The sequence below is a fragment of the Microcaecilia unicolor genome, chromosome 4 (assembly GCF_901765095.1).
Source record: "Microcaecilia unicolor chromosome 4, aMicUni1.1, whole genome shotgun sequence".
NCBI lineage: Eukaryota > Metazoa > Chordata > Amphibia > Gymnophiona > Siphonopidae > Microcaecilia > Microcaecilia unicolor.
This window is the reverse complement of record NC_044034.1, coordinates 181,011,941-181,300,298: the sequence shown is the minus strand read 5'-3', so window position 1 is coordinate 181,300,298 and position 288,358 is coordinate 181,011,941. Positions and strand designations below refer to the sequence as shown.

Here is a 288,358-nt window from a genome sequence, read left to right as displayed (position 1 = left end):
CTGTAAGGGCCAATTTTCCATTTTTTGAACTAATAGCCATTAAAAAAATATATCACTTGAGCATTTACTGGCAACTATTTTGTAGGCTGTAAGAGCTCACAAGTAATCCTGCACTAACCAGTTAGCACACAATAAATGGGGAGTGGAGAAGTGGCCTAGTAGTTAGAGCACCCATCCTAACGTCCAGAGGTGCCCACTTCAAATCTCACTGCTTATGATCTCAGGCAAGTCACTTAACCCTCCATTGCTTCAGGTACAAACTTAGATTGTGAGCCCTCCAGGGACAGGGAAATACCCAGTGTACCTGAATGCAACTCACCTTGAGCTACTACTGAAAAGGTAAGAGAAATCCAAATAAATGTAGGCATGTTGATTAGTACAGGAATGGGCGGCAAAAGAATCGGTTGGACTGCTAGATGACCGAGGAGTAAAAAGGGTGATCAGGGAAGACAAAGCCGTAGCGGAGAGATTAAATGAATGATTTGGGTGGGATACCGGTGCCAAAAATGGTATTCGAAGCTGACAAGTCGGAGAAACTTAATGAATTCTCTGTAAACCTGGAGTATGTAATGGGGCAGTTCTACAAACTGAAGAGCAGCAAATCTCCTGGACCGGATGGTATTCATCCCAGAGTACTGATAGAACTGAAAAATGAACTTGCGGAGCTATTGTTAGTAATATGTCATTTATCCTCAAAATCAAGCATGGTACCAGAAGATTGGAGGGTGGCCAATGTAACGCCGATTTTTTAAAAAGGTTCCAGAGGAGATCCGGGAAATTATAGACCGGTGAGTCTGATGTCGGTGCCATGCAAAATGCTAGAGACTATTATTAAGAACAAAATTACAGAGCATATTCAAAAGCATGGATTAATGAGACAAAGTCAACATGGATTTAGTGAAGAGAAATCTTGCTTCACCAATCTACTACATTTCTTTGAAGGGGTGAACAAACATGTGGATAAAGGTGAGCCGGTTGATATTGTGTATCTGGATTTTCAGAAGGTGTTTGACAAAGTACCTCATGAAAGACTCCAGAGGAAATTGGAGAGTCATGTGATAGGAGGTAGTGTTCTATTGTGGCTTAAAAACTGGTTAAAAGATAGAAAACAGAGAGTAGGGTTAAATGGTCAGTATTCTCAATGAAGAAGGGTAGTTAGTGGGGTTTCCCAGGGGTCTGTGGTGGGACTGCTGTTTTTTAACATACTTATAAATGACCTAGAGATGGGAGTAACTAATTAAATTTGCTGATGACAAAAAGTTATTCAAAGTCGTTCAATCGCGGGAGGGGGGGGGGGGAGTGTGAAAAATTGCAAGAGGACCTTACAAGACAGGGAGACTGGGCATCTAAATGGCAGATGATGTTTAATGTGAGCAAGTGCAAAGTGATGCATGTGGGAGAGAGGAACCCGAATTATAGCTACGCCATGCAAGGTTCCACATTAGGAGTCACAGACCAAGAAAAGGATCTAGGTGTCACCATTGATGATATGTTGAAACCTGCTCAGTGTGCTGCTGCAGCTAAGAAAGCAAATAGAATGTTAGGTATTATTAGGAAAGGAGTGGAAAACAAAATCCTTTGTATCGCTCCATGGTGCAACTGCACCTCGAATATTATGTTCAATTCTGGTCGCCACATCTCAAAAAAGATATAGTGGAATTAGAAAAGGTGCAGAGAAGGGCGACGAAAATGATGAAGGGGTGGGACGACTTCCCTATGAGGAAAGGCTAAAGCGACTAGGGCTCTTCAGCTTGGAGAAAAGGCGGCTGAAGGGAGATATGATAGAGGTCTATAAAATAATGAGTGGAGTTGAACGGGTAGATGTGAAGCGTCTGTTTACGCTTTCCAAAAATACTAGGACTAGGGGGCATGCAATGAAGCTACAATATAGTAAATTTAAAATGAATCGAAGAAAATGTTTCTTCACTCAGCGTAAAATTAAACTCTGGAATTCGTTGCCAGAGAATGTGGTAAAGGCGATTAGCTTAGCAGAGTTTTTAAAAAGTTTGGACGGCTTCCTAAAGCAAATGTCCATAGACCATTATTAAATGGGGAAAATCCACTATTTCTGGGATAAGCAGTATAAAATGTTTTGTACTTTTTTGGGATCTTGCCAGGTATTTGTGACCTGGATTGGCCACTGTTGGAAACTGGATGCTGGTCTTGATGGACCTTTGGTCTTTCCCAGTATGGCAATACTTATGTACTTATGGCCACTCTCCTCCAACAAAAATTTTAAAATATTTTTTTACAGCATAGTTAATGCATACCTATTTTGAACTTACTGCAGGATGCCTGAGCGCATCCCATATCATGCCATTTTAAGCTACCGTAAGCGTGCACTAGTGCGTACCACAGCTTAGTAAACGGACCTCTATGAAAATGTACTATAGCTGAATGCATACATTTTTACTCAGAATTTCACTAAATTCTTAAATTTAGGAGCATAAAAAATGATTGACAATAGGGGTGGATTTAGGGCAGGGAAAAGAAATTAGGAGTTTAGAACTAGGCTCATAAATCTAGGCAAACGAATGTCAGACCTAAATTTATGGGCATAACTTTTAAGCTCCTAAATTAAGACGAACTTTCAGCTAAAAGTTATGTTTCTAAGTTTGGCTGAAAATAGGGCACAAATTTACGTGGGTAAATTAGGAGCTCACAAAATATATAAATTGGAAAATTTTAAATATAAACTTATACCCAATTCAATTAAATAATCATAAGGTATAGAAATCCTTTTACAAGAGAATATTTCAAAATATGTTTTAAAGTATACTCAAATAGTGAATTTTAAATATAATTATGATTTGAAAAGTGCTCAGTTCACACGTCAGTCATAATGAACGTGACTGGCTGAGTAGAGACCCATCATCACACTCTTGGCGTTCTCAAATATGGGATCCAACACATTGACCCCGTAAAACATCCAGCAGCAAAGAACCTTTATTGGGTGACTATGCATGTGCTGTAGATAGCAGGAATGTATACTTTAAATGTTTACATTGAAAGATATTTATGTTAAATAGAGATATTTGTGTTGGATATGCATATCTCATACTGTATGAGTTGGAGCGAAATGTTAAACAAGTATCAAAACAACACTTTGATGTAACAGTAAATAGTCAAGCAATATGTCCACTGATAAAGTAGCATTCACTTCTAAAAGCTGAAAAATCACACGGTTAAACCGCTATGTGTGAGTACTTATCTGCAAACTTTTTCAGTATTGTGATGAACGCCAATGTCACGGGGATGGATCCACACCCAGTCCAGAAGATGCTCCCCCCCCCCAAAACGATATCCATAAACCATGAAAAGCAAAACTATTGTGTCAAGATAAATAAAAAACTACATGTCCCATCCAAATTTGGGTGACCATGGTAGTATGGGGGAGTTAATGTGCCACTCCCCCCCTTCAAAACATCTGCAACTTGAACTCAGAGTGGGGCCTGTGAGCACTACAGCAATCCCACCTCACTTCCTACAGGACGTCTGTGCAAGAGGGAAAGGGATGGAGCACCATAGAACTGTGAGTCAAATCTGACAGGCCCTGCACTGAGGTTAAGTTGCAGCAGTTCTGAAGAGGTAATGACAGTGGCATCCCTGGCACCTTCAAAATACAGGTCTCCTCACAAGCATGATGAAGATGGTCATGCCAATATTATTCCCTTCAGGGTTAGGGCGGACTTGAAAAAAACTGTAGTTCAGATAGGAAACCAGGTCACTGAAACAATGACTTATGAACAACTATTGGTTTTCCTTTAGCCAAATGTTTTCTAATGAATGTAGGTCCTAAGAAAGATGCATGTTTGACAGCTTTAGAAAATGAACTAGGTTCATATATCCACAGAGTGGGTATAGCGGTACAATGTGGATCATGGAAGTGTAAGCTTCCCTACTGATGCGACACTACTGTGTTTTATAGGGGACTCACGTTAATAAGAAAGAGGGAATCCAGTTTACTTTCAAACTGTAGTCTTGTCCCCAGGCGCTAAAAGGTTAATTCATATGCTACATGGAAAATACAAAGCCAAATAGCTTTGTGACTACATTTTATTGAACAGTTTTATGGTGCTTGGGCTTTGAAATCTTTCTGAGGTGTGGAATTTTTTCAGAAAAAGTCACCACAGACAATGGAGGACCTTTTTATGTAGGTACAAAAGTTTATGTACTATAATAAAACTGATATATTTGTCTAATTAAAGATGGTATGCAATCTGTATTTTATTTTATTTTTTAATTAAGGGACCCCTATGGCTTTCCATTTTTGTAGCAATAATCACTAATGGCACAGGTCATGTGAAAAAAAGACATTTAAGTTATAAAGTCAAGACGTGTGCAGCATGTGGGAATACTGTGATAGTGTTCAGAACTAACACTAAAATTGCTTTTGTGCTGACAGTTCCCTCCTGCTACTTTGGGCTTCCAGTTCAACCAGAGCTGCGGCCATAAGCCTCCTTTCAAACTCCTTATTTTGGTACCTTAGCCCACTTCCCTCTACATCAGTCGATCTCAGACCAGTCCTTGTGACCCACTCAGCCAGTCAGGATTTCAGCATATCCACAATGAGGATGGATGAGATAGATCTGCATATGACGGAGGCAGTGATTGCAAATTTATCTCATGCATATTCATTGTGGATATCCTGAAAACTAGACTGGCTGGGTGTGTCTCAAAGAGTGGGCTGAGAGCCACTACTCTACATAAGGGACATTGAAGTAGCAGTCCATGGGGCTGGGAGATGGACAAACACTGCCATTCCCCTAAGACCCCAATATGGGGGTAATTTTAAAAAGGGCAGGGCCAGCTCAAGGCATGGACCAGGTGATTCACTGAATCAGGGCACCAAAAGCCTGCCTCACCTGCTCCCCTGCAGAAGCCAAAGCCTCCGTCCCCGGGTCAGGCAAACACCCTCTCTCTCAGGCTACCCTCCCCCCAGTCTACCTTTAAATGTGGTTGTCTCCAGCACCGGTAGTGTTTCACTTAAAGCTACCCACCTCAGGTCTGGCATCTTCTCTCTGCCTTGGCCCTAGGGAAACAGGAAGTTATGTCAAAGTGGGGTGGGGTTGGGTGGGGCACCACAGAGGAAAGATGTTGGAACTGGTGCGGGTAGCATTAGGGGAAATGCTGCTAGTGCTCGAGAGAGGACAACTGTATTTAAAGGTAGATGGGGTGAGGATGGCATGAGAGAGAGAGAAAGGGAGAGTGTACACTGATGAGAGAAAGGCTGAACCAAAAGCTGACCCAGGGCACCAAACCAAAAGTCAAAGGGCACCACAGTCCCTTAAGCCAGTCCTGATAAAGAACGGTAAAAGTTAGGTGCCTAAAATCTAGGAGCTAAGCTTCTATTCTATGATGGCAAAATTGTGTGCCTAATTCATTATAGAATACCAGTGTAAGTCAGCAATTAGGTGCCTAAATTTAAGAGCGATCACTTATACTTGCACTATGGAAGGTGTAAAGGGGTGTGCCCTAAAAGCAGCAGTTAGGCACTTACATGACTACATTCAATAAAGCACTATACAAATTCTGAAAGCAAGCAATAGGAGCTTTCTAAAAGGCAGTGTCCTCTGCCAGCCCAACCAGCCTTGCCCCAGATTTTGCCGTTGACACAATGTCAGTGGCCTTTAGAAAACAATTCAAGAGCCACCTATTAAAGCAGAGTTTTCCCACCTAATTCTTGAGCCTGTGGCTTCACAGATGACGGATGACTGGAAGGCCATCTAGGTAATTAGTTGATGTATGTAATTTATCCATCTCAGGACCCCGTTTACTAAGCCGCGCTAGAGGCGTGTTAGTGCTTTTAGCGCACGCTAACCATTAGCACACGCTAACTGTGTAGGCGCTCAAAATTCCTATGGGCGTCTACACAGCATGTGCTAATTTTGTGCATGCGCTAAAAATGCTAGCACACCTTAGTAAACAGGGCCCTCAGTATTTTGTACCAGATGGGTGTATGAGCACTGGGGACTAGTGAGCTATTCTTTCTCTTAGGTCTTTATTTTCTTTTCAACTTTTTATTGGTTTTATGTTTTGGTGTACTATGTATTTCTGTATATTTAATTTATTACCCACCTAGAGCTGTGGATAGCATGGGCTATAAGCCTTGTTAAACACAAAAAATTAATAAATAGATAGATAAATAAGTCCTATCTGGAAACTGTACCCAGGTGACTCATAGTATAGTGCATAGTACTAGCACAAGTTCAGAGAGCTGGTAAAAACTGAACTAATAGCTGTTTTTCCTCCAGAAACTATAGTCCCGTTCTTCCTTCAAGTACTGCAGCATGAAACGCATAAGGTTAACCAGGACCTAACCTTTGCCCCCTATCATATTTTCTACATCAGCCTGAAGCTCAGGTGCTAGCAGGAAAGATGCAAGATATTGAACAAAAACTCATGCATAATGGTGTAGCACCAGTATGAATTTGGAGTCATTTTTGCTTGTGCCTATGATGGAGTGTATAGGAATATACTAGTGTCCCTTAAGCACACTTCCTCACAGGGTCAATTTAAGATGCCTAGGCCTGGGAAACTCACACAGGAAGGTGTGGTTCAGGCAGGGGTAATAAAAGTCCAAGTTTGAGAAAAGACAGAGGCCCAGAGAGTAAGAAGCAGACCTCCAGAGTACTATAAGCAGGGGGGGGGGGGGGGGGGGGGGGGAGGGCGGGGGAGAGGCAAAATTTCAAAATTTCATTTGTTTCAATTTATATCCCGCTTTTGTCCAAAGCGGAGCACAAAATAACATACTTAAAACATATTCCACAGAAAATCAGCCCACAGACAACAATAAAAACAAGGCAAAAGACAGTCAGACAGTGATTCTACAGTCATTGCAATTGTAATTCAAAAACCAGCCTGTGATAACAAATAGCAGTTTTTAAAACACTGTCAAATTCTTCTTCCTAAGAACAACCAGTAATGTATTCCATTCCATTGGACCTGCAATAGAATAAATCCTCCTTCACGTGCATTCAAGCCAAGAAAGCCGAAAATTAGGCACCTCCAGCATACAGGAGTCTTCAGAGCAGAGAGCTTGTTGTGGTCTATACCAGTGAAGACAATCAGTCAGGTACTGAGATGACTCCTGGTATAAGCTCTGATTAACCAGCACTCACAGTTTAAATCTGATCTGTTCTATCAAGGGTAACCAGTGTAATTTCTTAAGTAAAGGAGTAACATGATCATATTTAAACAAACCATACAAAAGATGAACTAACCTGCAAAGAATGAATATACATAGCAAGCAAAACAACATACCCAATGCTACAGTAAGTTAAACCAAATATCAAACTTTACAACACTTTTTGAAGATCTATTTGAGAGATCAAGGGATGTAACTTAATAGTTGCAGCTTGAAAATGAGTTCTTCACAACAGATTGAGTCTGTGGCTTAAAAGAAATTGCATAATCAAAAAATTATCTCTAGATTCTTTTCCACACGAGAAACTGTATTCACAGTATCAGCCAACACAATTTCAGTGAGCAATGGAATCTGCAGTCACCAACAATAATTAAGTTTTGGACACATTGATTGTGTCAATCGATTCTCAGTCATCTATTAATTTATCTCATTAAAGATAGTTTGCAACCAAGCCACCATAACAGGAACAGTACGACAATACAAATGATTTCAAAACTTGACAAATTGGTAATAACCACACACTAAATAGTATCCCAGACAGAGATGATCCCTGCGGCACTCCAGTACTCATTTCTCTCAGGGGCCCTTTTACTAAAGGGTTGGTGTATGCCAGGTTAGCTCGGCAGCCATTACTGCCACCTCAAAGGGTGATGGTAAATGCTCCCCCCTGAAATGACCGCACTGTCATTTCTTTTCCTGCAAAAAAGACAGTCTTTTACCCGCTACAGTAAAAGGGGGCCTCAGCGTATATCAAAAATACACGCTGACTCTAGTGCAGGCCCCTTTTACCACAGCTTAGTAACAGGATCCCCTCAGTGAGGAAAGTAAACTACCCATGCTTACTTGTATTTCCTACTTGAAAGATAAGATCTGAACCACTCCAGTACAGATCCCGCAATGCTATAAACTGCTAATCGCCAAACGCAATACAAATTACCTCTTCCTGGACACAAAAAAAGGAGTTTGCTCAATATCGGAAGTGCTCTGCACCCACAGAGATGGTTCCTATACTCACATGACATATGTTTGAAGGAGCAGAGCAGTAGCCATGAAGTAGGGAAAGCTTTTATCTTGCAAAGTCTGTGTACACTGTGATTCTTCTGTGGTTTGGTAGGAATCAGAACCTCTATTTTGTTTGCGATTGAACTCCAAGGTACTTTATGTACACTCCTGAGCTAACAGCCTGTGAGTGGAATAGGTTTCCAAACATTTTCATTTATTTTATTTTATTTTATTTATGACATTTGTATCCCACATTATCCCAAACAGGATCAGGTTCAATGTGCTTACATGCAAGAAAAAACAAACAAACAAAAAAACAACAGCTTCAAATTAGAGTACAATCAGATGATGATTATAATATTTTAACGTATCAGGAAAGATTACATGTTTACTATGCAGTTAAGTCTAGAGAATTGGTTCAGTTGAAACAGATAAGAATACAAAGCAACATTAGTTTATTGTCTATTAATAAGATGAATACTTTTTCCTTCTGAAGCACACAATGAAAGAGTGCTTGTTCACTTATAAACTTTGGCCAGGCTGTGTCTGTGAAGGCCCCTTACCCTAGGCCCGCTCACGCTATCACAGGGGCCATATTCTTTCTACTCCCAATTTCTCTTCTGGATACAGCCTGGCTCAGATTATCTTTGCAGTCCTTTTTTTTTTTTTGCCTGCAGAGCAGAAATTTGCTGGATTCTGTAGGGACTGAAAGATATGAGGATTTATACGCTAGAAGAAAATGATAAAGTGTTGGAGGAAATGATCCAGAAATGGCGAAATAGAAATGAAGGGATGAAATAATCTACCAGTCCTTTATGCGGCAGCATAGATATAAAAAAAATACTGCTTTTTTATTGAGAATCCTTTTTCTTTCCAAGGAAACTATTTATGCAGGCATCTCTTGAGGAGTCTCATTTTTTATCTGCACTGTATATCCATAGATATGAGCAGCGGTAATTTGAAGTCCTCCAAACAATCACCTGTAAATTATTCAAAAGTCAGTCCCAGGATACGAAAATTATATAGAAAAACAGCTCCAAATATATCCTCAGCTACTGGAGGAGAATGCACAGTTTTATGAGACAATTTCTTATTAACACCTATAGTTAATTGGATAATAAAAAGAGCGAGTTCCTTTTATAAAGCTTGGCTGATTGGTGGCTTAATCTGAACACTGAACTCTTGAACCCTTGGGTGGGAAATGATTTACCATGCCAGTGAATGAGTGATGCTCGTCTTTCTTTTCACTTGATCCGTTTATGAATGGTGAAATGTCGCTTATTGTAGAAGTTAATTTGGTGAGGTTTAGATGAGAAAATTGTGAGGCAAGGCTGCCGATATTGCACAAAAATGACTTCTGCCCAGGAACATGCAATGTGCTACTATGATGGAAGTCGTCAGTCAGTGTGAGCACTGATTTACTGGTTCTGCTTTTCCTTCTGGTGTTTATGGGTGCCCTGAAATGTACAGTGACACTCCAGAGTAGATCACTACAAATGCGTATTTTGTGTAAGCAATGATGTTGTGTGACACTCTTTCATCAATCTGGTTCATATTAGGTCATCTTTATCCAAGAAGAATCTCCCATAATACTTCCTGACTTGTTATCAAGGTTGAACATGCAGAAACTTTAAAACCTGCGTGCAAATAATTGATTTATTCCTAAGGCTGTGTCTATGAGAAAAAAGCTTGGGGCTCATTATATAAAAGATTTTTTTTTGTGTATAAAGGACTTTTATAATATCATCCCATGGTGTATGTGCTTTCTGAGTTATGTGATCAAAATATAGTGCATGCATCAAAGAGGTTGTAACGTGGAGGGGCATAATCGAACGGCCCCAGCCATCTATATGGCCGGCGCCGCAAACAGCAGTTCCGAACCATATTATCGAAAAAGATGGCCGGCCATCTTTCGTTTCGATAATACGGTTGGGGCCGGCCAAATGTGAGAGATGGCCGGCATCGGTTTTCGCCAATAATGGAAACCGAGGACGCCCATCTCAAACCCGGCCAAATCCAAGGCATTTGGTCGTGGGAGGAGCCACCATTTGTAATGTACTGGTCCCCCTCACATGCCAGGACACCAACCGGGCACCCTAGGGGACACTGCAGTGGACTTCAAAATTGCTCCCAGGTGCATACCTCCCTTACCTTGTGTGCTGAGCCCCCCAAATCCCCCCCAACCCCCCCCCAAAACCCACTACCCACAACTGTACAACACTACCATAGCCCTAAGGGGTGAAGGAGGGCACCTACATGTGGGTACAGTGGGTTTTGGGGGGGGGTTGGAGGGCTCACATTTACCACCACAAGTGTAACAGGTAGGGGGGGATGGGCCTGGGTCCACCTGCTTGAAGTGCACTGCATCCACTAAAAACTGCTCCAGGGACCTGCATACTGACTGCTGTGATGGAGATGGGTATGACATTTGAGGCTGGCATAGAGGCTGGCAAAAAAATGATTTTTAATTTTTTTTGGGTGGGAGGGGGTTGATGACCACTGGGGAGTAAGGGGAGGTGATCCCTGATTCCCTCCAGTGGTCATCTGCTCAGTTGGGGCACTTTTTTGATTCTTCGTCCTAAAAATAAATGGACCAAGTGAAGCCGGCGAAGTGCTTGTCCATTATCGGCCAAAGCCGGCCATCTCATAACCACGTCCCCGTCCCGCCTTCCATACCCTGCCGACACGCCCTCTTGAAGTTTGGCAGGCACGAACGGAAAGCAGTTGATGCCGGCGAAAATTGGCTTTCGATTATACCGATTTTGCCGGCTTCAGGAGATGGCCGGCCATCTCCTGATTTGTGTCGGAAGATCGCCAGCCTTCTCATTCGAAAATAAGCTGGACAGTAACATAGTAAATGATGGCAGATAAAGACTTGTACTTTCCATCCAGTCTGCCCTACAAGATAAACTTATTTTACATGGTATGTGATACTTTATATGCATACCCGAGTTTGATTTTCCTTGCCTTTCTCAGGGCACAGACTGTAGAAGTCTGCCCAGTACTGTTCTTGTATTAAGTTCTGAAGCTAACATCAAAGCCCCTTAAAATTTACACTCCAGCCCATCCCTATCTATTCAGTCACAATCAGGGTGTAGATCGTAGAAGTCTGCCCAGCTCCCGTTTTGTTTTCCAATTACCGGTGTCGCCACCCAATCTCCGCTAAGATTCCACGGAACCATTCCTTCTAAGCAGGATTCCTTTGTGTTTATCCCACGCATGTTTGAATTCCATTACCGTTTTCATATCCACCACCTCCCGCGGGAGGGCATTCCACATATCCACCACCGTCTCCGTGAAAAAATACTTCCTGACATTAGTCCTGAGTCTGCCCCCCTTCAACCTCAATTCATGTCCTCTAGTTCTACCGCCTTCCCGTCTCCGGTAAAGGTTCATTTACGGTTTAATACCTTTCAAATATTTGAACGTCTGCATCATATCTCCCCTGTTTCTCCTTTCCTCCAAGGTATACATGTTCAGGTCAGCAAGATTCTCCTCGTACGGTTTGAAATGCAAATCCCATACCATTTTTGTAGCTTTTCTTTGCACCACTTCCAGTCTTTTTATATCTTTAGCAAGATACGGCCTCCAAAACTGAACACAATACTCCAAGTGGGGCCTCACCAATGACTTGTAGAGGGGCATCAACACCTCCTTTCTTCTGCTGGTTTTGTCCCTCTCTACGCAGTCTAGCATCCTTCTGGCCATGGCCGTCGCCTTGTCGCATTGTTTCTTCACCTTCAGATCCTCCGACACCAACACCCCAAGGTCTGAGTCGAGCTTACTAATCTCTCCCCTCCTATCAGGTATCTCTTTTTGGGTTTCTGCACCCCAAGTGCATCACTCTACACTTCTTGGCATTACATTTTAACTAGAATAGTCTATTAATACCAGATTTACCTATACATAATCTCAATAATATACCCTCCCCTCACCTGCACACTCACACATGGTCCAGTATTTTACCTTCTCCCAGCACTATGTAGTCCAGCATTTACCTTTTCTTCCACACCCCTCCATCCTCACAAATAGTCCAGTATCTCTCTCTCCTGTTTCGTCTCCATCCAGAGACCAGGCATCTTCCCTTGTCTCTGACCCCTCCCCTGTCTACCTTTTAAAAGTTTTTGTCTCCAGCGGTTGGTGGCAGCAAGCAGTGATTCATATAGGCTGTTCGTGACAACCCTGGAGCCTTCTCTCTGATGTAATTTCCTACTTATGTGGAAGCAGGAAGTTACATCAGAGAGAAGGTTCAGGGTTGGCACAAGCATGCTGTATGAATTGCTGTTCGCTGGCACTGACCACTACAGAAAGGAAACTTTTAAAAGGTACACTCCATTCTGGAACAAATTAAGCTGGCCCTACTAATAAATGACCCTCAACTCCCACGGCACATCTGCTGACCAGCCGTGGCACAACAATGTGCCACGGCACACTGGTTGAAAAATGCTGGACTAAAGGAAAGCAAATTAGCTGGTAAGAACTAATTTTTCCTTTTCCAGAAATGTGTATGCCAGGGGTACTAAACTGATTTTGTTAGTGGGTGTACATTTTGGTCTAGATTCTATATATGGCGCCTGAAAATTCCATGTGGAAAAAATACAGCTAGGCATATTCTGTAAAACACACCTAAATTTTATAGAATAAGCTTTAATTTCCACATGGTATATAGAATAATGCCAAATGTAGTCGTGGCCATTTATACCATGTTTTACTGGGTGTAAATCCCGATGCCTAAATTAGGCACAGAGTGGGTGTTTCTATAACAACACGCATAGATTTTAGAAACACCCACACCCCGCCCATGGCCACACCCCCTTTTCAACTATGTGACTTAGAATTTAGGCGCACCACATTACAGAATATGCTTAGCGATTTGGGAGTGTAAATCTTAAATAAATGCCAATTAGTGCTGATAATTGCTTGTTTCCAGCTACTTGAATGACTCAATCCACTTTATAATGCACAACTTCTCCTTTTTTCTTCATAATTTATTTAAACAAAAGTATCCATAGAAAATGGTAAAAGATCAGTCTCATTCCTTCTTGCACAGAGAAAGATCGTTCCATGAGAAAGTAAGCATATATAGCTTAAACTGACTTGTATCTTTGACTTATATGTTAAAATTCATCTTCACTCTTGGACAATATTGGCATTTATCTTCACTTTTTAATAAATTTTTTGGCACTTATCTTTTCAAAACACAACTAGACAGTTGCCAATACATTCAGGATGATTAACCAATTCAGTGGTTGAAATCTATAAATTGTTTATTCCCTTTATTTGAAGCACAGTTCATAATATGAGCTGTAGAAATTCTGAAAGAATAAAATTGATAGTCATTCACCTACTGGAATCTCAGTGCTGATGTACCCTGCTAGTGATGAGTGCTATATACTTTTATTCAACTACAAATCTCATTTTTAAACCACACTATTCACTAGGCTCAATTCTCTCAAATTATGTTTGGTCTCTTGAGCATAGTAACATAGTAAATGACGGCAGATAAAGACCTGTATGGTCCATCCAGTCTACCCAACAAGATAAATTCATTTTACATGGTATGTCATACTTTATACTTGAGTTTGATTTGTCCTTGCTATTCTCCGGGCACACACTGTAGAAGTCTGCCCAGCACTGCTAATGTCAAAACCCCTTAAAATTTACACTCCAGCCCATCCATATCTATTCAGTCACGATTAGGGCACAGACCATAGAAGTCTGCCCAGCACCGGTTTTGCTTCCCAATTACCTGCGTTGCCACCTAATCTCCGCTAAGATTCCCTGGATCCATTCCTTCTAAACAGGATTGCTTTGTGTTTATCCCACGCACGAAACACAAAGGAATCCTGTTTAGAAGGAATGGATCCATGGAATCTTAGTGGAGATTAGGTGGGGACGCCGATAATTAGGAAGCGAAACCGGTGCTGGGCAGACTTCTATGGTCTACGCCATGATCATCCCTGAATAGATATGGATGGGCTGGAGTGTAAATTTTAAGGGGTTTCGACGTTAGCAGTGCTGGGCAGACTTCTATGGTCTGTGTCCTGAGAATGGCAAGGGCAAATCAAACTCGGGTATAAAGTATCATATACCATGTAAAATGAGTTTATCTTGTTGTGCAGACAGTCTTTATCTGCCGTCATTTACTATGTTACTATGCTTTAGAGACCAAACATAATTTGAGAGAATTGAGCCTAATGAATGGTGTGGTTTAAAAATTAGATTTGTAGTTGAATAAAAGTATATAGCACTCATCACTAGCAGTGTACATCAGCACTGAGATTCCAGTAGGCGAATGACTATCAATTTTATTCTTTCAGAATAGAGCAGTGTTTCTTAACCCAGTCCTCGAGGCACACCCAGCCAGTCGAGTTTTCAGAATATCCACAATAAATATGCTTGAGATAAAACTGTTTGCACTGCCTCCTTGGTATGCAAATCTATCTCCGGCATATTCATTGTGGATATCCTGGAAACCTGACTGGCTGGGTGTGCCCCGAGGACTGGGTTAAGACATACTGCGCCAGAACCAGAGCTTAAAAACTGGAATAATATCGTAAAAGCTGATATTTCGATAGAATTAGTATTGCTCAAACAAACCTATTCAGAATGTGCAGGGGACGAGCTTTGATTTATTTCCAATTTGGCTCTCCTGTTAACAGCCTCAAGGAGGGAAGTAGGCATCGCTATTACTTAAGGGTGACATCTAGTGGCCGGATTCAGAGCCCATGAGTTAGAGTTCAGGAAGGAGCCAGTCACTGCACTGACCAGACTAGGTAGGGCCACTACTTATTTCTGTAGCACCACTAGATATACAGAACACTGTACACAACCACAAAAGGGACAATCCATGCTCAGAGCTTACAATCTATTCAAAACAGATAAACAGTACAAATAAGGGATTGACTGATTTATAATAGGAATGATTAAAAAACATGGATGCTGAGCTGTTGAATATGGGGTAATGAGTTAAAAGCAGACTCAAAAAGGTGCACTTTTAACCTGCATTTGAAAAGGACCAGACATAGAGCATGATGTAACAACTCAGGAGGTCTATTCCAGGTGTATGATGAAGTGAGATAAAAGGAATGCAGTGTGGAGTTGGCAGTGGAGGAGAAGGGTACAGAGAAGAAAGATTTATCGATAAATATTTTTATTTTATTTTATTTATTTATTGCATTTGTACCCCACATTTTCCCACCTTTTTGCAGGCTCAATGTGGCTTACAGAGTAAGGTTATGATAAAGTCAATACATGATTTAAATACAGTTGATCAAAATGAGTCTGCCCATGAGTGTCCGCCCATGAGTGCATGATCTGGAAGCTCTGGTTAATTTTGTTGGTTATTTCGTTTAAGTCACTCTTAAACGGGATGGAGATTGTGACGTCATCGGCATATATGTAGGGGTTAAGGTTTTGATTGGCCAAGAGTTTGGCTAGTGGTATCATCATTAGGTTGAAGATTGTTGGTGAGAGGGGGGATCCTTGAGGAACTCCACATTCCGGTGTCCAAGGTGGTGATCTATCAGTATTCATTGTAACTTGGTAGGATCTGGTGGTGAGGAATTCTTTAAACCATTTGAGAACTGAGCCTCCGATTCCGAAATATTCTAGTAGGTGTAGTAGTATTCCATGGTCCACCATGTCGAAGGCACTAGACATGTCGAATTGTAATATGAGTATGTTCTTGCCAGTTGCGATTGTTTTTTTGAAGGAGTTCATTGCAGACACTAGTACAGTTTTGGTGCTATGATTTGATCAGAATCCTGACTGGGACTTGTGTAGAATTGAATGTTTGGTCAGGTAATCCGTGAGCTGTTTTGTCACTATGCCTTCCATCAACTTTGTAGTGAGTGGGATAGAAGCGACTGGTTGGTAATTGGTTACGTCCATTGTGCTTTTCTTGACATCTTTTGGCAACGGAGTGAGTAGTATGTTTCCATTTTCCGTTGGGAAAAGACCATTTAGGAGTCTGTAGTTTACTTGGTTCGTGAGGTCTTTTTTTAAATTGTTTGGGTGCGGCTCTTATTAGGCTGGTAGGGCAAATGTCAAGTTTGCATTGAGATTTGGCATATTTTTTGAGCCAGTGTGTGAGTTCGTCTACTGAAATCAAGTCAAAGTTGGTCCATGATCGATCGGCTGGGTATTCCCCGGGTATTGGGTCTAGGCATTCAAGGATGCTTGAGTACTCAATGGTGTTACTTGGTATCATGCGTCGGAGCTTTGTGATTTTTTCATTGAAATACTTCGCTAGGTTGGTTGCCGATGGGGTGTCTATGCTGTTCAAGGTGACCCGTGTGATGTTTAGGAGATTGTTTACAAGTGAAAAGAGTTTATGTGTATCCTTGTAATTTGGTCCTGTTATAGTTTTGTAATACGTTCTTTTGGTATGTCTGATGTTGTACTTGTATTTTCTTTGTAACTGTTTCCACTCTTTTAGTGTGTCTTTTTTTTTGCTCCATGCTCTTTCTAGTTTTCTAACCTGTGTTTTTAATTCTTTCAGTTTTTCGTTAAACCATGGGATTGAGCTATTCCTATGCGAGGTCCTAGTTTGGAGCGATGCTATATTGTCTAGAACTGTTCTGCATCTGTTATCCCATTCTTGTAGAAATTGAGGTGAGTCTGTGGTTGTTCCCAGGGAGGGATGTAGAGAAAATGAGACACTGAGGAGCTGTAGAATGAATGTATGTGTATGGAATTGGATAGAGAGCCAATTAAGTGACTTGGAGAGGGGTTATGAAAGTATAGCAACATTGGTGGAGGATAAGAACTAATTGAAGAGGAGAGAAGTGATTGGGTGGGAGACCTGTGAGGACCAAGTTACAATGGGTGCTAAGCAAAATGCATTTAGCAGGTAACCCTGCTCATAGTAGCACATCTCTCCACTGTAAAGCCCTTGTAGAAACATAAGTTCTCCATTTTATTTATTTTTCTGAGTTATTTTACAGAGACTTCTCCTCTGGAACCTAAAGAACTATCTTTTCTGTGGGATGGGTTAAAATCAGTCGCTTATTGTGCTGGAAGCTGAGATTAAAATGATATGTAACAGTAGGGGAGGGTTAACACTCTGTCATAAGAAATAAACTGGGGGAGGGAGCAGGAGAAGCCACTCAGGGGGCCCTTTACTAAAGTGTGGTAAATGTTTGCACTTATCACTCTTTTCACAACAAATAGTAATGCACAATAAGTATGAAGGCTGTGCAGTAACTGTTGGGGGTTGTCCTATTTAGTTACCGCACTGAAAAGTTCTTTTACCGCACATTAAGACTATGTGATTAATGCAGGTGCTCTTGAAGAGGTGTTAAGCACACCCATGCTAACTGCACATGTGACAGCACAAAGTACCTCAGAAGCTTAGCCGAAATTGGATGACGGAGCAGGTGGGGGGAAGAGGGGTTGGTGGTTGGGAGGCGAGGATAGTGGAGGGCAGACTTATACGGTCTGTGCCAGAGCTGGTGATAGGAGGCGGGACTGGTGGTTGGGAGGCGGGAAGTACTGCTGGGCAGACTTGTACGGTCTGTGCCCTGAATAAGGCAGGTACAAATCAAGGTAAGGTATACACATATGAGTTTGTCTTGTTGGGCAGACTGGATGGACCATGCAGGTCCTTTTCTGCCGTCATCTACTATGTTACTATGCACCAGACAACAATGTATAGTCCATGCCCATTCTCTGTGCTACCTCCTAACACGACATGCAGTTAATACTTGAATTAGTGTACGCAGTCATGCCAGCTCATTTCAAGGAGTAGAAGAGTCAGGTGGAGAAGGAGTAGTTTTTTGCTTCTAACTCTCATTTCATTGGATTCATCACGCCTCCACGGTATATGTAAAATCAGGCCCGTAAAAGGAATTGCTCACTGACCATTTGTAAAGGAAACCTAAAGCAAAAAACTGACTCTAGTTGCCTGGGAGCATATTAAAAGGCATGAAATCAGTTGTAGCAGTTGGTGAACAATGAAAGAGTATCAACTATGACTGTTTGAAGCCTGTTAGAACAGAGGTTATTAAAATTGTTCATCATGATTCAAGATGGCTATTCTTAACAGATGTGAGCTGAATCTCCACTCTTACCTTTGTTGGATTTCTTTATTATGCCAAAGCGCAGGGGCCGACCATCTGTTGCGGCCTCCCAGCAGTCAGCCCCGAGGGTTGCTGGCATGCTTGATTCCTTTGTGCGGAGAGCCGGGATGCCTTTGAGGTCGGAAGGTGGTCTGCATGCGACACCTGGATTGAGTGAGATCCTGTGGCGCTGCCAGGGCTAGATGTCATGCTGAGCCCTGACTATAGAGCACCTTCCCCACAGCCTCAGTGCACTAGTTCATCGCCGACAGCTAGGAACTGCTGCTGAGTTGGAACGGCAGGAGACATTGTTACATCCAGTGAACGAGATATCAACTTCACTAGACCCCTTAATGGCTGCTGCAAGTTTACTTCTATCTGCGGGTGAATCCTTGGCAGCGGGTGGTGAGCAGGAAGATATTCCTTCAGCAATTCAGCAGGTACCGACTTTACAAGTTCTTTCCTTTTTACTTGAGAAACCATCCTAAGTAACACTGGACAATTTGTGGGCCCTAATAGCTAATCTGGGTAAGGCTTTGTGCCCCCAGGTTCAGAAATTGGAGCAAGAAATTTGTTCCTATAAACTTAAGCTGGCAAGTGTTGAATCTGAGGTTAAAAATTTAGTTTGTACTCTCCAGAGTCCAAACGTTTTTTGAGGTGCCTTCTAAGGCAGTTTACAAGGACTTACCATTGATTCAGATATTGAACATACCTGCATCATTCTAGTTTTCATCAGCATATATCCAATCTAAGAGACTCCTGAGGAAGGCCTTTGTGGGCTGAAACACGGCTCATGTCGACTCCTGGATGTTTAATACATAGTAACATAGTAGATGACGGCAGAAAAAGACCTGCACGGTCCATCCAGTCTGCCCAAGAAGATAAATTCATATGTGCTACTTTTTTATTTGTACTGTCCTCTTCAGTACACAGACCGTATAAGTCTGGCCAGCCCTATCCCCGCCTCCCAACCACCAACCCCGCCTCCCAACCACCAGCTCTGGCACAGACCCTATAAGTCTGCCCAGCACTATCCCCGCCTCCCAACTATCAGTCCCGCCTCCCACCACCAGCTCTGGCACAGACCGTATAAGTCTGCCCAGCACTATCCCTGCCTCCCACCACCAGCTCTGGCACAGACCGTACAAGTCTGCCCTGCACTAGTCCCGCCTCCCAACCACCAGCCCTAGCACAGACCATATAAGTCTGCCCAGCACTAGCCCCGCCTCCCAACCACCAGCTCTGCCACCCATTCTAGGCTAAGCTCCTGAGGATCCCTTCCTTCTGCACAGGATTCCTTTATGTTTATCCCACGCATGTTTGAATTCCGTTACCGTTTTCATCTCCACCACCTCCCGCGGGAGGGCATTCCAAGCATCCATCACCCTCTCTGTGAAAAAATACTTCCTGACATTCTTCTTGAGTCTGCCCCCCTTCAATCTCATTTCATGCCCTCTCGTTCTACCACCTTCCCATCTCCAGAAAAGGTTCGTTTGCGGATTAATACCTTTCAAATATTTGAACATCTGTATCATATCACCCTTGTTTCTTCTTTCCTCCAGGGTATACATGTTCAGGCCCGTAAAAGGGCCCTTATGTTCTTTGAGCTAGGTTCCAAAAGCTTGCTTGAACAGTAGGGTTTTTCAAACACTGTTTAAACTTTACACAATTCTGTAATGCTCTCAATGAAAATGGTAAACCATTCCAGAATTTTGGAACAACCACCTTGAACACTGAGGATCTATATTCTTCTAGTTTTCTCATTTTAAAATATAGTATCGGCAGCAAATTTAAATTGGAAGATCTAAGTGACCTAACAGGTTGATGAATTCATAATATTGAAGCAATAATCAGGGAAACCAAATTATTTAAAATAATAAAAATTTTAAATATAGTCCTCTGTTCTATCAGAAGCCAATAAAGGTTATTCAACACTGGTGTGATATGACAGAACTGTGAAAAACCAGTAACAATTCTTGCCGCAGTAATCTGTGCTATCTGTAAAGCTTTCAACTAACTCTTACTTAATCCTCTAGCCTAGGGGTTAGTGCAGTGGACTTTGATCCTGGGGAACTGAGTTCAATTCCCACTGCAGTTCCTTGTGACTCTGGGCAAGTCACTTAACCCTCCATTGCCCCTGGTACAAAATAAGTACCTGAATATAAGTAAACTGTTTTGAATGTAGTTGCAAAAAACCTCAGAAAGGTGGTATATCAAATCCCATTTCCCTTTCTCTAATAAGCCATTGCAATAGCCAAAACATGGTATCACCACACTCTGAACAACTAATCTAAAATTGAGAGATCTTCATAGTCCCTCCATTCTTCCTCAGAAGGTCTTATGGGTTAATTTTAGAAATCTTAAGCACCAATTTACATCTATGAAAATAGTTGTATGTGTGACTTGGCATGTAAAGTAGCAGTTTTATACAAAAGTGTTACTTATATGTATAGATAGTGGAACACAGGATTTTCTCCATATAGAAAGGATGTATGTTCTGGGTGGTCCATCACAATATGTGTTCCATATTATATAACAGCAGTGTAGTATTTTTGCCGATTGGTATTTAAGCTTGTTTCGCTCTACGCTTCTAAGGGGCCGGACCCCACATCCTCCCACAGCACTGCTACGCTGCTGCCCTCCGGCTCCAACCCCGTCCATTCTTCTGCTGCTCATCTGCAGCTGGCAGCGCGCGGATCCGCTGCAGATAAGCAGCAGAAGAACAGACAAAGATAAAGATGCAAGTTTGTACATTGTCTGCTGTCCCCCCTTTTTTGTCACCCTTGTTGTGACTGATTTGTTTGTACGGCTACAACGGTTCCTGTTCTTCTGTTTTTTGGTTGTAAAGATTTAGTGGAACATGAAAAAGATTTGGTCTCTGTTCAGACGATTCAGATTACAATGATAAGGAATGTATCGAATCTGTGGAGATCTCTCTTAGAGGCAGTAATTTGTGTTTCCTAACATTTCCTAGGGTTTTTTTCTGTCACCCTTAGGGAAATGCTTAGAAGATACATTAAAGAAGTATTGGGTGTGTCTGAGGAATCTATTCTTCCTTTTACTCAGATTTACTACCTCCCAGTTAAACCATTGGAAGATCATCAGAGTGTGGAACAGGATAATGTACCTTTAAATATAACGGCTGTTTTAGAGTCTTCGGATACTGAAGCGGCTATGCCTTCAACTTTGTTGGTCACAGTTAAAAGAGGAAGGAGATGCACATGGATGGAGATGAGGGAAAGGGAAGAGAGGAGAAAAACTGCACATGGATGGAGAAAATAGGCAAAAGCTGGATCCACTCTGTTTCTCCTCCAGTCAAGTCCACGGAGGACCCAGCTTTTACTTATGGTTGTTGGGCAAGAAATGAAGAAGAAAGAAGGAAAGTAAAGAAATTAATGGAGAGGAAGCCCTGGAAATGGAGTTACAGTAAGAGAACAGATAGAGAGCAGCAGAATGAGAGACTGGAACCAACATGATCAGAAAAACAAAGTCACCAGACAACAAAGGTAGAAACAATCATTTTATTTTCATTTTAGTGTTTGGAATATGTCCAGTTTAAGAATTAGAGAAAAAGAGAAACAAAGTGGGAAGTGGACCAATGATTTCAGGGCGCTGAGACTCTGGTGGTATATAAAGAAGTGAACTTTATAGTAGACTCGACACAGTACTGTGTTTCGGCCACAGGCCTGCCTCAGGAGTTTTGAGTGATGCAAAAAAATGTTAAATTACTGGTCTTGAATGATGCATACAAATGTATTTCCAAAACTGTATAGTCTCATCAAAGACTTCCTTGATCATCGGACTGAAGTATAGCGAGTTGAAACTGCCTCTACTTTCAAAAACTAAATTTAAGAATTTACATCTGCTGTCTTATTTTGCACTGTATAGGAGGAAACGTGTTTCTTTCTGTTTTTCTGGTATTGTGCTGAATTAAGAGTCTAGCTTCTTAGGATTTCAGGTTAATTTTTGAAGAATTTGAAGAGGGCTATCTCTGTTCTGCATATGTGACTGCAAGACCAAGTATCTGAATAGGGATCTGTTTGTTAGGTTCTGAGATTTTGATAACATATTGTATTTCAGATTTGGCAAGGCTGTTCTCCTAATTCCTGTTCTCTGTGCTAATTTGGTTTGTGTCATTTTGGGTATACTGGAGCTGTAACAGCTTACAGAAATTATTTATAATGAAATAAAATCACAAGTTATTTTTCTTCTCCTATACTTTTAAAGACGCCTGTTTATATTCGCCATGTCTGGTAAAATGGGTGTGGCTACTGTGGATGTGGCTAATGTAGGGGCAGAGCCATAGTGATCCCACCCTTAAGGTTACCTATAATGAGTACCGATACTTTTTTTCCTACAAAAAAGCACTGAGGTCAGGTGTATGGTAGTGGAGGAGTTTGTGATACTGTCACTGAGGGGAGGGGAGGGGAGGGGAGGGGAGGGGAGAGAGAAGGTGCTAGAAGGGGGAGGAGAGGGGTTGGGAGGAGAAACGAGAGAGAGGAGTTGTATGGGTAGGGGGTGCTGACTAACAAGCTGCAGGGGGCCACTAGAAACCCTAGCACCTGCCCTAGTCTGAACTGCGTTGTTTTCTGGGTTTATATAAGACTAGCCGTTAAGCCCGTTAAAACGGGCGAGATTTGTAATTCTCACCTCCGTGTCCAGCAAACCTCCTCTCTCCCCTGCCCTCCCCTCCCCCGATCCATGTCCAGCAACCCTGCTCTCTCCCCTGTCCTCCCCCCCATCTCCAGCAGCCCTCCTGTATCCCCTGGCCTCCCCCCGTCCACCAACCATCCTCTCTCCCCTGTCTCCCCCCATATCCAGCAACCCTCCTCTTTCCCTTGGTCTTTCCCCCCTGTCCACCAACCCTGCTCTCTCTCATGCCCTCCCCCCATATCCAGCAACCTTCCTCTCTCCCCTGCCGTCTCTCCATATCCAGCAACCCTCCTCTCTCCCCAGCCCTCCCCTCCTCTCCATAGATCCATGTCCAGCAACCCTGCTGTCTCCCCTGCACTCCCCTCCCTTCCATTGATCCATGTACAGCAACCCTGCTCTCTCCACTGCCCTCCCCCCATATCCAGCAACCTTCCTCTTTCCCTTGGCCTCCCCCCCACCCTGTTCTCTCCTCTGCCCTCCCCCCATGTCCAGCAACCCTCCTCTCTGCCCTGCTCTCTCCACATGTCCAGAAAGCCTCCTCTCTTCCCCCTGCCTTCCCCCCATGTCCAGCTACCCTCCTCGCCACCGCTCCCTCCCCCCTCTGTGCCGGGCCCCCTGCACTGACATGAGAGCGCCTCTCACCTCCGTGTGAAAGCGCTGCAGGCAGCAGCAGATCGCTCTGCTGCTGCCTCAGTGCTTCCACACAGAGGTGAGAGGCGCTGTCATGTCAGTGCAGGGGGCCCGATACGGGGGGGGGGGGAGGGAGCGGCGGTGGCGGCAACGTCGGGGATGGGGGGAAGGTGGAGGTTGGTGCACCGGCGATGTTCCTTTCCTTCGTCTCCAGGCTCTCCAGCGGCAGGCCGGCAGCATCCGTTTCCCTCTCTGTTCCGCCCTCTGACATCATCACGTCTTGACGCAAGGGCGGGACAGAGAGGGAAGTCTCTACTGCGCATTTGGGGGTGAGTCGGTCACTTGTCTTTTATATGTTTGATATCCTTTCTAATATTTCTGTTAGTGTAAGAGCAGATTTACTGCCTTGTTTATAAATCTCCTAAATTTGAAAGAATCACTCCTTTGTTTTTAAAATTGCATTGGCTTGCAGTAAAAGGGCAGATCATTTTCAAATTATATATTTTGAGTTATCTTATTAGTCATGGATGTTCTCCAGGTTATATATTGAATCATGTCATTTTTCTGTCCAAGATATATAAGGCTCTAAGAAGATCTCTTTTTTTTTTATTGTTGCACTTCCCAGATCCGAGAATTGTAAGCAAATATCGCTCATGAATATTCATTATAGGTATCCTGAAAATTAAAAACCTGACTGCAAGGGTAGACACATGGGAGGAGCATGAATGGGACCAACATTCATACATGTACCATACAGAATACTGTAAGTTATGTGCTAAAGTGACACATTTAGGCCTTGTTATTGAAATGGCATTTGTGGGCATATCTAAACGTGGGTGTGTTGATGCCAACTTATGCTAGCATTCTGTAATGGAATCTTGGTGCCCAAATGCCATAATAGAATTAGTGCTCAGTATGCAGCATCTGTGGGCCTAAATTGTGGCACCCGGTTATAGAACCCTAGGGGCCCTTTTACAAAGATGTGGTAAGCACTAATGCGTGCTTACCACAGAAAAAGATGGCATAGCGCAAGGCATGCTGAGATATCCCATTATAATTTCGCCAAGTGCACGTGTTACCTATATGCTAAAAATTGCTTACTTTTTGGTGCAGGAGGCGGGGCTGGGGGTGGAGAGTGGGTGTGTTCTGTGCTTATTAGTTCAGCTACATTGCTGCACACTAACCAATTAGCACAGGTTTAACACCCTACTGCCAACAAAATAGGGGCTCACCTACTAATGGCCAAAGGCTTATGTGAAAATGAATGTGGCCATTATTGAAAAATTCAGACAAATTGGCCATTGTACCCCAGCTGTAAAAGTGGCATTAGCGCATGGAAATGACCTGCATAAAGGCAGGCAAAGGCCAATTTTTACTGTTGTTTGGTAAAAGGTCTCCTAAGTGTGTTTTGTCAACTGTTGAACACTGTGGGGCCCTTTTACTAAGCTTTGGTAAACATGAACGCATGCTTACACATGTTTGAAACCACTATCCCTAGGTGCGCTCAGGTGTCCAGCAGTACTTTCAGGATCAGCATATGCTTCCCACACACTAGAAAATGATATTTTTATTTTTTAGCGCTGGGGGTATGTCTGGGGACAGAGTAGGTGTGTATTGCATTAATTGGTTAGTGCAGCTATATCACACACTAACCGATTAGTGTAAGTCCTTACTGCCTAGAAAATAGGTTTCTGTAACTGCTCATGTGCTAATGGGAGAAATTATCGCATGGCTGTTCATAAAGAAAATGGAAAATGGCCACACTAAAAGTGGCCTCAGCATGTAGAAAAGTCCTGCTCTGGGGATAGGACTGGCCACTTTTTAGCACAGATTAGGAAAAGCGCCTCTGTGATTGTTATTTAAATACTGCAGGAGATATTTGTGATCATGCCTCACTGTTCTTTTCTTTCTGGTGATCATACCCTTGGTAGGATTTAAAATTTTGCATTTTGGGATTTTTTTTTTCATTTTTGTTTTATGCTACTTTAGGTGGCATATTGAAGACAAATATTAAAAATACATAGTAATTACTTGAAAACTCTGTGACCCTAGGATGAACCTTTCTCTATCACCCCTGTCCTCTGGAGATGGGCAATTTTGCCATAATTCTACTGCACATGTGACCAACATTATCAACATTTCAGCTCAGTTTTTCACCAGACCCTCATAATTTTCCTCAATATACAATTGCACTCTTTTTAAAAAGTTATATATATTTATTAATGATAATCAACACCACTACATCTCTGTAAAGATATGCCTTGGTGGTTCAAACCAGATGAACTGTATCATTTGTTGAGATGGAGAGACCAGAATTACATGTAGTACTCAATGTGTGATTGTACTGTGACCTGGTACAGAGGCAGTATGGTATTCTCTGGTTATTCTAATAATTCCTAACACTGTCCTTGCTTTTTTGACCCACACTGCTTACAGAGCTGAGGATTTCAATGTATTGTCCAAAGTGATGCCAAGAACCTTTTCCTGGGTAGTGATTCCTGACATGGAATTGAGCACCATGTACTACTGGCCCCTGACAAATGCTAACCCCCAGATTCTATATAGCATGACCAAAATTACACATGCAAAACCTGTCATATTCTGGATTTGTTGTGTGCAATTTAATTACTTAAGTGGCAATTATCAGTGGTGATTTGCTCGTTAACAAGCAATTGTTGATACTAATTGGCATTAATTAGAATTTATACACACAGCTTGCTAGGCATATTCTGTAACGTGATGCACCTAAATTCTAACATGCACTGCCAAAATAGGGGCATGGCCATGGTCATGGAATGGGCGTTCCAAAAATCTACATGTACGGTTATAGATTACACCTGATCCATGCACAACTTAGGTGGCTATTTACATCAAGTTTTACTTGATGTAAATGGAAGTGCCTAGAATTAGGTGCAGGCATGGCCGCTAGGCATATTCTATAAACCGAACCTAAATCTAGGCAGGGTTTGCAGAATACACCTAGGCAAAAATATTTTCGGCGATGATTTTTCAGGCTCCCTATATAGAATCTAGTCCTAAACTTTGTCAGTGGCCTACTCTCTGGCATTACGAGACAAGCATTTTATATCATTGTATGTCCCATAGCCAACCACATTTATTGTCCCATCCCTGAGATGTTAGTGTAGAGGCTCGCTGTTGTGGTCCAACTACCACTTCTCCTGAAAGTCAACACAGCTGCTGTGACTAGAGAACAGGCTATTGGGACTGTGGCAGTGTAGGTGAGCTGCATAGGGTCCTACATCATGACTGTGGCACATGCTACTTGAGCCTTTCATCTTCTTCTAGAGGTCACTCCACTACTCTCCTTCCCCAGAAGACAGACAAGAAAGAAAAAGAGGAAACACAATAAATAGAAAATGGTAGAAACCAGAAAAAGAACATACCCAAGTTAAGATTGCTAAACCACCATTTGTTGGTCTAACAATAATTCCAACTAAAATATGGTGATAAACTTTACAGTATTACAGTGCTTCCCAGTCCTCTCCTGGAGACACACATTTGACCAGCTGCATTTTCCAGAGTACTGTACTGATTATACATAAGATTCATTTGCATATATTGGGAGCCATCATATACAAACCACTCTCATACATATTGATGGCCACATCTGACAATTACACTTTGAATCCAATTCTTAAAATGACCATGGCACTTGCAGGCAAGCAGATACTTGGTACCGACCCTGGCTGTGAGTTGATTTTGAAGTGGAAACTTAAGACAGAGGCTACCATAGCTATATCATGCTTAAACGATGAGAACTATTGGTTCTTTGTAGCTTCATACAAACCGAATACTTCATGCTGATAGCAAAGCAGTAGTTCTTACCCAGTCCTCAGGTTTTTGAAGTGGAAGAGTAGCTTAATGGTTAGTGCAGTGGTCTGAGAATGTAGGGAACTAGATTCAATTCCCTCCATTGACCCAGGTACAAAACTTAGATCATGAGCCCACTAGAGCCAGAGAAAGCACCTGCATATAATAAATGCAAACAACTTTGGTTGTACCATATCATATCCCAAATGCCTGACCCTTTTAGGATATCCACAATAAATCTGCATACGATCGAGGAAGTGAGTGAAAATCTCTCTCATCCTTATTTATTGTGGATATCTGGAAAAATGAAACTGTCTGGGAATGAAGGACTGGGTTGAAAACCACTGCTGTAGCATACTGAAGACAGCAGGCATTATGCAACAAGCTTAGGTTTAAAATTATTATGAAGGAGAAAACTGTTTAATGCATTACCTCTGTACAGCACTTTAGGATGTGAGTCTTGCAGGTCAATCAATTTACAGTCATTGCTTTTCATGAAGCTCTGAAAAGTGGGAGGTTTTCTTAATGTTCTGACACTGTGTTGAACAGTCTTAGGTTTCTGACACTTAGCCATTTAAGCGAGTTCCAGTTGTTTCAGCCACTCAACAAGGCTTATTTTTAGCCCTTCATCAGCATCCTAATGCATTCTGAAGTGGATTCCTGTTTCCTCTGTAACCTTTACATTTTTTTCTGGCCCCAGTCAATCTCATTTAAGCACACCAAGTTTTAACAACATTTTCAAATTGTTTGTACTTAACTTTATCACTTAGAATGTTTTTCTAGCTGTTTCTGGCTGAAAATAGCTACTTTCAAACATTATTCCTGCATTGGCTCTGTTGCTACTTGTTTGTGAAAATATCTATTTTAATCCTTTATACTGGATATCCAGTTGATAGTGGTACAGGTATTCTATCTATGGGCGTAGGAAAGTAGATGACTTCAGGACAGTGGGGCGGTGGGGTAGAGAAAGAGGGAACCCAATGCATCTAGAGGAGGATCCATAGATTTTGTGATGCTTAAAAAACAGGCTAGATATTGCAAAGTTTACATGCCTTAAGGTGGATATTTATTAAGGTGCAGTAAGTGTCAGGTCCATGCTCCCTTGCAGTTGTGCATGACATATTATGCACATGCAATTTATAGCATACTGACTAATGGCAGATACATGTGTAACTGCTAATTAGCACCAATCAACACCAATTATAGCCAATAATTGAATATACGGACATGAGCATTGCCATACTGGGACAGACTGAAGGTCCATCAAGCCCAATATCCTGTTTCCAACAGTGGCCAATTCAGGTCACAAGTATCTAGCAAGATTCGGAGTAAAACAGATTTTATGCAGCTTATCCTAGAAATAAAATCAGTGCATTTTCCCAAGTCCATCTTAATAATGGTTATGGAGTTTTTATTTAGGAAATTATCCAAACCTTTTTTTAAACCCTGCTAAAGCTAATTACTTTTACCACATTTTCTGGCAACGAGTTCCAGAGTTTGTTTAATGCGAGTTTTGAGTCAGTCAATTTACAGAGTCATTGCTCTTCATGAAACAATTTGCATGCCTGACACTATTCTATAACGTTTGCACACCCAAGGCAAAATTGCATAGGCAACATTATAGAATTAGGGGGTATCTGTATAGTATAGCAGAAAAGTCATAGGTGGGTGCTTGTGTATTTAGGGGCTGCTGTTAACTGTATAAATTCCTTTGAACTAGAGAGCTGCACAGAAGTGGGGATGGCAGGAATCCCGTGGGGATCCCCTCCAGGTCTGCGGGGATCCTGCAGGGATGGACCCAGGTTCGTGGGGATTGATCCAGGTCTTGCAGGGTCCCCATGGAAATGCATGGTGATCCGAGCTTTGTCTCCCCTCCCCCAACTACTACTACTACTACTAAACATTTCTAGAGCGCTACTAGGGTTACGCAGGGCTGTACAGTTTAACAAAGGACAGTCCCTGCTCAAAAGAGCTTACAATCTAAAATGCGAAATGTCAAGTGTCAAGTGGGGGCAGTCTAGATTTCTGAACAGAGGTATGGTGGTTAGGTGCCGAAGGCGACATTGAAGAGGTGGGCTTTGAGCAGGGCTTTGAAGATGGGCAGGGAGGGGGCCTGACGTATGGGCTCAGGGATTTATTCCAGGCATGGGGTGAGGCGAGGCAGAAAGGGCGGAGCCTGGAGTTGGCAGTGGTGGAGAAGGGTACTGAAAGGAGGGATTTGTCTTGAGAGCGGAGGTTACGGGTAGGAACGTAGGGGGAGATGAGGGTAGAAAGGTAAGGAGGGGCTGCAGATCGAGTGCATTTGTAGGTTAATAGGAGAAGCTTGAACTGTATGCGGTACCTGATCGGAAGCCAGTGAAGTGGCTGGAGGAGAGGGGTGATATGAATATAACGGTCCTGGCGGAAGATAAGACGTGCAGCAGAGTTCTGAATGGACTGAAGGGGGGATAGATGGCAAAGTGGAAGGCCAGTGAGGAGCAGGTTGCATAGGCAACATTATAGAATTAGGGGGTATCTGTATAGTATAGCAGAAAAGTCATAGGTGGGTGCTTGTCTATTTAGGGGCTGCTGTTAACTGTATAAATTCCTTTGAACTAGAGAGCTGCACAGGAGTGGGGATGGCAGGAATCCCGTGGGGATCCCCTCCAGGTCTGCGGGGATCCTGCAGGGATGGACCCAGGTTCGTGGGGATTGATCCAGGTCTTGCAGGGTCCCCATGGAAATGCATGGTGATCTGAGCTTTGTCTCCCCTCCCCCAAGCCTCAGGGTGCCCTCCCAGCACATACCTTAAGCCACCCTAGTGGTCTAGTATATTCTTTGGGGCAGGAAACATCCCCACTCTTTCCTGCCCTCTGCCAGTGGCGTTCCTAGGGGGGCTGACACCCAGGGTGGATCGCCGATGCGCCCCGCCCCACGGGTTCAGCGCCCCACAGGAACAGCGTGACACCCCCCCCCCCCCTGGGTGCATGCCGCTGTGGGGGGGGGGGGGTGCTGGGCACCTGCCGGCTCTTCATTTTTATGCTCCCTCTGCCCCGGAACAGGAAGTAACCTGTTCCGGGGCAAAGGGAGCATGAAAATGAAGAGCCGACAGGCGCGCGGCACCCCCCCAGCGGTGTGCACCCGGGGCGAACCGCCCCCACTGCCCCCCCCCTTGGTACGCCACTGCCCACTGCCACTGATCCTCTCACTGTCGTCGCTTTTTTAAAATGGCTGCTGAGACTTCTGCAGAATCCTTGTGAGGTCACCGCTGGAAGTATTGGCAGCCATTTTTAAAAAGAGGTGCTGCAGCAAGAGGAGAGGGTCAGTAGCAACGGGCAGGAGAGACTGGAGATCTTTCATGCCCCAAAGAAGTCACTAGACCACCAGGGTAAATAAGTTATGTGCCAGGAGGGCACCCAGGGCTGTAGGGGAGGTCTGGAAGTGCAAAAAAAAAAAAAGCAAGGTTAATATCTGTTTCCCCTTACTCACACAGCCATCATCGTTGTACACTCAAAACAAAGCAAGCAAACCTATGAGCAGCTGCATCCACGTTGTCATTCTTTATTGTTGGTGGCATTTTTATTTAATCTCGTTTATATTTTCAAACATGCCAGCTTGTGCATATGGATGTACACAGAAGAAGTATAATAATGGAATAACTTGTCATAGGTAGAGTAGCAATTTGTTATAAATCATAATCAGTGTGTCATTTGGAGGGGCTGGTTAAAGGGACACCCTAGCAAGTTAATCAGAGATTTTTTTTCTTCTGGTAAAGGGCCACTAAAACTGACATGTTATGAGAATCAGGTGCTCAACATTCAGAGTTTCTACCTATTTATTTACTTATTTATGACATTTATATCCCACATTAAACATGAATTAGGTTGAAACCTGGGAGCATTTAAAATCTTTTTTTTTTCTATGCCTACATCAAAAGAAAAAAATGGCATGTGGGAACTTGCTGCTTTGTTTTGTGGATTGCAGTGGTATATTATAAAAATGCACTTGTCGGGTATATATGCTAATCTAAACTTTGTTAAATGTTTTAGACATATCCATCTACTTGCTCCCTTGATATTAAGTACATAAGTACATAAATATTGCCACACTGGGACAGACTAAAGATCCATCAAGCCCAGCATCCTGTTTCCAACAGTGGCCAATCCAGGTCACAAATACCTGGCAAGATCCCAAAAAAGTTCAATACATTTTATGGTGCTTATCCCAGAAATAAGCAGTGGATTTAATAATGATCTATGGACTTTCCTTTAGGAAGCCGTCAAGACCTTTTTTAACCCCGCTAAGCTAACTGCCTTTACCACATTCTCTGGCAACGAATTCCAGAGTTTAATTACACTTTGAGTGAAGAAAATTTTTCTCTGATTCGTATTAAATTTACTACTTTGTAGGTTCATAGCATGCCCCCTAGTCCTAGTATTTTTGGAAAGAGTAAACAAATGATTCACATCCACCCGTTCCCTTCAGCCATTTTTTCTCCATGCTGAAAAGCCCTAGACGCTTCAGCCTTTCCTCATAGGGCAGTCGTCCCATCCCCTGTATCATTTTCGTCACCCTTCTCTGTACCTTTTCTAATTCCACTATATGTTTTTTGAGATGCGGCGACCAGAATTGAATACAATATTCCATTATTCTGTCTTACTGTATTTCAAACGTAAGCCACATTGAACCCAAGTGTGCTTGGGATAAATATATTTTTTTTAAAGTCCCTTATTTCTAATAATCTTTTTGCTGTTGTTTTCAATAGTGTTTGCTATTATTTTGGGTGAACCAGTGTGGCAGCAATCTCCGCCCACTGGCTTCAACCCATATAACAGGCTAGATAGGTAAAAACAGGAGACATGGTGAGCCTAATTGCCTTGGTAAAAAGGGTGGAGGGAGTGTGGGTGCAGGGAAGAGGGAAAAAAGATTGGTAAGGGGGACATACATGGAGGAGTGGGGAAGGGAAAAGGGGAAATAGAACACATGGGATAGAAGGGGATGGAGAGGAGAGGAGAGGAGAGGAGAGGGGGACATGTGCTCACGAATATGTGTATCTTACTTAATTTTGTATTTAGCAGAATATGGAAGAAATTGATTTATGCTATTTTAACTAGTATTTTTATTGCTTATAGAATCTGGCTTTTTTGGGAGGGGTCAAGGTGGCTGCGGCATGGCATGGCATGGCAAGGGCAGGGCGGACTGGGGGGGGGGGGGCTGGGATGGAGGAGATTACTTGAGGCAAGGATGAATTAGATTCTGGCAGGGATGGGTTAGATTTCTGGCCCTGTACAACTCTCTACTTTGAACTACTGAGCCCAGGGATTTTATGTGATAAATATTCAATTGTTTTATAATAGCAATGAATACTATATCATAACTTTTTTTTTTTAATGATTAAGGTATGTCTTTTATACTCATCTATTGTATGTCAGTCAAAAAATGTGTTCTTAGAAGTAGGCTGTCACAAACAGATATTTGTGAAGACAGCATCAATCTTAAGACAGAGACAAATTAGGCCATGACAAATGCCATTTCTTCAGTGATTACCTACTAGTTTGCCATATACTTCTTTCCATACTGGCCTAATGGTTAGTGCAGCAAGTTGTGGATCTGGGACACTAGGTTTGAGTCCCGCTGCTGCCTAACAGCCAGCAGTGGGTTGAAATCGTGGGGAACTGGGTTCAATTCCCTCTTCAGTGCCATGTGACCCTGAGCAAGTCACTTAGCCCTTCCATTTCCCCAGGTACAATATAATACTAGATTGTGAGCCTTTAGGGACAGTACCAGTACCTGAAAAAGAAAATTGTAAACCGCTTAGGTCTAGGCGGTATATAAAAAGTAAAAATAAAAAGGAAGAGCAGGCTAGCTTTTATAAATTGTGAAACAGGGCAGAGAGGAAGAGGGGTAACAATACCTAGAAAAGCTAAGAGAAGCTGGTAGTCAGGAAAGCAAAGATGCAAATGGACAAAAAAGAGTGAACAAGGTTAAACTGGGGAAAGACTTGATATGTAAGTGATAGAAGGAGGCTCAAGGATGAAGGGGAGAAACGCGTAGAAGGGCTGGGAGTAGGACTGCAGAAAATAAATGCTAATAGGAATGAATGTGTGGTAGATCTTGACTGATTTTCAGAAGACTGTGTTCATTCCAGTATTTATATACCGCTTAGACCTAAGTGGTTGACAGTTTCACTTTACAGGTACTAGATCTTTCCCTAGTGGGTTCACAGTCTAGGTAGTACATTGTACTACTGTTGTACCTGGGGCAATGGAGTGTTAAGTGACTTGCCTAGGATCACACGGAGCTGCAGAGGTAATTGAATCTGGTTCCCCAGATTCTAAACCCACTGCTGGCCATCAGACAGCAGCAGGAATCAAACCCAGTTCCCTAGGATTGCAACCTGCTGAACTAAGCCTTAGGCCACAACTCCACACATGAGAACTAGCTGAACTAAAGGTAGACAAAGTGAGAGAGCCAAATGGCATACATTCAAAAGGTACTGAAGGAACTCAGAAAAGTTTTGGTGGCTCCTCTGTCTGACATTTTCAATCTGTCTTTAGATCAGGAAGGACTGGAGAAGGGCAGATGTGGCTTCTCTCCACAAAAGTGTAAGGAGGACGTTGGGAGCAGAAACTCTTCTAAAACAGGAGATGGTAAGGATTCTGGAATCTAGAACTTGAGGTTTTACTAGAAGTAAGTCTTCTCAAACAAATTTGATTAATTTCTTTGACTGGGTGACCAGTTGGATTTAGGGGGAATGCTGGATGTGGTGTACTTAAATTTTAGCAAAGCCTTTGACACTACTCTGCATAAACTGAATGCCTTTGGTTTAGGCCCTAAAGTGACTGACTGGGTTAGAAACTGATTAAGTGAAAGGAGATAGACAGAAGGTAGGGGTAAAAGGAGTTCATTCCAAGAAAACGTATGCTACCAGTGTTATGGCACAGTGATCGGACCTTGATCCGGTTCTTTTTAACATCTTTGTGAATGAGATTGTGGAATGGCTGGCTGGTAAGATGTTCTCTTTGCAGATGACACCAAACGCTATAAAAGACTCTCTTGATGGTGTGGATAATATGAGAAAAGATCAAGCAAAGCTTGAAGAAAGGTCCATTTTATTTCTTTTACTGGGTTTGTTCTATTCTACTATCCTATGTTCTTCTGTGCCCCTTCTACATGTTTCATCTTTTTATCTCCATTTTCTCCTCTCTGCCTCTCTATTCACTCTTTCTCCCTCTTATATCCTCCCATTCATCTTTCACTCAGCTACTAGCTTTCCATTTTTCACTTCACCCCTTCTCTAGAGCTCCTATTGCTCCCTTTCTCTCTTCTTCCCGTGTCCTATATTTTCACCTACTCTGGGCTTACCTTCTGCTGCCTTTCATCTCCCCTTCTGCCCCACCTCCTTCCCTGACAATTATTTGCTCTCAGTCTTAAGCCCTTTCTTCTGTCTCTTAGCATCATCCAAGCCTCCTATTATCCCTCTTTCACCACCCTCTCTCACCGAAGCAATTCTTTGCTTCGGTCTTCACCGAGGAAGATTTGGGTGGGATACCAGTGCCGGAAATGGTATTCGAAGCTGACGAGTCGGAGAAACTTAATGAATTCTCTGTAAACCTGGAGGATGTAATGGGGCAGTTCTACAAACTGAAGAGTAGCAAATCTCCTGGACCGGATGGTATTCATCCCAGGGTACTGATAGAACTGAAAAATGAGCTTGCGGAGCTATTGTTAGAAATATGTAATTTATCCTTAAAATCGAGCGTGGTACCGGAAGGTTGGAGGGTGGCCAATGTAACGCCGATTTTTAAAAAAGGTTCCAGAGGAGATCCGGGAAATTATAGACCGGTGAGTCTGACGTCGGTGCCGGGCAAAATGGTAAAGACTATTATAAAGAACAAAATTACAGAACATATTCAAAAGCCTGGATTAATGAGACAAATAGGGGAATAATCGAACGTCGCCGGTGAAATAGGTTGCCGGCGATCTATTTTGGCAGCGGCGCAACAGCTGGCCGGAACCGTATTTTCAAAAAAAATGGCCGGCCATCTTTTTTTCGATAATATGGTGTGGGCCGGCGAAATGCCTTGGATTTCGCCGGGTTTGAGATCGCCAGTTTTGTTTTTCCGCGATAATGGAAAAAACTGCTGGCGATCTCAAACCCGGCGAAATCCAAGGCATTTGGCCGTGGGAGGAGCCAGCATTTGTAGTGCAATGGTCCCCCTCACATGCCAGGACACCAACCGGGCACCCTAGGGGGCACTTCAAACATCTTTTATAAACAACCAAATTAGCTTCCAGGTGCATAGCACCCTTCCCTTGTGTGCTGAGTCCCCCCAATCCCCCCAAAACCCACTGCCCACAAGTGTGCACCATTACCCTCGCCCTAAGGGCTGAAGGGGGGCATCTACATGTGGGTACAGTGGGTTTTGGGGGGTTTGGGAGGGCTCAACATTACCCACCACAAGTGGAACAGGTAGGGGGGGGATCGGCCTGGCTCTGACTTTCTGCAGTCCACTGCAACCAACAACAACTGTTCCAGGGACCTGCATACTGCTGTCAGGGTGCTGGGTATGACATTTGAGGCTGGCATACAGGCTGGCAAAAAAGGTTTGTATTTTAATAATTTTAGCGTGGGAGGGGGTTGGCGACCACTGGGGGAGTAAGGGGAGGTCATCCCCCATTCCCTCCGGTGGTTATCTGGTCAGTTGGGGCACCTTTTTGAGGCTTGGTCGTGAAAATAAAAGGACCAAGTAAACCCGGCAAAATACTGCTTATCGCCGGGTTTTATTTTTCCATTATCCACGAAAAACGGCCATCTGGTAGCCACGCCCAAGCCTGCCCATGTCCCACCTTCGCTTCGCCGCCAACACGCCGGCGAGGCGAAGGGAAAGCGGTCTATCACAAATGTAGCTTTCGATTATATGCTTTTCGCCGCTTTTGCGAAATCGCCGGCCATATCCCGATTTGTGTCGGGAAATAGCCAGCAATTACTTTCGATTATAAGCTGGAAAGTCAACATGGATTTAGTGAAGGGAAATCTTGCCTCACCAATCTACTACATTTCTTTGAAGGGGTGAACAAACGTGGATAAAGGTGAGCTGGTTGATATTGTGTATCTGGATTTTCAGAAGGCGTTTGACAAAGTACCTCATGAAAGACTCCAGAGGAAATTGGAGAGTCATGGGATAGGAGGTAGTGTTCTATTGTGGATTAAAAACTGGTTAAAAGATAGAAAACAGAGAGTAGAGTTAAATGGTCAGTATTCTCAATGGAGAAGGGTAGTTAGTGGGATTCCCCAGGGCTCTGTGCTGGGACTGCTGCTTTTTAACATATTTATAAATAACCTAGAGATGGGAGTAACTAGTGAGGTAAATTTGCTGATGACACAAAGTTATTCAAAGTCGTTCAATCGCGGGAGGATTGTGAAAAATTACAAGCGGACCTTACGAGACTGGGAGACTGGGCGTCTAAATGGCAGATGATGTTTAATGTGAGCAAGTGCAAATTGATGCATGTGGGAAAGAAGAACCTGAATTATAGCTATGTCATGCAAGGTTCCACGTTAGGAGTGATGGACCAAGAAAGGGATCTAGGTGTTGTTGTTGATGATACGTGGAAACCTTCTGCTCAGTGTGCTGCTGCTGCTGCAAAGAAAGCAAATAGAATGTTAGGTATTATTAGGAAAGGAATGGAAAACAAAAATGAGGATGTTATAATGCCTTTGTATTGCTCCATGGTGCAACCGCACCTCGAATATTGTGTTCAATTCTGGTCGCTGCATCTCAAAAAAGATATAGTGGAATTAGAAAAGGTGCAGAGAAAGGCGACGAAAATGATAAAGGGGATGGGACGACTTCCCTATGAGGAAAGGCTAAAGCAGCTAGGGCTCTTCAGCTTGGAGAAAAGACGGCCGAAGGGAGATATGATAGAGGTCTATAAAATAATGAGTGAACGGGTAGATGTGAAGCGTCTGTTCACGCTTTCCAAAAATACTAGGACTAGGGGGCATGCGATGAAGCTACAATGTAGTAAATTTAAAACGAATTGTAAAAACTTTTTCTTCACTCAAAGTGTAATTAAACTCTGGAATTCATTGCCAGAGAGTGTGGTAAAGGCGGTTAGCTTAGCAGAGTTTAAAAAAGGTTTGGATGGCTTCCTAAAGGAAAAGTCCATAGACCGTTATTAAATGGACTTGGGGAAAATCCACTGTTTCTGGGATAAGCAGTATAAAATGTTTTGTACATTTTGGGATCTTGCCGGGTATCTGTGACCTGGATTGGCCACTGTTGGAAACAGGATGCTGGGCTCGATGGGCCTTTGGTCTTTCCCAGTATGGCAATACTTATGTACCATATCAGACATATCCCTCCACAGTGCATTATCCCCACTCCTTCAGCTCTTTCACGCCACATCTGAACTCCTCCCCACTTTTCATCCTTCTTGTCTTACACCAATCTGATCCTCACACATAGATCACCAACCAATCTAACACATCCCTACTTATACCTATCTAAATGCCAGGTCTCTACTTTCCTCAAGTTTACTCAACCTTTGTCCATCTCCAATGACCAAATTCCTTGCTTTGTTACCTTATTCCTACTCCCATGCAATTCAAGTCCCTTTTTTCTCCCCTTTTTATCAGACTCCTGTTCTTTTCTTGCTCTTCCCAGCCCACCAGTCCCTTCTCTGATTTCCCCTCAATTCTCCAGTAACTACTGTCCCCAAATCCCTACCATCTCTCACCTCCAATCTCCAAGTCTCATCCTTCCTCCAATATCTACCCCACAATCTTTGGGTTCCATCTTTCCTCTATTCTTTCTCCCAGTCCTCTGAAGTCCCATCTTTGACCTCCCCTGAAGCCCTAGTCTCATTCTTTCTCCGATATCTTCCCTCTCCTTCACTCCATACCCACATTCTTCCCAGTTCTCTCTCCTTCAGTTGAACACCCAGTACCTCAAAGCCCATTCTGCTGAGGCTCCTTTATCAGAGTTCAGGTGACCCATGGAACTTTGTAACTACGGAGTCCTGCTCAGATCAAACATTATGAGGGCAATTCTATAAAGTGGTGCACAGAGGTAGGTGCTACTTAGGCATATCAAAGTCTCCATCAACTGACAGGCAGGTGCTTCATATTTTCAAAGCACTTAGCCTTCCAAAGTTCCACAGGTTTCTATGGAACTTTGGAAGGCTAAAAGTGCTTTGAAAATATGGCGTGGACTAGTTGCTATTCTATAAGTTAAGCACTGTTGAATTTAGGTGCTAACCACAAGGGGATGAACACATGGGCATAGCAGAGGCAGGCCAAGGGTTTGTTGCCCAGGTCCACATATTTATCAAATACTATAAAAATACATGGCACTTTGTGCAATTACAAATCCCCACAAAAAGTCCCAGCATATTTCAATTGAATTATAAAGCTTATAAATGACATTACCTCCTTTCTATTTTTTTTTTTTTAATTTTATAACACTTCCCTTTCTCAATTCAAAATAATTTTGTGGACCATCAGACATGGCTGTTATATACTGTATTATTGCTCTTTGCTTTTTCCTGCTTCCAATCCTTACCAGTCCTTTTCATAAAAGTGCAGTCATCATTAACCCCCCTGTTTACTAAGTTGCACTAGTGGCTGCTGTGCGCTAATGAATGTGCTGTATCGGCATTAGCACACGGCAGTTACCAGCAAAGCTTATTAATCAGGGGGATAAGCCTCTTGAAATAAGTTTTTTTTAAAAAAAGTAAACAATTACATAACTTAAAGTTCTGGATCCACTGCCAATACAATTAATGTTTTGCCACCTTCTTCAGAGCAGTGGTCCATTATATTGTTAAAGCATTACCAGTCTTTGAAGAATTCATATTAAGTGCAAGTGGCTACACTGTAACAATATGATGGCCCACTTACCCTGAAGAAGGTGGTGAAACACTGGCCATGTTGGCAGTGGGTCCAGAACTTTAAATTAAGTGCAAAAGGTAAACAATTGCATATTTCAGGAGACTGAATGATTTATAAGACTGCAGTTTTACAATAAGAACCAATGAGGATTGGAAGCAGAAAAAGTCAGTTATATACTTCATTATTGCTCTTTAAAATATTTTTGTGGATCATCAGACATAGCAAATTGAGAAAGGGAAGTGTTATGGAATAAAAAAAATAGAAAGCAGGTATGAATGAATGTCATTTATAAGCTTTATAATTCAATTGATATATGCTGGGACTATTTGTGCTGAACAGTAATTGGGGAGTCCAGAGATAAGAAGGTACCCTTTATAATTGGACTTGGTGCTATTAGGAATGCCATCTTCTACCTACCATTGATACAGCATAAGGGCACATCTACATATGGGATGCTAATGCCAACCTTGTTAGTATTTTATAATGGAATATTGCCACCAGGAAGCCATTTTAGAATTGGAACTAAGCACAAGGCATTGGGGTGCCTAAACTGGAAATAGCAATTTATAGAATTTCCCCCTATCTATTTGATTCACACAGGTCATATGTGAATCAAAAGATGTTTGAAATTGACACCCTTTCATCTGTAACCACAGAGCCCTGCACAGTTCAATTGTGGTTTTAAAAAAGATGTATATTTTGGAGCTGCAGCCAGCACCAAGGATGGAGGGTACTCCAAAGCGCATTCAGCTAATTTTGACGTGGCAAGTTATTTTTTTTTGGGGGGGGGGGCATTTGGCCAACTTGTCACCCCATAGTGATGCCTATGGGGAACAACCTGCTGGTGGAACTGGTGGAGACTGTACCTGAATTCAAGAAAGGGTGAGACAAGCACATGGAATCTCTTAGAAAGAGCAAGATAGTAAGTGGTATGGAAGGGTGGACTGAATAGGCCATAACGGCCTTTCTGCCTTAATTTGTATTTGTGTTATACGTATACTGTTGGCAAAGAAGCAAGGGGAGTTGGAGTGATGGCATTGCACTAGGAGTGAAAATGGGCAGACTAAATGGTCCCAACAGTTCTTAACTGATGTCATATTTGAGGACAGGTTTGGAAAGTTGCAATAATTCAAACAACCCACCCTTCTCTCTTTCAGGAACAAGGTAAACAAGGCAAAACAAAAAGCAGGAAAAAAAGCAGCACTAGTACTGCTGAAGGCTACCTTTGGGTGATGATGGCTGACCTGTACCCTGTTTTTAGCATTTGCATGTTTTATCAGGCTTGTCTGTATGATATTTTTTAAGCATTTATTTTATTATGTTTTAGCTGGTTGTAATTTATGTATTATGAAGGTATATTGTTCACCGCTTAGTACCAACTGGTACTAAGGGCAGTGTTTCCCAAGTCCGCTCCTGGAGTACCCCTTGCCAGTCAGGCTTTCAGGATATCCACAATGAATATGCATGAAAGAGATTTGCATATAATGGAGACAGTGCATGCAAATCAAATTCATACATAATCATTGTGGATATCCTGAAAACCTGTCTGGCAAGGGATACTCCAGGACTGGACTTGGGAAGCATTGCCTTAGGGGTCCTTTTACGAAGGTGCACTAGCATTTGTAGTGCATGCTAAAAATAAACATGCGCTAAAAATGCTAGCATGATTTTGTAAAAGACCCCCTAAGAAACCATCTACAACTAACCAGTTTCATTGGCTAGATATTCACAACCCATCTCAGCATGTTATCTTAGCGGAATGACCTCGCTCTATATTTGCACTTTTTGGATGTGTCTAGCTCAGACCTGTCCATTTCTATCATTGTAAGATGTATAGACCACACAATTGTAGATTGAAGTGACATATCCCATTTCCATAATGACCCACAGCATGGCCTCTTTTTCTGTTATTACACATTTGCATATGATCTATTTTAAAAAATCACATGTAGGTTTTGTGGATAGTTAATTATCAGATTAGTTAGTTTGCTTAGTTTAGAAATAGCCCCAGCAGCACAGCTAGAATAAATAAGATGGGCTTGACACAGAAAAACTAAGTGCATTTTTGTACACTAATAAAAATGTATAAAACAGATCTGGGCCTCTGGATCCTTAAGTAACTCTGACCTTAAGCAAGCCAGAAGCCAGTCTCTCATCCCTTACTTTAGGAAATCAATGACATAAGAGCCCTCACTACAGTAGTCTTCCTGACCTACTGCATTCCTTTGTAGCCAGGAATAGAGGAATGTAATCAGCTGCTTTGCCTCAGCTTTGGCCTTCTTCCAAGTCCAGGAAATAATAAAACCAAAGAAGTCATTTACATCAGCATCTAGGCTATGGAATCAGTCTCCATGCTACCCTACTTAGTAACTACAGAAAGTTACTCCTGTCTGTTTACTTCCTATGTGTGTTGTCTCACTTAACCTTCAGATCTAGAGGTGCCTCAAATCAAAACACAACAAGGAACTCCCCCCACCCCACCAAGTGTTTCTTGGCTTGTTACAGGAGTGATTCTCAACCCAAACCTGGGAACAAACCTGACCAGTTGGGTTTTTGAGATACCTACAATAAATATGCAAGAGTTAAACTGCATGACTACCTCCATTGTACACAAATCTCCCTCATGCATATTCATCATAGGTATCCTGAAAACTGGACTAGCTAGGTGTGTCCTGGGTTGAGAACCCCTGCTCTAGAAGCAAAGCTGTAAACATTCCCGCCATGAAAACCCACCAATACAGCATTAGCCCTTTCAAAAAGGATAATGCACTTCTACACAGTCAGTAGATACATAGTCTTATCTAGTCTGCCCTGTAAGGTGGCTAGAGTTGTACCTTCTGCTATGCTCAGAACATGCAGGTTACCTCCTCCATGCCTTTGTTTAGCACTGCTTTCATGTTTTCCCAAAGACTGATGGCAAATACAGTGAATTTAGACATTTAATAGAACATCCAACACAGCTCTTTTCTTTCATTCATTGAATGGTATAGATTAGGGGTTTTCAAACCAGTTCTCGGGACACACCCAGCCAGTCAGGTTTTCAGGATATCCACAATGAATATGCATGAGACAGATTTACATACATGGGAGGCAGTGTATGCAAATTTATCTCATACATATTCACTGTAGATATCTTGAAAACCTGATTGGTTGGGTGTGTCCCAAGTCTGCACAAACAGCAACATGCAGGCATAATCATTGGCAGCAAGCTGAAGAGCGCGAGAGTTAACCAAGCTCAATTGCTTTGTGACAGTTTAGAGGAGATTTTTCTCAATATATAGCAGGAGACAAAAATAATGGATCAATGAAACTGAATCTAGAATATATTCCGCTTTGGCATGGAATTTAACATTTTGGTTTAGTAAGGTAAAGGTAGTTCCCTGTATGCAATTACCAAACTGTGAATGACTTATGGGGATACCACTAAGTTCAATTCCCACTTCAGGCACAGGCAGCTCCTTGTGACTCTGGGCAAGTCACTTAACCCTCCATTGCCCCATGTAAGCCGCATTGAGCCTGCCATGAGTGGGAAAGCGCGGGGTACAAATGTAACAAAAAATAAAATAAAAATAATCTCACACTACCATGGGGTTTGAATGCAGGAAAGTGACATACTTATCTCATTATGTGGCATCATAATTTGATTGGTATCCAAATCTAAAATGAATTTATAAAGTGACTGCCTTAAGCAACCTAGTGTGAGAAATATCATGAGCTAGTATTTTCCTAAAAACCCAGGCTCATGATTTGGAATAAATAAGTAAAAATGCTAAATAAAATGAGTTTGGTGGGTTTAGTTTGCAGGTCATAATCTAAGTTTGTTATTGTCTTCAAATTAAGTTCCTTTCTGGACATTATGCTATCATTTTAAATTCAGGTTAAGCTGTTGCTTACAATATAAGATTATTCACTTTTGCAAGGGTTCATGTACCTCATCATTCTTTGATATCTGAACAAGACATTCTTGTAGATATTCCACTGGTTAAGGAATGTAAATTGTCATCCAATAGGTTTTACGGCTTCTTTTACAAAGCCACAATAGTGATTCCTGTGCAGCAAATGAGAGGAAGCCCATTTGTAAAAGCCACCCTCAGAGATTTGCTCCTCAAATTTGGAGGAAACTTCCAAAGGAATTAAGACTGGAAAGAAATTTCATAAAGTTTTGCAAACTGATCAAAACTTGTTTGTTTGAAAAGGAATTAGAATACTTTGATCTAAGATAATTTATTACATTTTTATTTAATGTTTTGAAACTATATTAGTTGGATTTTGTATCTGTAAGATACAACCAATTACACATTATATAAAATCAATGATTATAAGCCACCTCAAACCTCTTTTGGGAGAGAAGTGGGATAGAAATGCCCACATTAAATTATGAAGGGATGCAGGTGTGTGTGTGTGTGTTTGGGGGGGGGGGGGGGGGGGGGGGGCGGCAGTGGTAAGAATGCAGCAGTAGCCAAACATTCTATTAGTTTAGAAAGAATAATAAAATGAAACTAAGTGTGATTATATATCAAACCATTAGATGTCACTGTCACATTTCAAAGAATGGACTTTACAGTTTAACTACAGGATGCCTATGTCCCATGGCAATAAATACTAGTTGGCAGTGCACATAGCAACCAATAAGATAGCTGCAGATGGTTCACTCACTAAGAGATCCATTTACTAAGCTGCAGTAAGCACTTACACATGCTTACTGCAGCTTAAAAAGCCTTACTGTGGGACATCCCATAGTAATTTTGGCATCAGCACATGCTATTCATGCGCTAAAAAATAGATTTTATTTTTTAGCACTGGAGGCAGAGAGTAGGTGAGTCCTGGTTAGTGCAGTTACATTGCCAAGTGCTGATGAGTCCATGGTTAGGCACAAGAGTTCTTACTGCCTGTAAAATAGGTGGCGGTAGGGGCTCACATCCTAATGGCCATATGCTAATGAGAAAATTAGCTTGTGGCCATTAATAGAAAAAAATCAGAAATTTGGCTATTTTACCCATGGTAAAAATGGCCTTAGTTCACGAGAATGGCCCATGTAAGGATGCATTAAGGCCAATATTTACTGCAGTTTGGTGAAAGAGCCCCTAAGTTTGAGAGTACAATTTACACCAAAGGAAATGAAATGCACATCTGATTCACTAAGATACAGCCCATTAAGGATAGGGGTATGGTAACACAAGGGAAAAGGGTGAGTGGTGGGGGAAAGAATGCTACACAATCACACAGAGAGGGTCAAAGCACTCAACACAAAGACAAAATCAGAAAGCAGCAGCAAAGGCCCACAAGATTGGGATAAACAGCAGTCCTTTATTTGCTAATCCTTTGTTCATAGATCGGACACCACCATTATCAAGACTGGCTTAAAAAATGTACAGTGATTTCCTGCTGGTGCAGCCTGTGTCCATAGTCCAGCCATGCAGATATGAAGCCTGCATATTCCTAAGTGTGTTGATAAACTGTATTAATAGGCTGTCTCTTAGTGAATCAGATATGTATTTTATTTCCTTTAGTGTAAATTCTACTCTCAAACTTAGGGGCCCTTTAATCAAACTGCAGTAAAAATTGGCCTTAATGCATCCTTACATGGGTCATTCCCACACACTATGACCATTTTTACCATGGGTAAAATAGCCAAATTTCAGATTTTTTTTTCCTATTAATGGCCACACTCTTATTTTCCCATTAGCACAAGGCCATTAGTGTGTGAGCCCCTACTAGACCCCCGATGAGTCTATGAACAAACTAGCAAATAAAGGACTGCTGTTTATCCCAATCATGTGGGCCCTTGCTGCTGGTTTCTGATTTTGTTTTTGGGAAAAGCATGCTAAGCATCTTTGTGGAATTATTTTCAATTCTTCTGTTTTTGCATATCAGGCAAGTATTGCCTCCATGTATATCTGACCAGGAGAGAAGATGGGATAGGCAGTTTGAAAGGGGCAATTTCCTCATTGCTGTTTCACTATCAGTTTTTATGCTTCAGAAGCTGGAACTGTTTCTCCCATAGAAATTCATTGGGCCATTATATTTTGATGAGTTTATTTCTCTGAAACCCAAAGTCAGATCAGGCCCATTTTCAAAACCTGATGTGTCTGGTCACCGTCCCCCATCCCCCTTACACTAAATAAAATCCTGTTCCATTGAATTTTCAGAAAACTATTTTGCCTCTGGACATAGACATTCTTGACCCCTTATGCATAATTTTTTTCCCAACATTGGTTGCATTGGAAAGAATAAAAAGTGACTAGCCTCCCACCCCTACACACTTAAAATTAACACAGCTTATAATAACGCTTCTTGGCACTTAATATTCCACTTTGTGCCAGAAAGATGCAGTGGGCTACATTCAAACTTTCAATAGCAGGAAACATTCATAATTTGTTTAATTCACACCAGTAATAAAATTGCATTACATTTTCATAAAATAAATGTTCCAGTTTTATATACAGAAAACAGACTGTACAGAGCCCTCCCCTTCCCCCTCCCCCCCAAAAACCTCACAAACATACAGGCGAATGCAGTGCTCAGTTAAGCAGGCACAGCTGCACATCTAAACTCGGATCTGCTTTGTGTCAGAGGGGAAAGTACTACAATGTATTATAGCCCTCTCTGGACCAGGAATTAAAAAAATATTGCAGGCAAGCCAACAGACGCTCCTCACTGTTCCTGTGGCAGAACATCCATCCCCCTGTGGTTTGGGAAAGCAGGGAATTGTGTTATTGAACCTGGGGCTCAAAGCTCCCATTCAGCTGTCCCTCCTCATAATCCATCTGACACAAGATCATGTTGTTCTTCAGGAAAAACTTGTCTCCCACGCAAAATCTGTAAGGGGAAAGGGTGAGGGAAGCAAGAAAAGTTATGCTATTTAATGAATGGCAAGGAAACTTGAAATCACATTTGTAGAAAAAAAAACTTGAAAAAAAAATTAATTTCTGGTGGCAAGATTTATCATAAATTGAGGACTTCAGAAAACTTCTGCAGGTAGACTGATGGTAACTTTAGTATAGAATTGAAATGGTACTATTTGCCAAAAAAAGGGGAGGGAGATATTTAAAATGCCCCCCTCCTTATGGTCCATGTAAATTTTGAATCAGTCACAACAAGGGTGACAAAAGAAAGGGCAGCAGACGATGTCCAAACTAAAGCCTTTAAAACATCCAGGACGACACGAGTCATGTTTCGGCTCACAAAGGCCTTCTTCAGGAGTCTACAAACGCATATATACAGATTAAAATCAATATAAATATAAGTAAAATATATATAAAAGATGGTTTTACATTTGACACAGCATAAATACATAAATGAACAAATAAACATAAGTGTGGATGTTATAATAAAGGCGCTAATTTGGACATCGTCTGCTGCCCTTTCTTGTGTCACCCTTGTTGTGACTGATTCGTCTGTGTGTTTACAAGGTTTACTGTTCTTCTGTTTTCCTGCCATATAAATTTTGACCAGACCACTCTGATACTAGGATGGGGGTGGGGAAAGAAGGTTGCTAGTGGGATATTTATACCATTTTCACAGTCTAGTAGAAGGGACGAAAAGGAGTTGAGCTTTTTATAACTAATGCAAATTAAAATATACTCTAGAGGGAAGGATAAGGGATCCTGGCTTAGTGGTGGAGGAAGACGCTGTATACTCATGTCTAATTTTGACCGGCTGGATTTAGACAAATATTCAGTTGAAAGTTCTTCAAAAGAAGTTTAGTTGTTATCTTGCCCGCTTGGCAAGTTTTTCCGATATTGATCTTCCAGTGCAGAGACCTTTCATGTGCTTATCTCTTTCCTCCTCCAGGATCTCTTGGACTAACCGGATGAGAACTGATGGGGTAGGCTATCTTTTTCTCTGCAAAGTCTAAACATACAATGTAATGGAACAGTCTGAAGGCACCTCAGACACCTCCACTAAGTCAGCTTCTTCTGTTTTTTTTCTTTGAATGTGAAGCCCATAAGGGGGTCTTTTCTAACTACCTCCTTTATCTACAACTGGTTGCACAGTGAGCAAGCAGGCTGAAGTCTTGCCTTGCTTCAAGCTGCCACTTTTTCCAGTCACTAGGACTGGTCCTGAAAGTGCTCATCCAGCCAGTGGATCAGTCCAGAACATATATGTCCTCAGTTCCTTATGCAGCCCAGTGGAGATGCACAGACTCCCTATGGTGTGTTCATTTGTGGAATCTCTCAGAAAGTGTCAATTTAGGCTAGAGGTGTGGTTCAAAGAAATGTAACCAAAATGGTGTGGTGTTTGCACCAAAATTCATAGTGATGCAACAGAAAAACCTAAATATGTATAGCAGAGGAGATATGGGAGACATGATAGACACATTTAACCCTTCTGTGCTCATATTTCCGTGCCCATAAATGCTTATTTCAGTTCCCATATGGCAACAAGGGTCACAAAAGGATAAATATCTAAAAGGTATGTATGGTGCATAATAGGCAATCCTTTTCTCCCCTGGACTCTCACATCCTGACCCCTAATTCTACAGCTTCCCTTCCAGTGAAAGGTTCACTAATAGCATCAAGAAATAATTTTTCCTGGAAAAGTGTCAGATGCCTGGATGGCCTTACAGACTCTAAGGAGACAAATAGTAAATGAATTTAAAAAAGAGAAAAATAAAACCCCCAAAGGAGCACAAACCAGGCACTGTGAATTCACCTGGATCACTACCACAGCTCCACCCCATGTCAAGGCCTCTGGAGTCACTGTTAAGAAATAACCCATGCAAATTTGGTCTACTAAGCTTTTTCCCAAAGGAAAGACTTTGTTATTTGGCAATGGGAGTTTGTATATACTGGGGGGTAGGGGAGGGACATTTTGTCTAAAACTGTCCATGAAAAGTGGAACCAATCCCTAAATGGTGTTAAGAAGATCTACCTAGGCGACTAGATTCCAGGGGAAGGATCAAGTTGTCTTCACAGACAAAACTATAGACAAAAAAAAATTGGAACACGTGAACTTTGTCTCCTCATCTTGGGATTTTTGTCTAGCTTCCAGAATTATTCCTGCTCCAGATGCTAGACAGTTCTTGACTGAAAGCCTGAATAAAGACTAACACCTTTGACCTACAAGTCTCAAAGCTTTTTCTGCTTCTCACATCCAAGAAATCTTTCCTTTGGTCCACAAGATACATCACCACATTTCCACACTCCCAGGGCTCCTTGATCCAAAAGGGAAATTCTGAATAGTTACTTTCCCAACTTTTCCCAGTCACATCTCTCACAGAATCTCTGAGCCTCTGGATGTAAGAGGATTAACCCCACGAGTCTTCATTTAAATTTCCCAACCCTGCATGAGACTGCTAGGATCCTGATTCCAAGTGCAGACCCTTCAGAAGCAGAATTTCAGACAAAGAATCACCCTTTCCAATTGCACCTCTCTGCCACAGATGAAAAATCATTGCTCTTTCTTTGACCCCCCTCAGCTGATTTGGTCCACCCCACGGAAGATCCAAGACTCCAGCATGCTGCTATCTCAACCTCTCTCCGGGTAGCAGGAAAAGAGGAAAAAAAAATTTTCCCTCTCATCCTAGGGGTTTTTTTCTAACTCTTTGCCAGGAATTTTATTATTGGGAGATCAACTTGCAGTGGGTCTATTTAGTATTAAATACAAAGTTGAAAATATTTCAGAAAAAAAGGTTGTCCTAACTTTATGCAGTGAAATGACTGCTGAGGCCTGGATATTCAATGCCGGGAGCCACATATGCCCCACAATTGAATATCAGGGGTCCGTCTAGCCTATGGCTGTGAGGGGCTCAGATGCTGTTTACCATTGCAGGCTGAATATCAGGTAGAATTAATCTTAACTGGGCCATACTGGTCTATCATTTACTAAGGTACTGTGAGAGAGAGGGGGTGTAACCGAAGTGTGGGGATTTTGTACACAAGACAACATTTTACAAGTGGTCCTGTTCTGTGACTGGCAGCTGGGATATATTCTTGCTGTGTGGACAAAATAGCTGGGTAGAGTAAATAGCCCAATTACCCTTACAGTAAAACAGTAGATATCAGGAGAAAGACCATAGTGACAAAAACTAGGAAACTTAGGTACTTATCTCCAATAAGGTATGTGAAATGTGTACATTTATGCCACATACTCCCAAGTATGTTTCCCTTCCACAAGGAACAGTTGTGTCTTTTACTGTTCCTTATACTGCTCCTAGTTACAAGTCTGATGATGTAAGCTACCCCAGTTGGCCCATTGAGAATCCACTCTGGTTTAAGTGGTTCCTTAAAGCTATATTAACCTCAGAGTTCCCATTCTACCTTGCCTTTTGATAGGCCTGACTTGAGAGCTTCTGAATGCTTAACAAAACTACTTCTGCTGCCTGTTTTCTGCATACAAACCTGGTCTGCTTACCCTGATCTTAACCTGCTTCCGGATTTATTTTCTGCCTGCTATGTGCTCAACCAAAATGGAATATTTGCAGAATTTGCTTCTCAATTGTTGACAAATGCACAGCTGGCAATCTGAAACCAACACCCTTAAAGAAAAAGTTTTTTCGATGGACCAGGAGATTCAAGCTGTTAAAAGGTATACAATCTTCTCTGTTGGTGAACAAAATGGCTGTATACCATAGATTGGAACTTGTGGAGAACAAAGCTAGAGCACTAAACTTGTATATATTGAATTTTTTTGAGTTTTTTTCTATGGCTCCTAGGAACATCTTTCATAAGTATTTAAAGGATGTTTTGTAATTTCTGGTTGAGACTATGCCTCCATTGAATAATATTTACTACATTTTGCCTCTTGGAAAATAACAAAGGAGAACTTTACAAATGAAGCAATCTCGCTTGATGTTTCAGACTCGTTAGAAACTTCTGGAGAATTTGTGACTGAAACAGCAACTTTGTTGGTATCATTTGTTTTCCAGGATAAAGATTCATTTAAGTGCTTGCATTTTCACTTTCAAAAATGTGGATTTTCTAAGCCATAAGGTCAGAATTGTTTCTGACGACGTCTGTTAAAAAAAAACAAAAACCAGGATCATAGGAAACAGTTTCTTGCATTGAAGCAGGAGACCCTAGCCCTGGGAGCAACATTTTTCCTTAGAATGCCTTGTAAATGCAAGATTCAGCTGTGTGAGGCTTCTTATATTTTCTATGAACCATCTCAACTGCAAAACATCTTACAGAATAAGAAATCTGGCATAGGGGTAAAACACCATACAGGTGTGAGATATAGAGACGTTAGTTATTATTTTTGGCCAAGTTCAGAGTTCTTTTATTTTTATTTCCTTAATAGTAATCTCTGTTATTTTTCTATTCTAGGATCCCCCCATATTGAGGTCTGTAATTTCTTGTATACCGATTGGCAATTACAATTTTACTATATTGTACTTGCTTAGTATTGGAAAATTTCTATTCAAGTTTGTTTCTTGATATATAATAATATTTAATAAACATTTAAAGATTAAACACACACACACACACACACACACACACACACACACACAAGAAACTGGATGCTGCAGGGCCCTTGGTGCTTTTGGTGGCATTTGACTGGGCTGCAATATTAACCGAGGGCCAACATTGATCAAGATGCTCTGCTCCCATGCCTGCCACCTATAGGGTCTACTACCAGTCCTCCCTCCACAGCTGATTCTCATATGATTGGCCATATGGCACAGGCAATTGCAGACCTGTAGAAAAACAGTGGTTTTTATCTTTGGTTCGACAGCAACCTTTGGAATCCAGTACTGCGTCAATACATGTGGATTCAAATCGAATCATGATGCAGGGTACCAAGGTGCATTTTCCTGACTGCTCTTCGGGGGACCAGAATAACTTCTGTGCCTTTGTGAATATTGTAAATTATTATCTTGTGAGACTGAACTCCTATCCTATAGGCCTGCATGTCAGAGGGTTTTGTCCCTCTGAAAACTAAGTTGAGTGGAGACTTCTTGGTCCCCTTGTTCAAGTAAATCAAGAGCTCAGGCCTGCATGTCAGACAATGGCTGTTCTTTATGACAACTCCGATAGGAGGGCCTCAACTGAGGCCACCTTATGTGCCCTTTGCCAGGGGAAGCACTCTGTTCAACAGTAGGCTGTAGATTTTAGGCATTAGCACCCTTATTCAAAGTGGAATTCATGGGTTCAGATGCATGAATTTAAGCAAAGGCTGACAGCAAGAGATTATCCTAAATTAGTCAAACTCCCAACTGCTTTAGATGGCCTGATCTAGCTGACCATTCAAAATAAGCCATAGACAGTAGGAATGGAAGGCTGAACTAACCATGCACTGTGAACCCACCTGGATCACTTCCACAGCTCCACCTCATGTCAAGGCCTCTTCAGTCACTGTTAAGAACCCATGCAAATTGGGTCTATTGAGCTATCCTCAAAGGAAAGATTTTGTTATTTGGCAGTGGAGCTCATACTGAAGGGAGGGACATTTTGTCCAAAACTGTCAATGGAAAGTGGAACCAATCTCTAAATGGTTTTAGAAAGGTCTACCTAGGTGGCAAGACTCAAGCATCCTTTACCAATATACGTAGGGAATCTCAGGTAGCCATTACTCTGATTAAGTGTCTGCCATCTGCATATGCAGAATTCATAGCTGTTTTATGCAAGAACGAAGCTGAGAAACAGCTAGTGGACAGACACCACAATGAAGGTCCCAAACACAAAAGTAAGGGACAATCAGCTCAAAATGCCTTCTACCAAGTTTGGCCTCAAATACATTGGCCCTACATAGTGCAGTAAACATTGGGACTTCCTTCTATATTCCTTATGGTACTTTGTTCCCTCCATGTATACAATGTATTCCATGTACCCTGGTCAAACCAGTAGAAAAGTCAGTGAGAGGGTCGTCCCTCCAGGATCTGTTATGATTGCTGGGAGACCCGAGTATGAAATTCAAAGTATTGTAGATTTGATACTTGGGGGACAAACTTCAATATCTAGTTCATTGGAAAGGGTGTGGGTCTAAAAAGTTCTGGTTAGATGCCTCCAATATTCATGTCATTAGACTACTCTGGCAAGTGCATGGTTAATATATTTTCAAGTTGTCTTAGGGGTTTTACTCCCTAGGAGGCTCATCTTGCATAAGGAGTGAGCTGTGTCCTCTTCCTGTCCTTTATATCAGTATTTCCCAAATCAGTCCTGGAATTCCCCTTGCCAGTCAAGTTTTCAGAATATTCATAATGAATATACACACATTTGATTTACATACACTGCCTCCATTATTTGTAAATCTTTTTCATGCATATTAATTGTGGAAATCCTAAGCACCTGTCTGGCAAGGGGGTGCCTACTGCCATGAATATTGGAGGCATCAATTTGGAAAACACTGCTTTATACTACACCTAGTCACAGCCTGATGTGGATTACTCTGGTTGGCCCTCTGAGAATGTACCCTGGCTTGACTGACTCTTAGGAACGTATCTGTCATGATTGACACCCTACACCTATATTAACTGTGTTCCCATTCTACCTTGCCTTTAGATAGGTCTCACATAAATAGTTCCCGAGAGCTATACTTTGACTGATCTTTGGAATCTGACCCGTGCCTTAAGCTATTCTTCAATAAACTATTTTGTGAATTCATCAAGATGATGAGAGTTTTAGTGCTGAAGACTCATCCATTGACCTTAGTGTTCCACTGTTCTATACACTTTGTAAGGTTCTTTTTGTTCCTCCACTTTGGTGGTTTTTCCCCTTCCCTTCCCTTCTGCATACGAACCTGCTCTGCCTGTCCTGACTTTAGCTGAGTTCTGGATTTCTCTTGCCTGGATGTATTAGTAATGTTTGTTCTGCAGTCTGCCTCGTTGGCCAAACCATGGTGTTCTTGCCCTGAACATCTGCCTTCTTTCACTGCTATAGGGAACACCTCAGACTATATCTAGTTATGCTACCTAGTGCTATAAATAGTCACTGTGAATGTGCAGGAGTATAATACTATCTCTCTTAACCTCAACAGTCTTGGGATTAATATCCCTGTCTGTGTATACACACGAAAGTAAAATTTGCCCGATTTGTCAGTTATAGCTAATCTTGATTTGTAATTCTGTAAAATTTATTTATTTTTTTACTTATTTGTTACATTTGTATCCCACATTTTCCCACCTAATTGCAGGCTCAATATGGCTTACATAGTACCGTATAGGCGATCGCCAATTCCAGTATGAACAAATACAAAGTGTTGTAGTGGTAGAATAAAGTTCATGTGTAACAGACACATTAGGGAATCATAGAGGGGAAGAGTTAATTTATGACCAATACGAGCTTTGGTTTCTTTGTGTTGCAGTGTTCGGGCATTTAAGTTGGGTCGGTAGGGTATGCCTAGGTCTATGAGGTCTGTCATGTATCCCGGGGCTTCGCCGCAGATAATTTTATGAACCATGGTGCAGATTTTGAATGCGATTTGTTCTTTGATTGGGAGCCAGTGCAGTTTTTCTCAGAGGGGTTCGAATCGCGTTTTTCCAAATATAAGCCTAGCTGCTGTGTTTTGAGCAGTTTGAAGTTTCTTTATGATTTGATCTTTGCATCCCGCATAGATTCCATTGTAGTAGTCTACATGGCTTAGTACCATGGATTGTATCAGGTTGCGAAATGTTTCCCTCGGGAGGAAAGGTTTCACGCGTTTGAGTTTCCACATTGAGTAGAACATTTTCTTTGTTGTAGATTTCACTTGGCTCCCTAGCGTGAGGTTTCGGTCGATTGTAACTCCGAGAATTTTCAGGCTGTCTGAGATAGGGAGGGTGTAATCTGGGATTTAAGTTGATGGGTTTGTTCGTGTTGTATTGGGATGAGAGGATGAGACAGTGTGTTTTTTCTGTGTTGAGTTTTAGTTGAAATGCATTCGCCCATGAGTTAATGATGTTCAAGCTCAACATTTTCAGCATAAAACAGTCTGTTTCTTTTTTACATGAATGTGAACTGAGTCTTGTGATAAGGGCTACTAAGAATGACTGAATTTTTCTCAAAATTTTGGGAATTTAGTTTTTCTTAAAATTTGACTGATTTAGGGCAATAATATTGTCCTGCACAGGTCTTAGTATTCCCACAGCAAAGATTTCATTTTAAGTAGTCATAACAAGATCCTTGTTATACTACAAATGAAACCATACTGATATTTAGTACTTCAATCTGGAAAAAAAAAAAACAGCCGACCTAACCACAAATGACAGAAGATGATCTGTCCAGAGACCATCTAACCACTAGAGGTCTCAAGAAACAGACTTAAGGCACCTAAATAGCAAAAGATAATAAATCTTGTCCTATTAACGCTAAACATTTTACCTTACTAGATTTAGAGAAGTGAGGCAATCTTATATTTACAGAAAATCATTGCACTAGAACTGCCCAGGTTCCAGTCAATGGAAAATTTATTCTTTTGAAAAGTTCTCTATAAGTATAGTTTAAGAAACTTAGGAACCCTTTTACTAAGCTGTGTTAAGCAGTTACTGCAGGTTTTACTGTGCTTTAGAGACCACGCTTACATGTTAAAAACAGCTGGTGAGTCAAAAATCCTATACTAGCTGCTTACCATGGTTAGTGTGACTGAAGCGGAGCAAAGATGTGGATGTTGGTGACAGGTAAAGTGTCCTGCAGTAGTGCATGCTAGCTCTTACAACTATAGCACAGCTGCACTTATTGTCTCCTCTGCAGCTGGACAATAAGTGCAGCTGTGCTACTGGCAGTCTGGTAGCATGGCCATGGCTCTTTCAAGCAAAGGCTCCTGACCCCCTCCCTCCAACACCCAATTCCTCACCACACTACTCCAAACCAATCCCTGAATGCACCCCACCCTCCCACGAGTTAATGTCTTTCTAGTAGATCCGAGTACGATGCAGGGGCAATATTTACAGTTGCCCACCCATCGCAGTAGATCAGAAGCCCTTGACGTTGGCTACTAGTTGTCACTGTTGGACCAGCACCTGTTAAACATGTTTTCAATAGGGTGTAGCAGTGTACATATCCTAATTGCTGTGGCTGGCCTTGGTAGGTAGAGGGAGGTGTTCAGAAAGGAAAAACAATACTGGAAAAAAGGGAGAGAATGCTGGCTTGACTATACTTCAGGATTTCCATTTCCTTCTTGCTATCTATGACCTCAATCTCCATCTGTCCTCATTTGTTGATTGTAGACTAAGCTCCATTGAGCAGATTTGTCTCATCAGGGTCTCTAAAGCACCATGTATATGCTGTAGCACTATATAGATATTTAATAGCAGTAAATTGCAAGTGAAGGACGGTGATTGCATAGCCTCAGCAGAGGCCAGTTTTAATTGAGCTGGAAGCAGAAGATGCTGCAGTGCCACTCCAAAATGCTATTAAAAACCGAATAACTACAGAATAGTAGCTAACATACTTCCACTCCTCTTGTGAATCAGTTCTGCACCAGTTACTTTGCATGAAAACTGCTTACAGGAAAAGAAGCTAGCTCAGCTGCTTTTCTGTTTCACTTATTTAGGTCTCAAACATGTACCATTCATGTTCCCCTCTTCTGGAACGAGCAAATCTAGGTTTGGGTTTGTGATTTGTAATGCCCCTCTTGTGGTCTCACCTCTGGTTGCAGAGCTGGCAGGCAAAGCAGTCCAAATGGTAAACATTGTCTCTGGCCCTCATCACCATCTCAAAGGCAGGGATCAGCTTACTGCAGGCGGCACAATTCCCAGTGGTACCAAAGAGCCTGCCAAAAAGCATATTCATTAGAAACAATTTTAATTAAATGCTGAAAGACTAATTAAATGTAATTAACAATATCAACTACTGTATTTCTGGAAAAGAAGCTGCCAAAGCTAGTTTCCTGACCCATGTGATGGAGGAGAGAAGGAATAAAATTAAAAAGAAAAAAAAAAGGAGGCGTATAGTGCAGCATTGATTAGTATCATGGATAAGAAAAAAGATGCACGATCTAAAGCAAATATGCATGAATTTTAGTTCATCTATAGTATATCCACTTGCTTTCTGATAATGGTAGTGTCACTGGAACAAAGTTGTGTCCCTACCCCAAAGGGCTCGCTTCTTAAATGTGGACTGAAAGGGGGGACTATGGCTTTTTTTTAGACAGGAATCTCAGAGTTCCTGCCTGTGGAATAGGAAGCATTCAAACTCAAGCCTGCTGCCCTTAAGTCCAGATATTATAGAGCTGCATATAAAGTTATGATGAATTGCATAACTGGATTCTTTGTCCTTATCAGCAGAGAAGCAGGGATTTTCCTGTCTGCCAGAGAAAATTTCATTGCCTAGGGTGGTTACCCTTTGCCAGTCTTACCAGAGCCAACAACTGGCTTTCTCAGCCTTTGGCTAATCAACCATCCCAATTGCTGGAAGAAAATCAAGAAGTGATTGGACAGATTGTTTGCTGGTCCAGAAGATTGATAAGTCAGTTGGAGCATGAAAATCTCTGTGGGAGCTGGTTGTAGAGACTAGATGCAGCAGGGAAAGACACAGAGAAAGAGTGGGGAAGGGGTGTTTTTTCTAGGAGAAAGTCATAGGAGTGAAACAGAAGTGGACAACTTTGGAAGTGTGGCAAGCTGATTGCTTCCAGATACTGACAAAGACAGGACAGTACAGTATAGGAGGAGGTTGCCTCAGCCATAGGTGCCAACATTTCAAAATGATTGGGGTGTCACACATAATAAAAATTACTCCTCCCTGGACACAAAGGAGCTTGCTCGATATTGGGGGTGCTTTTATGGCAATCAAAATCAAACTCCCCACTACTGAATAAGGTATGAGCAAAAATCCAAATAAAGCATGCTGTACAGGTGATATTCCAAAATATTGTGGTTAATTATTAAATACATTTTAAAAGAACTTTTTAGTGGAGGAAAAAAGCCTCAGACAATTCAGTCACAAAATGGTAGCTATTAGCTCTTTTGGTGACCTTTGATAGTAACTTCATAGGCAGAAAGTTGAGACCTCACTCATTCTTTCATTTTACAATTTTGGGTGCTTTTATGCCCCAGCTATCTTGCTACGAGTAGCAATCATTCAACTGAGATTAGTTCTACAAGAGATTGGCAGTACGATTTGGTGATAAGTGGTAAAAGCCTTTTGAAGTGCAAATGTTAATGTAAAGATAAGAAACCTTATCAAGTCCCAGGTATTATTTTACTAATAGACTGTTGCAGAAATTCTGGGTTGTTTAGACTCTGAATAGCAGAAAACATGGAACAGAGATAAGTTGGGACAGGACACAGCAGCTATCTATGGGTGTCTTGGAGTTTACCGCCAATACCGTGCGGTAAAAAGACGCCTACGTTTAAGTACACATATTCACATGGGAAATCAAAGTTCAAAAGAAATTTTTCAACCAAATTTAAGCAGAGACTATGTCAAAGGTTTCGGTTTGGCTTGAGTTTATGCAAGAGTCTTTAAGCCTCTCTTAAATAATAGCAAGCAAAGGAAATACTGTTATTCTAGTTGGATTTGGTTATTCAATTAGAGGGTGATTTTATAAAACCATTTTTGCATGTATATCACAGTGTACACAATATGCTTCTTATATAGTTATAGAGAATGACACGAGGATGGGGATCTGCAGTAAACTGCAGTAATCCGCGATAAAAGAAAAAATCTGGCCGTTTACAGTGAATGCAGGAGCAACACTTTTTACCACCCTGTGGGAACAGTAAAAAGTTTTGCTCCAGCGGTAAAAAAAAAAAGTTGCAATTAACATTGCTGGCAGCTCCGTGCCTGCCTTCCTCCCTCCCTCCCTCCCTCCCTCTCACAGTAGCTCTAACTTATATAGTCAGGCAGCGGTGTGCTGGAGCTAGCTCACATGAGCCATTTGTTAATTTTTAAAAACTTTTGGGATTCTGTTGTTAAACTAACAACCGGCTTCCAAACTTTGGGATCAGGTCCCTTCTCGGCATCATTGTCCTCCTCCTCCCCTGTGGCTTGTTCCAGTGGTGTACCTGCAGGGGACCTCGGGGGCCTAGGCCCCCCATTTCTCTCTCAGCCCCCTCCTCAACAATAGTGGCCAGCCAGGCAGTTTTTTGCTTCCTCAGGCTCCCTGTACTCCCTGCTCTCCATCTCCGCAGTCAGGCAGCTGAGATCTCCCTCCCTTCCTTCAGGTCCGGCCAACTTTCTCTCCTCCCTGTTTCCAGCAGTGAGCCATGGCATGGACAGCACTCAAGACAGCTGCTTTCGGCTACCCTGGTCCCGTTGCTGCTTCATTCCATCTTTTCAACTTCCAGTGAGTGGGACGAAGAAGCGAGATGGACCATGGCAACTAGAAGCAGCTATCTTCAGTGCTGCCCGCGCCATGGCTCACTGCTGGAAACAGGAGAGATAGTCGGCCAGACCTGAAGGAAGGGAGGGAGAGTTCAGATACCTGATTGCGGGAACAGGGAGCTTCAAAACAAAGCAACGAAACCTGTGAGCTACTTCTTCAACATTCTTGTTCTTTTTTGCGGGTACCATTTTTATTTGATCCCACTTATATTTTCAAACTTGACAGTTTGTGCAGCATATGAATGTACACACAGAGGAAGTATAATAAACAGAATAACTTTTCATAGGTAGAGTAGTAATTTGCTATAAATTGTAATTAGTGTGTCATTTGCAGGGACTGGTTATAGGGACCCACAGAGAAGGGGCACTGGAAGCGTGGGAAAGGGGTTGCTGGAATGGACCCACGAAAAGGGAGGGAGCTGCTGGACCCGAAGGAGGAGATGGAGAGAAGGGATAAAGGCACTGAACCATTGGGGGAAGGGTGAGCTGGGTGGAGGGAAGGGAGAGAGAGGCACTGCACTCATGGGGGAGGGTAGGGCTGGAGGGAAGGGAGAGAGTGCTGGACCTGCAGGGAAAGGAGGGGAAGGGGGACACAGAATGGTAATGCCATACATGGGAGGGACACGGAGGGAAGATGCTAGACATTGGGGAGAATAGGGACGCAGGAGGAGATGCTGGACTTGTGTGTGTGTGTGTGTGGGGGGGGGGGGGGGGGGCTTAGGAACACAGAGGAGTGATGCTGGACATAGGTGGATAGGGATATGCTTAGGGCTCTCTCTGGCCAGGGAGCAGATGTCCTACTTGCACCCCCCTAACACCATCTCTGGCATGTGTGATCTTTATATTTTGCACCGTATAGGAGGAAATGCATATCTTTCTATTTCTGTGTTGTGGCTTCTTGTGGTTTTTGGGTAATATATGTTTATAATTTTTTGATCAGCTATTATGTATTTGGCATTTGTGTTCTGTGTGAGTGTGTGTGTGAGACCGAGGTATTCTGTAAGCATAAATTTTCTATGTAGCATTCTGTAGTAATTTGGCTTTTTCAGTTTTCCTGATAGTGGAGGGGCTATTTGTAAGGGGAATCAGGGATTTTGTTGACCCTTGTTCTGTATTGTTTGTGATTTATAAAATGACAGTTATGCAGAACATTGCTTGTTTTTATACTTTAATAAAATGATTTAAATATAAAATCAGAACGAGGCTTGTGCAGATGGGATCCAACAAAGCTTGAGGGGACAGGGAGAGTTCGCGGAGACAAATTTTGTCCCTGCGTCATTCTCTATATAGTTACCTCACACACAAAAGTAATGTACATGCATTGACTAGAACATTCATAGTTTTATATGTCCCTGGGGTAGGCATGTTTGGGTGGGATTTGGTCAGTGTGTAGTTTATTTATTTAGATTTTGCTCACACCTTTTCAATAGTAGCTCAAGGTGAATTACGTTCAGGTATACTGAGGGGGGTCTCTTACTAAAGATTAGCTTGAGTTATCTGCAGTGGGGCCCATAAAAATAAAATGGGCCCTGCTGCAGATAACTTGTGCTAACCTTTAGTAAAAACCCCGTGAGCATTTCTCTATCCCTGGAGGGCTCACAATCTAATTTTGTACCCGAGGTAATGGAGGGTTAAATAACTTGCCCAAGATCACAAGGAGCAGCAGTGGGATTTGAACTAGTCACCTCTGGATGTCAAGACTGCTGTTCTAACCAATAGGTTACTCCTCCACTCCAGTGCAAATCACTAGTTGGAGTCTTGACACTTTATAAGCGGGCATAATTGTCCATGGATTCATTTTAGCCATACTTTCTACAGCTTTTCTGAGGCAATTTGATAAAATTACCCTCTTATCACATTCGAGATACAAGTGACTAATGGTACTGTTAGGTATATGTACATGTACCCTGATTTATTATATCCTTATTTCCTCTTTTATATTTAAAGTTTTAAAAACATGAGTAAAAATGTATTCTCTGCAGTTTATGCTTGATCATTGTGTTTGGTGAGACTTAAGAACATAAGAGTAGCCATACTGGGTCAGACCAATGGTCCATCTAGCTCAGTATCCCGTTTCCAAACAGTGACCAAGCCAGGTCACAAGTATCTGGCAGAAACCCAATTATTAACAACATTTAATGCTTCCAATCCTGGGGCAAGCAGCTGCCTCCCCATGTCTATCTCAATAGCAAACTATGGACTTTTCCTCCAGGAACTTGTCCAAACCTTTTTAAAACCCAGATAAGCTAACCACTGTTACCGCTTCCTCCAGCAAAGACTTCCAGAGCTTAACTCATCGTTGAGTGAAAAAATATTTCCTCCTATTTGTTTTAAAAGTATTTCAATGTAACCCTCTAGTCTTTATACTTTTGGAATGAGTAAAAAACCTCGACTTACTTCTACTTGTTTTACACCACTCAGGATTTTGTAGACCTCAGTCATATCTCCCCTCATCCATTTCTTTTTCAAGCTGAAGAGCCCTAACCTCTTTAATCTCGCCGCATATGAGAGGAGCTCATCCCCTTTATCATTTTGGTCGCTCTTCTTTGAACCTTTTCTAATTCCGCTATATCTTTTTTGATATACGGTTACCAGAACTGAATGCAGTACTCAAGGTGCAGTCGCAACTTGGAGCAATACAGAGGCATTATAGTATTTTCGGTCTTATTCACCATCCCTTTCCTAATAATTCCTATCATCATGTTTGCTTTTTTGGCTGTCGCCGTACACTGAGCAGAAGATCTCAGCGTATTATCTACAACGACATTTAGATCTTTTTCTTGAGTGCTGACCCCCAAGGTGGAATCTAGCATCAGGTAACTATGATTCAGATTATTCTTTCCAATGTGCATCACTTTGTATTTGTCCACATTAAATTTCATCTGCCATTTGGATGCCCAGTCTTCCAATTTCCTAAGGTCTTCCTGCAATATTTCACAGTCCGCATGTGTTTTAACAACCTTGAATAGTTTTGCATGCCAAAGGTAAATCATGCCAAACGAATCTCATTGAATTCTTTGACTGGGTGACCAGAGAATTGGATCGAGGACATGCGATAGATGTAATCTACTTAGATTTCAGCAAAGCCTTTGACATGGTTCCTCATAGGAGACTCTTCAATAAACTTGACAGGCTGAAGGTAAGACCCGAAGTGGTGAACTGGATTAGGACCTGGTTGATGGACAGACACCAGAGGGTGGCGGATAATGGAATTCACTCGGAGGAAGGAAAGGTGAGTAGTGAAGTGCCTCAAGGATTGGTGCTGGGGCTGATTCTGTTCAATATATTTATGAGTGACATTGCTGAAGTGTTAGAAGGTAAAAGTTTGCCTTTTTACTGATGATACCAAGATTTATAACAGAGTGGACACCCTGGAGGGAGTGCAAAACATGAAAAAGGGCCTGCAGAAGCTAGAAGAATGGTCTAATGATTGGCAATTAAAATTCAATGCAAAGAAGTGCAAAGTGATGAACTTAGGGAGTAGAAATCCACAAGAGACGTATGCGTTAGGCCGTGAGAGTTCGATATGCACAGGCAGGGAGAGGGATCTTGGGGTGATAAAGCATCTGAAGGCAGCGAAACAATGTCACAAGGCGGTGACAGTAGCCAAAAGGATGCTGGGCTGAATAGAGAGAGGCCCTACCAGCAGAAGAAAGGAGGTATTGATGCCCCTGTGCAAGTCATTGGTGAGGCCCCATCTGGAGCATTGTGTTCAGTTTTGGAGGCCATATCTTGATAAGGATGTAAAAAGACTTGAAGCGGTGCACAGAAAAGCTACAAAAATGGTATGGGCTTTGTGTTACAAGATGCACAAAGGAGAGACTATACCCTGGAGGAAAAGAGAAACGGGTGATATGATACAGACAGACAATCAAATATTTGAAAGGTATTAATCCACAAACAGACCCTTTCTGGAGACGGGAAGGTGGTAGAACTAGAGGATGTGAATTCAGGTTGAAGGGGGGTAGACTCAGGAAAAATGTAAGGAAGTATTTTTTTTTCACGGAAAGAGTAGTGGATACTAATGATCTCCCTTGGGGGGTGGTGGAGATGAAAACGATAACAGAATTACCGGTGGGTGAAGGGCTCAAGATATACTGTACAGTAAGCTAAGGAAATGAGTCCTTACTCTGAGGTTAATGATCTTGGGATCCCATCCCCATTATAGTGGTCTAAGGTTTCCTTTTTTTTTTTTGTAATTAGTAATTCGTCCATTTATCTTTGGAATTTACTCCCTTATCCTTGGAAAATTTTGTATCCAGAGTTTGTCTTGATTGAGTATTGAAAAATTGTATAAAGATAAAATAATAAAAAAAAAGAAAAAGAGAAAGGAATGAGTGTGATATTTGTCAAAAGTGAAAATGGAAAGGGAACCAGAGGCATGTGTGCTTCTCTGGCTGAAGGAATCCTACAGTGCTGATCCCATTTCCAGAACTTGGAAACCAGGCTCTACAACTAAACTGAAGTGAGCCTGTGCCACATGAAGGTATCACATCTGGTCTCCTTCAGGAGGTAGCCTTGGCAGGCAGAGGAGCCACCTGCTATAGTAGTATCTTCTCATATTCCTTTTGAATCTCTCTCTAACTTCTTATACAAAAGCCCTTGTCCCTGTAACTTCTTATAACGGAAAACACAACCTTCTGAAAGCTTGCTACACATTTGTATCATATCTTCTACTTCTGTTCTTTTTTCAAGAGGGAACACTTAGCTCTTTCAGTCTCTCTATATGGCTTATGGCAGTGTTCCCTAAGTCCAGTCCTGGAGTACCACTAGCCAGTCAGGTTTTCAGGATATTCACAATGAATATGCATGAACTTGATTTGTATACACTGCCTCCATTCATGCATATTCATTGTGGATATCCTGAAAACCTGATTGGCAAGGGGTACTGCAGGACCAGACTTAAGAAACACTGATTTATGGCACAGTTTGGTAGCCTCTCTTTAAATATGCCTCTACCTCATCTTATGGTGAATATCACTCTTGTGAAATGACCTTAAACTGCTTATAACAACTTAGTCTACTGAAGTTTAATTTGATATTGTTCTATACCTAAATTAGCAAATATTTGTGATTTTTGTATTCCACTTTATCAATAACACAAGAGTGAGTGGTCTGACATCCACCTACTGATCTATTCTACATTAATATATTGTGTGAGACAGCTGCTGAGTGAATTTGATATGTGTAGTAGCTCCAGCCTTGTCATTCTGGTGTAATAAGAAGCTGTAATTACTTTGATATTTATAGACATCCTGCATAAATTTCTGTTTGATTGAGGATTGTATATCTGATATTTTGTAGGCATGCAATTTTGGATTTACTCTATTTATTCTATAATGGCATCTTGGCACACATGTACAGACCATACAGTCTGCCCATCCTCTGTGTTGTCCCACTCTTTCTCCACTACCTCCACTGGGAGGCTACTCCAATCTAACACCCTATCTCTAAAGGAATATTTCTGTGTATCCCAAGGCTGTTCCATGTATTCACCACCTTATCTGCAGAGGAATATTTATGTCTATCCCATTTAACTCTAATTCTAGAGCCTCTTGTTAGCCTGTTTCCTTGCATTTGTATCTTGGAGGTATTTAAATCTCTTTTCTCTCCCCTTTTCTCATCTTTCCTCTGGGATATATACAAGTATATTTAAGTCTGTTCCTTTATGCTTCATGATGAAAAGCATTGTTCTGTTTAGCATCTGCCTCTCGAGATTCCATCCAGTTTGTACCATTTTGAAGATGCCTTTTCCACAACTGTATACAGTACTCCACATAATGAGATGAAGTCTTAGAGGCAATCACTTGCTTTTACTTGCTGGCTATTCTTTTCCTTATGCATCTTAGCACTCTTCTGGCTTTTGCCATCACCTTAAGATCATGCCCAGATTCCACTTGTTTTGTGCACATAACTCACCTTCTGTTATTTTTATTTATTTTTATTTTTTGTTACATTTGTACCCCGCACTTTCCCACTCATAGCAGGTTCAATGCAGCTTACATATTATATACAGGCACTTATTTGTACCTGGGGCAATGGAGGGTTAAGTGACTTGCCCAGAGCCACAAGCTGCCCATGCCTGCAGTAGGAATCGAACCCAGTTCTGTTACATAACATACATAGTAATATAGTAGATGACGGCAGAAAAAGACCTACATGGTCCATCCAGTCTGCCCAACAAGATAAACTCATATGTGTATACCTTACCTTGATTTGTACCTGCCTTTTTCAGGGCACGGACCGTACAAGTCTGCCCAGCAGTATTTCCCACCTCCCAACCACCAGTCCCGCTTCCCATCACCGGCTCTGGCACGGACCGTATAAGTCTGCCCTCCACTATCCTCGCCTCCCAACCACCAACCTTTCTTCCCCCACCTGCTCCGCCACCCAATTTTGGCTATTTCGGCTTTGGATTTTGCTACCCATATGCATGATCCTTCATTTTTAGCATTAAATTTTAACTGCGAGGCTCTAGACCATTCCTTAAGCTTGGAAAGATCCTTCCTTATATTTTCTGCTCTTTCTAGGGCATCTACTTTATTGCAGATTATGGCATTAATCATATACTCACTCTCCTGGGTAGCCATTGTAGCCCCATTTTGCCTGGCTAGTAAAATCTGAGAATACATTTGCATACTTTCCCATGTTCCCTAGGTTCTTTATAAATGAGAATGGTGTGAAGAAACCATGTGCTTTAAGCCTGTAAAATGCATTGGATATTTTCCTTCATTAATTATGTCTTGAAGTGTATTTCTCCTATTTGGCCAGCAGGTGCAGTTTCTCTGCTGTAAAGCTATTACAGAGCAAAGAATGTTCTTTCTTTAGTTTTAGCACACAAACAGGAAGCAAGAAGCAGTATATGTTTCACGTTTTCTTGTTTTGAACTCTGATTGACCCAGGAGGAGCTCATTTTTACTTGGAGACTGGAGAGTACTGACTTTTGCTCCATGAAGAAGAGAGAGACAGATCTTTGATAAGGCCATGTAAACAATTATATTTGATAACTTGGGAGCAGCTATAGGTCCTGATCTTCTCAGGTACTTTTTAGAAGGTAAACAAATATTTAGTTAGGTAACTGAAATATGGATCAATTATACCACTGTTATTGTTTGATGATTGCATATTTTTTGTTCATTGTTCAATTGTTAAGACCGTAAACAATTTTCAGTTTATTGCCTCGTTGTCTGAACTGATAAAGAATCCTGGTGGTTTGTGTGTTGGGTCTGTGAGAAGTTTCTGGGAACTGTGGGACCACTGGGAATGTGGCCTCCAGTAACCTAGAAATCACTGGGATAATTTGATAGCCGGAGACTCACCCAGAAGCAGTTGTGACCCAGTCGGTGCGAGGAGGGTGCTAATGTAGAGCATGAACAGCAGGTGCAGGTGGATCTGAGCTATGCTAGGAATAGACCTTCTATGTGGCAGCAGGGTAAGCTCATGCGGGTGGCTAGGCGTATCATAACAAATGTCTTTTGGGGCTCTAAGCTTCTGTGGTTGTCAGTAAAAGTTACAGTTCAGCAGGAAACATATCTAGATGGGTCTGTTCAAAAATACAATTTGAAGCAAGAAAGAAAAAGATGTACTGGTACATAGTAACATAGTAAATGATGGCAGATAAAGACCTGAACAGTCCATCCAGTCTGCCCAACAAGTTAAACTCATTTTATATGGTATGTGATACTTTATATGTATACCCGTTTGATTTGTCCTTGCCTTTCTCAGGGCACAGATCATAAAATTCTGTCCAGCACTGTTCTTGTACTAAAAGTTCTGAAGCTAACGTTGAAGCCCCTTAAAATTTACACTCCAGCCCATCCATATCTATTCAGTTACAATCAGGGCGTAGACCGTAGAAGTCTACCCAGCAGCAGTTTTGCTTCCCAATTACCGGCTTCACCACCCAATCTCTGCTAAGATTCTGTAGATCCATTCCTTTTAAACAGGATTCCTTTGTGTGCAGATGATCCCGATATACATCCGATGCAAAGCAAAAAGTATTACATATTTGAGAAATCTGGTTCTGAACTTGGTCAGACCCACAGCAGGCAAAATTTACACACACCAAAAACTATGAGTTTCTTTTTTCTTCTCCTCCCTCTAGCTTCTGTGATACTTCTGGGGATTGGAACTCTCCCTTGTCCCCAAGTCAGTACCTGCAAATCCTAGGTGCACACCACTGGTAAGATCTTCTTTAATCAGATACAGATGAGCTCCTACAAATGCCTTTGAAGCAACAACTCTTAGCAGTTGTTCCATCGACTCCAACTGGTTTTCTAGCTTTTTATTCAAATCCTGGTCATCTCCTACAGCCAATGGGACCAACTCCTCTTCACAGCCAATCAGATTCTGGTTCTTCTCTCAGCAACCCTCATTGGATCCCAATAATTCTTCCCCCACCCATCCTCAGAGCATGAGGGCTCTGAATTTTGTTCCCACTTTGCTTTCTAAAGAGCTCTCCCAAATGAGGGTGTGTATGCATCACTAACCTCTCATTGTACCTTACCATTCAGTCAGAAAAGAAATTTGATGCCTCTAGTAGGGGACCTCTACACCATTATAGACCATGGGCTCACTTGGGTCCAAGTCTAAGTCCCACAGACTGTCTACAAAATCTATTTTGAACTCCAATGTGCCCAAGATGTACTATTGATGTTCAAGATACTTCAGACAAGATAAATGTTCCAAAATATGCCTTTATTGAAGAAAGAGTCTCTCTAAAAGCAAACAGTTTGCATAGTAACAAAATTGTAAATGTTCAGAACAGGGGCTTGATTCTTTCTTCAGGTATTTTAGGACATGCTCCTTTCCTTCTTTTGGGTTTTAGATTTTCTCTAGATATTTGTTGGGTTCCCTTATTTAAGAACCAGAGTTTTTAGTAAACTTACTATGAATGCTCAAATCTTTCTGCACTTCACTCCCTTTTGCCCTCTACTTTCCTTCTCCTTCTGGCTAGTACCCAATCTCTCCACTGCTGTACCTCTCAAGAAACCATTACTTCACAGGTGCCAGAAGAACCAGCTCAGAACATTTTGATAAGATCTCTTCATCTACTATAGGAAATGAGTGAGACTGCCCCTCTCCAGCTCCACAGTCAGAGCAGGAGGCTAACTTCCCTTTTGCTACTCCCTTCCAGACCTAGAAGACAGGAGAGTAACTACCTTTCCAGGCTTGAAGCCTTCTCTGAGAGACTGAAGACAGATATTCTTTCACAATTGCTAACCAGAAGCTCCTGTAATCCAATCACTGGGTTGTACTAATATGGTCACTACCTGAGGAGAGCACCTTAACAAAATGGTTCAGTCCACTCTACACTTTGCTGTCCATTGAGAGGAGCAGACATTAGTATAGGGTCCAAAGGCCTCTATATGTTCACACTAGATTGACAGTGGGAGGATAAGGAATCATTGCAGCAAAGTCCCTGAAAGTCATGCACCAGGAAGAGCTCCTAATGGAATCCTGTACCATGGGGTCTAAATCTGGCCATCATATTTTACCCTTAACAAGGACCATAACCCCCTTCCCCCACAGGCCATGACAACTACAGCAGATCCAGCTACTGGGGTATAGAAGACCTTACCTAGGAACTGTGAGCTTTCTGCACAGAAGCATACAGCATTTGCCTCTGAGCCACTATGCTATCCCAAAGACTAGCATTTCATATACCTGGCATTTCGGGCTGAGTCAAGCAGATTTAAGATTCTGCAATCACTGCAAAAAGGATGGCAAACTAACTTGCATGACTTATAATCAGGCACTGTATAATTGCAATAAACCCTCTGGGAATGGTCTTATACTGTTGAAATAATTACTTTGGTGGAATTATCAGCTCAGGCATGTAATTCTGCAATAGTCATTAGCCAGCTGGTAAAAAGCCCATAGTATTAGGATGTCTTGTTTAACCATGTGTCATAGTTCATGACTCAGCCAGGTAGTTGAGTCAGGAGGTGCCACAGCAACATTTTAACATAATAGTGCCTTCTAGAATGGAGCAGAGCGGCCTAGTGGTTAGAGCAGGAGGTTGAGAACCAGGAAAGCCAGAGTTCAAATCCCACTGACACTATAGGGGGAAATTCAAGAAATGGCACCGAAATTAAGGTTCTGGGATGATGTGCTTCGAGAGTGAATTCTATAATTGCAGTTCCATGCAGAACAGATGTTATAGAATACTAGCTTAAGTCCTCATCTATGCACCTAACATTAGACACAGGCACACCTGGCATAGAATCATATGCCTAATTGCCTACCCTTTGAGATGGCATAAGTGCTTAAGAATATAAGCATTGCCATACTGGGACAGATCAAGGATCCATCAAGCCCAATATCCTGTTTCGAACAGTCACCAATCCAGGTCATAAGCACCTGGCAAGATCCCAGAACAGTAAAACAGATTTTATGCTACCCTAGACATAAACAGTGGATTTTCCCAAATCCATCTCAATTATGGCTTCTGGGCTTTTTTTTTTTTTTTTTAAGGAAATTGTCTAATCCTTTTTTAAAGCCTGCTAAGCTAACTGCTTCTATTAAATTCTCTGGCAATGAATTCAAGAGTTTAATTACATGTTGAGTGAAGAAATTATCTCTGGTTGATTTTAAATTTAGTAACTTCATTGGCCCCTGGTCCTAGTATTTTTGGAAAGAGTAAACAAGTGATTCACACCTACTACCCATTCCACTCCACTCAGTATTTTATTTACCTCTATCATATCTCCCCTCAACCATCTCTTCTCCATGCCATAGAGCCCTAAGCCACTTTAGCCCTTCCTCATAGGAAGTTGTCCCATCCCCTTTATCATTTTCGTCACCCTTCTTTGTACCATTCCTAATTTTGATATATCATTTTTTAGATGTGGTAACCAGAACTGCACATAGTATTTGAGGTGTGGCTGCAACATGGAATGATGCAAAGGCATTATAATATTCTCATTTTTGTTTTCCATTCCCTTCTTAATTTCTAACATGCTATTTGCTTTCTTAGCAGCCATTGCACATTCCCCTTCCATGTATATACCCCTTGCAATTGTGCATTCTGGGATTTCAGTGTGTAACCTATAGAATAGCAACTACGGGAAGTTACTACTACTAATCATTTTTATACCGCTACCAGATGTAGACATGCATAATTATTGGTGCCAATTAACTGCCAATTGTTGACTTAAGTAGTGCACACAATGGATCTTATTCTATAAAATGCACGTATAACTTTGCATCCCAAACATAAAAATGGGCATCCAACTTTATAGAATTTGGGAGTATATGACCTTAGGCAAGTCAACTTTCCATTGATTCAGATACTACATTTAAAACATTGGTCCCCAAACCTAGCCCTGGAGGCACACCAGCCAGTCAGGATTTCAGAATATCCACAATGAATATGCATGACAGAGATTTGCATGCAATTAAGGCAATGAATGCAAATCTCTCTCAGGATTACTCATTGTGGATATCCTGAAAACCTGACTGATTGGAGTGCCTCCAGGATCAGGTCTGGGAACCAGTGATCTAAAATGAACTTACTCTGAGCCTGGTTTTGGAAAAAAGCATAAAGTATAAAATTTCAATTCATACAGCAAGGTTTGTGTACAGAATGCAGTGATTTCCCACTCATTTTTGTTGCTTCATGTTTCATTTAAAAGGATTGAATAGACAGTTTCAAAATGGCCACAGAGAGAAATGCCAGATTTTTCCAAATTGTAGCCATGCCTCTACCACTGCATTTGGAATGCAACATTCCTATTGGTCACAGAGTAAAGATGATGAGAGGGTAAGGGCGAGGTCTAGGGATGTTACACATGCATTAAGAGAAATTATCAACACAAGATGTTAATTGGTTCTAGGAAAGTACACTTTTTTCCAGTTAGTCCAGCTATGGTGTTGCTAATAGTCAGGTTTTATGCAAAAGACAGATTTGCACACAGTCAAGGAAGCATGCATACACTTTTCTTCATTAGAGGTATCATGAAAACCCAACCTAAATTTGCCTTCAAAGGCGGTCAGTGAATTCCAGTGAACTCAAGTGTAGAGATGCCCTCTCAATCCCAGAGAACAACTTCCACAGGAGTCAAGAGAATATGTTTTGGGTTGTGCATCTAGAAAACTGTACTACATTATGAGCTTGTTGAAGGTATCCCTTTCTAGAATTTATCCACATAATTAACTAGAGATCGCAGAGGGGGAATGGGACTGAAATTTTTCATTTTAAAGCCCCTGCTTTGATAAAGATTAGGATGCAAAATTCTGTGGTTGCCTGGGAAGCACATTTAGTTGTGTCTCAATGGAATAGTTCTATAAAGCTCATACCAGAACTTATTATATGGCACTTAGTACAGTCCTGTAAAGATTAAGGGCCCTGTTTACTAAGACACAATGTAGGCGCGCAAACTTTTGAATGTACACTAACACTAGAGACACCCATAGGAATATAATGAGTGTCTCTATTGTTAGCACACACTAATTTTTAGCGCATGCTAAAAAGTTAGCGCTTCTACAGCATGGCTTAGTAAACAGGGACCCAAATGTTATAGAAGGTTTTTTTTTTAAACTTTCTGGGAGCTATTCTTCACCTTTTGCCCAGGCCTTATTCAAATGGCAAACGAAAACAAGACAGCCAAGTCTTCTAACACAATGCTCAGGAAAGTACTAGCTTATTTCTAACTACCTCCTAAAAATTGTAAATTTGGCAAAGCATACTACAAGAAATATGGAGGCATCTCTATAATACCACATTTTCTGAGGGCATGTCAGGGGTCAGGCCATAAACCGTGCACAGTGATAAGATAGATTAGTTAAAAGGTATATACAGCTTTTGTGTTTATAGTATACATTACAGTAGAAAGCTCTGCACTCTGTAGTGTATACAACAGCTCCTACAACAGAAAGAGCAGAACAGTCAGCTACGCAGCAAAACATGATGTTGATCGATACTCCATAAATGTCTGCTGAACAGAGGAAACATTTTGAATTTGAGTTTGATGGCATTCAGCTACACTTTCCATGTCAGCAAGAGCACCTGGTTCAGAAGGAAAACCTCATTCTGACCGAGTCCAGCACTTCAAGAAAAGAATTTAGGAATTAGAGCAAGATAGCATAGGTTACATACAAAAAGGGTGAAAACATAGTAAGCCCTCACAAACCACTATGGCCTGGATTCTAGAAACATGCACGCCCAAGCACGCAAACAGAATAGGGGCAATTGCACATGCAACTTAATTTAATAAGGGACCCTTTTACTAAACCGCATAGGCGTCTACGTGCGCCCAACGCATGCCAATTTGGAACTTCCGCGTGGCGGTAATCGGCATTGTATGTGCGCTGACTATTACCACCCAATTAATGCATGAGACCTTACCGGTAAGTGAATGGGTGGCAGTCAGGTCTCAGGCCCAAAATGGGTGCACACCAATTTTCATTTTGCCGCACTTCTACACCAGCACAGGCCAATTTTCTGTGCACCTTAGTAAAAGGATCCCTTATTGACTTAATTGGAGTTAACAGCCAATTATTGGCTTTAATTTATAGTAGCACTACTTGGCACCAATTAGCATTTGTGCATGCAACTGCTCTTAGTCGCATGCCGATTCCATTGTGTGCAACTTCTGGGAGGCCATAGATGTGAGAGGGTCATGGGCAGGTCAGGGGCATGCCTAGGCATGCAGGTTATAGAACATTAGGGATTGCGCACCTAATTGCCAATAGTTTGTCACTAGCACTTACACCAGACTTGGGCAAGCACGCCAAAAAGGGACAAGGCCATTCCAAAAAATTCAGTTATAAAATTCGGGGGCGTTATAAAATTCGGGGGTTATGCACCTAACTGGTATACACCAGGTTTCAGCAGGCATAAGTCCTAGTGTCCAAAAAGAAGCAGAAGAATCTGCGCTAAGTGCTATTCTATAAAGGGCACTCAGTCTGGAGCACCCTTTAGAGCTTAACGTGGATTTTTCCTAGCACCTAATTTTGAGTGCCATTTACTTAACCTGGCGCTAAATGTGTATTATTAGTAAATAGGCCTCTTTGGGACTTGTGGTAAATGAAAAGCATTCGTGTATGTCAGTGCATGCTAACATGGTAGTGCACTTTAGCAAATCTAGTGTGCAAGGATCTTTGTCAGGAAAAAGTTCTGCCTATTTTATCATCCCTTGAGCTGTTTTCCCTGTAAGTTGAACAGGAGTCCTCCACAAACAGTCCTACCAGTAGGTGGTGCTGTTTCACTATCACATTTTGAATAGTGAGGGACAGGTAAGCTCTACAGGACTCCAGGGAATGTGCCCATCTCTAGTAATTGAAATCACACTACTGAAGCAGTAACCCCCCCCCCCCCCCCCCCCCCCCCTACTGACAGAAATGCATTTGAAGGACTCCTGCTCAGCTTAGGTAGAACAGTGATCCCTTGGCCTGCTTGCCCGTTCCCAGCTCCTATTTCCCATCTCTGTTACTTTTCCTGATAAACTTTTCTTTATTCTATTTTGAGCAGGATGTGAATGCCTGAGAAGTAGTCAAGAAATTAAGACCAATTAAAAAAAAAGAACACACTTGTTTACCACCTCAGTTACGGAACTCTTTACCATTAGAAGTACATTTACAGACTTGCACTCAGAAATTTAAAGTTGTTATTAAGACATACCTATTTAGGCAAGTTTTTCATGTAAATTAATCCTAGGTGATTAATGTCTTATTTGGAGACTGTCCTTAAGAGACTTGAAATAATTATTACAATAGGTCTATTTTAACTTATGATCATGTTTACCTTTTTGTATCTCAGTTTAACAGTTATCTTTGGGTAATAATTGTAGTACTAAAAATCCCCATCCTTAATGTGTCTATGTTTTGCTTTTATGATTTTATTTTGCAGTGTTTTCATCCCATTGTATAACCCTCAAATAATTTCTCTGCTGTCAAGTTGACTAACATGGCCACCACACCATCTGGCACAAATGTCAGAATTATCTTGTAAAAGGCAAACCATTTTCAGGCACCAATATAGTCTTTCAGTCTATGTACACTCTGAATGCTGACCACTTTTCCTTGTGATGAGCTTGTCACATTGAAGCCTTAAAAAAATGGCTGCCAGCATAATCCTGCAGATTCCATTTGTTTGCAGGTTTCCACCCATACTTGAAGTTTTATTCAACACTTTTGCATACTATGTTATAACTTTCTGGTATGTTTATTTGAACACGCCCAAGGACCATTTGTCTCCTTGACAGAGGCATATACAATTGAAGCAGGAATTTACACAATGCAAGCCACAGCTGTGAGGTGACAGGAGGGAAATAATTCTAGACATTTGAGACTAAATTAAAACAATTCTGAAAGAAAAAAATAACTTCCTACAATTTCCACACACACACAAAAAAGAACATTGACAATTTGACTAACTTTAGTCATGTTTTTCCTATTAAGCCACAAATGCAAATATTACTTGCACATAAACAGGAAGGAAAACAGTGGGGGAACAGAAATTTCTTTGGCAAAAGGATTTTGTTAATGAAAATATAACGCATAATCAATTGTGCATCAAACAAAAGTACTAAACGTCTATGGTCCACATTTGGTGATTATGGTACTTATTTTAGAAGCTCTATTTGTGTTTGGGATGTCTGAAAACTGTCATTTAAACATCGATATTGCATGGACATCCAAATGCCAATTTTATAAACCCAGAACATGGATGTCTAACACTGAAGGATGTCCATATAGCAAGACGTAGTCTGGGTGTGTTTTGGGCGGCACTAGGGAGGGGCCAAAAGATGGACATCCAGCTCTGTTTGCAGAAAGGAAAGGAATGTCCATGTTCAAAAAAGATGGACGACCGTATTTAAACCAGGTACTTGGCACATCCAATTCAGCATTTCTCCACTGAATGGTGCAAGAGAAGATAGTAGGTATTTTCCTGTCCCTAGAGGGCTCACAATTTAAAAAATAAAATTACAAAAAGCTGCAGTGGGACTTGAACTGGCAAACTCTGCATCACTGTCCTGGCTTTCAGCAAGCTACTCTATTAAGCTACTCCTTCACATGAACTCTATGTGGCTACCATATAATATAGACTTTCCTCTGCTGCCACACAGGTGCCCATGTTGTTTTGCCCCATTCATAACTTGGACACTTCAGTTTATAAAATGGAGGTTTGTGCTTGAAGTAGACAAAATTTGTACATCCATTTTCTTGTATATTAGAAGAGGCTGTATGGCAGCAGATCATGTTCTAAAATATATCAGATACGGACATCTATATCTGACATACAGACTTGGACATCCATGTTCTTAGTTGGATGTCCTTTCTAAAATTCTGCTCCACAACTTTCAAGGTGGTAAGATACATTACAGTAAAAAAAAAAAAAAAAAAAAAGCGCCAACTTTACAATGAATTTTTTCTTCTAAAGAAATGTTCAGCTGAATAATCTTACATGCTTTAAAAGATGGATAAACTTGATTATGACTCACAGGGATGCCACTCGAGACATTCCATCTGAATTTCTGCATAAGAGGAATGCATCTTAGGCAGATGAATAGACATGCCAATGAGAGGAGAAATAAGTTGTTCCATACATGGAATGTCCGACACCAGGATAGGAGGAGAATTTACTGCATTTTAAATTCCTGCACTAGGCTGCTTTCAGACGGATGGAGTCGGAATATCCATCTTGTCACATCTCCTGCTTTGATGTGCAATAGTATAAGAAAAACAGTCTGAAATTCTTCAGCTGAAGTAAAACATGATTATGTAGAATTTCAGATGTGAATAAAGGAGCACACAGTGTAGCCCTCCTGCACTTCAAACCTACAGATTTCCTTTGTACGGTACCATGTGTCCACTGAGAATTGAAATGGTACCGTCAACGTGTTTATGCATTTCTCTGCTTGCTCGAGAGATTATACAAAAACAAGGCAGGTGAAAAGCTATTCCATTAAATGCCCATAAAGGGTGGCCATATATGAAACTATTACTGTGAAAAAGGCTAGAGCCGACAGGATTAAAGCAACCATTCAAAGCAGTATAATTTGTTTCCTCGACGTGAGAAAAGCAATTTATGTCCCATAGATAGAAATGGTGGAATAAAGTCACTCCTCATGTTATTAGATTTTTAAAAATCCAAACCAGTACAGTTTCAATTCACAACTAAGTTTTACAGGTATCTGGTTTAAAAAAAAAACCCCAAAGCAAAACTGTTTTGTATGTTGCAACTTGAGCTGCAAAATGTATCTTGTGTACAATATGTACTAACTTATGAGAATGGGAAAAGTTGGCCACCTCAATCATCACCTCCTGGTCCAAACAAGTCCATATACACAGGATGGATATGTGCATTAAACATGCAAGGCTACATGCAGTAGGTGTTCCTTGCACCCAGAGTAAAGATTACATTTGGCAGGTATTGAGCAAGGCAAATCTATGTCATAGTCACGTGGAACAAACATTACTCCTTCTCTGCAGAGCATTTTTGGCAGCATGAAATCATTTGCCAGTTTCAAGATACACTCCTATTTAACAGGAAGTGTATTTTGTGGCTTGCTTGAAATGTTTCATTTCCTCTCAGTGTTCTCACTAATGGTCTCCTCTAGCTATTTGGCAAAAATATCTCAAAGAAAAGCTTCATCTACAGGGAAGGTTAATGTATCCTATCCTTTAAAAGCTCTCATGACAAGATTTGTTAACTTTTGATAAAGGAAATGCAGGCTTGGTTTGGTAATGCTCTTTCCAGAAGTACTTCAAGACACACCTTTCAGAGACACCAAGGGCATCCATACACCAAATTGTCACTTATGATCTGACAGGGATTACAGATAACTAATAATATGGTGCTAAAAAAACAGAGGGGTTCTTTTACAAAGGTGTGCTAGCGTTTTTAGCACGCAATAAGCATGCGCTAAACGCTGGAGACACTCATATATTCCTATGGGAGTCTCTAGTGTTTAGCGTGTACTAAAAACACTAGCACACCTTTATAAGAGACCTCCTTAGGCAGTAATGGCAGGTCTTTGAGTGAATGAGCTAGGGTATTACATGTTCTAAGATTCACGCACATTTTATTTATTTATATTTTTTACTGCATGTTGCTGCCCGATACCTCTGAGATGCATGGCAATGCTGAAACCAGGAAGTGAAAGAAACCTAGAGATTCCAGATGTGATTCACAATTCATTTTTGCCCTAGTCGATTAGGGACAGTGGCAGCTAGATTTCAGTAGCCAATTCAGATCCAAATACCTCATTTCCAAATTAGGAGTAAATGTCTAAATTACTCTTATGTCTATACATCTACATAATATGTATCACATCTCTAATTTATTTATTTATTCTTGTATCCCACAATTATCCAAAAATGAATTTTGGTTCAATGTGGCTTACATTTAACAGTTGTTAGAGATCACATTGATTCAATTACATTTACAAGGTTGTATGATGCTGTGTTTTACAGTGGTTGGCAGGATAACTATTAGAAATGACTATTCTCAAGGAATAGTCATTGAGAAGACATGTCTTAGTTTCTTAAATGAAAAGATGTGTTACAGTTGGAGGTTGTGTTGTGAGTTTCTGTTCCAGAATGATTAGTGCATTTATAGAATTTCCTGAAGAGGTAGGTCTTTAGTTCTTTTCTGAACTCAAGGCGGTGTACAGTAAGAATAGATCAAACATGAGCTATAGGAAATTACAGCAGTAAAAATATTCAAATAAGAATACGTGGAGGGGCATAATCGAACGGCGCTGGCTAACTAGATGGCCGGCCACCTATATAGCCGACGGCGAAAAGCAGTGGCAGAACCGTATTATCGAAAAAGATAGCCAACTATCGTTTCGATTATACAGTTGGAGCCGGCCAAATGTCAGCATTTGGGCCGACTTTAGAGATGGCCGGGTTCGGTTTTTGGCCATAATGGAAACCAGGCCCGGCGATCTCAAACCTGGCCAAATGAAAGGCATTTGGTCATGGGAGGAGCTAGCATTCGTAGTGCACTGGCCCCCCTGACATGCCAGGACACCAACTGGGCACCCTAGGGGTCAGTGCAGTGGACTTCAGAAAACGCTCCCACATGCATAGCTCCCTTACTTTGGGTGCTGAGCCCCCCAAACCCCCTCCAAAACCCACTACCCACAAATGTACAACACTACCGTAGCTCTTAGGGGTGAAGGGGGCAACTACATGTGGGTACAGTGGGTTTTGGAGGTCTCCCATTTACCAGCACAAGTGTTACAGGTGGGGGGGATGGGCCTGGGTCCGCCTGCCTGACATGCACTGTCCACTAAAAGTGCTTCAGGGACCTGCATACACGCAGGCCTCTAGGACTTGTTGCTGCTGTATAACCTGGCACACCAGTTGACACCTGAAGACTAATCTCTTTGAAAAAGTCCTTTATTTGAATAAGCACGTTTACTCACAGTTAACTGCAGATCAGAGGTTGTGCCCCACTGGCAAAGAGTCTCCCTGGTACTCAGATTAGCAGTAGGTCAGAGCTGGCAGAATGGTGTACAATGCCCTCTTTCAGCAACATTCAAGGTAATAACTAAGTACTCTAACGTGGGTAACACATGAAAGGGATATAAAACTGGCTTACAGAAATGGCCACTACCTCATGGACTACCGGAAACAAAACAGGGCACACTGTGACCCAGTCAGCAGGGGGAAAGGCACCATGGGAGTAGAGCCTACCAACTACCAACAGCGTGAGCATTTAACAGAAGCTACTGCAATCACGTAGCCCAATACCCTACACCCACCACAATGCATTGCTGATATATTGCACTCTGCAGTGCGCATAACAGAAAAGGTGTCACACTCACCCGAGAGCCACATCACAACCAGGGAAAGGCTGTCAGAGGATAGAACACATTCTGCTGTCATGGAGGTGGGTACGGCATTTGAGGCTGGCATAGAGGCTTGCAAAATATGTGTATAATTGTGTTTTTTAGGGTGGGAGGGGGTTGGTGACCACTGGGAGATTACGGGGAGGTCATCCCCGATTCCTTCCGGTGGTCATCTGGTCAGTTGGGGCACCTTTTTGAGGCTTGGTCGTGAAAATAGAAGGACCAAATAAACCCGGCAAAATACTGATTAATGCCACTTTTTTTTCCATTATCCGCAAAAGCCAGCCATCTGGTAGCCACACCCGTGCCCGCCCATGTCCCGCCTTCACTACGCTTCTGACACGTCCCCTTGAACTTTCGCCGGCTCAGTGACGGGACAGCGGCGATGGTGTCAAAAAAAGCGGATTTCGATTATACCGATTTGGCCGCTTTTGAGAGATCGCCGGCAATCACTTTCGAAAATAAGCCTGATAGTACACTACTTATAATGTCAACACAATACGTATTAGAACATTTTAATTGATAGTGAAGGGTAAAGAAAAGATGTAACATATGGATAGGTAAGAAGAGTTAGAAAGTAAGGGGACTAATTTAAAGGAAGTTGCCCATGAGGTCAGACAGATGGTCAATTATCATCTCAGCTAGGGTAAGAGTGGATAAACACATCCTGTTGCAGTATGTGCAGCCCGTGTCACTCCTTGTGTGTGAGATTGAGACTAACAAGTTAGTTACTTCTTCCATTAAAGGCCTGGTTGAAGAGCCAAGTTTTCACTTACTTCCTGAAGTAGAGATAGTGTTGTGTTAAGCAGAGCCTTTCAGGCAGTGCATTCCAGAGTGTGGGGGCTACCCCAGAGAAGGCTCGCTTGCGGGTATCACATTGTGTAATGTCTTTTGGAGAGGGTGTGGTTAATGATAGTCCTTGAGTGGACCTTAGTGTCCTTGGTGGTTTGTAGAGGATCATCTTATTCTTCAGGTACTCAGGGCCATTTCCTTTAAGGGCCTTGAAGATCAGACAGAGTTTTTAATTTAACCCTGTATTATATTGGTAGCCAATGAAGTTCTTGCCAAAATGGTGTGATGTGGTCATGTCACTTGCAATCTTCTATGAGTCTTGCTGCTGCATTCTGAAATAACTGGAGCTGGTGCAGGCCCTTTGTAGTCAAACTATTGTAAACTGAATTGCAGTAATCCAGTCTTGATATTATCATGGCATGCACAACTGGGATAAGATTTACCTTCTCAATGTAAGGAGAGAGGCAACGTAGCTGTCGCAAATAGTAGAAGCAGCTGTTGAAGGTTGCTTGGATTTGGGGAATCAGAATAAAGTTATGAATCTTATTCCAAGGTTCCTGACTTGTGATTTGAGGGGAGAGTTTGTAGTTCCCAAAAGGGATTTTGATATTAGGTATGTATCCACTTGTGTTAGGGACCTAGAGAAGCTCGGTTTTACTTGCGTTCAGGCAAAGTTTGTTGTGTTTAGCCTATTCTTGAATTGATGTTAGACAGGTAATCAGTTTATTCAAGGCTGTAAGTAAGTCAGGTTTAATGGGTATGAGTAACTGCACATCATCTGCACAGATGTAGAACTGAGTGCCCATTAACCAAATCAGGTGAGTTAGTGGCTTGAGGTAGATATTGAACAGAATAGGTGACAGTATCAATCCTTGTAGTACCCCCGCAAGTCAGTGTCCATGGTGGTGATGAGTTGCTGTCAAACATTATGGATTGTTGCCTGTCTGATAGATAGGATCTAAACCAAGAAAGTACCTGTTTCTGTCAGTCATGCTAGAATGATATCATGATCCACCGTGTCAAAAGCTGTAATAACATTGAGGCAAATCCCTTGTTTCGGTTTCTGTGAAAATCATCTAGTAGGGATACGAAGACTGTTGCTGTTCCATAACCAGGTCTGAATCCTGATTGGCTAGAAGAGAGAAACTGGCTAGATCCATGTCAGTCATTAAGTTGAACACAGACTGTTTTTTCTATGAGTTTCCCTAGAAATGGGATGTTGGATACTGGCCGGTAACTTTCAAGTTTGTCCTGGTCAAGGTTGTTTTTCTTTAGCAAAGGGCAAACCACTGCCCTTTTTAATGCTGTTGGTTGTTGCCCATTAGAAAGAGAGGTGTTCACAATTTTTGTGGTGCCTTCTATAAGGCCCATACTTGCCTGCTGCACTATCTTTGATGGGCAGGGGTCAAGGGAGCAGGTAGTTAGGTCTCTTAGGATTTTGCCAAGACTCTCCTATGTCATTGGGTTAAAAGTGTCCCATCTGTCTCTGTCAGGAGGGGGCAAGTTTGTGCACCCCTGGTTAAGTGATTGGGGACTGGGTGGGATTGCCTGTAGATCCTGGCGGAGACTTTTAAATTTTGTTGGTAAAGTATGCAGCAAAATCATTGCAGTTCAGTTTAGACTGGGCAGGCTGGTTCTGTTGTGGGGGTTGCAGTAGGCCAGGGGTAGGCAACTCCGGTCCTCGAGAGCCGAAGGCAGGTCAGGTTTTCAGGATATCCACAATGAATATGCAGGGAGATAGATTTGCAAGCACTGCCTCCATGGTATGCAAATCTATCTCCTGCATATTCATTGTGAACATCCTGAAAACCTGACCTGCCTTCGACTCTCAAGGACCAGAGTTGCCTACCCCTGCAGTAGGCTGTTTACTATACTGAACAACTGCTTGGTTGAATCGGCAGCCTGTGCAATGCATTGAGAAATACTGTTTTTCCGTTTCTGTTAAGGTTTGGCGGTACTTTGCCGTGTGCTTCCTACAGTTTAGCCTGTCTTCATCCAGGCGAGATTTACGCCAACTCCTTTCCAGCTTCCGTCTTTTGGATTCTTAAAAATCCAAAGTTCTGGAGAAAACCAAGGTGAGCATTTGTGAGTGGGGCACAAGACCTTTTTTAGTGGTGCCATTTTCTCTAAGGTCTTGGCTAAGTGTGTATTCCAGATGTCAACTTGTTCTGACACTGTAGTTGTCTTTTCATCCACATGTGGATCAGTGGCTTAGCTACTATGGGGCCACAGGGGCCTGGGTCCCCGTAGATTTCACCCTGGACTCCCCTGCCGACGACCCTCTCAACCCCCCCTCCCGCCACCAACCCGCCATCAACGTCTGCTACCTTTGCTGGCGGAAGACCCCAACCCCCCGCCAGCCTAAGTCTTCTTCCTTTGTTTTATTTCTGAGTCTGACGTCGTGCAGGATGTCAGACTCACAGAAACAGAATGAAGCCCCGCAAGGCTTCATTCTGTTTCTGTGAGTCTGATGTCCTGCACGGTGTATGTGCAGGACCTCATACTCGAACAAAACGAAGGAAGAAGACTTCGGCTGGCGGGGGTTGGGGTCCCCCACCAGCAAAGGTAGCAGACGGCGATGGCGGGTTGTCAGCGGGAGGGGGGGGGGGTCAAAGTTGTTGTTGGTGGTGCTGGCGGCGGCGGGGGGGTGTCGGCAATGGCGGCGGGGGTGTCGGCGGTGCCGGGAGGGGGGGGACTAAAATCCCTCACCTCGGGCTCTGGACCCCCCTCCCGCTGAAGTCTGGCTATGCCCCGGATAGTCCAAGGCCTCTAGGAAATTCTCACCAGTCAGCTTTTTTTTCATGTGGAATTGTGCTGGCTGGATAAAACCAGGTGTTTGGTTTTCTCTCAGTTCAGTTTAAGTTTTGACAGTTGTGGTCCAATTTTCCATGAGGTCGAGACCTATTTTGGCCTTATCCAGTATCTTTGTGATGCTGTTCAAGGGTATATAGATAGAAACGTAGAAACATGACCGCAGATAAAGGCCAAATGGCCCAACCAGGCATCCTCCTTAACCACTTCCTTTTCCTAAGGGATCACACGTGCTTGTCCCAGTCTTTCTTAAATTCAGATACAGTCCTCGTTTCCATTATCTCCACCGGGAGACCATTCCACACTTCCACCACCCTTTTCTTGAATGAATACTTTCTCGGATTCCTCCTCCCTCCTCTCTTTCAGCATATGTATGTTGAGGTTCATAAACCTGTCCCTATATGTTTTATGTCAAAGACCGCTAACTAATTTTCTAGTTGCCCTCTGGATCAACTCTATCCTGTTTATATCCTTCCATAGGTGCGGTTTCCAGAATTGCACACAGTACTCTAAATGGGGCCTCACCAGAGACTTATACAATGGCATTATCGCCTCTTTGTTCCTGCTGGTCATCTCACTCCTTATGCACCCAAGCATCCTTCTGGCCTTGACTGTCACTTTTTCTACCTGTTTGGAAACTTTAAGGTCATTAGACACAATCATCCCCAAGTCCCGCTCTTCCTTTGTACACAGAAGCACTTCACCCCCTATATTGTACCATTCCCTCAGATTCTTGTGACCCAAGTGCATGACCCTGCATTTTTTAGCATTAAATCTTAGTTGCCAGGTCCTTCCTCGTGTCATCCACACCTCCCAGGGTGTCCACCCTGTTGCAGTGTGGCATCATCCGCAAAGAGACAAACCTTACCAGACAGCCCTTCCACAATATCATTCACAAAGATGTTAAAAAGAGCCAGCCCTAGGACCGATCCCTGCGGTACTCCACTGATAAACATCCCTTACCTTTTCGGCTACTAGGTACGAGAACCAGAGAGGCCTTCTTTTCCTCTTTCTTTTATGTAATTTATTAACATAAAGATTAGTTGCCTTTAAAATAGCTCCTTTTAGTCTTGTCCATCCTAACTCTTGAGAAATTTCCCCATCTCAGTTCTTTTGAAATCCAGGACCTTCAATCTCGAATTTGCCCTCTCCTCTGTCTTAATACTGAACCACACCATTTAGTGATCACTAGATGCTAAATGATATCCCACCAGGATATCAGAAACATGCTCTCCGTTTGTAAGCACCAGGTCCAGAATAGCTCCATCCCGTGTCGGTTTCATTACCCACTGCTGAAACAATTCTTCCTGTAGGGAATCCAAGATCCCTTTGCTTCTGGACAACCCCGCAGCAGGGATGCCTCAATCGACATCCAGCATTTATTATTTTATTTATTTATTTGTTACATGTGTATCCCACATTTCCCCACCTATTTGCAGGCTCAATGTGGCTTACATAATACCGGAGAGGGGACTATCAGTAGTATGTCCCCTCTTTCTTAGCTATCTTGTGGATGCCTTCAATTAAGTCTCTGTCCATTTCTTCTGACTGTGAAGGTGACCTCTCTAATGTAAATACATTTTCCTTTCCCTCTTTTCAGTTGAACCCACCACACTTCTTCCGTACCCATGTGCCCTGCAGTTCTGGCACTTTAATGTCATTCTTAGCATACAATGCCACTCCTCCACCCTTCAGTTATTCCTATGTTGTCGAGCAGGGTCATTAGTATTGTGTGATCTACTAGGTCAAAGGTGCTTGACATATCGTATTGTAGTAGTAGTAGTATTGACTGGCCTTGGCTTATTATTGTTTCATCAGATTTCAATTGATACATGCACTCTTTTTGGATTATTACATATGTTTTATTATTTTTTTCCATTTTATTCTGGCTTTTCTATGTATGTTGTTCACATGTTTGCATATTTATTGGCTTGTTTTTAGACTCTTGAGGCAGGCACTTAGCTGAAACATGGTGCCATGTCATTTATTGGCTTAAAAAAAAATTTTAAACTACATGTGTAAACCTGCATCGGCATGCTTAAATTTAGGAGTGACCATTTAAACTGTGTTTATGGCTGTCATAAATGGGTACGCCTATGAGCACCATACATTGCATGTAACTCAACATTCTCTAAGTTGCATGTGTAAGTTGGAGACACACCCATGCCCCTCTCACATGTACACCCCTCTTACAGAACAGCACATAATGCACATACATGCACAAGGTACACAAAACCACATGCACCCAGTTATCAACTTGCCTCTCGCCTATATTTTATTTTGAATCTTCAAATAAAATCCAATTTTTACACATCAGCCTTGAGTATTTTAAGTCTTTGGGGCTATGCAAACTCCAGTATTGTCCTGTCTTATAACTGTCTTCTATTTATTCCTGTCCCCCTTTTGTGTTTTATTTTTACTACTATTCTGTTTAACATTGATATTGTAATATTTTGCTAACATTTATTGAAACCTAGGCCTCCCTCTGTATCCAGTTTCTTGTCCACCTTGCCCCTTTCTTATATTTTTACTCTTAACTGCTTCGAATTACTAATAAATCAAATATATATCAGATAAAACTGGAATATGAAAGGGGAAATCTCCACAGACCCAAACTGCGGCATTCCACTTTCTATAGTTAACGTATAAATGGAATGCAGCAGTTCTCTTCCTGTCTCTTATGGAGACTAAAAATCTTGTTTTAAATTAGCGATTATAAAAGTATAAAAGAATGGACTTAAATGCCAAGTGGGGACTGATTATAGCCACTTGGATTTAAACAATAATTGTAATCTAATGTGCATCCATAAGATACTTACTCTCTTTGAGGCATTTTTTAAACCATTTGAATATTCACCTTCATTCTATGCATTTATGTTTTGGTGAACCATTTTTAACAGAAGAAAGCCTTCAGCCTTACTCTCCAGTGCAATGAATGGCACCCATTCAATATAACTTAATCAGCAACTCTGGAAGTGGCAAACACATGATCCAAATCTATCACTTGAGAATATTCATTCCTATTGAGTTGATTAATTCAAAAATTATCTGCTTCTGAATGACCACTAAAAAGCACTATGCTCTCTTTGCTACTTTACATGATTACGTTTAAGATTTAGTAAATGGTCATTTAGAAGAAACACTGATTGACTTGCTAAAGCTTGAAAACTACTTGCTGTATTCTTATATATAAAACATTTTAATTATTGCAGAGATAACTGAATGCCCATGAATGTTTTGTCTGTCAGAAGCCCCCTCCTCTCTTACCCTCCCAACAAAGTTCATACTTCAAGTTTGAATGTTACCCCAGGAAAAATTGTTCTCACATTTATACCTGCTTTTTGGGATGCACAGTTCTTCTGTGTTAAATTATAAGCCAACACTTGCATATTTTCTCCTAACTCTGCTTCAGGCCCCCCTTCCTCGAACATGAGTATTCTGTATGTTTTTGTATATTTCAGTGCTTTTTTTTAAAGAGTTCAGTAGGGATGATTTTGTTGGGGGGGGGGGGGTGAATAATTAAATTCCTCATTCAATGAATGGCATATGCAACACAAATGTTTGGACTCAACCTTCGCTCATTTAGATAACAGTGGCACCCTCTACTAATATAAACAAGTAGATACGTGTTCATTTTTGATACAGTTGATTTTTCAGAATTTTTGATTGTATGTTTACAAAAGTGCGCTAGTAAATGGGCTTAGTGTGTGCTAATACAGAACTTTCCCCACATGCTAAATCCATTTTTAATGTGCCCAGGGAACAAGGCAATTTCCAGTATTGCTCTTCAGGTTATGGCTTATGTTTGCCTTAACGCATGTAACCTGAAAAAAATTGACAGGGAGCATTTACCTCCTCCTATTTAAGAAGCACTAAGAGCTCCTTTGTTATAGATGCACTTGCCAGTAAGCATGTGGCAATTAGAACGCACCAGCTGCATAGTGCATCCATGCTCATTCTCCGCCCGACATGGCCCCTCCAGAAAATAAATACAAAAAGTAAATACCGTACACTTAGGCACGCAAACAAATTACTTACCACAAAATACTTTAATGCACTCTACGGTAAGTTCTTTTTACACGTGCTAAGCACGCTCTTTAGTAGACATACCCCTAAAGTGTTTGAAGGGTGAGGTCCAAATGTTTTTTTGGGATGTCTGGGGAATAATTGAGTTTTGTAGATACTCATTTTGCAAAATAAGTTGGCACTCCAACCCATTTTTATTTCAATGTATTTACTCTTTGCATGATCAGAATCCTCACCTGTTAAGATCATGGATAAAACAAAACAAAACAAAAACCTAAGAATACCTAGGCTTTGTAAGTAGAATTAACTGCATAAGAAACTGGTTGACCAACATGGCAGAGGGTGGTGGTAAATGGAATCCGCTCTTAGGAAAGGAAGGTGAGCAGTGGCGTTCCTCAGGGGTCGGTGCTGGGGCCTATTCTGTTTAATAAATTTGTGGGAGATATTGCTGAAGAATTGGAAGGAAAAGGTGTGCCTTTTTGCGGATGACACGAAAATGGCCAATAAAGTGGATACCCTGGCGGGAGTAGAAACGATGAGAAGGGATCTCCGAACGTGGCGAGAAGGATGCTAGGCTGCGTAGAGAGGGTCATAACCAACAGAAGAAAGGAGCTGTTGATGCCCCTCTACAAGTCGTTGGTGAGGCCCCACTTGGAGTATTGTGTTCAGTTTTGGAGGACGTATCTTGCTAAAGATGTATAAAGATTAGAAGTGGTGCAAAGAAAAGCTACAAAAATGGTATGGGATTTGCGTTGCAAACCGTACAAGGAGAGACTTGCTGACCTGAACATGTATACCTTGGAGGAAAGGAGAAACAGGGGTGACGTGATACAGACGTTCAAATATTTGAAAGGTATTAATCTGCAAATGAACCTTTTCTGGAGACAGAAAGGCGGTAGGACTAGAGGACATGAATTGAGGTTGAAGACGGGCAGACTCAGGAGTAATGTCAGGAAGTATTTTTTCACAGAGAGGGTGGTGGATATGTGGAATGCCCTCCCGCGGGAGGTGGTGGAGATGAAAACGGTAATGGAATTCAAACATGTGTGGGATAAACACAAAGGAATCCTCTTTAGAAGGAATGGTTCCGTGGAATCTTAGCGGAAATTGGGTGGCGACGCCGGTAATTGGGAAACAAAACAGGAGCTGGGCAGACTTCTATGGTCTACGCCCTGATCGTGACTGAATAGATAGGAATGGGCTGGAGTGTAAAATTTAAGGGGCTTCGATGTCAGCTTCAGAACTTAGTACAAGAACAGTACTGGGCAGATTTCTATGGTCTGTGCCCTGAGAAAGGCAAGGACAAATCAAAGTTGGGTATACAAATAAAGTATCATATACCATGTAAAATGAGTTTATCTTGTTGGGCAGACTGGATGGACCATACAGGTCTTTATCTGCCGTCATTTACTATGTTACCATGTTACCTAAGGAACAGCGGATAATGGATAGAGCTATGCTGTCTGCATTTTTTCTGCTCTCTCTGCATAATGGAGCAGACTTGCTAAGCCTATGCTATCCTATGGCATAGTAACTAACATATGCTCCTCTTTTCACTTGAAAGTCTAACTATTCAAATTTCAATTAAAATGTGAATTTTATAAGAGATGAAATAACACCAAGAATGCATCACCTATCCTATGACGCCATGATAAACAAAAGAAAAAAAAAAGGAGTAGAAAATTAGCTTAATGGTGTCACAAAAGCTTTTAAAATGCCACTGCTGTCCCTCGATGGAGACATCTTTGAGCTTTAGTAAGCTGACTGACAGATCTAATCCAGCTGTGCACCTATAAAAGACACCAAGAGGTTCTTGTAGCCATCTGTTTGGAAACCACAAATTAAAAACACAACCTCTGAAAGTTATGAATGTTTCTGCAAGTCCTATGTGTTCACAATACATCAGAATGAGCTGTTTAAGAATAGACAGCCATTATTGCAAGGATTTTAATCATTGCTGTCACCTTGTTCCCAACTAGATTCATGGGAAGCCCAATTTTACATAGGTTGAGGTAGAACAAGGGATTTCTAAGTTAGGACATTCACAGTTTACAGTGTATTTTATAAGACTTACTCAATGCAGAGCTTTCTAAAAAAATAAAAATCGTGAAAAATACACAAGTATTTTGTGATGTGTACAGTGGGAACAGCCATTTTATAAAACAAAATATTCCAGTGGCATCATTTACGGTTCTGTATGTGTAAATGCTGGCCCATGTAGGTAGTAGACTGCATGTGAAAACTGTCAATGTAAGTAGCACATTTTACAGAACTGCATGTTCAAAAGATCCATTTAAGGAGCTAAGCTTCAAAACTAACTTTAGAATCTGAGGTGATTTAAAGGCCAGAGAGGCAAGCACAACTGTCCTCCTTAACCACTCCCTCAAACCCCGGGTCCAAACAGTTTGCTAACATTTATACATATCTGGAAGCAGGTATAAATGCAAGCATTGAAGTTTGAGGTATATATGCATTTCTGCATATAGGGAATACATACATATATTTCAGGCCTCCTCCCCCCTCCAACCCCCCCCAAAAAAACAAAACATGCCCTCTTGAAAACTGTACTTGCAGTTTAGAAAGCCACCATGCAAGTGTGTATCACCATGTGTATCATCAGTTATACGTCACCTTACACTCTAAAATGACCTCCTTAATAGCAATAAAATTTGTAAAGAATGGAAAAAAAAAGTTTGTATTTCTCCTGAGGCACTGTTTCCCACAATGTCAGCTGTCATTCGACTATAACATCACTTGTATTTGTTTAATCACCGGAGGTGGCAATGCCTCACGCTACCATGTAAGCCACATTGAGCCTGCAAAAAGGTGGGAAAATGTGGGGTATAAATGTAACAAATAAATAAATGACATATTCCTGAAAAAGCACAGTATTTGGAAAGCAAGCTCTACAACCACCCAATTAGCTCACGCTTGGAACCTTTTTCTTCTCCCAGCTACTCATACTCCTTAGTAGACTTGTGTCCAAAAGCTCAGTCTTTAATAAGTTCCTTAAAATGACTGAGCTAGGAGTAAAATAGTGGGCTGTTAAGATTACAAGCCAGGAATAAGCCTTAAAGGAAGCTTGAGAAAAGGATTTTAGAAGTTTGTTTGCTCTAAAACTAGATTGTTGCATAACCTGCTCCTTGCGACTCTGGGCAAATCACTTAACCCTCCATTGCCCCAGGTACAAAATAATTACCTGTATATAATATATGTAAACCACTTTGATTGTAACCACAAAAAGGCGGTATATCAAGTTCCATCCCCTTTCCCTTATCAGAGGAATTCTATAACTTAAGCCAGTGGTCTTCACTCATTTTTAAATCAGGGCCACTTTGGATCCAAATGAGCTGAAGGAGAGCCACCAAATATCTTCCCATGTGAGACCTCAACACTGTTGATCAGTGTGGGTCCAATGACATCCACCCCACTACCTGCCTTCAAACTTGTTTGTGTCCTCAAGGAGATGGGCATTTGTAAATACATTCTCTTCATCTATTGAGAAATGTCTTGTCTTCAGATATGTGACTCTTCCTCCCATCCATTTCCTCCTGTCATGAGCTTCAGTAGGCAGAGAATAGCAGAAAAAAAAAGCCAGAATGACGAGGGCTCCCGGGCCTTGCATTGACCACCACTGACCTAGGCACTTAATGCATGCAAAAGTTTAAAATACTAGCATTTTTGCATCTATGTGTGTGAAGAAGCACAAAAATGCAATCATGGCACCTACCCATTTTACTTAAGGAGGAGGGAATTATTTAAATGGTGCTGAGCACCATTCTATAAAGGAAGCACGCCCTTTAAAGAACAACATTCAGTGTGGATCCTGCACCTAACTTACACCTGCTAAAAGCAACTGGTGGCTTTCTAAAATCACTACTTACATGTGTTATCACCATTTATGCACATGTAAATGCCGGTGCCCAACTTAGGAGTACTTTGAGCGACTTCTATAAATCTGCACACGACATTTTGGAATGCCCCCATGGTTCCCAGATGTAAGCCTTATTCTATAAACCATGCCTAACTTTAAGCCTGGCTTATAGAATAGCACTTTTTTGGCACTATATATAGAATCTAGCCCTAAGTGCGCACCTATCCATGTGTATACTAATATTCTAAAAATTACATGCTCAACGGGCCAGGTTTATAAAATTGCTCTTTTTAGGACTAGATTTTAGCCATCACTTTACATCATGCCTTTTCCTATGCTGGAGCCCAAATCTTGCTCAATCCCACATTAAAAAATATTTTTAATTTAGCTTGGGGGTGTGTTTGGGGGGGTGGAGAGTAGGCATGCTCTGCGCTAATCGGTTAGCGCAGGCAATAGCCACATGCTGCCAATTAGCATGAGGTTAGAGTATGAGCCCCTACCACCTACAAAATAGGTAGCAGTAAGGGCTCATGCAGTAATGGCCATGCGCTAATTGGCAAATTAACGCGTAACCATTAATAGAAAAATAAGAAAACGCAGCCATTTTACAGCCACACTAAAAGTGGCCTCAGTGAGTGGGAAACCCACAAGCTAATAGCACAGGCCACTTTTTAGTGCAACTTTGTAAAAGGGCCCCTATGTATGTTATTATGTTCTCCTCTTAGTTATAAGCGGAACATAAGTGAATAACCATTAAACATTTGGAAGAACATTTTCTAAAAATGTTCAGTCAGAATATTTCAAGTGTATTTTGAAATGACAGATGGCTGCCTCTTGCTGAGACTGTATAGCATGGAAAAATTAACCAGTAATACATTCTAAAGTAAAAGGTTAGCACCAACAATGGACTAGTAACCCCATTGGTGGTGCAACTGTTGTCCATTTTTCTTTCTAAAAGCCCCTCATATCAGCACCTACCTCAAGTAATCTCTGCGGCAGAGAATAAGGTTTGCTTTTGTGTACAGAGTTGATCCCACTTCTCCGAGGCGGCAGTCACAGCAAGCGCACTTTAGACAGTCTTCGTGCCAGTACTTATCCAAAGCCTTGAGCAAGTAGCGGTCCTTGATCTTCCGGTTGCAGCCAGCGCAGCCCTTCTGTTTTCCTTTGGGTTGTACAGAGAGCATTGGCACGCCTACCAAAAAAAGAGCAGTCTATGGGAAAGGTCTATGGAATTTAGGAGTTTTAAGATTAATCAGGAGAGTGATGCATAAACAGCAGACACTGCACAATGCAGCTCAATCCAACAGTCATATTATGGTTTATGGTTTATTAAAACTTGCTATACCGCTCTAACTGCCATGGCAGAGCAGAGTGGTATACAATCTAAAATGTTCAGGAAAAAAAAAGGAATTATTAATGACAGGAAAGGCACACATTCACACTAATAAAGTGAGAATATAGGACAGCAGGATATTACAATTCTAGGAGTCATCATAGACCGTTACTTAACCTTTGACAATCAGGTCTCAAATACTACAAAAAAATGTTCTAATGTGAAAACTGAAAAGTATTTCCCCAGCGAAGTATTCCGCACACTAGTGCAATCCATGGTCCTCACCCATGCAGACTATTGCAACGGAATCTACACTGGATGCAAAGAACAAACTCTAAAAAAAAGTTGCAAACAGCACAAAATATGGCTGCAAGACTAATATTTGGGAAAAAGTGATTTGATAGTGCGAAACCACTACTCCAAAGCCTACCTTAGCTTCTTTACAAAACCCACATAACCTTAAAGCTATGTTCTGTAGCCTACAGAATCATCTTTGGCCTCGCACCAGAGTACATGACAACTCTTACAGAACTACCATTATGCAACACACTCAAAGGCACAAGAACCTACCTCACTCTTCACTTCCCCAAATGTCAAGGTCTAAAATACAAATCAACATATGCAACCACGTTCCTATGCACCAGAGCCTGGAACACACTACCAAAAAACCTAAAATGCATAAACATCTACTTAACATTTCGAAAACTCCTGAAAGCCCACTTCAAGAAAAATCACACCTCAATCTAGAAGCACTGACAGAATCTGAACATTGCCTTGCTGCAGACCTTCCTAGCCGCCCATATGAGGGAACATTGGTACAAAATGTTATATCATTGGTACTGCACACCAATGAAAATTCATAAACCTTTTGTGTTAAGTGATGGGTTGTGTTGAAGAAATTATGGTCAACAGGGGTCCTTTGCACACATTTGGTGGGACTGTATCTACGTCCACCCCTACTGGTGGATGGTAGCTCAATTTGTATGGGAAATGTTACAGGTCTTTGTGCCTGGGGAGGCTTACATTTGGCTTCTAAATGGGGCCCCCAGGGTATAGACCCTTTAGTCCATAAATCTGTGGCTATGATGGCAGTAGGTCTATGTTTAGCATGTTGTTGGAGACCCACAGGGTTACCAACGAGAGATTGTGTGACAGCTAAGCTTGACCACCTTTGTTTGATGAATAGAGGCCATCCAAACCTTTTTTAAACCCCATTAAACTAACTGCTTTTACTACATTCTCTGGCAATGAATTCCAGAGTTTAATTACACGTTCAGTGAAGAAATATTTTCTCTGATTCATTTTAAATTTACTACTTTGTAGCTTAAGAGTAAACAAGTGGTTCACGTCTATCCGTTCCACTCCACTCATTATTTTATAGACCTCTATCATATCACTCCTCAGTCGTCTTTTCTCCAAGCTGAGGAGCCCTAGCCGCTTTAGCCTTTCCTCATAGAGAAGTCGTCCCATCCCCTTTATAATTGTCATTGCCCATCTCTGTACCTTTTCTAAATTTCACTATATCTTTTTTGAGATGTGGTGACCAGAATTGCACACAATATTCGAGGTGTGGTTGCACCATGGAGTGATACAAAGGCATTATAATGTCCTCATTTTTGTTTTCCATTCCTTTCCTAATAACATATAACATTCTGTTTGCTTTCTTAGCTGCAGCCACACACTGAGCAGAGGGTTTCAATGTAGATCTCTTTCCTGGTTGGTGACTCCTAACATGGAACCTTGCATTACGTAGCTATAATTTGGGTTCCTCTTTCTCACATGCATCACTTTGCACTTGCTCACATTAAATGTCATCTGCCATTTAGATGCCCAGTTTCCCAGTCTCGTACGGTCCTCTTGTAATTTTTCACAGTCCGCTTGCGATATAACAAATTTGAATAACTTTGTGTTGCCAGCAAATTTAATTACCTCACTAGTTATTCCCATCTCTAGATCATTTATAAATATGTTAAAAAGCAATTGTCCCTGCAAAGACCCCTGTGGAACCCCACTATCTTCCCTTCTCCATTGAGAATACGGACCATTTAACTCTACTCTATTTTTTAACCAGTTTTTAATCCACAGTAGGACACTACCTCCTATCCCATGTATTGTTTGCCTCGTTTCATTGTAATCAGTTTCTATCAGTTTAACAAAACTTTAATACAATTATTAAAAATCAAATCTGAACATTGCTCCTAAACTGCTCTGTAATACTTCCTATATAATCTTACCATTGCCCATGTTCGAACCTAAAGGGCTTGTAACACTTCCAATACAGTCCTATATGCTCTGGTACAATTTCAATATAATCTCAACTGTAAGCCACATCGAACCTATGCTGAAATAAATAAATAATTAAAAATAACAATTAAAACAGAGGTACATTTAATGGTATCAGCAATCACACACCAGGGAATCTCATGGGGCTCATCAATCTCCTAAAGCCTACTTAAAAAGCAAAGTCTTCAGATTATTTTTAAAGGATTTAAGCGAGAGGTCATTAGAGAGAGAAAGGAGTAGTGAATTCCAGATGTGAGTGGAGAGAGAAAGAACAGAAGGCACAGTGTCTACTGGTTTCTAAGTTAGCGAATTTTGTGCTGGAAAGGTGAGCATTAATTGAACGAAGAACCCTAGCGAAAATAATAAGATATCTTGAGGTGAGAGAGATAATCAGGGATGCCAATTCTAAAAGCTTTAAAAGGTCAGAAGTGCTATTTTGTAAGTGATCCAGAATTCGATGGGTAGCCAGTGTTGATGTTTCAGCATATAATTGGTACGGCAAGCATGGTATATGTTTTATTGCAAAATTTTGTAAAGTTTGTAGGGTTTTTTTTTTTTTATTAGCGTGGCATGCGGTATAGATTTCTGTAAATGATACTACAATAGTCAAGACGAGAAGTAAAGAGCAAAAGAATGAGTGTAGGAAAGTTGTTGTAATTGAAGAAGCAATGAACAGTTCACAATTGATGGAAATTAAAAAAGCAGCGTTTCAAGATGTGGGAAAGCTGAGGTATGAATGAAAGGGAAGAGTCCAGAATAATTCCCTAAATAGCAAAATGATGGCACCGGTTGAAAAGAGATCCAAAAAGAGAGATAGGGGAAGATGGAGGGTCAGTAGATCCTGAGAACCAGCATATGACAGTTTTATCCTTATTAAGAACAAGTTGATATTCAAAGAGCCAATTTGCTACTGAATCAAGACAAGCCTGTAGGGGAACAAATCGAGAGAGATGAATTTGTTATGAAAATGAGAAGAATGTCGTCCGCATAGAAATAAGCGGAGATGCCAAACGATTGAATGAGAGCTGCCAGAGGACTCAAGAACAGATTCAATAGAAGCAGAGAAAAGGATTGAGCCTAGGGCACCACCACACTGAAGTTGTCACTTTTGAGAGATAGAGGTTGGGGTAATCACCTGAAAGGAACGGCGAGAAAGAAAGGATGTGAACTAGGCCAGAACTGCATCAGAAATTCCCATAGATGAGAGAGCAGAAAAGAGTGTTTAACAAGGTCAAAAGAAACCGAGAGATTGAGGAAGACTGCTAGAATTAGTTCCGTTTATACTGATCAAAGTGAGAATGAAGATGATGATTTCTGTGCTATGGTGGGTCTGAAAACTGGATTGATGGGAATGTAGAGCAAGTATTTTTTTTTTTTTTTTTGGAATGGTCAGATAGCCGTGCAAATACAATTTTCTCAAACATCTTGGACATGAAAGAGAAATTTGAAACTGGACGATAATGAGAGTTGGACTAGAGGTAGGCTTCTTCAAACAGTACTGTGGCTGTTTTCCATAAGTCTGGGATATTGGCTAGAGGTTAAGCTAAAGATTAAAGATTGACAGAAGTGTGGGAAGTAGACCTAATTCTGGGATTTTAAGCCATGCTGGTGGATAGGATCACAATAACAATAAGTAGACCTCATTGTAGAGATGACAGATTTGAGAGAGTGGAGGATTGTGTTTGAAAAGAAATCCAACTGGACAAAACAGAGGTGTTAGCAGGACAATGGAAGGTCTGGTGCCAAATGTGAAGAAGTTGAATTCAAAAGAGTGTTAACTTTTGTTGACAAAAAATATAGAAAGAGCTTCTGCAGATGGGGTTTTGCTTATATCCTTATTCAAGGGCAAATGAGAACTACAGATAGATTAAACATAATTCTTTGGAAAGGTTTGGTGACTTAAGAAGCCAAGTTTGGATGAAAATCTTTTTTGTTTTCTTAAGGGCAGAGTTAAATTCATGGTGATGTCTTCTACAATTCTGCAGATCTGATGACAGTCTGGATTTCTTCCAGAGATGTTCGGTACAGTGATATCGACGTTTGAGCAGCTGGAGATCAGAAGAAAACCATGGACTATTGTAAGAAATGTTGGTCCAGCAAAAAGTTTTTGCAATTGAATCCAGACCATGCTCTAAAAATTGAATGCCATGTCACATGATCATTAAGAGATTTAGAAGAGAGCGTGGATGGGTCCGCAAATGAAGGGGAAAGGGAGCTGGGGATCAATATGCAAGAGTGGCCTAGTTTGGAGAGAGAAGATGAAAGGATGGGACTAAAAAAAAAAAAGTTGAAGTATTAAGGAGTGATCGGTCCAAGAGAGAGGTGTAGTTGAGAGATAACTTGGATGAACAATTGCATCTTGGGTAGTAAAACGTCAGTCCAGGGTATGGCCTGCCATATGCATTGAGGAAGGGACCCATTGATGGAAAGAAAGGTTGGACATAAGATCTAGAAAGTGTTTCGCTCTATTGGTCTGAGGATCATCAATATGAACATTGAAATCCCCTAACAAAGTTTGATAAAGGATGGTAGCCTCAGAGTACTTGAAGACAGGAATCCCAGAGGTCTGCTAATAAGGATGGAGGGCAGTAGATCAAAAGAACATGAAAAGGGTGGGTATTGCTTACCTTAAGTACTAGAAGTTCAAGATAGGAAAAAGGGGAGGGGACCTCGGTTGTCTGTAAATCAGTGGAGTAAATAATGACCATGTTATGAGAGCACAAGGCAAAATAGACATCTTAATGTGTGTGTGTGTGGGGGGGGGGGGGGGGGGGTAGAGAGAGAGGAGAGAGAGAGAGAGGAGGGAAATGGGACTTCATATACCGCCTTTCTGAGGTTTTTACAACTACATTCAAAGCGGTTTACATATATTCAGGTACTTATTTTGTACCAGGGGCAATGCAGGGTTAAGTGACTTGCCCAGAAGATTTGTTGCACTCTACAATTTATAAGCCCAATAGGAGCATCAGCTACAATGTTAGGCTGCTAATTACTTCATGAATGCTAACCAGATTTGTATTTGCAAAATCAGTAGAGTTGCCAGTGGCAACAATAAACATGATATGAGCAGCAGTAGTGGTTAAATGCATCATCTTCTTGGGTCTAAATGGAAGACATTTTAAAGCATTTTAAACTTTCAAGCCTCCTATTCATTATGCCACTTCTCTCTCAAACACTTATTTATACTTTAATACAGAGGGGTTATTGAAAAAAAGAAAGCTGCAAATTGCCTTGGTGTCATACAACTTCCTCCCTAAAATGTTCCTTTTAGCCTCCTCAAGGACAAATAAAGCCTATTTAATAACTGCAGTAAACACTAATAGTCTATCTGTACTTGACATTTGTAGTTCTGCTAAAAGCCACCCTCGGGCTGCCGCTAACACTCAGCACATACAAGCACACACACACACTCATGTCTTAACAGTTATAACTGACCTGCCAGAGCTGAAAGTACAGACAACAGCACTTAAGACAGCTCTACACAAACAGGGAGGTATTGATCCATTTGATAAACTAGTCTTGGTACCATGGAGACAGATCAAGCCATAAAACATGCCTCTTAAGGCTTCTAGGAGTTCGACTGACCTCTTCCATTCAACTCATCAGCATCAGTTTTGTAAAGCAGTCATTTAAGGCACAAGTGGAGCTTTTGCTATTAGAAATGTTAGTAGTAAACAGTTTAAAGTAGTAGAGGAGAGTTCCAACGCCTTCTCTGTCAAGATGAAACATTTCCCTCATCCATTACTGCTACAATTCTTTAAAATATATATAAAAAAAGAGCACTTACATGGTCTATCAAAAGAGTCACAAAACCATTGACCTTAAAACTGGCCATCTAGATTTAATAGTTTTGTGAATAGCTGAAGTTCTGAACAATTCTAGCTAGTAGTGAAAAGGCATGCTATCCACATAGGGTTACAAAAAAATTGTGTAGTGTCAGTGTCAGAAATTCTATGAGAAGAAAGTTAGAAATCTAAACGTGTACCCTAGGGGAGAGAAAAGATTGATCAGATATGATAGAGATGGACACTGAGATGCCTGAAAAGTATCCATGCACAGGCAGCAGGCCTGTTTCAACAATAAAGACGATCTAGCTCATGAAACAAAACTAAGATGAGGAAAAATTGGGAAATTTTGAGCTCAGTATTGAAAGCTACTTACTGCATACAGGTAGCAGCATCTGCTAACTGGATAAGGTGAGAAATTAATCAAGCTGCATTAGGGCCTTGTCGTGCTATTTGTCTCTTAAAAGCGTTCTAACACAGCTTGTTTTGCCCTACCAGCCCACGGTGATATTTTGGTCACTGCAAGTTATATAATACAGAGATACAAAACAAGCAAATGCATGTAAGAGCAGCTCATTACTATATTAAAACCAAAGTGTGATTTGGTGTGCAGCTGTCGAGTTATAGGTATAAACGTTGGGATTATTTTACTGTGCCAGGAGCATATGGCCTCATAGCTGCAGCCCCCCAGTCAGAGCTTAAAGGCCCTGTGCCATTCTACCCACTCTCCCAATTCCCATGGTAATCAATCAAGGTGTGGTAAAAGCTTGCCTTTTACCACACCTTGATAACTTGCCTTTGCCTCCCCCCCCCCCCCCCCCCAAAGTATCCCTGGTTCGGGCCATCTGTGGATTTTCAGCAGCTTTATCTACGTAATGCCACTTAAAATCATTACAGACTGCTCTTGCATTTCCAGATAGATATCACCCAGGTGATCCAGGGCAGAGTCTGGGCAGCTGGGATTTATCTGGTAACCAGTGATGTATTCAATCCTGGTATCCGGATAACTAGTCAGATAATAAAACAGGAAAAAAGCTATTTAAGCTATCTAGATTCATATCAGAAAAATGGTGCTAATTATCACATCTGGATTTTGGGGATGGTTCATTTTATTTGATATACCACTAATCATTAGAATATATCTAGATAGTTTAGTTATAAAAACAAACAGAGGGGGCTTGTTACCTATGAAGGGAAAAAATATTTTCTGTGAACCTGCCCAATTATTGTTCTTTATGGAGGGTAAGGGTATCTCTGTAGCTTGAAGTGTATCCTAGATGGTAGGTTATTTTATGTTTATCTGCAGGACGCTGCTCCTTTTCCTATAATAATCCTAGTTATCTCCATTTCCTCATGGAGTTATCCTCAATTTCTCCCTCCTAATTTGTGTACTGTATTTTTTTTTTAATTTCTTTTTAGCAATAATTAGCTAGTGGTGTCAATTAGTGAGTTTATATTTTTATTTCTTAATATTTTTCTTTTCTGATGGCTAATGATGTCATCTAGCATGTTTAACCCTGTTACTATTTCCTTTCGAAGTTGTATTTTTGACATTGTATATTATGAATGCAAATAAATTAAAAAAAAAACAGAGAGGGCATGAAAGAATACTCTTGGATGGGGGCGGGGAGGTGAAAATAGAAGATGAAACATTGGGAGGCCTAAGTTACAATTTATTTAATAAGATATGGTACGAAAGGAAACAGACAGGAGAATATCATGATGTAAACACAATGTGCATAATAAAACCCTTCAATCTAGAGGAAAAGCCTTAAGTCAGTGATTCCCAAACCTGGTCCTGGAGCACCCCAGCCAGTCAGGTTTTCAGGATATTCACAATGAATATTGATGAGAGATATTTGCATGCACTGCCTCCACTATATGTAAATTTCTCTCATGAATATTCATCGTGAATATCCTGAAAACCTCTGCCTTAAGTAATAAGTTTGCAATTCTTGTTTTAAGATCTTGTAAGAGGACTTGAGTCTAATGTCTAAAGGGGGTTGGTTCCAAAGGGATGACAATTACTTTGAAGCAAAAGTTACAATGAGTTTCTAATTTAACTATTCGGTAGAAGAAATAAAAGAAAATTTTGTTGAGCTGAACACAAAGCACAGGATGGTATGTATGGAATGAGAGCACTGCTGAGGAACAAGGGAGTATCTGTGTGAAGAACCTGATGATTCAGTGTGAAGATCTTAAATGAGATTCAATATGAAATGAGTAGCCAGTGTTCATTACAAAGTGGAGGGGTTACTCGATCAAATATTTTTTCGCCAGTATAACAGTGGTGTTCTGAATCATTTGCAGACGATGTAGCTGAAAAGATGTGAGATCAGACAGTATTACAATAGTCCGGTTTAGAGAGAATTAGAGAATGAATTCTGGGAGTTAAGCTGTCCAAAAATGAACAGATAGAGCATATTTTCTGCAGATCAAAGGAAGACTTCCAAACTAGGTTGGAGACATGATTTTGTTGGTAAAGGTATTGTCAATGGTTATTCCTAATAATTGAGCTGAGTCTTCTAAAGCAGCAAAATTTCCATAACTTTTAGGTACGCTTAGAGCAGTAGAGTCTTCCGTAGAAAACAGATCTCCTGTATTTTTGTCAGATTAATTTTGAGTTGGTTATCAATTAGCCAATTGGCTATGGTATCTAATTTACTGGAGAGATCATGCATAACGTTTGAGGTGTTAAGGTCAACTACTACTACTATTTGACATTTATAGAGCGCTACTAGGGTTACGCAGCGCTGTACAATAAACAAAGAATGACGGTCCCTGCTCAAAGGAGCTTACAATCTAGAGGACAAGACGGACAAGGAGAGCAGACAAGCAATAATTGAAGTAGACAACTATGGAAATTATCTAAATATCATAAGTACATAAGAATTGCCATGCTGGGACAGACCATGGGGTCCATCGAGTCCAGCACCCTGTCACCGACAGCGGCCAAAACAACAAGCAATTTGTCCTGCCCATCCTAGAAATACTGTATTATTCCCTTGTCTATTCAATAACATTCTATGGCTTTTTCCTCCAGGAAGCCATTAACCGCCTTAACCACCTTTTCCGGCAGAATGCCCCCTTGTCCTAGTATTTTTGGAAAGCGTAAACAGATGCTCCACATCGGCCCGATCCATTCCACTCATTACCTTATAGACCTCTATCATATCTCCCCTCAGCCGCCTTATCATATGCATAACGTTTAGATCAAAGGATAGGATAAGGAGTGCAAGCAGATAAATGTTAAAGAACTGGTCCCAGTATGGAGCCCTGGGGCACACCACAGGAAAGGGAGTGTGAGGAGGAGGTGGATCCCTGCCATCTAACCTGAAAATGTCCTGTTTGTTAGATAGGACTCAAACCATGTGAGAACAGTGAGCAATATGCAGGTCTGATAAGCAGTGAAGGGGTCAGGAGAAAGCAGGAGGACCTTTCTGCCAAAGTCAAGCGCGAGATTAATAAATTCAGCGAATGCTAGTAAGGTATGTTCTGTACTATAATACTGCCAAAAGCCAGCTTGGTTTGAATGAAAAGCATTAACACTATCTAAAAACCTTTTCAGTCAATTTCGACAAGGATAGATTAGAAATGGAATGATAGTTTTATGGGTTTAATACATCAGCTTTAGGATCTTTCACTCAGGGCAGCACTCTGGTCTATTTCCATTGAGCTGGGAATATTCCAGTCTGAATGCTGGTAAGAATGATGGTGCCCAAGAATTGTAGAAAAGATACTTGGAATTTAATTATTTATTTATTTGTTTGTTTGTTGCATTTGTATCCCACATTTTCCCACCTATTTGCAGGCTCAATGTGGCTTACAATTTTCCGTCATGGCTTATGTCATTTCAGAATACATATACAATTGGTAATATATATAGAACATGAATGCTAAATGAACAGTCAGGTAAAAAAAGGGAGAATTGTTTAAACAGGTGTGTGAATAGAGAGTCAGGCAGGGAAGAGGATGATCATAGGATAGCCAGGGTTCTAGATATGCAAGTTTAAAAGTGTGGAGACTGCCCAGAGCAACAGAAGAGGTAGGGATAGTAGTAGCGGTCAAAGGTATTTGTAGGCCATCAGCACAGACATTCGAGTTTATGGGTGTGGGTTGGCCTGATTGTGATTGGGGGAAGATGGTCTGCAATTAATTTTCTGGATGAATCCTGAGGTGAGATCATCCATCAAAGGGCTTGCGGATATAAAAAGGAAGATTGTCTCTTGAGGAATTTATAAGTCTACTAGAATTGGGGTCTCTCAGTATAGTATTCTTTCTTAGCATCATTCAGAGAGTTATGATATATGCAAACAAGTTCTCTATATGCCTACAGATGTTTAACAGAGTGTGAATAGTGCCATTTGCATTCTAGTTATGCAGCTGTCTTCTCAGAAAGCAAAGATGAGGACAATATCATGGGTGTGAACATTTAGTGGATGGTTTACAAGCTATGGGGGGGAGGGGTGACATGGTCAAAGCCAGATTGGCATGTAGTGAGGACACCTGTTGTTCCAGGGTAGGGTGTCGAAGTCACCAGGCATTGGAGGACAACTGGCCATGCAGGTCTCATGTGTGATATTAGTTATTCAATGGTATTTGGTTGTGGGATAAAGATCATATAGATCTGTGAGCAATGAGTCAAGGAGAGATGAAAAAGGTAGTGGTCAAACCAGGGGACTGGAAGAGTTTGAATCTTTGAGATCAATTTGGTGTGTTTAGAAGTGTTAAGTGTTTGACCAGCATTGTGTGTGGGGGTAATAAGTTGAACAAGATCCAGGTCATAAAGAAATTAAATATGCTTGTGTAGTTTTGGTGATCAAAGATGTGAACATTAAAGTCTCCTAGTATGAAGGGGACAGAACTTAAAGAGATAATTAATAATAGTAGGTTGTTGATAGATTAGGAGGAAGGGTAGTGTTGGAGAGCCAGGTAGGGAGAAAGATAAGCCTTCCACCAAGTTAGAAGGTTTGAACAGAGTAAGGGGATAAAACTGGGGAGTAAATTATAGCTAGGCCATCACCCTTTCTTAGAATTTGAGGTGAATAAAGAACTTGCAGTCAGGGGGACAGATTTGGTGTAGTTACAGTAGGACAAATCAGAATCTGCTAGCCATGTCTCAGCAATGCAAAGTCTGTCCAAAAGACAAATCAATGATAAGGATATGAAGGAGATGAGTTTTCCTGCAAACAGAAAGCATGTTTAGAAGATCTATCAGCAAGGGACAGTAATTCACTATTGGATTGGGGGGGGGGGGGGGGAATTAGTAAGATATAGTGGGAAGGGGGTAAGAGTCTTAGGCCTTAGCTTTTGTACCAGAAAGTAGGAACAAGATGGAACTGAACTGTAACCCTATAGTGAGAGAATTTGTGCCACAAATAAGAGCCAGAATGAGAATCAGAGAGTGTCCAGGAAGGCATCATTGGTGCCCTCAGGAGGCCCACAGAGGAGTATACAAAGTAGCATGACATGCCATATTCAGTTCCAATATCCAGACATTGGTCAATATGGAATAGGTATGCTGTAGTCAGTGTTTAAAAGAAACACCAACTGCAGAATTTAAAAATCGAAGTAGTTTATTTAAACAAAAAAAAAAAACAGAAATAGTGAAGGAAGCACAAACACCCTTCTGTAATGGGTGGTGGCAGCTAACAACAACAGAGGGCCTGATATTCAGCCTGCGAAGGTAAGCAGCTGGTTAACTGAAGAACTAATCTCAGAAATTCAATATCTGGGTATGTCTGCAGACCCGGAAGTAAACTGGGCACCGGTTAATATTCAGACCAGTTCCCAGTTAACTCACCACATAAGTTTAGTTTATTCATTTATATTCTGCATATAAGTATGCGGACAACAGGGAAACATACAGAATCCCAAACAAAATACAAAAACATACAAATTACATTAACAACAACAAAAATAAAAACATCCCCATCTTCACCAAAATAAAATTAACCTCTAGAGACTGCTAAAAAAAAAAACTCCTAATAATTCTCAGTTCTAGAATGCTAAACAGAATAAGTGTGTTTTCAGTAATTTTTTTAAATTGACTAGTATCTGACATCAGCCTGATCTGTCCCAGTAAAGCATCATGGAAAACTTTTTTTTTGTCTCGTTTCTTCAAAATTAATTTTTCATAGTGCTGGGATGGCTAATAAACCTGCATTCATCGATCTGGCTGGGTGATAAATCTTTAAGAACTGATCTCAGCTGTTTTGCCGTCCCAACTTTATGTGGTTACATAGCTGGTTAGTGGTGATTTTTCAGTCTGCTGGTTAAGTTGATGCTTTGCCTTAATTCCACACCCAGTCTGCCCCTAACCAGGTTAGCGGTCATATTTAGCAACACTAACCAATATTGGCTTCCGGCTCACTCAGCGGGATTTAACCAGGCAAGTTCCTCTCCTGCTCAATTAAACCCTTTTGAATATCTGGCCCAGAGAGTTTAATAGTATTCTTAGTTACTAAAATTGGAGAGAGAAAAAAATCACAACCTAACAGTGTCTAAACTCCCTGAGAGATTTCACTCACCACAAGACTCTCTACTTCAGGAAGCAGATGAAAGCTTGACTCTTCTCACAAGCCTTTAATGGAAGAAGCAACTAACTTACTGGTTAGATGGACACATAACTAATACTGGCCACAAACATGGTATTCTACCAGGTCTCACTTACCACTACTTTAGCAGAGATCAGGCTTGTCAAACCTATGGACTACAGGAATCTGTTTCTTCTGCAGTTGAAACCAGGTGAGGGTAAATAGATTGGGGGGGGGGGGGGGTACATGAGAGAGCGAGAGCGCTATCTCATATTTGGAAATCAGGAAACTGTTTCTTCTGCAGCTGAAGCCAGGTAAGGGAGACTGGTTGAAGGCTGGGAAGGGGACAATGCACCACTGTATTTTTCCACTATTTGACAAAACATGTGGCAAAATACAATGTAAGTTTTGGCCCTTCAAATGTTACCAAAATATAAAATGTGGCCCCTCAATAGGAAAAGGTTAGACAAGCCCAGCTGAGATAATTTTTCACACACCTTTTCTGACTTAATGTGCAGCTTTCTTTAAATTAGCCCCCTTATTTCCTAACTCCTATCACTCTGTGTTCCAACTTTGCTTACACACTATGCTATTTGAATGTTTTATTGCATATTGTGTTTACATTGTAAGTAGCACACTAAGCCACACTTGTGTTATCTGAATACTTTTACTGCTGTGCTTTTCTACTGCCTATGATCTTCTTGTTCCTGCTGTATATTGCCTTGGGTAAATTTCTTCAAAAAGGCGGTAAATAAATCCTAATAAATACATTTATTAAATCCATAAATCAATAAATAAATCAACATGCTTGCTTGATTCAAATCATGACTGTTGGAGCTAAGTGGTATACTATGAAATGGAGAAGATTAAAGTACACAGTACAAACAGTCCAAAAAGAAGCACAAACGGCTTTCAAGAATGGAACAAGTACTCTTTTATTGATAACCAGACTTGGGCCATAATTCGGTGTAACCTAATGCCTTCTTTTTTTTTTACCAACGGCGTTTTGAAGTTCGTCTTGAAGTTTGTACGGATGATTAGCAGATTTTGGGATATATACCCAGATTGCTAGTTTGATCTCACATGCTTACACCTATAGGACCCTTTCTGACCCTTGAGGAAGGCGTTTGTGCGCTGAAACATGGCCCATGTCGGGTCATGTTTTGGAATAAAGGATTACATTGTTCTCTTTTCCTGAAGGCCCAGTGTTTGCTTTTTGTATTTCTGTTGACTTTTGTATGCTGTTACCCTCTTCTTTGTGACTCTGTTCACAATGCAGTGACTCATCTCAATGAAAATCTGTTCCTGGTGTGGTTTCAGTGCGCTTATCCTTGATCTCCTGACGTGTTTGGATGGTCACATTTCTGCGTTTTACTTTATTTTGGAAACTGACCATTACTTGGTATACGGTTGCTAGCCAATCTCCCTGTATGCAGAATTGGATGGACAGTAAAAAAGACAGTGTACAAACTTACAGATTCCTGAGGCAGGTACTTTTGCGCTGAAACACAGCCACTGTGTCAAGTCTTTTTGAGTTTATCTCATGTACAAGAACTTCAGCGTCTCCCTTATGTTTTCTGGATACGCCACCCCACCCTACTCCTTGCTTTGTGTGATGTTTGTTTGTCACAGAGTGGACAGAACTGGATATTTTGCCCTGAGCATGCACCATGATTAGTCAGCTGAAAGATGTGTCAAAAAGTAGTGTCAAACTGGACCTGAGAAAATGCAATAGAACATTCAAATTCTCAAAAAAGATATTAATGCACAAACCTTTGGCAGTAGAAAGGAAGTTCTAGAACTAGAAATCACAATAGAAGATCTAAAGGATTGGACTCGGGAATGTCAACATTTTTATGGATCCCTGGAATGCCTTCTGGAAGGAGGGAGACAAAGAATACTTTATTAAAAATTAAGTGGTATATACAGATGGATCCCTTGTGGCAAGAGGATGGAAACAAAGCACTGTGATAACCTGCAAGGAGCAGAGTTTACAGCTCTAAACTTCATTGTGCTTTCCAAACTGTCAAGGGTTAGCTTTCAGGCAGCTATATTACTCTGAAAGGCTGTACAGGAGACATGGGGTGAAGGGCAAAAGGGAAATGGACTTTATATACTGCCTTTCTGAGGTTTTTACAACTACATTGAAAGCGGTTTACATATATTCAGGTACTTATTTTGTACCAGGGGCAATGGAGGGTTAAGTGACAAGGAGCTTCAGTGGGAATCGAACTCACTTCCCCAGGATCAAAGTCCACTGCACTAACCACTAGGCTACTCCTCCGTTCAGAACTGTCGGTCTATCTCAACTTCTCAAGTCTGTAGGTACATTTTCCTGAAATGGGAGTGGGGGAGGGGAATTAAAAAAAATCCTTGCTGGGCAGACTGATTGGACAATTTTTGTTTTTATCTGCTGTCATTTACCATATTGCCATGACACAGGTGCTCATATACGACTCTTTGTTCCTGTCTGTGGATTCTGCTCCAGATGTCCATTTGACAGTTACATTAGCATTCTATCTTGAGCAACCCATCAATGACCTTTTCATTTTAGTATTAAACACAAGCAACAAATGCTAATCATGGCAGATTGTGCATCTCTACACAGCATGTTACATTTAGATTTACCCTCACAGAGCCGCAGGAAGGAAATCATAGGTGACCTTTTACTAAATGTGCGTTAAGCACTTAATTCATGAATTAGAGTGTGTTAGCAATTAATACACTGGCTAGACAGTTAGCATGTGCAATTTATGCTCATGAAGGACAATTCTATTATTGGGCACCCATATTTAATGTGTCGCACATATAAATGCATAGAACACCAGCACGTTCACTGGTAAGTGGCAGCAAAGCAACTAAGCACTAACATAGTAACATAGTAGATGATGGCAGATAAAGACCTGTACGGTTCATCCAGTCTGCCCAACAAAATGGGCTCATTATATATGGTATGGTGTGATCCTTGATCAGGGCAAAGACTGTAGAAGTCTGCTCTGTACTTGCTTTCCTACCTAATCTCTGCTAAGCTTCTTTGGATCCTTTCCTTCTAAACAGGATTCCTTTGTATTTGTCCCCACATTTTTGAACTCTGTTACTGTTTGCATCTTTTCCACCTCCCGCAGAAGGGCATTCCAGGCATCTACCACCCTCTCCATGAAAATATACTTCCCAACATTATTCCTGAGTCTGCCTCCTTTCAACCTCAATTTATGTCCTCTAGTTCTACCGCCTTCTGTCTCTGGAAAATGTTTGTTTGCAGATTAATACCTTTCAAATATGTGAACATCAGTAAGGGCACAGGCAAGTTGTAGGGGTGTTAATGCAACGGGGTGGTGCATGGAAGAGGCATGGGCAGAGCTACCACTTATGCATGCAACTTAGACTACTATAAGATACACATGCCCTTATTGCATTTATGGGACCACAGTTATGCCAGGTGTATGGCTAGTGTAACTATGGACACGTTAATTGTTGGGGATACTGATACCAGGTTACACACTGGGTACCCAGTTACTGTTATAGAATAAGCTCTCACAGCATGGCAGTTGGGCACCTAAGTGCCTATTGTGGACTGTACCTTGCTGTTAATGCACAATAACTTACCATATGTTAACTGCCACCACAGCAGATAAATTAGAACCTATAATGCCACCTCAATGTAGGTGCACCGATTATCTATTATCTGTCATGCAGTTAAAAGTGCAAAATCTTTTTGTTGCATGTTAACTACATGGAGAGATGCTGGAAATACTCTAGTTGCCACAGAGGCTTTGCAGTTGTGCATTAATGTTTTGCTACGTGTATGGTAATTGCAACACTTTACTGCACTTCTGCTTAAAAGTCCCTATAGTGTCTTCAGTTCCTGCCCAGAAAGTACACAAGGTTTGGTTCCCCTTGACTTATTATGAACTTTTAGTAAAAAAGGCCCATTTCTGGAACGAATGAAACGGGCGCTAGCAAGGTTTTCCTTGTTTGAGAGAGAGAGCCAGAGTGAATGTGCGGGTGTGTGACAGAGTGAGACTGTCTGTGTGACAGTGTGTGTGTGTGAGAATGAGAGTGTGTGACAGGGCCCCCTCCCCTGTTCCTAATGCCCCTCACCCCGTTCCCTCCCCTCCTTTTCCTCCTCCTTCCCACACTTTGGGTTCCTTAAGGCTTTCAAAAGTCTATGTACCCCCGTGGCCCTAACGCCCAGTATCCGGATACCCCACCGCTTTCCTCCTCACCCCTCCCCCAAGATGTAATACTTTCACGTCCTTCATTTCTTTTTAAAGTGTCCTATTTACCCTGTGTACAAATGCCCGGCATTCAGATTGTGTTCCTCTCGTAAATTTTCATTTCTTTCATTCATTCAGAACTTGCCCCCCCCCCCCCCCCCCCCCAAACACTTTTGGTTCCTTCAGTCTTTTAAAACTGTCCTATGTACCCTTTGTGCTAATGGCCAGCATTGAGATTGTTTTCCTGTCCCAAATTTGCATGTCTTTCAGTCATTCACAACTCTCCCCCCCCCCCCCTTCTCCAGTTTAACAACATTTTCGTTTCCTTCAGTCTTTTAAAACTCTCCTATCTACCCTGTGTCCTAATGGCCAGCATTCAGATTGTTTTCCTTTCCCAAATGTTCATGTCTTTCAGTGGTTCAGAACTCCCCCCCTCCCCCCATTTAACACTTTCAGTTCCTTCAGTCTTTTAAAACTCTCCTATCAACCCTGTGTCCTAATGGCCAGCACTCAGATTGTTTTGCTTTGCCAAATTGTCTGTCACTGAGGTCACTGAGGTCAGTGCTTGCCTGCCTAGCAGACCACTTCCGGCAGGCACGGTCCCAAGCACATCCTGTTGGAGGTGAGAATTATTATATAGGATATAGGATGGAAACTCCAGAAAAAGACAATTCTATTTCTGCAGTACTAGATATACCCTAGGGTAGAGGTTCCTATAACTTTCTTGGTTATGGTGCCCGAAGTGTCTAGTAATTATTTTTTTACAGCATCCCTAGGCCACACATTGCTTCTCAGCTATTCTCCCCAACTGCCCACTGCCGCCGCAGTGTTGCGTCCTACCTTTTCTGCTGAGGATGCCGAAGCCCCGCCAGCTCAAGAGATCTACTGCCTGAGTTCCCCACCATGCTGCCTGAGCAGCAAGGAAGTCAGTAGCATACTTCAGACTCCAATGCTGGCACTCACATGCATACTCAGTTCAGTTTATGACACAGGAGTGCCAGCGTCAGCAACTGAAGCATGCTGACAACTTCCTCACTGCTCAGGCAACATGAAAGGGGAGCTTGGGCAGCAGATCTCTTCAGCTGGTGGGGCTTGGGCATCCCCACCAGCCATTTTGGAGGTTTTACAATGATTCCTGATTTACTGCCGAGACACTCCGTATAACAATGGGCATTTTAGATTGGGTGAATGCAGAAGCACTTCCCTTTTGCTCCATTAACTCTATTTTTGCTTTCAATGTATAAGTCCATCATAAAATTAACTCTGATAATTTCTTTTTTTTTTTTTTTAATTTTTAAAGATAATTTAATATACATAATATTCAAACAAGAATAATAATACACTATTTATGAAATATCATAAGGAAATAAAAAAAAAAAGAAGAAATTGACACACTTCCATCGTCCACAATTTAACAAGAAATGATCCAAGAATTTAGAAAATTATCAAGCTATGAAAAAACCATGCTTTTAAACAAATCTATTTAAATCAAAGACTGCGTCTTGCCCTGTGGACTCACTCCAAATTGCTATACAGTGTTACATTCAGGTCTAAAGTCTCACAACAACACTCTCTTTACTTTTAAGAAAATTATCCAGCTGATTAGGTTCAAAAAATTGATATTGCTTAGTGTGGAGTAAAATCCTACACACACAAGGACATTTCAAAAGAAAATTTGCTCCCAGGGCTATTGCCCTTGGACGCAAAGCAAGAAATGACTTACGTCGCTTTTGGGTTTCCCTAGATAAATCTGGGAAAACCCGTACTTTTGAACCTAGAAATAAAGAATTCAAATGTCTTAGGGAAAATCTGAGAACTGCATCTCTATCTAATTCTAGTGCAAAGGTCAACAACAAAGTGGTTCTTTGGGTGACTACCTCCAGAGAAGATTCCAGGAAGGCCGTTAAATTCATTGGATTTTGAGGGTTTAAATTTTCTGGGACTTGCCCAGTACCTTGAAAATAATATGCCCTTGTAATCAGTGGCAACGAAGTCTCGGGCATTCCCAGAATTTCAACAAGGTATTTCTTAACCATTTGGACAGGTGATATAAGAGGTGATTTTGGAAAATTTATAATACGTAGGTTAAGTCTCTTGGATTGATTTTCCAAATATTCCATGTGCCTAGAAGCAAAGTTCCTTTCTTTAATTAAAGATTGTTCCACAAGTTCCATTTTTTCAACTTTTTGAGAGAGGCTTTTTACTTCAGTCGCACGATCCTCATTAATTTGTATTTGTTTTAATGCAGCTTCAGCTAAAACTTTAATAGTTTCTGTATTCTTTGAAATAGCTGATTGTAAAGTTGAGAGAGTTGTGGAATTTAGATCCCAAAGTGACTCTAAGGTCACTACAGCAGGTTTTTCAAAATTCCTCTCATTAAATACCAGGGGAGACGCTTGAACAACTTGTTCCAGGGTACTCACAAGTGCAGAGTCTGCCACAGGAGCTGGTTTCTGCTCTGGCTCATCTGGTTGTTCAGGAGATGATCTTTCTGCCTCCGTCAGGTTCCCTCCCTGCTCGCTCCCTTCACCTCTTCGGGCGGACGCTGCAGGACTTGACTGGAAGCTCTCACTTCCTGGTTGAGGAGGTGCTGCACGAAAGACAGGGCTAAGGGAAGCCCCGTCGCCACTTTCGGTCAGCGCAGAAACGCTGACGCCAGCTGTAGGAGTGGAAGTCAGCCCAGCACCAGACGCTATTCCGAAGCGTTCAAGCGTCGGCTGGGAGAGTGGAGGTCTACCGCCAGGGTCCAAGGGAACATCCCTGACTTTCCCTCGTCGCTTGCCTATCTCAATGACGGGTAAGGTAACTCTCTCCAGGTCTGCTGAGCGCAACTTAGAACGCGTCCGTTAGCGCTAAGTCAGATCGTCGCCATCTTGGATCTTCAACTCTGATAATTTCTACATGGTTTTAAAAAAACACTATACAAAGCTTATTTTCTACATATAACTGTCAAAACTTGACTAATTTCCAAAAATTTGGGCTATATCATCCTGAATATATTTGCAATAAGCCTACACTTGTGCTGGCTTCCTCACCTAAATGAGGTCACTTCACTACCTGGTTCTTCAACTGTCACAATGTTTTCGTTAGTGCAAACTGATCAGGCCCTGCTGCTTCCTCACTAGCAATCAGTTGAGTCCGTTTCTTGCAATTTCTTCAAAACATGTTCTATGCTTACCTTCTTCAGCCTCTTTTCTGGAAACTCTTGCAATCTATGAGAACTATAATCTCCAGATGATTTTTTTTTTAAATAGAGCTTGGATCCACCTGACTGAAAACCATTTATGTTTAAAGCAAAATGGCATCTGCATGTATCATGAAGATTATCACTAGGTGGTGATGTTGTTTAAGTGAGGTGGTCAGTGTGAGTATAAACAAACAGTGATTGGAGACATTTCTGCTAAATTACATTTTTGTTAGTATTGGAAGTAGGGTTCAGTGCACCACTTCTATCCCCCCAAATGGAGGGGGGGGGGGGGAATGTCAAAAGGAACCTCCCAGCTACCAACAAGTTTCAAAAAGAAAGAAAAGGAGATTCATATAAATCAACTGGGACCAGTCATGGGGGGAGGAAGGGGGGGGGGGGGGAAGCAGCTGAAGGTTTATCTGTAAAGGTGTTCACTCATAGGAGAAAGTTGTAAATCATTCCTTCAACTAACAAGAGCCATGAAAACCAAATAAAGTGCATGAACAAAGGATCCCAGGGAGAGAAGGGGACTTTACCAAGGAGTAGGAGTTTTACTATTCAGAGCCCAGACAGAGACCTAGGTACCACAGAGGACATTAAGATCCAAAGAGGCCTAGGTACCACAGAGGACATTAAGATCCAGAGAAAAGAAAATTCAAGGAATTGGACATAGATATTTAAGTTTCTACGTCCTAGAAGAGCTCAAAGTGTTAACATTTTATTGCACCATTTATGACAGTAAAATTAAGATAGAACAGTTTTCAGGCTGTCATTTAACAGAGGACACAGAAGTTCTACAGCTGATCTGGAGCCTAACTTTCTCCCCCAAAAAATAACTTACAGCAGGGTTACAGAAAGCATGAAGAAAGTATGTGGGCTATGGCACTGAGGTGACCAAGAGGGGCATAATCGAATGCCGCCCATCTCCATGGGTGTCTATGTCCGAAAACGGGTATGTGAAGAGGCGGAACAGACCGTATTATCGAAAAAGATGGGTGTCCATCTTTCGTTTCGAAAATACGGTTTAGACGGACCAAATGCCATGGATTTGGTCCCTTCTGAGATGGGCGGGTTTTTTTTTTTTTGCGATAATGGAAACTAAAAATGCCCAGCTCAGAAACGTCCCAATCCAAGCCATTTGGCCGTGGGAGGGACAAATGTACAACACTACCATAGCTCTTAGGGGTGAAGGGGGCAACTACATGTGGGTACAGTGGGTTTTAGAGGCCTCTCATTTACCACCACAAGTGTTACGGGTGGGGAGGGATGGGCCTGGGTCTGCCTGCCTGAAGTGCACTGCAGTACCCACTAAAAGTGCTCCAGGGACAGGACTTGTTGCTGGTGTATAATCTTGGCACAGCAGTTGACACCTGAAGACTAATCTCGCTGAAAACGTTCTTTATTTGAATAAGCATCTTTACTCACAGTTAACTGCAGATCAGAGGTTATGCCCCACTGGCAATGAGTCTCGCTGGTACTGAGATTAGCAGTAGGTCCAAGCTGGCAGAATGGTGTACAATGCCCTCTCTTTCAGCAACATTCAAGCTAAGAACTAAGTGCTGTAACGTGGCTAACACATGAAAGGGATCTGAAAGTGTCTTACACAAATGGCCACTACCTCATGGACTACCGGAAACAAAACAGGGCACACTCTGACCCAGTAAGCAGAGGGAAAAGCACCATAGAAGTAGAGCCTACCAACTACCAACATCGTGAGCATTTAACACAAGCTAGTGGAATCACGGAGCCCAATACCCTACACCCACCACAATGCATTGCTGATGTGACTCTGCAGTGCCCTTAACAGAAAAGGTGTCACACTCACCCGAGACCCACATCAGAACCAGGGAAAGGCTGTCAGAGGATAGAACACATTCTGCTGTCATGGAGGTGGGTACGGCATTTGAGGCTGGCATACAGGCTGGGAAAAAAAGTTTGTAAAGTGGATTTTTGTTGGTGGGAGGGGGTTAGTGACCACTGGGGGAGTCAGGAGAGGTCATCCCCGATTCCCTCCGGTGGTCGTCTGGTCAGTTGGGGCAGGTTTTTAGGACTTGGACCTGAAAAAAAAGGGTCCAAATAAAGCGGACCAAATTCTCATCAAAAACGCCCTTCTTGTTTCGATTATCAGCTAAAGACGCCCATCTCTCCTCGGCCGATAACCACGCCCTAGTCCCGCCTTTGCCACGCCTCCGACACGCTCCGTGATCTTTGTTCGTCTCCATGACAGACTGCAGTTGAGGATGCCAAAAATCGAGTTTCGATTATACCGATTTGGTGCCCATGGGAAATGGACGCCCATCTCCCGATTTGGGTTGAAATATGGGTGTCTTTCTCTTTCGAAAATAAGCTGGGAAGTGTGGCCCTACTCTAGTGACAGCCCAAGATAGGGCTTACATGTATAATTTCAGGTGCATTTCCATTTCTTGCTTGTATATGAACCTACAAATAGCTATCCATGCTCTTCCTTACAGACCATTGCAATAGCCCATTAACCACCAGTTAAGTATTATATTAAAATAAGGCCAAGGTAATATCTGACATTGATATTTCAGTGAAAAATGGTCAAATGAAATGAGAGAGCCAGATTTCCTAGGTGTTTCAGTCAGTGCCTTTTCTCTACACTGTGTATTCTCAACCTACACCAGTCAAATTCAGTTTTTTAAAATTAGATTTTTGGCACTGTCATTTTTACCCTGCCACCCTTGCCATCTTGAGCTACAGAATTTGGAAATAGTGGCCAAGTAGAAAAACAGAGGTATAGTCAATTCACAAAATCAGCATCAAATCTGATGCCTTTTATTGTAAACAGCATGAAGTCATCCAACATGGTGCCAGGTTTTGTCCTATGGCTGCTTCAGGGGTACAAAACACAAGATGTGTGTGTGCGTGTTCTTAGGCAATTGGTTAAGATGCAAAATTTCAGAACAGTCTAATCTAAATTGGCCTGGGCTCATGATTTACAGCGCTGTTGTCCTTCTGACCAGGAATCTTTTTGTGGCAAATGGTTTCCTTTCACCCACTGCATCCAGAGTGGACTATGGAGACTGCCACTGACCAAAGTCATTTTGCCACTAATCTATAGAACCTACCATTTCATTTTGCAGAAGAGAAATGCAAAACAAAACTTGCAAAGGATTTTAATTCTGGAGCCAGGCGCACTCTTGAAAGACAGGGGCACAATTACAAGCACAAACAGGACTGAAGAATGCTTTTTAACTGGTTCATTCAGACAAAGCAGCATTTCAAGAGCCTGGCCAGCTATGTAACATGATCATGGATTTGATATACTGCCTTTCTGTGGTGCAACCAAAGCAGTTTACATTTATTAGATTGTGAGCCCACTAAGGACAGAGAAAGTACCTACATGTAAGTTTTTGTTCCTAGGGCAATGAAGGGTTAAGTGACTTGCCCAGGGTCACAAGGAGCTACAGTGGGAATCAAACCCAACTCCTCAGGTTTTCAGTCCACTGCATTAACCATTAGGCTGGATCTTCACTCCCTAAAGTTCCATAAATATATTTAAAATGCATAGCCTATTGTTCAGTCTTTGTACTGTGAAACAAAGCATACAGATGCACTACCTAATTTCTTTAACACAGCTCCAGAGGTTAATTGGTCTGAAAGACTAATGTGGGACTGAAAGCTCAGGATATTTATGCCTTAAGGCTCCTACCCTCATGTTTTAGTAAAAGCCTGGCACAGAATCGATGCAGTCAATTCAAGCCATTTCAGCCTTTTTACCCCCTCATACTTAAAAAAAAAAAAAAAAAAGCCAAACATTCAATTCAAAATCAAAGTAGCTAAAAGCAGCTCCGCTCACCTGTACCTCACGCCTTGTTAGAGGAACTCCGCTAAGTGTAACTGGTGCACTGTTCAATTCATTACTGCTATAGAGAACTAAAAAGCTACCCTAATGAGCAGAAAGCATGGATGGGTACTGTGTGTGTGGAAGGAAAACAGTCCTCCAGCATTCGCCCAAGGGGTCTGGCCAAAATCTTCAATTTGTCATTTATGACAGCTAATTATTCTATTCAAAAACTGCTTTAAATACAAGAACTAATTGTACACAAAAAGGTCACTCTCACCCACCTCCTGTGAAACACACATAATTGGCTTATTTTTCCCCAGTATCTTGCATGCGCATGTGTGTGTGTTTTACACAAGGCTTTCAGGCAGTTTTAACTCTTTCCCCACCGGTTTTGCAGAAAACATGACACATGATTTAGGTTAATCTTAGCTCTGCAGTTTTGAAGCAAGCATAGTACCCATGTGCCACGTACACCTCTTGGTTTCTATGTATGGTTAATCTGCACTGGAATAAAAGGTCACCAAATTGAATGTGGAATTATACTGTGAAAGTTCAAAATACTCAGCCTGAATACTCACAATATTAAATCCAGGGCTTTTTTGAGGAGGTACTGAGTGCCGGCACCTTTTCCATTGTCTGCTAAAATTGACCCATGGACCCCAAGTTTTAATGAAAGAGGTCAGGCTCTACACACCAATTCTGCCTTGTCATATATTCTGTGACTGGTTGCAGGGGGCCTGGCTATTGTGGAGTGGGTCCCTCGGTCATCACCCCACCCCTGAAGGGTGGTCTAGCATTTGAGTACCAGCACCTTTTTGCTAGAAAAAAAAAAACCACACTGATTAAATCAGACTCCTCCTTGTACTCAGGCAGTGTGTGCATCCTTTGAAACTTCAGCTGTTTGAAGTGAGAAAGCAGCACCACTTTCACACCCTGGGCCAGCTTAACCAGGGCTTTTTTTGTGGGGGTACTTGGGGGTACTGAGTACCGGCACCTTTTCCATTGTCTGCTAAAATTGACCCAAGGACCCCAAGTTTTAATGAAAAAGCTCAGGCTCTACACACCAATTCTGCCTTGCCATAGGTTCTGTGACTGGTTGCAGGGGGCCTGGCTATTGTGGGGTGGATCCCTCAGTGATCACCCCACCCTTGAAGGGTGGCCTAGCATTTGAGTACTGGCACCTTTTTTGCTAGAAAAGATGCACTGAGCTCAACTATTAGAGAAGCAGGGTGATTGCTTTGGGAGGTGGCTTCTAGGTGGCTGCAAAGTGTAGCTGCAGTCAAATCCAAGGGCCCTTTTACTAAGCTGCATTGGCAGTAAAGTGCACCTAAAGCAACAAAAGTGGCCTAATGTGGATGTGCTAAAGCATCCTACGTTAGTTTTGCCATCTCAGTATGCTAGCTGCATGGTAATTATTATTTTTTTTTTTTAATATTGTTTTTGGAGAAGACTTGTCAGGGGCAGAGAATGGGCATGGATATGCTATTCAGCTGGTGTGCTGATATTAGCATGCACTAATTGAATAAAGCAGACCTGTATCCTGACACACAAAATGTTGCATACAATTATTCCTTCTTATCTAGCTTCTCTAACTATTCCCTACACTCATAGGCAGTCGGTGGCCCAACTGTTTGGGGAGGCTAAAGGGGGCGGGGTTAGGGGTGGGGCCAGGGGCGGGTCTTACATCTATAATTGTCTGAAAACACAGAAAAAAAAATAAGCAAAAATAAGTCACAATTAATACCTTTTATTAAAATTAAATATGTATCATATATCAAAGAATAAAGTGGTTGTTCAAAGCATGAACTAACCACAATTGCTCAACTGCAAAACACTATGCACAAATTTGTGCAAAAACACACTCATAAACCTTACTGTACCATAACACTGGGCAGACCCTAATAAACCAATATACCACCCATACGGAAAATGCAGACCGTCAACAATATGAAACAAGGGATTATAATATCACAATTCTCATGTAGAGCCACAAAACACCCTTTTACAGTGGAAAGTGTTCACAATGCGCTCCTTTTATGAACGACTATATGTAGATCCTTCAAGAGATAGTGTGTCATGATTTAGGCTCTAAAACCATTTCTGATGATTTGGTGCCACCTCAGTAAGGCCAATACACAATCTCTCCACTGCAAAACACTATACACAAACTTGTGCAAAAACACACGCATAACCTTACCAAACCATAACAGTACAAATTCCAAGGACAGGATGAGCTACAACCTTATGCGTGGAAAGGCAGCACTGTAATTACACCGGGCTCTAAAACATCAGTGCACAACCTAGTGAAACAAAAAACCCAAAAAGGGCTGAAAATACTACACGCTAGCAGAATACTGCACCTTGATCACACATGAAAAACACATGACACAACAGATATGAAGGCAAAATACTGAACTGGAAAGTTACTTCAAGTCAGACTCAGCACACAGCAATACTAGAAAAATTGAAACTTACATACAAAACATCACAAATGCATATTTCCAAAAGCTGACATATTCCAGTTAATAAATTCTGAATAAAATACTTTTTTCTACCTTTGTTGTCTGATCATTTAGTTTTTCTATTCGCTTTGGTCCCAGTGTCTTCTGTTTTATGCAGTGTCTTCTTTCCATTTGATATTTTTTCTCTCACCATGTCCACCATCCTCCTGTGTCCTTATGCGTCCTGTCTACCATCTGTAGCCCTGTCCCTCTCCTTTCTCCACTTTAAACATCTGCCCTCAAAGTGTTTCAATCCAGCCCTTAAATTCAGCAATTTCCCCTCCATCCATATCCAGCACTTCTCCTCACTCCCTTCTGTCCCTGGATCCACAATGTCTCTCTTTTTCTCTTTCCCCTCTAGTGTATATCTATCCCTCCCTCTCATCCATCCCCATGTACAACCTCTCTTCCCTCCTTCTTCTCTCCCAGGGCCGTGCCAACATGGTAAGCGAGGTAAGCATGGCAGGAGGGCGCCCCGCCACACCATGCTTACCTCGCCCTCTTCTCCCCAGATCCTTTTCCTTTTTTTTTTGTTTAAATTTACCTCTGTCTGGTGGCAGCGTAGCGTTAGTGAGAAGGAGGCGGCGCTCCCCTGCCCCGTGTCAGTCTTTCCTTCGCTCAGTTCCGCCTTCTTCTGACATCAGAAATGACATCAGAAGAAGGCGGGACACTGAGCGAAGGGAAGACTGACACGTCGGGGTGGGGGAGCGCTGCCTCCTTCTCACTAACGCTACGCTGCCGCCGGACAGAGGTAAATTTAAACAAAAAAAAAGGAAAAGGATCTGGGGAGAAGAGGGCGGGTAGTGTAGCGATCGTTTTCGGGGGGGGGGGGGCAACTGCAGGGAGGCGCCGGAGACCCTAGGCACGGCCCTGTTCTCTCCCACTGCCCATATCACTCTCAGTATCTCCTTTCCTTGCACCCTGGGCCCAACATCTATCTCTTTTTTCCTCTTCCTTCCCCTTATAGCATCCCTCCCATCCCCATACAGCATCTCTCTCTCTGTCTCCCTCCCTCCCACATCCATGTTCAACATTTCTCCTTTTCTCTTGCTGTGCATCTGTCCCTCCCTCCTCCTTCACATCCAGCATTTCTCCCTCTCTCTCCCCATGCATCTCCCCCCAACATTTCCCACCTCCCTCTCTCACCTCTACCAGCCAGCATGCTGCCTCGGTCCTTGACTCCCTGCAGCATTCTTGTCTTCACCCGTACCTGTCGCTGTCAGCGCTGCCTGCCATTCATTCTCACAGGCAGCTCCGTTCCCGCTCCCCTTTGCTGCGTCCTCCGGCTCTCTCTGAGTGCATCAGAGAGAGCCGGAGGAGTGGACGTGGCAAAGGGGAGCGGGAACGGAGCTGCCTGTGAGAATGAATGGCAGGCAGTGAGGCAGCGCTGACGGGTACGGGTGAAGATAAGAATGCTTTAGGGAGTCAGGGACCGAGGCAGGCAAATTGCAAGGGGATGTTGGGTGGGCCCTGGCGGGGGTTGGGGTCACGTGTGGGGGGGGGGGGGGGACAAGGAGAGCTGCCGGTCGTGGACTCCCCGACGGGGAGAGCAGGAAGGACGGTGGGAAAGCTGCCTGGCTGCTGCGGAAGCCCTGCGTTTGTGAGGGCAGCAGCCAGAGGAACGTCAAGATTGGGCTGGGGAGGCTTAGCCTCCCCAAGCCTCTTATACGGGGCGCCTATGCCTACACTCCAGCTCACACTCTTCAATCTTTGATCGATAATAGATTAGCTTTGCCATCTTCATCAAGAGCTAGATGGGAATCCACAAGTAACTCTGTTTTCTCCTTCATGTCTCCTGCTTTATGGAACTTGCTTCCACAGCATATCCAGTTGGAAAGTTCACTTTAAATTCACACTTCTCTGAAAACACACTTTTTTCAGTTAGCTTTCCAGACTTCTTGGGTTTCATTCTGGTTAGAATCACCAAGCTCATGTCAGCATCATTAAGTTTAGCAGCAGAAAGACTAGAGCCCATCTCCCATAAGGGTATAAGAGCTGTTTAAGAACGATTATTGTTTTATGTTAGTCTTGTATTTGGTATTTGCAGTTATGTATGATGTTTGTTCTCTTGTTTTAAATGTGTTTTGCAGTTTCTTTTATTTTAATGGAATTTTATGTTGCTTGTTCTTCAATTTTATTGTAAACCAGTTGACTTGTTGTTGTGCAATAATATTGGTATAGGAAAAATTAATAAACGATAAACATGGGTTCCCTTATCGCCTCCTAAATAGGAGGCAGAAAGTGCTCCTGTGTTAATTATTTTTAATGGCCACATGTTAATGCTAACATTAGCGAATGACTAGAAATTTTACAATTAGAAAAAAGCCTATTTTCAGCCATGCTAGAATGGGCTTAGCACATGGGAAAGACCTGCGTAAGGGCATACTTGACCCATTTACTAGGTCAGCTTAATAAAAGGTCCCCAAAGTATCATTAGTATGTATTTTTATTGGCAGGAAGGGTAATTTTCAAAAAGCTTATTTTAATTTGAGTGTCTTTTGGAAATTACCCTCATTATGTACATGAAACAGAGGGCCCTGTTTACTAAGCCACGCTATAGGAATGCTAGTGTTTTTAGTGTGCTAAAAATTGACATGTGCTAACGCTAAAGACACTCATAGTAATATATAGGTGTCTCTAGCATTAGTATGCACTAAGTTTTAGTGCACACTAAAAATGCTAATGCACCTTAATAAGCAGGACTCAAAGTGTTTAATATTTGGAATTATAATATCTCATTAATTGTGCCTTTACAGGATTATTCTGGAAGGGACTGTATTGGAGAGATTATGATTTTGAGTTTAAAATTAGTGTGGGATGATGGGGCCTGAAAATTGAGGAGGAACAAGACTAGAGGTTTACTTAGGGTGCCTAACCAGGGCTGTACAGTTGGGAGTCGGAAACAATTTTGGGTGGAATCTGAGTCGGTAAAATGTTCCAACTCAGACTTCAGCTTCAAAATTTAAAAAATTACCATATATTATTCTGTAAGTTATCCATAAAATATATCTGAAGTTTGAACAATTAGCCCTAATTTTGTACATAAGGAAATATTTTATATTTCATAATTAATCAAATTTCTCTTAGATTTACTATGCATAGTAGGAGTCGGAGTTGTTGGACAATAGAAAAATAGAGGTGTTGGAGTTGAAGGTTTGAGTACTATCTCCACAGCCCTGTGCCTAATAATCCTACACTGACCCTGTTCAGACCATCTTTACAGTCCCTTTACTAAGAAGAACTACAAAGTGGCCTTAGCGAGTCTTTAAGCGGGTCTTTCCTGCACACTCGGGCCATTTTTAGCGCAGCCAGAAAATAACGGTTTTCCATTTTCTGAATAGCCACATGCTAATTTTGCCATTAGCACGTGGCCATTAAAAGAGTGACCTGGATTGGCCACTGCTGGAAGCATCTAGATGGAATCCATCTACTGGACTAGCTGGACCATTGGTCTGACCCAGTAAGGCTATTCTTATGTTTTTATGAGCCCTTATCACCACCTGTTTTGTAGGCGATAAGGGCTCGTGCACTAATCACATACCAATCAGTTAGCATACAGGAATGCAGAAGACCTGATTAGCATAGAAATAACCCCTGGGGGAAAAAAGCAACATTTTTTTTTTAGCATGCCGTCTGCACACACATATTGCAAAGTTATCATGGAAAACCTCAGTGCGTCCCACGGTAATTTTGCAACATATAGAGACATATGTGCCCTCCATCCTTGCTTCTCTCTACTTTTGCTGCTTCCCATCCTTCTCTCAGCCCTTCCCTCTCCTCTCTGCAATAAGCATGCACTAGAACTTACCACAGCTTAGTAAAAAGGACCCCTTAATATGTAAGTCAGCAGTGCTACACCAGGGACTGGAGGAAGCATGTTCTCCCTACAGACAACACCAAAATCACCTTTTTAATACATTTAGCCCTAAAGGAAGGTTTTTTTTACTGCGGTCTATACTAAAGTAAGTTCTGGAGCTGTACACAGTAGTCTGAAAATTTTATTCTGGAGCTGTACACTGTAGCATGAAAATTTTATTCCCAAATTGAAAATTAAGATACAGTAAGCAACACAGACTACAAATTCTCAATCTATTTTGTATGCCAGGTATTAAATGGGGAAGGAAGAGGGGGGTGAGAGAATGTTTTAGCGTATTGAGTTGTCCTCCCCCTAGAGCGCTGTATCACTGGATCTATAATACAATATTTTTTAAGTGGAGCGATTAACAGTAATGTTCAGCCTCAGGCTTAAACCTGGAAAGAAGAAAAAAAAAAGAGAGGGGAGTCTATTCACATCTACATTTAGTCTGACACCATAATAGCAGTAAATCAGATGTAGTTTTGCCCATCATTAAAACACCAGGTGCTTTGGAAATGGCAGTGCATGTGTGAATGCAAGACTAAATTGGTGGGGGACTCAGAAAGGGAGGAATAAGAACCGATGGAAATCAGAAAAGGTATACGTTACTGAGTACACAATTTCCAAAGCGGGGAAGGGGTTACTTAATTCCCAATCCTCTTCCCCATCTTCTCCCAATTCCCAGTCTTCTTTCCTTCTTCACCCCCAACCCCATGCAGTAAGCACACACGCACACACAAACAAACAAAACTTCCCTCATACCTCCTCAGCCTCAATCTCTTTCCCAATATGGATTTAAGGGGTCCTTTTACCAAGGTGCAGCAATGGATTTAGCACATGCTAAATGCCATGCAGTCCTTAGGAATTTAATGGGCCACATTGCATTTAGTGCACACTAATCATTAACATGTGCTAAATCCATTAGTGCCCTTAGTAAAAGAACTAAGTTTTTACAGTACCTAGGCAGTACAAATGGTATTGTGCTCCCCAACCATCCCAGGAAGAGTGGGCAACAAATGGTCATCAGCCCCAAAGAGACTATCAGAAGTTTTATGCATTATTCTTTGTTATGTATCCTATACTGTTTATTGTAAGCCACACTGAACTCAAAATTGTTTGGGATAATGTGAGATATAAATGTCACAAATAAATAAATAAACTAAAATAAATAAAAAACAAAATGGAAGCAACAGAGCATGGCTTTGGCCCCTAGAAACTACAGGAAGCTTCAATTTATGGTTCCCACAGATTGCAAGGGACAGAGCGGCAGCATCTCTTTCAGCTAACGAATAACAGAACAGAGTTTAATGCAACTTTCCACTGGAATGACTATGTGCAAGTTGAATATGGACAGACCAGATCAGGCACAAAGTACTTGACTGTATGTTTGCAGAACACACCTCATAGAGCCAAGGAGCCATTTAACAGATGGAATTTACAGCTGTCATGCAAAATGAGTTCTAAAGATGTCTCAAAAAAGGAAAGCTATGCCAACTTGCATAAGCCTCCATGCACTGCAGTAAAGTTTACTGCTCAATGCCTGGAAAGCAGGGGTTGGAGGGGTGCGCTCTGATGAAACCCCTCCTCTGAACATATCGCCACTGTATTGAGATCATACTTTTTCTGTCTATTTAAGTGGTACATCCAATTCACCCTTCTCTGTGCCATCAAGACCCTCTTCCTCATCTACACTATCCATCTATTCGTTCTCTAAGATTAAAAAAAAAAAGTTGTATAAAACTTTGGACTTGCATGCACAGCTATGCAACTACAGTAGACATACAAAAAAGTAATTTTCAAAAAAATCACTACAAGCTGGGGGGTGGGGAGGAATTATCAACATGGGCTACCATTAAGATGGATTATTTTAACACAAGTCAAGCTATTTTAACACAGATCCCATTATATGAGGTTAATAGTAAAATAACATCTTAACAGTAGGTTTAAAGTTGGCTTTAGACCTTTTCACAGCACCGAATCAATTTTTTTGTTTTGCATTAGTGTCAGATGCTATAACCTTTTTATCTAGAGGCAAGGCCATAATTTTATTGCAATTTGATTTCACTGCAGCATTTAATGTACTTGATTATGATACCTTACTATTTAAGTACTTTTGGTATTTTGGGTAACGTTTTAAAATGGTTCAGTGAATTTCTACATAACAGAGTGGCTGGCTGCATTTCTAGGATAGAGGACTATAGTAAGCTTCATGACTTTAAGCCTAACAGAGATGAGACCAACCTACTTGGGCTGAGTTACTCTGACAAATCTGTTCTCAATGAACTCTATCAGATGGATTATCGCTTAAAGTAGAACATACATCCAAGGTTCTGGGTGTTTAGATTCAATGCTCACACATCTGAGCCTCAGGTCAACCATATTGTAAGCATTGCCTTTTAAAAACTAAGACAGCTTTGTAGTATTCACCCTCTGTTTTCAGAAGGTCATGTTTCTCTTTTGGCACAGGCTCTTATTTTGTTTAAAATAGACTATTGCAATAGTCTTTATTCACTCATAGTTAAGCTCCAGCTTCTTCACAATACAGCAGCTAATTTGAATTTTCATTTTAAGAGAGCTGACAGGGCAGCTCCTTCCCTGATCAGTTTACATCATTTGCCTCTTCAGGCTCAAATTATGTTTAAATTGGCCTGCACGGTATCTAAAATCTTTGAAGGATCCCGTCCAGAATATCTTACTGGCTTATTTTCATTTCCCAATAGTTCTAAATTTTCTAGGGCTATTGTTTCTCGCTTACTCTATTTTCCTTCCTTTTCAGGTGTATGCTTCAAGAAGATAGTAAAGAAACCAGTTACCTCTCAGGCACTTCAAATTTTGAGCTCCTTACCCTAAGAATTTGAAAGTTTTGAACTTTTATTTTTCCTTTTGGAAATATTTGAAGAATTATCTGGTTAAGAAACTTTTTGTTATAATATTTTTTCGTAATTTCCTTCTTCATATTTGATCTGCTTTGAACCTTATTAGGATATGGTAGACTACAAATGCCATATTATGGCACTCTTCTGTACCGAGTCCCCAGAATAGCAGATGCTTTGAGCATTTTTTCATCAGAGGCTACAGATAGGTGTCCATGGGGGTAGAGGTCATTTGTGGGAATGCGCTGCTTCATTTCATTTACATGTACCTAAAGGAAAAATGACAAAAAAAATTGCCTGCCCATCTCCAGTCCTTTGCCCTCCTCCCCCCCCCCCCCCCCCGGATTTTATGCATCAGTTATTATAACTACAGTATTTCATTTTTTTGTATTCTAATTTTTGTTATGCCCCTACTCAAATGTTTGCATTCAGGAAAGAGTACAAATAACCACAGCAGAAACACTTCTATGGTCTTTACTTTATATCATGTCTAAGTCTAACCCTTAAAATTTCAGAACTGTTAAGATAGGCCTGTGTAATGTATATGTCATTTTTATGTAGCTTCACATAATAGCCCGTCATAGATGGCTTACAGGGGGGAAGTTATCAAGCTGGGCTCCTGTTAACTTAGGCTATATGGGGCCCGATATTTGGCCGGTGGCAGGCAGTGCTTTTGTTGTCCACTGCTGATGTTAAACCTGGATATTCAATGCGAGGCCATTTCCAGCGATCAGCATTGAATGTCCGGGGGGTTTTAACTACTATAAAGTTAATCGGTTAAGCTGATATTCAGAGCTAACCAGTTAACTTTTTAGTGGCTAAAGTTAGGCTTGTTATATATGTACACATCACTCAAAACGCAGTCCCACTTCAACACACTTTCCTGCTCCAAATTGAAGTGGACACGCTGAATTGATTTGCCAGTGGCAGTCATATCTTGGATTTCGGATTTGTACTTGGAACTGTTACTGCACCCTATATTTGAACAATGACTACTTTTTCACATAGTATCTGACCCCTGAGGCAGGCGGTTTCTCCCGCCAAAACATGGCCCAGTGTCGGGTCTTTCACAACAGAGGTTCTCAATAAAGACACTTAGCTACCATTATTCTGCTGGACGGTTTTTTCCGATTCACCCCTAAAAAAATGTAAAGGAGTAGGTTTGCTGTGTAAGGATTGTTTTCCTGTTTGGTGTATTGTACAATATAGCTACATACATTTGCCCCAGCTTGTGAACAAGCCCAGTTAAAATTGCCTGTGGCGCCTAACTCCCCCCCCCCTAATATTCAGCAGCACCAAACCAGGTAGTGCTCTGAATATGTCCTCTGCCCACTCATTAAAAAAATAGGCAGGTCAGGGTAGGTATAGGGCGGCCTTTGGGAGGAGCCAGCAGTTATGTGGGTGCTGGCATATTCAGCACCGACATCCACATAGCTAAGCAGGTGAATTTAGGATAGCTCAAAAGTTGTCCTAATTCCACTCACTTATTCAGTTCTGACAACTGCATAGCTATCAGCTGGCACCTGCATAACTATATTTTAACTTTAAAGATGCCTTGATCCCCCTCCCAGCCTCCAACACTGGTAGAATATCAGGTACAAATCTATATTTACTTGCATCTTTTCAAAGTTAGATGCAAAATGATGGAACTCTCTTCCAAGAGAAATAAGACATAATGACAGGGCTTTTTTTGAGGGGGTACTTGGGGGTACTGAGTACCGACACCATTTCCATTGTCTGCTAAAATTGACCCATGGTCCCCAAGTTTTAATGAAAGAGCTCAGGCTCTACACACCAATTCTGCCTTGTCATAGATTCTGTGACTGGTTGCAGGGGGCCTGGCTATTGTGGGGTGGGTCTCTCAGTGATCACCCCACCCCTGAAGGGTGGCCTGGCATTGGAGTACTGGCACCTTTTTCGCTAGAAAAAACGCACTGCATAATGATAACTACCCGGCCTTCCGCAAATCCCTAAAAAATTCCTATTCATAAAGGGACCCTTTTACTAAGTTGCGTAAGCGCCTATGCGCATCAATTTTGAACTACCGCCTGGCCCAGGTGGTAATTTCATTTTTTATGCAAGCTCACTATGCGCGCTGGAAATTTTCCAGTGCACGGCGGTAACCGGGCAGTAATCAGCATTGTACTTTCATAGACCATTACAACCCGGTTAACACACGAGATCTTACCACTAGGTCAATGGGTGGCGTTAAGGTCTCAGGCCCAAAATGGATGCACACCAATTTTTATTTTGCTGCACATCCATTTTCTGCCGCCCCCCCCCCCCTCACAAGGCCTTTTTTGTAGATGCGCTGAAAAATGGACTTGCGCGTATCCAATACACACGTCTACATCAGTACAGGCCATTTTTCGGCACACCTTAGTAAATGGACCCCAAAGTTTTTATCTCAAAATACTAATTAATTTCAGCATTGCCACTGACCATCATAATACTGCACTAGTTGTAAAATTGTTCTCATTTTGTAATCTTCAAATCTCACTCACTGTAATTCAACTTTTGTAATGTACGTAAGCCACATTGAACTGATATAGCTAAAAGAAAAGTCTCTCATCCTTCCTCCCCTCCCCTCATCCTAGGAGAATCAAAGCCTCCCCCCATCCGAGGTCTAGGTAGCCCCCCCCCCCCAAGGTCTACCTATGTCTGTGGTGGCCCTAGTGGGGGCATTGGAAACAGGAGCAAAACCCCCTCACTCCTGCCCCTTGTGGCTGGCCTCTGTAAATGGCTACCACGACAGCTCACGGTACTACCCAAGTACACACCTACTTGAAATACCCAATGTATACATGTACATGCCAATTCTATGAGGTCTTTTACATGCATATACATAAGAAACTTTTATAAAATTACCTCCTTTGACTCAGTAAGGTGTCATAGGAGCTTTGAACGGCTGGCTCATACCTTATTGAGTTTTATATGGTACTATACATTCCCTCCTCTTCTAACCCAAACTCATTAAAGGACACAAGAATCCCCATTAATTCCAAGGTGACTATCCTAAAGCCAGAGATACTAAAGAACACTTTTCGTAGGCAGCCACATTTTAAGACAGTTGTAGAAGTAGGAATGGAGATGTGCAGGTCAGTGTGTCTCAAGTGTCACCAGTATTTCACAAAATAAATCTGCCAAAGCACAGCCTGTTTGAAAATACAGGCGAAATGGACATTTATGCACCAGATGTGTGCAGCGTAAACATTCAATTTAGAAAAATTAACATAAGCAAATATCGCGTTCAAAGCCAACACATAACCGGTTACTGCGACAGTGGCTGGATAACACTCGGTTATTTTTGCAAGGTTGCAGAGATAACCAGTTTCTCTTGCCAGTTTGGCTTTTCAGAGGGCAAAAACCACTTGAGGACCAAACAGGCAACCCCCCCCCCCCCGCCCCACCCACCCAATCTCTCTGGTGAAGCAATGCTCAATAGCAGCTATTCACCAAATCTTAAATGTGCTTGGTAGATGGTGTAACTCCTGGTGTTGATCTGTTAGGACAGATATGTTTAGTCCCCTTCTGAAACAGGGAATAAACAAATATGAATTTATTTATGACATTTGCATCCCACGTTATCCCGAACAAGCTCAGGTTCAATGTAGCTTATATTCAAGAAAATCATCAAAATAATAATACAGTTAGAAAAATAAATTATAACATTTTAACATATTAGAAATAATTGTGTGTTTGTCATGCAGCTAGGCTAGACAACAAGATTGGTTTATTGTCTTTTGATAAGATATGCACTTAATAGAAAAGGATTTAGTAATTTAAGGAATCTATTACATCCTTATCCCACCCAAGCCATGCCCAGACCAGGCCCTTGCCATCTGCACACACTTGGGATGGATACGTGCATATCCTGGGAACTTAGACATTTCTGCAAGATAAATGTTTAGGTGCTGGTTTATTCACGTTATGAAAAGGTAAATAGGGCTTTTAAAATGAGGACCATAATAAAGCAATGAGCTTTAACACAAAACCCTTTATACAGAAAAAAATAAAGCAGCTTGTGTTCTTTCAGAATACATTTTAAAAAGCTACATTAAAAAAAATGTGTGGAGCACAAGAAGCTTTCCACTTAACTTGATTCATGTAACAGATACACTACCACTGACCTAAATGTCATAAAACATCACTTTCCAATAAATCAGAAGGTATTTATTTGCAAAATGTAGGCCATTTTGTATTTCCAAGAAACCAGCATACAAAAATGTACTATTAAGACTTGGTACAGAAAAGTACCATTTGTTTCTTTGTTAAAAGAAATTCTTAACAGGAATGTATGGCGCACAGGTCATTTGCATGCTGAGCTGTCAGACCATGCACTTTCCATTAAAGAGATAGCATCCCTTTTCATAAGCCCATTTGGGATCCATTTTAGTGTTATCTAAAAATCAAATCTACGTGGTAATCCTTTTAATGTACTCTTGACTTTTAAAAGGAGCTCTATGTTCCTTCAGGAAATGTTTTAAGCCATTACCCAGTAATTACTACTCACCCATGAAAACACTACGTGATTTTTTATAATACATAATCAGTTTGCTGTCTCACACTAGACTGGAATTCTGGCTAGAGTACTTAACAGAACAAATAACCCTAAGCCATACCAGAGAAACAAAACAAAACCTTGCACAAGAACCCATACACTTTTTGCACATTTCTTCTGAAAACTGCTTGTGCTATTTGGTAGGTTTCCCTAAATAAAAATGTGGTAGATTTTTATGCATCAGTGACAAAATGCTGAGAGGTTCAAATACAAAATGTATAAAATTAAAAAGTTAGGGGGCGATAGAATGGATTAAGCAAGCTGGAGAGGATCCTGCCCACCTAAACTGTGCTGAGTTAGGAGTATTTAAAGTGACATGACCCAAACACCATCATGCTCTCACCCCACCCACTTCCGTGACATTAGCAAGGGAAGCCAATGGATGGGGCGCAGTTTTGGTACTGCAACTTCTCTTGCATCTTGTGCATCCACACCAGCTACAGCCCTGCCTTCTCAGTGGCGTTTAACTGAACAGTGCAGCTGAATATCGACTCTGACCACCATACCACTCTCTGACATTTTCCGGGGTGAAATTGAGGCAGAGCTGAGAAAGTTATACAGACACTGGAGATATTCAGTACCACAGTAAACGATGACACTGTCCATCCTGTCTGCCCAACAAGGTGGCCAGAGCCATTTCCGCCACTCTGTGCAAGCCCCAGTAACCCATACTTAAACTGGTTGTCAAGTCTCCACCATGCCAACAATATAGGCAAAATTCCCTGGGCCCGGCCTCCAAGGGGGGCCCGGTGCCAGGGTCTCTCTCTTGCTCCAGATGGGACTTGGGTGATTGCATCCCGACAGGAGCATGAGAGAGAAAACTCCAGTGCCGGGCCCCCCTTGGAAGCTGGGGAGGAGCAGACACAGCAGGGCTTCGGGCCAGGGCCTTTGGCAGGCAGGGGTCTCCCTAGGCCCCACCAGAAGAAGAGGTCATCCCTCCAGCGCTGCTCTTCACTCTTTGCTGCATTGCCTGCCAAGCGGATGCTTTTCCCCTCAGGCCATGCATGCTCGGTTTCAAAACTGAGCATGCATGACATGAGAGAAAAAGCAGCCACAGAGATAGGACAGGCAATGCGGCGGAGTGAAGAGCAGCGCTGAAGGAAGACTTCTGCTGGCGGGGCCTCAGGATCCTCACCAGCCAAGGTATTTGGATTGGCGGGGGGGGGGGGGGGAGGGGAGGGGCAGCAGCAGCAATCCTGGGTGGTGCGACAGCAGTGACAGTCCTGGGGGGCGGCCTTGCCCCAGGCCCAGCCCAGTCCCTTGGCAGCCATTGACTGACAGTATCAACTTACCAGTCAAGATGCTTTCCTGTCTTCACAGAACCCTTACTCGCAGAACATGTCAAAGTGATTTACAACACTGGAGTTACTGAAGCTTCACCTGTCTTTTGCATTTGTGGGACATAGACCATAGTAGTCTGTCTGGCATCAGCTTCAGTTCCCACTACTCTTGCCTATCTCGTGTCTATCCCACACATTTTTTAACCTGCTCACCCTTTTTGACTTTACCTCCTCTCCTGGAAGGGTATTCCAGGCATCTACAAACCTGTCTGTGAAATTATTTCCTGATGTTACTCCTAAGTCTATCTCCCTGCAACCTCCATTTGTGTCCTTTAGTTCTTCTGCCCCTACACCTCTGAAGATATTTATTTGAATATTAATACCTTTCAAGTACTTAAATATCTATCAGGGCTGCCGAGAGATTGAGCCAGGCCTGGGGCAGGGTTGCCGCCCCCCCTAAGAGTGTCACCGCTGCCATCCCCTCCGCAACTCCAAATACCTTGGCTGGCAGGGGTCCTGAGGCCCTGCCAGCAAAAGAAGTCTTCCTCCAATGCTTCAGTGCTCTTGATTCTGCCTCATTGCCTGCCCTCCCCCTGCGGCTGCTTTTTTTCTCATGTCATGCATGGTTAGTTTTCAAACCAAGTATGTGCGGCATGAGGGGAAAGTAGTCGCTTGGCAGGCAAGGCGGCAGAGAGTGAAAAGTAGCACTAGAGGAAGACCTCCTCTTTGGGCAGGGACTGTGGGGACTCCTGCCAGGCAAACCAGAGGCCCTGGCCCGAAGCCCTGCTGAGTTCTCTCTCTCCTGCTCCTGTCGGGACGTGATCACCTGGGTCTCGTCAGGGGCAGGAGACAGAGAGAGACCCCAGTGCTGGGCCCCCCTTGAAGGCCAGGCCCAGGGAATTTCCCCACCCCTCTCGGCATTCCTGATGTCTATCATATCACCTCTCGTGCTCTCCTTATCTCTAGCATATACATATTAAAGTCCTCCAGTCTCTTCTCCTATGTCTTACAGCACAAACCCTGTAATAATTTTGTTGCTTTCCTCAAGTCTTTATGTCCTTGAAGAGATACTGCCTCCAAAACTGGACAAAATACGCCAAGTGGGGCCTCATAGCTAACCGGTCACATGGGTCTATACAGGATGTGGTCCCACCTTTATCTCTTTAGCTATTCAGGTACGGCACTGAATATTGGCCATACCTGCTGCCAATTAAAACACCTGTATATTCAATGTCAGGCCCTATTTAGCCAGCAATGGTTGGCTGACCACTACAGACCAATTAATAACCCATTACTGTTCATTTCTGGATCTTGCTTTTAAAGGAACATAACATCTTAAAAAAAAAAAAAACTCCACAGTAAATTGTTTAAAGAGAAGATGGTGATACAGTGATATAATTTATGTGAATACCCTACCAAGTGTCACAGACTTGACTCAAGAATTTGATCTGACAGGAGTGCTAAACCCTTACGATAAAGAAGTGCTTATGAATTTGGGGCATCTTTACTAAAGTGTACTATGCACAGGCTCCAGCTAATGGTTACCATATGAAAAAGCAGCACTAACTGCTTAGCAAGGGATGGGGACTGGGTAGGGTATGGGCCAAGACTGTGTGGATAGCGCCTGCTAAGTGCAGTGTGCAATTTGCCATGAGTTACTGTCAGGGGTGTGCTGGTAAATTTTTAACAACAGGCTCTTTCTCCAGACGTAGCCAGCTCTGCAGTAGGAAGGGCCAGGGGTGGCCGGGGGTGGGGGAGCAACACTTGCCTCTCTCTCCTTCCTCCCTTTGTGCGGGCACGCTAGGCATACCTTTGCTGGCAGCCAATAAATGGACTGCCACCACTCCCAACGTCTTGCTCTGAGCAGCATGCTGTAACTTCTCTCACATGCTCGAGAAGTCCCAGCCTGCTGCCCAGAGCTGGAAACAAGGAGCGGGGAGCAGCAGTAGTCTATTTACTTGGCTGGCAGGGCTCAGCATCCCTACCAGCAAAGTAAAAGATAATTCAGCAGGGGGCCCAAGCCCACATTTTGGGAGCCAGTTGTTAAAGTAGCCATGGAGGGCCCTACTTTAACAACCGGCTCCCAAAATTCTTAAAAACTTAACAACCGGCTCTTGCGAGCCTGTGAGAGCCTGCTCCAGCACACCACTGGTTACTGTCAAACATGCAGTTTGCGAGGGTGCACTCAATGCCACCTCTAGATGTAGCATTATGTGCATCTGCACTATTCACACTTAACAGCAACTCGGGGTAGGAGAATTTGTTTGCAAGGGGAATGCTGGACACATCAACAGTTACTGCATCTTACATTTTTACTTACTGCACTTTAATGAAAAAGGGCTCCTTTGCAGTATGCATCTGACAGCTTACAAAGACTACAACTCCATGAAGCACCACATTTATATTTACAAAAAAGTGCTACTATGTTAGCGTTTCCTATGCACGTTATTGTAGGTATCATACACTCATAAGGCACATCAGCCTGTTAGTGCTAGAATTAGATTTTAAACATTTTTGATCTTGGCAGTCCAAAACAGAGAAGAGGAAAACCAAAAGCACAGCAACAAAAGTAATTAGCAAAAAAGCACAAGGAACCTTCAAGAAAAGGGGTGTCTAAGCCTTGCTTTATTAGTCAGACCCGATAAGGTCCATGTTTCCATGAAAAACGTCTGCGTCAGGGGTCTAATAATCTATCTGAATCCAAGAATATAAATCATCCACTGCTGCAAAACACCCTTACCTTTAAAAAGAAATTCTGCAGGAATAAATGGTGCCAAACCTAACATCGAAAAACACGAAACTAGTTCTATAAATCTTCCCACCTTTGACAAAACACCGCGTTTAGGGATTCCTATTCCTTGTTAATTCTGTAAATCCCAAATCATTCATTACATTCAACAGGGAGTAGACTATTAACCATTCCCTCTCATAAAAAGTTATGGCTGGATGTATCTCAAACAGCTCCTACCTTATGGCCCTTAGAACTTAGGTAAGCGGCTTGCTATAAAAAAAAAAAAGTTTAAGGCTGTTTTGTGATTCTTTCGAATGTATGCTTGGGACCTAAAGAACAGGGACCCGGTGAATCTGTTAATTTTTATTCTTTATGTTTTCAATAATTGATCAATATGACAGGTTATTATTGTGCAATTCACTTTCTTCCTTATGATGTAGTTTATTTGATGATGATCTGGGTATTTATTTTTTTCTTTTTAATTAACTGATGGGATTTTATTCTGTACGCTCCTCTGATATCTGTTGCAGTGCGTTGTAACAAATTTTACTAAATTACCAGTTATAAATAGAAATCAAACAAAATAAAACATGGAAAAGAAAATAAGATACCTTTTTTATTGGACATAACTTAATACATTTCTTGATTAGCTTACCCCCACCCTCCCACTCTGTCAGACTGTCAAAGTAATGCTTTGATGTTTCTCTTATATATACTATCTGCTAACACATTTGCTTATCTCCGATCTGACGAAGAAGGGCAACCTTCGAAAGCTAATCAAGAAATATATTAAGTTATGTCCAATAAAAAAGGTATCATCTTATTTTCTTTTCCATGTTTTATTTTGTTTGATTTCTATTTATAACCTTTAAGAGTGGACTAACACGGCTACCACACCTCTCTACTAAATTACCACATACTAACACGGTACATAAGAACATAAGAATAGCCATACTGGGTCAGACCGATGGTCCATCTAGCCCAGTATCCTGTTTCCAACAGTAGCAAATCCAGGTCACAAATACCTGGTAGAGGCGGTAGTGCACTTTAGTAAATTAGACATTTATATTTCATGATGTTCACAACTGAGTATTCAATCCCAGGAAAGCTTTTCTCAACTCTGGTCCAAGGATCACAAGCAGGCTGGTTTTCAAATCACCCACAGTATTAGGGTTGTATAGGCACTGTTCCCTCTAAGCTGAGTGGGGGGTCCTCCAACTGCATTATGGCAAGCGGAGGGTGGTGCTTCAATATTGTGTTTTCAAATTCTAAGGACAGACAGGTTGCCTGGAGTCCTGCAGAGCTTGCCCTTCTCTCACTACTGAAACAGCACCCCCTACTGGCAGGACTCCTGCTCAGCTTAGAGGGAACAGTGTGTGTAGGGATTCTGTTTTGTTGGTAAGCAAAAAAAATAAAATTTTCACTTTGAAAAAAGTAAACAAATATCTGAATATTAGATTGTGTGGTGTGTCATTTGAAAATGCCAGACCTGTTGGCAGGTCGTCGATTCAAGAATCTGCTTAATTTGCATATGTTTAGTTCTCTCAAACCTGTTTATAGTACTAGAAGATAAGAATCAAGAACCCTTTTCAGATACAAAGATACAGAATATGTATACGTTATTAATCAGACTTTTTGTAAGTCAAATCTAAACCTAAGACAATAAATTTAGTTGAACATAACAAAAGAGGTACTGATTTCATGTTGCATTTGAATATTGAGAAATTATACAAATAGTCAACTTATTTTGAACATTTCTCTACTGGTGTTAGTGATGTGTATTCATTAGAGCATATTCAGTTTTATGAATGTAAGATTAATGTACTGTCAAAATGAGAAGAACCATGTGCTTTTTAGATGTACTTTACCTCGCACTCAGAAGTGTATATTGCATACATGTCTAAATCCTGATTTTTGAATGCCAGGATATGCATGTCTTAAATCTCGAAACACATGCATGCATATTGCAAGGGAGCGTGGCCAAAATAAAGACGTATTCCCCAGGTCATCTAGGTTTCAGAAAAGTGTGTGTTTGGTGCTTTTTACTCCACTGGGGGAAATTAGAGGTCACTTCCCTAAATCTCCCAGTGTTTCTTGCCTCCCTAAAAGCGATACCAGTCTAAGGATAGTGTGCGACAGCGTTGGAACACAGATGTGTATATTGGTAATATGGCTAATCTACATGTGTATGTGCTGAAACACAGGTACATACAAGGAAGTCACTCTTGCTCATACCATTCCCAATTCCAAAATGGCAGCTACGACCTCCCACAGCAGGCTGATGCAGGAAGTCACGGCTGCCATTTGCAGAATGCAGCCAGTGGGGGCAGGAGCAACTTTGGATCCTTCTGCTCAAAAAGAGGCCACTAGACCACCAGGGCTTTTAAAAGCTAGGCCTAGGTAGGGCCTATAGAGAGGAGGGAGGGTGGAGTTGGTGGGTAGCCTGGGGAGGGAACAGGCTGTTGGATGGTGGGGACACAGGTTTTTTGTTCCGGCCAAAACAGAGTGGTGGATTTTGGCTGCACATTCGGTTTCAGGTGGTACTAATTGATTTACATAATACATTCATTAAAAATGAATGTGTGCAACAGCACACCAAAAACGGGTGAAACCCAACCAAACTGTATTTTGGCTGTGCACATCCCTACTGTATACCATGGAGGAGAGGTGGGATAAGGGAGCCAAGATATAAATGGTTAGAGCACCGGTCTTGCAATCCAGAGGTGGCCAGTTCAAATCCCACTATTGCTCTTTGTGATCTTGGGCAAGTCACTTAACCCTCCATTGCCTCAGGTACAAACTTAGATTGTGAGCCCTCCTGGGACACAGAAATATCCAGTGTACCTGAATGTAACTCACCTTGAGCTGCCACTGAAAAAGGTGTGAGCAAAATCTAAATAAATAAATAAATGCACAGGGGCCAAGCCTATGAACAAAGAGAGATTTTAGAATGAGAGTCATAGGATGAGGGTGATGATGTAGACTCTGAAGTAATCTATGGAAATTGCTCTTTATAGAAAGGATAGCAGATGCGTGAAATAGTGTCTCAGAGGTGGTAGGGACTGAGAAAATATCTGAATTCAAAGAAGCATAGGACAAGGAGAGGATCACCAAGGAAGAGGGATTGTAAAGCTGGGCTGTTATAGGCTTTCAACCATTGTGTTTTAGGTTTTGCAAAAAAATATTGCATTATTATATCATGAGCATTTGATATTTTAGAGATAGAATGGGGTGGAGTATAAACGGAGGGAGATACCTGCTGAGGGGGGGGGGGGGGGGTGGTCTGGGCCAAGATAATAAAGGATCTAACTTTGTACACACACAAAAGTTTCCTGCATTCATTCACGTTTGGCATTGCTGCAGGAAACTACTACTACTGCTATTTAGCATTTCTATAGCGCTACAAGGCGTACGCAGCGCTGCACAAACATAGAAGAAAGACAGTCCCTGCTCAAAGAGCTTACAATCTAATAGCGATAGAATCACCACAGTTCTATTTCATGGATTTGATTTTCAATGGGGGGAAGGAAGAAAGTTGTATGAATCTGCAGTTTCATAATCAAAAATGAAAATGTTTCCAATTTAAGGTGTTTTGTATGCACTATTCAAATGCACACTGCAGGGGCAATTCTCTCACTGGGCACCTGGTAAGAGCATATTATATGTAAAAGAACATAAGCACCCCCTTTCATTTATAGGATACTAGTGTAACAGCAGAAATGTGTGCCTATAATTTAGGTGGGATCACTTATGGAAGCCACAGAGCTGGTGCAAGTCTGTGTGCAGTCTGTGTGTATAAGGGCTGGAGATATGTGCATAACTTATTGTATTCTTGAAGTGGCCTGCTCAACAGGAGCAGCCATTTCAGAAAAGTATATGATCAAAATAAATAAAACCACAGCATGACTCAGGACTTTACATATGTGATCTTGCAAAGGAGATAAAGCGTAGTGGACCCAGATGGGGATAATGAGAAGGCAGAGCCTCAGGACCAGCAGAAGCAAGATTTATGGGAAAACCCAACACGGCTCGTGTTTCAACTAAACGCCTGCGTCGGGTCATATAACGATAGCTTCCGTAAATGACTTGGTTGGAAGACATCAGATATAAAGCTACAGAAATAGCAAATGTCGCAGCTCCTCACAACTCTGGGCCGGTCACTTCAACCTCCATTACCCAGAAACAAAATAAGTACCTGCATATAATATGTAAACTGCTTTGATTGTAACCACAGAAAGGGTACAGTACAGTCTCACTGATCCGGCCATCCGACAGACCCCTGATAAAGTCATACAGTGTCTGTCTCCTGTTTTCTGAACCCTGGACCTTACCTTTAACACTGTTGTGAGCCAGGACCCTACTTTTGCTGCCTTTATTTCTGCATTGTTTAAGGGGTTATCATTGTTTTCCATATTATCTCACAACTGGTCAGTCCTGTTTAGGTTGGATAATCAAGACTTTACTGTATATCAAATACCATTCACAGCACTATACATGCAGATATCAGCTGTTACACAAGATGTACAATAGGAGTCCGTTAAGGAGCAGAAAAAAAAATCTTTACTGAATTTTTCAGGTGGTTTTAAACACCACAGGGTAAATATTCTGCCAGCGGTGGTCAGCTTCCCCCCCCCCCCCCCCCCCACTACCATCCTTATGCCTGGATATTCAATGCCAGGCTATATCCGGGCACTGACTCAATATCAGCACAGCCCTGCACAAGCAGTTTAACCAGGCCAGGAGCCTCTCCTGCCCAGTTAAATCGCTCTGAATATTGACCCCCACAGAGGATAGCACAATTGTCCTCTGAATCACCCGTGCAGACTCAGAACCAAATGATCTCTTGCACGTGCCTCAGAGCATACATAAAAACCAGAACAGAAATTTGTTAAAAAATACAAGTGCATTCTTGTAAAATGGGAACCCCATGTACAGGGTGAGGCAAAAAAATGAACCCCTCTTTAAGAGTGTTTTGTAATTTTTTCAGCAACCACTTGGAATTTGAAGGAGAAATTTTACATACTTAGCCATCATTTAATTATCTTAAGTTATGTTGGTGTTACCAAAATTTTAGCATTACTACCTAGCGATTTCTGCGTGTTATAAATGTTTGTGTTAAAACACAGTTAAATAACGTCATTCAAACAATACAATTAATAATGTGTCAGAATTTTGCAATCACTGTGAATGCTCAAAGTGTCCACCCCCAGTTTTAACTCAGACCTTGAGTCGCTTTAGGAAGTTAGGAACCTTGATCATCTGCAGTGCTTCCTTGAGTTTGGCAATTGTTTGCGACTTTCGACTTTGGGTGGAGCTTGTGATAGGCCTCCAACATTGCTCCCCAGACATCACTGTGACATCATTAACGGTAAGCTGATATCCCATTCCCCCCCCCCCCCCCAAATAACGGTAGTTTTACAGTGCAAACAATTTTTGAATGTGCAAAAATCACTGGGTGGTCATGCTAAAAAAAAGTCTATAACTTTGCTGTGTTTAAAGATAATCTCATTCCGCTTGGCGCATAAACATAGATCGTAACAAATAAAAGCTGTAAAATTTCACATTGAAACCCAAGCGGTTACTGACAAAACAGCAAAAAAAAAAAAAAAAAAAGGTCTGAAGGGGTTACTTTTGTGTGCCTCACCCTGTACAACATTTTGGGCTGCCCAAATCAAATCTCTAAATCTACATGTGTAAATAAAGCTTTCTGAATTCTTTTACATGTGTATGCATGCAATCTATATATGTAAGTGCTGCTATTTTCTCATATAGATGCTTAAAAAATGACCTTAACATGGACTGTTATGATAATATAGGAAGTGATCACTGCAGTGCTAAGCACAAAACCATACCATAGTCTAATAAAGAGGCCTCTGAATATACTTAGGTGACAATCCTATAGGTGACTGCCTCCTTTATAGGTGCCCCAACGCTGTGCGAGGGTATCCAGATCCTCTTATAGAATATTACATAACCTGGTATCATTGCACCATGTATTTAGGTGCCCACAGTTACTCCAGCCTTAGAGCTGGCATAACTGCGCATGCTTAAACACAGCAAGGGAGCATTTAACTTATAGTACAGAAGAACATAAGAATTGCCATACTGGGACAGACTGAAGGTCCATCAAGTCCAGTATCCTGTTTCCAATCCAGGTCACAGCATTGTTCTCTGTAACTCTGAGCTCTGCTGTGCCTCGTGTTGTGAAAAAATAAAGCGCTCTATTTATCCGGATGAAGATCGTGAAGCCCACGGATGAAGACATGGCTGTGTACTTCTGTGCAGCCAGTAGAGCACAGTAACAGAGCTCAGCCCTCTTCCTTCACAAAAAGAGGAAGCACTTCAGGGCAGGGACAGAAGGAGAAGACCTGGGCCAAAAGGGGAAAATTAAAGGGAATACCACATGGCACAAGAGTGCTCCAGAGCCCCAGTGCCACACTCCACTCTCCTCATATGCCATCCATGCACCTTCCAATGACAAGAGAATTTATGAAACAACTAGTAAGAAAGGTCCGTTTCTGAGGCCAATGAAACGGGTGCTAGCAAGGTGCTTTCGTTACCATCCCCCTCCCCTTGTTGCTGGACTTACCCTCCGTGCTTGAGGGTGGTCTTGGGCGCCGTGCCTCGCCCCACCCCGCGACATAGAGAGTGGCTGGCTGGCTCCCTCGCTGCGTGTGACCTACAGCCTGCCTGCCTCACACTCCCTCCGTTCGTCCTCACGTAGTAGATCGATGTATGCCCTACCCTCACGTCAAACGTGATGACGTCGAGGATGCAGTGATGCGATTGGTGAAGTGTCATTGCTCCGCCCTCGACGTCATCACGTTTGACGCGATGGTGGGGCAAACAGTAATGGGGATAAATTCCGATCTCTGCCGCCTCACAAACCAGAAGTTGCAGCTTCATTACAACATTGAGGTAGGGAATTATGTGCGGAAAGGGCGTGGCTGCGGGTCTATCAGTGAGAGTGAGTGGTGCCTGAGTGACAGTGAGTGGTGACAGCCTAAGTGCAGGGCTCCAGTGTTTCCCTGCCACAGAGTGAGCTTCAGAATGTTTGAGGTGAGAATTATTTATATAGATGGTCCCCTGCTGGAAAAACCAGTGGAGGAAGAAGCAACAGGTAACAAGCTGCTTGCTAACTCTTCTGCTGACTTGAGGACAATGCACTGGGATGGGGAGGAAGCAGACACACCCTCATGATCAAAAGCCCTGCGCTGTTCCAAACAGCACTCTAAAAATAGCGCTGGAATAGTGTGGGGCTTTACTGGATGGATGATCAAAGATAATGCATGCAAATTTAAGCAGCACAATTATCTTTGATTATCATGTAAAAGTGCGGGCGAATTGTGTCGAGCATGCGCTCAGCACAATCCTCCCGCACTTGTTTGACAGGTCTGGGCTGTCAAAAGCCCAAACCTGTCAAACACCCTGCCCCGAGGCCCGAACAACGGGGGCTGGAGGTCTGGTGGGTCTCCAGCCCCCCCCCCCCCTGTTGGAATGTAATTGTATTTTACATGCATTGCCTGTCACCTATTATTTCTCTGTGATTACTCTGTGACCTCTGATGTGAATTACTTAGAGAGGTCACACTGCTATGCAACTTCCTGTGGGGGTTAGACACAGCAGATGCAGCACATGGAGCACATGGAGCTCATGATCTCTCCTAACCTGAGAGGATCTATGGTGGTGTGAGCATCCATTACCATCTAAGCACATGGAAGGAGCTGATAAGACAAATGTATAGTAATATGTATATATAAGCCTGTCTGATTATAATCTAACTACAAACTGTGAGTAAACAGATGTTTTGTTACTTCAACTTTAAAGTGACTCAGCAGTGAATTATTCAGGGGTGAATGAGAGAGAGATGAAGAAAGAAATTAACATTTCTAAAGCTGAAGCTGTGTGTACTAAAATCTGCTAATTATTTACTACAAATAATTCAACAAAAGGGTTATGGGCCCAGGGTCCAGGAATTGAAAAAGAAGAGAAATATTACCAGGCAGAAAAAAAGGCCACATTTTTCTCTTAAGTTTTAAAGGAAAGATTCAGTCTGTCTCTCTCTCCCCCCACACAGCAGACAGAAGGCTAAGAAAATGGCTGAGGGAAGAAATTCACCATTGTTCTATTCTCTCAAGGTGCCTAGATTAACTGAGTTTAATTATCAGCAGTGGGAACTAAGATTCATATGTCTCCTTCGAGCAAAAAGATTAAATATATGCTTAGACCAAGACAGAACAGCTGAAAATATGGCTGAATGGGACAATGCAAACTATTATGTGAAGTGCATGCTTTTGGAAGCTCTCTCAGAGAAACAAGCCATATTAGTGGAGGGAAAAGATACACCAAAGGACATTTTATATAAACTGAGAACTATGTATGCAACTACATATGCAAAGCAGCAACCAATTTGGTTGGCAGAGTTGAATGAAACCAAATTAAGGGATAAAAGTAAATGTAATGATCACATTATGCATCTTATGTCTTCATTTCAAAAGTTAGAACTTTCTGGAATTCCCATGTGTGATGCATTGAAAAGAGCATTTCTTTTTACCTCACTATCAAAGAAGTTTGATGTTTTTAGGTCTGTAAATGAGGCCATTGAAGGGCAATCTTTTGAACAGGCAACATCAAAACTAAGGCAGGAATGCATAATAAATGATTCTGAGGAGATGTGTTCTCAAAGCAAGTCAGAGAGAAATGAAACAAATTTCTTGGCAAAGAACAGAGGAAGGCGGAGCTATGGGAAAACTCCACCCAAGGGCAAGCTGATTTGCTACTCATGTGGAAAGGAGGGACATGTATCTAAATGGTGTAAGGAAACACAAAACACTCCCTCTAGCTCACCTAAGCCAATGGAACTAAAGAATTTTCAAACCAGGAAATGTATGAAGGACAAAGATAAACACAAGGGCTTTCTAATGGCAGAAAAATCTTTGACTATGGTAAATAATAATTCAAATGAAAGTACTTGGATTTTGGATTCGGGGAGCACATGCCATTTAACCAATTGTAAGGATTTCTTTCAGGAAATGTGTCCAGAGGAAGGTATTCTTAAAACTGCAAACGCAGGGACCGCTAAGATCCAAGCAAAAGGTATTGGATTCTTAAAATGCAAAGTGTCTAATGAAGTTAAAGAAATTCCTGTAAGTGATGTCTTGTATATTCCCCAAGCAGTTTGCAATATGCTTAGTGTATCTACATTAGATAAGAAGGGATTTGCGATTCATTTTGAAAACAGTAAGTGCACAATCTCTAAAAATGATGAAGTGTATGCTGAAGCTTTTATGCATAATGATGTTTATAAACTGAGCATTTCAGGTGAAGCCTCACATATGGCGCAAGTAAGGAAGAATGATGGTAAATGTAGTCTGGAAATCTGGCATCGCCGCCTGGGACATCGTGATTGTAAGGTGATCCAGGATCTTTACAGTAAGCAACTGGCCACCGGCATTCAGATAAGTGCAGATGCTGGTAAAATGGAGAAATGCATAGACTGTGTTACTCAAAAAGGTGTGAGACCCTCATTTCCTGCATACACAGGAAATAGGAGTAATAAAGTGCTGGACTTAATACACAGTGACTTATGTGGACCGTTTAATATCCCATCATTGGGAAATAACAGATTTGTGCTAATATTCTTGGATGATTTCTCTAGATACTGTGTGGCCTATTTGCTGAAAGAAAAAAGTCAAGTCACAGACATGCTGAAGAAATACGTAGCCATGGTGAGCAATAAATTTGAAAGAAAACCAAAGGTTCTTCAGACCGACAATGGTGGTGAGTTCACTTCACAAAGCATGCGCACATTTCTAGAACAAGAAGGCATTCAGCATATCACAACAGTAGCTTATACACCAGAGCAAAATTCTGTTGCAGAGAGAAAATTTAGGTCAATTGTGGAAATGACCAGATGTATGCTGTCAGATAGCAATCTCCCTAAAAGACTATGGGGGGGAAGCCATTCTCACAGCAGTGTACCTACAAAACAGAATGCCAACTAAAGGCGCTGAGCGCACACCACATGAGACATGGCATGGTAGGAAGCCAAACCTGTCACACATAAGAACATTTGGAAGTACAGCATATGCTCATGTACCAAAGCAAAGAAGGCATAAGCTGGATTCCACAACAGAAAGGGGCATTTTAGTTGGCTATGCTCCAGGACACAAAGGATATAGAATTTTGAATCTGAAAACTGGCATTGTTGGCATAAGACATGTTACATATTTTGATGAAAACAAGAGGGTTGATAAAGGCTGGATTATCCCAGATGAGCCTTATCATCCAGAATATGAAACTAGAACCATAATAGACATGCCAGTGTATATAAATGCCATACCAAGGCAGATGTCTGAAAGCAACTCACCTGTATCTAACGAGGAACAGGCAGAGGAAGCAGACACAGAAAGGATCATTGAAGAAGACAGTACAGTTGGAGAAGGGGAATCAATTGGAGAAGGACTCTCAGATTTAGAGGATGCGGAAAGGTCAGACCAACCTGTTGTCAGACGCTCATCCAGGGAAAACAAAGGTGTTCCACCCCCAAGACTGTCTTACCTAACAAAGTCAGCAGAAGCTCAAGAGCCCTTAACATGGGATGAGATTGAGAAAATGCCAGCAGAAGAAGCTGCTGAATGGCATAAAGCTGCACAAGAAGAAATTGATGCATTGGATAAAAATAATACTTGGATTCTTACAAAATTACCTCCTGGCAAGAAAGCTATAGGATGCAAATGGGTATTCAAGTTAAAAAGGAATGCACAAGGAAAAGTGGAAAGGTATAAAGCCAGATTAGTCGCAAAGGGATATCTTCAAAAATATGGAGAAGATTTTGATGAAGTGTTTGCACCTGTAGTGAAACACACGACAATCAGAACACTTCTGAGCATTGCAGTCTCAAAAGGCATGCAAGTCAACCACATTGATGTGAAAACAGCATTTCTTCACGGAGATATAACTGAAGACTTGTACATGGAACAGCCAACAGGTTTCATAAATACAAAACAAAGACAGCTAGTGTGTAAATTAAACAAAGGTCTTTATGGATTAAAGCAAAGTGCAAAATGTTGGAATGATAAATTGCATGAAATATTGACAAATTTAGGATTTAAGCAAGGTGAAGCAGATAAATGTTTGTACACTAGGTGCACAAATGGACAATATGCATACATTTTAGCTTTTGTTGATGATCTGCTCATTGCAAGCAAAAGTGAGCAAGAGTACAAGGACATTGTAAAGTGTTTAAATCAGAATGTTGAGATAAAAGAACTTGGTAATGTGTCATACTATCTTGGTATAGAAATTGAGAAACAAAATGATGGTTCTTATCTTCTAAGCCAGAAGCAGAAAATAAATGAGCTTATTGAAAGTTTAGGTATGCAAGATGCCCAAGTTGTAAGCACTCCCATGATCACTGATTTTCTGAAGGATGAAACAGTAAGAGAACCTTTACCAGATAACATCCAATATAGATCAGCCATAGGTAAGCTTTTATATCTAGCTACCACATACAGGGCTGATATAGCAAATGCAGTAGGAATTTTGAGCAGAAGGGTCAGCTCACCTACCAAATCAGATTGGACTGCAGTTAAAAGGATGGTAAGGTATTTAAAGGGTACCATTGATTGTAAATTAAAGATTTCAGCCAATAGTAATCCAAAACTAATATGTTACTGTGATTCAGATTGGGCAGGGGATCATTCTGATTATAAATCCACAAGTGGATATGTGTTTATGTATGGAAATGTACAAATTTCATGGGCCAGTCATAAACAAAGTATTGTGAGTTTGTCTTCTACAGAAGCTGAATATGTGGCAGTATCGGAAGCGTGCAGAGAACTGATGTGGATTGAAAAACTTTTGCTGGATTTCGGAATAGCTGAAAAGAGACCAATCCAGATAATGGAAGATAATCAGAGCTGCATCCGACTGTCACAGAATGACAAGGTTCAGTCACGCACCAAGCACATCGCAACGAAATACCACAACGTGCGAGAGTTGGCAAAAGAAGGGGTCATCAGTCTACACTATTGTCACACCAGTGAGATGACAGCTGACATCATGACCAAACCGTTACCCAGAGAACATTTTGTGAATCTGCGTATAAAGCTTGGACTTTGTATGAATAAATAATTGCATGACAGTTATGCATGAGAAGGGGTTTGTTGGAATGTAATTGTATTTTACATGCATTGCCTGTCACCTATTATTTCTCTGTGATTACTCTGTGACCTCTGATGTGAATTACTTAGAGAGGTCACACTGCTATGCAACTTCCTGTGGGGGTTAGACACAGCAGATGCAGCACATGGAGCACATGGAGCTCATGATCTCTCCTAACCTGAGAGGATCTATGGTGGTGTGAGCATCCATTACCATCTAAGCACATGGAAGGAGCTGATAAGACAAATGTATAGTAATATGTATATATAAGCCTGTCTGATTATAATCTAACTACAAACTGTGAGTAAACAGATGTTTTGTTACTTCAACTTTAAAGTGACTCAGCAGTGAATTATTCAGGGGTGAATGAGAGAGAGATGAAGAAAGAAATTAACATTTCTAAAGCTGAAGCTGTGTGTACTAAAATCTGCTAATTATTTACTACAAATAATCCAACACCCCCAACCCCCAGAAAATGTCAAGTGGTCGCCGCCGGCCAAACCCTCTCCCACCCAGCGATGGGGGGGGGGGGGGCTGGAGGTCCGGTGGACCTCCAGCCCACCCTACTACTACTACTACTACTACTTGACATTTCTATAGCGCCTAACTTCCTCCCCCCCAGCGTTGTCCTTCCAATCCCTGGTGGTCCGTAAGGATAAGTAGAAGTAGTACTAATAGTAGTAGTGACAACCCCCCTCCCAGCCCCCTACCTTTAGTTGGAGGAGGGACGCAGCCTGCCTCTTCCAGTCGACGTCGCCGCAAAATGGAGCGATTCCCTTACATGGTCTGTAGCCCTGCCCAACGCATGCCAGGATGCAATGGGCAGGGCTGGGCGCCGCCATTTTGGGGTGACGTCGACTGGAAGAGGAGGGAAGCAGGCTGCGTCCCTCCTCCAACTAAAGGTAGGGGGGTCTGGAGGGGGCTGTCACTACTACTACTATTAGTACTACTTCTACTTATCCTCATGAACCACCAGGGATTGGAAGGACAACGCTGGGGGGGGGGGGGGAGTTGGGGTGGGCTGGAGGTCCACCGGACCTCCAGCCCCCCTCCCCTCCATTGCTGGGTGGGAGAGAGGGAGAGGGTTTGGCTGGCGGCGGCCACTTGACATTTTCTGGGGGTTTGGGGGGGCTGAAGACCCACCGGATCTCCAGCCCTCCCTGAACATGGGGGGGGGGTGGTGGGATCGTCGGGGGGGACCGGAGGTCCACCGGACCTCCAGCCCCCTGTTCGCGTTTGCTTTGGGGGGTACAGGGGTTGGCCAGCTCACCATTCCTCCCCAATGATCGGCAAACTCTAACGCCAGCTCGGAGCTGGCGTTGAGTTTGCCGCGGCCAGCGACCCAATCTTTGGCGCATGCTGATCATTGGGGATGAATGCGTTAAGCGCTGATTCACATGCATTTGCATGCTACTTGTGCTATGAGCCCTCGAGTGCATTGTTTCACGCGCTCGAGGGCTCTGATCATGGGTCGGCAGCAAACTCCGGCGCTAGTATAGCGTTAACAGCCTCTAGCGCCGGAGTTTGCTTTTGATCATGAGGGCCTTAGTGAGTGAACATTGAGCAATGCTCCCTGTTTATGTGAGAGATCTCTCATGTGCTCACCTTACAGGGAACACTGGTCACAAGTACTTGGCAAGATCTCAAAAGAGTAAAACAGATTTTATGCTGCTTCTCCTAGAGATAAGCAGTGGATTGTCCCCAAGTCCATCTACTAAAAAATGGCCTTATGCCCCACTCAAAAACACTCACCTTGATTTTCTCCGATCTTTGGACCCTTAAGCACAAAGGATGGAAACTGGAAAGGAGATGGCGTAAATTTCGCCTGGATGAGGACAGACTAAACTGGAGGAATCACATGACAAAAGTACCGCCAAACCTTAACAACAGCCAAAATTATTTTCTCTCAGTGCATTGAAGAGGTTGCCAATTGAACCAAGCACCTTTTTAGCATGATAAACAGCCTACTGCAACCCCAACAACAGTACCAGTCTACCCAGTTTAAAAAAAAATCTTAACTGCAGTGATTTTGCTGCATACTTTGCCAACAAAATTAAGAGTCTCCACCAGGATTTACAGGCAGTCCCACCCAAGGCTTCCGAGGGGGGGCAGGGGGTGCAAAATTCCCCAGGCCCGGGCCACCAAGGAGGGCCTGGTGCCGAAGTCTCTCGTCCTCTCCTGCTCCTAGGCCACTGGCGCCGCAGTCCTGTCTCCACCTGCCTACCCTCAGCTCCCTTCTGTCTGTCGCCCGACCCCCTGCATTAAAAAAAAAATGTCTAAAGCAGCAGCACAGCGCCTTCTTTGCGAAAGCAGCAGATCGCCTCGGGCGGGCCTTCCCTGTGTCCCGCCCTCCTCTGATGCAACTTCCTATTTCTGCAAGGGCAGGACACAGTGAGGGAAGACCCACCCGAGGCGATCTGCCACTTTCGCGCAGAAGGCGCTGTGCCTGCTGCTTTAAATTTAAATAAAGGGGGTTAGACGGCAGGCAAAAAGGAGCAGAAGGTAGGTAGGTGGAGACTGGGAACTGCGGTGCCAGCAGCCTGGGAGCAGGAGAGGGAGGCGACAGAAGTAGCGATTGAGGGGTGGGGGGGGTGATCCTTGGGCGGGGGCGCAACCCTGGTCCCATCCGGTTTTCAATCATCTAACCAGGAGCGCACAAACTCGCCCCCTCCTGGCACAGACCTATGGGACTCATAACCCAATAATAAAGGAGGGCCTTGACAAAATCCTAAAAGACCTTTTAACAACTACTTGCTCCCTTGACCCCTGCTCAAAGATAGAGCAACAGGCAAGCAGGGGCCTCATAGATGGTGCAACAACAATAATGAATTCCTCTCTTCCTAATGGACAACTATCAACAACATTAAAAGGGCATACATACATAAGTATTGCCATACTGGGAAAGACCAAAGGTCCATCAAGCCCAGCATCCTGTTTCCAACAGTGGCCAATCCAGGTCACAAATACCTGGCAAGATCCCAAAAAAGTACAAAACATACTATACTGTTTATCCCAGAAATAGTGGATTCTCCCCAACTCCATTTAATAATGGTCTATGGACTTTTCCTTTAGGAAGCCATCCAAACCTTTTTTAAACTCAGCTAAGCTAACCACCTTTATCACATTCTCTGGCAATGAATTCCAGAGTTTAATTACACGTTGAGTGAAGAAACTTTTTCTCTGATTCATTTTAAATTTACTATATTGTAGCTTCATCGCATGCCCCCTAGTCCTAGTATTTTTGGAAAGCGTAAACAGATGCTTCACATCTACCCGTTCAACTCCACTCATTATTTTATAGACCTCTATCATATCTCCCCTCAGCTGCCTTTTCTTCAAGCTGAAGAGCCCTAGCCACTTTAGCCTTTCCTCAGAGGGAATTTGTCCCATCCCCTTTATCATTTTCGTCGCCCTTCTCTGCACCTTTTCTAATTCCACAGTGGTGTGTCCTTTGCTAATGAAGAACAACCTGGACCAGAACAAACTTGAAATTTCGTTACCAGCCAGGATCCAACATCCCATTTCTAAGGAAACTCATAGATTGGCTAGAAGAGAGAAACTGACTAGATCCATCTCAATTTGGATTCAAGCCCAGTGCCACCTACCACCACCTGCTGCAAGATGGCTGAACTGTATAGGCCTCAGCAGACTAGCGCCATCTGCTAAAAGGGGACTGAACTGCACCAGTGAGGGAGCATTCCCTACTTCTATGCTACTCACTCCCTTACACCCCCCCCCCCCCCCCAAGAAGGGCAATTAGATAATTAGGTGCCTACTTTTCTTTATAGTGATACCAGAGTAACCGGGTATTTACGCATGTATGTGCTTAGGTATGAGCCCTTCCGCCAGCCATATAGAACTTGAGTAAATGTGTATGCCTATGGTCCAGAGATACATGCATACACCCTAATTCGATATAAGACTTAGAGAGCTGCATGGGACCCAGGTCCTGCAGGGATGCTGCAGAAGTGTCGGCAAGCCTTTCCTTCCTCCTCCCCCTCCCCCCAGACACCCTCCCCAAATGTATCTCACAATGCACCCTGGTGGTCTAGTGGCCTCTTCATGGCAGGAAGGATCCCCACTCTTTTCTGCCCACTGCTGCCGCTTCATCAACAAGGCTGCCGAGGCTTCGTCTTGCGAGGCAACTGCTTTAAGTCTTAGAAGTCATTTTAAAGAAGCAGCGAGTAAATCAGCAGTAGTGGGCAGGAAAGAGTGAGGATCTTTTCTGCTCCCAAAGAGGCCACTAGACCACCAGGGTGCATTGAGTTATGTTCACGGAGGGCACCCTGACAGTGCTAGAGGGGAAGGGAGATGGATGGATGGGTGGATGGATGGGTGGGAGGGAGGGAGGGGCTCTGTAAAAAGGGTGGAGAGAGTATGGGTGCAGGGAGGGAGGGGGCTGGAAAAAAAGATTAGTAAGGAGGACGTACATGGGAGGGGGGAGGGGGAAGAAAGCATATGAGATGGAAGGGGATGAGATAGAAGGGGATGGAGAGGGGGCCATGCTACTCATTGATGCTTGCTTTTTTGAACATGTACATCTTTAATTTTGTATTTAGCACAGTACAGAAGAAAATTGCATTTATGTTACTTTTACCAGTCTTTTCACCGCTTATAGAATCTGACTTTCTTGGGAGGGGGGTCAAGCTGGGGTGGGGTGCAGTGCAGCATGGTGAGGGTGGGGATGGAGGAGATCACTTGCAGTGGGGATAGGCAGGGATGGGTTAGATTTTTGTTCTTGTTCAACTCTCTAATACAGTGCTCAAAATTGCATTTGCAAATTTGGGAGTGCACCCAATTTGTGTACGCAATTTCACTGACAAATGAGCCAATTAGCACCAATGAGTTCTTCAGGTGACCAAATAAGGGCAATCCACCCAAATAAGGGAGATGAACTTCTAATTTAGGCACAAGAATTTACACCAGGTTTCAGTTGCTGTAAAATTGGGCACAGACCCTGGCATCAAATACTATTCTATAAATGGTGCCCAACTCTGGCCATTGTTTATAGAAACGCGCTTGTTGCTATTTTTTTTTAATAAATGCCCAAATTTGGCTGCCATATATAGAATTTAGTTCATAGGGCTTGATTCTAAGTTGCACTTCGAAAGCTAATCAAGAAATGTATTGTTATGTCCAATAAAAAAGGTATCATCTTATTTTCTTTTCCATGTTTTATTTTGTTTTATTTCTATTGATTACCTTTAAAAGTGGACTAACACTGCTACCACACCTCTCTATTCAAGTTGCACTCAAAAACGGGTGCCAGAGGAAAAGATCAGCGCCAAGCACGATTCAATAAATGGTGCATGCCCTTTAGAGAATTATGCTTAGCACCAATTCCTGTGCCTAAACATTACACCTGGTGAAACCAGGTGTAAATGCTGGCACCTAATTTAGATGTGCTGAACCAGTATTGTATAACTACAGGCACTCAACGTTTTGGAACACCTCTGATGCACCCATAGCCACACTCCTTTTTGAGATGCGCACTATCCAGCTTATTTTCGAAAGAGAAAGACGCCCATATTTCGACCCAAATCGGGAGATGGGCGTCTTTCTCCCGTGGGTGATCAAATCAGTATAATCGAAAACCAATTTTGGTCATCTTCAACTGCACTCCGTCGCAGGAATGAACAAAGTGGACGGGAGCGTGTCGGAGGCATGGTGAAGGCGGGACTGGGGTGTGGTAATCAGCCGAGGAAAGATGGGCGTCTTTAGCTGATAATCGAAACAAGAAGGGCGTTTTTGACGAGAATTTGGTCAGCTTTATTTGGACCCTTTTTTTCAGGTCCAAGTCCCAAAAAAGTGCCCCAACTGACCAGATGACCACCGGAGGGAATCCGGGATCACCTCCCCTGACTCCCCCAGTGGTCACTAACCCCCTCCCACCAAAAAAAAAACACTTTACAAACTTTTTTTTCCCAGCCTGTATGCCAGCCTCAAATGCCGTACCCACCTCCATGACAGCAGAATGTGTTCTATCGTCTGACAGCCTTTCCCTGGTTCTGATGTGGCTCTTGGGTGAGTGTGACACCTTTTCTATTATGCGTACTGCAGAGTCACATCAGCAATGCATTGTGGTAGGTGTAGGGTATGGGGCTCCATGATTCCACTAGCTTGTGTTAAATGCTCACGATGTTGGTAGTTGGTAGGCTCTACTCCCATGGTGCTTTTCCCTCTGCTTACTGGGTCAGAGTGTGCCCTGTTTTGTTTCCGGTAGTCCATGAGGTAGTGGCCATTTTTGTAAGCCAGTTTTAGCTCCCTTTCGTGTGTTACCCACGTTACTGAAAGTGGGCATTCTACAGCATTCTGCCAGCTCTGACCTACTGCTAATCTCAGTACCAGGGAGACTCTTTGCCAGTGGGGCACAACCTCTGATCTGCAGTTAACTGTGAGTAAACATGCTTATTCCAATAAAGGACGTTTTCGGAGACATTAGTCTTCAGGTATCAACTGGTGTGCCAGGTTATACAGCAGCAACGAGTCCTAGAGGCCTGCGTGTATGCAGGTCCCTGGAGCACTTTTAGTGGGTACCGCAGTGCAATTAAGGCAGGCAGACCCAGGCCCATCCCCCCTACCTGTAACACTTGTGCTGGTAAATGGGAGCCCTCCAAAACCCACTGTACCCACATGTAGGTGCCCCCTTCACCCCTAAGAGCTATGGTAGTGTTGTACATTTGTGGGTAGTGGGTTTTGGGGTAGGGGGTTGGGGGCTCAGCACCCATGGTAAGGGAGCTATGCATGTGGGAGCTGTTTCTAAAGTCCACCGCACTGACCTCTAGGGTGCCCAGTTGGTGTCCTGGCATGTCAGGGAGGCCAGTGTACTACGAATCCTGGCCCCTCCCACGACCAAATGGCTCGGATTAGGATTTTTGAGCTGGCCAGTTTTAGTTTCCATTATCGCTAAAAAAAAAAAACGCCCAGCTCAGAAATGAACAAATCCATGGCATTTGGTCTGTAGAAACCTTATTTTCAAAACAAAATAAAAGACATCCATTTTTTTTCGAAAATACGGTCTGTCCCTCCTCTTCACGTACCCGTTTTCAGACAGAGACGCCTATGGAGATAGGTGTTTGTGTTCGATTATGCCCCTCCACGGGAGTTAGGCACACTGCCTTAAAGAATAGCACGCAGCCAGATGCATATGCAAATTTTATTGGGTGCCATCAATAACTGGTTGTCAGCAACCAATTGTGGATAATTAACAGCTCATTAGCCAATTTGCATGTGTATCTCAGGTGTGCACCCAAATTTAGGTGTGGAATTCTGCACACCATATATAGAATCTAGAAGCTACTTTATAGAATACTGTGTTACATGACACTTTTGGATGAACATGCCTACCCCCTCATTGTGCACACATTTTTGTGTTAAGTGCACAAACTTGCACACACAGGTTACAGAATTGTGCCAGCTATTTTCATAACTTTATTATTAAATCATGCACTAAGTAGTACTAGCTACCCATAACCATCCATAGTTGGAGTTAATTGGTGCTAATTGCCACTAATTTGCAGTTATGCATGTAACCACACTTAGGGGTCCTTTTACTAAGGTGTGCTAATAGATTTAGCACATGCTACTACTACTACTACTATTTAGCATTTCTATAGCGCTACAAGGCGTACGCAGTGCTGCACAAACATAGAAGAAAGACAGTCCCTGCTCAAAGATCTTACAATCTAATAGACAAAAAATAAAGTAAGCAAATCAAATCAATTAATGTGTACAGGAAGGAGGAAAGGAGGGTAGGTGGAGGCGAGTGGTTACGAGTCAAAAACAATGTTAAAGAGGTGGGCTTTCAGTCTAGATTTAAAGGTGACCAAGGATGGGGCAAGACGTAGGGGCTCAGGAAGTTTATTCCAGGTGTAGGGTGCAGCGAGACAATAGGCACGAAGTCTGGAGTTGGCAGTAGTGGAGAAGGGAACAGATAAGAAGGATTTATCCATGGAGCAGAGTGCAAGGGAAGGGGTGTAGTGAAGGACGAGTGTGGAGAGATACTGGTGATTAGCATGTGTAAGTGATAAGACACCCATTACATAGTAACATAGTAACATGACGGCAGAAAAAGACCTGCACGGTCCATCCAGTCTGCCCAACAAGACAACTCATGTGTGCTACTTTTTGTGTATACCCTACTTTGATTTGTACCTATGCTCTTCAGGGCACAGACCGTATAAGTCTGCCCAGCACTATCCCCGCCTCCCAACCACCGGCTCTTGCACAGACCGTATAAGTCTGCCCAGCACTATCCCCGCCTCCCACCACCGGCTCTGGCACAGACCGTATAAGTCTGCCCAGCACTATCCCCGCCTCCCACCACCGGCTCTGGCACAGACCGTATAAGTCTGCCCAGCACTATCCCCGCCTCCCACCACCGGCTCTGGCACAGACTGTATAAGTCTGCCCAGCACTATCCCTGCCTCCCAACCTCCAGTCCCGCCTCCCACCACTGGCTCTGGCACAGACTGTATAAGTCTGCCCCGCACTATCCCCGCCTCCCAACCTCCAGCCCCGCCTCCCACTACCGGCTCTGCTATCCAATCTCGGTTAAGCTCCTGAGGATCCATTCCTTCTGAACAGGATTCCTTTATGTTTATCCCATGCATGTTTGAATTCCGTTACCGTTTTCATCTCCACCACCTCCCGCGGGAGGGCGTTCCAAGCATCCACCACTCTCTCCGTGAAGAAATACTTCCTGACATTTTTCTTGAGTCTGCCCCCCTTCAATCTCATTTCATGTCCTCTCGTTCTACCGCCTTATTATCTCCGGAAAAGGTTCGTTTGCGGATTAATACCTTTCAAATATTTGAACGTCTGTATCATATCACCTCTGTTTCTCCTTTCCTCCAGGGTATACATGTTCAGGTCAGCAAGTCTCTCCTCATACGTTTTGTTACACAAATCCCATACCATTCTCGTAGCTTTTCTTTGCACTGCTTCGATTCTTTTTACATCCTTAGCAAGATATGGCCTCCAAAACTGAACACAATACTCCAGATGGGGCCTCACCAACGACTTATACAGGGGCATCAACACTCCCTTTCTTCTGCTGGTCACACCTCTCTCTATACAGCCCAACAACCTTCTAGATACAGCCACCGCCTTGTCACACTGTTTCGTCGCCTTCAAATCCTCAGATACTATCACCCCAAGATCCCTCTACCCGTCCGTACCTATCAGACTCTTGCCACCTAACACATACGTCTCCCGTGGATTTCTATTCCCTAAGTGCATTATATTCCTATGGGCGACTTATCGCACACTAAGAGCCCTGTTTATTAAGCTGTGTTACAGGCGCGTTAGCTTTTTAAATATGCATTAACCATGTACGCGCCTACAATATCCCTATAGGATGGTTAAGGCGCATGCTAATTGTAGGCACGTTAAAAATGCTAACACACCTTAGTAAACAGGGCCCTAAATCATTAGTGCACCTTAGTAAAAGGACCCCTTAAGTTGTAATTCTATAACTTAAAGCATAACTCCTTCAGAGTGTAACTACTGGGGGGGGGGGGGGTGGACATGGGAGGGACATGGGCAAGGCAGTGTGTGCCCAGCAACCTATGCACTAAGGTTATAAAACATTGTCGAGAATTCCAAGATGGCGGCCGAGTAAGATGTTGGGAAGAAAGCTCCGCTGTTTTTCGCTCTACTCCTGCAACATTTTTGCCTTAATTACCTTGAAATTTTAAACATTATGCCTAAAAGGAGAGGTAAAGCGCGAGCAAGCCCCGTTACTCCCTCCTTACCTAGAGCTGGAACGATGGAGCACTTCCTTTTACCGGGCACAGCGTCGGGGACTGTTTCGCTGCTGGAGGGTTTAGGGAGAGGTCTCCCGTTCCCCCAGCTTGAACATGAGATATCCTTTAGCCCCGAGACGAGGCTTCCTCCTCCTATGCCGGCTACAACGTCGATTTCGGTCCAGAGACCTCTTGGTGCGCAAGTCGCGACAGGGTTTTCTGGCACGGGCCCTGAGTCGGCGTTTGAGAAGCCAAGGATTCCTTCTGTGGAGGACGCAGAAGAGCAGAGAGGAGAGATTGTTCCTGTGGAAGAGCTCGGAGTGGTAGAAGGTCAGTCAACTTTGCCTGCAACCCCAACGATTGATTTTTCAAGTAAGTCGTTTCTACCTGAAAAGCCCCAACAAATAACTTTGGATAACATATGGGAGGCGCTTGTAGGTTTAGAAGCCTCATTCACTCAACAATTTACTCAGTTAAATAAGAAATCCACACTAGATAATGAAAGGATCACTGAAATGGATATGATGTTAAAATCTGTGGGCAAGGAAGTTGAAACTAATTCTTCTGCAATTAAAAACTCTCAACAAATACAAATAAATTTAATAAAAGAGAATATGTACCTTCAAAATAGGATTGAAGTACTGGAGAACTATCAACGCTCAAATGCTCTCAGACTGATAAATTTTCCTAAACAAGTTGCTATTTCCCCATTGATAACCTTTAAGCAATATTTAACAGAAGCTTTAAAAATACCAGAAAAAACACATCCACCTATTTCAAAGATTTTCTATATAGAACCGTTTCGCAAGAAAGATTCTTCACAAAGGGAGGAAGTTAAAACCCAATCATTGGACTTAAATTTGACTCAGATTATTGAAGGAGACAATGAGGGTTTAACAACAGCAACACTTAAAGTGATTTTCATACTCCAACCGGATAGAGACTGGATCCTCAAACAATTTTTCCTAAATAAGAGACCTGATTTCCTAAATTGCAAGATAAGAATGTATCCGGATGTCTCTAGAAACACTCAAAAGAATAGACAGGAATTTCTGAAACTGAGACCCAAGGCAATACAACTTGGCGCCTTATTTTGGCTGAACTTTCCCTGCAAGTGCGTGATAAAACTTAATTCAATTAAATATGTATTTTTTGAGGCTAATCAATTAAACTCTTTTTTGGAGACAAAGTTGAGAGACTTACATCCTCCATTATCAGGAACACTAATAACTTCAACTCCATAATAATTGTATATTGCTTGGTATCCTTATATCAGCCTCCATTTGTTAAATTTTGAAGTTAGCTTCAAAAATTGGAATATTTGCCTAAAAATCGTGAAATTCTCCCCTATATTGTGGACTATAGACGAGTAATGATCTTCTTGTTATAATAATTTTTTCTTTTCTTTGATGTATTTTCAAGAATTTACCAAGATACTAAATCGTCTTTATCTGTAATCAAGATATAATGCTTGAATTTATTTTGAAATGAATAAATAAATAAATAAATAAATAAATAAATAAATAAATAAAAAAAAACATTGTCAGTTAGCTGCTGACAGAATTTAAACACGAGTATTTACACAAATCTTTGACATAGCATAAGTGGGCTCACCTAAAGTTAAGCACATAAATGTGGATTTATGCTCATATTCTATCAAGGCTATTTCAGGCATAATTTTCATAGAATTTGTGCTTTACACACATACATTAAAGCTCCCAGCTTTAGGCAACCTGTATAGAATTTGCCTCTTTACCAGTATTCTAGACCACATAAGAATGCAAAAAGGTTAGTGCCTACTGTTTAGTATTATCCTCTTAGGGGTGAATTCTGTAAATGGCACCTATTAAAAAAACAATCAGTGCCCCCACTTAAGCACTATTCTATAAGCTGTGCCTAAAGTTAGGCATGGTTTATACAATATCACTTAAGTGCAAGGGTCATGCATTAATTTAGGAGTGTCCATTTGCACCAATAAAAATGTGGTGCAAATGTCTGGGTCTAAATTTATGCAGAGACCCCCCTTATTCTATAATTGCATGTGTAACTGGAATCCATGCACACGCTCTACCCCAAAATGCCCATGAGCCTCCCATTTTTGCACCCCCTTTTCTGGGATGCACATAAAATGTAGGCACAGATTACACACTTAAATTTACATATATACGTGTTGATTTATTAGCACCAATAATCACCGGTTAAAAAGCCAATTGGTGCTAATTGACTCATTATTCAATTAAATTGTGCATTCAATTTGGATATACACCCAAATTTGTGCTTGTCATTTCTTGTGCTATTTACAGAATTAGGGGGTAAGTGTACACTACTTACAAATAACATATGTTAAATAACTTAAAAAATAATTAAACTAAGGACCCAGTTTACAAAGGCGTGCTAGAATTTTTAGCACATGCGAGCATGCTAATGGTGTAGATGCCCATAGAAATAGAAATGTTATGGCCATCTACACAGCACACTAATCTTTAGCGCGCCTTTGTAAACAGGGCCCTAAATGTTTAAACATGCACACCCCTGGACTACAACAGTTCCAGAAACTATGCACTAGGAGAAAACAGAACTAGAACTTCCTTCCAATAGGACAGGTCTGCTCAGCTAGACCAAACTCCAGGCAAGGTCTCCAATCTGGTACTCTGACCCTCATACTTCTAATGGAATGAAAATTAAAAGCGCTGGTCCCTGCATCCTACCTTCACTCACTACTTGTAGAACCAAATCTAGAATCTTGAAAACAAGCCCTTATCCTGAGAGTTTCACCAAATCTCATGGAACCTAATAACTGCTTCACAACACCACTGAAACATTCTGAAAAGGGGTAAAAAGGAACAACTTTGGCAAAGAAGGATGAGTAACGTTTGAGAGTTCTGGGAAATTATGAAGTTCTCAATATTATGATGAGAAAGAAGCATCAGCATACAGTGCTGTTTGACTAAGTTTCCCCAAAATAAGGCAATTCAAGACCATAACAAAAAAGAAAAACAAAAAAACACCACTGCTCAGTTTTTACAAATGCTTAAAGAATCTCCTTACTCTAATGCAGGGGTGGACAACCACGGTCTTCAAGGGCCACAACCCAGCTGGGTTTTCAAGATTTCTACAATACAAATCAACCTTGTACATATTAAATGGAAGCATTGCATGCAAATTAATCTCATGCATATTCAGAGGAAATCTTGAAAACCCAAATGGGTTATGGCCCTCAAGGATTGTGGTTACCCACCTCTGCTCTAATGTCTAGGCTTATACTATCAAAGCTAGCATGGGAATCTGCAGGAAATACCCATTCAGACCAGTTTCTACTTGAAAACAGATTGGGGAGGGGGGGGGTGCAAGGAGGAGGTGGTGAAAAGGTAACAGATTTTCATTTATTCTTTCTAGCCAACCTATGAAGATGGACTGTAGTTCCCCATCCAGCTGATTTCCCTCACTTCTGTCCAAAACAGCCAGCACAGCAGCGCTTTCAGTGCAATTCACTGAATTTGCAGAGGACTGAATTGGTTACAAGGTGCTTTAGATAAGTCTGGAATTGTCAGTAGTCTGCTATTGACCTTGGGAGGTAATGACTCCTTGCGATTAAGATAATGGAACAGAATGTGCACAGATTTCTTTATCGTTTCCTCAAAAAATGGATCTCAAGTTTACAATACAAGGGAACAGAGTGCCAATGCCCTGAATCAAAAGCGAGAGCTTTCCAGTCACTATGTCAACATGAAGCTTAGATTCAAGTATTTTTAGAGCAATTTTATATTCAAACACAAATGCACTCCTAACAGACAATGAAAAGATTTGTACTTAGTGGATACATTAAGGCTATTTCTACAGCTTGGAACCAACTTGTGCACATCTAAGTAAAAGGATGCGACTAACCTTTTATTACTGAAGCATCTGGATCAGATGTGGCAAATTATGCAGGCACCATCAACCCTAAAAAGGAACAATATACTTAGGCCATTGGTGTAAATTTTTAATTAAAAAAAATAAAAATCTTACTCTAGTTTATTTGGAAATTTGGTTGAACTAAATGTTTATACAGTCGATGAAGACTAGCAGCTTGAGGTTCTTATCAACCTTTTTAGAAAAGACATGTTGTGTTAAAGAAATAATTATTTCCAGTCCAATTAGCTGCACTTGAAGCCTTCCACAAAAAGTTACAACAAAATGAGCCTAAGCAATAAAATATTTTAGGGGAGGGGCAAAGGTTCTACAAATTGGGTCTACAGATTATATTTTGCAAAGAAGAAACAGGCATGATTAAAGTGTACATAACTACTCCCCCCACGGCACTAGCCTTGTTAGTCACCATGCACTTATTTTCTTCAAGTCCATCTCCCCCACATCCTGCTCTCAGTTCAGACAGTGATAATATAAAAAGGCAACATGTGTCCCGAGAGGTGGTGTACATACTTAGATCCAGCCATGACTACCTCTCTCTGGACACAGTGAGGGGTTGGTGTATAAGTGGATGAGCCAGAAGTGGCATGGAGAGACCTACGAATAGTAAAACCCTTTCCTCCATGCTCCTGGATCTTCAGAGGGATATTTCCTCCTTCTCTCTCCCAGCCCTGCCCTTTGAGGAGTAAACCAGCACCTCAACAAAATTTAGCTTAAGGGCTTGGAATATGAACTGAAGCTGCCAGGTACGGAAGTTACAAATGATTCCTTTATGGTCCACAATGAAGGAAAAACCCTTTATGCACTCTATAACCCTTTAAAACAGGCATTTCCCCCATAACATCTAGCAGTGTTCAGCATGGGATTCTCCAAAAGCAAAAAACAAACAAACCCCAAAATTAAAAAAAAAAAATCCAAAACAAACAATTTAGCTGTGCTTAAATATTCTATTAGAAACTGCCATAAGCCCTAGATAATCAGTTGATTTCAGAAAAATAAAATCTAGTGCTCAATGTGTAAATCAAATAGAATTCTGTAGTTATTGTGTATATAAAACAACATCTGTAATGCTTCAGTCAAGCTTAGTTTATTTGGAAATTTGCTATACCACCTTTCATATCAATACATCAAGATGAAGGCCTCAAACACATTTTTGCTCTTGATCTGGAAAGACTAGTGCCACAAACAAAGGAGAAATTAGGTCCTACCTGCTAATTTGCTTTCCTTCTGTCCCTTTGGACTGGCCCAGAATGACTGATGGGTTGTGCACACATATCAGCAGGTGGAGACAGAAGGCTGATTTCGAGGCAGCCAATAAGAGCCATGCTCAGCCCCTTAGAAACCTCAGTATTCACATAGCAAAGCAAAAGGAAAGAGACACTAAACATCTGTGTGCCAGTCAGTTCATACAGCCACCTACCAACAAAGAGTCCTTGTTGGTTACTTGTCGAAATATTTTGACTATTCCAAACAGAGTTAGCAACATCAGAATTGTGCCTATGTGCAACCGCGTAGAAATGGTTGAATAATTGGTCTCTTTGCGAATATAGACATGTCCATAAATATAGATACTTTTTTTTGTAAAAAAAACAGTTTTTTAAATCAAACAGCTCCCCACAGAGACAAGAGCGAATGAAACTAATACCAGTACAAAACTATCTCCAAGAACAAATTGGATACCAAATAGGGAGGGATCTGGGCGGGTCCAGAGGGACTAAAGGCAAGCAAATTAGCAGGTAGGACCTAATTTCTCCTTCCTTAGCATCCCTCTGGACCGGCCCAGAATGACTGATGGGAAGTACCAGAGCGGTAAACCACGGGAGGGACAAAACTAGAACCACTGCCAGATTCTGGTAAAAAAACAAACTGAGACCCGACACACCTGGACATCTGTCCAAACTATATCAAACAAGTAACGATTTCCAAGACACCCAAACACTAGAGCTCAGTTCCCACCACGTGGGCACTAAAAGTGCAACCAGATGCAATACTGTCCAACTCATGAGCTGATCTGAGCACTAGAATACTGAAACTTAGAATGCGCCTTGTCGGTTGCCAAAGAATACTCCTGTCAATTGGAGACCTGAACTCTTTTAGAATGAGCAGAAAGAAGAAACTGTGCACCAAGACAGCAGGAAAAGATCTGTCAAAATACTGAACAATGGACGCGCAAGATAACTCTGGAACAAGACACAGTCCCCCTATCATGCAGAGACAGTTACCTTCTCGAAGAATAAAGTGCCTGCAAAACCCAAGACAGGTCCTAGAAGAATAAGGAGCATAGACTGGAAATACTAAGGAATGACCAAACTTTAGGAAGGAAAGAAAGAAGGAGGTACCCAATGTTCTCAAGGGCCCAAGCCACAGAGACAGAGAGAGAGACCATCTAGGCTCCTTAAGTCATCCATTAAATGGCTCTGAAGATAAGAGGGGAGAGAAAAGAGCACAAAGGAAGAAAAAGAAGCAGAGCGAGAATACACTACGAGTGAAATCACGAAGAATAAAGTCACTCAGGAGACAAAAGAGGCGGACACTGTCACAAAAAGACCACACATTCTCAGAAACGTTCGCAGAGTCACTCAAGGAGCAAACTGAAAGAAGCTAGCGTGACCAACTGACTGAAAGGGACAATAAAGGTTATTCCCCCAGCCCAAAATACTCATGTATATGTGGCACCGCTGAACAGCAGCGGACCAGTCCATGGGTATAGGAGAGATGTCAGAGGGATCCCAAATTAAGACAAAAGTCAAAGAAGTAGAGCTTTGACAAAAGCAAGCATCCGAACTAAGCCAACAGAAGAATATCCCCAGTGTCTGAACAACAGATCCATCAACAACAAGGCAGAAGGCATCAAAAGACTGTACATGACCCAGTAATTGGCCCTGGAAAGAACTGTGGTTGAAGAACTACTGAACTATTGATACGAAGAACCACCAAATACAGCCTAGGAGATCAAACCAAAAACATGAGGAAATCCAGGAAATGTCTCTCATCATCTCTCAAGAAAAACCTAGAGAAATCTGTCTCACAAGAAGACTCACAGTTCATCGAGACCACAGATCTCACCACTCTGACAGAGGAGAACAGACACACAGGGGGTCTCCCTGACAGACCAGCGTTGAGTTTCCAAAGAGGCACCACTCATAATGTCACCCTGGAACCAGGGGCATAGCCAGACTTCGGCGGGAGGGGGGTCCAGAGCTCGAGGTGAGGGGGCACATTTTAGCCCCCCCCCGGCGTCGCCGACCCCCCCCCCCCCCGGCACCATTGCCAACACCCCCCGGCCATTGCCGCCAGCGCCCCCCGCCACCAGCACCACCACCAACAACTTTGACACCCCCCTGCCGACGACCCTCTCGACCCCCCTGCCCACCTGCACGCCATCACCTACCTTTGCTGGCAGGGGACCCCACCCCTGCCAGCCGAGGTCCTCTTCTTCCTTCGTTCTGTTTCTGAGTCTGCGAACTGCAGGGCTTCAATCTGTTTCTGTGAGTCTGACGTCCTGCATGTTGTACTTGCAGGACGTCAGAGTCAGAAACCAAACGAAGGAAGAAGACTTCGGCTGGCGGGGGTTGGGCCCCCCCCCCCCGCCAGCAAAGGTAGCAGACGGTGACGGCAGGTTGACGGCAGGAGGGGGGTTGAGAGGGTCATCAGCAGGGGGGTCCGGGGCCAAATCTACGGGGGCCCAGGCCCCCATGGGCCCATAGTAGCTACGCCCCTGCTTGGAACTACAACCGCCATCCCAGTCTAGCCAAGGTAAAAGACTGGCAGCAGAGAGAAAAATGAGCTGCAGAAAATTCCCACTGTCAACCGAGAAGTCAAGCAGCCAAGATGGGATGCATAACCGAATAAGGAAGACTGTGTGAAGGCTAGGCAGAACTCCCTCCATCTTGACAACCGCTTAGTAGCGGTTAGAGGTTGTTAGAGGGAAAATAGCCGAGATCTCAGGAGCAAAGCCATCAGACTCCCAACTCCTGGAAAATAACAGATACAGGAAGCCAACCGGCCTCCATAGAAAAGGAAAAAACAGCTCACTACTCTGTGAATCCAAAAGGAGGAAATCTGCAAAAATGCCTAACATCTTATGCTGAGGAGATCCCAACTCATCAGGAAGCCACCAGGAAACTTGTAGGAATCAGAAACAAAAAGACAAAATGTGTCTGACTGAGGGAATGAGAGATGGAACAGTTAGTCCTGGTGCAACATTCCCACACTGTAGGATCTCAACTAGACAGAGTTAAAGAGAGCAGAGGAACGATATAGCAAACCCTAGCAAGGCTAAGCCACATGGAACACAATAACCACCATAGGAGATAATGAGGGCTGAGAAAGGCACCATCGAGCCTTTGAATAATTTAGAGTTCAAGGATCTCAGAGAAAAACAACAAGAAGGCAGCTAGCTGCTTCAAATGGTGAAAGAAATCAGATCACCAAGGAGAAATGAAATCACAAAGGAGAAAAGATAATAAACAAAATGAGAGAAAGTGAATCAAAATCCACTAATGGCACTATACGCAAGCTGTGATAGCTAGCAAAATCGTCCCAACACTTGGGAAAAGGATACTGATATATGAAGTATGGAGAGAAACAAAATGGAAAACATGAGACCACAAAAAAAAATGCTTTGGCTCGAAATGAGTTATAAATTCCCTGCTGAGGAAAGACCACCGATACACCAGGTATGTAGAGAAACAAACTGCAAATTATGATTTCAGTAGAATCGTTTGGATAGCAAACTGTCAATGCAAAATACACAAAGTAACAAACATTACAGAAATCCCTTAACATTTGGAGAAAAACAAATAAACCATATGGTTCCCCAAGGCCAAAAAGAAGGTCCCCTTGAGAACAGACCCACAGAATAGAAAAATATGAGAAACTGACATGCTGTCACAATCTTTGGTGGACATACATTGTGCCTTTTCTAAAGTGCAAAGTCTGTTCTGGTTTTTTTTTTTTTAGGAATGTGACAGAATAGAAAAAAATCATCCTCGAACAGTCTACTGGGCTACGGGAATCGTAACAGTTCAACAGATAGTGTTTCGCTACCTAACTCAGGGATGAGAGGAGATGAGCACCTAAAGTAGCAGACCAGAGAAAGTAAGGAGATCTTCCAAGAGAGAGCACCATGTCCATAATATATAATAGTGGGAGCTGAACCCACAAAGACAGGTGCCCAAACATTTGCTCTAACTAAAAGAGCACAACTCACTAGTCATACCAAACCAGACAGACAGCCCTCCGGAACCCCCCCCGCAAGAGCAAGGCTAGAAGCATGTGCTGAACCGCCAGGCAGAACCAGTGCAGCTACTGGCTGCAAACCTGAAAGGCATGATCAAATAGCAAAACATGGGCGAAAGGTAACACATTCCCAGAGATTATCAGGGCTTGCACACATCTAGAATACCAGAGAGAACATAGCACAGCAGATAAAACGATAAAACAGACTGTAAAAACAGTCCCTCAAATATATAAGGGTGTAAATTCCAGGAGAATTCAAAAGGGAAAGAAGCCTGAACCATGTAGAGAAACATTAGATCATGCCCTATAGAGACCAGAGAAATACTAAATAACTTGTGTCTGCATTAGTCAGCTTTCGGCAGGCAAATGAGGCACCGTGAACAAGTAAACTGTACTAGTATAAAACCAATAGGTTATGTCCTTGCAGCTTTCCAATTCTAGAAAAAAATATCAGAAATTGTATGTGCACCAAACTGTAGAGAAGTACAAACAGTTTTCGTGCCCCATTTAGATGTCAGAGAAAATAGTATATTGTGTCCTTGCAACATCCAGAATCTAGAGAAATTAATTATTTTATCCTGCATTATACAGAATCTGGTCGTCAGAAAAGAATCCTTACCAGAGATAGTTTTATTTACACTCATATTATATCAGATTCTGGCAGCTTCGATGCAAGAAAAGGGAAACCACAGGACAGAGTACCAGAGCCTCCCGCTCCAGACAAACACAAAACATGGCAGTCTGCACTTGATCACGTCACCATAAAGCAGATGAAAGAAATAACATATAGAGAGAGTCTGCCCCCACACATTCACATTCAAACTTCTCATTCTGCAATGGCTGTTTGTCCTTCAAATTAACAGCGCAAAATCTTCCCCCCTCCAGAGGAGACCTCATAGCACTACCGAAGAGGCCGCCTGAATGATAGCAGACCGCTGTCAGAAAGGTCTGCTGCGCCGCTCCTCCACAGTTACAAACAAAATGGCAGAGTCTTGTTTTGTTTTTTGTTTTTTTTTTAAACAGAACCCCACGGTTCTTTTGGGTTTTTTTTTTTTAATAAACTGAACTAACACCTGTCCAGAACAACCATCTGGCACTTGAGAACCCAAACCAGAACACAGAAAGAGGAACTATAACACGCTCCCAAGCCCAAGACCCTGCAGGGAGACAGCCATGACAGCAGGCTAAAGCCACTGCGCCTGCCTGCTTTTTGTTTTGTTTTTTAAATATCATATTGGCTGTTCCCCGCAGCTCTGCAAACTCCCTTTCCTCGAAGGGGTTGAGGCCAGAAATGGACCAGAGTCCACCCTGAGCCCTCAGGCATACAGGGAAAGCTTGGGGAGAGAAGGGGGGTGGGACCCGGCTACCTGAGTGTTGCACCCCCAGAGGCATTAGAGAACCCCCGCGGGCCTCAGCCTCTGCCAGCAGATAACCAAAGCCGCGAACAGATGTAAGAGAAAAGAAAACTTGAAACTTATTAGACTGAGAAAGAAATAGGTACATTTACCTGAGCTAACAGAAATTAGAAATTAGAAAACAGAATAGACATTGAGACTAAGGGGCTCACCACATCTACCACTTGCTGGAGAATGAGAATACTGAGGTTTCCAAGGGGCTGAGCACGGCTCTTATTGGCTGCCTCAAAATCAGTCTTCTCAGTCTCCACCTGCTGGTAGGCGTGCACAACCCATCAGTCATTCTGGGCCAGTCCGGAGGGACACTAAGAAAAAAATGGTTAACCACAAAGACAATTTTTTATGAATAACTGGAGGTCACAGCAGTTTCAAATGTTATATTCTGTCTCCAAAATAGGGAGAAAAAACAAACAAACCCCCGAACAGCGCCAAGTTGACATTTATCATTTATCATGTCTGTACCTCATACAAACTGATCAACAGATGAACTTGGTGCAGACAGCATAGGATGAACAATTGATGAAGGGAAAAAAATACCGATACCAGTATGGCACAGCAAAGATGACTTATTGGATAAACATAGACCTGACTCAGCCATGTTTCGGCAGCTGCCTGCATCAGGGATGTATTTTCAAATTTGCATACAGACAACATGTTACCAGACCTCAGTCTTAAAGTAAATCAGCAACGACTAAGTGGCAGTTCTACAGATTCATGGTACAGAAATGTGCCTGTGACATTTAGGGGGGGGGGGGGGGGGGGAAGTGATCAACATGGGTTACCGTTAAGATGGGTTATTTTATCACAAGTCATGCTATTTTAGCACAGGGTCCATTTTATGCAATGAGACCCTGTGCTAACATAGCACAACTTGTGGTAAAATGGCCCATCTTAAAGGTAGCCACTTCTCCCCTAAGTAGGTAATTGTATAAAGGTGTAAAACAGCTTCATAACACACTGACCAGTGTACAAGTGCACAACAGGATGGTGCGTAGTTTGCCAGTAGGAGGGTACAGGGGCAGAATTTGTGCAAAGCATGATGGAGTTCTCAAGTACTCATGTAGATCAGTGTTTCCCCAAGTCCAGTCCTGGAGTACCCCTTGCCAGTCAGGTTTTCAGGATATCTACAATGAATATGCATGAAAGTTTTGCATATAATGAAAGCAGTGTATGCAAATCAAGTTCATGCGTACATATTGTGGATATCCTAAACATCTGACATGGGAAACACTGATGTAGATGATATGCTAATTTACACACACATTTGAATGATTTAAAAGCAGACATTTATATCTGCAAACATTTCCACCTGCAATGCAGGCATGATTTCTGCTGCTTATACTTGTATTTTATAAAAATGAATCGATGATTTTATAAAATAGCACCTAAACTAGGTGCTTAGCTGCCCTCTTAAACCAGGCAACTGGCTATAAAATTAGGGGCCCATTTGCTAAAGGGTTGGCGCACAGCAACGGGCTTGCCATGCACCAAACCGGAACTACCACAGGCCTAATGAGAGCACCACAGTGGCGTAGCAGGGGGGGCTGCCACCCGGGGCGGTTCGCCGTTGCACCCCCCCCCCAGGTGCAGCACGATGACATCCCCCCCCCCTCGGCGCATCGACACCCCCCTCCCAGCTCCCGCACCCTACCTTTAAAAAGAATGTCGGAATTCGAGGCGAGGCGCAGCCCCTCGTGCCTGCCCTGCACGTAAAAGAAATGTGGACCGTCGGGCCTTCTCTCGCTGTCTGTCCCGCCCTTGCGGAAATAGGAAGTTGCGTCAGCGGAGGGCGGGACAGATAGAGCAAGGGAAGGCCCGACGGTCCACATTTCTTTTACGTGCAGGGCAGGCACGTGACGCTGCGCCTCGCCTCGGATTCCGATATTCTTTTTAAAGGTAGGGTGCGGGAGCTGGTTGGGGGGTGTCAATGCGCCGAGGGGGGGAGCTGGCAGGGAGCACCCCCCCTGAGCTGACACCCGGGGCGGACCGCCCCTCCCGCCCCCCCCCCCCCCTTGCTACGCCACTGGAGCACCAGTGGTAGTTCTGTCCCTAGCATGCACCATTTCCAATGCTACAGAAAATCAGGTCTGATTTTCAAGTGCAGGGGTTACCTGGCGGTAATCGGCAGTGATGTGTGCTGCCCAGTTACCGCCAGGTTAGTGCAGGAGCTGTTACCACCACCTCAACGGGTGACTGCAAATGCTCCCATCCCCAAAATGGCTGCACAGCAAACGTGAACTTACTGCCTAGCGATTTATTTATTTTTTAGCTTTTCTACCTGCTGCAATAAAAAGGGCCTCTGTGCATGGCAAAAATGCTGCTACCGCTAGCACAGGGCCCATTTTAATGCAGCTTGGTAAAAGGGCCCCTATATGCAAGTTACATGAATTTAAGAAAGGTAAAATGTGCACAAAGATGGATAAGCATTGAGGCTTGTACTCTGGAAATACGAGATTATGCAGTCGGAATCTCACTATAGCCTGGAAGGTAATGCAGGAGGATGGGTGCCGTCTGCTACCACTGGCATTCGTTCTGAAATTTTAGGAACAAATTGTATGCATTTGGAAGAACAGGCAGGGCTCATAAACAGAAAATTATCTTTAAATAATTTGCTCCCATCTGCTTAATGAGCCCTCAGTGAATGAATGTGCTCTTGAAGCAAAGAGAATGAACAGCCCATAAGCATGTTTGTGCCCTAATGAAAACTAGCACTGGTGTTCACCCCACCCTGTTATTACCCTTCTCCAACTATTCAAGCTTCCAAAAGATAAATTTTGCCATCACTGTACAAGATGTCCCTTTAAATAAAAGATACCCATATCAGAAAAAAAAATGCTTGAATAATAGTTCTTCGTGGGATGTCAAGTCTCTGTGCTCTTTTCATTTTTGTAGGATACCCCCAAAGAAGGTTTTGCTGAAATAATTGATGCTAGATAATTTGTAAAAATGTTAATACTAGCTAAAGACAAGTTTGTTAATGCTTGGAGTTGAGAAAGACATGACTGCAACATACAAGATAAACATTGTTTTAAAAAAAAGTGTTCACTGGTGAGCAGTGGCGTCGCGAGGGCAGCTGACACCCGGGGCGGGTCGCCGCTGCGCACCCCCCCCCCCCCCGGTGCAGCGCGGCGCACCCTCCCCTCTCTGGAGCGCAACCCCCCCCCCCCCCCCGAGAACATACCTGGAAGGCGGTGAGGGGCGGGCGGGAGAGCCAATCTGCCGAGTGCACGCCGCTGGGGGGTGTCGGCGCCTCGCTGGTTCTCTGCTCTCTCTGCCCCGGGGCAGACAGAGCAAGGAACCAGCGAGGCACCAACACCCCCCAGCCGTGTGCACCCGGGGCGGACCGCCCCACTGCCCCCTTCCTACGCCACTGCTGGTGGAGGAGAGAGAAAGTCTCCAACCAGGCACCTTCATTTAAGTGGAGGAGCAGCTTGATACCCTGGAGAACCAGGTTCAATTCCCACTGTAGCTCCTTGTGACTCTGGGCAAGTCACTTAACCCTTCATTGCCCCAGGTACAAAAGAAAGTACCTGTATATTATATGTAAACCACTTTGTAACCACTGAAAGGCAGTGTATCAAACTCCATGTGGCAAGTGTCTATTTTATAATGGCAACTGAACATTCAGGTTCCATTCTAGAACACTAGCATAACCTGGTATTGGCACACCTAACATTTGCACACCTGCCATAGACCATGGGTAACCAACTCCCTTTGCATTTACATGATATGTAAGTTGAGCATGCTATTATGGAATAGTACTGAAGCATTTTAACTTGTTTTCTTGTGTAGTTTTTTTTGAGTCGTGAATAGTCGGAAGTGGTGTTTGGATCAGCATGTTGTGAGATAAGTTTGTTATGTAAGGCTCCTGTAGCTATGGAAGTATATCATTGCCCCAGGTTTGGTAGCATGGAATGTTGCTGCTAATTGGGTTTCTGCCAGATACTTGTGACTGACTTGGCCACTGTTTGGAAAATGGTAACGGAGTTCAAACATGCGTGGGATATGCATAGAGGAATACTGTACAGAAGGAATGGATCCTCAGAAATTGGGTGGCGGAGCAGTTGGGGGGAAGAGGGGGTGGTGGTTGGGAGGTGAGGATAGGGGAGGGCAGACTTATACGGTCTGTAACAGAGCCGGTGATGGGAGGCGGGACTGGTGGTTGGGAGGCGGGAAATACTGCTGGGCAGACTTATATGGTCTGTGCCCTGAAAAGGACAGGTACAAATTCAAGGTAAGGTATACACATATGAGTTTGTCTTGGGCAGACTGGATGGACCATGCAGGTCTTTTTCTGCCGTCATCTACTATGTTACTATGTTAGGACACTGGGCTAGATGGACGACTGGTCTGACCCAGTATGGCTACTCTTATGTTCTTATATGTTCTTATCCTTCTGGCACTTTCATGGGAAATTGTAGACTTATGTGCGTAAGGGCTTGTATTCTAGACATTAATGCACATATTCAGGTCCAAGATGGCGGCTTAGAGCGGACATGCGCTCGGAGTGCTCCTCTGCCCAAGTTTAGGATTGGAAGCTTGGCGCATTCCCCATAGCAATATGGGGAAAAGAAAGGGCAAAACCGGAGCCCCAACCTCCTCGGGCCCGGCGGCAAACCCCACCATACGCCAACCTACCTTAGAGGCATTTGGTGTCCAAGCGCCGGCGACTTTAGCGGTAACTTCGGAAGTAATTGCAACTCCAATGGCAAACAGCAGTTCGGAGGGAGTGTCTCTCAGCCCTCCTATAGGGGTAACCCCGCCGCGACCCGGAAGCTCGGTCGAGTTGGTGTGCAGGGCCCTGGAGACATCCAAAGTGGGCTTAGTCCCCTCTCCCCCTGGAGGAGGTCAACTCATGAATAATCCCTCTAGATGTACATCTATTGGAGATGGGCTGGTGACATCAACACCCACATTGACCAGAGGAACTGCTCCCGGTGAACAAGGCGGCCCGGTAAGACCCCGAATACTCACGCTTGACAATCTTTGGGACGCTATCCAGGGGCTTAACTCATCCCTACTACAAATTACAGCCTCCCTTCGAGGGGAGACAGTGGAATTGAAAAATAACATTGTGCAATTGTCCAACAAGATGGAGGAACACACAAAAGGGATTGAGACTATTGAAACTGAGGTTAAAAAGGTTAAAATGGTGGTTGATTCAGTAGTTAAAGACAATGCTGCTAAAACCAGGAAAATGGAATATGTTGAAAATCAGCTCAGAAGGAAAAATTTGAGATTTTTGAACTTTCCTGTTTCACCATTTCTCTCTCCACAAGAGCTATTAAAGAAATATTTCCAGGATATTTTAGGATTAGCAGTAGAAAATCACCCACCAGTGACAAAAGCCTATTATTTAAAAGGAAAAGCGAGAAGTACTGATCAACCACCTAAGGAGGATGTGAATCTTACAGAATTTCTGGAAACTTCTATTGAGAAGGAACGTGCAATTTTGCTGGTTTCCTTTGTTCTTTAACTGGATAAAATAAATGTGTTGAGGTTATATTTTCATCATATAAATGACTCTTTCATGGGGGAGAAAGTTAGCATTTTTCCAGATTTGGCTAAGGAAACTCAGTTGAGAAGGAAGGAGCTCTTGACATTTTGGTGAAGGGTTTTTAGCCCTAGGGGCTACCTTCTTCATAAAGTTTCCTAGCAGATGTTGTATTTCCTTTGAATCTAATAATTATATTTTCTCTGACCCCAAGAAATTGCAAGAATTTGTGGGTAGTAGGGAACAGATGAAAAGCCCCGTTGGTGTAGCTGCCCAAATTAGAACTGCTGCCTGATTGTTACTGCTAAAGGAACTTCTGCCCTTGATTTAATTATGTAATGTATGTTATGACTTTATAGTTCCTAGATCCTGGACCCGGTATTGTGGGTGGAGAATGAAAGTATAATTTCTTGATAGTATTTGTAAATTTCTTTTTCTGTATTTTAATTGAAAATTTCTAAGATTTCTGTAATATTTCTATATGGTTTTTAAAATATGGAAATAAATAAAGAAAAAAAATTAATATATATAGACATTAATGCACACAAAGGGTGTGTAAATGTGAGCACCTAGATCATTGAATTGCCCCGAGGTTTTGTTTTTTATTATTATTATTATCATCATCGTCATCACAGTGCACCATAAGGCTATTACCTTATTTATGAAATTGAGGCAGGTGATAGCATCAACCTATCACTAACAGCTACTTTAGTAGATTTAGGGGCTCATTTTTGAAACAGAAAAACCACCTACAAAGCATCACAAAGTGGCAGATGGACATTTTCTTGCCAGAACGTCTCAAATCGCTATTTTTGAAACCCATTTTTAAGACTTGTTCTATGCAGCTCATCCAAATCACAAGGGAGCGTGTTGGGGGTGAGATTTCAATGTTCCTAAAACTTGGATGTTTTTCTGCCATAATGGAACAAAGCAAAAATGTCCAGTGCTAAAAGTTAGACGTTTTGGTCTACACCTGTTTCAAACAAGACTTAAGCATGAAAAGCTCACCTAAATGACCAGATGACTACTGGAGGGATTAAGGCATGCCCCCCTTTAATCCCCCAGTAGTCACTGACCCTCCTCCCACCCCCCAAAGAAACAGTACATACCAGCCGCTATGGCAGCTTCAGATATTATGGCCAGTCCTATTAAAGCAGCAAGGAGGTACCTGGAGTAGCCTAGTGGTCAATGCAGTGCACTGTAGAGAAGGGGATCCAGGCCCATATCTCACTTGTTACACATGGTGGAAAGTGTGAGCCCTCAAAAAAAAAAAAAAAACTCACCAAAAACCTACTGTACCTCATTTAGTTGACACCTGCAGCCATAAGGGCTATTGTAGAGGTGTACAATAGGTTTTTGGTGGGTTTTGGAGGGCTCACCATACGATATAAGGGGGTAACGTTGAGATGTGTAACCCCACTGCTCCGCTGGGATGTCTGTGTGGCCAGTCTACTAAGAATGTTGCCCCCCCCCCCCCCCCCCCCAATATTTCCCAATGGCTTGTTTTTGTGCATTTTTTCCTTGGATGTTTTTTCAAAAATGGTTACAAAAGAAAAATGTACTGAGCACAAAACATCTAGCAAATGGCCATTTTCAAAAAGTCAGTCTTCAAAACCCGCTTTGTGCACCAGTTGATTTTTGGACATTTTCAGCAAAACATCCAAAATTGGATTTAGACATATTTTAAAATGCCCCTTTTCGTGTGCTACCAAACCACACTGACAACATTTTTAGAACAAAACATATTAAAATGGTAAGTGTTTAACTTTCTTACACTGACCCTTATTTTCCAAATGTTAAAAACCTAATTGGTGGTTTTTGTCAAGTTCCTTTCTACACCAACACTATGTTGAGTTAGCTGCTAAACTCTGGTATATGCCTTCATAGGTAACATCTTGGTATTTATTAAACATAAGATCAAAAATCTAAAAGAAGACTATAAATTGCCATTACAGTATTGTACGTATAAACACTGCAGTGCCACCCAGTGAAATTTTGCCTAACTAGCTTCTGACACAAAAAATGTGCCATGAGACTTCGAGCATCCCAGTGGTGCGTTGGAGAGAAAACCATAATCCCCACCAACCAAAGAGAAGGCAAAAGTGCAAGTGGTAAAACACCTACATAACAGTACTTAAAAGAGCACCTCATTGCCACACCAAAGCTACCCCCAGCATCCCCAGACCACCCCTTGGGAACTATAGGACTGGTGAATGCCAGATCAGCTGCAAAGAAATCCTCGGTGATCCATGATGCCATAAACGAACAGCATCTTCACATCCTTGGAATAAGTGAAACCTGGCTAGATGAAAGTGGGGGTTTACCACTGGCAGAACTATGCACAACAGGTTTCAACATCCAACATCAACCAAGACAAGGAAGACAGGGTGGAGGGGTAGCAGTCTTGATTCATGATACAATCAATGTGCAGAATATCCATCCCCCAGCTACATGGATCAGAATCTCTTTTAATCCAACTTGAAAAGGAGAAACCAATCTGGCTGCTCATGGTATACCAAGCACCTCGTAACAACACATTATCTGTGCAAAAACTCCTAGACCTGATTACTCAAGTGACCCTGAATTACCTTAGGCTGGTGGTCATGGGAGATTTCAATCAACATATTGAAACCCCAGATACCACCACAGCTGCCTTTCTGCACATGATGGCAGCACTAGGATTTACACAGGTGATCAATTCTCCAACCCATGAAAAGGGTTACACACTAGACTTGGTATTCTACAAAGGGGTGGATATCCCAGAATTCTGGGATATCAGTATTGAAATAGCACCCCTATCATGGTCAGATCATTTTCTAATTAAGTTTTCCCTGAGTGATCACCTGAAACAAATGACACCTCCCAGAGTTTGGAAGGGGATCAGAGTCAAAAACAAATCTGACTGTTGAGCATTTCCTAGAGGCCTTGGACTATCCACATGTGGATGAAAAGACTACAGTGTCAGAACAGGTTGATATCTGGAATACACACTTAGCCAAGACCTTAGAGAAAATGGCACCACTAAAAAAGGTCTTATGCCCCACTCACAAACGCTCATCTTGGTTTTCTCCAGAACTTTGGATCCTAAAACGCGAAGGATGGAAACTGGAAAGGATATGGTGATAATCTCGCCTGGATGAAGACAGGCTAAATTGAAGGAAGCACACGACAAAGTACCGGCCAGTATCCAACATCCCATTTCTAGGGAAACTCATAGAACAAACTGTCTGTGCTCAACTTAATGATTGGCTATAAGAAAGAAACTGGCAAGATCCATGTCAATCTAGATTCAGACCCGGTTATGGAATGGAAACGGACCTCGTATCCCTATTAGATAGTATTCACAGAAACCGAGACAGGGGATTCGCCTCGGTGTTCGTACTCCTAGATTTCTCAGCAGCTTTTGACACTGTGGATCATGATATCATGTAGGATGAATGACAGAAACAGGTATCAATGAAACAGTACTTGCCTGGTTCAGATCCTATTTATCAGGCAAGCAACAACCCATAATGTTTGGCAGCAACTCATTACCACCATGGACACTGACTTGTGGGGTACCACAAGGATCGATACTGTCACCTATTCTGTTCAATATCTACCTCAAGCCACTAGCTGAGCTGATTCGGTCAATGGACACTCAGTTCTATATCTTTGCGGACGATATGCAGCTACTCATACCCACTGAACATGACTTACCTACAGCCTTGAATAAACTGATTACCTAACATCAATTCAAGAATGGGCTAAACACAACAAACTTTGTCTGAACCCAAGTAAAACCGAGCTTCTCTGGGTCCCTAACACAAGTGGATACATACCGGACATCATAATCCCTTTTGGGAAGTATGAACTCCCCCTCAAATCACAAGTCAGGAACCTTGGAAAACAATTAAATTCAACACTTACTCTGATTCCCCAAATCCAACAACCTCCAAGAGTTGCTTCTACTATTTGCGACAGCTATGCTGCCTCTCTCCTTACATCAAGAAGGTAAATCTTATCCCAGTTGTGCATGCCATGATAACATCAAGACTGGATTACTGCAATGCAGTATACAATGGTCTGACTACAAAGGGCTGACTAAAAAAGGGCCTGCACTAGCTCCAGTTGATTCAGAATGCAGCAGCAAGACTCATAGAAGATTGCAAGCGACATGACCATATCACACCATTTTTGCAAAACCTTCACTGGCTACCAGTGCAATACAGGGCTAAATTTAAAACTGATCTTCAAGGCCCTTAAAGGAAATGAATTTGAGTACCTGAATAGGATGATCCTCTACACACTGCCAGCAACACTAAGGTCCTCTCAAGGACTATCATTAACCACACCCTTTCCAAAAGACATTACACAATGTGATACCTGCAAGTGAGCCTTCTCCGGAGTAGTCCCCACACTCTGGAATACACTGCCTGAAAGGCTCCACTTAACACAAGACTATCTCTACTTCAAGAAGCAGGTGAAATCTTTGCTCTTCAACCAGGCCTTTAATGGAAGAAGTAACTAACTTGTTAGTCTCACTCACACACACAAGGAGTGACATGGGCTGCACATACTGCAGCAGGACATGTTTTTCCACTCCTTCCCTAGCTGAGATAATATTTAATCATCTCTATGACCTCAAGTACAACTTTCTTTAAATCAGTCACCTTACTTTCTAACTCTTCTTACTCTCTTACCTATCTATATGTTCCACCTTTGCTTTAGCCTTCACTATCAATTAAAATGTTCTATTACATATTGTGTTGACATTGTAAGTAGTATACTCAGTGCTTTTTTTGTGCCGGTACGCAACGGTACGGCGTACCGGCACCTTTTTTTGCCCCCCCCCCCCCCCCGGCGACACTCCGGGCGATTCCTGCACTTAGTTTTTTTTTTTTTTTTTAAGACTCAGAACTTGCGAACGATGCAGCCAGCAGCGATTGAAAGAGGCTGTCTGGGCTGGCATCTGCGTCAGAGCTTCCCTCACCCTCTGCGAGTCCCGCCTTCATTGTTACAACTTCCTGTTTCGCGGGACTCGCAGAGGGTGAGGGAAGCTCCGACGCAGACGCCAGCCCAGACAGCCTCTTTCAATCGCTGCCGGCTGCATCGTTCGCACGTTCTGAGTCTTAAAAAAAAAAACTAAGTGCAGGACTCGCCCGGAGTGTCGCGGGGGGGGGGGGGGGGAACGATTGGGGAGAGAAAGAGGGAAACCAACAGAGGGAAGGATTGGGGAGAGAGGGAAAGAGGGAAACCAACAGAGGGAAGGATTGGGGAGAGAGAGAAAGAGGGAAACCAACAGAGGGAAGGATTGGGGAGAGAGAGAAAGAGGGAAACCAACAGAGGGAAGGATTGGGGAGAGAAAGAAAGAGGGAAACCAACAGAGGGAAGGATTGGGGAGAGAGAGAAAGAGGGAAACCAACAGAGGGAAGGATTGGGGAGAGAGGGAAACCAACAGAGGGAAGGATTGGGGAGAGAGGGAAAGAGGGAAACCAACAGAGGGAAGGATTGGGGAGAGAGGGAAACCAACAGAGGGAAGGATTGGGGAGAGAGAGGGAAACCAACAGAGGGAAGGATGGGGAGAGAGAGGGAAAAACAGATGGAAGGATTGGGGAGAGAGAGGGAAAACACAGATGGAAGGATTGGGGAGAGAGGGAAAAACAGATGGAAGGATGGGGAGAGAGAGGGGGAAAAACAGATGGAAGGATGGGGAGAGAGAGAGAGGGAAAACGGAAGGATGGGGAGAGAAAGAGGGAAGACGCTGGATGGAAGAATGCAGAAAGAAATAGGGGAGACACTGGAAGGATGGGGAGAGAAAGCAGAGCTGCTGGATGGAAAAGGGGAATAGAGAAAGACTGGAGAATAAGAGGAAGGGGCATGGGGAGAACAAGGGTGAGGAAAAGATGAAAAGCCACAGGTAGATGAAGGAAATTAAAGAATGGATAGTAAGAATGAATTAAATCTGGACAGAGAGAGAGCCTGAAAAATATTGAAGAAAGCAAAGAAAAAGGAGACAAAAATGACAAATGGCACAGAAGAGTTAAGTGAAAACAAAGGAAAGCAGAATCACAGACTGGGACCAATATGGAAAGAAAAACAGTCACCAGACAAAGGTAGAAAAAAAATCATTTTATTTTCATTTTAGTGTTTGTAATATGTCCAATTTGAGAATTTACATTGGCTGTCTTATTTTGCACTGGGTATACTGGAGCTGTAAGAGCTTACAGAGATTATTTATCATGAAAAAAAATCACGTTATTTTTTTCTCCTATAGTACTATAATATTTTCAATGATGTCTGTTTATATGCGCCATGGCTGGTATAGGGGGTGTGGTTAATGTGGGTGTGGCTATCATAGGGGTGGAGCCATATGTGGTGACCCCGCCCATAATGAGTACCGGCACCTTTTTTTCTACAAAAAAAGCACTGAGTATACTATGCCATACTTTGTATTATTTGAATATTTTTTTACTGCTGTAATTGCCTATTGCTCATGTTTGATCTATTCTTACTGTACACCGCCTTGAGTGAATTCCTTCAAAAAGACGGTAAATAAATAAATATACTTAAAACCAAATGTTTGACCTGGTACCTGGCCCACCCAGGTTATAGAAAAATGCTGCAACTCGAGCAGTTCCCATTGAAGGGATTAAGGGAAGTCACAATAGTATTTTTCTATCCCTGGAGGGCTCAATTAAAAAAGAAATTATAAATACTTACAGTGGGATTTGAACTGGCAACCTCTAGCTCTCTGCTCTGGTTCTGTGCAGAGTCTTCTATTAGGCTACTCCTCCACATGGATTTCATGGTGGCCATTTTATAACAGATATGCCTCTGCTACCATACAGCCATTCATGTCCTTTGTTTTGCCCCATTCATAGTTTGGGCATTTCAGTTTGTAAAATGGATGTTCATGCTGGATGTAGCCAACACTCCTCTCAAGTGCATCAGCCTCACCACCTGGGGGTGCACAGAGCAGTCACGCAGATATCTGCTGTGCCGGTTCCCTGCCCCCAAACAAGAAAGTAAGAAATAACATCATAGGGGGGCAGGGAACCAGCAGAGCAGACAGCCACGCGACTGCTCCATGCACCCCCTTGCTGCCTGCACCCGGGGCAGAATGCCCCCACTGCCACGCCCTTGTACATGAGCCTTTTATCACTGACCCACTAAGACGATGGGCCCCAGCTCTGTTGGAGATACAGTTAGTCTAAAACCCAGTTTAGTTATCTAATGAACATGCATGACACCCCACCCCTTTGCAGAACACTATTTTTGTGTGGATCTTCCCAGAACGTAACTTTAAGCACCATTTATCAAATTTCCCCTCTTTATGAGTTTTTGGATCAGATTAATTTCACAATAAAACCAAAGATGTCCAAATTGATCTGCGGGGAGCACCCTTTAAAGAAAACTAGCTTAGCGCAGATCTCATGCCTAACTATGCACATGGCACTTATGCCTCCTGAAACCTGGTGTAAATGCTGGTGCACAACTAATTATCTCATCAAAACCAGGAAAACATTAGCCTACCGCTAGTATAGTGCTTAATTTCTATTTTTGTTGAAGAGCACCCTCAGATATTCCCACTATAATAAGCTCACAGTATATTCTGTTGGTGCACAACTAATGGCAGTTGGGCACAAGACCCCATTCTATAACATTGTACCTAATTTCTGGGAATGCCCTTGATCCACTCATGTCCCTAAACACAGAAAGGACACAGTGGAGATGACCAGTTAAAAAAAAAAAGTCACCAATCATGTACAGCAACCTTTATTCACTTCAAAGACGACTCGACACGGCCGTGGAAGTCAGTTTTTCCTTGCTTTGTTTTGTGCCATTCATGCCTCTCCTGTGGCCATGCCCCCCTTGAGTTGCACACTATAAAATTTAGGCACACATTTTATAGAATACGGTGCAGGGCAGATTCACATGAAAACCCAAATGGCTGCCAATTAACACCAATTGATTGTTAATGACTCATTAACTAATTAGGTTACGCTTGGATCTGGGATTCCCGCACAAATTTGCACACCTAACATTGGGTGACCTATATAGAACCCAGGGGATGATGCTCTGGTATCCCAGTAATGTTCAGAAGCAAAACCATCAGTTCAGATGAAATTTACTTATGCAAGCTTCTACATCTGAATATTAAAACAGAGTGAGTAAAAAAGAAGCAATGTTGTAAAGTAGAGTGAGCAAAAGAATGTGCTCTACAGAAGTTTCCGCCAATCCCTGACACAGTTCTTTTTAAACTCTGGCCATCCTCTGAGGCGAATCTTGTGCTATTAATGCTGCTATAAAGATGGGCACTTCTGTAGAAGCTAAGTATTACTTTCATTATTAAAATTTGAAAATCTAAATAATAACTATAGAAGGATTAAAAATTCATGTGTGCCACTGGAGGTTTTTTTATGCCCGTGATTGCAACTAAGCCCGATGTAGACAGAGTTGAAATGTGGTCTGAGTTTGCTGAGGCTTTTTCCTCCATGTGACTTTTAATAGTTTGATATTAGTATTTATGAGGCTATTAGCATTGTTTATAGTTATTCGGTACCTTCACATTTTTGATAATATATTGAGAAAAAGAGTTGCCAAGAACATTGCCTAACCCAAGTCAAATTTAGTATGGATTAACCTTTTTACAGAGTGTGGAAGTAAAAAATAAACATGGCTAATATAACATTTATTTGCACACACGGAGAAAGTGGGCGAGATCCTCTCTTGGACACTGAACAAGTATTAGTTATGTAGAAGCTAGTTCTCTTTAAAATGATTTTAATTATGATAGAAATTGACTTACCAACTATGGATATGTAATTTTTTTACTTGAGCAGTAAACATGAAGTGTATCTTGGGAATATTTAAAGAAAGCACTAATGATTTCAACCCTTGTGGTTAATAAAATATGCTTCCGAACCAATTTGTTCATGATAGACACTTGAAAGCATGGACAGCTATACTAGCACGATAATGGAAGGCATTTCTCAGTCTCTGATTAAAAGCTCATAAACCAGGAGTTCCCAAACCTGCTCCTGGAGGTACCCCAGCCAGTCAGGTTTTCAGGATACCCACAATGAATGTTCATGAGATATTGCATGGCACTCTCTCTCATGAATATTCATTGTGGGTATCCTGAAAACATGACTGGCTGAGGTGCCTCCAGGACCAGGTTTGGGAACCACCGTCAAACTATCAAACATATAAATGGCAAGTGACCGACTCAGCTGCAAATGCGCAGTGGAGACTTCCCTCTCTGTCCCGCCCTCGCGTCACGACGTGATGACGTCAGAGGGCGGAACAGAGAGGGAAACGGAGTCGGATTGTCGGACGCTGCCGCTGCCGCCTGGAAACGAACATCGTGCGCACCAACCTCCACCCTCCCCCCCATCCCCACCGCCGCTCCCGCCCCCCTCCGTATCGGGCCCCCTGCACTGACCTGACAGCGCCTCTCAACTCCGTGTGGAAGCGCTGCAGGCAGCAGAGCGACCTGCTGCTGCCTGCAGCGCTTTCACACGGAGGTGAGAGGCGCAGTCAGGTCAGTGCAGGGGGACCGGCACGGAGGGGGGAGGGAGCAGCGGCGAGGAGGGTAGCTGGAAATCTCGCCCGTTTTATCGGGCTTAACGGCTAGTCCTATATAATAAAACATACCTCCAACATTCTGAGCTGACTGCATGGCTGAGGCATTCCTGCTCTCTGTATCCATCTCCTGAATTGACATCACGTACTTCCGGGTTCGTCACAAGCAGAAGTGACCAACCACATGAGGTTTCTCGGCTTCAGAATGTTGGAGGTGCATTCTATTAAATAGGATTGGTCAGTTACTTGAAGCACAGCCAGAGCTCAGCATCCTGCACAGTAACGCTCAGACACCAGAGAGAGAGGGGGGGGGGGCCTGACACCAAAGAGGGGAGGGAGGTATTTCTGTCACACACCCACTCTCTCTCTCTCTCTCTCTCTCTCTCGCACAGTCAATGTCTTTCTTTCTCTCTCTCACTCTCACACACTGTATCACATTCACTCTCTATGTGTCACACAGTCACTCACACACTCTCTTGGTCTCATACACTCAGTCTCACAGAGAGTCTGTCTCACACATACTCTCTCTCTCACACACACTGTATCTGTGTGAAACACACACACTCTCTCTCTCTCTCTCTCTCTCACACTGTCTCTCACATACGCACTTGCACACACTCTCATTCTCACATACACACTCTCTCTCTCACAGACACACTCGCACCCAGACTCACTCTCTCTCTCACACACAGTCACTCTCATATACACTCTCTCAAACATACACTCTCCGAGGAAAACCTTGCTAGCGCCCGTTTCATTTGTGTCAGAAACGGGCCTTTTTTACTAGTTTAAAAATAACTTTAATTAGGAGTTTCATAGACATAGGACCCCTTTTACTAAACATTGTGTGCACTAAATGCTAAGAAGCCCATTTTATGCCTATAGGCTTCTTAGTGTTTAGCATGCGCTAATTGAATTAGCGCACACTAAGCTAAGTACATAAGTATTGCCATACTGGCACAGACCAAAGGTCCATCATGCCCAGCATCCTGTATCCAACAGTGGCCAATCCAGGTTACGAGTACCTGGCAAGATCCTAAAAAACAGTACAATACATTTTATGCTGCTTATCATAGAAATAAGCAGTGAATTTTCCCCAAGTCCATTTTAATAATGGTCTATGGCTTTTCTTTTAGGAAGCTATCCAAACTTTTTTTTAAACCCCACTAAGCTAATTGCTTTTACTACATTCTCTGGCAACAAATTCCAGAGTATAATTACATGTTGAGTGAAGAAATATTTTCTCTGATTCATTTTAAATTTACTACTTTGTAGCTTCATTGCGTGCCCCCTAGTTCTAGTATTTTTGGAAAGAGTAAACAAACCCGTTCATTCATTATTTTATAGACCTCTATCATATGTCCCCTCAGCCGTCTTTTCTCCAATCTGAAGAGCCCGAGCCGCTTTAGCTTTTCCTCATAGGGAAGTTGTCCCATCCCAGAAATCTGAGCCTTGAAGATCCTCTGGGCAAGGAGGGTGGGAAGCAATTAGTTGCTAAGAGACTGATTGAGGGAGGACCCTGACTCAGAGCTACTCTCCCCCATCCCATCTCCTCTGCTCATTATCAGTGAAACCTGATCCAGTACTGATCTCAACAGCTTGAAAGGCAGACCCTCTTCTTAAGTCAGGGCAAGATGCACTAAAAAATCGTTAGAGCCCTTCCCTTACCGATTCCCTTAGCGAATCGGTAAGGAACGGGCGTGCATCAAGGAAAGGGAAAGCAAATGAGCTGCTCATTGTAGCTTACTTGCATTCTCTATTCCCTCGGAAGCCAGTCAGCCAGTCGGCCGGTCAAGCATGCGCAGAGCAGCCAAGCGTTATGCAGGCTGCTCTGCGCATGCCAAGGACGTCCTTTATGGACGTCCTTCACTCAAAAAACAACAAAAAAAGGACCTCCCTGATAAGCAGGAAACTTGTCAGCAGCCTGAAACCTCAGAGGAAAAACAGTGCTGAAAAGAGCCCCAGTTAATTTAAGTGCTACTGCTATTAACATTTCCATTGTTTACTGCTTTGCATGTTAAAGGCAGGCATACATCAGGCAATTAGGAAGGACTTCTCTGAAGAAAAAAAAAAAAGAAGGAGGTCCCTGTTTTTCTTACCTGCCTAAACTGACCACAACCACAGTTCTCTCAACAGTCCCCTCCAAGGTTGTTTTCATCTTGCATTCCCCCCCCCAGGATCAAAACTTTTTGGACGTCCCTCCCTCCAGGTCTCTCTCAGCCAATCCCAGCGCGTTTAGCTGATACTGGTAATAGCTAAACGCGCTGAGATTGACTGAGAGAGACCTGGAGGGAGGGACATCCAAAAAGTTTTGATTTGGATGTCCTTGCAAGTCCCGATCTTGTGGGGGGGGGGGGGGGGGGGCACAAGCTGAAAACAACCTTGGAGGGGACTGTTGAGAGAACTGTGGTTGTGGTCAGTTTAGGTAGGTAAGAAAAACAGGGACATCCTTTTTTTTTTTCTTCAGAGAAGTCCTTCCTAATTGCAGATAAGAAAAACTCGTCCAAGGAAGACGCCCATCACAAAAGCTGCAGGAAGATGTCCAGCTTGTGTTAGACGTCCCTGACGAGCACCTGGACATTTTTTCCCGATTTTTTTTGTTACATTTATAGAAGTTTTTAAAGGCTGCCCAGCCCCAACGAGAGGTACAGACCTCCCGTTAGATTTTCCACGGTTAGGCAATCGGAAAATGGTAATGCATCTCATTACAATACGATTTATACACATTGAGGTACTAATTTGCTCATCTGCATTCCGTTTTCGTTAGCTGCTACTGTGATTGGAAAGTGGCTCGGAGAAGCATTTAGTGCATGCCATGGTTTACTACTTGCTCGTTAATGGCTCGTTAAGTTTAGTGCAGCTGGCCTTCAGTGAAGACAGGGAAGCAACTGCAAGCAAGTCCCAGCACAGCTGTCATGCCGAGTAGTCTCTACACCTCTAGCCTCCCCCTCACCTAATCAAGAAAACAAACAAAAGCGACCGGTCAGAACAGCTGGCAAGAAAATCAATGGCAGGATCTAAGGGAATTTCGAACCACAGATCTAATTCATCAACTGACGAGGCAGACAATGAAAATGGCCCAAAACAGCCCATCCAAAAGGTAACACACAGCCACACATCGCCTAACCCAAGGAAAACATTCTGAGAAATAGTGCAGGCAGACAAGATCTCAAACAGTCATATACAAACAAAAACCAAGTCATGCACTAACCTCATGCACACACACATATAACCCCACGATATTAACGAAAGACTAAGCCTGAAATAACACACAAGACTAGAACACCAGACCCCAAACCAAAGAAAAAAGTCCTACCACACATCCAGTCATCAAAACTCGGTCTTATTAGTAGCCCACAGCAAAAAGAAACCAAAATGAATACCTTCAAACTACTCCTAATAATATACTCCTTAACACTGATCCACTTAACACTAACCACCCCTCTTGCAGAAAGTAACATTATACGCATACTATACAATCATCAAAGATTGATCAGATACACCACACCTCATCAAACTGACAACAATTTAAACAATGGAAGAACACCAACATGCGGACAACCACTACAGAATACAAAGAAGGGTCCAAACAAACTCACCTCAACAAAGAAACGATAACTAATAAAAGTCCACACAACATCAGATGCAGAAGACCCATTCCAAACACTCCAAGTGGGCTACATCAATGCCAGATCCACAGTAAACAAAACAGCAATACTAACAGACTGGATCATAGCAGAAGACCTTGACCTACTCTTCATCAATGAAACCTGGATCCACGACCAAAAGGGCCCCATAATCCTAGACCTGCGCCCTCCAGGATACAAAATCACACAATGGACCAGAAAGGAAAAGAGAAGCGGAGGCATAGCACTAATATATCGATCCCACTTTACCACTGAAACCACTGCTGAGTCCATGACACCTCAACTTGAAATTGCCTCCATCAGAATCCACAACAAAGCCCTACGCGATCATTTGAATTGTGTCTTGTTTTACAGACCTCCAGGTAATTGGAACGAAGGCCAGACTAACTTCATGGACTTCATTTCAAAACACATGTGTAACCAACTCCAATGTACTAGTATTAGGAGACATCAACCTTCACTTAGAAGACCCAAACTCAATCAACGCATGAGAATGTAAGGAATTCCTCCACCTATGGGATCTCTAATGGCCACAAATGCAAGCAACCCACGTCAAAGGGCACACACTTGATCTTATCTGACACAAACTTTCAACAGACCAGAACTTAATAACAGCAGATATTAAATGGACAGAAACACCCTGGACTGATCACTACAAATTAAATTTATCCCTACACTGGCGGAAGAAGGGATTACACCAAATACAACAACACAAATCCTACAGCACAAGAGGTAAAGTAGACACAAAAACATTCTGGTAATAGATATACAACAATGAATGGACAGCACAAATAGGCTCCATATATTACCTTGTGGAATGGGATAAAAGATGCAAATGCATACTAGATGAAATAGCACCCTTACGAACAAGAACTTCACGTATGCATAACTCGATACCATGGTTCAATGATGAACTGAAAAAGCTAAAAACATAATCCAGGAAACTCGAATGAACATGGAGAAAAACAAAAGATGAACACACACTCAACACATGGAAACAATCACAAAGAAAATACAAATACGCAATAAGACAGACCAAACGATCATACTATAAAACTAAAATAGGGACAGATTACTAAGACACGAAGAAATTATACCAACTCGTGAACAAACTCTTAGACACCAACTTGGTCACTACATCGAATACAGATATCCCATCTGCAGACAAACTTGCTAAGTATTTCAATGAAAAAATTGCATACCTACGCAATACGCTACTGAGGACAACACTGACATCGAAATCTTCCTTACTGAGTTGGACCCAACCACTGGAGAATACCCGGCTGACCGAACCTGGTTAAAATTCGCCCTCCTTACCGTCGATGCAGGTGCCCAGGCAATCAGCAGGTTCTCCAACACTCACTGTAAACTAGATACCTGTCCCAACTACCTAATGAAATCCGCCACTGACCGCTTCATAGCAGACCTCGCATCCCACCTAAACTACATGCTTCAGCAAGGTCTCTTCCCTAAGGAAAATGGCAATATCTTACTCACTCCAATACCAAAAAACACCAAGAAAAAAACAAATGAAATCACTAACTACCATCCAGTAGCATCCACCAATCCTCTTCAACCTAATGATGTCTCCACTAGCCAAGTCCTTATCCAACCAAGGCCTTAACCCTTTAATCTATGCAGACGATGTCACAATATTCATTCCTTACAAATCTAAACTGACAGAAATCACCAATGAAATCAAGATCAGCTTGACCATCATGAACTCTTAGGCAAATGCATTTCAACTAAAACTAAACAAAGAAAAAACACACTGTCTCATCCTCTCACCCCTACACAGCGCAGATAACCCCACAATTATCAACACCCCAGATTACACTCTCCCTATCTCAGACAGCCTGAAAATCCTCGGCATTACAATGGATCGCAGGTTAACACTAGAGAGCCAAGTGACATCTACAACAAAGAAAATGTTCCACTCAATGTGGAAACTCAAATGCGTGAAACAATTCTTCCTGAGGGGAACATTTCACAACCTGATACAATCAATGTTACTAAGCCATGTAGACTACTGCAATGGAATTTATGTGGGATGCAAAGAACAAACCTTAAAGAAACTTCAGACTGCTCAAAACACGGCAGCTAGGCTTATCTTCGGAAAAACGCAATTTGAAAGTGCAAAACCCCTTTGTGAAAAACTGCACTGGCTCCCAATCAAAGAACGCATTGCTTTCAAAATCTGCACTCTGGTTCATAAAATTATCTACGGTGAAGCTCTGGGATACATGACAGACTTGATTGACCTACCAACTAGAAACACATCCGAATCAACATGAACGTACCTAAATCTGCACTACCCAAGCTGCAAAGGACTCAAATACAAATCAACTTACGCGTCCAGTTTTTCCTACATAAGCACACAACTGTGGAACGCATTACCAAAAGCCTTGAAAACTACGAATGACCACCTAAACTTCTGGAAAACACTAAAAACTAATCTGTTTAAAAAGGCATACCCTACCGCGGCCATAGCTCCCCCAGACCGACGCACCTCGGCGATAAGTGGCCCCATCGATGTTTTTCTGCGGGGACCCCAGGTTCCGAACGGGTCGGTGAGCGGCGGATTGGTGGTGTCCGGGAGGAATGGAGAGCCTGAGATGCTGCCCCTGCTGGACGTGACACTCAGCCCTGACCAACAAGCTCCGCCCCCGCAGCCCCAGAGCGATCGCTCTCCAGTGATGGCGTCTTCACCGAGGCAGCCTGTTAGTGCTGTGAGTGACAGGACGGGAGCTGGTACTTGAGAGCGGAGGAGCAGAGAGTGGGAATCCCCCTCTAACCACTCTATAGACTTCAACTTTGCCTGCGGGAGGAAGGACATCTTCTACTAGTTCAGGAGCGGAGGAAATTCAATCCGAAAATACACGAGGTTAAGGTATCTTAACTTTTCTTGATGAGAAACCCACAGATATTACCTTAGAAAGCCTTTGGGCTTTAATTGCGAACTTGGGTAAAGTGTTGTGTCCACAAATACAGTGCATTGAAACTCGGGTTAAACAACTTGAAGAAACTGCTGTGGTAGCAGAGTCAAAAAGGAAGGATATGACTCTTAAGGTTAACTCCCTAGCTGAAAAACTTGAGAAAGTACAAGATCTCCAAATACTTTCTATTAAACATGTAACCAATATGAGGAGAAAAATTGAAAATTTGGAGAATACTCAGGGGTCAAATAACTTAAGATTTCTTAATTTCCCCGAGGACAGTAATTATTACTCCAAAGGAAATGTTAAATAGATACTTAAAAGAAATACTAGGATTTTCGGATGATACTTTTCCTCCTATTGTACAATCTTATTTGCCATTTAAAACATCGGATGCTTCAGCACAGCAATCCGATCATTCCTTGGACGTCTCTGCAATATTAGAAACCCCAACAGTGGACTTGGTGACTTCTTCAACCTTGTTAGTCACATTAACTTTATCATTGGATAAAGTATTAATCATGAAAAAATTCTTCAGAAATAGAGACAAAGATTTTCTGGGCTTCAAAGTACGTATATTTCCTGATGTGTCCAAAGGCACTCTAAAAAGACGCAGACAATTTATTTTGTTAAAGCAGGGGGTTCTGCAAATGGGAGCTACGCTTCTTTTACGCTATCCTTGTAAGTGTATTATTTGTTATCAGTCGGTTAAGTATGTTTTTTTTTATTCTATGCAGCTCTCTGAATTTATATTAGCTAGAAGTTCTCATCGGTAAATAGCTCGGAATGTAAAAGAGGATCCATAAAAAATGGTTTAAATTTCTTATTAAATTGATTTCGTAGTAAATTCTTCAAATATGTTAATCTTGGATCTTAAATGTGGACTGGAAGTACTAGTCAAATGATATAATGTGTCTTAATTTCTTTGTTAGGCATTACTGATGAATGTACTTTTTCTGTATCAAGTGCAATACTTGTGGATATTTGAAATAAATAAACATATATGATAATCAAAAAAAAGACATACTCTACCAATCCAACATAAATGCCTGATCTCTGCAACACAACAAAACTAAAGAACGTCATGGACATAACACAACTCTTCCGTTGTATGATTGCCTAGTGTGGCTGTGCCACATGAACTTGATCTTACCACAGCATCACTTTGTATTTGTTTACACCGGAGTCTGTAACACCTCTCCGGTACTATGTATGCCACATTGAGCCTACAAATAGGTGGAAAAATGTGAGATATAAATGTAATAAATAAATAAATCATTTGTCACCCTTCTCTGTACCTTTTCTAATTCCACTATATCTTTTTTGAAATGCAGTGACCAGAACCATGCACAGTAGTCGAGGTGCAGTCACACCATGGAGTGATTCAAAGGCATAATGTCCTCATTTTTGTTTTCCAATTCCTTTCCTAATAATACCTAACATTCTACTTGCTTTCTTAGCTGCCACTGCACACGGAGCAGAGGGTTTCAATGTATCATCAACAATGACGCCTAGATCCCTTTCCTGGTTGGTGACTCCTAACGTGGAACCTTGCATTACATAACTATAGTTTGGGTTCCTCTTTCCTACATGCATCACTTTGCACTTGCTCACATTAAATGTCATCTGCCACTTGGATGCCCAATCTCCCAGTATCGCAAGGTCCTCTTGTAATTTTTCACAATCCTTTTCTGATTTAACAACTTTGAATAACTTTGTTTTGTCAGCAAATTTAATTACCTCACTAGTTACTCCCATGTCTAGATCATTTAAAAATATGTTAAAAAGCAGCGGTGCCAGCATAGACCCCTGTGGAACCCCACTATCTACCCTTCTCCATTGAGAATACTGACCATTTAACTTTACTCTCTGTTTTCTGTCTTTTAAACTGTTTTTGATCCACAAAAGAACACTATCTCCCAGGGGCATAGCCAGACCTCAGCGGGAGGTGGGTCCAGAGCCCAAAGTGTGTGTGGGGGGGACATTTTAGCACACCTCCCCCAGCCACCACAAACTATCCCTGCCAGCCAAAGCCTTCTTTAGCACTCGTCTCCGGCGCGCTGCGTTCGCTGATCTGTGCTTTGAGTCCTGACCTGCACGTTGGCATCAGGAGGAAGAAAGCACAGATCAGCAAACGCGGCACACCTGCACGTTCCTTTAAGTGAAACTGAGCATGCTCAGTTTCACTTAAAGGAACATGCAGGATGTCAGGACTCAAAAAAGCACAGATCAGAGAACGCGTCGCACCGGAGACCGGCTCTAAGAAGGCTTCAGCTGGCGGGAGTTCGTGACCCCCACCAGCAAAACCAGGGGCCTGGACTAAATCTGGGGGGCCCAGGCCCCCATGGCCCCACCTAGCTATGCCCCTACCACCTCCTATCCCACCAACTCTCCAATTTCCTCTGGAGTCTTTCATGAGGTGTTTTGTAGAGGAGTGTGGTAGCCATGTTAGTCCACTCTTAAGGTTATCAATAGAAATCAAACAAAATAAAACATGGAAAAGAAAATAAGATGATACCTTTTTTATTGGACATAACTTAATACATTTCTTGATTAGCTTTCGAAGGTTGCCCTTCTTTCTCAGATCGGAAATAAGCAAATGTGCTAGCTGACAGTGTACATAAGTGAAAACATTCAAGCATTACTATGACAGTCTGACAAGGATCTGGGGTTCCTAGCCCATTATAAACCATAAAGCTGTATGTCTCTGTTGATCACCCTCCCCTCACCTATCCACACCCATCCTGTTAGAATATCAATGATATGCTTTGATGTCCCCATGCATACTTCCTACCCACCCCCCTCCTCCCACCCTGTCAGACTGTCATAGTAATGCTTGAATGTTTTCACTTATATACACTGTCAGCTAGCACATTTGCTTATTTCCGATCTGAGGAAGAAGGGCAACCTTCGAAAGCTAATCAAGAAATGTATTAAGTTATGTCCAATAAAAAAGGTATCATCTTATTTTCTTTTCCATGTTTTATTTTGTTTGATTTCTATTGATAACCATGAGGTGTTTTGAAAATCCAGATACATAATATCTACCGCCTCACCTTTATCCAGATGCTTGTTAACCACTTCAAAGAAATGTAGTAGATTGGTGAGGCAAGATTTACCTTCACTAAATTCATGTTGGCTTTGTCTCATTAATTAATGTTTTTGAATATGCTCTGTAATTTTATTCTTTATAATAGTCTCTACCATTTTGCCTGGCACCAATATCAGGCTCACTGGTCTATATTTTCTGGATCACCTCTGAACCTTAAAAATTGGCGTTACATTGGCCACCCTCCAATCTTCCGGTACCATGCTTGGTTTTAAAGATAAATTACATATTACTAACAATAGTTCCGCAAGTTCAATTTTCAATTCTATCAGTACTCCGGAATGAATACCACTCATTCAGGTGATTTGCTACTCTTCAAATTGCTAAATTGCACCATTACATCCTCCAGGTTTATGAGATTTCATTCAGTTTCTGTAACTCACCACCTTTGAATACCATTTCTGGCACCAATATCTCTCCCAAATCTTCCTCGGTGAAGACCGAAGCAAAGAATTCATTTAATCTCTCTACTATGGCTTTTGTATTCCCCAAATGTCCCTTTTACCCCTCGGTCATCTAGTGGTCCAACTGATTCTTTTGCCAGCTTTTTGCTTTTAATAGACCTAAAAAAAAAAAAAAAGACTGTGTTTTTACCTCCAATGCAACCTTTTTTTCAAAGTCCCTCTTTGCCTTCCTTATCACTGTTTTCCATTTAACTTGACATTCCTTATGCCATTTCTTATTATTTTCAGTTGGGTCCTTCTTCCATTTTCTTAAGAATTTTCTTTTAGCTCTAATAGCTTCCTTCACCTTTAATCATGCCAGCTGTTGTTTGGTCTTTCGTCCTCCTTTTTAAATACATGGAATATATTTGGTCTGGGGTTCCAGGATGCCATTTTTGACCAGTATTCATGTCCGACGTAAATTTGTGACCTTCACAGCTGTTTTTTTTTTTCGCCATTCTTCTAATTTTATCATTGTCTCCTTTTTGAAAGTTAAATGCTAACATATTGAATTTCCTGTGTATACTTACTCCAAAGCCAATATCAAATCTGATCATATTATGATCACTGTTATCAAGCAGCCCCTGCACAAGATCATGCACTACACTAAGGACTAGGTCTGGAATTTTTCCTCCTCTTGTTGGCTCCTGTACCAGCTGCTCCAAAAAGCAGTCCTTGATTTTGTCAAGGAATTTCACCTCCCTAGCGTGCCCTGTTACATTTACCCAGTCAATATCGGGGTAATTGAAATCACCATTATTGTGTTGCCCAGTTTGTTAGCCTCCTTAATTTCTGATAACATTTCTACATCTGTCTGTTCATCCTACCAAGTGGATCGTAGTACACTCCTATCACTATCCTTTTCCTCTTTAAACGTGGAATTTCAATCCATAGGGATTACAAGATGTGTTTTGTTTCCTGCAGAATTTTCAATCTATTTGATTCAAGGCCCTCCTTAACATACAATACTACCCTTCACCAATTCGATCCACCCTATCACTACGATATAATCTGTACCCTGGTATGACAGTGTCCTACTGGTTATCCTCCTTCCACCAGGGTCTCAGAGATGCCTATTGTATCTAATTTTTCATTTAGTGCAATATATTCTAACTCTCCCATCTTATTTCTTAAGCTTCTGGCATTCGCATATAGACATTTCAAACTATGTTGTTTGCTCCTATTTACATCTTGCTCAGCAGTTGACCATTTTAGTTTGCAATCTTTTGTTTGCTTTTTATTTAAAGACACCTGGTCTACTATGATCTCTATTACAACCTGGATATCAGGATATCACCAAAACAGGGAAGATAGGGTATCTTTCAAAAGATACCCTGTTCCAAAACATGTGTTTTTGAATGACCATCAGCCTTCCCCCAGGTTCTAGTAAAAGGGCTCCATATTTGGAGAGGGAGGAATCTTGACTTTTCACATTGTAGTTCTTTATTTGCAATAAAAACTTGTAAATATTTAAGACATTCATGCAAGTACCCACTACATTACATACTGAATGGTTCAGGAGAGAAGAGACTAGGGGAGATTTTCCCAAGTCTATCACAGTTTTTCCATGTTAAATTTTAGCAAACACTAAGTGGTTCATTTCCAAAAGGATGATTTTCTAATCTGTGTGCACCAATCCACAACTAAAAGGAAAAACAGACTTTGCTTTATTTCTACTTAATTTGCCTCCCTCCCTCTTTCCTCACTTCTTTCCTCACTTTCAAGGATGAAAGGCATTAAAGAAAGAGTAAGTCCTCCAAGCGCAGCTATGACATTTATGGTGCTAAACATCTTCATAAACCCAAAGTGTATAAATTATGAAATTTAAATTATTATGTAAATGGACTTCAAACTGCTCAGGTCTTTATCTGCTTACATTTTCTCTGTTTATGTGGTATTTTACATACACACAGTTGCTATTTTATAAAGGAACCTAAGTAGGTGCTTAGTTGCCCTCTTAAAGAAGGCTACTGGTTCTAAAATTACTCTCCATGAGGATGTTTATAACATGCTAAGGGGCCCTTTTACTAAGCTGCAGTAAAAAGGGCCCTGAACTAGTGGTGTGGTCCGTTTTTGCTGCGGCAGGTAAAAAGGCTTAAAAAAAAACCCCCACACACACATGACCATGCAGTAATAATTCTCTTACTGCATGGCCATGTGGGAAAAGCACTTACCACCACCCATTGAGGTGGCGGTAAGAGCTCCTGACTAACCCGGTGATAATTGGGTAATGCACAGTGTTGCCCGATTACCACCGGGTAACCCCCTGTGAAAGTATTTTTTTAAATATTTCTGCTAGTGCTGGAAAGGCCATGGACTGGAGGTGGAACTACCACCAGTGCCCTCATCGAGCCAGCCAGATTGGCACGCGGTAAGCCCACAGTGGGCTTACCATGGCTTAGTAAAAAGGTCCTTAAGGCAGCTAACTTGTTTGGTAGGGATAGGCATAAGTTACATGATTTTAGAAAAGTGAACTATACATCACTTTTCCCTTTTTTTTTTTTTTAATTACTCATGGAAAAACATCCATACACATTCATGCCCTCTTGAGTGCACACAGGTTTACCTGCTAGAAAAGAATGCCAAAAAAAGAGTCCTATAATCAGCTGACATCTTCCTTAGTTACTTCAAATGCCACACCTGGATGTCCACTACTAATCATTTCTATAGTGCTACTAGATATACACAGCGCTGTACACTTAACATGCAAGAGACCGTCCCTGCTCGACAGAGCTTACAATATAATCAAGACAGACAAACAGGACAAATAAGGGGTAAGGGATAAGGGAAGTGCTTAAGGTGGGACTTGATAAAAACAGACATGGGTACTGAACAAGTGAATAGGAGTTAAGAGTCAAAACGCAGCCTCAAAAACGTGGGCTTTTAGCCTAGATTTTAAGACAGCCAGAGCTGGAGCTTGACGTACTGATTCAGGAAGTCTGTGCTAGGCATATGGTGTAGCAAGATAAAAGGAAGAGTCTGGAGTTAGCAGTCCAGGAGAAGGGTAAAGGATAAGAGATTTACCCGATGAATGGAGCTGCTGGGAGAGAGTGTAGGGAGCGATAAGAGTGACAGGAATTGCAGAGTGAATGCACTTGTAAGTCAATAAGAGGAGTTTGAAATGTATGTGGAAAAGGATAGGGATCCAATGGAATGGTCCTGGCATCATTTACAAAATGTTTATTCTAGTATTGTCATTTGTTTAATCAAAAAAGCAACAACAGTACAGCATGGAGAGGAGAGAAGTAGAGAAGCATCAACTGCACTCTCAGGAGCCATTTTACTAAAGGTCGCTAAGCAGTTAGCATCTTTCTTTTAGAATTAGTGCTTAATATTTATGCTGCAATGCACATATAAATGACCAGAAAACTTTGGTGTGTGTGCTTAATTGCTAATATGCGCTATTCTGTAATCACACAGAAATCTTCAATAGTGGGAATTCACAGCAGATTATGAATGGGATGCACACTTTAAATCAAACAAATGAACAAAAAAAAAAACACTTAAGGAAAAGTTAATTCTTACCTGATAATTTTCTTAACATTAGTCCCAACACATCAATCCAGAGACTTGTGGGTTATGTCCCTCTACCACCAGATAGAGAGAACCTCTGAGGTTTGCTATATGTGGACCTGTGCAGCGATCTGAACCTCAGTATGAACGATACCAAAGCAGTGGAATGGAAACAATAGAAAACTCTCCTGACGTTGTCAGACCAATTCCCCAACATACTTCCACCACTTCTATATTTATTTATTTTATTATCAAATTAAGGAACATTCAGAACAACAGAACCTGAAAAAAACTAACCAACCGCAACAAAACCGCAGACAGTAAACCCAGGGAGGGCCTCTGGATTGATCTGTTGGGACTAATGGAAAGAAAATTATCAGGTAAGAATTAATTTTTCCTTCCATGGCATCCCACAGATCAATCCAGAGACTTGTGGGATGTACCCAAGCAGTCCTCAAGTAGGGCGGGACACCCCCAACCAGCCAAACACTGCATCTTGACGAGCTGCCACATCCACCCGATAATGACAAGTGAATGTATGGACCGAAGCCCATGTAGCTGCCCTGCAGATATCTTTCAGAGAAACCAAACGGGAATCTGAATAGGAGGAAGCTTGAGCTCGCGTAGAATGAGCACGAACTTGCAAAGGGGCTTGCCTACCCAATGCCACATATGCCGAAGAGAAGGCCTCCCGCAACCAATGGGCTATGGTGTCCTTGGACGCCATATGACCCTTCTTACTGCCTCCAAAAAGGATGAAGAGATGGTCAGAAAGACGTAATTCGTTTGTCACCTCCAAATACCTGAGAAGAGCCCATCTCACATCAAGGCAGTGAAGAGTCCGGAATTGCTCAGGGTAATCTTCCCGGCGGAAGGCCAGCAAATGCAGGGACTGCCCCAAGAGGAAACGAGAAACCACCTTGGGCAAAAACAAAGGAACTGTCCTAATTGATACCCCCGCCTCTGTAAAACGCAGGAAGGGGTCTCTGCAAGAAAGGGCCTGCAACTCTGAAATTCTCCGATCGGATGTAATGGCTACTAGGAAAATCACCTTCAAGGTGAGATTCTTAATTGTAATCCCCAAAAAGGGTTTGAGAGGAGGACTCTGAAGTGCTTTGAGAACTAGATCAAGGTTCCAGGATGGCAGAACTGGCACGTGAGGAGGGTGCAAATGATTTACGCCCCTCAATAAACGAACCCCATCTGGGTGGGATACGATGGATGCCCCCTGAAGCTGGCCTCTAAAACATGCCAGAGCTGCCACCTGCACATTAAGAGAACTCAATGAGAGTGATTTTTGTACAGCCTCCTGAAGAAACACAAGGATAACCGATACTGAAGCCGAAGCCGCTGACAATCCCGAACTCGCACACCATGAATCGAAGGCACGCCACACACTAGCATAAGCTATCGAGGTGGATCTTTTCCGAGCCTACAGCATCGTAGCGATAACCGCGTCCGGATACCCTTTTCTTCTCAACCTCGCCCTTTCAAGGGCCAGGCCATAAGACCAAAGGGGGAGGGATCCTCCATTGTGACTGGCCCCTGCAGCAGCAGACTGAGCTGTGCCGGTAGCAGAAAAGCACGATCTGAACAGAAGCCTGATCACATCTGTGTACCAGGGTCGTCTGGGCCAACCCGGGGCCACAAGGATCACTCTACCAGGATGACTGGCAATGCGAGTCAGTAACCTGCCCACCATTGGCCACGGGGGAAAGGCATAGAGCAGGCCCCTGGGCCAAGGTTGAAGAAGGGCATCGATGCTTCCTGAGTCTAGCTTTCATCCCCTGCTGAAGAAACAGGGAACCTTCACACTGAATGCGGTGGCCATTAAGTCCATCTCTGGCATCCCCTAATGGGCAGTTATCTGATCGAAGGCCAGAGGGGACAGCGTCCACTCCTCTGGCTCCAACTGGTGGTGACTGAGAAAGTCCTCTTGCACATTCTGTGACCCTGCTATATGAGCTGCCGTCAAGACAGAGACGAGTCTCTACCCAATGGCAGATCAGAGCCGACTCCTCCGTCAAAGTCCAAACGCCCTGGGCCGGCTGTTGCAGGCAATGAACCCCCTAGCCAGACAGTGACACATCCGTGGTCACTATCTTCCAGTCCAGAGGAATCCCGACACCAGATTCTTTTGAATGAACCACTGGTGCATAATTGTGTGAAGACGGGCCGAACATGGCACCTGAACCTCGTAATCCTCCGAGAGCAGAGACCAACGGCTCAGAAGGTGCCACTGGAGGGGGTACATGTGAGCTCTGGCCCACTTTACCACATCCAAGGTGGAGGCCATGGAACTTAGAACTTGTACATAGTCCCAAGCCCACGGATTCGGAGTTTGAAACAGCGCTCGTAACTGTGCCTGTAACCGCTGTGCTCGAGCTGAAGGAAGAGAAACTATCCCTGTTCGGGTATCGAAGCACACCCCCAAGTATTCCACCATTTGGGGAGACGTTAGGCTGCACTTCGGTAAGTTGATCACCCAACCAAGCGACTGAAGCAACCCGACCACTTTGTTGGTTGCCCGCCAACTCTCCTCGAAAGAAGACACCCGCACAAGCCAGTCATCTAGATAGGGATGAACATGAATCCCTTCATTCCTGAGATAGGCTGCCACTACTACCAGGACCTTGGAAAAGATCCGAGGCGCTGTGGCTAGGCCAAAGGGTATCGCTTTGAATTGTAGATGACGACCGAGCACTGCAAAGCAAAAAAAGCACCTGTGGGGAGGCCAAATTGTAATGTGTAAATAGGCCTATTTGAGATTGAGAGAGGTCAAAAACTCCCCTGGCTGTACTGCTGCGATCATCGGTTGGAGGGTTTCCATGCAGAAAAGCCGAACCTGTAAGGACCTGTTGACGCACTTGAGATCTAAGACGGGTCGCCAAGAACCACCCTGTTTTGGCACCACAAAATAAATGGAGTATCGACCACATCCTCTTTCTGCTAGAGGTACAGGTTGGACGGCACCCAGCCATTGTAAGTTAAGGAGGGTGTGTCGAACGGCCCGCACCTTGGCGGGACATTTGCAAGGAGATTCCAGAAGAGTGTCTACTATCGGACGAGCAAATTCTAGCTTCTAACCGTCTCTAATAACCTCCAAGACCCATTCGTCGGATGTTACCCTAGTCCACTCCACCAGGAATAGGGACAGTCTGCCCCCAATAACCGGCTGGATATGGACCAGGGCCCCATCATTGGGCGGACCTGGCTGCGGGCTGGTTTCTGTTACTGGAAAGGAAAGCCCACCTGTCACCTCAAACGGGCTGAGGCCTCTGAGATCTTGCTCTCTGAAAAGAGGCCACGTGACCTGGATGGTAATGCCATGTATCCCTAAACTTAGGTCTAGGTCCCGCCGGTCGTACAAACTTGGACCTGTCCTCCGGGAGGCGCTGGCTCTTAAGAGTCACCGAGGTCCTTCACAATCTGTTCTAAGTCTGTCTCAAACAAAAGCTTTCCCTTAAAAGGAAGCCTTGCTAAATGTGACTTAGAGGCCACGTCTGCAGCCCAATGCCTCAAACCACAGCCAGCGACGCGCGGTGACTGCTAGGGAAACCTCCTTCGCCGAAGCCCTGAAAAGATCATGAAGAAGGCTAAACTGGACTCCAAGGCCAGCAAAACAGCCACGAGATCTTCCAGAGAGGAGGCTTTCTGTACCCACGATAAGCATGCCCGTGCCGCATAGGAGCCACAAACTGAGGCCTGCAGGGAAAGGGCCGCTACTTCAAGGACAGCTTCAAGCAAGTCTCCAACTTACGATCCTGAGGGTCCTTGAGCACCGTGCCACCCTCCACAGGGAGAATGGTTTTCTTAGTGACCGCTGTGATTAAGGAATCCACCGTAGCGACCTTCAGCAAGTCTGTCAGGAGCAGGTAGAGCATAAAGACGCGACATAGCTCTAAGCAACCTTAAGCCCACTGTCCAGCGTATCCCACTGCACCAAAATAAGGATCTTCATGGCCTAATAGAGGGCACCGGACCTGTTCCCCCTGATGATTCAAGGGGGAAATGGCCAAAACCTCAAAAACCCTAACAATCAGGGAGGGAATCTCTTCCCTGTGAAAAAGGCAGGCAGCCGTCGGATCATCCCCCTCCTCAGAGGGCAGGGTGGCCTCATCTGCCAAATCCAAAGATTCTGAGGGAGAGCCCGGAGACAAAACCGGGCCTTGGGATTCAAAATCTTCACCCGGGAATGTTTTGGCAGGAAAGACTGAGAGGCTGCAGCAACCGAAGTTTGCTGAGGAAGAGATGGGGTTGCCTGAAGAGAAGCTCCTGACTTTTTCAAAAGAAAAGCATTGTGTATTAATAAAACAAAATCCGGGGAAAAAGGAACTGCAAGGGATTCCCCTGCTCTCTGTACATTGCTTCCCTCCATCGGAGCCTGTGCCACTGAAGCGCGCTGCGCATCTTGTCTATCAACCGCCATGTGCGGAGCGGGTCACGCCTGAGAGGAAAAAATGGTGCCTGCCAACGTGCGCTGCACTAACTGCCCTGAGGAAACCACCAAAACTATCCCCTGCGCTTCTGACTCACCGCACGCCTGAGGGGAACCCCCGTCACGCTGAACACCTGCTGCGGGCTGACGGCAGCAGGACTCACACTCCCCTGATGCTGCTCTCCGGCCACCACACCAGGAGCAGCACTTAGCTACCTCAGAAGGCACTGACATGCTCCACAAACGCCTGCCCCAAAACTGACTCGGCAGAACCTCTAGTTCCTCCTTATGATTAAACAAAAACAAAGTCTCTTACCTTTAAGTCAGGAGAGAAAGGAAACTCCCGATGAGGCCAACAGCCCCGGGCGATGGAGGAAAGGTAGGGGAGGGACCTGGCACCACCAGGTGTACACCACAAGCTGCAAACAGCCACTCAACCCCTATTAAACTAGGCCCAAAGGACACCAGTAGCCAGATAAGACCAGAGCTACACAGAGATGTCCCTCCACCTGCTAGATAGAATACTGAGGTTCAGCTGGCTGAACAGGTCCACATATAGCAAACCTTGGAGGTTCTCTCTATCGCCACCTGCTGGTAGAGGGACACAACCCACAAGTCTCTGGATTGATCTGTGGGACGCCATGGAACTTACAATATTATATAAGTTAGAAGTGCATCCCTGGAATCTAGGTACAAGCATTTTCACCATCTCTTTCGCTGGGGTAACTGCTCACACTCAAGACATATGGCATTTAAGCACAGATATGGTGCCATTCTATAACTATAAGAAGAGCCACACGGAGGTGGAAGTGCACTTGATCCCTACGAAAAACAGTTCAATGTAGAGCAGAGAGGGAGTAGAGAATGTAGGCTCTTTCCAATCAGTGAAGGAGACGTATGGATGATAAAAGACTTTATTGGATAACATCAATGGTGACTCGACACAGCTGCTGTGTTTTGGCGCAAAAGCACCTACCTCAGGAGTCTACAAAAATACATATAAAAAAACAAAAATACAAATATAACTAAACACACATAAAGACAATAAATAAAGGATATATAAAAACAGATTTAAACATATCATATAAAAACCTCATATGAATAAAATAAACGTATGAGTAGTGTAAGAAGACGCTATCTGTATGGTGAAAGTTCCCATATGGAACAATACTAATAAAAATGCTATTAATAATATGCTAGGATCATAGTATAAAATCCATTATAATCTTGCCTGTATAAGTACAATAAAATAGTGTAATAGGCAAAAATCATGTTAGGGCATACAAATAGGGGTACATCTGTATTGCAAACATAAGTACAGTTATACAATGGGCAAACATACATAATGTGAGGTGATGCAGATCAGATTAAACCTGTGCTGCAAAAACATTACACTGGCTTCCATTAAAGAACACATTCCATTCCAGGTTTGTACCCTGGTTCTTAAGATCATACATAGTGAAGCTCTGGGATATATGTCAGGCCTCATAGCAACTAGGAACTCTACTAGCTCACCTCGTACATTCCTGAATCTACATTATCCCAACTGCAAAGGACTAAAATATAAACTAGCATATGCATCTAGTTTCTCCTACATAGCCACGCAAATCTGGAATGAACTACCAAAAACCATAAAAACAACCCACAACATAATTAATTTCCATAAATTATTGAAGACCAATTGATTCAAGAAAGCTTACCATAATAATGCACCCTAATTGTCAATTAACAAGATGTACACTGGACTTTCAAAATATCTAATTTTTTATTTACTATCGCTCATACTAATTTTGAAGTTTAATATTCATGATTGTTTCAAACTAAGTTATCCTGATTTTTATTATAAGAAGAACTTTCCTTCCTGAATACTTACTCCATTCTGTCTCCTCTACCTTAACTATGTATTTCTTTTTTTCCGGAACTGGTAATCACCATTACGGAAATATGTAAGCCACATTGAGCCTGCAAATAGGTGGGAAAATGTGGGATACAAATGTTGTAAATAAATAAATAAAATAAATATATTATATTATATAAATATATAAAATATCTATGTTAAAAACCATAGGAACATATGTAGACAATGTTAATAAAAACCATATTGCGATACAAGAATTGTCTCATGCATCATTGACCTTATGATGTGATGTTAGATCATAACATTGAACACAAAAACAACAAGCATGTATAAATCTGTTTTTATATGATATTCTTTATTTATTTATTGTCTTTATATATGTTTAGTTTGTTTTTTTTTTTTTTTTTTTTTTTTTTTGGGGGGGGGGGGGCGGGGTTATATGCTATTCTATAAAACCATACACAGCTTTTCAGAATGCACCTACCCGTCCCCTAGCCATGCCCTCTTGAGTTGCATGCTAGGCTATTTAGGCACCTGGTCTTAAAGAATAGCATACAGGCAGATGTGCATGCAAATCCCAATTGTCAAACTGCAATAATCGATTTTTAACATCAATTTATTGCTACTTAATAGCAGATGCTAATTTGTGTCTTAACTCCATACTGTGTTAGGAGGCAGAGAATGGGTATAGACTGCACACTATAGTTACCACACAGTTCTTAGTGCAGGTGGACCTACCACCTCTTTATGAATTTCAACTATCACAGACCTAAGTGATTTATAAAATAGCACAAAAATTAAAAAGAAACATGAATACTCATAAAAAGATAAAATAAACACAAAGCCCACTAACCTCTACCACAGAAACCCATACAATCCCAACCCTCTATAATCATGCACCTACACCATCAATACTCCTACCCCAATTACCTCAACAATACTTCTGCTGCTGGCAAACCTTAAAAAATTGTAGGCAAATTTCTTTATACAGCTACCAGAGGCAGCCAATAGCACAATAATGCCACCATAGCAAGATGCCCTTCACCACTCAAAGAAGCCATTTTTATTAAAAATGTATTTGTGCCGACCTAAATTTCAGACATTGTAGATAAACAATCAACTGGCCTTTCCAACACAGGTGGACCCAATTCTTACAATGACTGATATCTGCCCTTTATTTTATAGAGTTCCTTTCTGTTCTATTTGAATTTTATTGTAAATCACCTCGATTTGCTTTGCAATTAAAGGTGATCTTATCAAATCCCAATAAACCATAAAACACAGTGCTTACCACAGTGTAGTAAAAGGACCCCTAATGCATGAATACTGCAGGTTAAAATCCACAACCACAGGGTGCGCTGAGGTGTGCCCAGCACTAATCGATTAGCAACTCAGCTGCATCACTGCATGCTAATCAATTAGTGCGTGGTTAGTGCATGAGCCCTTACTGCCTCATAAATAGGTGGTGGTAAGGGCTCCTGTGCTGATGGCCACATGATGTGCTGATGCCCACATGCTAATTGGCAAATTAGCATGTGGTCATTAATGGGGGAAATAGAAAGTGTGGCCATTTCACAGTCGTGCTAAAAGATACCTCAGTGTGCGGGGAAACCCATGCACTAGTCATACTGCAGGCCACATAGGGGCCAGTTTAAGATGTTATGGGATCCTTTTACTAACATCTTACACTGGCCCCACTGCTCAACAGGCAACCAGTGCAATTCTTGAGCACTGGAGTGATCTGTTTCTTTGAATCTAAACTGCCCAACAAGTGTGCAACCATATTTTGCAAAGGTTGCATCTGCCATAATAATTTTTTTTGCTACATACCTGAATTGTAGCATAATTATTAGAATAATCAAGTCTGACAAACTGTATTATTTTATACAACTTTTCCATTCTAAAAGATGGAATAAACTCATTATTTATACCAGTTTAGAAATATTGCACTCAATGTCAGTCTCATTCAACCACACCTCTAAATTACAGGCTCTCTTCTTAACCATAATCTGCTATGCAAATTTCCGAGCCAGGAGTTTTAGAATTCTGAATGCTTACTCAGAAAGAGCAATCACAATTTTAGCTTGCAAAACTGGAAGAACATGTGCATTTTAACATGAAGCTCAGAAACATCTAGACATATGCATCTGCACTTGATAGGTAATATGCTGGATGCAAGAACTGGGGTCCCAGAGTGATCAGGGATGAAGATAAAAAAAAATATGCACTTCTAGGGTAGCATATGTTCATAGTCAACAACTTCTTCAGACTCCGAGAAGGGGGCTTCCTTCCCAGTCCTCAGCCAACATAGGAAATAGGGGGATGAGGGTGGCAAGATGAGGTGAGCAAAAGGGTTTTCAAAGTCTAGACACTAGATCAACCATTTATCCATTTATTCATGCCTTCAAAAAAAAAATGTAGCAGCTTGGTAAGGCAAGATTTCCCTCTGCTCACGCTAATGCAGAAATTCATTAGGGAACAGGGAAGGGCAGGAAGTGCGCCTTTCAATTAATGCACCAGCTAATACAGTAGAGTTACCTACACCTCTAGAGGTGTAGTTAATGGCCTAGCTGCTAACTGGGAATACAGTTAATGAACACTGCTTTGCCTTAGTGACACAGCTGCTTTCCCTTAAGTGCTAGCAATATCCCCAACAATTACCAAGGAGGTTTTGCACTTAATGTGCCCTTAACGTTGGTTGTTCATATGTGCTAAGTGTAAAACCTCAATGTGGTTTAATAAGCCACTAATGTTTTGATGTCATTTAAAATAGTTTTTACTCTAAACCACAGGTACAGAGCTGCCTGTTATTGCAAGTTCAAAAACTAGAAAAAAAATGGAGGACATTTTGTCTTTGTTTTAAGTCCCAATAGTCTTCCTTCTCTACACAATCATTAGAGACAACTATATTTTACATCATTCTACAACATTAATGGCTATGGTGCCCTTTTACCAAATAGCAGTAAAAAGCAACCTTAACGCACCCTTATGCGGGTCATTCCTGTGCTAAGGACATTTTTACCATTGGGGTAAAATGACTCATTAGCACATAATCATTATTGAAAATTTCAGAAAATGTTTACATTAACATATAGCCATTTAGCATGTGAACTTCTACCACCATCTATTTTGTAGGTGGTAGGAATTCATGCACTAAACCTGCATTAATCAATTAGCATGTGGAAATGTAGCTGCGCTGATAATTGAGAATATGTCCACTCCCCCCCCCCCCCCAACCTCCAGACATGTCCCCCTGTGCTATCATTCATATATATTAATACTTGGGTCTGGGATCAGTTCTGCCAGGCTCGCACCCTACCCCCCCCCCCCCCCCCTCGTAGGGTGCGAGCCTGGCAGAACTGATCGCAGACCCAAGTATTAATATATATGAATGATAGCACAGGGGGCCATGTCTGGCGGGGGTTTTTTTGGGGGGGGGAGTGGGCATATTCTCACTTATGTGGCTACAGCGAAGAAAGTAACTCGGGGGGCCCCCGAGTTACTTTCTTTGCTCTAGCCACACCTCAAATCAATAACTGACATATGCACAATTATGGGATAACCATAGGCCGTAGCTTGATTTATTAACAAGTTCAAAACAATTTACATCAATAAATAACCTACCCCCTCCCCAAGCTACAGTTGTCAAAGGCATAACACCTCCCCCGACCACTGCTCGCCATGACAGCAAAGCAGCAACTTCCGCTTCTTGCTGTCGCAGCAACTCTTCCTCTTTCGACTCCACCCTGACCGCAAGACCCCTAGCCTGAGTGGACCTCCACACAGTGGCGTAGCAAGGGGGGGCGGGAGGGGCGGTCCGCCCCGGGTGTCAGCTCTGGGGGGGGGGCTCCTTGTCAGCTCCCCCCCTCGGCGCATCGACACCCCCCCCCGACCAGCTCCCGCACCCTACCTTTAAAAAGAATATCGGAATCCGAGGCGAGGCGCAGCGCCTCACGCCTGCCCTGCACGTAAAAGAAATGTGGACCGTCGGGCCTTCCCTCGCTCTATCTGTCCCGCCCTCCGCTGACACAACTTCCTATTTCCGCAAGGGCGGGACAGACAAAGCGAGAGAAGGCCCGACTGTCCACATTTCTTTTACGTGCAGGGCAGGCGCAAGGGGCTGTGCCTCATCTCGGATTCCGACATTCTTTTTAAAGGTAGGGTGCGGGAGCTGGTCGGGGGGGGGGGGGGTGCAACGGCGAACCGCCCCGCCCTGGGTGGCAGCCCCCCCTGCTACGCCACTGCCTCCACACATTCCGGGTCACCTGACCCACCTTTAATGACCTGGCTCATCCCCCATGAGCCATTGCTTTTGTAGCTCGGGCTTTTGCTGCTGCAACAACCCAAACGCACTAAACCTAACAAACAAAACTACAGCACAAAAGTCAATGCCCCCGCCCCACCAAATCAAATGACTGGACAGGAGGGCGGGAAAGCAACCTCTGAGGACCAGGAAACGACCTGAGCCTCGGAGGAGGGTTGGCATTTATTGATTCTCAGCTCTCCCGCCTCCAACCACCTCCCCTCCAATCGCTGCTCCAGACGGGCATGCCTCTTTTAAGCTATCCAATAGCCTCTGCCCCCGGGCCCGCCGGACATGAGACCTACCACCCACTCCTTTCTTTTTCTCCTGCCCGAGCAGGCCTAGCCCACGTTTAACTGGGCCCTTCGAGACAGGCCCTCGGGCATTTCCTATATTTTATATACACTTACACACATACACATATACAAGATGGGTCTGCCTTTTTTTTTTTTTTGGCTTTCTTTAGTGGTATTAGGTGCATCTACCCATCCTAGAGTTCCAGGCATTTTGTCATTATGTTATGAGCCTTTTTTTTTTTTTGTCATGGCAGTTTACTAGAGGCAATTTGTGTTTCTGTAATAAGAGGATAGAAATGTGACACTAATTATTGCAAGCAAGGCTCAGATGCACAAAACCTAATGAGCCAGCAACGTGGGTTTTACACTAGTTCTAACTGGTTTAGTGAGCACGGAGTTCAACCAGACATGCAAAAAAGGGTTCTGTGAGCTCCTTTCCCGTCATGGTAGCAGCAAACAAACAATTGTATGCAAAGTTATTATAATCAGCTAATTACTATACAACATAGTAACATAGTAAATGACGGCAGATAAAGACCTGTACGGTCCATCCAGTCTGCCCAACAAGATAAATGCATTTTACATGGTATGTGATACTTTGTATGTATACCCGAGTTTGATTTGTCCTTGCCTTTCTCAGGGCACAGACCGTAGAAGTCTGCCCAGTACTGTTCTTGTACTAAGTTCTGAATTTACACTCCAGCCCATCCCTATCTATTCAGTTACGATCAAGGCGTAGACTGTAGAAGTCTGCCCAGCTCCCGTTTTGTTTCCAATTACCGGCATCGCCACCCAATCTCCACTAAGATTCCACGGAACCATTCCTTCTAAACAGGATTCCTTTGTGTTTATCCCACGCATGTTGAATTCCATTACCATTTTCATATCCACCACCTCCTGCGGGAGGGGAGGGCATTCCACATATCCACCACCCTCTCCGTGAAAAAATCCTTCCTGACATTAGTCCTGAGTCTGCCCCCCTTCAACCTCAATTCATGTCCTCTAGTTCTACCGCCTTCCCGTCTCCGGAAAAGGTTCGTTTGCAGATTAATACCTTTCAAATATTTGGATGTCTGTATCATATCACCCCTGTTTCTCATTTGCTCTAAGGTATACATGTTCAGGTCAGCAAGTCTCTCCTCGTACTGTTTGCAACGCAAATCCCATACCATTTTTGTAGCTTTTCTTTGCACCGCTTCCAGTCTTTTTACATCTTTAGCAAGATACGGCCTCCAAAACTGAACACAATACTCCAAGTGGGGCCTCACCAACGACTTGTAGAGGAGCATCAATACCTCCTTTCTTCTGCTGGTTATGCCCCTCTTTACGCAGCCTAGCATCCTTCTGGCCATGGCCATCGCCTTGTCACATTGTTTCTTCACCTTCAGATCCTCCGACACCAACACGCCAAGGTCTCTCTCCTGAGTTGAGCTTTCTAATCTCTCCCCTCCTATCCAGTATCTCTCTTTTGGGTTTCTGCACCCCAACTGCATCACTCTGCACTTCTTGGCAGTGAGTTTTTTTTGATGCAGCAGAGTAAAACATTGGATCAAAATTGCGGATACAATTGGAGATATATACATAACCCCTGACGCATCACTAGCAAAACGGGGTCTCCCTGTCGGGTTGAGAAGCCAGTGGCACTGCTGTGAACAGAACACTACAGCGATGTGATTAAGCTAAGTGATTTCTGATGGGCATACCGGACTTATACTTAAAGTTACAATACAAAAGCCAGAGATTGTATCAGAGAAATATTAATCGTTGATCTAAAAACTTTTAGACACACACACCTGTTATCTGTGACTGATTAGTACTTAGAGAGAAGCAACCTGAGTGTTAGCGGTTAAGAAGTATTGATGGAGTTTTTTTAAGCTATATGATGGCGCGCCAAGCCTACGCCTTATAGTCTGCAGTGTTGGGCTGACTGGGTGGCGATACTGAAGCTTTTTTTCTCCATCTTTATTAGCAATAGGTGAGATAAGGTTGATAACAGGGTGAGTGTTTAATCCTACATATACACAGCTAGTGTGAGGCTATTTAGATTTTCAGTTATCATTTTGGCTTGAGTTGACTATTAGTCATTACATTTTAACTGCCAGACCCTCAGCCATTCTTCTAATGTTTGGAGATCCCTTCTCATCGTTTCTACTCCCTCCAGGGTATCCACTCTATTGGCTATTTTTGTGTCATCCGCAAAAAGGCACACCTTTCCTTCCAACCCTTCAGCAATATCTCCCACAAATATATTAAACAGAATAGGCCCCAGCACCGACCCCTGAGGAACTCCACTGCTCACCTTCCTTTCCTCCCAGTGGATTCCATTTACCACCACCCTCTACCACCTGTCGGTCAACCAGTTTCTTATCCAGTTCACCACTTTCGGTCCTAAGTTCAACTCTTTCAGCTTATTCACGAGTCTTCTGTGGGGGACCGTATCAAAGGTTTTGCTGAAGTCCAAGTAGATTACATCTAGCGCACATCCCTCATCCAGTTCTTTGGTCACCCAGTCAAAAAAGTCAATAAGATTCGTTTGGCAGGATTTCTCTTTGGTAAAGCCATGTTGCTTTGGGTCCTGTAACCCGTCGGCTTCTAGAAAGTTGACTATCCTTTCTTTCAGCAGCGACTCCATTATTTTTCCTACCACCAACGTGAGACTTACCGGTCTGTAGTTTCTCACTTCTTCCCCGTCTCCACTTTTGTGAAGAGGGACCACATCCGCTCGTCTCCAATCTCGCGGAACCTCTCCCTGTCTCTAAAGATCTATTAAATAAATCTTTAAGAGGTCCTGCCAGGACCTCTCCGAGCTCCTTCAGTATCCTGGGATGTATCCCATCCGGCCCCATAGCTTTGTCCACCTTCAGATTCTCCAGCTGTTTATAAACTCTTTCTTCCGTAAACGGCACAGTATCTACTCCATTCCCAGATGTTCCCTCGGCAGCCAACCGCGGTCCTTCTCCAGGATTTTCCTCTGTGAATGCTGAAGAGAAATAATTGTTTAGCACGTTCGCTTTGTCTTCATCACTCTCCACATAGCCGTTCTCATCTTTCAGTCTCGCAATTCCATTCCTATCTCTTCTCCTTTCTCCAATATATCTGAAAAAAGTCTTGTCACCTCTCTTTACATCTTTAGCCATTTTTTCTTCTGCTCGCGCTTTCTCTATCTGTATTTCCCTCTTTGCTTCTTTCAGTTTAATCCAATAATCTTTTCTGTGATCCTCTCGTTGTGTTCTTTTGTATTTCTTGAACAAAGCCTCTTTTGCTCTTATTTTTTCAGCTACTTGTTTAGAGAACCATATAGGCTTCCTGTTTCTCTTGTTTTTGTTTACTTTCCTCACAAAAAGATCAGTCGCCATATTTATAGCAGCCTTTAGCTTGGACCACTGTTTTCCCACTTCTCCTATGCCTTCCCACGCCAGCAGCTCCTTCTTCAGGTATTCCCCTATTTTATCAAAATCAGTATGTCTGAAATCCAGTACATTGAGTTTTGTGCGTGCACACTCCGCCTTTGCCCTTATATATCAAACCATATGGTGTGATGATCACTATTACATAGGTGGGCACCCACTCGGATATTTGAAACACTACCTCCATTAGTGAGCACTAGATCCAGCATCCATTGGTCTGAGCAAAGCACTTTGACAGGCATCCATAATCTCCCTACTTCTTTCCGATTCTGCAGACGGGACGTTCCAATCCATGTCAGACAAATTGAAATCTCTCAACAGTAGTACCTACCCTTTCATACCAATCTTTTGAATATCTTCTATCAGATCCTTGTCTAACTTCTCCGTTTGTGCAGGAGGTCTCTAGATAACTCCCGTGTGGATACAGGTTCCATCTTCTCTTTCTAGGACGATCCATAAAGCTTCTTCTTTTCCCCAGGTTCCCCGCATTTCAGATGCTCTGATATTCTCCCTCACATACAGAGCTACTCCTCCACCTCTTGGCCCTCTCTATCCTTCCTAAAAAATAGCCCGTTACGGTCACATCCCATTCATGAGAATCGTTGAACCATGGCTCCATAATAGTAACAATATCCAAGTTTTCTTCAAACATCGTGGCTTGCAAGTCTTGAAAATTTTTACTTAAGACTACGAGCATTTGTGCACATAACTTTCCATGTGCTTAGTGAGTTTGAGTGTTTTTTTTTTATATTTACATGACCTTTCCCCTCTGCCATCATGTTTATTCTGGGGGTGACTTTCCGAAATTCCCTGTTTCCTTTTGTCACCCCCCACCCTCTAGTTTAAATGTCTAGAAACATACTGTCTGAATTTCTCCACACGGACCCTTTTTCCCATCACAGAAAGATGTAGCCCATCATTACAGTACAGCCTGTTATTTTTACACGTATTACCCCATTCTCCTATGTATCTAAAACCTTCTTCTTTACACCGACTCAATCCACTTTTTGAATTCCTCTGTTTTGCAAAGCCTTTCCTCTCCCCTCCCCAACGTAGGAATTACTTCAGAAAAAGCCGCAGTCCGAACCAAAGATTTCAGTCCCTCCCCAAACTTCTGGAATGCTCTCTGTGCTGTAAACTTGCTATTGTTGGCCAGGTCATTTGTCCACAGGTGAATTAAAACATCAGAGTTAGAAGCCTCCCTCTCTTCTCGGATCACTTTCAGTATTTGGTCTGTACATTTTGTAGCTGAAGATCCTGGAAGACAATTCACTACATTGGAGCCCCTGAACTGTGCTCCTAAGTTAATGCCTCTGATAATGGAGTCTCCGAGCAGTAATAATTTTCTGCTTTTCACAATTCTGTCATTAGTTGGGGGATGTTTCTGGGGTTGTGCTACTTTCATTGCCTCTGGTTCTACCACAGTACTTCTTTTTTCGCTATCATAATGATGCAACATTGCAAAAGAATTTGACAGGAGCAAAGCTTGGAGGGGCGAGTGTTTCTGTGTTACAGATATTAGTCTAGCCAAAAACAGCGAAGATGACACCAAAAAAAGAAAAAATTAAAAAAATAAACACTGAAAATGACAAAAAATAAAAACTGGAAATAACAATAAATAAAAAAAACAAAATGGAGTACAAAAATAAAAAATAAAATAAACAACAGACGACACAACAAAAATAATAAAACTTCGAATTTTATTAGGGTGATATGACTCAACACAGCTGTGTTTCGGCCCAACTGGCCTGCGTCAGGAGTCTGTTACACCATGTATATATTCTCTGGTTGTATCAATGTTTATATGAAGAATGTACTGTCAAACGGTCCCTTATTGCAAATAGTTCAACCTTTAAAAAGGCTGTGTGCACAATCTTGCAACAATCGCTACGAAAAACTGTGGCTAGAAATCATCCAACTAGAGTAGCTGCAAATAAGCCTCTCATGCACACAGCTGGGCCAGTTGGGCCGAAACACAGCTGTGTCGAGTCATATCACCCTAATAAAATTCAAAGTTTTATTATTTTTTTTGTGTCGTCTGTTGTTTATTTTATTTTTATTTTTGTACTCCATTTTGTTTTTTAATTTTTTGTCATTTTCAGTTTTTATTTTTTAATTTTTTCTTTTTTTGGTGTCATCTTCGCTGTTTTTGGCTATTACTGTTTCTTTGCGAAGACTGGTTTCTTCTGTGTTTTGGACAGATCTTAATCTACCAGAGCCTACTGTGACCCACCTATTCCTCTGATGTTTTCATTCTTTGAGGCAGTGGTGGTGGTAAATTAGCTGGGAAATGAATAATCCTAGATGCTTCTTTAATTGTAGTTAATTCCTTCTTGAGTTTGCTGATCTCTTCTTTCAAGGCTGATATTTGGAGACAGATAGGACAAGCTCTAAGGTTCCAGATAGTTTGCCTTAAGATTAAAGCAGAACATATATTGCACTGAATGAAGGTCATAAGGATGTGATTCACAAGTGTGAAAAGGTGAACTATGAGAGGGAATAACAAGAATTAGGATTGACCAATTAAGTGTAATGAAGATACTTGTCCCTTGATTGCAGTGGTGTTTCTAGGGCGGCTGACACCCGGGGTGGATCGGGAAATATGGGAAATATAAGGAACAGACATATTTTATTTTGTATATATGAAGAGGTTCGCACACTTGATAATGATCCATATAAGGTTCCACACGTGTGAACACATACTCATCCAGATAAGACTCCGCACGCATGACAATGGTCCATTTACGTCATGCGTGATGGTCGTCCAATTGCGGACCCATTATATGTGCCAGGACATCCACGTGCTGGCCCGTCCATATATGGAATTGTGCGTTTAAGGACGTCCATCACGCATAGGCGTCCATATAAGGCGATGCATGTTTTCCAACGGTTATTCACTGAGAAACATGTCTGTGCGCCGGGAGCCTAATTTCAGCCTCGCAGAAAATCTTTGCCTGATTGAGCTGTGCCTAAGGCACCGGTGGGTGCTATTTATGCACCACCACCACCTGTCTCCCAAGACTGTCTCAATAAGAGCCTGGGGTCATATAAGAGACAGGTTACAAAAGGTAACTGTTTGTTCCCCACCCCCCTGGGTCCTGGCCTATCAGGTCCTCCTGTACCTACACATATAAGAGCTCCCTCAGCAATGTAAGCACTAACTGTAGTCTGCATTCAAGGGTAATCAGCTTGTGCACACCCACATTCATTAATAGAATCAATGTATTAGAAAGGAAAAACATTCTCACACAAACGGTACTCTCTGTCCTCATAATAATAATAATAATAATAATAATAATAAAGCAGTGGTATGTAGTGGCGTTCCTAGGGGCGCTGACACCCGGGGTGGATCGCCAATGCGCCCCGCCCCCCGGGTGCACGCCGCTGGGGGGGGGTGCTGCACACCTGTCGACTCTTCATTTCCATGCTCCCTCTGCCCCGGAACAGGAAGTAACCTGTTCCGGGGCAGAGGGAGCATGAAAACGAAGAGCCGAGAGGCGCGCGGCACCCCCCCCCCCCCAGCGGTGTGCACCCGGGGCGGACCGCCCCCACGTCCCCCCCACCTTGGTACGCCACTGGTGCTATGAATGGTTGAACAATACTTATCAAGCTCTGTGCATATATTGTTTGATAGGTTAAAAAATCCCTATGCTTCATTTTTTTTTTTAAAGGCTGCATTAAGAGAACACACAATCCTTAAACATGCAGAGGGTAGTGTTACAAGTTACTGTGGTCAGACAATATATCATCATGAATAGACTACTAGTAGTATGTGCTCTGAAATAGCATTGTTGAAAAGGTAAAATTATGTCAAAACTTCAAATATAATGACAAAAAGGCAGCAGTGCTGTCTAAAGGCAAGTGATACATGGAAAATAGAAGGGCTAGCAGGTTTGGAAAATCAAAATGGTAAAAGTGGTATGAAAATGAGGCTATAAGTAACTTAACAGGGAGTCCAAAATTGTTTAAAGTCTGCACCATCACACAGAATGTGCTAAAAGAACGCTTTTATTATGCGATTAGAAAAACTGCGTTTTGTAAGTAGATGAAAGGGCTCTATAGGCAAAGGTATGTAGAGACCCCCAATATTATATGATAGTATGAGGAACAGCGACAACCCCAAAAATAATGAGGAAACTTCAGTATTATCTTACCATGAAAAAGACTGTAGATGAAATATGGAAGATCTGTGCGTCCTCTAGTTGCATGACATATGAACCAAATGAGAATGAACCACAGTTTTCTGTCTATACGCCAAAATGACGTATAGACAGACAACAATGTCATTACCTCATCATTACCAGTAGCACAATAAGTACTGAAGAAAGTAAAAACTAGCTATGTAAAAAGAGGTAACTTACCGGATACGAAGAGATTTAAAACTGAAACTAGATGGAGGTTGAAAATTATGTATTTAAAAATATACAATACATAAAAACCATCACCCAATCTGCAACTAATAAAAGAAAGAGACGTAGCAACACTCAGTGACGTGACCCTCAAATGTGCAAAAAAAGAATAAATAAGCCAACCGACTAACGTATATATTTTTTCATCGAATGCATAGATTTTCATTCTCTCCCTTCCACCACCCATAGTTATAGAAAGAATTTACTGTTTTTGATTGTTGTATTCTGCTTAGTCGCCTGTATAGGTTCAATTTGCAGTTTATCAAGTGTTTGGAAATAAAATAAACCGCATAGAACCAGTGACACTAGCCAGCTCTTTTTCGAAAGTGATCGCCGGCCATCTTCCGACACAAATCGGGAGATGGCCGGCGATCTCCTGAACCGGCTAAATCAGTATAATCGAAAGCCGATTTTGGCTGGGTTCAACTGCTTTCCATCTCGGAGCCGGCGAAACATCAAGGGGGCGTGTCGGTAGGGTAGTGAAGGTGGGACAGGGGCAGGACGGGGGTGTGCTCACAAGATGTCTGGCTTTGCCCAATAATGAAAAAAAAAAGCCAGGCTTATAGAGCATTTCACTGGCTGTACTTGGTCCCTTTTTTTTCACGACTAAGCTTCAAAAATGAGACCCAACTCACCATATAACCACCGGAGGGAATTGGGGATGACCTCCCCTTACTCCCCCAGTGGTCACCAACCCCCTCCCACCCAAAAAAAATATTCAAAAACATTTTTTTGCCAGCCTCTATGCCAGCCTCAAATGTCATACCCAGCTCCATGACAGCAGTAGGCAGGTCCCTGGAGCAGTTTTTAGTGGGTGCAGTGCACTTCAGACAGGTGGACCGAGGCCCATCCCTCCCTACCTGTTACACTTGTGGTGGTAAATGGGAGCCCTCCAACCCCCCCCCAAAACCCCACTGTACCCACATGTAGGTGCCCCCCTTCACCCATAAGGGCTATGGTAATGGTGTACAGTTGTGGGGAGTGGGGGAGCTCAGCACCCAAGGTAAGGGAGCTATGCATCTGGGAGCTATTTTTATTTTTTAGAAGTGCCCCCTAGGGTGCCCGGTTGGAGACCTGGCATTTCAGAGGGATCAGTGCACTACAAATGCTGGCTCCTCTCATGACCAAATGCCTTGGATTTGGCCGGGTTTGAGATGGCCGGCATTATTTTCCATTATGGCCGAAAACCGATGCCGGCCATCTCAAACCCAGCGAACTCTGACATTTGGCCGGGCCCAACCGTATTAGTGAAAAAAAAGATGGCCAGCCATCTTTTTTGAAAATACAGTTGGCTCCGCCCACTTACGGCACCGGCCCCGAAGATGGCTGGCCAGCTATTTGGCCAGCACCATTTGATTATGCCCCTCTAGGTGACTGTGTATTGTATTTATCACAAGGCACCTAGTGTAAGGTGACTAACATCAAAATTGCAGCCTACTTGCCTGCAGAAATGTGTCTGGTGACCATTGCTTCTGAGAAGTGCAAATAGGGGTAGGGTTCTGTTGGAGGTCCAGAAATAATTGTAACAGTCTAAGAGCAAGTTGCCTACTGAAGCAACGATACAATACTGCAGAAATGCCATCCATGCCTGGGGCTTTGCACAGCTGTAAATTTAACGGCTGCCTGAACTTCATTTAAAGAAAAGGGTCTATTGAATTCCAAAGCTTCATCTTGGGTTAATGTACATCTAGACAAACCATGAAGAAGAGTATTTTCTCTTCAGAATAGGGAATCTCAGAAGTATAAAGATGTGTGTAAAAATCAGCAAATAGGGTACATATGGTCTTATCAGCAACTCTCCCACTGGTAAATCTAATTTCTACAATCCTATTTTTTGCTCGTTTATTCTTCAGATAGGAAGCCAGAAAGTGACTGGTTCTATTGCTTTCGGTATAGCATTGCACTGACATTTTCAATAAGAAAAAGAAAAAGCAGATTCTTCCAAGCACATATTATATTTACATTTGAGTTTTAACAAAATGTGATAAACCTGGGGAGTCATTGGTTAGAGCATATTTCTTTAATTACTTGATCTGTGTCTAACTGTTCTTTAATTGTAGCACTATGTTTACTTTTTTGACCATAATGAATTATAAGCCCTCTTAGAACGACTCTCTGAGTGGCTTTCATTGCATCCCACTTTGTTTGTGGTTTTTGTTAATAATATTTTTTTCTGAAAATGTTTAAAGGTTTGAACAAAAAAAAAAAAAAAGAGAGAAAGAAAGAAAAGAAATGTGTCTGGGGTATTTACTGAGGAGAGAAATAAGGTGGATGAGCCCATTCCAGCTTTACCTGTTACATGCCTTGATAACTCTAGGGCATTGAGGTGTTATATTTATTGATGCTAGTGACTGAATATCAGAATGGGGGTATATACAGTATGTTAAGAAAGAGTAGGAATATAATGGTGTACTAATTATACTTCTATAGGTGATGCCACAGCAGACAGAGGAATTATAAGAAGCAGAGATTCAAAGTATCCTGAAATTGCAGTTTAGACAATGTGTTCCAGGAAGAAACCTCTAAGTCTCTGTGGAGTAACTTTTGAAGAAAGGATATAAGAGGCTCCTTGCTCTGTTGGGATCTCTCTTATCCAGTGACTTATGGACTTTGAAAGGACATCAATGTCCAGCTTTTTTCAAGTTGTGGAATACCTGCTACAAGGAGGAGAATGCAGCAGGCAGGATCAGACTAAAAATAATCTGGGCCCCTTAACTATCCATCTGACATGTTACGGGTAAGGGAAAGTAGGCCCCCTACTGCTGTGAGCCCTCGAACACTAGTCAGTCCACCCCTGGCAGCAGGGCATTTTGCTATGACATTTTTTCATAAGAGGAAGGCCAGTGGCAGGCTTGTACGTTGTATGAATGTAACATAATTTTGTGCATACCATGACAGGAATAAAACTCACTCCTATACCAGGGTATTATGGAGATTCTCAATCTTTCAGATGCACTGCTAGTATTCATCAACACTTGCACTGTGTCAAAGGAAACATACTTCTGCAGTTCACAAAAGTATATATATATATATATGCAGTCAGCATATCACGGTGGATGTGGACATTTTTAATTAGGTTGGTGGTGCCCATTACCCCCGAGACAATGTATCTATCTTTTGGCCACCTTTAATCTGATTGTATTTGTTGGAACACAGTTCTCTCTACCCAGTACTGCATCACCATTCATGTCATTCCTGTGCTTCTTTACTAAAATGTTTTTTCTCTTTCAAGCTTTATATCGGTGGGATGGGAAGGTCCCTGGTGTTCAAATTGCCAGGGTCATGATTTTATATTACCATATTACAGTATTTACAATTTCTAGTGAATGAGAATGCCAGCACATTGTCTGTCTCTACAGGGTGGTATCAGTATGTCTACAACAGAAGGAGATTCAGGTACTAACAGGAACCTGAAAACCCATCTGAATTAGCCTGAAGAAGCACCTAAAGTTAAGGGAGGCCTTAGTTTGGGATTGAGTTTTTCAATTGACTTTGTAACTTTGATTTATGGACAGCACCAGAAGTAAAATGTGGTTTGCCAACTTGACACACTGACACATTACTCATTGGTAAGCTGTTTTTGGAACTCTTACTGTAGACTGTCTTTATTCCAAGATTAAAGATGATATGACACTCAAAAAAAATTCCTGAAGCAAATACTGTTCCCCCCTCCCCTACTGTAGAAACTCCAAGGAGCCAAATGGCTAGCAGCTCCCATGTCCCCTACTCAGGTGAGATATTGGAAAATGGTATGAATACCTATGAAAATAATTTAATAAAAATAAATTACATAGGGGGCAACTTTCAAATTGCACAAGGATAGTCCACAGATACTTGTTCTCAGACTATAACCCCAAAACTCCCATTTTGCCCTTGCCCTTTGACAAGTCTCATGTGTGAGTTCCTGGGTGTGGTACTATTTCTGTTACCAATTTTTGAGCATCTACCATTTTGAAACCGGTTCCATTAGCCTCAACCTGTGCCTAGTTCTTGGTTTTGCCTGCAAATTCTGTACAGAGCCAACATCTTCAGATATGTGCCCCATCCCCATGCATCTGAAGGCTGCCCACTTCACATGTAGCATCTCCTTCTCCCCCTCCCATGGTGTCCACCATCTTTCCTTCCTTATATAGCCCCTGCCATAATGACCACCATTTTCTCCCCCTCCCCCATATCCAGCATTTTTCCCATCTCCCTATAAGGAGTTCAGTGGATTCCCTTCCTTACCTTCTCTTCCACAGCACTGACATATTAGTCGGCTTTCCCGGTGCAATGTTTTGAGCATCTACCCATGTTGAAGGCCTGCCAGGTTCAACCCCTGCTGAAAAAGTAAGTTTGGAGAAGGGGCAGGACATGTTGGGCCTCAGGTATGCACAGATACTCAAGGTCCTGTGCCAGGCATTAACATGTTGTGTTGATAAGCCGACTGACATGTGAAAGTAGTATGGAAGGAAAGAGAAGCTACTGAACACCTGCGGGTAGGGTGGGAAAAGACAAGAATGGGAAGATGCTGAACATAAACACATTGACTGTCGTGATTATACTACCCCTTAAACTGTGCAGCACAAGGAGGACGCTAGTTTGCTTAGTGGATGGGCTTATTACTGTTGACCTGGCTTGTCTAACCACATTCCTGACCTTCAATCCTGTATTTCCTCCAACTTCCTATGATCTGGCAATCAGGAACTAATGTTAAACTCTTGAAGGAACACTTTGGACTTGGACTTAAGTACTGGCAAACCCTGAATACTGGAGGGCTCAACCCAAAGGAAAGGGGAAAGGCATCTGTTATAAATAAAAACAAGGTGGACCCTAACATCAGGTAACTATGATTCAGATTATTCATTCAAATGTGCATCACTTTGCATTTCTTCACATTAAATTTCATTTACAATTTCGATGCCCAGTCTTCCAGTTTCCTAAGGTCTTCCTGTAATTTTTCACAATTCCCATGTGTTTAACAATCTTGACTAATTGTGTCATCTGCAAATTTGATCACCTCACTTGTCATTCCAATTTCCAGATCACTTATAAATATATTAATTAGCACCTCCACCAGCCACCCAGCTATCTACATGCCTAATGATCGAATCACCAACTACAAAATCCTTCCTAACCCCTCCTACCTAGGCAGGAGTTCTTGAAGACATATCCTTGGTGCAAGAGGGTATTGCATCCTCTGGTGGGCAGGTCCTGGCTACAGGAGTACTTTCTACTTCACCAGGATAATGCTCTTAGGAAACTTCCCTCCTCCAAGGCAGCACAGGGGCTACCAGGCTGGAGGTGGGCCTTGTCTACAACATCCCTGTAGGTCTCCTCTATACACCTGTCTCCCTCAGCTCCCCAATGTCTGCTATGCTAGCCTCAACAGAACAGACTCTTTCTCCGAGAGCTAGGAGCTCTTTGCATTGGACATACATATAAGCTCTCACCAACTGGGAGATAATTATGCATGTGACACTCAGTGCAGAAGACTGGATAGCACCACTCTCGCTGCTGGACTGCTATCTGCATCTTAACATTATTGGGTTGTTTAACAATTTAAAACTTGCTAAGGTACTAAGGATATTAGATTAATATAAAAGAGCCTTTACTTTATTGAGTATTGTGACAAAGCTAGCACTCGGGGCCCCACAGAAGCAACTAATCCATGAACTACGGTTCCCAGAAGCCCTTGCAAGCAGGAGAGAGGAGGGTAGCCAGTTACTCCCTTCCCCACTAGAGGGAGAAGAGGAGGTGAAGCTCAGTCCCTTAGCTGCATCGCCGGTATATAATTCCCTCCAGCTGTGAGAGGGGGAGAGATTGCAGGGTGGCTCCCAGCCACCAGGAGGGAGAGGAAACTGATTGAGAGAGAAGCTGCCATGGAGTAGGTGGAGGACAGAAAGGGCCTGCCACTGGAGCTTTCCTGGGGGGGGGAGGGGGGAGAGAAAGCTGCCATGGTGTGTGAGAATGTAAATGTAGCCCTGTCCAGCACATGAAGGCAGTGTGAGAGGCCACAGGGTGTGGTGCTGTGAGGTAGGAGGAAAACTGCCAGCCCTGTTTGGTATAGGGTCTTCCAGGGTGCTGTGAAGAGGACAGGGGCATTAAGTAGTGGTTTCCTTTGAAGAGACTGTTTGTGAAAGGGTTGAATTATTGGGATGTATAGAACAGCAGGCTGAACTCTGACTGAGCCCTTCTGAGGGAGAGGGGAAGGTAGTGCAAAGGAAGTGGGCCTGAACTGTTAAGGAACTGAATGTTGGCTGGAGGAGTTTGGAACCCGGCCTGAACCCTGTTTGTGAATTGCATTTCAATTTTGAGAGTGGAACTTAACTGAGAATAAAGCACTTTGGTCTTAAGTCTGTATGGCAGTCTGGTTCTTTGCTAGAAACCTGTGAGTCTAACAGGGCTGCCGGCCCCAACCCAGAGTGGAGGAAGCGGACCCCTTTACAGTATATTGTGTGATTTAGTGTTTTCTTCTTAGAAAGTAATGAAATATAATTAAAACTCTGTAAGAGGACTCCTCTCTTGTTATCCTAATTAGAATAATGGACCATAAATGAAGAGTGGTGCTAGGAGTGGGCAGATATTGGGGAGGGTGTGTGGAAAATGAAGACTATACTAGGCGCTGTTGTGCCTTCTAGAAACTATTGGGCTCATTTTTGAAAGAGGACGCCCATCTTTCACATAAAATCGGAAGATGGACGTCCTTCTCCCAGGGACATCCAAATTGGTATAAATCAAAAGCAGATTTTGGACATCCCCAACTGCACTCCGTCGCAGGGATGGCCAAAGTTCAAGGGGGTGTGTTGGAGGCGTAGTGAAGGTGGGACTCGGGCGTGCCTAACACTTGGATGTCCTTGATCCATAATAGGAAAAAAGAAGGACGTCCCTGACGAACAATTGGACGGTTTCACCTGGACCTGTTTTTATTATGACTAAGGCACAAAAAGGTGCCCAAAATGACCAGATGACCACCAGAGAGAAATCGGGGATGACCTCCTGTTACTCCTCCAGTGGTCACTAACCCCCTCCCACCCTCAAAGAACATATTTAAAAATATGTCGTGCCAGCCTCAGATGTCATACTCAGGTCCATGACAGCAGTATGCAGGTCCCTGGAGCAATTTTAGTGGGTGAGTGCACTTCAGACAGGCAGACCCAGCACCACCACCCCCCACCTGTTACGTTTGTAGAGGAAACAGCAAGCCCTCCAAAACTGACCAGAAACCCACTGTACCCACATCTAGGTGCCCCCCTTCACCCGTAAGGGCTATGGTAGTAGTGTACAGTTGTGGGTAGTGGGTTTTGGGGGGGTTAGGGGGCTCAGCACACAAGGTAAGGGAGCTATGTACCTGGGAGCAATTTATGAAGTCCACTGCAGTGCCCCCTATGATGCCCGGTTGCTGTCCTAGCATGTCAGGGGGACCATTACAAATGCTGCCTTCTCACATGACCAAAGGGCTTGCATTTGGTCATTTCTGACATGGACATCTTTGGTTTCGAAAATCACTGAAAATCTCTAAGAACGACCAAATTTAAGGATTTGGATGTCCCTGATGGTATTTTCGAAACGAAAGATGGAAGTCCATCTTGTTTCGAAAATATGGTTTCCCCTGCCCCTGGATCGAGACGTTTTGCAAGGACGTCCAAATCAAAATGTGGACATCCCTTTTGAAAATGCCCCTCCACATCTGTTAATGTTGTAGGCTGTGGCAGAAAGCTTAAGTTTTAAAACTATAGGGGAAAGGGTTACATACTATGGAAACAAAGCGTTGCCGCAAACTAAAAGTTAAAAAACTCTAAACTGGGGTTTCCTGTGACTATCAGCTCTGCTCTACACTGTTGCTATAATAATCCCTTAACTGCTAGCCTATGGAACTGTAATAGATACTTTAAATGCTAAAGAAAGAAAACCCTATTGCTTAAACTGCCTTTGCTAAATAAAGTAGAGTAACTTAAAAATAAAGACTCCAAGATCTACCCTTCAAGTTTAAAAGCAATTTCCCAGCAAATGACTTACCAATGAAGATTTGCCCTGTTCTGGAAATCCTCATAGCATGCGACTTACATGTCGCTCCAAAAAAGGGGAGTGGTCATGGGCATTGCCCACAATTTATACATGTTCTTATAGAATAAGTGGGATCTGTGCCTAATTTAGAACCTAAGGTTTATACCAGGGTTTAGTTGTTGTAAATCTTTGCATCTAAAATTAGGTGTAGATCCTGGTGCTAAGCACTATTATGTGAAAGGAACCTAACTTTGAGTGACATTTACAGAATAGCGCTTTGAGCATTTTTCAGCGCCATTTACAAAATTTAGTCCTATGTCAACAGATCTTATTCTAAAATGTTAGCGGAATTTGAGACATCCCAACTTGGATTTCTCAATTCAAACTTGTATATTGTTTCTAAAACCTGCCTCTGCATGAATAAATATCAATTTAATACAGGAGGTAGCATTATTGTGTACTATAGCTTTTTAAAGCCTAAAATTACTTTAAACTAACGTTCTACAACATAACCAACCTAAGTAGATAAGCCATATAAACTAATAGGCATAATGTAAAAATGATGATCTCGATATACAAGCCATGCTTCAGAGCATTTACGTTGTTATAAGATTTAGAAATGGATGTCTTGACAGCAGATCCAAACAATTTACAAGAGTGCTTTTAAGATCTGATAATAGTCATTAAGATTGTTCAAAGTGGAGTGGAGGAATGGCCTAGTGGTTAGAGCACTGGTTTTGCAATCCAGAGGTGGCCGGTTCAAATCCCACTGCTGCTCCTTGTGATCTTGGGCAAGTCACTTAACCCTCCATTGCCTCAGGTACAAACAGATTGTGAGCCCTCCTGGGACAGAGAAATATCCAGTGTACCTGAATGTAACTCACCTTGAGCTACTACTGAAAACAAAAAAAGGAGAAATAGCCAGCATTGCTGTCTTAAGTTGGAAGCAAAGGAGGACAGATGGAAGTTCATACAAACTATAGGAACCGGTGAGGTTCTAGGGTTGGAGGAAAACATAAGCAATGAAATAGCAACAGGGCTGACCCAACCATAAGGCAAAAGACTAGGTGGTTACCTAAAGCAGCAGTTTCTTGGGGGCAGCAAAAAACTGCTACAGTAAAATCAAAATATTATGTCCTGACAGCCACATAAACTCAAAGAATCATCAGCATGTACTTTAAATCAGCATTTTTATGGATGTCTGTCTGATGATAACTGAGTATCAATTACCAAAAGCTTGGAGGAGCAGCAGAGTAGGGACCTGGAAGATAATTGAGGGGGGTCTAAGGCTGAAGGTTTGCCTATAGGTGCTCACTACTCTTTTACTGGCTCTGAAAAGCAATCAAACATTTGGGCAGAAAAATCCAGCTAGCTATCTGCCAGTATGATCTGCCCTTTTTATAAATGATTGCCCAGAAAATGGATTGTGAGGCCCGATGAGGGAAGCTGGAGACTTAATGCATAAATGTTACTCTTGAACCAATGTGGGGTTGCTCTGGCCATGGTAGTTACTCATCTACCCTGTGACTCAGTGTTAAATTATAGGCATCACCCCTTTCAATATTAGCAATCTTTTGACTAATCTGAAGGGGGAAAAGGTACATTATAATTGTTTAAAGTGCTTATCCTAGTGGCATCTTCATTTTGAAGTAGCCAGTTTTACTACAGCATGCGCTCATTGGGGGGGGGGGGGGGGGTGTGAACAGAAAAAAAATAGAATACACCTCGGATTCTATAAATGATGCTCCAAATTGCACACCAATTCGGGCATGCACCCAGTTTGCACATGCAATCTGAGTAACGAGGCGCTAACAAGCAATTGTGTTAATTGGCAACTTAGATTTATGTGCGCATCCTGCTAGGTGCAATTCTATAAAGATGCTTGTGCCAATTCATGTAACTGAAATGAGAGCATGGCATGGGTGGGTCAGGGGCAATTACTGTGTGCATCTTTAGGGTTATAGAATTCAGGGGATCCGTGCCTAATTTATGTGCAAGGATTTACACCAGGGTTCAGTTGGTGTAAATCCTAATGCTCAAAGCTTGGCACAGATCCTGGTGCTAACTTGGAGCGCCGTTTATAGAATGGCACCCAAATTTGGGCACCATTTACTGAATCTAGTCCTACGTGTGTAAAACTTGGATTTCTATTTGCTTAATTTACACAGATTTAGAAGTTTAGGGCCCATTTACAAAAGGGTGGTATGGCTACTGTGTGGGTAGTGTACAGCAAAACAGCTACTTCTGGGTGCACCCAGGGGTCCTACAATAGTTCTGGTTTTGCCGTGTGCCATTTCCCACCCTAGAAAATAATTTTTATTTTCTAGCATGGGGGCAGTAGACATTCCTGGTGGTAATCAGGCAGCCCAGCAACGCTGGGAGGTAGTAAGGGCTCAGGCAGTAATGGCTATTCACTAATTTTGAAATTAGCGCATGGGCAGTAATAGAAAAAAAAAGAAATTTGGCCATTTTCGAGCCATGATAAAGAGTGACCGGAGCATGCGGGGAACCCACAAGCTATAGCACTGGTAACTTTTTAGGGTGGCTTAGTAAAAGGACCCCTTAAATGTACGTAAAGTTAACTTGGTGCATGTTCTTTATCTGCATATAATTTTTTAAACAGAAACCAGAAAATGAGAATTTGCATCCCTAGTTCCTATGCTTTTTTTACTGACAATATTCCACCGCTATACCGGATGTTCCACTTAACAGAGATTTTAAATCCCAGAATTTCTGCCTAAAATTGAAATTTGCCTTTCATGATCATCCTGTCTATAAAAATGTTAACTAGACTCATGTGTCCTTGTTGGGAAAAAAATTAATCACCGTTTAACTTACTGAAGTGTTTGAAGAATTTGACATGCTGCTACTAACTACTCTTGGCCACATTAGTACATAACTATGGCTTCATTTCATATACAACACTGGACTAGATGTTGACCAACAATCCAGTTATTACCACTGGCATATTGCATTGTGGCTACCAATAGCATATTGTCTGCATTATTTACAACTTTATAATAGATCAAATATTTTTAAAAATGTAGTACTCCAATGCAGATGTCATATACTGTTTAGTAAAAACACTTCTCTTGGCTATAGAGTTACCTAGTGTTCTCTGAAAATAAACCAATCAATGCATCACATATTGAGCATCCTTCAAATCAGATTTAATGTAAGTCTGGGTAGACAAGCCAAATGTCAACATACTGACCCTTCAAATTCAGCTTGGAGCGGAAACCCTTCTCAGAAAATCTTCAGTCCTCTAATCAAATCCCTAGTGATTTTAAGAGATGCTATGGCATCCATTTGTAAACATGTCTCTTGAGGAAGCAGATTATGTTAGAACTACACAATTACTGAGACCCTGCAAGTGTATATATTCTGAAGCAACGGGTGCAATTACAATGCTTTTCCATGTAGTGCATGTTAGACCTGGACACTTTATTTCTGCAGGAGGCACATTCGATATATGTCATCCAATAATCAAATGTATCGGGGGGGGGGGGGGGGGCAGGTTCTGTGTATTACTGAGTATTTGGAGGTTTGGTGGATAACTACAATTGCTTCTTAAAACTTTTCAATAAAACTGAAGTTTCTTTTAAAGTCTCCAGTCTGGAGCCATGGTTCTGGTTTACACTACTCTTTAAAACGAAAAAATATTAAAAACTGTGCATTTCAACATTACACTGCAGCTTATAAGATGACATTTTAAACAGCATATTGGCATACTGGAATATTGCATTCACTTAAGCAACTTATTACACAAAGAACAAATATTTTTTGTCATTGACAACCCTTAAACTTGTGAAAGAGTTTTCACTGTTCTGGGCTATGATAAAGGAATCAAAATATAGTGCTCACCTGATTTCTTAGTTTGTTAAAGTTGAAATAGAAGCAGCATCTTAAGACAACAGGATAGTATCCTGGAGATATTAATGTGTATTAGCTTCCATATTTAAGCATATAATGCTGGATTCTATATATTGTGCCTTCATTTCTGTGCAGTAATTGAAGCTTGTTCTATAACAATGCATGTAACTTAATTGGTTAACTAGGGGGTAAAGGGAAAGGGAATGGGACTTGTGTTTTTTTGCAACCACATTCAAAGCGGTGTACATAGTATATACAGATAATTATTTGTACCTGGGGCAATGGAGGGTTAAAGTGACATGCCCAGTGTCACAAAGAGCTGCAGTGGGAATGAAATCCAGTTCCTCAGGGTCAAAGTCCACAGCTCTCCTCCAGTGCTGTCAATTGGATGTTAACAAAAAATTTTCAGCACTAATTTGGCATTAAGATTTACACGCACAACTCGCTACTCGTATTCTGTAACATGGTACACAAATTCTAAGTTGCATAGTTGAAAAGGGGGCGTGGCCATGGGCAGGGTGTTTCTAAAATCAATGTGCATTGTTATAAAATACACCCGCTCTGTACCTAATTTAGGACTAAATTTGGTCACGTGGAGAGGCGCTCAGCATTTTCTATATACCGCATGGAAATTTAAGCCGATTCTATAAAACTTTAGGTGTACTTTAGAGAATACACCTAGGTGTATTTTTTTCTGCATAGAATTTTCATATATAGAATCTAGCCCTTAAACCCAAAGAAGGACATGACACATTAACATATGTTCTTGAGCAAATCAACTCTAAAATAAAGACATGAAGATAAATAGGATAGGTCTTTCAAAAATTCATCCCTAAATATAGTTAATACCTTGCAAAAAGGAATTTCATAGTGAACTCATTATATATATCACTTTACAATCAGTTTATCTTTTTTTTAATGAATTTTCACATTTACATTTATGTAATATAACATAAATTTGAATTTAGAAAAATAAACAAATTCAACAATCGGTTTATCTTAACAATTAGAAGACAGACATTCTATTAACGCTTCAAAACAAAAATCTAAAAAACGTTTTATTGCTTCAGTGCTTTTCAAGGTGGTTATTTATTTATTTGCTGCATTTGTACCCACATTTTCCCACCTATTTGCAGGCTCAATGTAGCTTACATTATATTGCAAAAGGTATAATTATGAACAGAGTAAGAGGTTTGTTCTAATTTAACATATTACTATGTAAGAAATAAGGAAGATAGGTCTGTAGAATGATTTACATAACACATAATAAAAAGCAGTAAACTATAATGACCAATAATGATAATATGACTAATATAATCAATTCAGAGGGATCAGTAAGTGGTTGGTTTAGACATAGAATAATCAAGTTGTTAAGGAGGATTCTTATTGTAAGTTTCTTCGAACAAGTGCGTTTTCAATAATTTCCTGAAGGCTGTCAAGTCACGTGTTATTTTTATAGTATTCGGTAGTTTATTCCATGCTTTTGTGCAGAGGTATGTGAAGGTAGATGCATGTAATGATTTGTATTTAAGTCCTCTACAATTAGGGTAGTGGAGGTTTAGGAAGGTACGTGATGAACTTTTGATGTTTCGTGCCAGTAAGTCAATTAGGTCTGACATGTATGATGGAGCTTCTCCATGGATGATTTTATGGGTTAGTTTGTAAAGGCCCATAACCTAGACCTCCTTGTTATTAAAAAGCAGAACCTACACCTATAAAACCTGAAGAATGCTTTGTGTGTAGGTATACATTTTTGTGAGCGATATTGCAGGAGGGCTGTCTGGTAAGGTTTGCCTCTTTGCAGATGATACCAAAATCTTCAATAGAGTAGATATGCTTGATGGTGTGGATAGCATGAGGAGAGATCTGGCAAAGCTTGAAGAATGGTCCAGAATGGGGTAGCAAAGATGTATTGCTAAAGATTGCAGGGGTCATGCATTTGTGCTGAAAAATCCCTGAGGGAGTGGTATGGTATAGGGGTGAAGTACTTCTGTGCAAGAAATAAAGAGTGGGACTTGGGAACGATCATATGTTATAATCTCAAGATAGCCATACAGGTAGAAAAGGTAACCGCAAAAACCAAAAGGATGCTTGGGTGCATAGGGAGGAGAGTGGCCAGCAAGAAAGAAGGTGATAGGGCCTCTGTATGAGACTTCCCATTTTAGTACTGTGTGCAGTTCTGGAAGCCATACTTTCAAAAAGATATGCACAGGATGAGTCAGTCCAGAAGTTGGTTACTAAAATGGTCACATTTCACATTTTAACTTTGATATATTCCAAAATCATGAAGTCATGCCTAAGCAGTTTACAGAAGTTAATATCAAGGGGAACAGTGGTAAGAAAAAAAAAGGAGGATGTGGCTTAAGTTACAACATATGGATTAAAACAATTATAATTCAAAATAAAATAAAATAAAATAAACATTTGTTACTGCCTAACATGCGCCAAAATTGAGTTACTGCCCAACTACTGCATGGCTCTTGCAGTAATTTCATTTTTGGCACGCATCCGATATGTGCGTCTGAAAAATATTTTTTATTTTCGGGCATGCGTAATGGATGCACGCCAAGTGGCATTTGGCACGTGTAGGTCGTTATCGCCTGGTTACCGCACAAGTCTTTACCACTAGGTCAATGGCTGGCGGTAAGGTCTCAGACTCAAAGTGGACGCACGGCAATTTTCATTTTGCCGCATATCCATTTTCATCAAAAATAAAAGGCTTTTTTCACAGGTGCACTGAAAGATGGATTGGCGCATGCCCGAAACCTGCGCCTACACTACCGCAAGCCACTTTTCAGCACATCTTTGTAAAAAGGACCCCATAAGGAGGGAAGGAAAAAGAGAAGATGGTCAGACAAAAGTAAAAAAAACAGGGCGGGGGGGGGGGGGGGGGGGGAGGGGGAATGCAAAAGACCAACCACAAGAACAGGCAGATTTACAAGACTTGAGTAACCAATGGAAATGCTTGAGTAAAAAAAAAAAGTTTTCAAAGAAGCCTTGATCTTCACAAAGTAAATTTCAAGGTGTATGTCAAGAGATAGGTGGTTCCAAAGAGTGGGTGTGATAACACAAACAAGATTATCTAGTGTGATCCCATCTTATATATAAATGTGATGGAATAACTAAAAATTGTGCTGGGATTAACGAAGGGAACGTGATGGAATGTATGGAACAAGTACATTATAAAAAAAAGTTAGAATCCCAGACTAGGCGACCTGGTGGACAATGGTAAGCATTTTAAAAGGAACATGATAGGACATTGGAATCCAATGTTCAGCATGCAGTAGAGGAGCGACCCTATCACAATGTTTAACACAGTGAAGTAGTTCAAACACCTACAACTTATCCAAAATACCTCTAATGTGGTACAGATTTAGACCTCGGTAGAGAGCTTTATAGTAGTCTGCACTCCTTAGTCCTGTCTCCTCTAATCAGTGAGCCTTAAGATCTTAGGGGTCCTTTTACAAAGGCATGCTAGCATTTTTTAGTACGCGCTAAAAATAAGCACTGCTAACCACTGGAGATGCCCGTATATTTTTATGGGCATCTCTAGCATTTAGTACATGCTAATCAGTGCTCATTAAAACTGCTAGCACACCTTTTTAAAAGACCCCCTAAGAGAGCTCACCATACACAATTGTCTCAAAACTAGAACCAGCTTGTCAAATTTGTGATATCTGTCTATAATAACTCCTAAGACATGGATGAAATCTTTTGAAAATTAATCAGGGTATCCAAAATAGTGGGAGTAGGAAGAGTCAATGGGGACTTATTCCACAAAAAAACAAACAAAAAAGTTTTTGATAGACTTAGCTTCAACCTATTACCTGTAAACCAACGAGCAATAGTATTTAACTTCAATGAGAGCCCAAAGCAGAATAAGATGTACATCATCAGCATAAATAATTTTTTAAGGCAATCATTTTCATCATAAAGTATATGGAGACAGAAAGAGCTTTATATGTAGAGTTTGGAAAATGGCAGATGGGAGGAGATATGATAGAAACATTTAAGTACCTCTGTGGCATAAAAGCACAGGAGGAATGTCTTTTGAATGAAAGGAAATCTGGAATAAGGGAGCATGGTATGAAGGAAGAGAAGGGGACAGAATTAGGGGTAATCTATGGAAACACTTCTTTACTGAGAGTGGTGGATGTGAGGAAAGGCCTCCAAGTGGAGGTGGTGGAGATGAAGACTGAATATGAATTCAAGAAAGCATGGACAAGGACATGGGATCTCTAAGGGAGAGAAGGAATAGTACACCATATGGATAGGCTGACTGGGGCTATATGGTCTTTGTCTGCTATCATTTTTCTGTGTTTCTATGTTACATGAGGGCTACTAGGAGCTTGGTCGCTCAGCAAAACTAAAAACCTCAAATGGTGTTCATTCTAGTGAGCCAGGTATATTTCTTTAAAAAATTTGAACGGCAGACTAGTCATTCTGCAATAAGAGTCAAGTTCAAGCTCTGTTGGTTTAGTTATAAGTTAACAGCTATTGATGAGATGTGCAACCCTTTTTAAATTAAGCATGGAACAGCAGACTAATATTTTGCCAAACCAAGAATAGAGAGAGACAAAGATGTCATTTCAATATCTGAAACCAGCCAGTTTAATTTAAAATAAGAGCAAACCAATAAGCTCTGAAAATAGCAATGTGCGAGAGGAAAATTACACTGCCAGAGAAAAAAGTGGAAAGGCTTAAGAAATTTATAAAAGTAATCTTCAAGTGGAAATTAGAAATCAACCCCTAGAAACAGAATAACACAAAAGAAATATTACTGTCCACTTTCTAAATCAATATAACACTGCTACATGCTAGAATTACCATGGTAACTCAAGTAAAGAGAATAAAGCAATTATTATTTCAAAATAAAATCACAGCCTGAGGACCAGGTTTTATTACAACTGCTGATAGATCACTGGCTTGTATTTATTTGAAATATTGCTTTTCAATCAGCTGGCATATGAATGTACAAATTTCACTGAGCAGCCTACCGTACAGTTATATATTTTAGTTTAAATCTTTTTACTGCCAAAAAAAAAAATCAAACAAAAAAAAACCACAACTGAAATATGAGCTGAACATATAAGTACACACATTTTAAAAGCTTGCTCCAGAAGATGTAGTGCATTAGGATTTCATCTCAAAATCTTAAGAAATTCAGGGGGCAAAGCCCAAAACCGAAAGGCCATTTGAATTCAAATTAAAATGCATCTTTGTACCTGTTTCCTCAACTTCAAAACCAGTTACGCATCTACCTTTCCCTATATCAGTGCTCGATTGTGGAATGGTTTACCAAAATCAGTAAAAGCTACTTACGATCAACTGACTTTCAGAATATCACTGAAGACCACCTTATTTAGAAAAGCTTATGCTAAAGTCCCGCATTGCATTAGTGACTCCTGAACTGTTACTGTTATATGGACGTATTGTACTCTTTTGCACCTCTCTTTTTTCTTCCCCTCTGTCACTACCCACCAACTACTTCAACCTAAATGTATCCGATTGTTACTAGATTGATGTAAGCCTTTTTACACTGCTGTACGCCTTTTTAAACTGATGTAAGCCACATTAAGCCTGCCCATGGGTGGGAAAATGTGGGATATAAATGCTCTAAATAATAATAATTAAAACACTTGTTATGGGCCATAATATCTGCAGAGAACCTGTACTACTCTTTGTCTTGTTCAATCTGTTAAAGAAAACCAAAACAATTCCAGCCCCATTACACATCGTCTCATCTATATATATAAAACTCACCCTCAACGTTCTATTGGCTTCTGACGTCACTGAAGCCAAGGTTCGTATGTTCGAAGCTCTGAAGCCTCGAAAATCAGTCTCTGGGCCCCGCCCTCACATCAAACGTTAGCTAGTTTGTTGGGTTTGCTGTGCTTTCCTGTAATGATTGGAGTTCTAATGTTTGTCCAATTTGTACTTATTGTACTGCTTTTTTTTTTTTTTATAAATTGTAAACCGTTCTGTCTTGCAGTAGCAATAAGATACGGTATATAAATTGATGTAAATAAATAAAATAAATAAATAAATTCACCAACATCGACGACGGGTGGGGGAGGGCCACAGGAAAGCCTTGCTAGTGCCCGTTTCATTGGCTCCAGAAACGGGCCTTTTTTTACTAGTATTATAATAAAGCTGAGATTTCATTCAAATTCATATCTGTTGACAACACAAATCTAAAGGAGACCAAACTTTTTCAAACACTGAGAGAAGTGCCACCATTTAATTACGACAATCTCTTCATATTTCCTAGTGAAACATGCAACTTTCCACCAAGCATTCATGTACAAAGTAGTATTATCCTTCCACTCAAATGTGGTCGGTATTTTTATAGTCACAACCACATCAAATAAACTCTCTCTCTCTCCTTATTGAGGGGGTCCTTTTACTAAGCCGCGTAAGCATCTACACGTGCCAAAATAGAGCTACCGTCTGACTACCACGTGGCTCTTGAGGTAATTTCATTTTTGGTGCACGTCCGATACGTATGTCTGAAAAATATTTTTTATTTTCGAGTGAGCGTAACAGATGCATGCCAAGTGGCATTTGGCGCACATAGGTCATTACCTCCTGGTTACCACGCGAGTCTTTACCGCTAGGTCAATGGCTGGTGGTAAGGTCTCAGACACAAAATGGACATGCGACAATTTTCATTTTGCCGTACGTCCATTTTCGGCAGAAATAATTATTTTTAAAAGGCCTTGTTTTACAATTGCGCTAAAAAATGGATTGGCATATGCCCAAAACTTGCGCCTACACTACCGCAAGCCATTTTCAGCGCGCTTTTGCAAAAGGACCCCTGAATGAGATGAGGCAACCGACCTCCAAAAAACAATTTTATAACTCAAGTCAGACTGAATTTCGAGCACACTGGTAATTCGCTCCCACATTAGGAGCCAGAAGAGTTTCAAATTTGTCCTGGTTATCTCAGCTGAATATTGCTGGTTAGTGCCTAAAGCATAACTGGCTGTATCACATGGCTTATCTTGTTAAATGCTGATATTCAGCGCCTAACCAGATAAGCATAAATAGATGTCCTGTCTTTAATCGCTGAAAAATTAACCAGTTAGCACTGAATAGCGGTATAGCCGGTTAACCTTTTTTTAGTGGTTATAAACCCCCTGAATATTCAATGCTGGTTGCCAGAAATGGCCCGGAATCGAATATCTAGGTTTTAACGCTGGCAGCGGACAGCAAAAGTGCTCCCAGCTGAATACCTTATGTTACTATCTGCCTTCTGAATATAAATTTGTTTTACTGATGTCTCCCAAATGACTGTTGCTCATGGACCAGAACTTTGGATAAGGGCAGATCATCTCTGGGATTCTCCAGAAGCTGCAGAAATGCCTTTTCCTCCTTATTGGAATGCCTTGCTTCAAATAGATTAGGGGATGATTGGCATTATTGCAGTGTGGTTTTTGTTCATGGGGGATGTGGTGGATTTTGGGGGGGTATTCACATTCTATATAATCTAGACATGGATGACTTCTGTATCAAGCGATTGATTCAAACTGAGAAGGCCTAGATTTTGAAAGTTTGTCTATTTTTATCTGCACGGTAAAGAACATACGTCTGTAATACCACAGGCTACATGAAGACAACTTGCTTCATTCCCAAAGGTGACTCAAACATTTTTTGTATTGGTTTACTTGGATTTTCCTTTTATTTGGGCACCTAGTAAGTTGAAATGGGTGGATGGTATAGTAACACTGTGGAAGGCTCTCTAGATCTTTAATAAGGTGGGTTTTTTTTGACAAGTTGTTTTCTTGAATGGTTGCTTCTGTATTTATCTTGGTGGGGATGGCTTGATTCAGTTAACTGGTATTGGCACCCAAATTAAATTATATTTTTAGTAAGATTCAGTTTCTCTTTTATAAAACAATATAATGTAAAATTTCTAAGTTTTTAGGCGCAATAAGGCACCTAGAATAGTGCTTAGGAAATTGAAATTGATTGGAGAGAGGGGTGGGGTTAATTTTACTATTATGCCTATCTGATGACCAATGTGACTGCATGGCGAATGTTGATGGGACAGGCTCTAGCGAGTCCCTTTCCTTTGCATAGTTTTATTATGGCTTAGGTTCAAAAAGTTGTACCTCATTTTCCATTAATGATTACTACACCAAAAGTACTATGGTATAAGGCCAAATGTTTGGAATTATCAGTCAGGTTTGGGGTCTATTTCCCTTTACTCCAAACCTGAATTGAAGTGGCCTAATGGTTAGTGCAGCGGATTGCGGACCTGGGGAACTAGGTTTGATTCCTGCTTCTGCCTGATGGTTGGCAATGGGTTGAGATCCTGGGGAACTAGGTTCAATTCCCTCTGCAGCTCTGCGTGACCCTGGGCAAGTCACTTAACCCTCTGTTGCCCCAGGTACAGTAGTAGTAGTACAATGTACTACTTATATTGCACACAGGTCTGGCTGTGCACAATTCTATAATGATCTGCACCCAAATTCTCTTGCATGCAGTCCCAAAGCAGGCGTAGCTATGAGAATATTTGAATAGCACCAAGTGTGAACTTTTCCAATGCCATTTACTGAATCCAGCCCTATGCGTCTTTATACAATAAGCTAAAGAGACATCTATGTGTCTTTATAAGCTACGAGCAGAAATCCACTGACCCTTTGTAGTACAACCTCCTTGAAATAGTTCAAAGTTGAACTAAAGACGTGATTATTTGTACAGGCTTTCAGAGTACCAGTTGCCTCAGGTGTGTCTCTATTGGTGTTTGCCCTACCTCAACATGCTATCTTTCTGCACCTACTGTTTATGTCTTAACTCTGTGTGAATGTTTGCACTTTCCTATCAGAAAACATAGTCCCTTTCCTATTTGTATTTTGTAGTAGGTACACCGCTTAGTCCTGCATAGTCAAAGTAGTATAGAAAGCATGAATACATTATAAACTGTAGCAGCTGGTACTTAATTTCTGCTCTGGAACAGGTAAAAATGCTAGCATAAAGTGCACACATATTGGCTGGATCCAAGATGGCAATTTGAACAGATGTTCATGTGGGTGCTTTGTGTCTTACCTTCATGTGCTTGCTTGCTTTGTTGGCATCCACTGTTTTGCAATGGGGAAGAGAAGGGGGAAGGTTTGGCAACAGCCTCCAGCTCTGACCTCGACCCTGCTACTGAAGACCACCTTGGAGAACTTTTGAGCTCTCTCTGGTTTGGTAAAGGTAATCTTCATTTCTGCTACAGGATGGATCAACAAACGGCAGTATGTATTGGGTTTCTTTGAGCCCTGCACCCGTTATCAGCCCCACCACAGCCAGGAAGATCAGTGCTGGTTTGAGGAGTGAGGCTTACAACAACATTTCTAGGCACAAGTTTCACGTGAAGGAGCTCCCAGCCTTGGAATTTCTCCCCGAGGTTTTTCAAATGAAAGGGGGAGAGCTGAAGAGTACAGGAACATCAAACAGTGAGCACCCCTCAACTCCTAAGGGAATGGTCTTTGGAGGTGGTGGCTGTGCTCCTGAGGCTGGCTACAGTGACTTTAGACTCACTTTGGGAGGCCATGCAAGCTTTAAACTCTTCCCTGGTTAAAGCTGTCAATTTTTCTATAGGGGAAAAAAAAAACCAAAAAGTTAATTTGAATGAAACACTAAATGCCCAGGCACAAATAGCAAGTCAACAAGATACCCAGGTATCTGCTCTGGACTCCAAGGTATCCGAGCTTTTGCCAGTTTTGCCACTGTTTAGGAAGTGTTTGAAGACATAGAGGGGCAGGAAGGGTTGGTCGGGGACACCCAATTCTCAACATTTAGGTTGATCTTAGAGATGGTCGTCCCCGGTTTTCGGACGTAATGGAAACTGAGGACGCCCATCTCAAAAATGACTAAATCCAAGCCCTTTGGTCATGGGAGGAGCCAGAATTAGTAGTGCACTGGTCCCCCTGACATGCCAAGACACCAACCGGGCACCCTAGGGGGCACTGCAGTGGACTTCACAAATTGCTCCCAGGTGCATAACTCCCTTACCTTGGATGCTGAGCCCCCCAACCCCCCCCCCCCAAAACCCCACTCCCCACAACTGTACACCACTACCATAGCCCTAAGGGGTGAAGGGAGGCACCTACATGTGGGTACAGTGGGTTTTGGGTTGGTTTTGGAGGGCTCACATTTACCACCACAAGTGTAACAGGTAGGGGGGGATGGGCCTGGGTCCGCCTGTCTGAAGTGCACTGCACCCACTAAAACTTCTCCAGGGACCTGCATACTGCTGTCATGGAGCTGGGTATGAAATTTGAGGCTGGCAAAAAAAAACACTTAAGTTTCTTTTTAGGGTGGGAGCAGGTTGGTGACCACTGGGGGAGTAAGGAGAGGTCATCCCCGATTCTCTCAAGTGGTCATCTGGTCAGTTCAGGCACCTTTTCACCACTTGGTCGCAAGAAAAAAACGAACCATGTAAAGTCGGCCAAGTGCTCATCAGGGACGCCCTTCTTTTTTCCCCATTATCGGCCGAGGACGCCCATCTCTTAATCACGCCCCAGCCCCACCTTCGCTATGGTGCGACACACCCCCATGAACTTTGGTTGTCCCCAGGCCCGCCGAGTGACTGGGCCGGGCCTGGGACAAGGCCACCCCACCCCCGGGCCCCGCCCCCACTGCTCCCCCAGGTTGTCACCCCCCCCCCGAGTGGGGCCCGGCGCCACAGTCCCACCCACCGGCCGGGCCCCTTCCACCCAAACCCCCGCCAGCAGAAGTGCTGGCTTCTGACTCCGGCTTGCGCGGCCCACAGACACGCTCCTCTCAGCTGATCTTCGCTGTATTCTGCAGGGCTTCTGTGCGTCTGATGTCCTGCACATGCAGGACATCAGACGCACAGAAGCCCTGCAGAGTACAGCGAAGATCAGCTGAGAGGAGCGCGTCTATGTGGGCCGCGCACGCCGGAGTCAGAAGACAGCACTTCTGCTGGCGGGGGTTCAGGTGGAAGGGGCCTGGTGGCGGAGACGGGTGGGACTGCGGCACTGGGCCCCCCTTGGAGGCCCGGGCCCCGGGAATTTTGTCCCCCCTGTCCCCCCCTCTCGGCAGTCCTGGTCGTCCCCGCGACGGGAAGCAGTTGAGGATGCCCAAAATCGGCTTTTAATTATGCCAATTTGGGTGACCCTGAGAGAAGGAAACCCATCTCCTGATTTGTGTCAGAAGATGGGCGCCCTTCTCTTTTGAAAATAAGCCTGATAGTTATTTTGGGATGCTTTTGTTGAATTGCTGACTTATTTTTGTTGTATTGTTTTTATATGCGTTAATTGTAACCTGCTTAGATGTGATGGATAGATGGGATATAATTTTGATAAATAAACAAGAAGTGTGCAGTGCTTTTGTAAAAAGACAAGCTTTTGATTGCAAGTAAAATGGAATATTTAGAGAACCAGACAAGGAGAAATACTCAAGATTTTTAAACTTCCCTAATCACCATTAGTAACAGCAAATTGACAGGGTGAGGAAATATCTGAAGGAAGTCTCCTTAAAGCCATCTGAAGCATTGTCACCAATTGTGAGGGCTCAGTATGTCTTTATCAAAATCTAAGGAAGGCATGGTTGTGTAGGAGCATCTACAACTGGATTTAATTTGAGTTTTTGGAATCACTGGCTACAGTGACATAGAGAACTACCTTGCTGGTGACCTTTGCCTTGGATCAGATGTTCTTCAGGTTCAAAAATTAGAATATATCCCAATATTTCAAAGAGTACACAGTAACGTTGCCAGGCGTTCCTGGCACTTCGCCCTGGGGATATCTTTTTTGTTACGATTTCCTTGTTTATGCTAATGTTATATTTCCTTTGAGGGTAAATCCTAGGTATTTAGTGAACGTCAGCAACTGGCAGATTTTGTGGTTTCCAAGGAAGTGTTCAGAGCAATTGTATGATGACTCTCTGTGTTAGAGTGTACTATGACAATTGGCCGATAATGCATTCCTGATTTAGATGTCTGTTCTGTGTATTTTCTTTATTAAGTGGGTTTTCCGCTTTTAAATAGCAAGATTTCTACTTTTCTCCTGTTCTTGGATGCATTTCTTTTAAGTGGGTGATGATAGAAGCTAGGTTTCCTTCCCATTTTTGGGTTAATATTTCTTGATTTTGAATGCTGAATTGCTAATAATTGCATTTATTGTATGTGATTGTATAATTTTAAAGTCATTAAATAAGTACACACATTTTATAATAACCACAAATAACTCCACCTCTACATGGCTCAAACTCCGCCCCAAACATATCTGCTCCAAAAGTACATGCCTACTTACACCACATGTACTTTTAGATGTGACATAATTTCATGAGGCCTTTTGCCTCTATAAATCAACATTTTGCATGTGAAAAGGGTTATAGAATTGCAGTGGCGTACCAAGGGGGGGCGGTGGGGGCGGGTGCATGCCGCTGGGGGGGGGTGCCGCGCGCCTGTTGGCCGAGTCTGTCATTCCCTCCCTGCTGCTCCCTCTGCGCGGAACAGGTTACTTCCTGTTCCAGGGCAGAGGGAGCAGAAGGAACGAGCGGACTCGGAGCCGACAGGCGCGCAGCACCCAGGGGAGGTGTAATTTCGCTGGTGGGGGGCGCGCTGCACCCGGGGGGCGCGCATCGGCGATCCGTCCCGGGTGTCAGCAAGCCTAGGAACGCCACTGTAGAATTGCTTCTTTGCTGTCTTTCAAGTATTTGAATGCATCTATCAAAATCTCCCCTATTTTACCTCTCTAGGAATACACACATCCCGAAGTACTCTCATAGGGCATTTGATGGAACTGTTACCCAGAGAAGATGAGCCTAGAACAGGGGTTTTCAACCCCATCCTTGGGGCACGTCAAGCCAGTCTAGTTTTCAAGATATGAATATGCATGAGATACATTTGCATAGAATGGAGGCAGTGTATGCAAATCTATCTCATGCATATTCATTGTGGGTATCCTAAGCACCTGGCTGGCTTGGTATGTCCCAAGGACTAGGTTGAGAACCCCTGATCTAGAAATAGCTGGTACACCAATTCAAATCGTGTTTCACAATTCCCCAAATTCTATAAATGGCACTTTAAGTTGTGCATGCTAAATTTGGGCACATGGCGTAATTGACTAACAAGCCAAGCACCACCAATAACTGGCATATTCTATAACGTGGTACATGTAAATTCTAATGCATGCAGCTTAAAAGTGGGCATTTCAAAACAAAACACATCTATGCACACTATTATGGAATACACCTAATTTATACTTAACCCCTTTTACAAACTGTGCTAGTGGCTACCAGTGCGGTAATGCTGACACAGCCTAATCAAAGTGAATGAGTTGTGTCAGCATTGCCGCACGGTTTGTAAAAAAATGGGGGGAGGAGGGCGGGTAAGTTAGGACACCTAAAACCAGGCCTAAATACCTACACCTAAATGGGTGTGCCTAAAATTTAGTCACAAGAATGGCATGTGACATATTCTATAAACTTCACCTAACTTCAGGCATCGCTTATAATCGCACTAAGCATGTAGGTTTTTCAGCATTGAGTTTTATGGAATTTGGCCCAATATGAATATGTTGGTATTAGTTCCACTTTGTCTGGCACTTCAATACTTGTGTCTGCAAATTATTATTAATAATCCCCAACTAGAATATTAAGCTTTAGCTTTTGTTTGTTTTCTCTATTTGATCAAACAGATTTTGGACTTAGTATGTATTAAGATTCCCTCCCCTCATCAAAGCTACATATTTCAACTACAGGATGTCAGCTTCTGTACTTATGGTCTATAGGTACACAATGTAAATAAAACCAGAATACATTTTTTCTGCCATCTCATATCACGTGAAGACATTTTCAATTCCTCCTCTCCCTGCCATGCAAAAAAGTTTCTTTAGACTAGAAAAAGAAATAAACATAAGTACATAAGTACATAAGTAGTGCCATACTGGGAAAGACCAAAGGTCCATCTAGCCCAGCATCCTGTCACCGACAGTGGCCAATCCAGGTCAAGGGCACCTGGCACGCTCCCTAAACGTAAAAACATTCCAGACAAGATTATACCTAAAAATGAGGAATTTTTCCAGTCCATTTAATAGCGGTCTATGGACTTGTCCTTTAGGAATCTATCTAACCCCTTTTTAAACTCCGTCAAGCTAACCGCCCGTACCACGTTCTCCAGCAATGAATTCCAGAGTCTAATTACACGTTGGGTGAAGAAAAATTTTCTCCGATTCGTTTTAAATTTACCACACTGTAGCTTCAACTCATGCCCTCTAGTCCTAGTATTTTTGGATAGCGTGAACAGTCGCTTCACATCCACCCGATCCATTCCACTCATTATTTTATACACTTCTATCATATCTCCCCTCAGCCGTCTCTTCTCCAAGCTGAAAAGCCCTAGCCTTCTCAGCCTCTCTTCATAGGAAAGTCGTCCCATCCCCACTATCATTTTCGTCGCCCTTCGCTGTACCTTTTCCAATTCTACTATATCTTTTTTGAGATACGGAGACCAGTACTGAACACAATACTCCAGGTGCGGTCGCACCATGGAGCGATACAACGGCATTATAACATCCGCACACCTGGACTCCATACCCTTCTTAATAACACCCAACATTCTATTCGCTTTCCTAGCCGCAGAGAAAAAGTGGTGTTGAGCAAGGAGGTTGGTAGAATGGACTATCTGAACTGTGAGCCTGATAGATGGAAATACATGAGCAAGTCACTTAGGGGCTGATGCACAAAAGTCCCCAATAACAACCGCTCGCTATTTTCACCTCGGTAAAAGTTACCAAGGTGGAAATAACAAGCTGCACAGTCTTTTACCATGTAGCTCGGTAGGGAAAAATTGCCAAAGCATACACATAGCAGCCAATTGGTAAGTGTGGATGCTATGCGATTTTTAATTCCTATACTGTTCAGACCCAGATGGCCAAGAACAGCTCTCTCTTTCCCATTCTCACCTGGCTGTTGATCCAAAGGGAATTCCTCCACTTGACTGTAGATGCCCCAAAAGAGAAACTGGTAGCCATGTCTGGGCCGGGGCAGCACAAGTTCCATGTCTGGGCTGGGGCAGCACAAGATCTTTACTGGGCAGCCCAGGCACCGCTCTATGGCCGTCATATGCCTACGAATGGTCTACAGCCCTGTAGCATGATGAGATACTCTAGAGGGGCCCACCTCGGAGAAACACCGCCTGAGGCTCTGATGCACATGGGAAAGTTTGTGGAGGAGGACTTTATTTTGCCCCACAGCACCAGCTTGCAGAATGGGAAAAATGTGCCACATGCTGGCATCTATCCTCTGCTGAAGACACCAGAGAGCTGCAACAGTAATAGCTGACAGCGATGGTGGCTCATACGCAGGAGTAGGAAGCTTTTTAACTACAGTTACTGGCTGGACTTCTGATCCTCCACAATGGTTGCAGCAGACTGCTCTAGGCCTCCCGTAAAATTGCTCTTGCTAAAAGGTAGGCAGTCCCTTCTGTGCATTGCTGGCAAATGGTTATGCAAATTTACATAGCAATCAGTTACTTTTAATACATTTGCATATCATTAGTCTGCTACTGTGGATGGAAAAGCCCGCAGATCCCCTTTGTGAATGTCTCTTTGAATACCATGTTCGCAAGATTGGCTAGAACCAGTCAAAAACAGACGCTGCTGGCCTGGTAAGCTCTGTGCATTGGACCCTTAGATTGTGAGCCCACTAGGGACTGAGAAAGTATCTGTATTTAAATATGTAAACTAAATGCAGTACATTAAATGCATTAGCCATCTAGAAATATGGTAAACCTGAATTTGCATCTGTTAAAATGTTGCTGCATTGCTTTTAACACACACCTCTTTGTGTTAGAAGGCGAAATGAGTGAATGTTTGCTTTGGTCTCAGCGCATAAAGGGTGAAGCTTTTAGGCAAGGAGCGGCAGGTGATCTCAGCTCTTCTGTAAAGTCCTAATGCTCCTAAAAGCCACTCTTTCAGTTTCTGTAATTGGGCATCAGTAGTTAATGTAGTATTGACTGCATTACATGCTCCTATGCATCCTCTCTCACTAATGCCAATTGCATCACCTTGTACATTTACCATACTGCTTAGCCAATAGCTGTTAAAAGCAATCCAAATCATGAATCATATAGGAAACTTTTAGCAAGACACGACATCTAAAGGAGACAATTTACAGTTGAGTTAATCTGGGTACATTAGTGAGACATGGATTCAGGAAGACAGACCAATTTGTGCTACTTTAGTTTTATCCTTTATTGCTTTGTATAGACAAATGAATGGAAGGGCATGGAGTAAAAACAGATATAAAGAAGCCATTTTCAAAACCAGAATACTATCCTATATGAGAGAGGTCAAAAAGGTTTAAGACTGATGCTTTGTTTCATATCAAACTTGCAGCAGAGTGGTTATTCATGGCAGAAATTTATACGAGCTCTGGAGCTGAAGGACTTTATAACAAAAAAAGGGATCCAGGTATTTGGCTTCTGGATACTTAAAAAAATATATAGTTCAGGCAAAATGTCGAGCAGAATCACAATGGAACACTTGACAGAAACCATGAATATACCCAACTTGTAGGAAAGTTTAATATTTTCAGAAGACTGAAAGTGGTAGACTGATTCTACACAGCATGTACCTAGAAAAGGTAGGATGTGATGCGAATGCAAAATCAGAAAACAAAAATGGAGAGCTGGGACATGCACAACTTACCTTCTTTGCTAGGCCTGACTAGGCTTAGGTGGCTTATTAGATCTTGATTTATCCCAGGGCTTCCCAAACCTCTTCAGGACTCCACAGCCAGGCAGGTTTTCAGGAGATTAACAATATGAACAAGATTCCAATGCATTCCAATTTAGACTTGGTAAAAAGAAACTGAGCTCACAAATTATTGTGGATATTCTGAAAATCTGACTGGCTGTGGGGTCCTCAGGACAGGTTTGAGAAGCTCTGACCTATCCAATCAAAAAACTTTAAGCTTTCCAAGACAAAGACAGGTAAGGTTGCTTCAGTACTTAACTTCACCTGAACTGTAAACTATGAAAAAGTAAAATACCTGCATTGTGTTGGACTATTTAATAGTTCAACTCTAAACCCTATTTACAGATGTATAGATCGAGATAAATGGTATTGTTTTTAGATATGCATGAGTTTGTTTCAGGCTCATTGGTCCTGTGATACAGTTCTAGGCTAAATGCTACTTTAGAAAAGAGTGAATAGATCATCAAGGGGAGTGTCTTCCTTGGAATAAAAGCTAATAGAATCAAATCCTGGAAAACCAGTTCTCTTATAGAGAACAAGATGGGTTTAAAAGCAGGGCCAACTACTAAATTGGATTTCTTAGACAAGAATATGTTCCCAGGGTAGATGCAGTTGAGGGGCTATCATACACCATATGAGCAGTCAGGAGCATGGAGGTTTCCAATAGCTGTATCAGCTAGAAACTGGAAAACCCGGAGATGTTATATAGGGTTATCCAGTTCCAGATTTTGTGCCTATAGCAGCCAAAAGAAATGAAAAACAAGGTGTTCTGGATCAGTTTCTTTTTCTATGGCTTATAGAGATTAGGTAACTGGTTTTGCATTGTACATATGGGTGACCAAAAAGTTGAACATCTGTTAAAGGGGGGAAAAACCCACCTCCTACAATTAAATGTTTCCTGGGAAGAAAAAAACCTAGGTCAGTTTTCATATGTCTATAATACAGCCCCATGGAGCAACCAGTCTATTTTGGCTTGAAGTGTTCTGCTCATATTATTTTAACAAGTGTATTGAAGAAGGAATTCTTCTCCCCAGTCAGTGGTAGCCTTTACAATTTAAAATGAAAGTCACAACAATGTTTTCATAAACTTAATTTGGCCAAGCTGCCAGCTGAAGACTTTCATGGATCTAATCTATTTCATTCTGATAAAGAAAGATCAGTGCATGAAGATTTTGAAACCACTGCAACAGAATTCTGAATCTAAGTTCAAAATTCAAGGTGTTCCTGTGCTAATTTAGCACAATCTTATTTTGAAGTTTTTATCCACATCTAGCATTAACAGAGAAAAGTTTAAGAAATCTTGAAAGGGGAGACGGAATAACACTTTCTTCCAAAAAGAATAAATAATGCTAGGACTAAAGTGTCAATAAGTTACAACCAAAGAATATAAAAAAAAGGCAACAAATTTAGGGCTCTGTTTACTAAGCCCCGCAGTAGGCACACTGGCATTTTTAGCATGTGCTAATGCTAGAGACACCTATATATTCCTATGGGTGTCTATAGCATTAGCGCATTCTAATTTTTTGTGCACGCTAAAAATGCTAGCATACCTTAATAAGTATGTCAATAAGTGCACGAACTGTAATGGTACACATTTTCCCTTCTGTTCAGCACCATGGTCTGGACAGCTCCTTGAAAGATGGACTCAGACATAGCATATATTTCAAACTGACATCTCTTATGCACCCTGTAGGACTAATGTCGTAATCTGTGGCCCTAAACATCAGTTGGATGTATCTTGGTCTTCTCTCTCCCCATAAAACAAGCTATTTAGATCATAGTCTTGCTTTGAACAATAATTGTTCTTGACCCTAACTGTCGCGGCTCTGATGTCACTCTGGTGTTGGTGAGCTCTCGAGTTTTCCCGAGCTCCACTAGGCCCAGGAAATAACCGAGCACCCCGAATCTTCACCTGCGGCGACCGCCGTTCACCGAGGGTTGAGCCCTCAGCTGCGGGCGGCCAGCAGGACTGCTGGAACCACGGGGAACGGCTGGCCTGGCGGGATGTGGGTACAGAGTCCTTGGTGAGCGTAACTTAGCCGGGCGGCTAGCTACGCACTGGGAACGGATACCGTCTGCGGAAGTGACTAGCAGGACGGCTAGCTGACAACAGGGACAAGCACAGTCTTGGAAGAAGCTAGCAGGACGGCTAGCTGTCACGAGGAACAAACACAGTCTTGGAAGTGGCTAGCAGGACGGCTAGCTGTCACGAGGAACAAACACAGGCTTGGAAATAGCTAGCAGAGCGGCTAGTTGCCACGAGGATCAAACACAGTCTTGGAGGTGGCTAGCAGGATGGCTAGCTGTCATGAGGAACAAACACAGTCTTGGAAATGGCTAGCAGGCCGGCTAGCTGTCACGAGGAACAAACACAGTCTTGGAAATAGCTAGCAGGACGGCTAGCTGTCATGAGGAACAAACACAGTCTTGGAAATAGCTAGCAGGACGGCTAGCTGCCACGAGGACCAAACACAGTCTTGGAAATAGCTAGCAGGACGGCTAGCTGTCACGAGGAACAAACACAGTCTTGGAATTCACTAGCAAGATGGCTTCAAACAACAAAACGGAAGCACTGGATCCCCTCCGTGCTTCCGTTTAAATCCCCCGCTTGTCCTGGCAGGCGAATAGCTGGAACCAATCCTCTCCGCCCAGGCCGGCAGTGAGGACCGGATTGGTCCTCTCGTCCGATGGGCGGAGTTCCCACGTGGATGCGCCAATCCGGCGCAAGTGGGCGGAGCCTCCTCGCTGGTCCTGCTGCCGCGAGGAGGACGCCGACGCCGGCGCCGCCATCTTGGCCGGCGGATCTCCTTCTCCGAGGCCGGCGTTAGTTCTTCAGGATCGCCGGCCTCGGAGCAACTTGCAGTCGCGGCGATCCCCGTGGCAGCCTTCCCCCGACGCCCCGCATCCCACGGGCGCCCCAGCCTCCCGCTCCGGCCCGCGGACCGCCAGGTAAGGGCCCGGAACGGGACACTAACTATATTGCATGAGTTTGAAAAAGGATTCGATGATGCTACATTTGTGTTGTTCAGCCCATCCCTAGTTCTTGCACAACTATAACTACAGAAAATAGTATAGTGCTTTTAAGTTTCATCAATTCCTGTAACTTGAATTTTACTAAGTGCACTAATACCCATATTTTGGGAATACATATAGTATGATAATACAGGACTTCACTTAGAATTACATAGATTGAGTGGACAGTATATGTGCTGAAAACAAACCAGAGAAGATGTGGAAGACACATTCTTTAGCATCACATCTTAGTAAAGTTTTACACAAGCTAGACAGAAGCACCCTCAGGGATGTCAGAAGAAATGTTTCAAGACCTTTCAAGTCATCTTTGAAATATTTCAACATTATCTGATCTGATGTATTGCTCAATTGTTCCACCTGGCAAACATCATCTATAGAGGTTTCACAGTATACGAGACCTGCAAAAGGTGACAACAGGTCTTATGTTAGGCAAGCAACTCAAGAAGCATCATCTGCCCAGAGTACCACAGATGAGTCAGTTTGAGCATTGAATTAGTGGGTCACTTAAGAATTTACAAAAAAAAAAACTGAAACAAGGAATGCAATGCCATCTTTGAACACCATAGCAGAAGGCAGAACTGCTGTTAGTACCTATTTGAAAAAAGATTAGTAACCTACTTCCTGCTTGTTGCACAGCTAAATTCTCTAGTTATGACAAAAAGCACATTTAAGAATCCAATTTTATGCCTTATTCATACTGATGCTTTAAAGAGTCCTCTGAAAACATTTTTTTTAATGTTCATGTCCTGCATATTTTAGAGTTATCATGAAATGCTATGTCCCAGTAATGGGAATACAGAGGTTACAGATTTAGAGGCCCTTTTATCACACTGTGGTAAAAAGTGGCTTTAGCATGTACTTACACGTGTTCATTCCTGCACACTAAGGCCATTTTTCCACATGGTTAAAATGGCCAAAATTTCTGAGGTTTCTCATTAATGTCCACATGCCAATTTTACCATTAACATGTAGTCATTTGTGCATGATCCCCTACTGCAACCTATTTTGTAGGTGGTAAGGGCTCACACGCTCACACGCTAACCACATACTAATGTTAGCACATGTCAATGTAGAACATGGCTAGTCTCTGCTCCAGACCCTCCCCAGCACTAAAAAATAAAATATATTTTTTAGCATTTGGGTAGCGTACGCCAATGCCAACATGGTAAGGCATTTTAAGCTGTGGTAACATACATTAGTGCTTTACCACAACTTAGAAAAGTCTAACCAAATTCAACCAGCAGAGCTATATGGGTCCAATATTCAATGGCAAATATCCAAGGTAATATGATGCGTTTGAATAGTACAGACCACCTCAGCACTATCCAACCCATAGACAATGGGTGTTAAATGGAGTTTGGGTGGAATTAGGAGTTATCTGGGAAAAAAACACATCTGGCTTACTATGCAGATAGTGGACTCAATAGTGCTCTGGTCACCATTGAATCCAGATATTCAGTGCCAGCTTATAAATCCAGATATGGGCCAGTCTCTGGGTAGATCAGCCATGAAGACTGGCATTTTAAAAAACACTGACTGCCAAGGTTCAATATCATGAAATGCCCTTTTACTAAGGCACAGTAGGACTAACATAGGCCTACTGTATGCTTAAAGAGCACTACCATGGGACACGCTGAGGCATCCCATGGTAGTTTCTTGCTCAGTGTGAGTTAATCCTGCACAGGGAAATATATATCTTTTTTTTCCATTTTCCAGCATGGGAGGTGTGCTCATGGGTATGCACGCCTGCGCTAATCAGATAGCACAAGCACATTACCGCACACTACCTGATAAGGAGGTATTAAAGGCTCCTGAAGTAATGACTATGTGCTAATGGGGAAATTAATGTGTGGCCATTAAAAAACATATGGCAAGAAGGCCATTTTACTGCTATGCTAAAGTGGCTGCACTGTGTGGAAACCCCACATGCTCACACCAGCACAGACCACTTTTAGCTCAGCTTGGTAAAAGGACACCTTAAGACCTTAAGAGTTGGGGCTAGAAATTTAATTCTAAGGAAGTGAATAAAGGAAACATTTTTCTCTCTCCTTTAAGAAAAAAAAAGTGATAGAGCCAAGAATTAACATCTGATCTCTTCCGCCTACAGGACTAGAACAGAGCAGCTAAGAGAGAAGAGCATCAGAATACATAGCCATTCAAAGAGGCTGTGAGTAACCCTTAAATGGGCTCTAGAGAAATAATGGGACAGAGGACCCAAAAAGTGCTTTGCATACAACCAGAGTTCATGGAAATTGTTTCTTAAAAGTGGAAAACACTTAGGTATGTGAATTATTTAACTTTATGAGTATTTCTGCTGACTGTACCTCTATTCTTGGAATTTCAGTTGACATTTGAGGTGTGGTTTTCAAAGTACAGTGTATTGATTTCTTAGAGGAATCCTAAGTCACTGAAAAGGCTTTAGAGATCTGTCCTCTTAGGGATAGATCCATACATAAGTAAAGGTCTGTGTTTATTTATTTATTTAGACATTTATACCCCACATTATTCTGAACATACTCAAGTTCAATGTGGCTAACAGTAAATAAACAACAGATAAGATTTACAAAGCCATAAACAAAAATATCAAATATAGACCATTGATAGCCAGTTGCAATCTATTAGGGGTATCAGTAGTATTATGCCAACATTGCATTACATCTCTGGTATCTGAATTCCAGTGCTGTTAAATGTGTATATTTTTGATGTTGTTTCACATTAGTTCTATTATTAGGTTTCAATTTACTGTTTTCAAGTTTATGTCATTTATTGAATTTATGTTTATTCTTGGTTATTTTACTATTGTTATGCTGTTAACAAAATCAAATGTTTTAGGTTAAACTGTACCTGCTGTACATTGCCTTGGGTGAATCTCTTCATAAAAAGGCAGTTAATAAATCCCAATAAATAAATAAATAAATAAATAAATAAAATACTCCATCAATGGATAGAAACCTCTCAAGAGGAGAGTTTTCAGTATAGTACAAAGTAACCCTTGATTGTCATTGGCAGTGAATTCCACCACTTAGCACCCTGGTATCTAAAGTCAGCAGAGTGAACTGGCTTATAAGGCACTCTCTTGCAATCTGGAAGATAAAGTCTAAGGTAGTCCCTGGAACCAGAGGTTATATTGCATAGGGGAATAGTTATTAAGGGCTGCATATAATATTTGAACAACACATAATTTAAAAATAATCCTGGCTTTAATGGCCAACCAATGCAGCTTGCATAATAATGGAGACCCAGGTACCACCACTTGATTTAATCTCTGTTATTGTAGATGACAGGGGTGGAAGAGTACCCTAATGAATAGAGCAGCAGGCTGGGAACTGAAAGGCCCAGATTCAAATCCCACAACAGCTCCTTATGGCTTGAGCAAAACCAGCTAACCCTCCATTGCCTTGAGATGGCCAGGGGTAGTAGTGGCAACCTTACCCCATTTAGGGCCTGCCATTGAAACACCATTTGTGGTGGCCTCATAAGCCATTCATGACTTCATACATGTGGGCAGCAGGTATGGTGACAGAGATTGTGTTTGACAGCAACATTAATATCTGTGACCACGTTTTCAGTATAAAAAAGAATTTCCAACTAGAAAATTATGCCTATTGATTCATCTAAATGATTAGGTGACTTTTCCTATTCCAACAACTGGGTATGTAAGCACAATGTTAATAGTATTTATTTAAATGTTAGTTTCTTCTATAAAATGTGTTTAAAAATTATATACATTTTTAAATGAATCTTTCCCAGTTATCCAGAAAGATCAGAACAAAAACTGTTCAAATACAGAGACGTAGCAATAGAGCGTACAAAGGAAAAAAAATTATATGTATCACAGAAGCACAATCACCATTCATACAAATTCATAATACTCTTGACAAGTACACAAATGAGGACAATTCATCAAAAGAAAAATGAAAAGAGCTCAAAGAACAAAGCCAGCCCAATTATGCAACCTCTGGTTTGAGGGTATATTAAACAAAATAGCCACATTTGAATCTTAACACTGGAAAATTGCTTTAAATTCCACAGGTTTAAAATAATTCTACGTTTTACCCAGATGTTTTATAGTATAGTGTAGGAAATTTTAGATAAATGGTATCTCAAGCTAAAAAACAAAACAAAAAAAATTAATTAAAGATTTAACGATCTAGATCATTCCCTGCCTCATTTGTCACAAACAAAAGCAATATTTGGTGCAGAATACATCACAGACCTACTATTCAGATAGACTTACATTTTTAGTGCATGGATATGTTTAGCAGCTATCAATCACAAGGAAGATGTGGTGGACCAATGACTTCCAAGAGGCAGTTATGGGTGTATAATTATTTATTAACCAAAAGCATATTGCAGGATGGGTCCCATCCTTCAAGGTGCTTAGGTTAATAAATATTTATATACCTATAACTGGGTCCTAGAAGGTCTTTGGTCCACCCTACTTCCTTTTGATTGTTGGGCTATATGCAGGCGTTTCTTGTTCCTGCTTTCTTCGTTAGATTATGTTTAGCAGTCACCAGTATCTGATAGTGCCAGCGAGGAGTTAGGGTGAAACAACTAGCTTTATGGATGCTAGCTGAAATTGCCAAGTTATTTACAATTTGGCAGTGTTGGTTTAGAGAAGTTGGTTGCCCCTGAAGCAGCGAGAGCAAAACAGGGCATCAGGGGAACCCATGAAGATGTCTTGAGAGTGTTATTCAGACATGTCGGATTATGTTTGATCTGCCAATGCTTGCAATTTCACGACTGGAAGTTGAAGTTGTTGATATTCTGTTTGAACCTTCTACTTTGAAAACCACCCATATCGAGTCTTAAGTATGTTTATTGGACTTTGATACTTTGAAAAAGTTTTAAAGTTTTAAAATTTTAAAAAAGGGTGAAGAGTATTTTGGAGTTTCTGACCATTGATGTTACTCATTGATTAAGCTTCTTTATTGCCTTGCATCTTTGTGAAGCTTTATTTTCAAGACCGACCAAGGTCTTTTCTCCAAAAGATTTTCCTAAACTCAGTTTTGGATTGTTTACAGACTCTGTATTTTTTGTGAAGTGCAATGTACTTTAAGCCTACAAAAAGTAGTCCTAAAGACAAATGCTTAGTTTATGTATGGCCACCACCAGTGACTGCATTCTAGGTACATTCACCCCCAGATTCTTTATAGGTCACCCAAAGTTGGTGCCCATCTTTTGGTACCCTAGGCAGATACATGGACAAACTAATGAGGCATTAATAATCAATAATTGGAGTCAATTGGCACCAATTTGGATTTGCATGCTCATCTGTCCTTGTCGCTATTCTATAACATGGGCATAGCTATGGGAGAACACAGGTGGATTGGAGGCATTCCCAGAAGTCAGGCACCATGTTCTAGAATGCTATGACTTGCACGCCCAACTGCTAAAAATTAGTTGCTAGCATTTATACCAGGTTTCAGCAAGTATAAACCACACTGCACTGCAGTTCTGTGGCTTCACGACACCTTGTGCAATTATGATTGTCAAGGCCAACACAGTGTTTTTCATCAGTGGCACTGCTCTATTAAACTAGCAACCCATGTTGTGAAACTTTATAGACCCCCCCCACCCCCCCGACGTAGGTATTACTCTTGCCGAAACACAGCCGTGTTAGGTCATCTCATTTGTGCTATTAATGCTGGTTGGGATAAAAGACTGCCTGGTTTTACAATTGGACTCCATTCCCTCACTGTTTTTGGTCCTCTTGCCTTTCTTCACGAGGTGTTTTGTTCTTTTTTGCTTTCTTGACACCCAAACAGGCATGAAATCTGTGCTTAGTTAGTATTCTATAAGGACGTGTGCTCTTTATAAAACACCAGTTTAGCACGGGTCTTTCCGGCACTTTCATGTTGTACCCACGTTATGTGTTGTACATTCGTGGGTAGTGGGTTTTTTGGGGGGGTGGGGGGCTCAGCACCAAAAGTAAGGGAGCTATGCATGTGGGAGCTTTTTCTGAAGTTCACTGCAGTGCCCCCTAGGGTGCCCAGTTGGTGTCCTGGCATGTCAGGGGGACCCATGCACTACAAATGCTGGCTCCTCCCACGACCAAATGCCTTGGATTTTGCTGGATTCGGGATGGCCGGCATTATTTTCTATTATCACTGAAAAACAAAACCGGCAATCTCAAACCCGGCGAACTCTGGCATTTGGCCGGCCTAAACCGTATTATCGAAAAAAAAATGGCCGGCCATTTTTTTCGATAATACGGTTCTGGCCAGCTGTTTCGCCGCCACTCAGGTTCCATCCCTGGGGTAATCAGTTTAAGTCCCATCAGATCTGTCCATCTAGCAACCCATAGATTCACTGGACCCAGCCTAAGGTATGTATGGTTTATTCAGCTAGATTACTCAAGCTGCCATGGCAGAACAAAGCGGTGTACAGGCTTAAAATAAAAAAATACAAAACAGGAAAAGCACCATTTAATGATAAACACTCTCACAAAGGAAAGAGAGGAAAAGGAAGTGGAGGAGAAACGGGGTAGAGGAAAAGTAAAGGACCTCCAGTTGGTGAGTTCCACTTAATCGGACACTTCAAATGCCTGCATAAACAGCCAACTGTATTCTTATCAGTGTCTCAACTTATGTCCATTCTATTTAATGGAGCCAGGCCCAGACCCATTTGGGCTCTATGGAGGTCATTCTATAACTGTGTCTATAAACGTTTGCCCAGGAGGCATTTGGTAGGAGCCTATTCTACAAAGTAATGTAGGTGCCTGCTTTCATTTGCAGAATACTAGCTTAACTTAAAAAAAAAAGAAAAAAAATAATCTTTAGAAGTTAGGCCCAAACATTTATACTGGCCAGAGAGATTTGGTGTACAGCACTGTGGTCAGCCCCTTCAGGCCATGGCTTTGCAGCCTGATGCTCCCAAGATAGTGGAATAATGCTGCTTGTAAAATTGGCTCACAAGCAACATTATTCATTTCAGGTTTATTAAAATTTTGATATACTGCCCTTGGGTAGAGGCCTGCATAGCGGTTTACATTATAAATATAAAAAGTTAAAAATCAAACGTGGAGAATAGAAGAGATGAGGACAGAAGTAGATGATAGAGAGAATGAACTCCATTTGGTACAGGACAGGAAACAGCAGTATTGAAATTTAAGCAGAGTGCTGATATATGCAGTTCCACAGTATACACAACAGCTGACATCTAATGTGCCTCAATACTTGGAACTAAGAGTAGATTGTGAGAGTTAAATATTGTAGGCATTTCTGAAGAGGAAAGTTTTAAAGCCAGAGTGGAAGTCAGTGTAGGAAGTCATCAATCTTAATTGGAGAGGTAAAGCATTGCAGAGAATAAGACATATAATAAGGGCCTTCTTAATAAGGTGCACTAAAAATTAACATGCACTAACCCTGTAGATGCCCATAGCAATATTATGCGCATCTACACAGTTAGTGTTTTTAGAATGTGCTAAAAATGCTAACACACCTCTAGCATGGCTTAGTAAACAGGGACCTAAAAGCTTTAGTGTGAATGGAATCATAACATTTGCTGAAGAGAGAGGGGGCATGCAATGAATTGGATTGAGATGATCTCAGGGTCCTAGAGGGAATATAAGGAATTAGGTATCGAGAGAGGTATACCCTAGTGAATTTTGAGAATCAAACAAAGGTTTTCAAAGGAATTTGGTGTGAAATAGGAAGCCAATGCTCCTCCTTGAGAAGGGGTATAATATGGTAATTTACTTATTGGTAGTTTTATGGTCGTATACTAATTGAAGTCTGTGTTCAAAAAGATTTATCCTATGTAGAAGACTATTGCAGTACATGTGTAATAACAAGAGAGGGAATAAAGACTCGAAGTGCTCATTTTGTGAAGTGATGGCAACTGGGAGAGATTGTTTTAAGTTTATAGAAGTAGTGTTGCACAATGGTTGAGATACGAGTATGACAGAAGAGAGTTGAATCAATGTGATTCCTAGGATTTTTAGAGTGGGTTGGCATAGTACTGGGGATCCAGCTACATTAATAGAAGGATTCAGATTGGGAGCACCAGCTTGAGTAAAGAGTAGGGCCTGTATTTTTTCAGGATTGAGTTAATTTCACAGAGAAGAGCCAGTTAGCTCTTTATGTATTTATTGGGATTTATTAACCGCTTTTATGAAGGGATTCATACAAGGCGGTGTATAGCAGGTACAGTTTAACATTAAAAACACATACACACACAAGTTTATTAACAGCATAACAATGGTAAAAGTGACCAAATATAAACAAATACAATAAATGAGGTAAACATGAAAAACAGCAAATTGAAATCTAATAGGACTACCATGAAACAATATCACAAATATACACATTTAACAGCACTGAAATTGAAATAACAGAGATGTAATACAATGTCAGTATAATATTAATGAAACACCTAACAAGCATGCATTAGAACATTCAAATATGGCTATTGTAAGTAGTATTTCATTGAGGGCAGTTGTAGAGGAGGAATCTGAAAATCTATGGCTGCTATTATTTGGATAGCATCAGGATATATATAAGCAGTTAAGCCCAGAGACTGAATGATGGTTAGAAAGTGGAGCCATATAGATGTTGAGGGTGGGGGGAAGGGGTAGAGGCTAGGAGTAAGCCTTGAGGGCTCTGCAGGTTAGCTTATGTAAATAAGAGGAGGAGTTTTTTTTTCCAATGAACATAGACGTGTCTATTGTAGAGACAGAACAAATGAAGAACTGTTCCTGAGATACTGTCAGAAAAATGCTGAAGAATAGAGTGATCTACCAGGTCAAAGTCTAGTGATAGAAAAATAATTTTCTTTGGATCTAGATAATGAATGATAGAATAATAATTTTATTTTTCTCTAGATAATGAATAGTAGTTGTTAAAACTAAGAAGAGCAGTTTCTGTACTATGTGTGTTTCTAAGTCCTGTCTGGTGGGGATGCAAAGCATTAGTTTTTTCTAGTTAGTCCTTCACCAACTCAGTGACTATGTGTTCTGTTATCTTTTAAAGATACCAAGGTAACTGATATCGGACAACAGTTTAGAGAAGAGTAGTGTATAGTTTTTGTTTAGCAAAAAAATAGAAGTGGTTTTCCATGTTGTGGGGACAGAGTCATAGTTAAAGCTCTTGTGAATCATGGAGTGGTGAAACAAGGATAGGGAGATCATGATTTTTTTAATAAAATGAGAAAAAAAAGTGGATCCATGGTGGTGGTATTTGTCTTGACTTTCAAGTGTTGCTCTAATCAGATAGTGACAAGAGATTAAAGGATGTCGAGTGACTACTTATAGTTAGATCTTGAGGGTGAGAGGGGGATGGAGCAAGGGGTATTGAAAAAAAGGGGAGAAAAAGTAGATCTGATCTTATCAATCAGATTGTGGAAATGTGTAGCAAGATCTGAAGCAGAAGGGGAACTGGAAGAAGTGTGCAGATTAGAGAGTTGCACGGGGACAGAAATGCGGCCTGTCCCCGCCGGAATCAAACCCGTCCCCGCTCATCCCCGCCAGAATCTAACCTGTCCCCACCCGTCCCCGTGAGTAATCTCCCCCGTCCCCGCGAGTGATCTCCTCCATCCCCGCCCGTCCCCATAAAACAGCCAGTTCCCACCATGAGAGAAATAAACTGCCTACACATATAAAAAATAAAAGTAGTTAGCTGAGCTCACCTCTGTGCAGTTCTCTTCTGTGGATGACTCAGTCACTCACTCACAGTCACTAGTAGTATTCACTGCCCCTTCTCTTCTGGTCTGACTCTGGTCACAGTACCACAGCTGCTGAACTTCTGCTGCCTTCCAGTTCTCTGTCCTTCAGTGCCAGTTGCTCCGTCCTGCTCCCTCCCTCTCTCCTCTGTGATACAGCTGATCTGCTCCTGCTACCTCTAAGAGAAGCCCTCCTCCTCCTGCAGTGCTCCTGGTGCTGTCCTCCTCTCTCTCCTCCTACAGCACTGATGACGAGTCTCTGATTCTAAGCATGGTCAGAGTCTGCCTTTATTCACTGGTAGCGGACCTGGCTGGAGCCTGCTGTTCTCAGCAGTATGACATCATTAACGAAGTCCAACTGGCTGTCAAAAAAGACGAGAAATTTCATTCTCCTGCTCTCTGACTCTGAGTGGCGGCTCATTGGAGGAGAGCATGGTGTCTTCGCCCACTAAAAGAAGAAGGGGTGAACCAGCAGCAGACATTCTTTTTGAATCTTCATGTAACCATACTTTGTTTGAAATTTGAATCTTCTGCTGCCCCTTTCCGTGACCCGCTGCGACTTTTTCATGCCGTGTGCGGGTTGCCGGATTTTGGGCGGCTTTTTTTTTTTGGCCGGCCTTTTTTTTTTTTTGCTGGCCGCAATCCCCTCGGCACTCCCACTGACCAGGGGGGGAACCTGCGGGATTCCCGTGGACTCCGCAGGATCCCCGCAAACCCCGTTCCGGTGCAGACCTCTAAAGATTGTTTGGCAGGGTGGTGAGTGATCTCAGAATGCAGAATGAGAAGCATTGATTACTTGGGCTGAATACATTTCTTAGCTTGATACTGAGAATCTAAAAATGTATTATTTTGTGATGAGAGAGAGCTAGGGAGAGAGCGTGCTACACCATAAAGTCCCTCTCAGTGGTGCAGGCTTTGGTTTTTTTTTTTTGGAAGGGAAAGATCAGGAATGAACCATGGATCCCTGGCTCTCCTGATGGTAGCAACTGAAGTGGGATTAGGAAGAGTCAATTTATTATATATGGTTTGAAGTTCATCCCCGAGAAGGGTTTGATCGTTAATCAGAGCTGACAATGCAGTGACGTAACTAGGTTGAGGCCACAGGGGGCCTGGGCCCCCCAAAAATTTTATCCGGGCCCCTGGTTTTGCTGGTGGGGGTCCCCAACACCCGCCAGTCGGCCTTCTTCAGCACAGGTCTCCAGGGCGCCATGTTCCCTGCTCTGTGATATTTCTTCCTCCCAACGTACTGCACGTTCAAGTGAAACTGAGCATGCTCAGTTTCACTTAAAGGAGCATGCACAGGACGTCAGAAGGAAGAAAGAGCAGGACAGCGATCATGGTGGCGCTGGAGATCGGCGCTGAAGGCAGCTTCGGCTGGCGGGAGTTGGGGGCCCCCACCAGCTTTGGTATTTGCTGCTGTGGGGTGCGGTGAGGCGGTGGGGGGAGGGTGGGGTGACAGACTAAAATGTGCCCCACCCCACCATGAAGTCTGGCTATGCCCCTGTGACAAATTATCAATGAAAGATAAATGTTCCAATAGGTTGGGTTCCATAAGGTTCCTAAGGTCTCAAGTGAAGGTGGGAGAAAGATCAGGGGAGGGGTAGACTTGGAAATATCAAGAGAGAAACAGATGAGGAAGTAATCCATTCATGGATAAGCATTGGTTGGGTAGAGCATCAGATTTGGGGAAAGAGTAAATGAAACTATAACTGTGTCAAGAATATGGCCAGATTAAGTAGTTGGAAAAGTGACATGTTGGGTTAAAGAGAGATCATGGACCAAGATTTAGAAAATCTGGAGGTACAGGGAGGTTTCTGGAACTCCAGATGTATGTTCAGATCCATAAGAATTATAAGATTGTGAGACAGAGTACTGGTTTGAGGCATAAGACTGGAGATTAAGATAGGTTTGAGCAGTAAGGGGGGGGGGAGGCAAACAGAGCAGTATAAAATCAAAAACAGAAGGTAGATTTAGATGAAAGGCTAGGACTTCGGTGGCAGAGATCGCTGGGGACAAAAAAAAAAAAGTAGTTGAAGAGAAAGAGTTCCAAGTTGCCTTCTTTCTCGTGGGAGCAGATAGCATTAAAAAAAATGAGCACTCTGTGGGAGTAGACTGCTAGGATACCACAGAAATCAGTGAACAAAGTTTCAGTCGGACATATGTCAAGTTTTAGATTTAGTAGCAAGTCCCATATCTGTATTATTTGCCTCTAATAGAGCAACCATTGATAAGACCTATATGATGAGAATTTTAAGTTGTTGGCTGGATTTTAATGGTAGAAGTAATAAAGGGCAGCGGCACTTAAGTTTGAGTTGTCTTACTTGGGAGAGGGTAGATGGGAGAGGCGAAGCTGGTCTGTGACCCTAATGAACTGGTATCAAGTGAAAAGGCAGCATCGCCAAAGAGTTTAAAAGAAGTTGAGCAGCTCAAAGGGGACATTACTAGAGGTGAAAAACAAATTAGTAAGTGGTAGGACCAAGAGGTACGTGCATGAAGGAGCACACAAAGGAGCATGACCTGCTCCTTGTGAGTGTGCTTCAGAGAGGTTCAGATGTGCGTGCTACAAGCAATGGTGTCACTTCTAGGGGGCACAGCATAAATCAGCAGGAGGTACGGAGACTGCTTAGGGGTGGCAGCAATGGTGTGACTTCTGAGTGGAAACAAAAAAAACAGCACCATGAGCCTTTAAAAATGGAACACAGTTCTTTAATGAATGAGCCTTGACAAAAAGACCCGACACAGAAAGTGAAAGTGCCTTGGTGCTTTGTAGCTTTTACTATATGAGACGTGGGGACCCCTGACGCAGGTGCTAGTCACCGAAACACGGCCCGTGTCGGGTCTTTTTGTCAAGGCTCATTCATTAAAGAACTGTGTTCCATTTTTAAAGGCCCGTGGTGCTGTTTTTTTTGTTTGGACTTTAGTTTGTACTTAGTTCCCTCACTTCTGAGTGGAACCAGGAACCTGTGGTATAAGGTTACCACTGGTTGGAGACTCATGTCAAATCAAGGTGTGGTTTACTACACCTTGATAACTTCCCCCTTAAAAGTCTAAATGGTAAAGTCATCCAACAAAAATAACACACAGATTTCATTACCTGAACTGATGTTTCTGTGCTTTAAAAAAGTTTATTAGTTAGTCTAGCTAATCAACTTATAAATTCAATTTTTGTGCAGTGCCACATTTGAGCTATATCAATCTGTATTATGCCTATATTCATAATTTCTGCAATCTGTTTGCTGCCATGTTTAGCACTTAAATAGTACTTAGCCATTGGCTCTTACAATTCCTTTGTCCATTATGATCTGCAATTTCGAAACCTCTGATCTCTTTTAGTCATAAGCTGAATTATAGGCCTTATTACAAACCCAAAGTACAATTTTGAGAGTGCAAGATTTTTTTGTGTGTTTACACTTGCCATAAACACTGAACTAATTCCATAATATACCACCTATATCTATGAGTTTATAGCCAATTGGTCATATTTTCTCCTTTGGTCATCCCTCTTCGTGTGCTCATGATCTTACTTTTGAAAATTGCTTTCCATCTGCCTAGGTGCTTTAAATATTAGCCATGTTTGTCAGTACTAAAAGGACCCATGGGCAAAGTTTACATAGAAAATAAACATGAAAATATACTTTCTGTCACTTTGGCTAGGAGGCAAACACATGCTATAGAACTCTATGTAAATTTTAGCCAGACCAAGGAAGGGCAATTTACCAAGGTAAAAAGTTCTGAAAATTGTCCTTTAAGACATTACTAGTCATTCACATTGTGGAGTTTCTTTAGTATTTTTGACAACTAAAAATGATCCCTTGAAGTGAAGTTTTCTGCCTAAGTAGTCTGATTGACCTGCATTTCTCAGAATCTTCCATCACACACCTGGCATGCATTTACTAACAGAGTTCCATTGTACAGGGATAATTTAAACTGTGATAGCTCATTGCTGTAGCAGTTCTCTTAAAATGAAAACACAGAACAAACTAGCAATGGGCCATTATCAATTGGCATTAAAGTTGAAGGTACCATGGAGTTTGTAATATTCAGAGTTTATTGTTCCAAAGGTATAAATGCAGATTTAAAAAAATGCATTGCACAAATTGTTCTCTTGAGAAATGGAACAATCTTCTCAACTAGTCATTATAGTATTTGTCTAGCTAGTCATATACCTTAAACTCACTCCTCACTTGCCAGGCACATTTATCACCACTTTATGCTATGCTCCGCCCCTCCCACCCCCTGGAGAGCAATTCTGTAATTCTATGTCTATATGTAGGCACCCAGAAGTTGTCTACATGGCATCTATTCTTTAATGGAAAGTAGGTGCCTCTTTATAACAGGTGATATGCATGCCTAGGATTTAGGTGTGCAAACAAGAATCCCAACACTTGCAAAAGATTTCTTTTCTTTATATCTTTTATTGCACATCAACTTTTCTGAAATTAACTGACCGACCGACATCACAATCTCTCAAAATGGTGCTGGCATGAGAATGCTGCATTTAAATGGATCAGCTGACACATTGGACCAATCACAAACTTACAACAACGAGCCCCAATCCGATTCTAAATTCAAACCTCTCGGGGAAACTGTATTCAATTTAGAGTTGGATTGAGGCTCGTTGCAGTAAGTTTGTGATTGATCCAATGTGTCAGCTGATCCATTTAAATGCAGCATTCTCATGCCAGTACCATTTTGAGAGATTGTGATGTTTAACAAGTTGAAGTTATGGCTTGGTGTGAGTACCTTTATTATGGTTACTTTTATGCTTCCATGGGGCAGGCATTTAAGGTGCCTGACAACTGCCACTGCTCAAGTGTTCAAACCTCATCACTTCATTCGTCTATCCGCAGGAATTCATAGCGATCTAGATACATGGGCACTGTTCCTACGTGACTTCAATAGAGTACAACTGATTCAGAAACCGGAACTGTCCAACATCAATTTGGAGCTGTTCTCAGAAGCAGCGGGGGGGGGGGGGGGGGGGGGGGGGGGAGGGAGAGGCATTGGTTTTGGTATATTCTGTCAGGGCTTGTGGTGTGCTGTGCCATGGCCACCCAAGTGGGTGTCTGGGGGAGGGTAACAAAGAATATCACCTTCAACAAACTATTCACCATTGTGGTTGCTTGCGAACTCTGACTGGATCGACTGCACTATCATAGGGTTCTTTTCTGGTGTGACAATTGGGGAATAGTAGAGGTGGTCAACAGACAAGTAGTTGATGTGATACTTTATACTTTGGTGCTTACAGTTAAACATTTGCTTCACAGCCCATCATGTCCTGGGCTTGCTCAATTCCACAGCTGATGCTTTGTGTTGCTTTCAATTGTGGCGGTTCAACGAGCTGGTTCCAGGGACTGACCAGGAGGCTACCCCATTCCCTATTCACCTATGGCAGCTTGGAACAGTGACATTTGGAGACTGTTGAAGAGTTCCATGGCACCGGCGACTTGAAGTCATACTCGGCGGGCCGGGAGAAAGTGAAGGCATTTCTGAGGCAGTGGAGGACCAACCCAGAAAAAAATAGTAGACTCCTGCTTGGCAGAGTATATCGTGGCCACCAAAAGGTCTTGTTATTCCAAAGGCGCAGTGCAACACCATATCACGGGCTACGAGTTTTTTTGCCATGGGTTTGCAGAACCAAGCCAGCAGATTCCTTGTCAAATGAATGTTGAAGGGCTAGGGCAAATCATACCTACACAGCCCAATGGGCGTTGTCCCATTACTCAGGACATATTGTCATCCCTATGGGCAGCGCTGCCCCTGGTAACCTTGTCCCCTTTCGAGACAAACTCTTTTCCGTGTGGCCTTTAGTTTGGCTTTCTTTGCCACCTTGCATGTTTGTGAGATAATTCCTTGGACTTCCGCACATACAGGCGAAGGACTGTAAACAGGCCATGTAAAAATTTTACAGGATGCAGTCTCGATCACCATCACCAGGTCTAAAAACAGACCAACTAGTGTGTGGCCATATGCTAGCCTTGCACCGTATTTATAGGCTGAACATGTCCCTTCACAAACACATGACATTTCCTCCACATGCGACCGCGGGGGTGGGGGGGTGGAGGGAGGTTTCTGTTATACACAGACAGCACATCGCTTACAAGATTCCAATTTGCAGCCAACTTGTGCAGGGTGATTTAGCATCGTGGTATGGAGGCTTTGTACGATGCAATCCTTTTAATTGGTGCCACCATGAGTGCACAGGCCACCGGGCTGGGGCGTGATGCAATTCAGCAAGTAGGCAGGTAGAAGTCCAGTGCCTTCAAAAGATACCTCAGGCACTAATAATAAAAAGCTTTATGAGAGGCATTAGAATATTGTTCTTTTCTGGCTTCCTTTGTTTCCTTGCAGGTCTTGGGTTGATGACAGTATGGATCATTGGGCACTCCTACATACATTGGATGGTGCATGAGCAGCAAACATGAGCTCTCAAGAGACATCTTAGATTGGAGCAGGCTGGAGTGCGCGTTTCCTGGGGGGGGTGAGCGAGGAATGCGCTGGTATGACCTGCTCCCATTGATGGCAAGTTTCCAGCAGTGGAACATGCAACCGGACTTGTTACGTCATTTCCGCTCAGATGCATCAGTAAGTGGGCTCACTAATCAACAGCTGATTTGCACCATCAAGGAGAACTTGGCCGTATTGCTAGACTGGTTTCCCTCGACTGTTTTCCTTTGGTAGGACATGATTCTCCAGTCTAGCTGCATCAAAGCTAAATGATGGACTTGGGGACTCATGAAGGTCTATCTAAGGCCACTTAGTTGCACCACAGGGGTGGCTACCAAGTTCATCACACGTAGGCCCCGGGTTTTACGGGCATTGTCTGACATGGGTTTGGACCTCCTGCTCAATGACTTTGAGGAGCACTTGATCCCTCCTTCGAGGCCAGCAGCTTCACTTCTGGTGGTGGTGTAGGGGGAAGGGAGACCACTAGTTGTGTGGTTCCCTTGGTGGGGGCTACCCAAGCTATTGGCAGCCTCAAAGGAGGTAGACCTTAACATTTACCCAGCAGTCAACGTTAGGTCTACGGTTTCTCCGCAGGCCTAAAGATCTAGGCCTGTACCTTGCTCCAGCTGACATGGCGGAGTTAAGGTTAATTTGTCTGTGCTTGCCTCCTAGCTGGGATGGTGGGAGGTCACCTATGGTTGTTATACTGAGGTATAGCTTGTGTAAGGCAAGTTTCCACCATCAGGACACCTATGGTTGTTATACTGAGGCATAGCTCAGGTATGCCAAGTTTCCACCATCAGGCTAAGCTGCAGCCAAATATTCCAATAAAACTAGATATATTAAAGAAAATGTTTCTTTACCTTTCTTATGTAGGTTACCAAGGAGGGTGACTGGTCTCATGTCCCCTGTTAATCTTTTGCAAGTGTTGGGATGAGTTTTCTGCTCCTGCCTTGCCTTTACTAGTGTAAACTAGGATTTATAGAATTTAGGTGCGAGCATTTACATCAACCATAGAGTTGACTTAAGTGTTTGTGCTTAATGTCAGAGAGATGTGCTCAGCTTACAGAATACTATGAGGGGTTCTTTTACAAAACTGTGGTAAAAAAAAAATTCTGTGGAATTTCTGGAGTGTGCTTTTATTCCTTTTTTATTTTTGGCTGAATTTATGATCAAACTCCTTGAGGAAATCCATGTAGGGTGAAATTACTGGCTGGGTCAGACTGTTATTTGGAGCATTTGGGGGGGGGGGGGAGATAAATTTGGTTTGATTCAGCAATTCAACTTAGAAGAGATTTATTTCAAATTTACTAACAGTATAAAATTTTGAACTTATGTAACATGTTTTTATAATATACTTAATATCTTGTGGATTAGTTTTACAATATTTTAAAAATTCAAATGAATCGTAAAGTTAAACATGAATAACTTTCAGGATATTCACAATGAAAATGCATGGAAGTGTGCATATATTACACAATGAATGTGCATGAGATGAATTTAGGATAGCCTGAAAATCCAGATAGCTGTGGAGGCTACAGGACAGTTTGGGGATCCCTGATGTAAGTGCTGCAGTTGAAAATTCAAGTACAAAACACATACTTACCTGTTCAAAGTTAGATCTGCTATTTACTTCTCATCATGGGATGAATTTCACATGCTCAATATACCCCATGTAGCCTAACAGGTTTCAATGCAGTTTACAAAAAATAAAAGTAAAATAATAAAAAAAATTGAAGAAAGAAAAGGAAAAGAAGAAAAGGAATTGGGGAAGGAGGGCACATCACAGAGTGAGGCGGGGACAAAGAGAAGGGAGAAAGAAAGGCAGAGTCACAATTCTATAATGGTGCTCAAAAAAATCAACACTGGAAAAAAAAGTTCATGCTATGCAATATTCTATAAAGGGCACTCCAAGATAAGCACTCTTTATAGAATAGCGCTCAGAGCAGGTTCTCACACCTAAAGTTGAATGCTCGTATATTTACTGGCATAAATGCATGTACTCAACTCATAAGAACATAAGAGTAGCCATTCTGGGTCAGACCAATGGTCCATCTAGCCCAGTATCCTGTTTTCCAAACAGTGGCCAAGCCAGGTCACAAGTACCTGGAAGAAACCCAAATCGTGGCAACACTCCATACTACAAAATCCCAGGGCAAGCAGTTGCTTTCCATGTCTGCTTCAATAGCAGACTACGGACTTTTCCTCCAAGAATTTGTCCAGACCTTTTTTAAACCCAGATACACTAACCGCTGTTACCACATCCTCTGGCAAAGAGTTCCAGAGCTTAACTATTCGTTGAGTGAAAAACAATATTTCCTCCTATATGTTTTAAAAGTATTTCCATGTAACTACCTTGAGTGTCCCCTAGTCTTTGTACTTTTGGAACAAGTAAAAAATCAATTTACTTCTACTCATAATACACCACTCAGGATTTTGCAAACCTCAATCATATCTCCCCTCATTCGTCTCTTTTCCAAGCTGAAGAACCCTAAACATGGCATTTTGGTGAATAAAGGATGCTTTTTAATAAAAAAAAGCTGTGTACAAATTTTTAGAATGCCCCTGATCTGCCCATGCCCCCTTTTGAGGTCCATGCTATTACATTAGGCACTCAGGGTTATAGAAAAGCACGCCAGCAGATGCATGCACAAATCCCAATTAAGTGCAATTATTTATTAAGGCCCATTAAGTCATACTTGTGCTTGTAACTAAGTTATTTAACAAGCTATCATCTTGGATCCATGCTGAAATTTCAGTGCCATATATAGAATCCGGGTGTCAGTGACTGAATTATGCTGCTGAACATACTTACAAACCTTGTGCCAAACCAGCCAAACCATGGCCATATTTTTAATATATGTAACTTCCTGGCTGTTTTAGTAGCAAAACAAAGTTGTACATTTATGCACTGTAAATTGTTTTTAAGAGGCACTTATGCAGCCAGCGCCAATGGCACCACCAACCACGTTTAAATATTGGCTTGTGTCTAATGTCTTCAAAATGGAAGGCAGAACATGATAGGTGTGCGCTTATGTGTGGCTTAAACACTGGATTGGTAATATACCAAAAAACCCCAAGAGTAAAACTGATGTCTCTGCTAAAAACGGATATATAAAAAAAAAACACACACAACAACATTGTGACCCTTCCTCCTAAGCAGTTACACAGAGCAAAGCATAAAACTGCACATTTTCAGCTTCATATCCACTCTTTCCTCTGCCCCATGTTCACCCCATTCTTACAGATCTAGCACAGCTGACCAATAAAGACAAAAGAACTGAGGAAAGCTAACAGAGTTCCAAATGCCTGGCAGACAGAACAACACAGGACCACAGTACGAAGAAAAAGAAAAGTTACTCTATAATAGCATCTTTAGACTTTACTAAATCCAGGCTTGTACACAAGAATGATTTTTTTTTTAAAAGGAGAAAAAGGCTTATAACAGCACCCTGTTGGTGACAGGGTACTGGGCTCGATGGACCCTTGGTCTGTCCCAGCATGGCAATGCTTATGTACTTAAGGCTTTTAAACATGCTCATATTAAGAGCACTGCACTTATACAATGGATGAATTTCAGGTCTTGCTAGTTTTACAAAGACAGACATCCATAGGCTAGTTCAGTTTTCCCCTCTAGGCTACGGAAACTTAGGGAGCTGGTACACTTGAGAAACAAGTTAAAAGTGTTCTAAAAGCAGAAATTTTTCAGACTCAAATTGCACTGTACCTGTTAGGAACAACCCAAGGGATTATTAGAGGTTTTCCTACAATTTACTGAAAACATTCCCCTTGTATTCAATGTGGTGCACTCAACTGTATCACCAACATCTGTGACAGTAGGCACCTCTTTATTTGCCAATTCAGGTTTTTTTAATTGCACAAAACACACATTTAATATGGAACAGACACTTTCTACAAAGCATCTAAGCCTTCACTATAAATCTTTTCTCAGTTAATGCCAGCATAAATCATGCAAAATATTCAGAGTCCCAACACTGCTACGAGTCAAAATTACATTTTCAGTCGCTCTTGCAAATCAAACATATGGCAGCTGTGAAGTAGAGTGGCAAGCTATCCATTCAGCTCCATTCTTCAGATCCCCCTCCATTTAAAAAGTAAATTCTCTCACAATAAACCAGTGAGCCCTTTGTAATGCAGTTTAGCAGAGCTGTTAGCTTTAAGCCATTAGGAGCAGATTTATAGCTAAAACGAAAGGGGAAGGAAAAACATTTAAACAGATTAAACATGCAAATGTAAAAGTAGGTGACATGTTAGGGAGAGTGCAATCCTGAAACATTAAAAATAAAGCCCCTTCCCCCCCAAATAAGAAGGAATAAAAGGGCCAACAATCCATACAGCAGAGGATCAGTGGCTTTTTCAAGAGTTTTTTTTTTTTTTTAAAGGCATACAACCATACACTAACGTGGAAAGAAATTAATCCAGGTTAATTTCACAAGGGAACAAGGAACCCTTGTGCACTGCAATGTATTCCCCCGTTTTATTTTCAAAAGCATCAGGACAGACAAGCATGCTGTTCAAAAAACACTAGATATGGGTGGGGGGGGGGGGGGATTAATGAAAATATATAATGCATGCATATAACACCCCAACTATCCGTGTAGATTCTGAACTCATGCAATGCATTAAGTGTACGGCTGAGAAGGGTTTTCACCTACCATCCTCCTTGTCCAGCACCATCATCTCGGGATCAAGGGGTGTCCGAGTTCAGATGCTCGGGCTCCAGCAGCTTCTTCTTGGGGAAGGTTGGGGACGTGAACTAGTCTCCAGTACGGATGAGCTTCGGTTCAATCCAGTTGATTGTCCTTTGGCAGTCAGTGAGCTCTAATTACCCAGGTGTCCAGCTTTTATCCTAGATTGCACTCAGCTAGAATTACCTTCCAAGCAAAAGCACTTTGCTGGTACAAAAGCAGCCTCACCTACTCCTGTTCCTTAGAACGGTAAGGAACTCAAACTGCAATTTGGAAGCAATCAGCGCCGTTTCCTGGTGCTCACCTTCGGAACTGTTCAGTTGGCACGCTATAATCTGTCTTCATTTAATCTCATTTGATAGCTCAAACCTAGATGCTGCATAGTTTTAGGAGGCTTAAGAAGTATTCTGCTTCTAAATACTTCAAAACAGGGGCACGTTGGAGACTAGGCTACTGCTGCCTCGCTCTTTCCTCTCGATTTATAACATTTGCACTCTTGCCGCTGCCTGAATGCATATATTTCCCAGGTACCCTTCGACTCTGCTAGCAGGGTTTCATGGAGAGCTGAAGCCTTTTTAGCTCACCAGCACCATCTGCAGTACAATCTCTGATTTTCCTCAAGCTGTAAAGGTTGAATGTTGAATAGCGACCTAGCTACACATGCTTGGCATTCCCTTTGGCTCCTTGACCTCTGCAAGTTTTGGGATTCTGCATGGTCACTGCGCACGTTGCTTCATATTTTTATAGATACCAGCAGAAATTACCAGCTGAGGTAGGGATCTAGGAGAGGCAGTTATCTTGCATGACGAGAAGATTTTCGATCGGTTGAAGTAGTTCAGGCTGGGTGGCTGGAAGTTGCTATGTTTCCTTAGGAGGATGTAGGATATGGGTTCTTATTCCTGTCTACATTGCAAGGCTATACCCCCCCCCCCCCCGTAATCTCTTCACCTAGCCAAAACGCTCATCTTCCTCGTTTATGCCTCTCCACGTTGGGCAGCTGAGCATGAAAAAGATCTTTACTTGGTCTACACCCAGCGTCCTCCTTCCCTTCCCAGCACTAGCAGAACTGCTGCCTGAAAAACAGGCAGATCTCTGGGACCTGTTCCTAGAAAGACAGACCCAGCTCACCTAGCACCTAAGCGAGCTCAGAGCTGGATTTAAGATTTGGCACCCATAGGCAGGATGGAAGAGTAGTGGACATAGAGCATAGCTCTACAGAAAGTGGAATCCATCTCCTGCTTAGCCCAAGTATTTGCTGCCTTCAAAATTTGGTGGCCTTTTCTAGACAGTTGTCTGTATTGTGTATGCCTAGATATCGGTGGGTTGTGTAGTCTACTAGACAGACCTAGTTTATGTTTTACGTTTAAAAAGCTTGATAACCTGCTCACCCTTCCCAGACCCGAGCAGTTTGCAATAAAAAATGCATAGCAATTATCATGAAAGTAAAGAAAGGAACTTTATAAAATAACAGTCCTACTACATTTAAACAAGAATCATCTCTACAAATCTCAATAGCAAACAAAGCCTTCAAATCGCTTTAATCTCTGGCTACAGATTAAACGCCCTTTTAAAGAAATAAGTTTTCAACAAAACCTTAAATTTCTTAAAATTTGCCTCCCCGTGGATTTCCTTAGGAGACCCATTCCGAAGGACCAGGGCCCGCCAAAAAAAAGGGCTCTGTCCCTCATTGCCACCCAGTGTGCCTCTGTTAAGGAAGGGTTCCTCATCCTGAAATCTTATAGACCTTAAACATCAAGTAGATGTGTATCGTATGCTAGTCAACAGTTTATCATCAAAGTGTAATGCAGCTGTTGCCTTCCAGACAGACCCGAGTACATAAGCACCTGTATTTCCAGCTAGAACTTCGAGGTATGCCCGATTTTACAGCCATTGATGAAGACTTAGCCAATATGAAGCAGTCTTCATAGTCTGTAACCATCTTTTAAACTATCTTAAGCCACATTGAGCCTGCAAATATAGGTAGGGAAATGTGGGATACAAGTGCAGCACATAAATAAAGCAATAAATAAAATAGTCTTCCATTCTCTTTTGACCACGTTTACATCTTAAAGAAAAGAAAAACAAAATTAAAATGATTCACTAGATACAAAATGTGATTGTCAAAACCAAAGCTTGTAGTACCTCGCACCAGGTTTTACCCAGAAAAACCTGTCAGCATCCACATCACATGCACACAAAAAAAAATTACTCAGTCCTGCTACTTCAAAGAAAAATAACCAATAAAATTATAGAAGCTTCTTTGTGGCTTAAAAATGAACTTCAATGAGCAGTAATTATCTAAATGTGTTCCATATACTTCATGCTCCTAACATCCCATATTCGTTTCTCTACAGTACATGAGCCAGATGTTCCTGCACATAATGCACACAATGAATATAATACTAATGGTGGCTTATTTGGTTTAATTATTCACAACTATTATTGGCACAGTGAGTTCTGGCAATTCTTTATGAACTCATACACTTATTAACTTGAATGGCATAGACATATTGAGAACAGCTTTAAATGTATACTAAGCTGAACACAGGTGTTGTGCCCTGGAACCTGTGGTGGGAAAAAGTCAATACCAATGAACTACTCCTGTCCACCACTTCCTTCTCCCCTCCCCCACCTTTATCACTGCTCTCTCAAATTAAGCACAAACTCATTACTTCACTCTGTCAGTATAATACTTCTATCTGTTCCCTCTCGTTTATTAAAGTACCTTTTTAAGAAGCATGATAGGAGGCTCAGGATATATCTCCTCAGTACCCATGTTTAATTAGATTCTTTATCCGCAGCTCAAATGCTTCTGTCCCTCCATTCTGAATGCTTAATCCTAACAGTCTTTGAACACATTTGATGTTCCATATATTATTTTACATAAAACTTCTCATACTATACTTTGAGACTACTGTTCCTCCACAGTGTATTCAGTTGCAGTGGTGACAGCTATGTGTCAGACTACAGTAGACTATGATGTATATTGTGACTAAGGACTCTTTATAGTAAGGACACATGAAAGTGTGATAAATTACAACAGGTATGCATTGGCTCCCAAAGTGGGGCAAAGTGTATGAGCAGACGTGCAGGTGGTTTAAAAGCGGAACACGCTTATGATAAACAGGTATGTAGAATGGCATTTTAGGAAGGTCACCACGTGAGAATTGGGACATCCAAGTCAGTGTGCCGCTGATATCACAAGTTTGTCCAGAATGAACAGCTGTTTTATAAACTGGAATGTCCAAATTTTGAATGTAGCTAAACCAGAACTTGGATGGCAATATGAACAATCATGTTCTAAAACGATGATGAAAACGTCTATGTGCCAGTAGATGAACATTCGTATCAGTCATTTTAGTACCATATGTCCTGTGTTTGAGCTGAGACATTATTTCACTAGTTTCATTTTTGGGTTGGATGACAACCCAGGTGGGGATTATGTGTGTGTTGCATGGGGGATCCTTCCAATAAAGTACTGCTCAATCTAAGCACCTTCTATGGCCTGGACATTCTGGTAGCAGGTCTAAATGCAAACGTTCATGTTGGTGGACACGAACATTTGTTCCCCTTCTGAAATTAACAATAGCTGGGACATGACATCAAAGTGCTGGCCTGTCCCACCCAAAATGCACCCTTTTATTATGGACATTGCATGGGTTTGGACAGCCATAACCCAGCATTGTAAAATTGGCATTTGGACATCTGAATCAAAAATAGAGTTTCTAAAATAAGCACCATAGCATTCTATTTCCCAAGGTTTCCTGATCAGGAGCTAAATTTAATCTGCTCTTTAAGGGGGTAATCTTATAAATGATTGTTTACATGTAGACTCCTTTATATATACATACAAAAAGCTTATTATAAAATTATCCCATGGGTTATGTATGTAAAAGTACGCATGGTAACAAGGTACATACGTTTACTTTTTTGGATTTTGCTCACACCTTTTTCAGTAGTAGCTCAAGGTGAGTTATATTCAGGTACACTGGTTTCACTGTCCCTGGAAGGATCACAATCTAATTTTGTACCTGAGCAATGGAGGGTTAAGTGAAAGTGACTTGCCCAAGATCACAAGGAGCAGCAGTGGAATTTGACCCAACCACCTCTGAATGTCAAGACTGGTACATTAACCACTAGGACACTCCACCACACCCACAAGTTGGTATGATCAGGAGCATACTATGAGGGGAGTAACAATGCACAGACATAAGTTATAAAATACACACCTACACTTCTCTGCAGGTATAAATGTACCTGTATAAAATGGAATCTGTGCTAAACTTGCAGAGTTAGTAGTAAAATAACTTGTCTTAATAGTAGCCCACATTGATAACTTCCCCCCTTAGTGTGAAGAGATTCAGTTTCTAATAAACAGAGCTGATATTGTAATGTTATAATGCCTCATTACACTAACGCCTAGGAGCCAACCTCATTAGTGATGTCACAATGGCTTGATTATCCTAGACTAGGCTCACTTTTATTACATACAGTGATGGATTTCTAGAGACATTTCTTTTTTCTTTAATTAAGGGGAAAGTTATCAAGCATGGGCTGTCATTAAGCGTTCTTATTTTACTGTTAACCCCAGTTATTTGTACTAGATTATGTTGCATAAAATGGGACCTGTGCTACAATTGCACGAGTTAGTGGTAAAATAACAGTAGCCACGTTGATAACTTCCCCCCTAGTGACCCTGGGGCTAGTTCTGTTCAATATATCTAATTATAGAGAAGTTACAAGGAAATGCTTGTCCTTAAGCAGATAAGAAGTGCAGAGAGTCATGCATTTGGGGTGCAGAAATCCAAAGAAACTGTGCACTAGCTGGGGAGAGACACCTTGGAGCGATAGTGTCTGAAGATATGAAGTAGAGAATGGCACGGAGACAAAATTTGTCTCTGACCCATCCCCGCGGGTTCTGTCCCAGTCCCCACCACATCCCCGCAGGTTCTGTCTCTGTCCCCGTGGGCTCTGTCCTCATCTGCAGAAGCCTCAAACACTTAGTACATAAGCATTGCCATACTGGGAAAGACCAAAGGTCCATTAAGACCAGCATCCTGTTTCCAACAGTGGCCAATCCAGGTCACAAATACCTGGCAAGATCCTAAAAAAGTACAAAACATTCTATACTGCTTATCCCAGAAATAATGGATTTTCCACAAGTCCATTTAATAATGGTCTATGGACTTTTCCTTTAGGAAGCCGTCCAAACCTTTTTAAACTACGCTAAGCTAACCACCTTTACCACATTCTCTGGCAACGAATTTCAGAGTTTAATTACACGTTGCGTGAAGAAACATTTTCTCAGATTCGTTTTAAATTTACTGCATTGTAGCTTCATCGCATGCCCCCTAGTCCTAGTATTTTTGGAAAGCGTAAACAGACACATCACATCTACCCGTTCAACTCCACTCATTATTTTATAGATCTCTATCATATCTCCCCTCAGCCGCCTTTTCTCCAAGCTGAAGAGCCCTAGCCGCTTTAGTCTTTCCTCATAGGGAAGTCATCCCATTCTCTTTATCATTTACGTCGTCCTTCTCTGTACCTTTTCTAATTCCACTATATCTTATGATTTTATATTTAAATCTTTTTATAAAGTATAAAAAGGAACAATATGATGTGCAACTGTTGTTTATAAATCACAAATAGAAAACAATAACAACGAGCAACTATAATAACCCCCCCCCCCACCACCACCACCACCACCCCAATAACAGCTGACTTCTACTACCCCAAGGAATCCTAGTCCACCCTGTTAAAATGTCCAGGGGTACAAAATACAACCTGTTCTGTTTGCTCTAGCAGGGAAGAAATATGCCTTATAAAGCACTGTTATGATTTTTTAATCTGTGGATGAATAAGTCATCAACAATCTCAGGATTCAGTCTAGCTCTCCTGTCTTCCACAGTCCTTCCTGCAATAGAAGATGTTCTTCTCAGAAGATGTGCTGGTAGCAGGAATGTACAGCATCCCCCATACAAATTTTGCCAGTTGTGGTCAGCATGTTTGCTTGTTTTTCCAAAAAAAAATCAAAATATTGTCTGCATCACTCAAACATAAATAAAGGTCCAGTTCATTAGCTTTACGTAGAGAATGACACGGGGACAAAGTTCTTCCCCATCTCCACGGGCTCTGTCCCCATTCCCGTCCTGTCCCTGTGGGATCTGTCCCTGCAGGCTCTGTCCCCATGAGTCCCCATTCTTATGTCACTCCAGTATGTAGCTAGGCCAAAGTAATGCTAATCTGCATAAAGAGAAAGCCAGTAGGGAAAAAAAAGGAATAATGCCCTTGTAAAAGTCATGCCTCAGTTCTTGAGGCTTTATTTTGAAAGTATGAGCAATAGGGGTGGTCCAGACAAAGACAGCCAAAATGGTGCAGGGTCTGCTCTGCACCAAAAGGCATTCGATGAGATCTAAGGACCCAAATATGCATTTTTGAAAGGGGATAGAACACTGTCAGATACCTGAAAGGTATTAGAAATGCACAAGAAAAACTAACATTTTTTGAATTGCATTCAAAGAAGAAGAAACCTTTTTCCACTGAAAAGGAAATTGTAGAATTAAGAGTCATGATACAAAGCTTTCATTCCTAATGACTCGGATGTATTAAGAAATATTTTTTTACTAACAGGTAAAGGGTGTGCGGAATGTCCTTTTGGGGGTAGTAAAAGAGCAACAATTCAAAAACACATAGGATAAAACAGGGGATTCTTAGTGGCAAAGGGATGGAAATGAAGTGCTAGAATCATTTTCCTGCAGTGGGATAATGATTCAAGTGTCACTTTTAAACCTTACATCTTGCAGCAATATGGCTAAAGAACTGTACTTTTCAAGAATAGATCTCAATGCCCCATTGTGTATATTAGTCTATTTCACTGCATTTCTTACCTCTGATGCTTCACTTCAGGATCTTTAAATTTTATCCACTAGCTTCAGAAAAGCCACACTTAAGCAGACAGCAGGGTGCTTGTATTTGCTGTGCTAGGCAAGGGACTGAGAACAGGCTATGCTGCTGGGACCTTCTTCCATCTACTTTGATATCAATTGCCTGTATTTGAAACTTTGTACTTGGGGGCCCCCTTTCAGCAGTTGAGGACAACTCCTCCAGGCTGAAATTACTGGTCATATTCCACCAACTTCAGGAAAGCTACACCGAGATGAAGCATTGCCAAAGGTGTATTCACCTTTGGGTACTCCCTCACATACCTCTTAGTTGGTATATTATATTTAACTCCACTTTGGTTTTGTTGCTGTTGTCTCATTGTTTCAGTGCTTATTTTAGAAACACTATTCATGTTTTAGATTTGCATAAACCAACATTTAGATGTTTATATTGCATATATGTCTAAATCCCAATTTTACCAAACTGGGATCTAAAAACATGCATCTGGGAATGGGATGTAGTCTGGGTATATTTGGGTGGGACCAGGCTACAAAAAACAAGTATTCCTTTTTCAGAAGAGGAATCAACATCTATGCCCAGATGTTTCAAAAATGTGTATCGAGCAGCACTCTGTTGGAAGATTGGAGGAAGTCGCTCCCTTAATTTCCAGTGGTTTTATGTCCTCCCTCCCCAAAAATGAAACTGCCAAGGGATACCAGGCTCTGTGACAGCATTGGGAAAAATACATATAAAGGACTCAATTCTATAAATGGTGCCTAAATTTGGGCACCAAAAAAGTGTGTGCTAAGCACTTTTCTAGAAACATCACTCAAAGTTGGTTGCCATTTATAGAATAGCGCTGGGATACATGCCCAATTTGGGGTTTAGGATTTACACCAATTGAACCCTGGTATAAATCCCCATGCTAAATTAGGCACAGATTCCCCTTTATTCTGTAACGCTGTGCACAAATCCTAGAAACACCCCTGACCCTCCCATGGCCATACCCTCTTTTTAGATCCATGCAGAAAAATGTATGCACACCTTTATAGAATAATGACTATAAAGATGTGCACATAAATTCCAATTAGTGCCAATTTGTGCTGATAATTCATAGCACCCAATTATTGGCGCTAATTGGCTCATAAAGCAATTAAATTGCAAGTACAATTTGGGCATGTGCCCAAATTTGTGCAATGCAAATTTGAGCGATATACATAGAATGAGGGGGGGAAATGCCAGATTCAGTATTTGGGACTAGATTCTATATATGGTGCCTGAAAAATCAGTGCTAAAAATATTTCTACCTAAGTGTACTCTGTAAACCACACCTACATTCAGGCATGGTTTATAAAATATGCCTAGCGAGTTTATAGAATATGCCTAGTAGCCATGCTTGTGCCTAACTAGGCATGTCCATTTATGCCACAGAAAACTTGGAATAAATATTGGTGCATTCTATAACCCTGCATGTAAATTTTAGAAACGCCCATTCCATGCCCTCTTTTTGGCAGCACACATTAGAATTTATGCGCACCACTTTACAGAATGTGCCTAACAAGCTGTGTGTGTAAATTCTAATTAATGCCAATTGGTGTCAATAATTGCTTGTTAAGTGACAATTATCGGTGCTGATTGTAAGCACAAATCCAGAATACAATTGGATTTGCGCATGCAATTTCGATCAAACTATAGAGAATCTGGGGGATGGTGCTTAAAGTTAGGCACCATTATGATCCATGCTGAGATAGTATTCCGTAAAGGGCACTCTGCGCAGCATGCCTTTTACAAAATACTAGCTCGTTGTACTTCTCATGCATAACTTTGGCACTTAAGCCTGCCAAAAGCTGGTGTAAATGCTCGCACCCAGTTTCTGGGAATGCCCCTTCCATGGCCACACCCCTTTTTGAACTGCTCACTATGAAATTTAGCCACGCATATTATAGAATAGGACATCGGGCAGATGTGCATGTAATTCCTAATTAGTGCCAATTAAGGGCCAATTAACTCCAATTGATTGTTGGCACCTAATTGACTCATTAGTGTGTATTTGCAATCCACGCCCAAATTTGGGCAGCATATACATGTATACTCCAGCACACACATATGTATATTGCTTTTTCAGAACATCCACATTTAAATGCCTGATATTTTAGATGTTTATGGCTCAAAATGGCTGCTCCCACTGCATGTAACCAGCTCATAAATGTCTATTCCTCTATTCTAGAACAGGCTTTACATCAGCAGATCTTCTTCCAAATGTCCCAACTCCAATTTGAATTTCCTTTCTAAAACCTGCCTTTTAATATATTATTTTGTGTTGAATTAAATCAGGTATGTGATTGGGTGCTGTGGTCATGTGTTTTAATGATAGCAATTGGCCCATTAGAGTGGAAGGGGACCGCCTCTGACTTAGCATTTTGATAATGTCTATTTTTATTTTTGATAAGTGTGGTGCTAAGTCAGCAGTTGTACATCTTTTGCTCATGTGACTGATTAACACCTGATCAGTTGTTCCTATGGCAGTGGTTCCCAAACCTGGTCCTGGAGACACCCCAGCCAGTCAGGTTTTCAGGATACCCACAATGAATATTCGTGAGAGAGATTTGAATGCACTGTCTCCACTGTATGCAAATTTCTCTCATGAAAAATCATTGTGGGTATCCTGAAAACCTGACTGGCTGAGATGCCTCCAGGACCAGGTTTAGGAATCAATGTCCTATGGTATTCTTTATTCAAGATCTTATTGAAAAGTTCAATTTTCAGATTCTGTGTATTCACAGAAACCTGGGGGGGGGGGAGTAAGGTTACTTACCCCTTTGGACATAACTGCAATAAGATTGCTTATTTTATAGATCTAGGGATTTTAAGCAGGGGTGGTCTGGCTATCTGAGTTCATGACTAAGTTAGAGATTGATGATTTGAAGAAATTATCTGCTTCCGTGCTTAAGTTCTATTGAGAGATGCCTCTTGAATTATTGTTGTGTATTGTGTCCCACTGGGTTGAGCACATTATCTGACTCAGCTGAAGAGGTTACAGAGTGCCTTGCACCTGGTAATTTTAACATTCTTAATGTCCCAGGACAGGAGATGATGCGAGTTGTTTATAGTGTATGAATGTTTCTGAGTTTCATCAGACTGGTGTTCCCTACTCACACTAGGAGAGAGGTTACAATTTACTAAATACCAATCAAGTGTTAACTTCAGCAATAGTTTAGGGTACTTTGGTCTCTTGCACAGATCATTTACTTTAGATTCTTTGCTTTATGTTAAAAGGAAGATTCTGTTTGCTAGAATGCTTATAAAAATGCACTTGGTTCTGATATTGCCACATGTGTAGATCTTCCTTTGGAATATCTGGGAAAATCTGAGGAGGAATAATTGGTTTATGGAATAATGGGTTGGGAGAGTTATTTTAAAAGACTGCTACTGAGAAAGTAGCATGGGTTGACTCTTTAAAGAGAAAGTATCCAGTGGTATCATGTTGGATTTCAGGTACTGTACTTAAAACCCTGGTCCAGCAATTTAAACACTGACGTGTAAAAACTTTTCTACTGCTGAGAATCTCATCACTGTAAATGTTAGGGCTGAAACTATTCTCAACTCCTGGGATTTTAGATCAGTTTCACAGGTGCTTGTATTAAAATTTGATTATTCTTATTTGTTTGGGGTTACCAAGCAGCTTGCAGCAGGCTTTACAATTTGTGCAAAATGCTGATGGCCATTTATGGGTCAATTCTGTAACCTAGGTGCTCACATTTACAGATGTGTTATGCATACAGATATGTAGAAGTCTAACATTTACATATGTAAGTGCTAGTCTGCAAATGCCCGCTTAACTTGTATATGGGGCATTTTATAAATGGCGCTGTGGGTTGAAAGGTTTTGTGGTAGTTTGCCAGTTTCCACGTATTAAACTGCATGTTACTGTATTTTTATGTTGAGGTGTGTCCTGGCCAGGTAGTGAGTGTGGAAGTTTTAGACAGGTAAAGTCAATAGGTAAATGGTGCCGAAAAATAGGCACTAGGAAAATTCAGCGCTCAACGCTATTCTATAAAGGGTGCTCCGAGATGAGTGTGCAGTTTGGATGTGGATCCTCAGAATTCTATAATAATGCATACATTTTGAGAATGCCCTTCACTCATCCTTACCCCTTTTTGGTTGCACACTATGATATTTGGGTGCCCAGACTTATAGAAGAGCACACAGCCAGATGCCTGTGCAAACCCTAATTGGTACCAAATAATATCAATAATAGACTGGATGCTAATTGGCTAGTTAATCCATTAGGTTGCATGCGCATCTCAGGATCGCCCTAACGTTTGGGCACGGATACTTGAGCATCTTTTATTGTATCCAAGGGCTATTGCATTATACTCATTGCGCTAACTGGCTAATGCACAGAACATGGGAGCACTGATATATAATCTATAGTCATTTGATGATAGGATTCAGCACCCAAGAAAAAGATCTAGGTGCCATTGTGGACCATACACGGAAATCTTCTACCCAGTGTTTGGTGGCAGCCAAAAAAGCAAACAAAATGTTAGGAAATATTAGGAATGGGATAGAAAATAAGATAAAAAATGCCTCTGTATCGCTCCATGGTGCAACCACACATTGATTACTGTGTGCAATTCTGGTCACCATATCTTAAAGTTATGGCAGAATTAGAAAACATTCATAGAAGGCAACCAAACTGATCAAGGAGATGGAACTCCTCTTATATGAGAAAAGGCATAAGAGGTTAGGGCTCTTCAGCTTGGAAAAGAGACAGCTAAGGAGGGATATGATAGAGGTCTACAAAATACTTAGTGGTGTAGACCGGTTCAAAGTAAATCAATTTTTTACTCTTTGAAAAAGTACAAAGACTAGGGGACACTCAAATAAGTTACATGGTATTACTTTTAAAATGAAAAAGAGGAAATATTTTTTTCACTCAAAGAATACTTAAGCTCTGGAACTTGTTGCCGGAAGATGTGGTTTCAGCAGTTAGCGCACCTGGGTTTAAAAAAGGTTTTGACAAGTTCCTGGAGGAAAAGTCCATAGTCTGCTATTGAGATAGACTTGGGGAATGCCACTGCTTGTCCCTGGAGGAAAAGTCCATAGTCTGCTATTGAGATAGACTTGGGGAATGCCACTGCTTGTCCCTGAGATCAGTAGCATGTATCTTGCTACTATCTGGGATTCTGTCAGGTACTCATGACCTGTTGGCCACTGTTGGAAGCAGGATGCTGGGCTAGGACCATTGGTCTGACTCAGTATGGCTATTCTTATGTTCTTAGCACCTCCTAAATAGGAAGCAGTAAGTTCTTCTGCATTAACTGGGAGCAGGTACTGTGCATTAATCCAAATGTTCATGCAAGACACTCAATAAATGCCCCTTCTTGACACAGCATTAGTTTTGGGCTTGCTGCATGTTTAAACCCAAAACTTTATGTATTTTAATTAAAGGGTCCCCATGACATATGGGAAGTGCATTTTATTGAGAGCAGGAATTGGGTCTTTTCCATTGTGGGTCCCCTTGAGTGGAAATCGATTGCCAAAGGAGTTGTGCATGATCATAGTGACTGCCTTTAAGAAGAAACTTACAGCTTATTCATTCACACAAGCTTTTGGTAATAAATAGTATTTAAATGATGTTGACAGATTGCTTGGAGAGAGTAATCCCTGTGGATCAAGGAGGAGAAATTTATTGGACCTTTAATTTCCTGAATATGCAATATTGGTGGAAGAGGCATTGGTTGGAGACACAGTAAATATCATATCACAAATCTGCAAGCATAAATCAATGGGATGGTGTTTTTTGACATCTATTATAGAATGCGCTTCTCTTTGTTATGGATATATCATTGCAATTATGTATATTTGTTAGCTGTCATTAAATTTTGATAGAGTAGGTTAGAAATGTTTATAAAAAAATTACAGACTGGCCCATTAGATGGACTAATTAACAGTTTGACTAAGTGTGGGGGGGGGGGGCGGGGTGGGGGGGGGGGGGGGGAAGAGAACCAAAGATTCTAACAGCATTATGAAGGGATTTTGTGGATTTTTCTGCTCTGAAGCCCAGTCATCTCACAGATCCTGCTACTAAAGATTTTGTTCAGTAAAGTTACTGAATATTCAGCCAGCTTTTCCACATGGTCATTTATCCTCAGACTGCAGAGGAGTTGGGGTGATGCACTTTCATTTTCAGATCTTTTTAATTAAGGATCACTGAGGTGAAGTACATCCTTCAGGTGGGTAGACCTGGTTATTGTTTGCCTGCTAAACTCCATAAACAGCCTGATGGTGTGTTTATCTTTGATGCTGAGCATTGCTGATGCTTCTTTTGTTCGGGGGGAGAGGGGATATAACTGGAGCAATTGCCCTGAGCCCCAATGCCACAAGAGGACCCAATCTTGCTGGTGGTCTTTGGGACCCCCTCCCAAATGTCTTCCCTGGTTCTATTACATCTGGCCTTCTATAAGACTAATGATTCAATGTTATTACAGCACTTTAAGGAGATGAGTATTACAGGCATAAATTAGCCTTGATCTCAGTTGTTATCTAAGCATCATTATTCAGTGGCCTGAAGCAGTTTGTTATCATACCCTGTACAGACTGAATGTGGAATGGTTCAAGGCTCTGTAGACTTCCCTTTGTCATTTTACTCTGTGTGTGGACCATGTAGTTGACCTAATTCAGAGTATGTTGTCCATCACATTTGCTGTTTTGTGATTTGAATATAGTTGGTTGATCTACCTGGCACAATTTCTAAACACTTGCCTAGTGGCAGTAACTAATATCTGAATTACTTGGGATTGGCAGACAGAGCAAAGTCATTAAAAAAAATTGAGGGTTATCTATGGTAGAGGTATTAATATAACAAAATGCATTATTCATCTAGTTTAAGTCTAGCCCATCTACCATGAGAATCAATTTTTTCAACAATGAAATGAAAAGCGTCATAGATGGAGATTTTGATCTTCCTTTTAAATTGTGTTTTCGATAGGGGAGAACACCTATGGTTTCTTCCATGTTTTTGGATGTAGTTAACTCCCAGGGAGCTAGGGAAGTGTTTGCAACTGTTAGCTCCAATGCTTACAACAGGGGCAGGTTTCATCTGTGGTTAAAATCTCCTTTATTGGGTTGTGCTGGGTGCATCATCTTTGCCCATTTGGGGGAGGAAGATCTTGCAAGTATAATTTATGCAGTGGATATTGTTGTACCGACTACTGCAGCTCTATCATGAGTTACCTCAGTCTTTGGTGCCCACAACTCCTTCATAATATAGTTAGAACTGAGGGGCCATGCAACTGTATTAACTCCCCTTCTGGTGTTGCAGCATTGGTTGCCTGAAGGGAGGAGAATCAATTGAAAACATGTTTGTTTGATGTCAAAATGTCTTAATAAATCTGCTCAAAATAATTCCCAGAATGGTGAGCTTTTCAGTCCAGTCACAAAAGAGAGGGAATACAGCATACAAAAGCAACCAACCAAACAAACAAAGCAAACACTGGGCCTTCAGGATTGAGAAAAATGTAGTTCTTTATTTATAATGGAGACCCGACACGATCCGTGTTTCGCCTTAACTGCTTCTGGCTGTCTTTCACCCACAGACTGCACGAAAGGGAAAAGGATCCGAAGGGTTTTTTTTTTCTACTCTCCCTGCCCAGCCCAAGAGAAAAAAATGCGCACAGACCTGTGACCAACTTCCATACCATGTGTCATCAATCCTGTGTTCCGTAGCAGCTTCTGATCTGGGCCCATCTGGGAGAAAGACCCCTGATGTAGGTGTTCGTACGCCGAAACACGGACCGTGTCGGGTCTCCATTATAAATAAAGAACTACATTTTTCTCAATCCTGAAGGCCCAGTGTGAGCTTTTCAGTCCAGCAGGTCTTTACAGTCATCTTAGCACCTGCTATTGGCATTTGCTGGCATCTACAATTGCTTTTCCCAGCCATCTGAAGTGCATTTGGAGTCCAATTTACTGGTATTTTGTAGTGGCATTAAAGTTAGATATTATCAAGTCTTGAGTTAGCATAGTGTCAGATGTCTTTATACCTTATGGCCTTTACTTTGTACCAGGGCAGCTATGTAGAGAATCAAAAGGGGTGCTTAGTTTACGCCTATTTTGTAAAACCAGCAAAAAAGAAAATGCCCAAAAGAAGTGAAAAAGTAAATTCAACCAAACAGTTCCAAACAATAAATCTGTGTGTGTGGGGGGGGGGGGGGGGGGGGGGAACACCCTATTTTCATTCCCCACATTAGAAAGGCACTGATATATTATTATAAGTCTATTATTTGGAAGATTTTGTTGAACACTGATATAACAGGCATTTGTGAACATTTATAAGATAAGCAGCCAGAACCAGCTCTACTCGTGTACAAATTTGCGCGGCTGTGAGCCAGGTGTACATGTGCCTTTGTGTTTATATGTTTAAAAATATACTGCCTATGTATTTTAGGAACTGTATACATTGCAACTTCTCCCAGGAATACCCACACACAGTCAATTTGTGCTTCTACTTTTAAAGGTGTATACCTTAACTTTATATATCCATATTGAGCCTACAAATATGTGGGGAAAATGTAACAAATAAATATAAGTCTTTCCCTACACATTTAAGTGAAGGGGTTTGATTTTGTGATTGTCTTACTTTGCATTAATACAAGGAAAGGGATATGGATGCCTGAAATGTCCTCCCAGAAGTTGTGGAGGTAAACAGTGACAAAATTCAATGGTGACAGAGGATCCCTCAAAGGCACAATGATGGTAATCTCAGCCCAAACACTGCAATGAAAAAACTATGTTATTTCTATGACAAGGGGTGGAGGTACCCATGGTATACAGTATAGGGATGTGTATTCATGTGAAACAACAAAAACTGAAACTTTGTTTATTCATGTCGTTAATAAAGGGGTAAATTCTACATATGGTGCCAAAAGAAAAATCTGCACCAAAAATAGCGCTATTCTACAAAACATGCTTAAAATCTAAAAACTACTACCTGAAAAACTGACTAAACATAGATATTTGATATCTTGGGCCTGTGGAATTGCCCAGGAATTACACCTAACTTTAGGTGTAGCCATTTGCACCAACTAAAACGTGGTGCAAATAAATGTATGTAAATTTAGATGTGGATGCCCTTATTCTCTAACTATGCCCGTAACTTAAAAGAATGCCCCTGATCCACCCATGAGCCTCCCATTTCCACCCCCTCCCTTTTTTCACACGCATGGATCCCATGCCTAAATTTACGCACATACATCTCAATTTTAAATCTAATTCAGGCCAATAATTGCTTGTTAAAGCCAATTATCAGTGCTAATTAGCTTATTATTCAATTAAATTGCACATGCTCAAATTTGCATATACATTGCATTTGCATTGCATTTTATCGAATTTGAAGGGGAATGTACTACCAACTTCCCCTAGAAATGAAAAACAAAATTCTGTAAACATGGATAACTAAACAAAATGGAAATTTTGACCTGCACACCCTTAGGAAGAAGAAGCAGCAGCAGCAATCCTAACCACCTTACTGAGAACGCTGGATGGGCCACCTGCCTTTTATCTGCTGTCATCTGTATTGTACCTCATGCTGGGCTCCTTGAGGTGAGCATCTAATTACATTTCCAGACATAATGCAAAAGTAATTGAATGTCCAAAACACACATCTGGTACTAATTTTGGACAAAGGCAAAGGACAGAAAATATGAAACACTTTCAAAGTCAGCTTGCTCATAGAGCTTTAAAACAGCACATTTTCATCTAATTATTTTAATTATTTTATTCCCTTCAACTTCAAGAAAGGAAAAAATCCTAGGGGGGAGGGGAGGGGGCGTGCTGTGAAGGGAAGAATTACTGTGTCTGCTGAGTGCTATGGAACACTTACCAAGCCAGTTATAATTTCAGAATCAAGCTAAAAAAAAAAAAAAATTCCTGGTGCGATTTGTGGATTTTGGATTTTCCTTTTCCCTATAAACTGAGCTCTAGTAGCTCCCCTATTTGAAACTATAATGGAATAAGATGCAGTTTCCATGCCTTGTTGATCTGGAAAGATGATTAATTCTGGGTTTCCCATTCTACATCTCTGGCTAACTTTCTTTAGTACTTTAAATTGTTGGTTCCTCTGAGGGGGTTTTTCTGTTTTAAAAGGTTCCTGTTTTATAATACAGCCTTTCTATATGACTTTTGTACATCTTTTTCTACAATGTCATTTGATGTACTTTTATCTTGCTACACTAGTTTTGTTATGCTTATAACATTAATAAAAATTATTTTAAATTAAAATATAGAAATGTCAATGACACGTCTCACGTTGTTGCATGCCATTAAAACCTGAAAATGAGCAGAAAATCCCCCCAGGAAATCATGTTTTTTTGTTTGCCAATAATAGTACACATTCTTCCAAAAGAAAGAGTCTGCCCAATTTGGATAAAGATGCACTCACTCTTTTTACAATCTGTGGCACTGAACACATGTGAACCACTGCACATGTTCAAATAGTGCATGTATGTGCATGCTATCAGATAAAAAACATTTTTATTAGGATTTATTTACCACCTTTTGAAATAATTCACTCAAGGCAGTGTACAGTAAGAATAAATCAAACATAAGCAATAGACAATTACAAAGTAAGGCATAGTATACTATTTAAATAGTTTTGGACAGAGTGTGCCCTTTTCCCAAATAGAAATCACTTTTCCAAAGAGTACAGATTATCCCCTGGATTCTGTATAAGGCACAGTGAATTGCACACATTAAATTGGGCACACGTCCAATTTAGGCATGCAACTTTAACTGAGTAATGAGATAATCAGCACTGATAATTGGCTGATAACCAATTATCGGCAATAATTGAAACTTATGCGCGCATCTTTATTAGGCGTATTCTAAAAAGAAGTGTACATAAATTCTAATGTACATAGCTGAAATGAGGTATGGCCACGGGAAGAGTGTGGGCATGTCACAGGTGTTCCCCGAATTCTATAACCACACACGTAAATTTGAGGAACTGCAACTAATTTAGCCGTGGATATTTACACCTGGTTTTCAGTGGCATAAATGGCTGCACTTAATTTAGGTGCATTCCCTGGCCTAACTTTAGGTGCAGTTTACAGAATAGGGCCAAGTGCTATTTTTGAACGCACCTACTTTTTAGATGCCATTTACAGAATATGGCCCTATATAACTTTACATCTGGCAATTTTTTTTTCTTGCAAGAGCAAACAATCATGATGAACATTTACGGAAATATGAGAAATGATCCAAGATGAAAATGTTCTGGCTGCCCATTCCTAGTAATTACTGACCAAAAGTAGATGGACAAGTGAATTGACCAGACGCCAGCTATTTGATTCCATTGCGGGATTTGAACTTAGGTCGGGGCGCAGTAGGCTAGTGACCTACCTGTGAAATACATACCATTTCAAAAATTTAGCTGGCCTGCAGGCTTTATTCATTTCTTCTTTTACACCAAACTTAACCATGGCCCTCAGTTTTCTAAAACAATTTTGATTGGTCACCATTCTGAAAAGCATTGGTGTCAGTGAGAGGGGGAGAAAGGATATAGTTTACTCCTTATCAGAAGTTTTAATGATTCAAAGCTATGACTTTAGTTAGGTACTCCAAAGCACTGCATTGATTTCAGAGCAGGGATCACACTGAATTTCTTCCTTAACTACATCTCATCTTGATTCTTTATCAGCTATATTAAGGGTTTGCACCATTCTTTATGAGAGCTCTTGAAAACCATTTTAACAATCAATGGTCCACTTCCTTATAACAACCAACATTCAGGCTCCGAGCTCTTTGTGCTCAAGATCACCACCTACTTGTAAAAAAAAAAAAAAAACCCATACACCCCCTCCGTTAGAGAACTCTTCAGAGCTCAGTCTTCTTCACCCCCAATCATGTCTGCTGAACAGAAAGCCTGCTGTTAAGCTTTCCAAATCAGATATTGAAAAAGGATTCAAACTGGCATGTATCCTTTGGCAAAAGTTCTCAAGTGTCATCCATTTGTTATGATTAAAGGAAATTCTATTGCAAAATTAGGCAATAGGTTTTGCTAGTCAAAACCAAGCTGTATTGAAATTCATTTAACGTGCATGTCCGTAGTATTATGGAAGACAAAATAGCACTATCACCGTCCTACAGAGCACAGCATGGTAGATGAGAATCTTGTATGAATCATGTTTCTGAAGTCGTTGTCATACAATTCTTACTACCTTTATAAAGTGCACTATTTAATTTTAAAAGGTATATTTTTCAAATGCCAGTTCCACTATATAATCAATTTATGCATTAAGGGGCCCTTTTACGGAAGCTTAGCAGCACACATTAATATCTGTTAGTATATAAGTGCCACATGGACCATAGGTATAAAATAGTGTATGCAGCAGTTAGTGCATGCTAATGTCCATTAGCACATGCTAAGCTTTAGTAAAAGGGCCTCTAAAGTGTCCCACTATATCCATTAATGACATAAGTACATGGGCCCAGGATCTTTTTTCAGAAAATATCCAAATGCTTTATGTATTATGGATCTGCAGTCATTAGTGCACATTCAGAGGCTCTTTCACTAATGCCCTTAATGCAGTTACCCCCAGATTCTATATATGGCACTTAAAATTCTGCAGACAAATTTGCACATACAATTTAACTGAGTAACAAGCCAATTAGCACCAATAATCAGGCACCATCAATTATTGCACTAATTGGCAACAATTTGGATTTACATGCAGATCTTGCTAAGAGCTATTCTATAAAGATGCGCGTGTAAATCTTTTAGTGTGCCACTAAAAGGGGGCATGGCCATGGGAAGAACACGGATGGGTCGGGGGCATTCACTAAAGATGTGCACGATATTATAGAATTTGGTGGATCTCTGCCTAATATACATGCGATGATTTACACCAGGTTTCAGGTGGTATAAAACTTTGTATCAAAAGATCCCAGCTTTACACACTATTCTATAAATAGTGCCCAACTCAAGAGTGTTTATAAATAGTGCTCTGTGCTCATTTTTTTTCTATGCCCAAATTTGGGCACCATTTACAGAATCCAGGCCTTAACGCGCACCAACAGGCTACCGAAAAATGCATTAAAGTGTTTTGCTGTATTTTGCTTCAGCACATGGTAATCCATATGTTAACTATTTTTCTTAATTGGAGGGGCAGAGAGTGGGCATGGAAGCATCATCCAGTTAGCACTTTAGAATTAGCACGCACTAACTGGATAATGCTAAATAGGAAGCAAGTGCTCCATGTTCATTTTTTGCAGGTACCGCATGTTAATGCAAACCATTAGTGCTCTTCTTGCCAAAAAAAGAAAAAGCCTTAAAAATACCACAGTAAATCTGGGCTTAGCACAGGGGAAAATCCTGCGCTAGAATGAACTAAACCCAGATTTTGCCGCACTTGAGTAAAAGGGCCAATCAGTTTGTAAAAGTGCAAAATTGATCTAATAAATGTTCACCTATGTTGAAGCACCTACAATCGTCACCTATAACTTGAAGCACCTACAATCCAATGTGAAGGCATTAAAAAGTGCTAAGAAGAATTTTTAAAAGTTATTAAAACAAACCAAAAATAATTGGCCTGGGTATATTTCTTATGCACATACTATCTAGCAACCATAAGTATAACTGGAAATTGCTTTTGTTACGCTACACATATACTTTCAAGTTGTGTTTTCCTCATCATCGAATATACAAGACAACCTGTAAAATATTTGAGGGTTTGGGGTGAGTTTAATTAATCAGATTAACTGCCTGTGCACAGATTTCTTAACAGCTGACCTAGGTTCTTCTGCGCCTTGCTCACAGACCTGGAATTAAAAACAGCATTAGAGGAAGATGGCTGTAAGCTAACCTTCTCACTTTCTGTGAAAATTACACCAGCTTCTATTTGAAGCGTTAGTTTTTCAATAAGCAGATCATGGCTAGCAGGCTTGCACCCAGGAACAATTTCACACCATCCAGAAGGCCCTTTACCCAAACCAGTGCTCCTTTGATGTCCACTGGTGTGGTTTGAAAGTCTTAGCATTAAAACAAACTTAAAGTTAGGTAAGGCTAAGCCCCCGGGGGACCTACTTTACACAGCAAGACAAACACGGCTTCATGTGAGAAAAAAAATGGCACGGGTGATATATACTGTGGAGAGAGAGAGAGATACACATAAAAAATCAAGTGATCCATCTAGACACAAAATATGTATACTTTTCCTTGACGGGGGGAGGGAACCGTTTAATTCTCAATAGGTTATTTTGGCAATCACACAAAGAGCCCCAAGTCCCTCACCCCTATTCAAACTCAGTAAGAAAGCCGAGGATCTGAAACAATAATAAAGAGCCGGTCTGGAGGGATGAAAAAGGGGCTTTCCTGGGGATGATGGAGTGGAGGGAAAAGGAGAATTTCTGAAGTCATACGCTAGGTTTGCACCCTGCTTTATTTATTGTAAAAACAATCATCAAGCTTGCCCCAACCGTCCCATGCTCTTGGCTGCAGCCGGAATGTGTACCAGACAGACACTTCCTTCTGGCCGTCTGATCGCACAACTTGCGGCAGCTACTTCCCCGTTCTTAATGGGGAGGCGGGGTTGAGGTTCCTCCTACACTTCTTAAGGTCTCCCGGCCGGCTGCACCGAATTACTATGCCAGCAAAGGGGGGGGGGGGGCGGGGCAGCGCTATTAAACACCGCTGGAAAACCCAAATGCAACATCCTGCGTGCCAGGCTCTCAGGATTTTAGACGGACTGCGAACTTGTAACTAGCGGTTACTTCATAAGTATAAGTATAAGTCCGCTGGAATTAAAAAAAAAAAAAAAAAAAGGTATTTTGGCTCTCATAATACACTGATGATGACTTTACCGAGATCTGAGCCCTCACTGTAGGGTTGCTGCTATAAGAGCTTGAAAAAGAGACGGACGGTGCCCAGCAAGGATTGCTGAAAAGCTATAACTAGGGAAAGGAGGGGAATGTAATCAAAATACGAAGCTAATCGATCTAATACAGACTCATTTTCATTGAGCAGAAATTAAAAAAAAACCCCACTAGCCTTGAAAGCAGCGAGGTTGTGCTTGTAAGAGATATGGAATAAACAGCCCTTAGACTAAATGCACTTTCCTACGGTGGCCAGAAGGTAAAAGCTAGGCAGGCACAAACCAAAAGCGCTGCTCCCCAAATCCTTTGATTAGAGACAATTCATAATACGTGCAAATACGATCAGACCCGTCTGTGCCTATTGCTCTAGGAATAAAAGCCAGTGTATGCACCTGTAGAAAAAAAGAGGGGGGGGGGGGGGGGGGGGGGAGAGAAAATATACGTATACATATGCACGCTCCAGGCGGATAAGGTTCCTGCCAACCTACCGTCCTCCTTGTCCAGCACCATCGTCCCGGGGATGAAGAGGTGTCCGAGTGCAGCAGCTCCGTCTCCGGCGGTGGAAGGGGGAAGGATGCGAGGCTGGCAGCACAGATGAGCGATAATGCAGCCGATCGTCCTTTCCCAGCTATAATTACACGATCGGGCGACTTTTAACCTAGATTGTACCCAGCTAGAATTATATGCAGAGCAAGAGCTCGGACTAATGGGAATGCAATCTCGCCCCTCTCTCTCTTTGCGCTTTAAAATCGCAGCTCACTAAAACTGCGGTTTAAAAGGTGGGGAAATTAGCGTCCGTTCCGCAGCTCTGGCTTCCCAAATTGTTCAATTTGCAGCATAAAAACCTGTTCTAATGTAATTGGGTGTGATAGCGCATAACACTGGCTGTGTTGCGACTGCAGAGGCTTCCAGCCTTCTAAAATGCTTTCCAATTCGCTCTAAATCTGAAATTATATTCAAAGAGAGGAGAAAATATGTGAGCCTATCACGCAAAGCAAATGTGCCCTGCTGCCGTTCGCTTGCAATTTATGTGCCTTGCACTCTCCTGCGGCTGAATAAATGCACACATTTCCCAGGGACCCTCAGATTCCCCTGTTAATTAAATCAATTCATTATGCTCAGATCTGATTAGCAACCCTTCCCCCCTCTTTGAATCAATTATTCAATACACAAACATAATTGCCTGTGCCAGAGGTGTCTAAGTATTAGCTTATTTAACTCCAAGGACACTAATTACCCCTAGGGCAAGGGAACTTTTCTCATTAATTCTGACAAAACACAAAAGCACAGTTAAATGTAAAAGAGTGTGTGTGTGCATGCACACACACCACATACACACACACACACACATACATATGTATCTCTCTCTCTCTCTCTCTCTCTCTCTCTCTCTCTCTCTCTCTCTGCTTGCAGGAAGACTAACATTTAGTATTGCTCCAAACAATTTGCAACTTAAATAAATAAAGCCAATAACTTTTGTCTTTTAGCTATTCTCTCTACTAAAATTTCCTCCAGGTAAAGGTTAGATCTGCATTTCAGTCAATCTAGGTGATGCAACCTTGCAAATTTAACACTGCATCAAAAGCCATGAGAACACACAGACGTAGTCTGTAATTAGTAGTAGTAGGAGAGTAGTAT

General features: G+C 42.1%; 1 protein-coding gene across 6 annotated transcripts; it reads right to left on the bottom strand.

The window, feature by feature from the left end:
* Nucleotides 1–45,646: 45,646 nt before the first annotated feature.
* LMO1 (LIM domain only 1) lies at nt 45,647–287,632 on the bottom strand. 6 transcript variants are annotated; one of them, XM_030199504.1, is made up of 5 exons: nt 287,209–287,629; nt 158,436–158,492; nt 90,667–90,880; nt 55,703–55,828; nt 45,648–46,018 (listed from the first exon to the last, which is right to left on the bottom strand). In XM_030199504.1, exons 3-5 carry the CDS (start codon nt 90,870–90,872, stop codon nt 45,913–45,915), a joined length of 438 nt encoding a protein of 145 aa, XP_030055364.1. In that variant the 5' UTR covers nt 90,873–90,880; nt 158,436–158,492; nt 287,209–287,629; the 3' UTR covers nt 45,648–45,912. The 6 variants fall into 6 exon arrangements, with proteins under 6 accessions (XP_030055362.1, XP_030055360.1, XP_030055366.1 ...); XM_030199503.1 differs by lacking the exon at nt 287,209–287,629 and adding an exon at nt 264,929–265,516; XM_030199502.1 differs by lacking the exon at nt 158,436–158,492 and having other exon boundaries at nt 45,647–46,018; nt 287,209–287,632.
* Nucleotides 287,633–288,358: the final 726 nt, after the last annotated feature.

What these genes read in the sequence shown, in the direction of transcription:
- LMO1 (XM_030199500.1), bottom strand. Translation starts at nt 264,953, where the DNA reads ATGATGGTGCTGGACAAGGAGGATG. An exon ending in GGTGCTGGACAAGGAGGATG is followed by an intron (nt 90,881 to 264,928) that starts GTAGGTGAAAAC and finishes TTTTTTTGGTAG; the next exon opens with GCGTGCCAATGCTCTCTGTA. An exon ending in TGCCGCAGAGATTACTTGAG is followed by an intron (nt 55,829 to 90,666) that starts GTAGGTGCTGAT and finishes GCTTTTTGGCAG; the next exon opens with GCTCTTTGGTACCACTGGGA.